The sequence below is a fragment of the Budorcas taxicolor genome, chromosome 23 (genome assembly GCF_023091745.1).
Source record: "Budorcas taxicolor isolate Tak-1 chromosome 23, Takin1.1, whole genome shotgun sequence".
NCBI classification, from domain to species: Eukaryota; Metazoa; Chordata; class Mammalia; order Artiodactyla; family Bovidae; genus Budorcas; species Budorcas taxicolor.
In genome coordinates, this window is record NC_068932.1 from 20376860 (window position 1) to 20651353 (window position 274494).

General features: G+C 42.3%; 4 protein-coding genes across 4 annotated transcripts; 2 read left to right on the forward strand and 2 right to left on the reverse strand.

The window, feature by feature from the left end:
• Positions 1–13717: 13717 nt before the first annotated feature.
• On the forward strand, positions 13718–14368 carry LOC128067959 (EKC/KEOPS complex subunit LAGE3-like). The gene has a single exon (XM_052661093.1). It carries the CDS (start codon positions 13718–13720, stop codon positions 14153–14155), a length of 438 nt encoding a protein of 145 aa, XP_052517053.1. The 3' UTR covers positions 14156–14368.
• Positions 14369–17801: 3433 nt separating this feature from the next.
• Positions 17802–86653, forward strand: ABCC2 (ATP binding cassette subfamily C member 2). Its single transcript, XM_052660794.1, has 32 exons — positions 17802–17834; positions 19954–20127; positions 34449–34574; positions 36324–36458; positions 36664–36771; positions 37182–37237; positions 38444–38678; positions 40562–40725; positions 41517–41694; positions 46641–46895; positions 47982–48047; positions 50338–50475; positions 50986–51132; positions 53561–53645; positions 54359–54425; positions 55853–55979; positions 60323–60499; positions 62122–62289; positions 64340–64520; positions 68453–68573; positions 68834–68969; positions 69827–70046; positions 70199–70353; positions 72522–72677; positions 74026–74225; positions 75965–76091; positions 77673–77774; positions 78316–78459; positions 79296–79454; positions 80687–80853; positions 84701–84895; positions 86524–86653. Exons 1-32 carry the CDS (start codon positions 17802–17804, stop codon positions 86651–86653), a joined length of 4632 nt encoding a protein of 1543 aa, XP_052516754.1.
• A 10027-nt stretch (positions 86654–96680) lies between these two features.
• Positions 96681–210989, reverse strand: DNMBP (dynamin binding protein). Its single transcript, XM_052660710.1, has 17 exons — positions 210921–210989; positions 177756–177908; positions 176125–176247; positions 167006–169015; positions 121022–121215; positions 119976–120075; positions 114760–114907; positions 114179–114196; positions 113614–113813; positions 111948–112078; positions 110792–110896; positions 106613–106741; positions 104515–104847; positions 103976–104155; positions 102369–102567; positions 99566–100107; positions 96681–98330 (listed from the first exon to the last, which is right to left on the reverse strand). The coding sequence occupies exons 2-17, from the start codon at positions 177898–177900 to the stop codon at positions 98145–98147; spliced, it is 4743 nt and encodes a 1580-aa protein (XP_052516670.1). The 5' UTR covers positions 177901–177908; positions 210921–210989; the 3' UTR covers positions 96681–98144.
• Positions 210990–226265: 15276 nt separating this feature from the next.
• CPN1 (carboxypeptidase N subunit 1) lies at positions 226266–254618 on the reverse strand. Its single transcript, XM_052661108.1, has 9 exons — positions 254399–254618; positions 249767–249966; positions 242800–242955; positions 237176–237358; positions 235650–235761; positions 233008–233147; positions 231705–231804; positions 229236–229354; positions 226266–226424 (listed from the first exon to the last, which is right to left on the reverse strand). The coding sequence occupies exons 1-9, from the start codon at positions 254616–254618 to the stop codon at positions 226266–226268; spliced, it is 1389 nt and encodes a 462-aa protein (XP_052517068.1).
• Between the last annotated feature and the right edge of the window lie 19876 nt (positions 254619–274494).

Below are 274494 nucleotides of genomic sequence, written 5' to 3' on the forward strand. Positions count from 1 at the left end.
ATTTAAAATGGGCAGAATTGATCCAAATAGACATTTTTCCAAAGAAGACAAATAAATGGTCAACAGGTACCTGAAAAGATGCTCAACATTACTGGTCATCAGGAAAATGCAAATCAAAACCATAATGAGATATCACCTCATGTTTGTTAGAATGACTATTACCAAAACGACAAATAATTGTTGGTAGGAATGTGGAGAAAAGGAAACCCTTGTGCACTGTTGGTGGGGATGTGAAGTGGTGCAGTTACTATGGAAAACAGTATACAGGTGCGGAATTAACATGAGCCAGCAATTCCACTTCTAGGTATTTATCTGAAGGAAATGAAGCAGCTGTCAAAAAAGATAACCATGTTCATTGCAGTATTATTTACAATAGCCAATACAGGGAAACAAGTGTCCATCATTGAATGAATGGATAAAGAAATTGTAAGATGCTATACACCTGAGACTAACACAGCTTTGTAAATTGACTATATTCCAATTAAAAACTTTAAGGAATAATAAGTTGTAAGATACACACACACATATACATATATACACAATGAAATATTCAGTCAAAAGAGACGGAAAGAAATCCCGCCATTTGCAACAACATGAATGGATGGACCTTGAGGGAATTATGCCAAGTGAAATAAATCGGACACAGAAAGACAAATACTGTCTCATTTCACTTATATGTGGAATCTAAAACGATAAAGGGAACTCATAGAGAATAGATTGGTGGTTGCTAGAGGTAGGGGTGGGAAAAAATGGGTAAAGGTGGTAAGAAGAAAAAAATTGGAGAGTGAGTTTCCCCTCCAGCCTTTGTTGTGAAGGTTTCATAGCAACCTTCTTTAGCAGAATTAAGAACTTTCCAAATCTCTACAGTCTGACAATTGCAAAAGAAATATCTTTAGAAAAAGTCTTACTGGTAACTCACTGGCTTGACTAAGTTCAAAGTCCTCTAAACCTCCTTACAGCTTAAGCCAGTCAGAGTTCAATGAAGTTCAGATACCTGTCTTAGAGAATGCACTTTATACTTAGAAATTGTTCAGAAGTCAATTACAGTTCATGTGTTTGAAAACAGGAGACCCATAAACAAGTCATTCTGTTTTTTTCAGCCCATTCACAACTGTCTGCTCACAAACTTAAGCCAGTCAGAGTTCAATGAAGTTCAGACACCTATCTTAAAGAATGCACTTTATACTTAGAAATTGCTCAGAAGTCAGTTACAGTTCATGTGTTTGAAAATAGGAGACCCGTAAACAAGTCATCCTGTTTTTTTCAACCCATTCACAACTGTCTGCTCACAAGATGCCAAAAAGATGGTCCTTCCCTTTATAGGTCAAAGATGAACCCAAGTCGAAAGTAAAGATTATGAAAATAGCAATTTTATTTATATGGCTCATATCCATATGCCTAGCACTCTACTTGTTGCTCTATGGATACAACTCCCATAGTCAAAGAATTTAAAGTTGAAATTATATGATTGAAAGTTCAGATTTTTTTTTCCTTTAAATAAAATATGGACCTCTTCAAACTCCTTTTGCAAATAGTAATCTCTCTCAAACATGTCCCCAAATAACAGGTGAAAAAGCTAAGTGCTAGTGAAAGCACTCCCCAGATTTCTCCATATGTGTGTGAACAAACATGAACATACAGAGAAATGCATTTTTAAGTCTTGACAGTACACTTAAAGATACTATCCAGCAAATTTTCACTAATTTGGCCATTTTCATGTTCTCAGTTCACAAAACTGTCTATAATAATAATAGCAGGAGTCCAACCATAAATTATAAGAATGCATTTGGTATTATGAATTTAAATAATTTCCTAGTAAAAGGCCACCATATATTAAGGTAGTGCTATCCTACTGTGATAAGAATAAACTCAGCTTTATCTTAACAGGTTGTTTTGGTGCTGTTTTGCTAGAACTTGTATTCCACAGAATTCAACATCTTACATATAATTTTTTTAGCTTATTTTCTTCATTCCTCCAGTTCTTCTGAAAGCAGCCACTATCAACAATTTCTTTTGTACCTTTCCAGAAATTTTTATAATTACTTGTATTTAGTTGCTGGTAAAACTATGTGGTTTTCTATGTGATAATTACAATACTTAGATTGCCCCTCCCATGTTATTTTTGTCAGATGTCTTTCCCTGTTTGGTTACTTTCATATTGTATAGGTGTCCCTCAGTATTGAGGGGGGATTGATTCCAAGATCCCCCTGGATACCAAAATCTGCAGATGCTTAAGTCCCATGTAGAAAGTGGTGTAGTTTTTTCCTGTAACCCACACACATCCTCCTGAATACTTTAAACCATCCCTAGTTTACCTATAATGCCTAATACAATGTAAATACAAATAGTTGTAAATATCAATATAATGTAAATACTATGTAAATAGCTGCTACTGAATGGCAAATTCAAGTTTTGCTTTCTGGAACGTTCTGGAACTTTTTTTTTTTCAAATACTTTTGGTCTGTGATTGGTTGAATCTGTGAACATGGAACCCAGGGATACAGAGGGCTGACGGACTTTTATAAAAGTCTCTTGAAAATTAATAAAACAAAAAAAATTGTGTAGACATTTTTCTGTTTTCTGATATCACCGTTTTTTTTTTACCCCAGGACTCAGAAGAGTATTATTCTCTCCAGTGCATATCTCTTTATGCTAGCCCATTTTCTTCTCCTGTTTTATGACCTATCAAAATATATTTTATGGTATGATATGAAGCAAAGACCTAAATTAATTGTTATCATTATTTTTGGCTGCCCCACTCAGCTTGCAGGATCTTATTTCCCCAACTGTGGACTGAACGTGGGACATGGTGGTAAAAGCACTGAGTCCTAGCCACTGGACCACCAGGGGATTCCCAGTTACTTCTTTTTTATACTAAAATGCTTCTGTCTAAAAATCATTGAACTGCTCATCCAATTCTCTCTAGTTTGTCAATGGTTAAAATTTTATTTTTTGACTTTACTAGGGTCATTATTTTGTACCATCAATAAGTAACTCTTACTATTTTTTAAAGTATGTATTTTTAAATTTTTAAAATTAATTAATTTATTTTAATTGGAGGATAATCACTTTACAATATTGTGATGGTTTTTGCCTTACATCAACCAACATGAATCAGCCACAGTTATACATGTGTTCCCCCATCTTCATTTTTTTAAAACTCTACATAAATATTTTAGTAGTTGACTATTTTGTTAGGCTTTAGGTCTAGTTCAATGAGTTCATTAATTATTTAAATTTGTTCTTTGAAATTTGTTTATTCAACCAGAAAAATTTCACTATATTTCAAGTTTTAATATTAAAAAATAAGTTTATAATTAGTAAAAGTATTTTTAAGTTATTATTATTTTAATTACTTGTATGTCCTTTTTGGTCTCTGGTTATTCTAAATATTCCTGTTTGTTTTACAGCACAAAAATGTGCAGATTGTCTTGGTGAAGAGTTTGGAAGTAATTATTTGATTACTTCATATTACTGTTTTTTAGCTTATGCTATAGGAACATGAATATTAGACTCAATTAAAAAATACAAAGGGAAAAGCAATATTTTTACTGTTACCACTGGATATCTAATTTAAGATATTGCACAAGAAAGAAAACCTTTTTTAAGTTCATGTGTAATCATTAACTAAAAGTATGCAATTCTTTGGTTATCTTGAACATTGAACTTTTGTAGATTCTTCAAAGTTACTTAAGTGCAACCACTTATTAATCAACATTTGCTTACTAAGTAGAAATGATCCAGCATATTTTTCCCCCAAGTCACTATGATCAAATGTTCCCTTCTACTGGATTATCTCTATGAAATCAATTATTTACAGAACACACACATTGAGTTATTAAGAAGAGATTTTTGGAAGCCATTTAGAAGAGATCTGGGAGAAATCATTTTACTTAAGACCATCAGAGCTAACACCAGAATCCAGCCAGCTTTCCTGACACCTCTACATGTTGCAGTCTTTCTTAGGACAGTCTTTAAATATCAATTATTACACTTTAAAAGACAGAATTCACAGAATACCCTATCTGATAAAACAGAAGCATCCCTGAAAACATGTATGTATTTGAGATATTCAGATTACATCTTCAGGTCAGTAGGAGAGTTTGTGATTTAGAGAAATCCTGTGGTATATCCTTTGGTAAAGGGAATCACCACACTATTTTTGTCTTTTGTGTAAAATTTTATTTACATTAAATTGTAACATCTTGGAGGGCAGTCCTTTCTACACTGTAAGAAGTGGGATGACATCTGTTGATGTTTTTGCTGAACAGATATGGAAGATTATTCTTTGTAAGTTGTGGGATGTAGGACAGTTTTCTGAACGTCAGTTTCCTGGTTGGTAAAATCGGAATAAAAATGCCTACCTGATAGGATTATTGTGAGGATTACATTAGATAAAATTTTAGAGAACCTACATAGAAATATATTTGTTATTTAAGAAACCCATGTGAGGTTGACATGTAAGATGTTCATTAAATGGGTGTTCTCTTAATGCTTGTAGATCATTGATAAAAATGTTGAAGGTGCTGAAGCCACCACAGACTCTTTTGCAATGCTAATAGAGATCTTCCTCAGGTTATATCATTAATATCATTTTGTTAATTTCTTTGACTATATAGTGCTTCAAGCAATTAAAGGTCCATGTAAATATGCTCTCATTCTGTCCATAGAAAACATGATCTATCTTGTCAGGTGTCTTGGTGAGTTCAAGATATACTATACCTACCGCCAACGTAATAATCACATCAAAAAAAGGAAATTAAATTACAAAGAGTGTCCTGCCTATGTTTTCCTCTAGGAGTTTTACTGTATCCAGTCTTACATTTAGGTATTAGTCCATTTTTAGTTTATTTTTGTGCATGGTATTAGAGAATGTTCTAATTTCACTATTTTCATGTAGCTGCCTGATTTTTCTAGCACCATTTATTGAAGAGACTGTCTTTTCTCCACTGTATACTCTTGCCTTCTTTGTTGCAGACTAATTGACCATAGGTGTGTGGGTTTATTTCTGGACTTTCTATCTTGTTCCGTTGATTTATGTTTCTGATTTGTGCCAATACCATACTGTTTTGATCACTGTAATTTTATGATATAGTCTAAAGTCAAAGAGCCTGATTTCTCCAGCTGACAGTGTCTTTTACAGAGCAGAAATTTTAAATTTCATTAGAGTCCAGCTTGTTAATTTTTGTTTTCTTTCATGGGTCATGCCTTTGGTGTTGCATCTAAAATGTCATTTCCAAACACAAAGTCATCTAGATTTTTCTCCTCTGTTGTCTTCTAGGGGTTTTATGGTTTTGCGTTTTATGGTGTATGATCAATTTTGAGTTTATTTTGGGGAATGGTGTATCTACATTCTTTTTTGCATGTGGATTTCTAGTTTTTCCAACATTACATATCAAAAATATTGTATTTTCTTCATTGTATTGCCTTTCTTCCTTTGTCAAATATCAGTTAACTATATTTATAAGGCTCTGATACTGGGCCCTCTTTCTGTTTCATTGATCTGTTTGTCAATTTTATCTATCATGCTCTTAAAGTCTGGTAGTGTTAGTCCTCCAACTTGGTTTTTCTCCTTCAATATTATGTTGGATGTTCTGGGTCTTTTGCCTCTCCATATAAACTTTAGAATCAGTTTGTTGATATCCAGAAAATAACTTGTTGGGATTTTATCAAATTGCAAAGCATTGACATCTTGACAACAGTGAATCTTCCTAACCGTGAACATGGGATATTGCCCTTCTTTGCATTTTTCATCAGGGTTTTGTAATTTTCCTCATACATATTTTGTTAGATTTATTCCAAGATATTTCTTTTTTGAGGTGCTAATATAAATGGTGTTGTGGTTTTAATTTTGAATTAAATTTTGATTTGTTCATTGCTGGTATATAGGAAAGTGATTGATTTTAGTATGTTAGCTTTGTATTGTGCTACATTGCTGTAATCACTTATGAGTTCCAGAAAGATTTTTGGATTTTTTACAGACAGTCATGTTACCTCAGATCATCTTCCTTCCCAGTTAGTGTATCTTTTCTTTCTTTTTCTTGTTGTTGTTGTCTGTTTGCTTGCTTGTTTTTTGATTAGCTATGAATTCTAGTTTAACGTTGAAAAAATGCAGTGAGAGGGACATCCTTGCCTTGTTCCTGATCTTAGTGGGAAAGTTTCTAATTTCTCATCTTAGGTATGATGTTAACTATAGGTCTTTTATAGACCATCTTTATCAAGTAAGGAAATTCCCTTCCTCATTGTTCCTAGTTTCTGAAAGTTTTTATCATGAGTGTGTGTTGGGTTTTATCAAATTATTTTTCTACATCTATCTATGGATATGATCATGTGATTTTTCTGCTTTAGCCTGACATAATGGATTACCTTAATCGATTTTTGAATGTTGAACCAACCTTGCATACCTGGGATAAGTCTCACTTGTTTCTGATCTGTAACTCTTTTTATACATTGTTGGATTTGACTTGCTAATATTTTGTTGAAATTTTCTACATCTATTGTTTTATGTTAAATCAATTAAGAATACGAAAAAGATTTTTATTTTACCTTCACTTATTCCTTCTCCAGGGGCTTCCCTGGTGGCTCAGTGGTAAAGAATCTGCCTGCAGGATTTGACCCCTGGGTCTCGCTGGAGAAGGAAATGGCAACCCACCCCAGTATTCTTGCCTGGGAAATCCCATGGACAGAAGAGCCTGGAGGGCTATAGTCCGAGGAAGCAAAAGAGCCAGACATGACTTAGGTGACTAAACAACTGCATAACATTCCTTCACCAATTCCTTCTCTTTCTTTCTTTTTCTATATCCAGGTTTCCAGCCTGTATCATTCTCCTTTTCTCTAAAGAATCTTTTAAAAACAATTCTTGCATGGTAGGTCTATTGGCCTCAAAGTGCAAGTGAAAGTAGTTCAGTCATGTCCAATTCTTTGCGACTCCAGGGACGGTAGCCTACCAGGCTCTTCCATCCATGGGATTTTCCAGGCAAGAGTACTGGAATGGGTAGCCATTTCCTTTTCCAGGGGATCTTCCTGACCCAGGGATTGAACCCAGGTGTCCCGCATTGCAGGCAGATGCTTTAGCGTCTGAGCCACCAGGGAAGTTCCTAAAGCCCCTGACATATTAATCATAGTTGCTTAAAATTCCTAGTCTGATAATCCCAACATTCCTGCCATATCTGAAGCCTGCTTCATCTCTTCAAGCTGTGTGTTTTGCCTTTAGGAATTTCCTGTAGGTTTTTCTTTCTTTCTTTCTGGCCACTCTGTGAGGCATGTGGAACTTCCCAGAAACCTGTGCCCTGCCCTCTGCAGTAGAAGCTCAGCGTCTTAACCACGGGGCCACCAGGGAAGTCCCATATGCTCTGTAATGCTTTCTTGATAGCTGGATATGGTGTACTGGGTAAAAGGGACTGCTGAAGATAAGCCTTTAGTAATGTGGAGTAAGAGTGAAGGGAGAGGAATTGTTCTATGATTCAATGATTACGTCTCAGCCTTTTTGGTGAGACTGTGCCTTTGGACTGTGAACTTCACAAGTGTTTTTCAGCTTCCTCTCTTAGGTGAGACAAGAAGGCTAGAGGGGGCTGGAGTTGGGTATTTCTCTTCCCCCAGGTTGGTTTGGCTTAACCCAGCAGGTTAAGCTCTGAAGGCAGACTGTTAAGAAAGAATTCTCTGGTATATTTCAAATGATTACTTTTCCCTTCCCCTTGCCAAAAACAGGAGATTTTTCTCCGATATTCACTGTGAGAACCTCCTCAAGGTAAAACTCATAGGTGTGGGGGGCTCCCCTATAACTTGGGGGCCCTGGGTCTGTTTTTGTTTTTTGTTCTTTGGCCACTCCTCACAGCATGTGGGGATTTTAGTGCCTAACTAAGGATTGAAACTATGTCCCCTATATTGAAACCATGTAGTCTTAACCCTGGGACTGTCAGGGAAATTCCCATCCTCTTGAATCTTTTTGATGCCTCAGACCTGACTGAGACTCAGTCATCCAGAGATTTGTTAAGATCCAGAAGCAAATGAATGCCATCTTGGAGGGATTCACAGAACTGCTTTTTACTGATTTGATTAAAAATTTTGATGAAAGTAAACTGGAGCTGCTGATGTTCAACCTTAGCAATGTGGACATGAATGACTGAAGACAGTATTTATTTACAAGATGGGCTGCTCCCCAGACCACCCTATCATTCAGTGGTTCTGGAAAGCTGTTCTGCTGATGGATGCTGAGAAGCACATCCAGTTACTGCAGTTTGTCACAGGAACATCCTGAGTACCTATGAATGGATTTGCCTAACTTCATGGTTCCAGTGGTCCTCAGGTATTCACGATAGAACCATGGTGGAGTCCTGAAAAACTGCCCAGAGCGCACATGCGCCTTGAATTACCTCCAAATGAACCCTTTGGAAATTTGAAAGAGCAGTTTCTCAGGGCTGTGGAGGATCCTCAGGGATCTGAAGGCGGATTAAGCGCCCCCTGCCTTGGGATGGTTGGTTGCTTGTGGAGTGAGTCCTGCTTGCACTTTCATATTTGCCTAACAGGCTTGACAGTGGCAATGGCAGAAGAGCAGTCTCAGGGAGTGACTCTTGGAGCAGAGCCTCAGCTTGTGCACTTGCCCAAGCTCAGATGTGGGACCTCAGTCCTAGGTCACACTCTTGCATTTTCTCCCACAAATGATCAACAGGGTAATATCCACTGAATACACTAATTACGTTTCAGGAGGATTTATTCTATTGATGTTATGCCGCTGTAGGCAAGGCCCTTAATATTTTATATACTTTTAAAAAAATCCTCTCAGTGACCCTGACTCTAAAAAACGGAACCTCTATCAATTAGTCAATTATAGTTCAGCTTTCTCTACCCTGGCACTCGTTCTGCAGAAATTGCAGTTCATGGATTTTTGTTCCAGTAAATCATGATTCCCTGTACTCACCTGGCTCCCCAGTTTAGGGGGCAGCAGTTTGCCCTGTGATCTCACTTCTCTTACCCTTCTTAGAAAAGTTGCTGACTTTTCAGTTTGTTTAGCTTGATATTTGTTAAAATGGAACGGTAACTTCAAGCCACTCACATGCCAGAACCACCCACTTCTTTTCTCATTAATATCATATGTATATTCCATCTGTGTCAGTACATATTCTATAATCTAAGCATTTGTTCTGATGAAATTTAGATCCTCTACTCTCTTCTTTTGGCTATGCAAAATATGTAAGTACAAACAAGTAAAAATCCTGCTTGTCTTGGTCAACCACAAATGGACACCTGCCATGGGTGCTTGCCATCTGCCTCTATAAGAATTAAATTACATGCTGCTGCAGCTGCTGACCTCCAACACCCCTGAAGGAGTTTAGGGTGGAGAGCAAAAATGAGGCATTCTACTCCAGGAAACTGGCAGGACAGGTCTTTAGATAGATCTTCTCAGGAGGTGATTTTATGAGCCCAATTCTTGTGTCTCCTCATATCTAAAAAAGCTCAAAAGTTCTTCACAGTGACGATAGTTTCTCATGACTAGCAGAAACTTCACGAGACCAGCAGAAACTTTCTACAAAAAATATGCGCTTGACTGTATGTACTCTTCCTTTGTCAGCATCACATATATACTGTCTGTTCCCCTACCTCTTTGGAACAGTTTCTCAGAGCTATCTCTGCAGTTCTGACATTGCCCCAAATAAAACAACTTGTAACCCTTGCATTGTGCATTGTTTTTAGTCGATATTTTAGAGCATGATTATAATTTATGTTAGTCACCTTTGATTCCTTTTACTTGCAATAGACAGCATGAGACTTCTCATTTTATTTTTAGAAAATGATCCTGTTCACACCATACCACTCATCGGGTCTTCTCTTAAAGCCCGATGAATATTACCAAGCGTAGCTAATTTGCTCTCACAACTTACTTGCTAGCCAAACTCAGTAAATAAATCCTCCTCCATTCACTTGAGAAATAGAGGTCTAACATTATTATCAGAGAATAACTTAGATCTTTTGTTAGATCTGCAACAATGGTGTTGCTTTTCAATCAAATTTTTAAAAGAATAAAACTTGCTTAGAGTTTGGCAACTTATAAATCTTGATTTATGTAATGGATCATTTAAATTTTTTAATTGTCTAACTTTTAATAACAGTTTCTTCCTTTGCCTTAGAGTTCTTATTGGAACTTCTTTTGCCTTAGAGTGCAAATTGGAATTCTGTGTTAATTTAGAAGCTTTAGTATGCTAGCCAAGGAAAGCTGACCCCTGTATGCTGGAGGTTGTTGCTTTCAGTTTTAAAGCTCCTTGGATATTGTCCTTCATTGTCATTTAGTCACTCAGTCATGTCCCACTCTTTTGCAACCGCATGGACCGCTAGCCCTCCAGATTCCTCTGTCCATGGGATTTCCCAGGCAAGCATTACTGGAGTGGGTTGCTATTTCCTTCTGCAGGTGATCTTTCTGACCCAGGGATCAAACCTGCATCTCCTTCATTCACAGGCAGATTCTTTACCACTGGACCACCAGGGAAGCAGATACTATCCTTTATCAAACCCGGAATTTCCTACCAAGATTTATGCATTTTTTAAAATCATCTCTAGTAAAGGAATTTGATTTTGCAGATGTTGACAACTAATGGGTAAACATGAAAAAAGCTAATGGTTTAGAGGGAGGAAGAAGGCTCTGAGCCTTAGAATTACACATTGATATATATGAGGTATACACAATGTACTATAACTCTGATCAGAAGCACATGATGATAACAACTTCTGAAACGTACAGTTTTAAATGCCAGGAAATGTAACCCAGCAGGACCCTATAGGGCCTTTTTGGAACAGACCCCTCCCTTGTATCCTCTGCTGAAGTACCCAGATAATATTATCTGATGCACGTTTCCTGAGTCATTTCACAAATGCTAAGTTGGAGAAGACTCTTGAGAGTTCCTTGGACTGCAAGGAGATCAAATGAGTCAATCCTAAAGGAAATCAGTCCTGAATATTCATTGGAAGGACTGATGCTGAAACTGAAACTCCAATACTTTGGCCACCTGATGCAAAGAACTGACTCATTGGAAAAGACCGTGATGCTGGGAAAGATTGAAGGCAGAAGAAAGGGACGACAGAGGATGAGATGGTTGGATGGCATCACTGACTCGATGGACATGAGTTTGAGTGAGCTCCGGGAGTTAGTGATGAACAGGGAAGCCTGGCATGCTGCAGCCCATGGGGTCACAGTCAGACATGACTGAGCAACTGAACTGAGAATCACCACATCATGGAAGAGATAAACTACTTGATGATCATGAGCACATAGCTCCCAAACCTCCTGAAGTCTTAACTTCTCTGACACCGCCTTGTTACCTCACCATCAACCAATCAGAGAGTTGTGCACGAGCTGATTGCCTACCCAGGATGCCCCTCCCTTAGGTCACTTTTTAAAATGCTTTGCTGGAGCCTAGGGATGAGTTCTGGTGTTTTGAGTGGTACCTCCCCTGGGTTCCTTGCTTGACGGCCTGCAGTAAGTGCTGCACCTTTCTTCAGCACAACTCAGCTCAGTAGACTCGCTTTACTGTGCACGGGCCAGCAGACCCAAGTTTGGTTCGGTAGCAGAAATGCCAGAATTATAACAGACAAAAGCAAATACACAAGGCTAACAAACACAGATTTCCTGTTGTCTGCCACCGACCGCAAAATGAATTCCTGTTGAATGCCACTTGGCAGAAATTGCCACTGATGAATGGTCAGACATCCAAAATCCCACAGAGCTGGTACCAGAGGAGAAGACTAATATGATAAACAAAAATAGGAAAAGCTACTTGGCTAGTGAGAGCCAAAAAGCTCAATACTGTTTATACCACTTACCAGAAGAGCCAGGAAAGGTGAGCTGTGGACCTCACTCCGTTGGAATGAGGTTCATTTTCAGGCATGTGCTTCTCTTGGGCTCTGATAATAGAACTCAGGTGGGAAAGCCGGTAAGGCTTTCTGGGTGGTTTACTCTCATCGCTGCTTCCTCCTTTCTATTTTCTTAGAACATATTCTGCCCTGCTGCCTGCTCCTACCCCTCCATCCCCCACTTGCCCTTTCCAAGGATGGTTGGGTGGGGTGATCTTATATCCCATGAAGGTGGAATTGCATTAGAGGGGTTCTCTCAGCTCTTCTGCATCTGCCTTAACGTTCTGTAGGTGAAAGCTTAGAAAACCTCAGTGTTTACTCTCAGCTCTCCTAACTGCCTCCTTCCGTTTTGTTGTACTGTTCTCAGCACTTGGTAAGGCTGGTGTGGCAAAGAGTTGGGGACTGTGCAGTCTTGAAAGCGCCCAACTCAGATGGGACTTGAACCCAGCCAAAACCAAGGTTGGGACTTGAACCCACGGGCTAGGACTCGAATCCACTGTCTTTTAACTGATATCACACACCTGGTCTCAGGACTTAATGAAGCTCAGGTTCTCTACGTTTCAGCACAGAGGAATTCAGTGAGAGGCAAAGTGATAGGTAAGAAGTGGGTTTACTTAGATACATACTCCACAGACAAAATGCTGTTCATCTCAAAAGGTGAGAGACCCTGAAATATGGGGTAGTTAGTTTTTACAGACTGGGTAATTTCATAGGTTAATGAGTGGGAAGTTTTTTCCAACTATTTTGGAGAAGGGGCAGGGATTTCCAGGAACTGGGGAAACGCTTTTGGCCTTTATGGCTGGCCTTTCTACTGTCATGGCACCTGTGGGCATGTTATTTAGCATGCTGATATACTACCGTGAGGGTATAATGAGGCTTAAGGTCTAATGGAAGTTGAATCTTCTGCCATCTTGGACCTGATCAGTTCTAACCAGTTTATGTTCAACTGTGCCATTCTTGAAGGGTTGTGCCCTGCCCCCCTTTCTCCTGTTTCACTCTTTTTGGGCTCCTCTTTCTGTCAGCCCCACGAAAGACCTAGAAAAGTCTGTTAGAAAATAGACTGATTTATCCTCAACCCCCTTTACGGTAGACTTCGCCTCCCTGCTGCATTTCAGCAGAGATGAAAGCTGCTGTGGCTCTCTTCTGTCTTATAAAGGTCTTGTTTCTGAGGTTTTGTTGGCAAACTTTTCATTAAAGGGTCAAATAGTAAATATTTGGAGCTTTGTGACCCAAGAGGCAAAACTGAGCAGTCCTTTTTTTTCTTTTTCTTTAATTTGCTGTGCTGGGTGTTAGTTGCAGCACACAGGATCTTTGTTGCTGCATGAGGGAATCTTTTAGCTTTGGCATGAGAAATCTCAGTTGTGGCACGTAGGATCGATCTTGTTCCCTGACCGGGGATGGAACCTAGGTCCCCTGCACTGAGAGCAGAGTCTTAATCACTGGACCACCAAGGAAATCCCCAAATTAAGTAGCTCTTATTGAAAGGCTGCTCATATTGAAGAGTCTTTTTCACATTTTATAATTAAAAATGTAAAAATCAGTCTCAGCTCCAGGGCCAGACAAAAATATAGGGGTCAGATTGATTTGTCCCATGGGTGAAAGCAATCTCTTGTTTGGTTCACGTAGATTTCTTTGTATCCTCACTGGTGAGTTTTTAAAAATCTATATAATGATGTCATCTTTCCAGCTTGTTTCTGTTAGTATGGTCAGAGGGCTGTGCCGAAAACCACTATGCTAATGTCATGCCTTTATCTGATCTCATTCCAAGACCTAAATCATTTTCTGTTGTTATAGACACATAGAAAAGTGTGGAAGTTCATCTCACAGCTATCTTCTCAGAAGATAACTAAATGACTTAATAAAATATATACATCGGATGCAGGAGACTGGTGGGGACGTAGGCGCAGGCAGCCTGGCGGGTGGCGCCAAAAGCCAGGGCCGGCGGGGGGTCGGGGGTGGCCGGGGCGGCCCCGGCAGCGCGGGTGCTGCTTCCGCTGCAGACCACGGAGCTCCGGGTGTCGCGCCGGCCCAGCACTCTTCCCAAAGGCCGGGAAGCCGACCATGCGTATTCACCCTAAGCGTGCCTTTCCCGTCCGCCTTGGAGGCAGAGATTGCCCGTGGGTCCCTGGCCCCAGATACCGAACCTCACCGTGGGGCGGTTGGGAAGGAGCTCACAGTGAGCGGCAATGTCCTGGCGGTCTGCTGGAGAGCTGAAGATTGCCGCCTCCTTCGAATCTCCATTGTCAACTTTCTGGACCAGCTTTCTCTGGTGATGCGAACCATGCAGCGCTTTGGGCCCCCTGTTGCCCGCTAAGCCAGGGCTGGGGAAAGGGGGGTCTGATCTGGTGGCCCTTCCTAGACAGTGCATCCTTCCTAGGGCAGTGATTCCTGCACTAGTTGCCTATTATGGGGGCCTCATCTTTTGGCTATAATGGCCCTTGTGTGCTCAAGGTCCACTTGCATTGTTTGGTACTTAAATGTTTCTTAACTACTGAAAATATAATTGACCTATGATGAGTTTATTTTCAACTGTAGCACCTTCAAAATTCTTGCATTTGTCCTTAGATTGGAGGGTTCTGATTCAGATAGTCAAGTAGTACAGTGTAAGTGAAGATAATCTAAGAAATGGAGGAGGATAGGTCCTGTCTCTCATTCAGTATTAGCTACTATCAATATTTTGGAGTATTTTCTGAGTTTTATAGTTACATAGTAAATGTGTAACAATAATATTTGATATTGTGCAAGTTTAGCATTTTTCCTGGTATTTCTCATCTAACATGAACTTTTTTCTAAAAATTATTCAAAATCATTATTGATTGTTTAAACTATTTTCAGTCTTTGCCATATTATAGGTAATGATTCTGTGGAACGCTTGTATATAGATCTTTGCATGAATGATAAAGATTACAAGAAGTAGAATTAATTAAATATTTAAAGCTCTCAAAAAAAAAAAAAAAAAAAAAAATATATACATCGTTCAGGTGTTAATAGTCCAGAACATATCCACTGGTACTAGTGGCAAATATTTTTATCATTTGTGAATTTGAATAACCAAATTATATTTAACCTTAGGCCAATCATTATAGTATAAATTATACACATATGTGTGTGTACATTAAAGTAGACATTATTCTTTTGTTAGTCTCTGTTGATAGTCTGTATATAACCACAGAACAAAGGGCTTTCTTGTGTTGACCACCAGAATGGTTCCACTTAATCCTCCCAATGATGGTGTTTGCACTTTAATATGTTGGTAAGCATGTCTGGCTGCCATTATTGTAGAATGTCCTAATTTTTGAAAGAACATTTGCCTTACTAGGGGAAGCAGGTAATGGGGAATGTCCAAGGAGTTTCAGTCTAGAAACACTTAGAAAAGGTTCAGTTCAGTTCTGTCGCTCAGTCATGTCTGACTCTTTGCGACCCCATGGACTGCAGCACGCCAGGCCTCCCTGTCCATCACCAACTCCCGGAGTTTACCCAAACTCATGTCCATTGAGTCGGTGATGCCATCCAACCATCTCATCCTCTGTCGTCCCCTTCTCCTCCTGCCTTCAATCTTTCCCAGCATCAGGGTCTTTTCAAATGAGTCAGCTCTTCACGTCAAGTGGCCAAAATATTGGAATTTCAGCTTCAACATAGAAATGGTTAAGATGGTAAATTTTACATTACACATTTTTTACCACAACACAAAAAAATTTGCTTTAAAGATATTATTACATAAATAATTGCTGACAATTATGTAAACATCAAAAAATACCAGCAAAAAGGAAAATAAAATCACCCACAACATTTTATTGCATGATGCATAAATCATATGTAGATTCACATTTGGATTTGCTATTTTATAACCTGACTTTACACTATTTTTAGTTTAGTTGTTTTTCCTGGCTATGTTGGGTCTTAGCTGTGCGTGGGCTATGTATAGTTGTAGTTAGCAGGGCTGGTGGGTGGGCTTCTCATTGCAGTGGCTTCTCTTGTGGGGCATGGACTCTAGGCATGTGGGCTTCGGTAGCTGCAGGGCACAGGCTCAGCAGCTGCAGCTCCCAGGCTCTGGAAGCTGGGCTCAGTGGTTGTGGTACATGGGCTCAGTTGCTCTGCAGCTCCGGGATCTTCCCGGACCAGGGATCAAACTGGCATCCCCTACATTGCAGGGTGACTGTTAACCATGGACCACCAGGGAAGCCCTTACACTATTTTTAACCATGTTTTAAGTTCTATGTTCTTAATTGAAAATGCAGAAAAGTAGGATATTTCACACTTCTATAAACTCTAAGACCTCAAGGCAGAAGTGCGATGGCACATTTAGGGGTGCATGCCTTTCCATCAATGCTTCTCTCTTTAGATCATGTGTCCTCAGGAGAAGGAAACTCTCCTCCACTCCTGATTTGTCCGCCAGCTCTACTGACATATTTCAGTGGTTCCTTTTAGGTATAAACCCATCTATAGAGGCTTCATCCCTTCATTCATTCTGGAGTTATTTCTCCACTGATCTCCAGTAGCATATTGGGCACCTACTGACCTGGGGAGTTTCTCTTTCAATATCCTATCATTTTACCTTTTCTTACTGTTCATGGGGTTCTCAAGGCAAGAAAACTGAAGTGGTTTGCCATTCCCTTCTCCAGTGGACCACATTCTGTCACAATAAACTGTGGAAAATTCTGAAAGAGATGGGAATACCAGACCACCTGACCTGCCTCTTGAGAAATCTGTATGAAGGTCAGGAAGCAAGTTAGAACTGGACATGGAACAACAGACTGGTTCCAAATAGGAAAAGGAGTGTGTCAAGGCTGTATATTGTCACTCTGCTTATTTAACTTATATGCAGAGTACATCATGAGAAACGCTGGACTGGAAGAAACAAGCTGGAATCAAGATTGCCGGGAGAAATATCAATAACCTCAAATATGCAGATGACACCATCCTTATGGCAGAAAGTGAAGAGGAACTCAAAAGCCTCTTGATGAAAGTAAAAGAGGAGAGTGAAAAAGTTGGCTTAAAGCTCAACATTCAGAAAACAAAGATCATGGCATCTGGTCCCATCACTTCATGGGAAATAGATGGGGAAACAGTGGAAACAGTGTCAGACTTTATTTTTTTGTGCTCCAAAATCACTGCAGATGGTGACTGCAGCCATGAAATTAAAAGACACTTACTCCTTGGAAGAAAAGTTATGACCAACCTAGATAGCATATTCAAAAGCAGAGACATTGCTTTGCCGACTAAGGTCCGTCTAGTCAAGGCTATGGTTTTTCCAGTGGTCGTGTATGGATGTGAGAGTTGGGCTGTGAAGAAGGTTGAGCACTGAAGAATTGATTCTTTTGAACTGTGGTGTTGGAGAAGACTCTTGAGAGTCCCTTGGACTGCAAAGAGATCCAACCAGTCCATTCTGAAGGAGATCAGCCCTGGGATTTCTTTGGAAGGAATGGTGCTAAAGCTGAAACTCCAGTACTTTGGCCACCTTATGCGAAGAGTTGACTCATTGGAGAAGACTTTGATGCTGGGAGGGATTGGGGGCAGGAGGAGAAGGGGATGACAGAAGATGAGATGGCTGGATGACATCACTGACTCGATGGACGTGAGTCTGAGTGAACTCCGGGAGTTGGTGATGGACAGGGAGGCCTGGTGTGCTGTGATTCATGGGGTCGCAAAGAGTCGGACACGACTGAGCGACTGAACTGAACTGATAGAGGCTTCTGGTACTTTGGAAACAGGTGTGTCTACCTGTCCCTGGGGCTTTTTAGTCACATGTCTATCTACTGGGGTAATGTGAATACACATCTGAGCAAGGTTAACGATTAAATTGTTGAGTTAAAGGTCAGAAGACCTGCTGTTCGTTGGAACATCCGAATAGGAGATAAAGAACCTCTTGAAACTGGCATTCTACCTTCTCTGAGGAGAAGAATAAGTAAGAAACTGCACAGTCATACAAGGATCTTCATCCCAGAAGTGATCCAGGAATCATGCTGGATACTTTCTGCGGCTCTACTTTCTGGGTAAGTAAATCACACTTATTCTCACTGACTCTTCTCAGCTCAGAATAAGTAGCAGATTAACCTAGAGTGACCACTAATAAGAACTAGAAAAGTTAGATATGCAGTTTGTCTAAAGCTCAGGGGTTTTTTTGCTTGTTTGTTTAAAGATAAGTCATATTCTATGTGGGTGAGGTAATGTATCTATTTTTCTAAGAGACATGTATCGCATCCCAGACTCTTTTCTCAGAATAGGTAGCTGCAAAATTGCCTTCTCTAAAGAGAAGTATGGAAAAAGCTTCTTCATTAATCTTAGGAGGAATTGTTTGTGGAGTAGGAGGAAGATGAGATGATCTATGTTTGAGTTTTATTGAGAAATGTTGATGTTGAAATGATACTGATATGTTCTAAAGGAACTGGCAATTAGTGAGATGGACTAGAAGTTGAGGCTAGGGATGCAAATTTGGGCATGAAGAGCACTGAGACAATTTTTGAACCATTAGTGCAGAGAATTCAAGACGGGGTGAACAACAGTACCACATGGTTTAGTGAAACAGAAATTTAGGGATTTTGAGAAAGCCTGGTTGGCAGACTCCTAGCGTCAGAATCAACTGGAGTGCTTGTTAAATTAGCTTAACCATCTTGGTAATTGTTTCACATTCTCAAGTTAGGTAATTTTACAAGGAGAGCAGGAATGAGATAGCAGAGCACGTGGACAGCACTTCCCATCCTAGAAAGACACTGGGCCCCAAGGTGCTCAAGGCCCAGACGAGGATGATGCTGAAAGCTCAGCTTCTCTGTCCACCAGTGCCAAATTCAATCTCAGAGACAGAGTTCTGGGTGAAGTAGAAAAGAATAGCTTTATTTCTTTGCCAGGCAAAGAGGGCCACAGTGGGCTCTTGCTCTCAGAACCATGTGTCCCACCTTGCAGAAGATAGTGAAAAGTTTTATAGTAATTGTTCAAAGAGGATGTGACCAGCTCCTGGACATTCTCCTGATGGGTGGGTGGTGAGGAAAGTGGAAAACGGCCTTGTCTCCAGCTGGCCTGGGGTCTGCATGCTTGTGGGCAGCATGCTATCTTTAATCATTAACTTCTCCCACCTGGAGGGGGTTTCAGTATCTGCAAAATAGCTCAAAGATATTGTTGTGTGTATCTGTTGATGGGGAAGCAAGGACCTTGCCCCACGGCTGAGCTTGACCAGTTTGTTTTCCCTCTTATCTCGCATCCCTTCCCTTCCCTAATTAAAAACTGCTTGAATCTGCCCATTGGAACTCAAGGAAGTTTCTGGAGGCTGAATGAAGGCTGTTTCCTATAAGGCTTTGCGCCCAGGAACCCCACCGGGCCCTGCACAGTATCATGTACACCACAGGAAAGGGGGGCTTACCGTGCCCCAGGATTGCCCCAAGTCATCTCAAGAGAATTCTGAGAATCATTTGACAGATCATCTTGGTCAGGGAACCTCAGTCTTTAAAGAGTGTGCAAACAGCTGTACAAAGCAAAAAATGTTTGCAAGAAGAGGAAGATCTACCCTCACATGACTCAGATCCAAGAACTGGTGCCCCCACCTTCACCTCACAAGATACTTCTGTTTATTGCAGGATGCAAAGTCTAGTAGGAAACTTGCTGGGAATAAGCCTTCCCTCCAATGTGCTTCTGCTGCTCCTTAGCCTAAGGCCCCTTCAGCTTCCAACTTAAGCCCTTGGGGCCATAGGAGCTTAATTGCCCTAGTGTAACTAAGCACTCTGCTGCCGGCAGGTTTGGCGTTTGCCTGTGAGTTCGGTCAGTGCTAAAAACTAGAATGAGTTTTTATATCCTAGGATTATTCTCCTCTTTGGATTATGGAATGGTCCCTCTTCTTCCCATGACTTATTTGTACAGCTGGTGGAGAAATTCACTTAGAATCGCAGAAAGAAAGGTTTTTAGAGGTTTGGTCAGAAGTCACCAACTGGCATTAAATGGTGATGTTTATATCAATGGAGTTGGACAGGAAAATACAGCTAGTTGAAGGGTCAGGCTAAATAGGGATATAGAACTGAGTTAGAACTGTTTGGAAGTGAGGGTAGGGGTGGTAGTGGGCTGGGGATTGGTATTCTGTCTTCAGAAATGCATATATCCAACAGTCATTCTATTTTGATCTCCCAGAATTCCTCGTTGTTGGATAGCCCGGAGGTGGACCTGCCACTTTGTTTTGAGCAGACTGTTTTGGTGTGGATTCCCTTGGGCTTCCTTTGGCTCCTGGCCCCTTGGCAGCTTCTCCATGTATATAGCTCCAGGACCAAGAAATCTTCTATAACCAAACTCTACCTTGCCAAGCAGGTAAGGGAACTCTACTATTTTCACACGAGTTTTGTAGTATGCAACAGAGGACATTTCTCGGTGGTTCAAGTGTCGTCTTCCCTATCTGTGCCAGTTTTCCCAGGTTCTGCTGTCTCAGGTAGAGCCGTGCTCTGGAGGCCTCTGCTTCCACTTGCTCTGTGCCTCACTGACCCCTGCCATATTCCCTAGTTAAGATTACTTTGATTTTTGCATAAGAATGACTCCGAAGTCTTATGGATATTGGACTCCAGAAACACCAATGATGAGTAATCAGTCAGTTGAATAGCTGTCTTTTCAGCATTTGAGAAGCAAACACTGGATTATCTATCTTTGCTGCGTGTGTGTGTGCTCAGTTGTATCCAATTCTCTGTGACCCCACGGACTGTAGCCCGCCAGGCTCCTCTGTCCATGGAACTGTCCAGGCAAGATCACTGGAGTGGGTTGCCATCTCCTCCTCCAGCTGATCTTCCTGACCCAGGGATTGAACCCGCATCTCTAGTGTCTCCTGAATTGGCCGGCAGATTCTTTACCACTAGTGCCACCTGAGAAGTGCATGTATGTATCTTCAAGCTGTTCTAATTAATCAGGAGGCTATAATTCAGTTGGCATCTACCATGAGGTAAAAATGAACTACCAAAAGTGTCTGCACCACTCAGGCAATCCGAACATCATTCTTCTCCCCAGACTTGAATCTGGAATAGGGCTTCTGTTCCCCGCCCAGAGTCAACCCTGGGTCTGGGTGGTCGCTCACCGTAGAGAGAGGATGGGTATGTGCTCATTGTGACCTGCCCGAGCAGGGAAATAATGGAAAGGAGCTGCAGGAGAAAGCCCAGGAGGAATGAGTGTAGGTGCCTCCCAGCTGGCTGCACTGATCAATGCAGAGAAGAACTTGTGGGAACTGAGAGATCTTCAATTGAGCTTGTAAAGCTCCCTCTTAGTAACTATCACCTGCTGCTTTTCACTAGGGTTTTCTTTTACCTTGTCCTGATTATTAAATAGGATTTTAGACAGACAAATTAGATTTGGTGTTCTATGAGCATACAGATCAATGAACCCAGGTTGTTGCAGCCTAAAAAGAAGGCAGGAAGAAATTTGTCCAGAGGAAGTTGACTTTGCACAGACTCTCTGAGGTGGTGGCAGGCCTTGTCTACTCTGGATAGAGGAACAGTCTGGGAGGGCTTGGAGCAGAGCCACTGTCTCCCTCGTAGAGCTGAGTGCCTGGCACAGGGCCGAGCACTTGGCATGGCATTTGCTGAACGCTGGTATAAATCCATTCTAGGAATAGGAATGGGATCAAGAGTGGGTCACTCTGAACATCAAACATCATGCTTCAGTACCTTAGGGATGAGACAGAGCTTCTGGCTAGTCAGTTAAGTTAGAGAGCTTCTATCATTTTCTGGAGCTTCTAAGCAAAGGTTGGATGATCAGTAAATCAGTATCTCATTTCTTATCATAGCTATTAACTTTAAAAATTGAGAAATAACTCACATGTTAATACAATTTTACCCTAAATACAATTTTTTTTAGTATTTTCATGATCTGTGTAAGCCACCACCCCAGTCAATTTTAGAACATTTTCCCCCTCAAAAACAAGTCCTTTGTTCATTAACCCATATCTCTGCATTTCCCCTAGCCCTAAGCAACCAATTATCTACTCTTTGTCTGTGCAGTTTCCCTATTCTAAACACTTCATATGAGTGAAATCCTACAATGTATGATTGAGTAGCTTCTTTTACTTGTTATAAGGTTTTCAAGGTTCATACATGTTGTTCAAGGCTTAACCATGATATTCCATTATATGACTATATCACGTTTTGTTTAACTTTCATAACAAACCTCTAGATAAAACTCAATAGATAAAAATAAAAGCAGTGTATTTGTTTTTTTTTAATTTCTATAACTAATGATCCACTCACCCTTGCTCATAGCTTATAATTTATACTTTTTTTGTCCTCCATCCTAAGAGTGAAAGGTACAGATTAGCTTCCTGTTAAAAATTTCAAGATTCCTCTGAAATAGTCCAAAGTATAACTCTTCAGAAAATAAAAATTCACTGCTTCTATGAAATTCACCTTCTTCTTGGCTCAGTCCTCAGCTTGACTTCATTTCTTTGCTTTCTATTCTACTTGCCTTTGGGCTGTTCCTCTCTGACTCTCTTCCTCTCTTTTTTTAAAAAAGTCTTTCACTGCATTGCTTGGTATGTGGGATCTTGTTCCCTAACCAGGGATTGAGGGATGTTAGTTCCCCCACCAGGAATTGAACCCACGTCTCTTTCATTGGAAACATGGAATCTTAACCTCTAGACTGCCAGGGAAGTCCCCTCTGACTCTTTTAAACTGTTATTGTTGTTTGGTCATTAGCGCAGTGTTTATCTTATCTGGACTAAGTCAGTTTGTTTGACTAACCTGGTGAGAGACTACCAGTTTGTTCAAAGGTGCACCCTTTGCTAAAGGGACCCTGTGCCCAGCAGGTGATTTCATGAATTAAAAATGAATGAGTGAATGAGCTCATATTAAGTCCTAGAGGAACAAAAAGGGAGTTTTGTTCTAGAGGTTATAAAATGGGCTGAGGTCAGATATGCAGCAAAAACTGGCTTATTGTTGAGCCAGTGAGATATATGGAAGTCATCTTCAGGTATTTGTAGAAGTTTAACATAGGGGATTGTCTAGCTCGTTCTGAAAGTGTCAGTCAGCAAGATTAAGTTAAGTTGGTGTAGGTTGTTCAAGGGAGCTAATTTTAGCTAAACATACAGAACTTTTTCTTTTTGTGTGTGGATGATTTAGCTTGCTATCCTTTATTTATGTAAGTTTAAGGAAAATCATAGACATTATTTTCCATTCAGCTGTATCAAAATTTAAGAACTTAAATTTGAGACAGCTGTATCAGTTGACTTTTCTTTGAGAGGGTTTTAAATAAGTTCAGTTGTAAAGAGCATTACAAAGGTGGAAGAACTTTCTAATAGTAATAACTGTCTGATAGTAGAATGGTCTGCTGGGGGATATAGTTCCTGAAAATGTTGAAACTGAAGTTATACATTTGTCTGCCAGAGAAGTGCTGAAAATAGACACCCTATGTAATGGGTCAGAGGTTCAATCAGAGTGTTTTCATAAAGCCCTGGGGAAAGGAAGACTGTGCAGAGGTAGAAAGATATTAAATATAGCCAAACCGCGTATTTGTTTATATACCAATGAGGTTGTGTCCCCTTAGGAAGCCGAGTTCAGTAAACTCCACGTGCACTTGAAACCCCTCCAGTGATTCAGAGATGGAGTGCAAAGCCTATTTAAGGACTTGGTAATCATGAAACAGGGCTTCTCTCGTGGCTCAGCAGTAAAGAATCTGCCTGCAATGCAAAAGACGCAGGTTCAATCCCTGGATTGGAAAGATCCCCCGGAGAAGGAAGCGGCAACTTACTCCAGCGATCTTGCCTGGGAAATCCCATGGACACACTAGCCTGGTGGGCTACAGTCCATGGGGTCACAGAGTCAGATACAGTTCAGCGACTGAACAACCACAGCAATAGTTAAACAACCATAATGTTCCCTTAAATGGGATTAAAAATTGTTTCTGGTTATTAAAAATGCATTGCTGTAGAAACCTTTATTATGTGATTATTGTAGAGATTTTGTTGACTCTAGGGAAATAGAGGATGAAATCATTGATAATTGTTATCACTCTGTACTTCTGTTTTTAACATTTTGGGATGTTTCCTTTCACTCTCTTTAAAAAACTAAATTAAAAAAGACAAATGAAAAAGACACTCCCCTCAACCCTCTGCCTTCTAGTTTTACTCTCCAGAGGCTGCCATTTAAAATTATTTTGATGGCTACCTCTGTATCTGCAAATAATGTTTTCATTCTGTGTTTCTTGATCCATCAACTTCAATAAAGATCTATTTATGTCCTCTATAAAAGACAAGGAATTTATTCATTGGCCCAACTCCCTAGCTTCCTTTGCCTCTCTTCCTCTTTCTCTCAGTCCTTTAATTCTATGCTCTCTGTTAATTCAGTCCTTTATTTTCTGTTCTTCTGTAGGTTATACCTAAAAATCTGCCATCAGTTTAATTTAATTGGCCATGCCATGCGGCCTCCAGGATCTTAGTTTCCCAACCAGGGACTGAATCAGGGGCCACGGCAATGAAAGCCCAGAATTCTAACCACTGGACCGCCAAGGAACTCGCCTCCCCATGCCCTTTTTTTCCCATCAATTTTAGACTAGTTCTTCCTTGCTTCTTTCTTAATTGAGGTATAACATTGTATAAGTTGAAGGTGCACAACGTATTGATTTGATACATTTATATACTGCAATATGATTACCATCATATCCTTGGCTAACTAACACTTTTATCATGTCACAAAATTATCTTTTGTGTGTATGTGTGAGAGACAGGGAACATTTAAGATCTAGTCTCTTAGCAACTTTGAAGCATGTAATACAATGTTTTGACCATAATCTCAGTGCTGTGTATGACAAACTTGCAGTTAGAAGATAAATTCTGGAGATCAAATGAGATTTTTTTCAGTTTATCGTCTTTTTAAAAACTGAGGCACAATTGACATATAACATTATTAGTTTTAGGTGTACAACATAAGTTTGAAATGATCTAGTAAGTCTAGTTAACACCCATCACCATACATAGTTGCAAAAAAAAATTTTTTTTAATGAGAACTTTCAGAATCTACTTTCTTAGCAACCTCAAATATGCAGTACAGTATTGTTTACCTCTAGTCACCATGCTTCATTGTATTTTCCACTTGAGCCCCTTTGTGTAAGACAAGAAAATTAGTGCCTCCAAATTTCTTGGAGAACAGCCTCATATAAAATTTTCAGGGGAAAAAAATAGTAAATAAAGTCTTTGGGCCCCTGCTTTCTGAAAATGTTGATCTGGATATGGAATGCTAGGTTGAAACATTTTTTTCAACTCTAAAGATGTTGCTGTGTCATTCATCAAGTCTTGTGCTACCAAGTTAGATTTCTTCTCATTCCTTGTTATCCTCTCTAGAAACTTTTATCCTCTTTATTCTTGATGTCCTGAAATTTCATGAGCATGTTTGCATGGGTCTTTTTTCATTCAGTGGATTCTACACTGTTAAAGACTCATGTCTTTCTTATCTCTGGGAAATTTTCATATGTTAATCTTTTCATTTTTTTCCTTTAATTTAAAAATTTTAAAGAAGTTTAGAACTTCTTTTAGATATTGATCCTCCTCAACATTTTTTTTAAAGGTACTTTTAAAAATTCTTATTTTGGCTGCTCTGGGTTTCCGTTGCTGTTCGTGGGCTTCCTCTGGTTGCAGCGAGGCGGGGGCTATTATCTAGTTGCAGTGTTGGGCTTCTCAACGCTGTGGCTTCTCTTGTTGCAGAGCACAGGCTTTAGGACGTCTGGGCTTCAGTAGTTGAAGTGCATGGGCTTAATTGCCCCATGGTATGTGGAATCTTCCCAGACCAGGGATCGAACCCATGTCCCTTGCATTAGCAGGCGGACTCCCAACCTGTGGACCACCAGGGAAGTCCTCAACTTTTTTTTAGAATTTCTTTCTCTCTTTTCCCCTGTGTTCTGAGAGATTTTCCTAATTTTTTTCTTTTAACCATCCTAAAGTGCCTTTATTTTAGCAATAATCAAATTCTTAATTCCTGAACAAGAAAAAAGAAAATTTGGCCAAGCAGGGTGGCCTGTGAGTTCTTAGCTCCTTGAGTAGGGATTGAACTCGTGCTCCCTGCAGTGGAAGCAGAGTCCTAATCACTGGACCACTGGGGAAGTCCCCTAAACACACCTTTTTCTGACAGCAACAAATAAGTGGATGCAGCATCTTCTCAAGTCTCTTACAGGACATTAATTTTAAAATAATTTAAAATTCTCTTCACTTAATCTCTGTTTGTTCCACCTGGGAATCTGTTGTTCTGTTTCACTATCTTGGCTGTCTTCTTCACTAGTACTGATTTTTCTCAGCTTTTGGTGCTTATTGGTGTTCTGTTTGCACTTATAAATAGGGGACTAAGTCAATGAACGTGCGGCTGGAGTAGGTTTCCTGGCAGTATCTAGATCCACTTCCCCAGGCGGCCTCTTCTTGATGGGAGGACTACCTGTGAGCTCTGAGTCCTGGACAACTGTCGGTACTCACTGGCTTCCCTCAAGAGCAGGATGCTAGGCGGTACGTCTCCTCCTCTGACTGCCAAGTGAAGATGCATTTACTCTGGAGCACCATTACCTGCCCTATCCTCCTCCCAGAAAGATTCGATTTCTTTAGCAAATACTTCTGTGTGGCTCGGACGGTAAAGCGTCTGCGGGCAATGCGGGAGACCCGGTTCGATTCCTGGGTCGGGAAGATCCCCTGGAGAAGGAAACGGCAATCCACTCCAGCTCTCTTGCCTGGAAAATCCCATGGACGGAGGAGCCTGACAGACTAGTCCATGGGGTCGCAAAGAGTCGGACACGACTGAGCGACTTCACTTTCACTTTCTGTCTTGGCCAGCTTAAGGGTACTGGTGGAATCTAGTTGTCTATGGATTTGCCTGATGGTTTGGGGGTGAGAGCATAAAGTGACTGATATAACTGTGCCAGTTCACAGAACATCAGTGGAGACTCACTTTTGTCCTGTTTCCCATTCTAACTCTCCGCCAGGGTGGACTAGAAAGAATAGATTTATAACTTGCAAAACTCTCTCTTGCAAGTTATGCCTATTGGCTTAAGTAACACATTTTATTATCTTATAAAACAGGAAGTGCAGTGCACCTCCTGGATTTGTTAATATAGCAATTCAACAATATCAATAGGTAATTTTTTTTTCTGATAACCTCAGCAAATCAAGCCAGTTATCAAGCCAGCACACGATTGCAGGGTGACTGTAGCAGCTTTCACATACAAATGCAGTCATACAATATTTGTCCTTTTGTGTCTGGCTTCTTTCACTTAGCATTATGTTTTCAAGGCCCTCCTTCATGTTGTAGCATGTATCAGTATTTCATTCCTTTTTATGGCTATAGACTACACAATTGTACAGATTCGACTTCTTATTTATCCATTTATCAATTGATGGGTATTTGAGTTTTTTTCCAGTTTTTGTCTATTTGAAAAATGCTGTTAGGAACGTTTGTGTACTAGTTTTTGGGTGGACATAGATTTTCAGTTTTCTTGAGTATGTATAGGCTTAGCAATAGAATTGCTGAGTCATATGGTAAATCCATGTCTAATATCTTGAACTGACACATGTTTTCAAAGTGGCTATACCCTTTTACATTCCTGCCAGCAAAAAAAAAAAAATTTGGAGCATAGTTGATTTATAATGTTGTATTAGTTTCAGGTGTACAATATAGGCTCTAACACTTGTCCACACCAATACTTGCTATTCATCTTTTTGATAAAGAATATAATATATCTACTATCCTAGTAGGTGTGAAGTGGTATCTCATTATGGTTTTGATTTGCATCTCCCAAGTGACTAATGATGTCGAGCATTTTTTTTTCATCTGCTTTTTGGCCATTTGTATACCGTCTTTGGAAGAGTCTTTGGAAGAATTTATTCTTTGCATAAACCCTTTACACATTTTTAAATTGGGTTATTTGTATCTTTTTGCTGTTATAAAAAGTTCTTTACCTATACTGAATCTATGTATCACTTTGATCAGTAAGGGAAACCTTTTTCAGAAGCTCACACAGGACAGTCCCCACAAGCTGCCCCTCAACTTTGTCACATGTCCCAGGCCAGCGGAACAGGATCACCAGGATTGGTTTTAATTCACTTCATAGGGTTGGAGAAAGGTGCAGTTTCTACCCAAGCCTATGACTGAGCTGAGTAGGTTCATATTTTACAGAAGTGGGGGTTCTGTTAGGAAGGAAATGGCTTTGAGGAGGCAGCCCTACCAGTCAGGGTCCTCACAGGAGGCAGATGGCTGAGGCAAAGTAAAATGGTGAGAGGAGGTTGTATTTACAAAGAGACCTGGGGCTTAGCAGTGAGCTGTTACCACTCCACGCTCTAATGGACAACAGTGGAGAGTGAATCTGGAGGGGCAGACAGAGGATACAAGCATAGCAACCAGTGATGTCTATTCAGGCCCCCTTTCACTGCTTTTTCTTGTGTATGTTTTAGACCACAGTTTGCTCTGCTCTTTGACCTGATGCTATTGACACATTTGGGTTTTGTTTTCTAAAACTACCTGGTTTACCAAGCTCATTCACCCTCTTCCATTCACAGTCTCAGTACTACTATGGATTTATTTCTTGGGTAATTCTCTACTATCATTTCAATGGGATAGGAAAGGCTGGGAAACAAGTATGCTAACCCTGATGTTTTTTTAAATGCTTTTTATTGTGGTAAAATTCACATAATATAAAACATACTATTTTAACCATAGTTAACTGTACAGTAGTACTAAGTGCAACTCTTACCATCATCCATCTCCAGCATTGTTCACTTTCCTAAACTGAGACTCTGTCCCCACTAAACACTAAGTTCCCATTACCGCTCCTCATACTCCCTCCTGCCCCTGGCACCTGCCTATGTATTGGGTTGGCCAAATACTTTCTGACTCTATGAATCTGACTATTCTAGGTACCTTGTATAAGTGGAATCACACAGTATTTGTCTGCACCTACTGCATAGTGAAATGTATTTTTATAAACCTGATATCTTGAACTGGAAACTCCTATCTTTTTCTGTGCATACTTTAAAAACCTAATTGAATTCGTTGAATGCAATGTTATGGTCTACTTTTTTGCACCTGAGTGTTAAATCACTTCAGTCGTGTCCGACTCCTTTGTAACCCCATGGGCTATAGCTTACCAGGCTCCTCAGTCCATGGAATTCTCCAGGCCAGAATACTGGTGTGGGTTGCCATTCCCTCCTCTAGGGGAATCTTCCCAACCCAGGGATTGAACCCAGGTCTTCTGTATTGAGACAGATTCTTCACTGAAAGCATTGCCTAGTGTTATCAACATTATTCTTAAAACATAATTTTTCAACATAGTTTTGATGACTAAAAAATAGCTTATCACATGAGTATACCATAACTTATTTAACAACTCTTCATAGCAGTGTCTTCTCTCAACTGTAAGAAAGAAATAACAATCACAAGCCTCCGTAAGTAGGTGGAAAACCAGAAGAGGGAGTTCTCACCCACTGTAACTGTAGCAGAGCCCAACAAGGAAGAAGAAAGCCTCTTTGTAGGCAAGGACTCGGCCAAAGAAAAACCATGGCTTCCTTGTTTACTGTAGCCCTTCCAATTTCCTTTTCTCCTTATGAAACTGTTCTCCTTCCCATGTCAGACGGGCACTTGCATGTGGCTTGCCATGGTTTCAGACCCCAAAATGCAATCCTCTGTTGAATAAATTGATTTTTGCTGAAAAATTATCTGGCACTTCTTTCAGATCAATACAACAAACCCCTCCACCACTGTTTTGGGTTATTTTAGGTTTTATAAATTCACTATAAAGAAAGAGACTTCAGTTAACATTTTTGCACTTAAATATTTGCCTGCAATTCAGATTCTTTCCTCAGAATAGATTCCCAGAAGTAGAACTACTATATCAATGTATATAAGCAACTTAAAACTTCTGAAACATAATGGAAAATTTTTTTAATTTAGGAAGGTTCTTAATTACATTAGAATCTCACCATGGAAGTGTGTTAAAGTGCTTAGCTCTGTACTTTTGCTAGCACTGAGTAACATATTTTTAATTTTATCTGCAAAAATGACATCCTATTGTTTTATTTTGCATTGCTGTAATAATGTGACTGATTTTTAAAAAATGGTTAAGAATACAACTTTTAAAAAATGCATAATGTGAGAGCTGTGAGTTATTTTATTTGGGGCAAAAGGAGGACTATAGCCTGGAAGACAACATCTCAGATATCTCTGAGAAACTGCTTCAGAGAATTAGGGGGGAATGTCAGTATATATGTGACTCTGGTGAAGTGGGAGTCCATGCAATCAAGCACATATTTTTTACAGACGGTTTCTTCTAGTCATGAGGAGCAGATGTCTCCATGAAGATTTTAGTGCTTTTCCAGATATGAGAAGATACAAGAATTAGGGTTCATAAAATTCAGCTCCTAAAATTATGTATCTGAAGATATTTTCCACTGGTTCCCCACCACCACCACCCTGAGCACAGAGAGCCTCATTTCTGCTCTCCACCAAGAACTCCTTTCAGGGGGTGTTAAACGTCAGCAGCTGAAGCAGTATAGGATTTAATCCTTGCAAAGGTAGATGGCAAGTGTCAGTTTGTAGTTGATACTTTATTTTTAAATTGTCTGTTCACGTCAGTTCAGGTCACTTGCTCATTTTTTAAATAATGAGAGTATTCATTTACTTTTTATCTTTTGAACAGATAATTTGCAGAGGGTTACAAAATTCCAAAGCTGCAAAAGGATATATGATACTCCTTGTCATTCATTCCTGTCTGAGGTGGCAACCACTGATACCAGTTCCTTGTATACTCTCAGAGATAACCTATGCTTTTATAAACACCTGCCGATGTATACTTTTCTACACAAATGTTAGTGCTAGTCTTGTATACACCCTTCTGTGTCTTGGAGGTCCTCCCATTTTAGCACTTAAGATCTGCTTCATCCTTGTATCTTTGGCTGGGTTGGATCTTTGTTGCTGCGTGTGCTTTCCTCTAGTTGCCGAGAGCCAGGCTACTCGCCATTGCTGTGCATGGGCTTCTCAGTGCAGTGGCTTCTCTTGCTGTGGAGCATGGGCTCTAGGGTGCACAGACTTTAGCAGTTGCAGCACATGGCCTCAGTAATTACAGTTCCCAAACTACAGAGCACAGACTCAATAGTTGTGGTGCATGGACTTTGTTCCATGGCAAGTGAGATCTTCCTGGATCAGGGCTCTAACCCATGTCTCCTGCATTGCAAAGGGGATTCTTTACTACTGAGGCACCAGGGAAGCCCCTGCTTCTTTCTTTTTAATGATCACTTGAGATGCTGTTATTTGGATATATCATAATTTACATCTTCTGCTTAATAGAAATCCAAGCGGTTTCTAACTATCTGCCATCAAAAGCAATGCTGCAATGAGTGTGTCTGTAGGATAAAATCCTAGAAATAAAATTACTGGGTTAAAAGTATGTGGACTTAAAAAAACTATGTGGACTCAATTGCTTTGTAGAAAAAAATTTTTTTGGTTGTGTTGAGTCTTGTGTGGGCTGTGTGTGGGCTTTCTCTAGTTGTGGAGAGTGAGGGCTACTCTCTAGTTGTGGTGCGAGGGTTTCTCATTGTGGTAGCTTCTCTTGTTGCAAGGCATGGGCTCTAGGCATTTGGGTTCAGGTGTTGCAGCTCTCGGGAAATAGAACATGGGCTCAGAAGTTGTGACTTAGTTGCTCCCTGGCATGTGCAATCTTCCCAGACCATGGATCACACCCATGTCCCCTGCATTTTTATCCACTGAGCCACCAGGGAAGTCCTATAGGAATGTTTGATAATGTAAATTGGTCCTTTTTGATATGGACTGCTCAGTGTGTTTCTAATCAATTTGTATGAATTTCATATACGTAAGCCTGTGGCAAAGGTTTCTTCCTTTTCCTTAGCCTGGGGAGTGGTCTGCTGGTTTGTAGTCTCTTTATCCAGGCATCCTCAAGGGTGAGTGCTTTAGCTCTAGCTTGCACTGTTTTATCTCCTAATTTACCTAAAGGCAAACATAAATTATTGTTTAAAAAGCTATGATTTTTTTCCCCAAAAAATGTTTACAGTCTCCAGGGAGGAAAGCAGAATATGCTTAAGAAAGATGCGTTCCCCTTATAAACATGTCTTTGACTCTGTACCTTGCTAAGTAATAGCACTTATTAAAGGTGCTTTTGCCTTCCTTCTTGGCTGGTTTTCATTATAAAGGGCCCAGGGACTTCCTTGGTCCAGTGGTCAGAACTCTGCACTAGCACTGCAGGAGGGTGTGGGTTGGATCCCTGGTCTGGGAGCTAAGATCTTGCTTGCTGTGCAGGGCAGCTAAAAAAAAAAAAAAAGGGAAAGAAGAGGTGGGGGATGATATCGTTGCCTGAGCTGAACTGTTCTGGATGAATGAGGCTTATGGAATGAGTATGCATAAATGGATGGGAAAAGGAAGTGGTGGAGATGGTGAGCTGATACTAAAGATGCTCATTTTGAGAAGTAAGATGCTGGTGGACCTCCTCAATGGAGGTAATAATTTTCCCTTCTGATGGGTGGGCCAAAGTTCTTTAGAACAACATGTATTGTGTATGACCTCATAAGACAAATATTGACATGGTTGCAATCATTAACTTCAAAGTGTATATGAGAAAGCTGGGGATACTGACCTAGGAGAGGGAATAGTGCCATCCCAGTTGGGGTGGAGGAATTCCCTTTTTAAATCTATTTTATTAGTTACCTATTGCTATGCAATAAATTACCCCCAAACTAAGTAGCTTAAGAATAAACACTTTTTTTTTTAACTTCACAGTTTTCATGGATCAAGGATTTGGGAGTGGCTCAGACAGTAAAGCGTCTGTCTACAATGCGGGAGACCCGGGTTCGATCCCTGGGTGGGGAAGATCTCCTGGAGAAGGAAATGGCAACCCACTCCAGTATTCTTGCCTGAAAAATCCCATGAATGGAGGAGCCTGGTAGGTTACAGTCCATGGGGTGGCAAAGAGTCAAACATGACTGAGCAACTTCACTTCACTTATCTGAGTTCAGTATCTGTCTTGAGGCTGCAGTTAATACACAGGTGGGACTAAGGTCATCTGAAGGCTTGATTGGAGCTAGAAAGAAGACCTGCTTCTGAACTGACACACCCACGTGGCTTTTGGCAGGAGGTCTCAGTTCCTATCCAAGTAGAGCTCTCCAAACAGCTACTTGAGTGTCCTCACGATGGGGCTGGAAGTTTCCCTTGTGGTGAGTGATCTGAGCAAGAAAACAAAGAGGAAGCCACATTGTTTTCTACGCCCTAGTCTTGGAGGTCGCACACTGTCACTTTTGCCATATTCTGTTCATTACAAGCAAGTCAGAGTTCAGCCCATACTCTGAACTCTGAGAAGGGGGAACCAATCTCTGATTTTTGAAGGAAGGAATACCAGGGAATTTGTGGAACGTATTTTTAAATCATCACACTTGAGACTTCCCTGGTGGTTAAGAATTCTCCTTCCAGGGGCCTCCCTGGTGGCTCAATGGTAAATAATCTGCCTGCCAATGCAAGAGACATGGGTTCAGTCCCTGGTCTGGGAAGATTCTATACGCTGAGGAGCAAGTAAGTCCGTGCACCACAATTTCCAAGCTTGTGCATCACAACTGCTGAGCCCATGTGCTGTAACTACCGAAGCTTGTGCACCTAGAGCTCAGGCTCCACTACAAGAGAAGCCACTGCGATGAGAAGCTCATGCACCACACCTAGAGAGCAGCCCCTACTTGCCGCAACTGGAGAAAGCCTGCAGTAAGGAAAACCCGGCACAGCCAGAAATAAAATAATACAAATCCTCCTTCCAGTATATGGAACGTGGGTTTGATCCCTGGTCAGGGAACTAAGGTCCCACATACAGCAGGGCGACGAAGCCGGTGAGCTGCAACTACTGAGCCCACACACCTCAGCTAGAGAGAAGCCCTCACACCGCAGTGAAGACCTAGGGCTGCAACCAAGACCTGACGCATCCAAAGATGAACCTTAGAGTCACACTCAACATTCCCTAATGCTTATCATAGCATACTTTGAACTTTATCCCTTTGCTTGAACTCTATGTATTAATTGCAGAAAGATTTGTTATCTTAATCACTGGTTATCATTTTTATTGAGCTATAGTTGATGTACAGTGTTATATAAATTATAGATGTACAGTATGATTCACAGTTTTAAAGGTTATACCCCATTTATTGTTATAAAATATTGGCATAGTCCCTGTGTTATATAATATATCCTTGTAGCTTACTTTATACCTAAGAGTTTGTACCTCTTAATTCCCTACCCCTCTTCTCTCTCTCTACTGATAACCAATAATTTGTTCTCTATATCTGTGAGTCTGCTTTTTTTTTTTTTGATAACAGAAAAGAATAGAAAAATTCATTAGTTTGATATATTGTTTAAATTCCACATATAAGTGATACCATACAGCTATTTCTTTGGCTTATTTCACCAGGCATGGTCCTTGCCAAGTCTATCCACATTGCTGAAAAGGGCAAATTTTCATTCTTTTCATGGCTGAGTAGTATTCTATTGTGTGTGTGTGTATCGGTCACAACTTCTTTATGCACTCATCTGTTGATAGACACTTAGGTTGCTTCCATATCTTGCACTGCCTACCATTCTTACCATCTGTTCTGGGAACCATTATGTTCTAAAGAATGACATCCTCCTAACAGTGGTCTTTCGCCTTCTCAGGTGATTGTTGGCTTCCTTCTTATTCTGGCAGCCATAGATCTGGCTCTTGCGCTCACAGAAGACACTGGACGAGCCACGGTTCCTGCTGTTAAATATACGAACCCAGTCCTCTACCTGGTCACATGGGTAAGGCTAATCATCTCTTCTGCCCTGTTTATCTTCTCATAGCCATCTAGCTGAAATTTGCTCTTGTGGAATGAGATTCAGTTCAATTTCCTCTACCTTTCTCAAAGGACCTATGTAATAGGGTAAGACAAATTTTAGCTTTTCATCTGCTTTTGAACATGAGTTTATAATGCTTTCTTCTTAGGGTAAGTACTAGCTTTAATGACTAAGATATGTACGTTATGGCTTCATACCTTGCCATCTAAGGATCACAGATGAAATCCAAGTATCTTGATGTAAAATAATTTCCTAAATGTTGTAAACATTATTTTTAAATTGATTGGTGACTCTTAATCAACAGATCACTGAGTCTAGAGCTGTTTGTATAGATTTGACAAACATGTCTTTCCTACAGGCATGGTTTTGGGGGCGGGGAGAGGGAGAGCTGTACAGTGTTGGAAAAAACTATTAAATTTACTACCATCATTTTGTTTTATTATTTGGCCACACCATGTGCCTTGTGGGATTCTAGTTCCCCAACCAGTGATGGAACCCAGATCCCTAGCAGTGAAAGTGCTGAGTCCTAACCACTGGACCACCAGGAAATTCCCATTATCATCGTTTTAAAAGAGGAAGATATAACATAATTGTTCAGATTCCTAAACTGTCTTGAAAAATCAGAATGCCTGGCAACTGTGGGCCGACATTCCCACAGGGCAAGTCAGCCAGGAATGAAGCAGCCGGTCACTTTAGACCAGGCTCAGTACTATCCTTCAACCTCACTTCACTTGGTAACATGGTGTGCCTAGTCCCTGCAGGTACTTTGTTTTGTTGTTATGAAACAGAGAAGGTCTAGGCAGCAGTGTACTGGAATGGACTCAGAGAGCTGACTGTGCCTCTCTTCCCAACCCCAAGTTTGGTGACATGACGCTGAGATTGAAATCCACTATGACACTTGTATTTATACCATGGAAATTCACACACGCCTCAAATTCATGCCTCGGTTTTCAGAATGCCAGTTTATTAGCACAGGCCTGGGTCTAGGAAAACAACATTTAATTCATTATTGCTAAGTGAAATAACGTGAGGCAAAGTTTTTTGTTGTTGTTGCTAATTGCTTAGTCTAATATTATTAGAAAGTATCATCACATAGATACCCTGCACCTATTCAGGATGTTCCTCCCCCATCTGATTGCTGTAGTGCCTGAAATTATTTTCTTGGTCTTTGGAAAGATTTTTCTGGCTCCCAAAGTTACTCCATTTAGGGGGTGACCCTCTGTGTTCTTGGCTGACTCCCCACCCAAATGTGGTGAATAGAGATGGGATTCAGCTCAGTTCAGTCGCTCAGTCATGTCCGACCCTTTGCGACCCCATAGACCGCAGCATGCCAGGCCTCTCTGTCCATCACCAACTCCCGGAGTTTACTCAAACTCATGTCCACTGAGTCGGTGATGCCATCCAACCAACTCATCCTCTGTCATCCCCTTCTCCCCCTACCTTCAATCTTTCCCAGCATCAGGGTCTTTTCCAATGAGTCAGTTCTTTGCATCGGGGATGGGATAGGGAAAGGGGATTCCAGAGAAAGCACCCAGGTCCTGAAAGAGAAAGTTGGGTGGTATCGGGGAGGAAATGTACTAGTTGGCATCAGATTAGTTACAACAGTCTCCCCCTTCAGCCCCCATTTCTCCCCCTGTTCTCTGACACCTCTCTTGCCTCTTGTCCTTGGATGGTGACACTTTTTTTTGAAACATGATGTAAATTTCTATCTAGGTCCTGGTTTTACTGATCCAACACAGCAGGCGATGGTGTGTGCAGAAGGACTCTTGGTACCTGTCCTTATTCTGGATTCTCTCAATACTCTGTGGCACTTTCCAATTTCAGACTCTGATCCGGGCACTCTTAAAGGTAAGGAGGAGAGGGATGGTGCCATTAGAAGGTACTCCTGGGCAGCTGCTAAGTTGTAGTAAATGACATCAGGCAAATTGAGTTCCAGGGTAGAATTGTATTTAGGGGATTTGATAACAGACTTTAATCATGAGCATTGATACATAGGGGCTGTTTATATTTAATTCAGATAAAAGGCTCATTTTTGTTTTTTTCTCCCCCATAGGACAGCAGTTCTAATCTGGCCTACTCCTGCGTGTACTTCATCTTCTACGCATTCCAGATCCTGGTCCTGATCCTTTCAGCATTTTCAGAAAAAGATGACTCATCAAAAGTGAGACTTGAAATATGACCACCTCATATGTTATTTAATTGGATGGTATCTTGACAAATGTAACCTTGAGACGTCAAGGTCTCATGAAGTTCCCACAGGCCCAGAGTTCAGTAATATGGATGATTTTGTGACTTAAGGACACAAAGTGACTAGAATTTGGAAACATTAACTTTTATATTGACCCACCAAGCTTCAGCACAGACAGTTAATTTATATATCTAGGCCAAAAAGTCTGATTATCATTCTACTGGTGACCTTAGCGTGTCCAAACACATTGAACAGGCCACTTCAGCGTCATATCTAGTTTCTAGCACAGCATCTATTTAGAAACATCAATTTCTGATTTTAGAGTGTCATTGAATTCCTATTTCTAATTGATTTACTTTCTGATTTTTTTGTGTGTCTTGCAGAATCCTTCAACCACAGCTTCATTTTTGAGTAGTATCACCTTTAGTTGGTATGACAGGTAGGAAATGCCTGGAGTGTGGCTTGTCTCTCTCCTTCACCACTCAAATCTTCGTTTTGAAAGTACCTGCCGTGGCCTCCATTTCTCCTCTACTTAGAGTCAGAGAATGTTGAAATATACAGATCAGTTTATTGCATCCCTTCAAGGGGCAGATGGGGAAACTGAGAGGAAGGAGGGAATTTCTTTTTTTTTTTTTGGTAGCCTGGAGTGGGGGAATTCCACACACCCTAAAAAAAAGACAGAAGGAAAAGGAAGGCAGGAGGACAGGAAAAGGGAAATTTGGGGGCAAGGAGTGTGGCACAGACTTGGGTAAGGGATGAATAGCTGTTCTGGGCTGCCAGGAGATCCAGAGCAGCCATCCTTGGCCTTTGTAGTTGCATGGGTCTCTTGGGCAGCCTGGTAACACCCACAAATCCCTTCTCAGATAATGTTTTAAACATGTACAATAAAAGATATGAAATTGTAAAGGGAAACGAATATACTGAAATGTAGTTACCTAAATAGTCTTTTAAAATCAAATCTGTGATATAGTAGCACTTGTGCCTCTTTGTGAATGCATTAAATAACGAGACCCGGTGCTAGGTTCTAGTTTCACAGCAGTGACGAGTATACGTGAGCCATGAAAACATCTGTGGTGTCTCCTGGTAACAAAAGCACAAGCACTCTGTTTTACAACTGTAGTTGGTTGACTACATTCGTATTAGAACTAGGAAAGGCTGTGTTTCAGTTAGAAGTGAATAGGAATAAAGACATAATCTGTTTTCCATCCATGTTCTTGAATCCCATGTTGAGAAGCCCTGATCTAGGCAGACAGTACCGAGGCAGCCTCTGAGTCTGTTCATTTCCTTAAGGGCCTCTTGGAGGCCCCTCAAGGGGTGCCAGGGTGGCAGAGAGGCAGCCACTATTTGAGGAGGACGGAGCAGGATGTGAGTAGGCGATGCTCTTTTGACTCTTCATCCAGTAGAATCCCTTCTCTTTCTTTCATTGCTTTTTCCCACCTTCAATCACCCCTACCTGCTCCCTTTTCTGCTCTCTCCACTCCTCTTTCAAGTTCCCAGGGCTAGGAGCTGGGGTAGCAGGGTAAGGGAGAAGCCCCATTCTTCTGTCCCTCCATCCTGGAACTGGATGGTTTTGGCAGAGGCAGAGAGGTGACCACCTCTGGCCCCCCTCTGCAGGGCCTCAGCCTGTGGCTCATTCTTGTTCCAGCACTGTTCTGAAAGGCTTCAGGAAACCTCTGACGCTCAAAGATGTCTGGGATATTGAAGACGAGGCTAAAACAAATGCACTAGTCAGCAGGTTTGAGAAGTACATGGCAGAAGAGCTACAGAAGGCCAGGCGGGCGTTCCAGAAACGGCAGAAGAAGAAATCCAAGCGGAACCCTGGAGCCAGTGTGAATGGCTTGGACAAGAACCAAAGTCAAAGCCAAGATGTCCTTGTCCTGGTAACTTCCATGAGTGTCTGTTCAAACGTCCTGCACGTCACTGGTGTCCTGGTGATGGTGATTCTGTCCTTACATTTTTACAGCACTTTACACTTTGCAGTGCGTTTTAGATTAGTAGTATTCACAATTCTATCATAGTACCGTAGTGATGGATACTTGGGGGTGTAATGTAGTACTGTTCTCTCTCCTTTGGGGTATATATAAAATTTTTCTCAGTGTCTTTTTTAGTAGGAAAATAAAACAATACCTTAGCATTGCTAGAATTTGCATGTTGGTGGGATTTAGTGTTAGCTAATTTATTTGTTTATTCACTTGAAAATATTTATTGAGTACCACTGTGCACTGGAGACCATTCTGGGCACAGATATAGAGTCCTGAAGGAGTCCTCATCTTTAGAGAGCTAGAAAATAACTAATAAACCAATACATATGTTACCCTTTCAGAGCAGGAGGTGCTATTAAGAAAACATATTCATGTATTTGGGGTGAAGTGCTTCCTTAGAGTAACAGGAGAAGCTTCAGAGGAGGTGATATTTGGGCAGAGATCCAAGCGATGAGAAGAGCCCATCAGAAGGAAGCCTGTTCCACTCACAGGGGGTGGGTTGTGAGGCTGAGAGGGGAACATGGTTGGTTTGTTTGGAGAGGAGAAAGAGAGTGCGGGAGCATGGAGAGAGAGGCTGAGTCTGCGGGGAGGTGAGTGCAGGAAAGTGGGCGGGTATAAAGTGGTATAGACCCTCATGGGCCATGGTGAAGAGTCTGGACTTTAAGTCTGACGGAAAGCCAGGAGAAAGTTTTGAGCAGAGGAGTAATGCAATCAGATTTACATTTTTAAAAGTCCACTTGGGCAGCTGCCAGGAGAATGAATGATTGGGGTGGAGGCAGGGGCAATGGAAGCTAAGACGTAGGCTGAGGCAGTTGTTCTGGCAAAGAGACAAATAAGATGGGACCTCAGTGACAGCCGTTATAAAATGATGCCACTGAGCCTGAGAATCTGGAATTGGGGGCCTGGCAGGACAGGAAAAGGAAGTGTAGCGGGTGAGCGGTGATGACACCCCACACCGTAGATTCCCAGGGTTGCTGAGACAAAGCACCACAAACTGCATGGCTTTAAACAACAGAAATGTATTGTCTCAGAGCTCAGGAGGCCAAGAGTCTGAAGTCAGATCATCGGAGGACCACGCTCCCTTCAGACCCTCTATGGGAGAAAGCGTCTTTGCCTCTTCCACCTTCTGGGTTTGGCCAGCAGTCCTTGGTGTTCTGCGGCTTTTGGATGTCTTACCCCACTCTCTGCCTCTGTCACCACGTGGCCTCTTCCCCTGCCCCACCTCTGTCTCTCTTCTTACAAGGACGCCAATCATATTAGAGTAGGACCCGTGATGCACTCTAATGACTTCATCCCAGCTTGATTGTATCTGCAAGGCCCTATTTCCAAGGCACTGGGGTTTAGGACCTCAACATTCCTTTTGAGGGGGATTCTATTCAACCCATAACATCGCACAATAACCTCAAGCAAGAAGAGAACGAAAAGCCTTCTAAGCATCTGAAATATATATTAAGATAGATGTTAGCATATCCATGCCCTTCCCTCCCACAATGCCCCACAGGCCCCCCTCAGAGTCTGTTCTATGTTTTTATATGCTATTTTCATCTGCTTTGTTGCCTGTTTTCCTAATCCAAAATAGATTCTAAGCCTCAGTTAAGAGGTGAGAGGGGAACAGTGAGAGCAGCTAAAAAGGTGGATGGAACCAGGCAGTGAAGAGAAGACTCAAGCCTGTTCAGTGATGGCCACAGGGATCAGGGGCTAACGCTGGGGAGCTGGTCAGTGGAGACAAAGTCTTACACCACGCACTTCTGCAAGCACTGCTTGTTTGGTTTTGTCCCCAGGAAGAAACTAAAAAGAAAAAAAAGAAGTCTGAGACCACAAAAGACTTTCCCAAGTCCTGGCTGGTGAAGGCGCTCTTCAAAACTTTCTACGTCATCCTCCTGAAATCATTCCTGCTGAAGGTGGTGTATGACATCCTCACGTTTCTGAATCCTCAGTTGCTGAAGTGAGTCCCCAGACCCTGGGTTGTCTCTTTAGGGCCTCCTCTGCCACTCTGCTTTTTGTTCCTGTATATGCAGGCAGGAGCCTATTATTAACTTTCTAATTTTTAAAAAATGCTCGTAATTTTCTTCCACCTTACAGCATTGTGTTCATGAAAAGCACAAGGCATTTTTCAAGGTCTAAAATAGTATGTCCTTTAGCCTTCCTCTTTCCCATGTCCTTTTCCTCATTGGAAGCCGAGTACTTCTTAGGGACATTTCTTAAACAGAATTGCTGTGAGCTGAGCTGTGTCCAAGAGGTGGGCCTCATACCTGAGGAGAGGCTTGTATGCAGGCTTTGTAACATCATTGCTCCCCAGTCAGGTATTAAGTTAATCATGACATGTCTTCAGTCTGCCAGGATCTATGGAATACACTATCCTCCAGGGGAAACCCTTCTAACTCACACTGGATACGTGTCCTAATTCCTTTCCAGGAATAAGTCAACTTGCCACACATAGCTCCTTCTACCAGAGGGTAGGGAAAGAGAGGGTTAGAGAAAGCACAGCAGCGGTAGCTCCGTGGGGCACACAATATCCTGTCTCACAGCTGTGGGTCATCAACCCTTGGTCCCTGCTGCTCATCGCCAAACACGAGAGTGCTGGATGGCTGTGGAGCTCAGTCTTCCAAGAGCATTGAACTGTAGTCGCTTCAGTTACCTCCAGGGTAGGGCAGGGTAGCTGGCTGTGCACAGTGAGGGTAAGGAGCCCTCGGAGGCTTGATGTCAGCACTTGCTTACTTGGTTTTGCTCTGGCAGGTTGCTGATCGCCTTTGCAAATGACCATGGAATCTATCTGTGGACCGGATATCTCTATTCAATCCTCCTCTTTGTCGTGGCCCTCATCCAGTCTGTCTGCCTTCAGTATTACTTTCAGCTGTGCTTTCTGCTGGGCATGAAAGTGCGGACCACCGTCATGGCTTCTGTATATAAGAAGGTATGTGGGGTATGCCAAGGATCACCAAAGAAGATCCCCTTAGTAAACATGAGCCTTTGTTCCACGATTGAGGAAAACTTGATGGAAGTGATAACTGACCTCAACACTGAATTTTGGCTAAACATACAGCCTTCTTTAGACATTTCTTTGGAAATTAAAATGAAAAGTGTGTATACAGACATAGAATATGTGTGTGTGGCGGGGGGTGGGTGGTGGTGGTGGAGTGTACCCTCCTGCAGGGAAAAGCTGGCAAACTCTTCTCTGCCCAGGATCTGCCTTTCAGCCTTGAAGGCTGGCATACCATCTCTCTCTTTCTTCTCTCCACAAGCTGACAACACCTTAGGATGGAATGTGAAGTCAGAAGAGAAGCTGACTAAAGGCAGACTCTTAAAATCACCAACATTTAAACCAAGTACTACGTGAAACTAGGCTCATGAGACCTGGTGTATCCATCTCAAATCACAGTTTTACCATAGACTAGTATACTCTGTGGACCAGGGCGCCATCTCCCTCGACTGCCTTTTGCCTAGTGATTTCTTTTTCAGTCTTGAGTGGCAACCAACTCCTCCTCTTTCCGATTCCTTTTTTGGATTTGTAAATATCAACACCCTCACTCCAGTTACTAAATTCTGCAGACTTGGGAGCTTTTCCATTTCCTTAAGATGATTTTGCCCATCTTCCCTCTGACCTGTTGCTTTATTATTATTATTTTTCCTATTTTTATACATGCCACAGGACATGTGGGATCTTAGTTCCCTGACCAGGGATCAAACCTATGCCCCTTCAGTGGAAGTGTGGTGTCTTAACCACTGGACTGCCAGGGAAGTCCCTGACATGTTCCTTTTAGTGTTTAATTTTCTCAGAGCAACTTTATTTCCCTCTGTCCTAGACACCAAGGTGAAGTCTCATTTTTTTCCCTTAAGAATTGAAAATAGCCAAGTATTGTTGTTCAGTTGCTAAGTCATGTGACTCCATAACAGCAGCACACCAGGCTTCCCTGTCCTTCACCATCTCCCAGAGTTTGCTCAAACTCATGTCCATTGAGTTGATGATGACATCCAACCATCTCATCTTCTGTTGCCCCCTTCTCCTCTTGCCCTCAATCTTTCCCAGAATCAGGGTCTTTTCCACTGAGTCGGTTCTTCACATCAGGTGGCCAAAGTATTGGAGCTTCAACTTCAGCATCAGTCCTTCCAATGAATATTCAGGGTTGATTTCCTTTAGGATTGACTGGTTTGATCTCCTTGCTGTTCAAGGGACTCTCACAAGTCTTCTCCAGCACCACAGTTCACAACCATTAATTCTTTGGTGCTCAGCCTTGTTTATGGTCCAACTCTCATATCCGTACATGACTATTGGAAAAACCACAGCTTTGACTAGATGGACCTTTGTTGGCAAAGTAATGTCTCTGCTTTTTAATATGCTATCTAGGTTTCTCATAGCTTTTCTTCCAAGGAGCAAGTGTTTTTAATTTTGTGACTGCAGTCACCATCTGCAGTGATTTTGGGGCCCAAGAAAATGATATCTATCACTGTTTCTACTTTTTCACCATCTATTTGCTATGAAGTGATGGGACTAGATGCCATGATCTTTGTTTTTTGAATACTGAGTTATAAGCCAGTTTTTTCAGTCCTTTTTCACCTTCACCAAGAGGTTCTTTAGTTCCTCTTCGCTTTCGGCCATTAGTGTAGTCATCTGCATATCTGAGGTTGCTGATATTTTTCCCAGTAATCTAGATTCCAGCTTGTGCTTCATCCAGCCCAGCATTTCACATGATGTATTCTGCATAGAAGTTAGATAAGCAGGGTGACAATATACAGCCTTGGCGTACTCCTTTCCCAATTTGGAACCAGTCCATTGTCCCATGTCCAGTTCTAACAGTTGCTTCTTGACCTGCATACAGGTTTTGCAGGAGGCAGGTAAGGTGGTCTGGTATTCGCATCTCTTTAAGAATTTCCCACAGTTTGTTGTGATCCACACAGTCAAGGCTTTTTAGTGTAGTCAATGAAGCAAAAGTAGATTTTTTTTAAATTCCCTTGCTTTTTTGATAATCCAGTGGATGTTGGCAATTTGATCTCTGGTTCTTCTGCCTTTTCTAAATCCAGCTTGTACATCTGGAATTTCCCAGTTCACATATTGTTGATGCCTAGCTTGAAGATTTTGAGCATTACCTTGCTAGCATGTGAGATGAGTGCAATTTGCTGTAGTTTGAACATTCTTTGGCATTGCCCTTCTTTGGGATTTTGAAAACTGACCTTTTCCAATCTTGTGGCCACTGCTGAGTTTTCCAAATTTGCTGGCATGTTGAATGCATCACTTTCACAGCATCATATTTTAGAATTTGAAATAGTTAAGCTGGAATTCCATCACCTCCACTACCTAGTGCTTCTTAAGGTCCACTTGATTTCATATTCCAGGATGTCTGGCTCTAGGTGAATGACCACACCATCATGTTATCCAGTTCATTAAGACCTTTTTTGTACAGTTCTGTGTATTCTTGCCACCTTTTTTAATCTCTTCTACTTCTATTAGGTCCTTGCCATTTCTGTCCTTTATTGTGCCCATCTTTGCATGAAATGTTCCCTTGGTATATCTAATTTTCTTAGAGACTTTTAGTCTTTCCCATTCTATTGTTTTCTTCTATTTCTTTACATTGTTCACTTAAGCAGACTTTCTTATCTCTTCTTGCTATTCTCTGGAACACTGCATTCAGTTGGGTATATCTTTCCCTTTCTCCTTTGCCTTTTGCTTTTCTTCTTTTCTCAGCTATTTGTAAGGTCTCCCCAGACAACCACTTTGCCTTCTTGCATTTCTTTCTTGGGGATGGTTTCAGTTCACCACCTCCCGTACAGTGGTGCAAACTTCTGTCCACAGTTCTTCAGGCACTCTACCAGATCCAGTTCCTTGAGTTCCCTTAATAATTGAAAATAATCAAGTAAACTTCAGCTTAAAAAATAAATGAAAAGAAAGAAATGAAAATAGAGTAGTGGCTCTAAGCCTGAGGAGAAAATTCATCCAGAAGGAGATGATACTTTTGATAGCTCAGAACATCAAACAGTTGCCTCCTCTTCCTTTTTTCATCCACCACTGAAGAGTTCCATCATGGTGATTTCTCTGTTAAAGTTCCTGGTTTTCTCCTCTGCTTTCGCCTCCTAAAACTCCAAGATGACTTTTGTCTTTCCTGAGTAGATGCTGACTGGACGAGAGACCCAGAGAGGTGATCCAGATGTCTTCAGATCAGAAGACTGGTCAAGTTCTTTGAACCCCTAGATAGCCCCACACTGGAATTTGTCTGCTACAAAATTTTTAATCCCTTTATTCCTTGTGGAGTAACTGTGTTTCTGTTGGTTTGCAGGATATGAGGTCACTACCCAGGCTGTCTCAAATATATCTATGAATGCACACTTTTACAATTGTGACACTTCATTCCTGCCTCTCTGATTCGTAATATATTCCAGGTTTTGCAGTTGTCACAATTCATACAAAATGTGTAAAATAGAGCCTTTAAGGAGACCCCAATTCAAATAAATATTCTCCTAAAATGGAATTTTAAATTGACTAATTTTATGGTTAGATTATACTTCATTTATGAAATGTTATGAAACATATTTTACATCCATTACCAGTTCATAGCTCTGTGAAGTAACTGCATCATCCTTGTTTTAGAGAGAAGTAGGGCTTAGATCATTTTGATGGCTAGAATCGCATAGACAGGCCCTGACTCCTGACAAGGGCTATTGGGACTATATTCTTGACTTTTTCACTCTATTGAGATTTATTGAGAAAAGAAAAGTGTTGCAATTACCTTGAAGGGTAGTTAGATAATACTTTTTTCTTTTACTTTTCAATACCAAAAGGGAGGCATAGCAGTGGACTGATTTCTCTAGAACCTTGGTGGCCTAACATTTTGGGAAATTTACTTCTTTTTACTGTACAACAAAGCATCCTGATATATTCTAAAGACTACATTGATGGATTAAGATGACAGTAGAGCTTTTAGGAGGAGACTGAAGGTGGTATCTAGGGCCACTCATAGCCCATACACTGCCTTTTGGGAATTAAGATTTCCTTCCTTTGGAAAAATGTGGGCCACACCAAAGGGTTGCTTGGTGTGTACCAGCTGGTTTCATGCAGCTACCCCCTCAGCCCCCAGCCTCTTGTCTGGGAGCATTTGTACAAGACACTGCCATAAGTCATCGACTGTGGGTCTCCGTCTTCTCATCTCTCTGAAATGATGGTTCGTGATACAAGATTCAGGCATTTAGATAGTGCCCTCAAATTTTCTGACAGTAAACAAGTCATTTTGCTTCCAGTATGTGAGCACCACAGCTTTCCTCTCCATTCTGAGGTCTCTGTCCTTCTTGGGAATGGCTGCAACCTCCTCACAGTATGGCTCCAGATAACATTGCCCCATTAAAGTCTGCAAGGCCAGAGTCAGTACAGGCTTCCTCCCTTCCTTCCTCTGTTCCTCCCATCCTTCAGTATTTGATTTCCCCACTGTGTGTAGGTAGTAAATTGGACAGAGGTAGCCGTTGTCCTTAGAGTTTTCTACTGGTGGAGAAATAGGAAAATACAATTAGAGTTCTGTGTGATGAATGTAATGGCAGAGATAAGCATTTGGGGAATACACAGAAGTAGCTAACCCAAACTTGGGAGTCAGGTGGAGTCATTTTCACCTAAACTGACACTAAGGGATAAATAGGAGTTTTCCGGGTAAGACAAGTGTGTGGGGGGGAGCGGGTGTTGGGGAAGGTAGAAATAGCGGGAAAGATTGGTCAAGAATGTGAGAACACTGTAAGATTTAGCAGCCAGACGATCACAGCCCCTTGGAAGTTATGTCCATATGGAGCCCATCCTTCTATCTTTCACTGCCTTCCTGAATCCCCTCTCACTTCCCAGTCTCCTTGGCCTTGTCCATGCCTCTCAATTCCAATCTTTATTTTCAGGCGCTGACTTTATCCAATCGGGCCAGGAAGCAGTACACCGTTGGAGAAACAGTGAACCTGATGTCTGTGGATGCCCAGAAGCTCATGGATGTGACCAACTTCATCCACCTGCTGTGGTCAAACGTCCTACAGATTGCCTTGGCCATCTACTTCCTGTGGGCGGAGTTGGGACCCTCTGTCTTAGCAGGTGTTGGGGTGATGGTGATCCTAATCCCAATTAATGGAGTACTCGCCACCAGGAATAGGGCTATTCAGGTAAAGAAACAGTCACTGGGGATATGTACATGTTCTTCAAAGTCTAAAGTTTTCTTACTTTATCTGACTGGTGATTGAAGTTGGGGCAAGGCAAGGCTCATAGGAGACTTGCCACTGTCCCACACGAACTTGGTTTTATCTTCCCTTCCCATCTTCTGACCACTTTAGGGTTCATAGTTCTTGTCTTCATTCAAGTCCCTAATTGGAGAGAGAAGAGCTGCCCAGGGACCCTGCATATAACATTTACACACTGCTACGCTGGGCTGTTCTTAAAAAGTAATTATGACCCTGGTTCTCTCATAGCGTTATAAGCCGGCCACACAGAGCCGTCACAAGAGCGAACCAGGCTTTGTGCCTAAATCCTGGCAATCGACCTTGTTCCCATCAGGTAGCAGAGCTCCCTGTGGACAGTCCTTATCTCGGCCAGAAATCATATTCTGGATGCGTGAACTCGACGGTATATGTGACTTAGTCATTCATTTGCTTTGCATTCACTGAGTTACAAATATTGGCCAAAAATTCATTTGGGTTTTTCCTAATGCAGAAAAACCTGAGTGAACTTTTTGGCCAACTCAATATTTTTTAAAATGCTTACTGTACACCCTATTTCTGGGGGAACATGGCAGCAAATAATTAGACAAGGCTTTTGCTCTCATGAAACTTACATTCTGCTTGGGGTGGAGATTCAGGCCATAAATAAGTAAAAATAAGGAAAATGTCAGCAGTACTATGCAGGGAATTAAACAGGGTGATGTGATCCTAGGGAGTGGTTCTAGGTCACGGGGTCAGGAAAGGCCTCTGAGGAGGAGACACTGAGCTGAACTCTGGAACCTGAGGGTGAGGGAGGAAGACTTGGGTAAAACCTGGGAGGAGGGCACAGCCAGGCCAACACTGTTCAGGCTCAGAAGGGTGGTGAGTGTGGCAGGAGCAGGGAGAGCAAGGAGGGCGGGAGAGACACAGCCCGTCACTGGGCACCTCAAGTTCTCACCGAGCAACAGCCGCAAGTGCCACTGAGATTTAGCATCTGAAGCAAAGCTGGACCCGCTCACGTGGATGTTTGTTCTGTCTGTTATTCTTTCCTGGCAGGTTAAAAATATGAAGAATAAAGACAGCCGTTTAAAGATCATGAATGAGATTCTCAGTGGGATCAAGGTGAGAAGCTGAGCGTGGGTGGCTCTCTGGGCGCGTGACAGCCACAGTAGCCTCTTGGCCTTAACAACCTGCTTGACGTTGTGGACTCCTGCTTCTGAGCCTGGGGTGTCCCATGACTCCTGATCCATCCAGCCACAAGTCCCCTGTTTCTTCTGCTACTCCTCTCAGGCCTTCTTTTGATCATGATTTCTATTTATGTATGTTAAATAGTCTGTGTCGTTCTTATATTTTACTGTAAATGTTGTCCGATGTGGGCAAAAGTAGACAGAATGCTATAACGAACCCCCATGGACTCGCCACCCAGCTCCAGCAATTATCAGCAGGACCTAACCTGTTTCATCTACATCCCCACTCCCCACTTCACACCTTGCTAGATTATTCAAAAGCAAGTCTCAGATATTTGGTCATTTCACTGGTAAACACTTTGTATGTGTTTCTAAAAGAATGACGTTAATGTAACCACAATACCAATAGCATACCTAAAAACAAATCCTTCTTTGATACCATGAAATTTCCCCAATTGCCTCATACAAGCCTTTTTTAATTTTATTTCTTACTGTTGGTTAGTTTGAATAAGGATCTAAAAACTGTCCGTGTGTCGCATTCAGTCAATAGTGCTTTTAATCTACAGTAGTCCCTTGCCTGCCCCCTTCCTGGTCATTTGATAGCAGAGTTTGTCTTGTTTCCCATGCTTGCTTGTAAATTGGTGGTTAAATATAGAAACTTGAGTAGATTTAGTTTATTTGGTTTTGGTTTTTGTTTGGGATGGGGTTGGAGGGCTAGGGGTTGGGTAGTGCTGTGTGCTTCCAAACTTAGTGATGGTCAGTGTTTTTGGGGTCCAGGCACTGTCAGCCTGACTCAGCCTTTATTGTTCTTTCACCAAGAGCAGTGATTTGTGGCCCTGGCAGCACATTTCAACCTCCTGGGAGATTTGTAAAACCCACTGAGGTTTGGGCCTTACTTCAAACCATCTAAATTGAACTCTGGGTGGGGTTGGGAGGGGTGAGACCCAGGCATGTATATAGTTTAAAAGCTCCCTAAGTGATTCCAGTATGCAGCCAAACCCACTGAGGTTTGGGCCTTACTGCAAACCATCTAAATTGAACTCTTGGTGAGACCCAGGCATGTATATATTTTAAGAGCTCCCTAAGTGATTCCAATATGCAGCCAAGGTTGGAAACCACTGTCATAAAGGTTTTAGCAGCCGCTGTTGATCACTACCTTGTTCTGTTATTTCATTGCCAAAGGGTGATGCTTTAATTCCTTTGTTCCTTTGGCATTGCTCAGTGGGAATTCTATAATGAAGAATGCTTTTTAATCAACTAGTTGGTTACTCTAAAGTAAAGGACAGGTAGGATAAATACACACTTCTGTCCTCTATTTACTAGCTTTCAAAATAATGCATTTCATCAAATTCTTTTTTAATCTAGACATTTTTTGAATTCATAGACTTTTTTTTTCTTTTTATTTTGTATTAGGGCATAGCCAATTAACAATGTTGTGACAGTTTCAGGGGAAGGGACTCAGACATATATATACTTGTATCTGTTCTCCTCCAAACCTCCCTCCCATCCAGGCTGCCACATAACATTGAGCAGAGTTTGGCTGAATTAATGGACTTTAATATTACCCTAAACCTCTTGAAAATAAAGAGGCCCCTTTGAACATCTGATATTTCTGCAGACAGAGCTCTGATATGCCTTACTGCCAATGTGGCAAAATGAGAAGATAGACCTGATTTTGAGTCTTAGCTCTTACCACTCACCAGATGGTGACTTTGGGCAAGTTACTTAGTCACTCTCAACCTGTTTCCTTATTGTTAAAATGGATACAATAATTCTGAAAGAGTAAGCAGCTACTTCTTCCTGGTTTGCCCAGAACTTTCCGGGTTTAGCACTGAAAGCCCCGAGTCCTGGACAACCCCCTTTAGTGCCAGGCAAAGTTTGTCACACTTAGGATTAAGTAAGACAGAGTACATAAAATGCTGTGTACCTTGTAAGCTGTCAACAACTGCAAGCTGCCTTTCTGTTGTTGTTCAATCACTAGGTCATGTCTGACTCTTTGTGACCCCATGAACTGCAACACACCAGGCTTCCTTGTCCTTCACTATCTCCTGGAGTTTGCTCAAATTCATGTCCATTGAGTCAGTTACCTTTCTGTAATCACCCTCTATAAGCTGAATTTGTACCTCCCCAGTTTGGGGGAGTGTTTCCTAAAACCTGTGTGGCGGGGGTTGCACCTGATTTCCTACTGGGGCAACAGTGTAAGCTGTGCACTTCTCTATTATTAGATCCTGAAATATTTTGCCTGGGAACCTTCATTCCAAAACCAAGTCCACAAACTTCGGAAGAAAGAGCTCAGGAACCTGCTGAGATTTGGGCAGTTGCAGTCTGCAATAATGTTCCTCTTATACTTGACTCCGGTGCTGGTGAGTGACAGGAGTCAGTTGACGGGGTCAGCTTCCTGGAGAGAAAGGTCTGTTTAGATAGATGAGAGGTGCCTAGCACCTCTAGGCCTGACCCTGAAATCCAAGGAACTCTGACCCACTCCTTAAGTCATCATGCTGTCCTTCCTACCTCACGGCCCCTAGATCTAGTTTCACCCTTAGAAACAGTTTGATTACCTGGCTGCCTGGAGTAACTACAAGGGATTCAGCATGAATGTGGCATCTAGGCATGGTCTGCATGGGAAGGCTTCTCGTCTGTAGGAGGAGGAATGCTGATCATAGGAGCCAGGATACTCAAGCTCTGGTCCTAGCAATGCCATTAGTTGACTTTGTGACCTCAGGCAAGATAGTTCCTCCTCTTCTGGGCTCAGATTTCTCTGTAACATGAAAGGTTGAGATAATCCCTGAGACTCCTTCAACTCTGATACAGTACTTAGAACAAGGCTGCTTGATCCCTTTCGGAATAGGTCACTGATGGCTCTTCTTTTCCAGGTGTCTGTGATCACATTTTCTGTTTACGTCCTGGTGGATAGCAGTAACGTTCTGGATGCACAGAAGGCCTTTACCTCCATCACCCTCTTCAATATCCTGCGCTTCCCCATGAGCATGCTTCCCATGCTAATATCCTCCATGCTGCAGGTGGGTAGGGCCTCTCACCGCCAGCTGAGTGTGCTCAGTTGCTCAGTCATGTCAGATGCTTTGTGACCCCATAGACTGTAGCCCACCAGGCTCCTCTGTCAGTGGGATTGTCCAGGCAAGAATAGTGAAGTGGGTTGCTGTTTCCTTCTTCCCCTGGTTAAAAACCTTAGATTCCAGAATGACTGGTATGTCCTATCTCATTTCCAAATTCTGCTAGTGAACCTTCACTTAGAGAGATTGGTTTGGTCTCTGGAGACCAACAGCATGATTTAATAAAGTCACAAGTTCTTTGAACCCCCGTTTTTCTGACTATAAACTGAGGATAACCATACCAATCTCATACACCTAACAGGGAGACAAGGTTTTGAGAGTGTTTAGTGAGACTATTATGATTAGCTCTGCTCCTGGAACATTTCTCAGTTCAGTTTCCAGCATCTTAGGGTATTTATAAAGCATTAGGGAAATATGGCACAAAAGGAGAGAAAAGGCTTCTCTCTCTCAATTAAAAAAAAAGATGGCTACACCAAGTCTTAGTTTTTTGTTGCAGCATGCTAACTCTTAGTTGCAGCATGCAGATCTAGTTCCCTAACCAGGGATCAAACCTGGATCCCCTGCACTGGAAGCACGGAGTCTTAGCCACTAGATCAGGGGACTTCCCTTTGTCCAAAGACTTCTCTTTGTGTGAAGACACATGGTGGTGAAACCAAATGCAATCTGGGAGCCTCAAGCTGTCAGAAAACTAAGTTTGGAATCCAGTAGGCTTAAGATAGTCCAGAGGAAGTGTCTGGGTCCTGAAAACTGAGCACAGTCACTGAGATGGACCAGGTACCAGGCCTCAGGAGGATGTTCCCAGGGAGGTGGCAGACTGGCGAGGCAGCCAGGATGACAAAGTGTGGTGACCTGTGTTCATCCAGAGGTGACTGGCTTCAGAGAGTTCAGGCCCTAGGAAGGACCAGGGTTTAGGAGGAGCCCTTCTGGCCCTGGAGGGTGTTAAGCAGGCTGGTAGATCTGGCTGAGAAAGAAACAACACGCTCTTTTTAGAGTCGGATGGTTTATCACATTGATAGCAAAAGCAGGATCAACAAAGGTGACAACTCTCTGCAAAACAAAGGGGCCAGGTGAGCAGGCGAGCGGGCAGTGAGGCCCTCTACAGGAGCTGACCCACACCGCAGCCACGCGGTTCTAGAGCCCACAGTTGTGCTTCAAAGAGGGGGCGAGGCAGAAAGCGCAGTGCCTGCTTAGCCACTCAGTCATGTCTGACTCTTTGTGAGTCTTTGAACTGTAGCCCACCAGGCTCCTCTGTCCGTGGGATTTTTCAGGCCAGAATATTGGAGTGGGTTGCTATTTCCTCCTCCAGGGGATATTCCCGATGCAGGGATTGAACCTCCTACATCACAGGCAGATTCTTTACCTGCTGAGCCATCGGAAAAGCCCCCCAAAGTGCAGTACTTCCTCAGAACCCAGGTCGTGGCAAGAAGCTGTCTCATGACAGCCTGCCTGGAAGGGAGGAAGTGAGAAACATCCTTGTAAATCCCCTCAAGTTCTCCTGTTCCGGGGGGACCACAGGGCATCCTGCCAGTGCTTAGGTCACCTGCAATTTAAGCCTGGCCTAAGTGGAGATATGCAGAAGGCAATGGCACCCCACAACAGTACTCTTGCCTGGAAAATCCCATGGACAGAGGAGCCTGGTAGGCTTTAGTCCGTGGGGTCACGAAGAGTCGGACACGACTGAGCGACTTCACTTTCTCTTTTCACTTCCATGCATTGGAGAAGGAAATGGCAACCCACTCCAGTTCTTGCCTGGAGAATCCCAGGGATGGGGGAGCCTGGTGGGCTGCCGTCTATGGGGTCGCACAGAGTCGGACACGACTGAAGTGACTTAGCAGCAGCAGCAGCCAGTGGAGATATGCCAAGTCACTGTGGTTCCATGGCCACTTCCTCCACAGAGGGTCCCAGTAGCGATTCAGGACACTGCCTGGGTCATCAGAATGTGGACTCAAAGAAGAATATGCCAGGGGCCCAGTTACCAGATTCAGACAGAAACTTCATCTTAGAAGGAGGCAGAAAACAGTTTCTGGATCTAGGTCTGAAGCCTGGAGACAGCAGAGTAGAATTAACCTCCCACCCACCCATACCACCACCACCGCAATGAGTTTTCTGAGGGGCTAAAATAGAGCCTCTTAATTTTCCTGTGTTCAGAGTAGGGTGGCTCCTAGAGCTGAGATGTGGCTGAGTCAGGGGTGAGGCAGTTGGGGAGTGGGTAGGGAGCCAGAGATTCCAGCTGTGGTAAATCGCAAATCATAGGCAAGAAGCCTGGCAGGTTGACTGGTTGACTGTCTGATTCTACATCTAAGGCTGATGACGAAGTCACACTCCTGTGTCTCCTTGTGCTCATCATTGAACTTTGTTCCTCTGTGTCCTTCTCTAGGCCAGTGTTTCCACAGAGCGGCTAGAGAAGTACCTGGGAGGGGATGACTTGGACACATCTGCCATTCGACACGATTGCAATTCTGGTAAATGAATTTGGAAGTTGCTTCCCATATGTATTCACAGTGCTGGCACCAGGACTTTGATATACAAGGGCAGAGCAGCAGCAAACTGAAGGAAAGGGAAAGCCAGGGGACTTATCTTGCATCTATATTTGCATTGGTATTACTTAAATTTTGCATTCATTTAGAACAGATTTCTTAGCCAGCCAGATTGCCGAGCAAAGCTGGGCTAGCTGTTTTGAGAATAAGTGGGGAATCCTGCAAAGGATCCAGAAAACAGAAGTCATGATGGAGCCAAGTATGTGGAATTGGGAGGGGAGGCTGAAGTGAAAGAACACACAGGTTCCAAAGGTTTGAGGACTGAGGGGCATTCATAGCCAGAACAAACCATGGTTCTGGAATCCAGGGCAGGAGTGGCTGAGTTTGTATATGGAAGTGGAATTTATACAACAGACTAGGCAACAGAGGGCCTGGGAATGAACCCAGAGTGTCTGTAGATCAACAGTCTGGGCTACCAACTGGCTTGGGACTCCTAAGTAAATAAAGGACTTTGTATGCAGGCGACACTTGGTCTCACCCCTGGGGCTTTCATTTGCCTCTTGACAGCTCAGGATTTAGCACCAGACAAAGGCAGGCTCTTCTGGAGGAAGGAACAAGGGACACATGAAGGCTGAGAAAAGGCAGACAGACATGTGGGGACCTACATCTGACTTAAAGAAAGGAATTTTTCTCAACAGATAAAGCTGTGCAGTTTTCTGAGGCGTCATTTACCTGGGACCATGATTTGGGTGTCACAATCCAAGAGTGAGTTGCCTCCTTTTCTTCTTGCTGTATTTTAAGATTCTCCTTGCTGGTCTTGTTATAGGGAAATTCCATATAATATACCACATGGGGAAGCAAGCTGTGCCCATGTTCAGTTAGATACTAGTGCAGGCTAAATCCCTGGAGGGATAAACTGGCTGCAGTCCCTGTGACTGCACCTGCCCTCCTCCTGTCCCCTCCCACCGCCGCTTTCCTCCTGGGGGACAGTACAGCTGAGAACCTGTGAAGACATGTATTCTCCAGATTGTGGATGGACGTAGTGCAGGCTGGCAGGTAGCCTAGGTCTCTGGATGTGCCAGAGGATACTCACGAGAACCTAAACTCAAGTTCACTTATTCACTGAAGAATAGTTATCATGAAGGACCCAGAGGGGATGATGTGAGCTGCTTCTATACTCAACTTCAGATCTGGAATTTTTCATCTACATAACCCCTTCTCACATTCTGCCCTGTAGGTCACTCCCTGCCTTAAGCCAACCCTTTCTTGCCACACTGCTGCATGTAATGTGTTCCTTAAGCACTACGTGTGTGAGCACACCAGCTTCATCACGAGCACAGTGCCGCAGAGTACGCCAGGAGCCCGAGCAGGCCAGGCTTTCTCACAACTGATTACACCTAATAGTCTTCCTGCCACTTTCCACACTCTCTCTTGTTTCTCCATCCCCTAACATGGACCCTGGAGCTTGCCTCAACATATGTCAGTCCAGAAGCCCTGAGCCCTGCTAACCTGAAAGCCTCAACTGTATGAGAGAGGAGAGTGGACATAGCTCCCACTTTGCTGGTAGTATAAGTCTAGACGGAGCCCGGCTGGGTGGGCAGGTTCAGAAAGCCTGAGAACAAGTTCCTAATGTTCTAGGAACTTAAATATTAGGACTAGAACAGAGAGTTTCCCAGAGCCTGGCCCAGTGTGGGCCCCTACCCAGCCACACTCAGCCAAATCTCCAGGGCAGGGGGCAGGACATCTGTGCGCTCAGTGAGTATTTTATTGAATTGCTCTTCTCATTGAATAGTCGAGTTTGGGATGCATTACTCTGTCCCAGCCCCATTAGTTTAGAAATTGAGAGTCCAGGAGAAGTGAGACTCTAAGATCACACAGCTCAGCTGTAGCAGAGTTGGGATTTGAACAAATAGGGTCTTGTTCAATGGTGCCACATAGTTCTGAAATTATTTTTCCATTGGAAACTGGCTTTTTGCACAAACAACTTATAAATTAAGCCTTACTCTCTAAAGTCTTAGAGGAAAAAAAAAACAACAAACATTAGAGGACTACTTTGAAACTTTGTATATCCAAGATATATTTTCCAATCTTGAAGGAAAATCTCCTTTGGCATCTGAAAAGTCCTTTGGGCATCTGAGAAGTGCCGTGAACGTCTACCCTCCACTTCCTTCAAGTACACTTCTCTCTTTCAGTGTGAACTTGGACATTATGCCAGGCCAGCTGGTGGCTGTGGTGGGCACTGTGGGCTCTGGGAAATCTTCCTTGATGTCAGCCATGCTGGGAGAAATGGAAAATGTCCACGGGCACATCACGGTCAAGGTGAGAAGGAATGCCAAGGAGAAGACTTCTGACACTCAGATGTGGGCAGCGCTGAGTGCTGCCTTCTCATAGGGAGAAACAATTAGAATCTGATAACCGCTCCTGTCAGGCTGCCGTTGGTGGGGTCTCGGAGACATCTAGGAGACTTATAAACTACAGATTCTTTGCCCTACCCCACATATATAGTCATATTCTGGAGTAGATTTTTAAAACCTGCATTTTTAATGAGCTTCCCAGGTGATTCTCATGTGCATACTGAAGTTTGAAAACTGTTGAAAGATGTCTTCTTTCAAAGTATAGGTAATTCTACTATAATCCATGTTTCTGAAAACCTCCTAATCTACAAAATTATGCAATAAAAATAAGAGGACTTGGGGAAAGAGCTGGAACAGATCATTTAAAATATATGCAGCCAGGCTACCAACAAAACCAATAAGAGCAATAACAGTAAAAACAGTAGCAGAGTAAAATCTCCACTGACTGTTGTACCCAGCTTCACAATTGGTTCTGGGCCTCTTGCCTCTTCCTTTGAGAGCTGGGTGTTGGAGGGCACTTTAACAGAGAGGAAATGTTTTCGAGGCATCTCCATCAGCACTCTTAGCTTCACCAGAGAGCTAAATTTAGGGGAAATTATAGGTACTTGGAATCATTTCACCAGCCACTACTTGCACCCAAAAGAGGCATGTCTGTAGATTTTTAGCTTTTCTTGTTAAGATCTTCATATATTGCTAAGCCATTCTTCTTTATTATAAGAAAATATGCCCCTGATTACTTAAAATTGACAAGCCTGGAAAATTTTTAAGAGCCAACACTTCTTCCACGTTATACTGACATTTATTCCCTGATTTACTGATCATTAATGAGATAGTTTTCATACTGTTCATGAATGCTACAGGAGATCAGTGGAGAAATAACTCCAGAAAGAATGAAGGGAACAAGCCAAAGCAAAAACAATACCCAGTTGTGGATGTGACTGGTGATAGAAGCAAGGTCCAATGCTATAAAGAGCAATATTGCATAGGAACCTGGTCCATTAATTAAGACAAATTGGAAGTGGTCAAACAGGAGATGGCAAGAGTGAACGTCGACATTCTAGGAATCAGTGAAATAAAATGGACTGGAATGGGTGAATTTAACTCAGATGACCATTATATCTACTACTGTGGGCAGGAATCTCTTAGAAGAAATGGAGTAGCCATCATGGTCAAAAAAGAATCCGAAATGCAGTACTTGGATGCACTCTCAAAAACAACAGAATGATCTCTGTTCATTTCCAAGGCAAACTATTCAATATCACGGTGCTCCAAGCCTATGCCCCAAACAGTAACACTGAAGAAGCTGAACTTGATGGTTCTATGAAGACCTACAAGACCTTTTAGAACTCACACCCAAAAAAGATGTCCTGTTCATTATAGGGGACTGGAATGCAAAAGTAGGAAGTCAAGAAACACTTGGAGTGACAGGCAAATTCGGCCTTGGAATACAGAATGAAGCAGGGCAAAGGCTAATAGAGTTTTGCCAAGAGAATGCACTGGTCATAGCAAACACCCTCTTCCAACAACACAAGAGAAGACTCTACATCACCAGATGGTCAACACCAAAATCAGATTGATTATATTCTTTGCAGCCAAAGACTGGGACCTGACTGTGGCTCAGATCATGAACTCCTTATTGCCAAATTCAGACTTAAATTGAAGAAAGGAGGGAAAACGAGTAGACCATTCAGGTATGACCTAAATCAAATCCCTTATGGTTATACAATGGAAGTGAGAAATAGATTTAAGGGGCTAGACCTGATAGAGTGCCTGATGAACTATGGATGGAGGTTTGTGACACTGTACAGAAAACAGGAATCAAGACAATCCCCATGGAAAAGAAATGCAAAAAACCAAAATGGCTGTCTGAGGAGGCCTTACAAATAGCTGTGAAAAGAAGAGACGCGAAAAGCAAAGGAGAAAAGGAAAGATATTCCCATTTGAATGCAGAATTCCAAAGAATAGCAAGGAGAGATAAGAAAGCCTTCCTCAGCGATCAATGCAAAGAAATAGAGGACAAGAACAGAATGGGAAAGACTAGAGATTTCTTCAAGAAAATTAGAGATACCAAGGGAACATTTCATGCAAAGATGGGCTTGATAAAGGACAGACATGGTATGGACCTAACAGAAGCAAAAGATATTAAGAGATTGCAAGAATACACAGAACTGTACAAAAAAGATCTTCATGACCCAGATAATCACGATGGTGTGACCACTCACCTAGAGCCAGATTCCTGGAATGTGCAGTCAAGTGGGCCTTAGAAAGCATCACTACGAAGAAAGCTAGTGGAGGTGATGGAATTCCAGTTGAGCTGTTTCAAATCCTGAAGGATGATGCTGTGAAGAGCTGCACTCAATATGCCAGCAAATTTGGAAAACTCAGCAGTGGCCACAGGACTGGAAAAGGTCAGTTTTCATTCAAATCCCAAAGAAAGGTAATGCCAAAGAATGCTCAAACTACTGCACAATTGCACTCATCTCACACGCTAGTAAAGTAATGTTCAAAATTCTCCAAGCCAGGCTTCAGCAATATGTGAACTGTGAACTTTCAGATGTTCAAGCTGGTTTTAGGAAAGGCAGAGGAACCAGAGATCAAATTGCCAACATCCGCTGGATCATCGAAACAGCAAGAGAGTTCCAGAAAAACATCTATTTCTGCTTTACTGACTATGCCAAAGCATTTGACTGTGTGGATCACAATATATTGTGGAAAATTCTTCAAGAGATGGGAATACTAGACCACCTGACTTGCCTCTTGAGAAACCTTTATGCAGGTCAGGAAACAGCAGTTAGAACTGGACATGGAACAACAGACTGGTTCCAAATAGGAAAGGGAGTACATCAAGGACTGTATATTGTCACCCTGCTTATTTAACTTATATGCAGAGTACATCATGAGAAACGCTGGGCTGGAGGAAGCACAAGCTGGAATCAAGATTGCCGGGAGAAATATCAATCACCTCAGATATGCAGATGACACCACCCTTATGGCAGAAAGTGAAGAGGAACTCAAAAGCCTCTCGATGAAAGTGAAAGAGGAGAGTGAAAAAGTTGGCTTAAAGCTCAACATTCAGAAAACGAAGGTCATGACATCTGGTCCCATCACTTCATGGGAAATAGATGGGGAAACCATGGAAACAATGTCAGACTTTATTTTGGGGGGCTCCAAAATCACTGCAGATGGTGATTGCAGCCATGAAATTAAAGGACGCTTACTCCTTGGAAGGAAAGTTATGACCAACCTAGATAGCATATTCAAAAGCAGAGATATTACTTTGCCAACAAAGGTCTGTCTAGTCAAGGCTATGGTTTTTCCAGCGGTCATGTATGGATGTGAGAGTTGGACTGTGAAGAAAGCTGAGCGCCAAAGAATTGATGCTTTTGAACTGTGGTGTTGGAGAAGACTCATGAGTCCCTTGGACTGCAAGGAGATCCAACCAGTCCATCCTAAAGCTCAGTCCTGGGTGTTCATTGGAAGCACTGATGCTGAGGCTAAACTGCAATACTTTGGCTACCTCATGTGAAGAGTTGAGTCATTGGAAAAGACCCTGATGCTGGGAGGGATTGGGGGCAGGAGCAGAAGGAGATGGCAGAGGATGAGATGGCTGGATGGCATCCCGACTCAATGCACATGAGTTTGGGTGAACTCCAGGAGTTGGTGATGGACAGGGAGGCCTGACATGCTGCGATTCATGGGGTCGCAGAGTTGGACACGACTGAGCAACTGAATTGAATGAGATAGTTTACATTAAACAAACATGCAGCATAGCAGATCAGACTACATATTTATCTCTGTCTCCTAACTCCTTTCAGGGCACTTTTTCCTGCTAATTCATAACCAAGTTTGTTCTCAAACCCGAGGGCATTTACCCTCGATCTTTTTTTGACATCGATTCATGCATCAGCCTGGTGCCCAAATTTCCATCTCTGAATTCTTACTTTCTATGATGTCATCTATCTGGTTTCCCCTATCAGGGCTGGCCCTGTGTTGGTCCTAGTAAACTCACTAGGGTCTGACTAAAACCCTGTTCTAGAAGCAGCATGTGCATTCATCCTTCAACTTTCAGATCATGACTAGAGAGTGATAGTCCAAAAAGGAGACTGTAAATGATGCATAGGATATTGACTTTTTCTCCCTAGTTGGTGCAATAAATACATGTACCTTTACAAAGATCAATTGTCCAGTCAGCCTGACATTTTTCCAAAGCTACATTCCATTTGTTCCTCCCACCTCCAGCACCCCCTCCTTCAGCCCTGCATTTCCCGAGGTGCAGAGCAGTCATGTGGTCTAATCCTTCCCATCCAGGGCTCTGTAGCCTATGTCCCACAGCAGTCTTGGATCCAGAATGGCACCATAAAGGAAAACATCCTTTTTGGATCAGAGTTGGATGAAAAGAAATACCAGCAAGTTCTGGAAGCCTGTGCCCTCCTCCCTGACTTGGAAGTGCTGCCTGGAGGAGACATGGCTGAGATTGGAGAGAAGGTACTTGGGACACAAGGGGATCCTGAAGGGTGAAGGAAATGAGTGAGGATGGTAAAGAAGTGCATGGCGGTAAAATAGTTGATCAATTTTGGTAGTCAAGCCTGGAACAAACATCAGAAAACTTGAGTTTGCACAATATTTTGTGCAAACAACTCAGAAATTTAAAATTTTGTACCTGAAAGCAAATATAAGAGTTGTGTAATCAAAAGGAAAGATAATGAACCTAGGACCTGGTTAACTAACCAGCAGCTAACATGAGGTAGATCTCTGGTGGAGGGCCAGAGGCAGACGGGAGCTGTCTGAACTCTAATTCTGTACACTAACGTGGGCCAGAGTAGGGTCCTAATAATCTGCAGTGAACACATAGAAATCTAATACATTATTAAATGCCTTTCTTAAAAGTTAATTTTTAATGACCATTTCATATTATATGAATATAGTATAATTGGTTTACAAATCCCTGATTACAATTTATTTAAGATGTTTTTATCCTTTCCCCATTATTAAAAATAAATATAAAAAATAAATAAATAAATATAGCAGTCTTTTGCGGAAAGGTCTTGAGGTTAGGAGACTGCAGATACAGCTCTAGAGTGATTTTGTTTCTTAATTCAGCATACATTTCTTGAGTACCTACTGTGTGTCAAATAGTATTTTAAGTGCTGGAGTTATATCCACAAACAAACAGAAAACCCACCCTGATATAGCTCTACATTCTCCTGGGGCAGGAAACAACAGCAACAACAAAATAAGTACATTATATGATATCAAATGATAACCTGGGCACACATTTAATTATTAGGTTTAAAGTTATTTATTTGAATCAAAGATATTTATTTGTATAAAGGAACTTGTGTTCCTTTATACAAGTCTGGCTGCCCACCATGCAACAAAGCCAGCCTACTGACACGGAGCTGTGGTACAGGAAAGTACAGTTTATTGCAGGGCCAAGCAAGGAGAACGGTCAGCTAATGCTCGAAATACTGGAACTCCTCAGTGGCTTTCAGGAGAGGGTTTTTAAAGGCAACATCTGGGGTGAGGGTTGCAGCTTGTAGACTTTCTTCTGATTGGTTGGTGGTAAAGTAACAGGGTGCTATTTCAGGACTCTTAATCACCAACCTTTTGGTTCCAACCAGTTTCAGGTCTAAGTGCTTATGGTCAGCGTGCAGTTAGCATCCTCCAACTGCATGAGAATTTTTGTTTCTGCAGAACAATTTAGAGATATGCAGATTGTTACATATCCCCCTTAAGGAGGAGCTGGGGCTCTGTTTTATAGCTGAACTATTGTTTCTTGACTGCTTTTCCTTTGTTTCCACGTTCCCTCGCTTCCCTAATTAGTAACTGCTTGGAACTCAGGAAGGCCAGGGAGACTAAGGCTTTTTTTTTTTTCTACAAATAAGAAACAGGGGACACAGAGGGGCTTTTGTACCCAGGAGATTGCCCTGCAGGGTCCTGCTTTGTTTCAATCCTCCCTTTTATATTCCTTAACTTGAGGGGAACAGGTATGAGCCAAGAATGGGAATAAAGTTTTGAATAGAGATGTTTATCATAAATTCAGTAGAAGAACTCAGTTTTAGGGGGACTCAGTTTCAGTACTTAATATAAATTCTTTTCTTCCTCAGGGTATAAATCTCAGTGGGGGTCAGAAGCAGCGGATCAGCCTGGCCAGAGCTACCTATCAAAATTCAGACATCTATATTCTGGATGACCCTCTGTCAGCTGTGGATGCCCATGTGGGAAAACATATTTTCAACAAGGTCTTGGGTCCCAATGGCCTATTGAAAGGCAAGGTGAGAACTTATTTAAAGTGATGAAGACATGAAGAAGGGCACACATCTCCTAGGACTGCTGGGTCCTAAAGCAGATTCCCTTATTTCCCTGCCCTCCTGGGCTGCTGAGGAGATAATATCCTGCTGGTCTTGCAGGAAATGGCCTGGTGAGGTCTCCCACCTAGTGGTCATAGCTTATGTGAGAACTGGGTAATTTGAGCCTTATTCTCTGGCTCCAACATTGAGCCTCTTATTAATTAAGGGTGATTAATTATGGTTAAAAAGTCCTTAGAGATCTGTCATATAGGAAGAAACATATTTGGTTTTGTCACTAGTTCCTGGCATAGAACTTGCTGTTGTTCAGTTGCTAAATTGTGTCCAACTCTGCAATCTCATGGACTGTAGCACGCCAGGCTTCCCTGTCCTTCACTGTCTTCTGGAGCTTGTTTAAACGCATAGTCCACATGTGATGGGAGGACAAGTGATGGGAGGGCTGGAATTTTCAGCACCAAACACCAGCCTCAGGAGAGAGGAAGATGGGCAAGAGGCTGGATTATAAAATTGCTTGAATAAGGAGATTCTGAGAGCTTCTGGGTTGGTGAGAACATGAGGGTACTGGGAGAGAATAGAAATTCTGCACAAGCATTCCCTCCAATAGCAAGTGTAGAGTGGGGGCTGGCAGCACTCTATCTTGTGTTTGGCTTGCTCCCTTCAAGATTTTTTTGAATGCTTCCACTCAGGCTGGTAGGGTTGACAGGGTGGCTGTCCCTCTGAGGCTTTTTACCTCTCTCTCAGATCAGTGAGTCAACGGGAACTCACTTTCCCTCCTATTTTTGGTCCTGCTTTCTGTCCTTAAAGCTAATTGGCTGTATTCATTCTTAAACTGAATACCCACTCTGGGCCTGGTTCATTGCAAAGACTGGGCAAACAGATGAAAATTTCTCGTCTCTGCTCTCAAGTGACTTATCTAACCGGCAGACATATCAAAAAGCAAGCAATAATATTATAACACAAGAATTATTTTTAATGGCAATCTATACAAATTACTATCTGGTGGGTTTCCCAGGTGGCTCAGTGGTAAAGAATCAGCCTGCAAAGCAGGAGACTCAAGTTTGATTCCTGGGTTGGGAAGATGCCCCTGGAGAAGGAAATGGCAACCCACTCCAGTATTCTTGCCTGGGAAATCCCATGAACAGAAGAGCCTGGCGGGTTACAGTTTACGGGGTTGCAAAAGAGTCAGACATTGACTTAGCAGCTAAACCCCAACAACATACAAACTACAGAGGAAACATTGGAGAAATACCCAGTTCTTGCCTGGGGACTCAGGAAAGGCTACCAAAAGGGCTGGCTTTGAGCTGAGACTCAAAGATGGGCATCTCCTGCATCTTCGTGATACGAGTGACCTGGTGTCTGTGGAGCTGTCTGTAGAAAGCAGAGGCAGTGGGCTTGGGCTATTGCACCAGAGGCTCATCTCAATACCATGACCCCTATTTGAGCCTCATTACTCATCTGCAAGTGTTCATCTTTCTTTGAGTGGAATCCCTGTGTCAGGAGTCAGTGTGGTCCATAAATAGACAACAATACAAGGAGTGCCAAGTCCTCCACACCAGAGAGGGCCTGGGCCAAAGACAAAGGTCCTTGACCTGTAATGTTTCTAACATGCTGAAATAATCTGGGCAGTTCTTGTTAGATCAGTGGTTTGCTGATTAGTGAGAGGGCAGTTAGTTTTGCGTGCCTCAGTTGTATTGATAGCCCTTTATCTCAAGTGACATCACTAAGCCTGACTCTTGGCTGCCCAGAAAGCTGGAGGGAAATGTGTGCAGGGCAAACCTCACTGTCACTACAGGAAAATAACTGAATATATTCATGATGACAGGAGTCTCGTTTTACACACACAGTCATATTTTAGGATGAGATGCTGGGAAGTAAAGAGAAAGTAAAAGAAAAAGGTTAAGTGGTCAGGGCCACATTTGGAAGCAAAGCCCCACAGTGACTCTGTTTTGCCTTTTCAAGAGTAAGCTAAAGAAGGTGGTCACAGGATCGTCAGCACAACTTGCTGTTATTTTTACAGACTCGAATCTTGGTGACACACAGCATTCACTTTCTTCCCCAAGTGGATGAGATTGTGGTTGTGGGGAATGGCACCATCCTGGAGAAGGGATCCTACAGCACTCTGCTGGCCAATAAAGGATTATTTGCTAAGAATCTGAAGACATTTGTGAAACAGACGGGTCCTGAAGATGAGGCCACAGGTATGTGAAGAGGACTGGGACAGGATAGAACTTGGGTATGGAAGGGACGGGAGTAGAAAACTACCACTATTTGCCTGCTGACCTGCTCAGCACCCAGTGGACTAGATGCGGAAGTGAGTTAGCCAGAGATCCAATATCTGTTTTTCCTGTGTTTTGTGTCTCTGTAAAGAAACACAGACATAGACATTTTTTATGTGAGCCAAACTAGGGGCCCATCCAGCTCATCTGGCCTCTGACATGCAGTCATAGGTTACTCTTTAGAAGATGGGGCTGCCCTGATAGTTCGGTTGGTAAAGAATCTGCCTGCAATGCAGGAGACCGCAGTTTGATTCCTGGGTCAGGAAGATCCCTTGGAGAAGGGATAGGCTACCCACTCCAGTATTCTTGGGCTTCCCATGTGGCTCAGCTGGCAAAGAATCCTTCTTCACTGCGGGAGACCTGGGTTCAATCCTTGGGTTGGGAAGATCCCCTGGACAAGGGAAAGGCTACCCACTTCAGTATTCTGGCCTGGAGAATTCCATGGACTGTATAGTCCATGGGGCTGCAAAGAGTCGGACATGGCTGAGCGACTTTCAGTTCAGTTACAAGATGACTGGAGGTATGGGGTGATTAGCTCTTGTGGGAGAGAAGAGACACCAGGGGCAGGAGTTGACCCCCTTTTAGGGAATGTCCTGCTTCACATATTCCACCCTACCTATTCAAACTCATTAAAAGCACTTCCTGGACAGCTTCATAATACCTGGTATTAATAGTGTACTGCTAAATCATTGCTAAGCCCTAACAAAGGAATCTTGACTAACATACCAAACACCGCTGGGTGTTTCAAAGCAGAACAGAATTGTGGCAGTTGCATAGTGTCACAATATACCACAGGAACGGCCCCAACCTAATACAGGACCACTGGGGTCACTGATTAGTTCCAGGCAGTAATGGAGCCCTGGTCTCTGAGGTCCCTCCCAAGAACCTGCCAGGAGTCATCCCAGGCATGGTTCTGGGTATCTGCTTCAGGTGGCAATTACCAACAGGAGGTCAGGGCTGAGAAAGCAAGATCTGCAGGGGCATTCTGAGAGTCAATCAGAAGAGGTAGAAACTTCAGAGCCTAGAAGTGGGAGCACATTCAAGCCTTGAGGTCAGAAATATGTGATAGTTTTAAACCACAAGAGTCAGAAAGAAAAGCCTAAACCAGGAAGTCTATAAACACTGGCAAGACAGTGTTTATAGAAACGAAGACTGACCTTGGGTGTCTTCGATGACCTTAGGATGGTGTGGGCTACAGGGACTGGGAGCCAGTACAGGAAAGTTGAGCAGGGATGCCAGCAGGAAGGAGGGGGTCAGAGCTTTCCCTCAGCCTTTATGTGCTCCGGGGATTGGCCTGGAGAAAACAAAAAGCGCCTGCCTGGGAACTGGTCTCCAGCAGAGGGAAGGGTCTGATGCTGGATCCCCTGAGTTATTGCTCAGTCAACCACATCACCTCAACCTGTACAGGTTTCTCATTCTAATTCTCAACTTTTTTCTTCTGATTTGCCTGGATGTGAGTTCTGTTTATCTAAACCCCCAGGGGTAGACGGCCCCTTTGAAAAATCCTGTCTTTTGTGTACAGAGAGAGTTTGCAAACCCTTCGTTTGGGTCACACTGACAGGCCATTTCTGAGAAGTTGTGTAAGCCGCAGTGCCTGGCATGCTGTTGTGTGGTTTCCAGGGCTCAAGGTACAGACCCCAGACGGTAGAAGAAAGGAAAGGGCAAGAGGGCAAGGTAACCTGTGTCAGTGTGGGCTCAGTGTTTCCTAATTAGCCATTGTAACAAAACACTACAAACTTGGTGTCTTACACAACAGAAATGTATTGTCACTCACCGTTGCAGAGGTGAGAAGTCCAAAATCAAGGTGTCAACAAGATGTGTTCCTTCTGAAGGTAACAGGGAAGGATCTATTCCAGGTTTTTCTCCGAGTGATTTGCTGGCAGTCTTTGGCATTCTTGGCTATAGATACACAACATCAACCTCTGCCTTCGTCTTCACATGGTTTTCTCTCTTATGCGCATTTGTGTCCACGTTTCCCCTTTTCACAAGGACATCAGACGTATTGGATCAGGGGCCCATCCCAGTGGGTCTAATAGAGATGGTCTCTATTTGGTGAGAACTTCCCTTTAGAGACCCAGATCCAATCCCTGGGTGGGGATGATCCCCTGGAGAAGGAAATGGCAACCCACTCCAGTATTCTTGCCTGGAGAATTCCATGGACAGAGAAGCCTGGTGGGCTACAATCCATGGGGTCACAAAGAGTCGGACATGACTGACTGTCTAACACTTTCTTTTCACTTCCTTTAGATCTTGAGACATGGTTTCCTGTTGTTTTCTGAGCATACTTATCATAGCTGATTTAAAATCTTTGTCAGTAAGTCCAACACCTGTGCTTCCTTGAGTACATTTTCTGTTGACCGCTTTTTTTTTCTCTCTCCTGTGTACAACCCCATACTTTCCTGCTTCCTTGTATGTCTCATTTTTTGCTGGAAACTGATCATTTTAATTAGTCTAACAATTCTGGAAATACAAGCTCTCTCCTCTCCTTCCTCCACCAGGGTTTGTTGTGGTTCCTCTTCCTAACGCTTAGTTTCCCGAACTAATTCTGCTAAGTCTACATTCTTTATTTCATGTGGTCACTGATGTTCCTGCTTGGTTGGCTTAGTGGTCGGATGATGACCAAGAGGTTAGAGGTTTCATTAAGTGCCTGCAACCAATAAGTCACTCAGCCTTTGCTGAGAGACTCTGTGGGAATGAGGGGTGGGGGGCATGTCTTTTTTAACAAGCCAGCAGGCAATTTACAGTTCCATCTCAGTCTTTGTTGCCTGCTTGCCCAGAGTCTGAAGTTAAGCCAGAGGTAAGGGAGTAAGACATTCTCAAGTCTTTCCTGGGTAGGTGTGCAACCCTACACATATGTTTGACATACTTGATTGCTAGGAATATACTGAAGATATCGAAACTCCCTATGAATATCTTATTCCCCAGATTTTTTTTTAAGTTCTTGGTTGGTTTCTTATTTGCCCCAGCTGTTATCACTGACACAGGCAGCTGAGATGTTAAACAACTGCTGATTATTAGAGCCAATGCCAAGTCAGGCTCAGTAAAGACAAGCCCTGTGAATGGGGTTTTCCAGAGGACTGCCAGGCTGTCAAATAATGACAATTGTCCAGCAATGAGGTTTGGGGCATGTTCTGAACCCACACTGTTCCCTCCAGTAGCTGCTAGGTTACAATAATTGTAATTGGTTTGCTGTTGGTTTTCTAGACTACAGCAGATCTAAGGAGAGGGACAGGGAAATAGGGTAAATTAAACTATTACAAAGCTTACTGTTCTTTCTGAGATTTAGCCTTTTTTCCTAAATAAATGCTCCTTGGATTTTTGCAAGCCTTTGGTTAACTTCAAAGTTATGGAAAATTTGGTTTTGATCATTTCTGACCATTATGCTCATTGCTTTTACAGAAGTCTCAATTTCTGGAGGTCATTACGATTTTCACAGCCCAAGCTGTTTTACCTTTTCAGGGTATGCTTTTTTAAAATGCTTTAAATTAGTTGAATTTCAAGCAGAACATTTTAAATTTACACTCACCTTTTTAGTCAGTTCTGAGGATTATGACTCTACTGTTTGTCTCCTATAATACTTAAAAGTTCTTTCCTGCTCCAAAGGAACTTAGAAGTTTCTGGAAATATTCTCCGTTTTGCCTTTTCTCTTCCAGTGAAATATTAACTCATCTTTCCTGTATTCTGGTATTTCTCAAAGAGATGCCCTAATAAATAGTATTTCTGGAGTAAAAATTCCAACCTGTATGTACATCTGAGATCTCTTGTCAGCAAAATCAGACAAGACTTCTCTCCTTGTTCATGGGGCTATGACAGCTCCATGCAGCTCTCTCCTTAACCTTTGATGTGTCTCCTAGTCAATGACGACAGTGAAGACGATGACTGTGGGCTGGTGCCCAGTGTGGAGGAAATCTCAGAGGATGTGGCCTCCTTGTCCATGAAAAGAGAGAATGATCTTCATCGAACACTGAGCCACAGGTTGGTCATCTGTTCAGCTGGCAGCCCGCATTACTTCCGTAGTTCCCCTTGATCATTCTCTTTTCCTCTTTTTTTTCCTGAGTGTCCACGTGGATGCTCCCAGCCCTCCTTTTGCTTCTGAGCATGGGGAGTAGGGTTGGGGTGGTGTGTTTCCCCTATGATCATCGGCTCTGAAATGCACCGTGATGCACACAGAACGACCGTGACACCTGCTTCCGAGAAGACACTTGGAAGGAAAACTTCCCCTCTCAATCTTTCAGATCTAGGTCCAGTAGCAGGCGTCTGAAGTCCCTAAAGGACTCCTTGAAAATTCGGAATGCGAATATCCTGAAGGAAGAGGAAGAACCAGTGAGAGGACAAAAACTCATCAAGAAGGAATTTGTACAAACTGGAAAGGTGAATGTCACAGTGAAAAGTACCATTCATTAGAGGTGACAGTAGGCTTGGGATTCGAATATTTTTAAGTTTGATGATTTGAATACATATCTGTAGAGGAATATGTCTTATGTGCACTGCCAGTCTTTAAATTTATCATTGAAATGTTAGCAGAGGCTCTAGGCTCTTTATCAAATCGTACTTCCATGAAGAATGACACACATCCTGTGAATATCGTCATACCACACTTCACGTGTGAAAGCAACAAAAATGAGATGCGATTCTGGGAGCTGGAGAATACCAACCTATCAGACTCATAGCACACTGTTCAAGTTAATAAAACTTAAGACCAAGCTCCTAAATTTAAGGTCTTAAACATTAATAAAACACGGTCTGTGGTATAGCCTTATCTGTCCCACTCTGTTTTTATATCTGTTGCTCTTAATTTCATCTAGAAGTTCATTAATAATCTGATGGTTATTTATCCCGCATTATATTTCAGCATTGATTATTATCTTGCCCGTATAGAAATGTGACCCCTTACCGAATTTTGCTACCTGCTATCCACTTTTCCGAAGCACTGCGTTCCCCGATGATTGATATTCCTCACCGAAAGTCAATAGTGTGTGTCAGTTGCTCAGTTGTGCCCTACTGTTTGCGACCCCATTGACTGTAGCCTGCCGGGCTCCTCCCTCCATGAGATTATCCAGGCAAGAATCCTGGAGTGGGTTGCCATTCTGTTCTTCAAGGGATCTTCCCAACCCAGGGATTGAACCTGGGTCTCCTGCATTGCAGGCAGATTCTTTACCATCTGAGCCGTCAGGGAAACCCAAAATGCCAGTAGGACTTCTGCTAACACTGAGGTGGGGGCTTTGCAGGTGAAGTTCTCCATCTACCTGAAATACCTACAAGCAATAGGATGGTGCTCGATAGTCTTCATCCTCTTGGGGTTTGTGATCTATTATGTGGCTTTTATTGGATCAAACCTCTGGCTCAGTGCTTGGACCAGCGACTCTAAAAAATACAACGGCACCAACTATCCATCCTCTCAGAGGGACCTGAGAGTTGGCGTCTATGGAGCTCTGGGAATAGCACAAGGTATGTGTGATGGCTACAGCAGCTGTCCCTGCGACAGTCTGTCAGGTCCCCTTCCTTTGCCTCCACTCGGGAAAGCATTTGCCGCTGTGTCCCTGGCGCGAGTCTCCAGGGGTCCCTGTGCACGGTGCTGACTACACTGCTTCCATTTCTAGGTTTCTTTGTGTTCATAGCGAACATCTGGAGTGTCTATGGTTGTAACCATGCATCAAACATCCTTCACAAGCAACTGCTGAACAATATCCTTCGAGCACCCATGAGTTTTTTTGACACAACACCCATAGGTCGGATAGTGAACAGGTTTGCTGGTGTAAGTACCTCAAGGGCTGTAAGACGAGTTTATGGCTGAGGTTTTTCTGTTTCCAACAGGGAAAGAATTCTCATTGTCCCCCTAGACAACACTGGGCCGTTCCAGTTCTTTAGTCCCACTCAGCATGCAGATGTTTCTGGAATATCTTGTGTGTGGTACTAAGGGTCCTGAAGATACAGGGATGAACCACTGTGGCCCTTTAAGTAGGTCACCAATTAGTGAGGGAGACGGCCAAGGAAATAAAGGATGATGATAGAATATGGGAAAACCAGGAGCAACAGTGCACACAGTGGCTTTCTGGGAGTATGAAAGAGAGACAGGAAAAAGGTGCCAGCTGCGTCTGCATGACCGAGGGTGGGAAATGTCAGGAAGGGTGAAATTCAAGCAGTAGAAGTTAGCCAGAGAGATGGTGGGGGGAGGGCTGGGCCGGTGGCACTGGAAGCAGGATGTGAAGGGTTTCTCTGCAGAGGGAAAACCACAAGTGAAAGCAGAGTCCTGGTTGTGACAGTGAGTAGAAGTGACAGTGGGGCAACCCTTTGCGTGGTTGCTGCTTCCAGTCCTGAAACTCCCATTTTTGATGCTTTACAAATAAGTAAATGAGGTCTGGATTTTAGAATCTTGTGATTTGAATGGAGTTCTGGAACACTGTCTCCATCGGCTGTGGATTCTTGAACCCTTAGCATTTGTTCATTCAACATTTATTGGGTACCTTCTATGAGCCAAGGACTGTACTGAGGATTGAGATGCTCAATAAATGCAAAGGTCATAGATGGCTCTCTACCAAGGACCGGACTGAACTCATTGATTCTTAATGAATATGAGATGGAAATTTCAGGAACAGAGGAAACCAGACAATTCAGAGTAATATTCAACTATCACCAAGAGAATTTTCAAACTTATTTTTGTAGAAGAGGGTGCACATTTTTAAATGTCTTAGCAATTCTGAGCCCTACATAAGGGTAGGGCTACACATAGTTTGGTCTTGTAGCAGACACAGAAAGTCTAGCTCCTAGCCTACAGCCAGGTTTTGGGGACATGGCGACTGCTTCAAAAGAGGGCTGGCCCCCACTTGTCACTTTCCTCTGCAATAAAAATGGTGGGCATGATGTCATTGGAGACAATTTACATCAGCTTTCTGCTCTTTATTAGAGCCTTAAAAAGGACATAATTTTGGATGGGGAGATTTCTCACAGGAATTTTGCAAAGATTGCCCACGCTTTTCCAATGTTGTGATATATATATGTATATGCATGCTCATGCGCTTCAGTCGTGCCTGACTCTTTATGGCCTGTGGACTGTAGCCCATCATGCTTCTCTGTCCATGGGGATTCTCCAGGCAAGAATACTAGAGTGGGTTTCCATGCCCTCCTCATAACTGTGTCCAGGGTTGAGAGAAAAAAAGACGTTCTCACTATCAGTTCTGTGCAGATTACTTTTGACCATTAACTGGCATAGATTCTCCATCCTTCCTCCCCTACCTCCGTCTCTTCTTAAAGGCTCAGCCATTGGCTCCAGGGCACCTGGGATCTAACTCTGCTTTATGATCTGAGTCACCTTCACCACAAAGCTCAGCATACAATTAATGATAGTTTCCTTCTTCATGCAAAAACAGTTAGCAAAATATGACTGTTGCCTAAGTAACTCAATACAAGTTCTCTGTGTTTTCTTTTTCAGAAGATTAATTATGTACATACACATATAATTACTTATATATGTGTGTGTATATATAAAATACATATTATATATGTTAAACATATATATCTACATTTTATAAATATAAAACAGATATTATATATAATAATACACATCATTGTTTATTTGGAACATGGGAAAAAGGAAACTATCATTAATTGTATAGTGAGTTTTGTGAGGGAGGTGGCTCAGACCATAAAGGAGAATTAGATTCTGGGTCCTCTGGAGCAGGCGGCTGAGCCCTTAAGAGGAGATGAAAGTAGGGCAGGAAGGAAGGATCGAGAATTTATACCAGTTAAGGATCAAAAGTAATCTTCACAGAACTAATAGTGGGTGAGGGTTTCTTTTTTTTTTCTCTCAACCCTGGACAGTTATTTGCATTCTGGTGTGATGAAGCAAATTCCCTGCCGCAACTGAGAAGGTGTAAAATGTCCCAGGAATTCATGAGCACACCATCTCTCCTCCTGTGTCCCTAGGATATCTCCACAGTGGATGACACCCTCCCCATGTCTTTACGCAGCTGGGTCTTGTGCTTCCTGGGCATCGTCAGCACCCTGGTCATGATCTGCCTAGCCACTCCCATCTTCGTCATCGTCATCATTCCTCTTGGCATCATTTACGTGTCTGTTCAGGTAGGTTTGGAAATGGCTAGGTTCCCCTTCTTCTCTACGCATAAAAGCTTAAGTTCTTCTCTTGTGTTTATGGCTAGTCACTCCCCACCCCTCTAGCATCTTTGTCATTGAGTCAGATATTAACATACCATCTTCACAGTGGTGAGGTTGGTGGTGGCTTCTAGAAGAGCTGTGCTAAGGCTGCTTCCTTGGTTGGCTTAGGTTGGTCTACTTGGAGATGTCCCTCAGCAGGAGCCCAGTCTCTTCACTTCAAGGCAGTTCTCCTTTCACTGGGGTGTCTGCGGTGGGGCGGTGAGTGGGGCGGGGTGGGGGTTCAGGCTCAATTCCAGTGTGGTCTTGAGGGCACAAGCAGTTTGATAGCCAAGCCTCACGGAAAACTAGAGCGAGTAGAAAGGGCTCCGTGCCTGTAATAAGGGGAGGGAATGAGGGGAAGGAAGCTGTAGAGAGAATTCTTGTCCCAGCAGCTACGTTTGGGATAAATTGATCACCTTGAGAAACCAATCCTGAAGCCCTTCAGTGAAGGTCAGCCTTGTGGCTGTGGCAAGTTTACACTGCTGGGCTTTGTGTTGAGTTCCTCAGGTACATTGTTATCTCTGTTAGTAACAAACCAACAAATAAGAGGCAGGATATTTAAGGAAACATCCACGTATAACATTTTGAATTCTGACTCACCCATGCCTAGCTCTTCCCTAATTTCAACAAATCCTCTGGGTTTCCCTGGTGGCTCAGTCAGTAAAGAATTCACCTACAATGCAGGAGACCCAGGTTCAATCCCTGGGTTGGATCCCCTGGAGAAAGGAATGGCTATCTTGCCTGGAAAATTCCGTGGACAGAGGAGCCTGGCAGGCTACAGTCCATGGGGTCACAGAGAGTCAGACATGACTGAAGCGACTTAGCACGCATGCATCAGCATACCTTTCTTGAGCCACTTATTGCCCATCTCTCCTTTCCAAACCCCTTGTTCCCCAGCTGCATTTATCCCTTTAGAGACCATTTTTCTCACTACAGTCATTTAGAAATATGTGCAAAAAAAAAAAAAATATGTGCAGATTCTTGGGAGCATATGGATTAGGCTGACAGAACTCCTTGGAATATTCCAGCCTCTAGGGCTGTGGCATAGTGTCTTGCTTTCGTGCTCCCCTGTTCCCCACCAACCCCAGGTCCTCGCATCGTCCTCTTCCTCTGAGCCTCTCTCATCTCTCCCTTAGTGAGAGACCAGATCAGAGCTGCCTCTTGTTCAGATGCAGGCTCTGGCCTCAAAGTAATGACTGTTGGTCACAGCCACGAGGGAAGAGCTAACAGCATACGTGACGTGGTCGTGTGACAGTCTTCTCTTTTCTGGGTCCAGGTATTTTATGTGGCTACTTCCCGCCAGTTGAGGCGACTGGACTCTGTCACCAGGTCCCCGATCTACTCTCACTTCAGCGAGACTGTGTCAGGCTTGTCTGTGATCCGCGCCTTTGAGCACCAGCAGCGATTTCTAAAGCAAAGTGAGGCAGCAATTGACAACAACCAGAAATGTGTCTTTTCTTGGATTACCTCCAACAGGTGAGGCTGCCCCCAGATATTCACCCGGATATGTGTGCTTTGGAGTTCTGCGCATTTGACATTAGCTGTGGGAGGGTAGGCGTGGCCCGAAATGTGAAATTCACTCTGGCCAAACACGCCTATCATGTGAGAAGAGAGGAGAAAGCCTGAGCTTCGGAGTCAGACTGGTCCCTGTATCTGCTCTGCTCCTTCCCAAGCTGGGGGAATTGTCTTGACCCCTCAGGAAAATCTCTTTTTTTGTTGTTTTTACAATGGCTGGAACACAACCTGTCTCATGGGCTTATGGAGGAAGTCACATGACGCTGCTCAGCGTTTTGTAACACAGATTCTGTCCAAGTGCTGGGGGAACCAGACACTCTGTTTGCTTCCCTGAGAGTGGATGTGTGGTTGTCCATAGGCAGGACAGTTTCTGTAGGTGGGAAAGAAGCAGAAGTTGGAGGGAGGAGAGCTGGAAAATTTTAGGTAAAATCAGTAATGACAGAAATGAAAAACTCAGATCCTGTGAGGTGAATCCAAAAAGGCTGAGCAGTCTTGGTTCCTCCAGCTTCATTAGACCTTGGCGTGTCCTTGGAGGAGGAAGATCTTTTTCAGGAAATGAAAGCTCTTGAGTGGTTTCTACACTGTCTTGCACTGTGAAGGCAGGGTTAATGCTGCTTAGTATTATTTGGAACATGAAACAGTCAGAAATTTGATTGTGAAGATATTTTATATCTTAGATACTTTCCAAGAAGGAAAGAGTCATTTTTCTGTTGGATGTCCCTTGTAAAATATGTATCATATTTATTTGTAGATATGCTAGAATTATTTGTATTAATTTAGGTAAGCACATTTTACTGGGAAAGTCAGTTTTTATAAATTACATCAATCTATACACTATTTCAGAGAAGGCAGTGGCAACCCACTCCAGTACTCTTGCCTGGAAAATCCTATGGATGGAGGAGCCTGGTGGGCTGCAGTCCGTGGGGTCGCTAAGAGCCGGACACGACTGAGCGACTTCACTTTCACTTTCATGCATTGGAGAAGGAAATGGCAACCCACTCCAGTGTTCTTGCCTGGAGAATCCCAGGGATGGGAGAGCCTAGTGGGCTGCTGTCTATGGGGTCGCACAGAGTCGGACACGACTGAAGCGACTTAGCAGCAGTAGCAGCAGCATATACTATTCAGTTCTCTACCAAGCCCGACATATCTCTCTGTTATCAGCTCATACCTAACTTCTCTCCACCTCCTATTTTTTCTCCATCTTTTTAAAATCATGAAATCAGACAGGGTACATTGAACTTTCCTGTGGTGACTTCTTTCTAACCTTACATATGAAATTCTTTATCCCATTGTTTACCGTGCCTAATCAAAAGAACTCATTTGGAACATTTTTTAAAATGCAGATTCCTAAAAGTCATTTCCTGAGTCTCCTGGGGAAGAGTCCATGAATTTTTTGCACAAATTTGTATATTTTTAACAATTGCCACCCAATGATTGCTATGATTTGGCAAGTTTGGGAGGATTCCCTTAGTTTAGCAAACTCTTCCAGTATCTTTAAAAATGCAATTTATTTTCCAAAATCCAAAATTTAAAAGACTTCAAGAAAACATGGCACAGTTAAACTGAAGCACCTCCTAAGAAGACAGTCCTACCAACTCAAGCCCTGTCAGAATGCTCTGGGAACCCCGTGCTTGCTGGGTAAGGTTAGGAAGGTCACACCTCTCAGTGACACCTCTTTCTCTGGTTCTGTTGCCCTCCAGGTGGCTTGCAGTTCGTCTGGAGCTGATCGGGAACCTGATCGTCTTCTTTGCATCCTTGATGATGGTTATTTATAGAAGTAACCTAAATGGGGACACTGTGGGCTTTGTTCTGTCCAATGCACTTAATGTGAGTCTGGTTGGGAGTTTGGTTGAATTAATGCATTATTCTTAAATGCATGGTATAAGTCCATGCTCTGGATTCCTTTTTAGATCCAGATAGACCAGGAGAGACTGAGGTTCAAACCCTGTCTCCATCTCTTACTAATTGTGTAATCCATGAACATGCCCCTTAACCTTTCTAAGTAGATGCCAATGTCATCTGGGAAGCTGGATATATATTTTGTTGCCCTGGGGAGTTAGGAAAGCAATCTCAAGTGATTCAATCTAATAGTTTCCCATCTCTTTGCCTCTTTACTTGATTATAGTCAAAAGAAAAAAATTACTATTTCTTTTATAATATAGCAGTAACCAGAAAGTCTTTTGAACAATAACTTCTACGTTTATTTTGTTAAATCACGGAATAATTGGAGTTCACTTTAATGAAGAATATAGAGTCTAATAGAACTATATAATGCATCCCCCACTTGACTAAGGGGTAAATATCAGACATTATTTCTTACCACCTAAGACAGAGACTGGTACCACAGTAAAAGTTTAATGAGTAATACTCATTTAATGAGTCATTTGGCCATCTTTTGCGGAAACTTTCTGAACTAATATTTGGGGGGTCTGCATAGCCACCAGCAGGCTCTACATGGTGCTGTTTTCAGTTGGAGTCCATAAGACCCAAAGGTGATCATGGTGGAAAAGGACTTGTCATTCACCAGAATCGCTGGTTCCTTGTGCCACTGCCCTTTCATCCCCTCAATTCTAGGCTTATTAACCTAAAACAGACAGGGCAAGGAGTTGGAGAACTTCAGACTGAACCAAAAGAACATCATTCAGATATCAGCAGTTCATGTGGTCCAGCCGACGCCAAGCGGTTGCCCTTAGTCCCCAGCCTCCTGAGCTTTGCCTGTCTCTACCTACCATGTGCTCAACAAAGATTCCTGAGAGTATGTGCCAGGCCTATGTTTTTGCCTGTAAGAAGACTGCATCTGAGAAGCCTGCCTCTGAGAGACCCACAGATGCCCAGGACTCTGGCCCACGTCATGACAGCCATCTTCCTGTTGGTTAGATTTATCTCTGTAAAGGCAGGAAGGCATTTGAGTTTACTGGGGTAACAGAGGACAGGGGTCCACGTGGATGTCCCACCTTGAGGGTTGGCTTCTCAATCAAGCTGTTGTTAACTGAGAGCAGAGAAAGGCGCAGCTTTTTAGAAGGCCTGTTCCTACCCCACGTCTTTCCTTATGCTTTCCCCATTGGAATGCTACCCCTAAACTCTAATGACTTACAGGTGGGAGAGCCAAGTTCGAGTGCCACTCTACTAACAGCCTGCCTATCCAGCCTCAGTTCTGGCGCCAGGCCGTTCCAAGCCCCTGGTGTCTTTCCTGCGAGCACCGCAGAGTAGAGCACTCAGTTGTCCTCCCCCCATTTGATGCACTGGCCTCATTCCCTCCTCCACGGAGGTGTGGATTCTCTTCTCCTCCTTGCTGTCTTGCAGAGCCCGGCTTAGTGCCAGGTACCGAGGAGGCACTAGATTGACCTTGCGGTTTGACTTGTTGGGTTGGCTTGAGCCTCAGATGATCATCATCTGGTTTCTCTGTAGATCACACAAACCCTGAACTGGCTAGTGAGGATGACGTCAGAAATAGAGACCAACATTGTGGCTGTTGAGCGAATAACTGAGTACATAAACGTGGAAAACGAGGTAAGGAGGAGTCAGAGGAACCCAGGGACAAGGCCAAAAAAAAAAAAAAAAAAAGCTGATGCTTTGAGAATGCAGCTTCACTTTATCTAGAGATTTCACACAGGGTCATAAAGGTTCTCTGGAAGTTTCCCTCACTCTGACAGAAAGGACCTAATTTTTTTAAACCTAGAATAGGTAATGGTTTGGGAGAAGTCAGGTCTTGGGATTGCATCAAGTTAAATGGTGGCTTCATTTTCAGAGCAACCTCGTAGCATAGGGTTTCTTTAATTGAATAAGGTAAAAACCTTCTCAGCCATCCTGGTGGCTCAGATGGTAAAGAATCTGCCTGCAATGTGGGAAACCTGGGTTAGATCCATGGGTCGGGAAGGTCCCCTGAAGAAGGAAATGGCTGGAAGAACCAGTCCAGTTCAGTCTGTTCAAAGCAGATGCTCATAAGTGGCTGGGACACTGCTGCTTGCTCTGTTCTGTGACATGAATCCTAGGGGGATTGTTGAGTGAGCTGTCACCACGTAAAGCACTTTTCTTCCTGTCTCCTGGCCAGGCACCATGGGTGACTGATAAGAGGCCTCCAGAAGGTTGGCCCAGCAAAGGGGAGATCCAGTTTAGCAATTACGAAGTACGGTATCGACCTGAGCTGGATCTGGTACTGAGAGGGATCACCTGTGACATTAAGAGCGCGGAGAAGGTAGGTGGAGCTGAAGGAAGGCCTGGGTGAGTCCCAGTGGACATAGAAAACCATTTCTTCATTCAGTTGAAGAAAGAAGGTGGGAACACTTCCGATACCCTGAGGTGTAGGGACACAGTGCCACCACTAGAGGGCAGGATATCCACACAGGATCAAACAGTCTTACTAAGCTTCTAAGGGCTTTCTTGCTCAGCCCTCCACTGCCTCCCAGCCGGCATCCTCTCCTCCAGTGGCAGATGGGCTCTTTTCCTATTAGCCTCAAAGCTTACAGAGGGGAAGTCAGGAAGCACAGACCTGGGGAGGGAACTGTTGGAACGCCAGTGTGGAGGTTGTCCCTGCAGAGAGAGTGGGCTGGTTCTCCTTCTGGTGAGCAAAGTCCTAGTATGGTGTTCGTGTTCTCTGAGGACTTGGGGTCTGACAGGGCCCAAAAACTGTCTGGGCAACAGTGCTTAGGTCTGTGATGTGCTTAGGTCCACATTCTCAGACCTGATGGTAGGCCCAGTCCTTCCCTTCTCCTCGCATCTAAACAAGGTTCTTAAAAGTCTATTAATTTCCAGGAATAATTGTAACAACAGATGTGTACATTTCCAGTAGTCAATGTAGCCATCAGCCAGCTACAAGTCAGGGGGTAGTGTGGGAAGGCCATCCTTTTCTGACATCTAGGCACTTTTTTTTTCCCCCACGAAAACCACAGTCAGTCTAACATCTTAAGAGATGCAGTGAGTATGAGTATGGAAACTCACAAGTGAGTTTCCACTTCTGAGTATGAATGCCCCAGGCTAAATTGTCCCCAAGAATTACACGATGAACTAACATGCAAAAAACTGTATTTACAGATCGGCGTGGTGGGCCGGACAGGAGCTGGGAAATCGTCCCTGACAAACTGCCTCTTCAGAATCCTAGAGGCCGCAGGAGGCCAGATCACTATTGATGGGGTAGACATTGCTTCCATTGGGCTCCACGACCTCCGAGAGAAACTGACCATCATCCCCCAGGTAAACTCTAGGACGTACTCACATGCAGCTGGTTCCCCAGGAAACATGTGCATCATCTTCTTGATGTATGTTCATTTAGCAGTGTCATTTCTGTCATCTACCTGGGATACCTAAGCTAGTTCCCTAAAATACACTGCTTCCAGAACTTAACAAAAAGAAGTTTTGCATTTGGGGGGTAATATCCCAGGGACAGGGGAGCCTGGTGGGCTGCCGTTTATGGGGTCGCAGAGTCGGACACGACTGAAGCGACTTAGCTTAGCTCTGCTTGTGTGACTCAGTATCTAAACAGTAGGTGGCAGCATCACAACAGAAATCAAGTGGAGCAGATGCTTGTAGCTCATCGCGGTTCGCAGGACCTTTGCAATCAGCATTAGCAGTTTTGCCACTGAGGCTTGAAACCATTAAGCTTTATTCTCTGCATCTGATGTGGTTACAAGCGAGGGGACGGAATCTGCAGCAATTTTTTGCCAGTAAGTGGAACAGTTAGTGTATCAGCAAGAAAGTCTTCCCAGCAGCTTTGCCCTCTGGACCCTTCCAAACAAGAATGCCCTGGAGGCTCTGCGTGTGTGGGCCTCATCAGAACCTGTCTGCCTCTGCTCGCTGCAGCCAAGTTTGGGGGCGGCTTTGGCTGGTCTGGTGTTTGCTCCCTTTGTTACACGTTTCTGCAGCCTCTTCAAGAGCATAAGAAATTCTTTTTTTGTGACTGCAATACCCTTTCCTGTGCATGCCCTGATTCCCTCCACCTTATTCACACCATGAGTTTTCAATCTGTGTGTGGAGGGGGTGGGATATTCCTTTCATCTTTTTGAGAGATGCTGAGGCAAGCTTGGAGATCTATAAATGAATTTCAGAATGAAAACAAAACCAAGGACTCCACTTCTTTTCAAATAAATATTTTATTTATTTGGCTGTACCAGGTCTTAGCTGCAGTACTCAAGATCTTTGATCTTTGTTGCAGCATGGGGGATCTAGTTCCCTGACCAGGGATCAAACCCAGGCCTTCCTGCATTGGGATCGCAGTCTTAGCCAGTGGACCACCAGGGACATCCCCCAAGGACTCCCCTTAATGCTGTGTTTAGCTCAAAGCTGTCATCGGGAAACTCGTGCAGAACCTTGACCACTAACTAACCAGGTTTCCATCTCAGACCAGTCCTGCCTGCTTTCTTGGCCACGAAGACCTGGTTCTTTTTCTGACACTGGCCCCAGTAACTGCCTGGTCCCTTGACTTGCAGGACCCCATCCTGTTCTCTGGGAGCCTGAGGATGAATCTGGACCCCTTCAACAACTACTCGGATGAGGAGATTTGGAAGGCCTTGGAGCTCTCTCACCTCAAATCTTTCGTGGCTGGCCTGCAAGCTGGGTTGTCCTACGAAGTGACAGAGGGTGGTGACAACCTGAGGTAAGGGTTCATACCCACTGCTCCCACAGGCTGTGGAGGTGGCAAGGGGACCACTCCTTTTGTTGCTCATTCTTGGCGGCACCTGGCAAAGAATTTTCACTCTCCACGTCTAATTCCTAGTGTATAAAAGGAACCTGTTGTGAAGATTAAAACAGAAGTGAATATGCTTGAAAACCTTTGTTAATAAACAAACCCTCATGAGACATCACAAATGTGAGTTTGCAGATCCCGCCCTTGTGCGGGTTCTCAGGTGTACTCAGGCTGAAAACAATCCCCGATGCCTGGTCCAGCCCCAGAGAGTCTGATGTAAGTGGTGTGAGGCACTGCTGGAGGTGTGAGTTCTAAAGGATGCCCAGAAGCCCTGATCTAAGGGGCACCTGGATGATGGAGACGTGGACTCTGCAGGGTCCTTGTTACCATAACCCAGCACCAAGATTCTTTTGGCTTCACAATTCTTTTTTACCATTTCAAAGCTTTTCTACACATGTTGACACTTCACAGTTCCTGTTGGCTAACAAGTTGACCTGGCATTTCCCCTTTGACAACCTGTTTTTTCCCCTCTACAAACTGGTGGTCAGTTCTCAGCCAGAGCCAGCAGCTCAAGGGTGGGTCTTCCTGCAGTCCCTGCGTGGTGAGCAGGGCTTAGCCCATTAGCAGCTGAAGCTCAAAAGAGAAGGGAAGGCTCAGAAGCTCGGTTAATGGACCTTCCGCTCTGGCCTCACTTGGGAGCTTGTTGTAAATGCAGAATTTCAGACTCTGGACCTACTACCTGGAATCTCCTCTGTAGCAAGTCCTGGGTGATCTGTGTGCACACTAGGGCAGGGGAAGCAATGACGAGCAGGTTGAGCTCTTAGTAGGCGGCACGCTAGCATCACTAGGCAAAGTCCCATGCCCAGGCTGTACCCCAGACCAGTGGGACCAGGGCCCCTGGTGATCCCAGTGTGCAGCCCCAGGGAACCCCTATGAGCCCTGGTGGAGAACACCCTATGTTTGTTCTCCTTCAGCCACAGATCTGGAAACTAGCAGAACTGAGGTAGGTCTTCAGGCCTATTAAACATGCTGTTCAAACATTCAGTCAACAAATATATATTGAGCACCTACTGGGAAGACAGAGGAAAATGCCACAGACATACACATGCCCTCCTAGAACTTACGTGCGATGGGAAAGACAGACATTAGACAGGTAAATTCTGCACAATAAATGCTTGAGGTGTGCAGGGCTGTGGGGGCCGAGCTGGCAGGATCTGATAGGGCCCAAGAACAGAATCATACCACCCTTCTTGGACCATGCTGAGACATATGGCATTACAAGTGCCTTAATTTCAGATCTGGGCTAGCGGGTGTTGAAACTTAAAATCCTTTGATCAGAAACTAGAGATCAGCTTGGAGATCAAGCTGTCCACAGCTAAAAGCCAAACCGATTCCTCAGCAGCAGCCTGTTAAGCCCAAGTGAACCAGGCAGGATTTGGGGAAGTTAAGTAAACAGTTTTGCAGTATCTGTGTTCTTACATTACAGAGAAAAACTGGAAGTTCATCTTGGGTGACTTATCTCCTGCAGAAACTTTCTTGCAGGGAATTACAGAACTTTGGTCTAGCCACCCTCTGATTAATATGTTCCCTAATGGCCACGGCGGGAAAGTACAATTAGCAAATTCCCAAATATTTCCTCCACATCATTTCCCAAAGCTTCTTTATGTAAGTAAGAGGTCCAGCCTTCATTACTGGCTTTTAGCAAATTAAGGCTATTTGCATCTCGCAGGCATATTCGAATTCCACATACACTGCATCTCACACCAAGACACCATCGTGTTCATTAGATGTTCATTAGCAATGATCTCCAATCAAGGCAGAAGGCCCCAAACAAATAATTAGACTTGAGGCTAGAATTACACATTAAAATAAGGAATGGATTTACTACACTAAGAAATGCCACTGGGGCATTCTTGTGTGGTATCATCCTATAGTAATCATGTCAGGTCAAATACTGCTGAAGCAAGCTTGGTGACAGCCAGCTTATTTTGAAATTGTTGCTGGTGTACTGAGATATCACTGTAGCTAAACGCAGGGTACCAGTCCTGGGCTAGTGTTTTCCAAACTTGTTAAACATGAAAGTCTCCTGGGGTGTATTCAAAATACATGTTTCTCAAAATCGTGCAATTTGCAGAGATGTGGGTGGACCCAGAGACTGTCGTACAGAATGAAGTCAGCACAAAACCTATCACTTCTATGTGGAAGCTAGAAAAATAAGACAGATGAACTTATTTGCGAAGCAGAAAGAGAGACAGATGTATAGGATGGACGATTGGATGTGGGGGGAGAAGAGGAGGCGGCATGAATTTGGAGATCGGGATTGACATATATATATATGCTGCTGCTGCTCAGTTGCGTCAGTCGTGTCCGACCCTGTGCGACCCCATAGATGGCAGCCCACTAGGCTCCGCCATCCCTGGGATTTTCCAGGCAAGAACGCTGGAGTGCGTTGCCATTTCCTTCTCCAGTGCATGAAAGTGAAAAGTGAAAGTGAAGTCGCTCAGTCGTGTTCGACTCTTCGCGACACCATGGACTGCAGCCCACCAGGCTCCTCGATCCATGGGATTTTCCAGGCAAGAAGTACTGGAGTGGGGTGCCACTGTCTTCTCCGAATATAAAATAGCTAATGAGAACCTACTGTACAGCACAGGTTTGTGAGGACCTAAATGGGAAGAAAATCCAAGGCAGAGGGGATATATGTGTATGTCTAGCTGATTCACAATGCTGTATAGCAGAAACGAATACAACATTGTAAGCAACTATACTCCAACAAAATTTTTAAAAATATATATTCCTAGGCTCCTCCCCATTCTCAGAATGGGGACCAGAAGTATGAATTTTTCAATTAAGTACCTGTGGTGAGTCTTCTAATTAATTAAAGGTTTGGAAGACACTGCCCTTGGCAACAATGAACAGCTAGTTGAGAGGGTAACAGGCAGGAAGGCCAGGGGTCTCCAAACGGAGGATATGGCCTGCAAGTGTCAGACATTTTTCTCTCTCTTAAGCGGCAGGAGGAAACAAACTAGCGGTATTTTTTCCTTCTCTATACAAATTTAAAAGGAGGTTTCTCTCAAAACACTGTGTTGCCATAATGACACCTGGTTTCACCTGAAGTTAACTGTTCTCAAACCTAGAGATAACCAATGCATTTTTCTTATGGAAATATTTGTCTTAAGCTATACTAATGTACTATGCATTTACCTCAAACTCTGTCTTCAAGCTGGTTCCACCTCTTGGCTCTGAACCTACTTGACAAACTCAGATATTGTTCCTCTAATCTACGTAAATGATTTGTATGGTGATCTGCCCTTCTTCAAGATTCAAGTTAATCACTTTATGGCCCAGGATGAACCATTTGGTGCCAAGATTATCCCAAAATGCATCTTATGGGTGAGGGGCCTGGTGCCAGTCTGAGTTTTAAGACATTCCTTTCATTAACAGACTGCTAGTGACATATATAACATCCAGCTGAAGACTAGCAGGGGGGCACTCTTTCTGCCCCCTTCTGATGCCTATGTCAGAAGCTTTCTCTATCTCCTTTATACTTTAATAAAACTTTATTACACAAAAGCTCTGAGCAATCAAGCCTCATCTCTGGCCCCAGATTGAATTCTTCTCCTTCAGGGCCAAGAATCCCGGTGTCGTGATTCAACAACAACCTTTCATAGTGGAAGAGGGTAAGGCATTCTAACAGAATAGAGGTGTGTGTGGGTTTTGAAAGTCTGATCTGGAATGTGAAATGTACCCTCTCAGACCCTCAAACCTGGTTACTCCTTGGTCCTTAGGGGCTAATGCTGGATTTCTTCCATTGCTGCAGCATAGGGCAAAGGCAGCTGCTGTGCCTGGCCAGGGCTCTGCTTCGGAAATCCAAGATTCTGATCATGGACGAGGCCACTGCTGCGGTGGATCTAGAGACAGATCAGCTCATCCAGACAACCATCCAGACTGAGTTCTCCCACTGCACAACCATCACCATTGCCCACCGGCTGCACACCATCATGGACAGTGACAAGTGAGTAAGGAGACAGCCTCAGAGCCTGGCTTAACCCTTGGTCAACAGTGATAGCATCAGTTGTGAGATATCTTAACAGAAGGCTTAACCACCAGCATTTTACTGTGAAGAAATAGAGGCTGAGAGATTTTAAGTAATTTGCCCAAAATTATACACCAGGCCGGCGGGGTTAAGGGAACCATCTTGAAGGTAAAACAGGACACTGTGTGTAACTATAAGCCAAGTATGGGCGGTGGAGGCCCAAGCCAGCAGTGGCGGATGTTGATCCGGAGACCTTTCGGACTATATAGGGTCTCAGCTGCTCCCCGGTAAACAGAAGCTTTCCGTTCCTTCTATCTCCGATGATAATGTCAGTGATATGGAAATTAGAATAGACTCCCTTTTTAAATCAATGTGTTGGTGATGGACAGGGAGGCCTTGCCTGCTGCTGTCCATGGAGTCGCAGAGTTGGGCATGACTGAGCGACTGAACTGAACTGATCCTTAAACAATCTCTATCCTTACAAAAAGAAAAAAGGTGACATGAATAGACACACTGCATCTATTCCTACACTGTTTTGTTCGGTGTTCCACACGGAATCCATCTGTGCTGACGCAGATGGCTGTGGTTCACCCTCGCTCCTTTGTAGCCTGGAATGAATGAACATACTGCTACCGAATTGGCCACCCTAACCTGTGCTCGTGTCCTAGTCCACAGACTCCTCGTCTTGGCCAAGGAGGTTCTTTCTCTGCTCAGATTCCCAGTCAATAACAAAAGTGATGCTAAGGCTGAAACAGCCAGCATAAGCTTTATTCGATACCCAAAGAATGGAGAAGTGGAAATTAGTTGGCAAATCAACTTTCTCAACCCCCCGAAAGACACCAATTACATAGGATAGTTGAGGTAGAAAGGAAAAGAATCGGAAAGAGTGGGAGGAATATTCATGACTTATCTGAGACCAAGGTTGTGGTTTGGAGCCAAACTAATGCAACCCGCCTTTTCAGTCCTTTCTAGTTGTTGTCATAGCAACTGTCCTTCTCAGGTGCTCGTAGGTATATCATTTAGCATATGGTAATTCAAACCAGTCAGCCAGTAAAGGAAATCAACCCTGAATATTCATTGGAAGGACTGATGCTGAAGCTCCAATACTTTGGCCACCTGATGCAAACAGCCAACTCGCTGGGAAAGACTGAGGGCAAAAGAAGTGGGCAGCAGAGGAGGAGATGGTTAGATAGCATTACCAACGCAATGGGCATGAATCTGAGCAAACTCCAGGAGACAGTGAAGAAGGAGGAAGCCTGGCATGCTGCAGTCAGCCCATCGGCTTCCAAAGAGTTCGACATGACTTAGCAACTGAGCAACAACAATACTATATTACAGTGAGCACATAATGAGACCCAAGGTCTACTGGAAATCAAATCTTTCACCACCTTAGGTCTAGTTGGTTCTAACCAGTTCTTGTTTTCCTCTTTGCAGTGTCCTCCTGAAACTTAGATAAGAGCAATTGGTTTCCATTCAAGGGAGGGGCATGGGTATGATTCTGGGGCAACCACTTTGGTAACAATACCATGACTTTAATAAGTCCTGGTTATTCTAAAAAATGCCAAGGTTTGAGACGCTGCTTTCTAAGACTTTCTTTTCTGTTTCAGGGTAATGGTCCTAGACAGTGGGAAGATTGTCGAGTATGACAGCCCTGAAGAACTGCTGAAAAACCCTGGCCCCTTTTATTTTATGGCCCAAGAAGCTGGCATTGAAAACATGAACAGTACATCGTTCTGAGGGCAAGTCTTATGGGTTAGAGGACTATTTAGAGCATTTCTTATTTTTTTGTGAAGCATATCATACATATGAAAGTGTGTGCTAAATGCATGTTTTAAAGAAGGATCGTGAGTGAGCACCTACATCCTTACTAAGATTAAAAAAAAAAAATAGTATTACTAGCAACATCAGAACCCCCCCGATGATTCCACTTTGATCATTCCTCCTTGCTACCCACCCACTCTTCTCCAGAGAAACCACCATCTGAATTTTGTGATAATTATTCCTTTGCTTTTCATTTTGATCTTACCATTTTCCTTAAACATATCTTTTTTTAAAAAAACTTAATGTGAATGGCCTGACTCACACTGCATGTATTCTTGCTTCTTTTGTTCAATATTATATTTGAGATTCATCCATGTCCAAGCACGTAATGAGGCTGCTTCATTCTCACTGCTCTGGAGTACAGCAGTATGTGAAATAGGCCTCAGTTTATCCAAGTTAGGTTGGTCAGCAGTGGGGTGATTTCCAAGGTTTGTTGTTTTTCCTGTTATGAACAGTACTGCTGTGAGCATTCTGGTACACAACTCCTAAGACACGTGTAAGAGTTAGGCAGAACGTATAGCAATGGGAGGTATGCATCGGTTTAAATGCATATAGTAGGTAATGCCAATTTAAAACTTTTTTCCCCCCAACCTGATGAGTGTGAATTGGTATCTCCTTGAGGGTTTTAAATGTATATTTCCCTGGTCACTATTGAGGTTTCCATATGTGGTATCTGCTGGTTCTTGTGCATAGTGGTTTATCTTCTTGGATGCCTTGTGAAAGTTTAAACTGCTCGATCTCCTAAGCATTTTTTTTAAAAAACTGAAGTATAGTTGATTTGCAATATTGTGTTAGCATTTTACCCGTGGACACGCTTTGAGGCCTGAATTGAATCTGAGCTCTCTTAAGAGGAACTGTGAACGTTTTTGCCTGCCACCTGGGGGCATTACACAGAAACAATTTGAGTTAAATACTCCAAGAGGTTTCCAAACATGGCTGGTGGGACTTCAGACCACAATCCTGTGTGAGAGCCAGCTTGCACAACGGTCGAGGTCTCCAGGTTTCAGAAGTCACTGGGAGCCTTGACACATGACCCTTCTTCTCCTTCCAGGCTTTTTTGTGTCACATTATTTTGGGTTCAACATATTCCTTACCTTCATTTCAGCGATGCAGTTTTGGAAGAGTTTTATTCATTCATCAATGTAGCCATTTGTTGACTGAGATGCTCAGAGACTTACACTTCCTAAATGAGGGACTTGGACGACTGTGAGGCAGGATTAGGAAGAGACTTCTTACTACTATTTGCTGCTCCCATCAGCATCGCTCTAGCAATGCTCGTTTCCCCACAGCAGCAGTTTTTCTAACACTCAATAAAACCGGGGTGGTCGTGACAGCACCCGCCGAGCAGCGCCCCCTTCTGGCAAGTCTGGGTTTCAGGCTCAGCGCCTGCAACCTCTGCCTTTTTGTTCCCACGGGACTATGGGTCATGTCTGCCTTTGCATTTGCTAGCTCTCTGGCCCTTTCTCCAGTGCCTACTTACTGAGTCTTCGCGTTGTTCTGTGAACCTATGATTCCCGTCTCTTGCCTAACCAAATGGGTAGAACCTTGGAGATAATGCAGTCCAAGTCTCTTATTCTTCAGCTAGGCACCAGACTGAGTGGTTATATGAGCTCCACAATCAAAACTTGTTTACGGCAGAGGCAGGACCAGAAACCAAACTCCTGATTTAATCTAATGATTGCTTTTTCTCCTCTAACGGGAGAGGGTTTTTCATCTACCTTCTCCTGTGGATGCATATACAAGAGAGGGGAAGCGCTCTTTTTTCTCAGTCATGCTGACTCAGACTCAGTGAAGGTGGTGGGAACCAGAGCAGCCTGGATCCAAACCTTTGGTGATGACTCCTCCCCTCCAAATCTTCTGTTAGCCTAGGACTCCGTAACCCAGTCCGCACTCTGGACCCACTTACCGTGATCACTCATTCCCACTTGCCTCCTGAAGTCCTCTGTTTTGCTTGCCCTTGAAGCATTAAGATGTCCCTGGTTTTGTCCTTGACCCGCCTGCCCCAGTTCCTCTTTTCTCCGTAATTGATTTCATACACTCTGTGGTTTCAACTTCTATGCATACTCGTTTCTAGCCTCTCTTGCTCCAGTGTTGCGATTCATATATTCCGTTGCCTCTGGCACTATCACCTGGATATCCTTCAGGCATCTGACAGGCGAATCACCCTACTCTGACAGATGCTCTTCTTCCTCTGTACTTTCTAACTCCAGTGCTGACACCACTGTCCACTCGGTCCTACAAAATGAAAACCTGTGTAGCACTCTCGGGCTTTCCTTCCGGATCAGTCGGCCACCAGGTCCTTCCAGTTGCACCCCTGTTGCTCTTGCCGTGGTTCAGATTCTCCTCGCTGCCATCCTGGGCTAAGGGCATAGGCATCCTTGCCTCCAGGGCTGTTTTCCTCAGATACACCCAGCCACAGCTACCAGAGTGATCTATTATGAAAAGCTGACCAGGCTACTCCTCTGCTTAAACCCTTCATTCAATAGCAACCAGAATAAAGTTAAAATCTCCTAGTATGGAATAACAAAGCGAACATCCAATCCAATCTCATGTTAAGCTCCAGTGACATTCAAACACATTTAGGATCCGCTCACACCCCCCGACCCCCCCGACACAGACAGACAACTACTAGCCTTTTCCTTTTCTATCCCCTCTGCTTGGAATCTCATGATTACCTCTAAGACTCAGTAAGAAGTCATCTCCTGAGAGCCTTCCCTGATTCCGTCTCCGCTCAACCCCCAGGCTAGCTTCAGCACTGCAGTGGATTTCCAATCTGTGGGACAGCTCTGCATCTGAAAGTCAGTTCCCCATGGGCTCCTCCAACTTAAGATTCTGAGTGGGAGCCCAGGGTACGGCCCTGTGCCGAGCTTCCACTAATCTGATACACCTGTGCCAGATATTGATTCAGGTGCTGGAGACACAGAGTGGGGGAATCTCTCCTGGCAAAAGTAACAGGCACTGTTGTCATTCGGGGTAGCAGTGGTGGTGACTACAGCTGGGCGCAGTGACGCTGTGGGATAGCGAGCACCATCCCTGGCTTCGAAGATTCAAATTGGCTTTCTTAGCCTCCCAGAGGGCCAGTGAGCTACGTACTATCATTTGAAAACTTCCTTTCTGCTTAAGTTAACGAGTTGGGGGGCTGTTGTTTACAACTAAATAATGCTCCCCAGCACACTTAATTTGCTTTTACTGAACTTATTATTTTGTTAGATAATTTTCTGTTTGCATTTCTCTACTCAGCTGTGAGCCTCTTGAAACAAACAATTTCTTACTGTTTTGTATCTCCAGTGGCTGGAATATAGTAGGTCCTCACTTTTTCTTTTTTTTGAAAATCAAAAAATTATAAAGATTTTCAAAAAAATCTTTATAAAAATATAGCAACAGGGTTGATGCACACTGGTGGACTTTAAAAATTAGCAAATGATATTACACACACACTGATGATCCCTAAACTGCTACAACTTAGATTTAGTTAGCAAAAACCATATTCAACTATCAATGTGGATTTATGTTTTCCACATAGATTAGATACTAAACTGGCTTTTGGAAAGGTTTCATGGTGTTTGAAGACTAGACAAAAGTTGTAAAAATGCAGGAAAGAATTGGGTTGTAAGAACACTCCATTTTCATAGTATTCCTTTTTACTTTGTATGCAAGTAACTCGTTATGCTATAGAATTTAACTGTTTCAGTATAAAAAGCAACTGCTTAGGAAAGAAGTAGAAAAAAGGGGAAAAAAAAGAAAAGAGTATACAGTATTTCTTTCAAGACTACTTTGGTTCTCAGTGAATGAAGAATAGTTTTCCTTTCTTTCTAAGTCAAGCCCTTGGTTGACCCACTGGTAGGTAGTGTCCTGAATGGACAGCCACCTTGGTCCTCGCCATGACAGCCACCTGGCCATTCTGCCTGATGACTGCTGATTTCAGGTCCACTTGTCCTCTGGATGTCAGGTTCCACCGGAGCAGCAGTCTTTGGAACATTTATCTGTTGCTCAAGTCCACAGCCACTTGCTCCTCTTTGGGGAACAACCTTATTGGTATCCATCTATAAAGACTGTCAAGGTATTTTCTGGTTGTACCCCTGGTGCTTGGTGCTAACACCCTTGACTGCTGGCACCCAGCAGCAGGTCACTGTGATCTGGTTTGTCAGGGTTTACATTCTGGCATCATAAAGATGCCTCCTGGTTCCATAAACATCTGCTGGGCTGATCCATCTATTAGTTCCAATCTGTAAACAATTCCACTTTGGCTAGCTTTTCATTTTCCTTCATTAAAACGTCTAAAGTTTTCTGCATACTTGGCTGTCGTGTTAATGGGCTGAACAGAATCCTTTTGTTTTACTGGAACCTAGAGTTAGGGGTATGGCACAAGGGCCAAATTAGGCCTGCTATTATTATAAATAAAGTTTTTGCAACACAACCATACTTGTTTCTGTATTTTTTTTTTTTCTGTATTTTCTATACCTGCTTTGACAGTGAAGTTGTGAAACTCTCTGGCCTAAAAAGCCTGAAGTATTTACTATCTGGCCTTTTATGGAAAAGGTTTGCAAATTCCTGCTCTAGAATCAAGTGTAGTCTGGACTGGATCATGTTTCCATTCTCAGATAATTTGCCTCCAAAATGTCATGTGGCTCCATATCTGCAGCAGATAGAATGGTCCCCAAAGATGTCCATGACTGAATCTTCAAAACCTTAAGGATTTACCTAACACAACTAAAGGGACTTCACAGATGTGATTAAGGATAATAAGATGGCAGATTGTCCGGTGACCCCAGTGTTACTACAAGAATCCTTGTAAGAGAATGAAGATGATGTGATGACGGGAACAGAGACATTGGAAGATGGTGTGCCACTGGCTTTGAAGATGGAGAAAAAGACCATAAGAAGCCAAGAAACATAGGTAGTTTCTAGAAGTTGGAAAAAGGCAAGAAGAGAGATTTCCCCCTGGAGACTCCATAAATAATGAGCCCTACCAACCTTGACTTTGGCCCAATGAAACGGATTTCAAATTTCAGACCTCCAGAAACAACAATAAATTTGTTTTACACTACTAAAGTAGTGGTAATTTGCTAAAGCAGCAATATGAAGCTAATACAGTAAGTCCAAGTAGCTCCGATAAAATTGCTAATATTCTATAACTGAAGTCAGTTTAATAATTCATTGACCTTCACTGAATCCCACTGTAGTGTGAATTTGTAGGGGATTATGTCATCTTTAAAGTCCAGTGAGGGACTTCCCTGGTGGTCCAAGGAACCGGTCCCTTGGTGAAGATTCTGTATTCCCAATACAGCGGGGCTGAATTTGATTCCCGGTCAGAGAGCTAAACCCCACACACCGCAACTAAGAGTTTGCATGCTGCAACTAAAGATCAAAGATCCCACATGCCACAACTGAGACCTGGCACAAATATACATTTAAAAAAAAAAAAGCTACCTTTTAAAGCCCAGCTGGAAGTGGGTATTGAATTCAATGCTCATGGCTCTCACCCTTTGTATCAAATTGCAAAAATCTTATTCAGCTTAATCCTATTTGGAGGTAAAGTTTTGATCTCACCTGAGAGATGCAGGAAGGTCCTTTTTTCAAGAATTGCAGTGATGCCGATGACAGGAGGCAATCATGAGATCAGGGATCTTTCAGCTTCGCTGGTGCTGGACCTGGAGAAGGGCTGCCACGGGGAAGGATGAGAGCTCGACGCCTCTTGGAGTCCCAGGGGACACCCAGACAGGCAGATAGCCCTTGTGACACAGCCCTGCTGATTCTGTAGCCCCTGCAAGTCTGCTTGCTCCCAAGAAACGCTCCTGAGTGGAGACACTGCTTGCTCTTGCCACCACCCTCCTCACCTCTGGGAAAGCACTGTCTGCTCCTTCAGACCACCTGTGAGTGGTGGTAAGGAGCAGATACTCCTCAGCAGCTTGCAAGGGCGGCAAACTGTTGTAGAAAACTCCCATACTGATACACACAGAGCACGGCTGTGGATCTCCCCTGACAACCACAGTGGGCTGCATGAAAGGAAACAACGCAAACTAGAGATTGGAGAGACGAGCCCTGCTCTGTGGGACTGAACCGCCTGTCTCACCCAGCCCAGGTGCAATGTGAGAGCTTCATCAGTACAGTGCACTAATAGATGCGAGAGTTTAAAATCCTGTGAGTTGGGCTTCCCTGGCGGTTCAGTGGTTAAGAATCCGCCTGCCAGTGTGGGAGACACAGGTTCGATCCCTGATCCAGGATGATCCCACATGCCATGGAGCAAAGCCCATGCACCGCGACTATTGAACTTGTGCTCTGGAGCACCCAGAACAGCCAAAAAAAGAAAAAAAAGTCCTGTGAGCTGTAATGGCCAGAGAGGTGTTATATGATACTCAAGGTTTCTCAGTCCTTAGGGCTAAGGTTCTGCAAGTGAAACACAATTCAGAGCACAACTATGTTCTTTTACAGCTTGTTTGTACTCCTGACCCTGAAACAGAATGGTCACAGAGTTCCAGCTTCACAGTTAATTAAAAGAGTGAAACAAAATTCAACCTTTATTAAAACCATGTAATTCTAGAGCTCACAGTTCACAAAAGTTTGCAGAATCATCTTATGAGTTCTCACAATAATCTTGAGAGGGAGGTCCGGTATCTACACATTATAGACGACAGAAGAGTCCCACCATCGCTCCCTGTCCTCCGAGAACACTTGGGAGAAAGCATCACTGAAGAGCTGCCTCCAGGCAGGAAAGGGAGCACATTCATGACAGGAAGCAAGCAGGCAAACCGGATTTGGAAATTTCTGTTGTGTCAGAAACATATGACACCCTTTCCTTCCTGGTGTTTTTTTTTTTTTTTCGGTAATTCCTACTCTCCCAACGGTAGGCTTCCCTGGTGGCTCAGATGGTTAAGAACCTGCCTGCAATGCAGGAGACCTGGGTTCGATCACTGGGTCAGGAAGATCTCCTGGAGAAGGGAATGGCAACCCACTCCTGTATTCATACCTGGAGAATTCCATGGACAGACCCGACTGGTGTGCTACAGTCTATAGGGTTGCAAAGTCAGCCATGACTGGGCAACTAATATACACTTTTCCAATAGTGAAGTCGCTCAGTCGTGTCCAACTCTTTGCGACCCCATGGACTGTACCCTATGAGGCTCCTCTGTCCATGGAATTTTCCTTCACTTGTGGCTCAGCTGGTAGAGAATCCGCTGCAATGCAGGAGACCTGGGTTTGATCCCTGGGTTGGGAAGATCCCCTGGAGAAGGGAAAGGCTACCCACTCCAGTATTCTGGCTTGGAGAATTCCAGGGACTGTACAGTCTATGGGGTCACAAAGAGCCAGACACAATTGAGTGACTTTCCAATAGCAGAAAGTTCTATTTAAAAAAACAACCTACACAGGTGGTTCTCAAGTTTAACGTGCATACAAATCACCCGCAACCCTGACTCAGTAAGGTTAGGGTGGGGCCTGCATTTCCAGTGAGCTCCCAGGTTACACGGGTGATGATGCTGCTGGTCTGGAGACCACACTTAGAAAGGCAAGACCTAGCAGCCACTATGGAGAACAGTATGGAGGTTCCTGAAACAAACTAAAAAACAGGGGGAAACGCGCAGGATCCTCACCTGAAGATACGCCCAGGACGGTAGGCGGGCAAGGAGCACAGCCCGGCCTGCTCTGGGAGGAGCACCCACCGGCATGGAGGGGAAGAGGACGGTAAGCGAGCCTGGCTGCAGTTCCAGTTGGTGGAGCCCTTGTTCTCCCAGTGCAGCAGCAGCGGCTGCTCGCAGTGTGCAACCTCTGCCAGAGTCCTGGCAAGGTGGGGGGCAGCCTGAGCCAGCAAGGACAGGAGCCTGCTGAGCAGGGAAGAGACACACAGCTGCCCTTCAGAGCAGAACCCAGAGAACTTCCTGGCATCTTCATCAGCCATGGACTGAAAACTCACTAAGGACACCTACCTTGTCTGGTTTGCACTACCCAGGCACAGGCGGCTCAGCTTGCAGCCTGGCCAGCACCTCATCCTACTTACGGTACATGCAGTAAATGGGAGAACCGGGCCTTGCAGCCCTGCTCTGCCATTTGCTAGCTGTGTGGTCTAGAGCTACTTGCTTAACCTTCCTTTAACTTCCATTTGTCACCTTCAAAATAAACAGTGATATATAAAAAACAAAAAAAAGCTAAAAATTGGGCTTTCGTATGACCCAGCAATCCCATTTCTGGGCATATGTATCTGCAAAACACAAAAACTCTCGATTCAAAAAGATACATGCACCCCAATGTTCACAGCAGCACTATTTACAAAACAGTCAAGACCTGGTAATAACCAGCGTCCATCAACAGATGAATGGGTACAGATATGGTGCATACAACAGAATGCTACTCAGCCACAAAAACAGAATGAAATAAAGCCATTTGCAGCAACACAGAAGGACCCAGAGAATATCATATTAAGTCAGAAAAAGATGAACATCATACCATATCACTTATACGTGGAAACTAACAAAATGATAAACTTATTTACAAAACAGAAATAGACTCACAGACATAGAAAATAATTTATGGTCTACCAAAGGGGAGAAGGGGAGAGATAAATTGGGAATTTGGAATTAACAGATACACATCACTGTATATAAAACAGATAAACAACAGGGACCTACTGTATTAGCACAGAGAACGAAAGTCAACATCTTATAATAACCTATAGTAGAAAAAAATCGGATACATAGATAACTGAATCGTTTTTTTCTGTATACCTGAAACACTGTACATCAACTACATTTCAATAGAAAAATAAAAATAAAAAGCAAGACCTAGCAGACATGTTAAACAATACTTATCTTCTCATAAACTTGCTCCCATCCCAATGATATCCCCTTTGTTAAGGATTCCATCATTTCTCTAATTTCATATCTTTATAGGATGCTGCTTTTTTCCATTCACAAGCAATCTGAAATCTAAGCCAGTTAATTTTTTTAAATTAGATTTTTCTGACCTTTGATCTGTCCTCCCCTCAAATCATCCCACTATCATTAAGCTTTCCTATAAACAGGCAATCTGCTTAGGAAGCTTAGGCAACAAGGAGTTTCTCATCAAATCTAAATTCCTTGATTTGGACCTCTGGGGCTCTTTAGTTTATTGTCTGCTATGTGCCAGGCATTGTCCTAGCACTCTCTATGTATTAACTCATCCCACCCTTACCACAACCCCATGAGGCAGATAACAAGTATTATCTCTATGTTAGATAAGGAAGCTGAAGCCCAGGTTGGGTAAGTTGCCAAGGTCACAATGCACTTGAGTGTCTGAAGTCAGTCTGGCTCCGAACAGGGTGGAAAGACTCAGCCTGACTCAAGTTTAGATTCAGGCTCCATCAAAAACTTGATGTTAAGATTTGGGCAGGTCACAATGTCACTGGACCCCATCTTCCTTCTTCGTAAAATAAGAGTTAGCCTCGCTGGCCTGTAAGCTTTCTCTCCAGAGTCTACCTTTCATCCGCGTTCTCTATTCCTTAACAGTCTCAGGCAACTGCTTCATGGGCACCCCCTTGGCCAGCGCTCCTGCTACTTCTCCCTCCCAACACCCAACCTGGCTTGAGCTGCGGTCTGACTCTATGTTAGCTCAGCACTAGTGCATCAGTTTCTGTATCTGTAATGGCTGCGAAATACTTACCTCTCAGAATTCCCAGCTCTTCTGTTCTGCTAGGATTTTACTGCACGAAATGGCTTAAAATGCAGCATGGACATATTTTGAGTATAGAGTGTTTCTGCTGAAATCATATTTGAAAAGGAATTCCTGACCTGAGTTTCTTCACTTAGCCTCTCCCATTTCTTAAAATCTGAGCATCACTGAATCATCAAGAAGTTACCCCCAGAAACATGAGAAGGTTCAGGCTAAACCAGGAAGAAAATCAAGAAAACATACTTATGGCCCTTGAAATGCTTTTATTTATAAAATAACTACTTAAATATAAACATCTCTAGGTATAAACACTATTCACGAGAGACTTTTGCATTGCTGCCTTCTGATTGACCAGCAGACCCCGGGGTGGCCAAGGAGCCCCCGGGTGTCTCCTGACTCATGACTTTAAGGTGAAGGTGCATTTGGAGGAGCAAGGGCTGTAAGCTGTTCTTTATGCCCTTTCTTGCAAGACAAAATTCATGATTTCCTGTTCCAAGGCAGGCTTTCAATCTGGGGCAGACCTTAAGAATAAGAGTCCTGCTCACATACAAACTTCAGGGGGGAATCTTAGTGTTAGGATCAGGAAACATCTTCCTGAGGTGGAGGAGGTACAATCAGGCACTTTAGATTCTGTTTGGCTTAGACCATGGTCTCTGAAGCAGGGGGGCTGATGAAACAGAGAATGCTTATTTCCAACTCTAGGATAAGCTACTTCTGGACTGTTTACCCAGATTCAAATGAGATAAACGTGCATTACGGTCTCTTCATCTGTGGACAGTAGTGTGGAGGAAGGGGAGAGGCATCCAGTCTCCCTCTGGGCTGGACTGGCTTCAGCCCACTGCAGAATGAATCCCCCAAAGGGAACAGTGGGAGCTCCAATCCCGTTCTCCCAAGAAAGTCTATCAGCTATTCAGCTTCAGGAAAGAAGCCAGGAAAAATTACTGTACACAGACAGTACAGAGATGGTGTCAGCAAGGTGTGGAGGATAGCACCTAATGGGAAGTGAACCTTTCATATGAAAGTTCAGGGGAAAGGAAGATTCTAAACATCTTTTAAAAGGAGAAAGAAGTACTAGGTTGGCCAGAAAGTTCGTCTGGGATTTTCCACTGGATCTTACAGAAAAACCCAAATGAACGTTTTTAGCTGACTCAATAGTTGAATTTTGCCCAATCTGGAAATGTGGTGAAATAAATAAGAAAAAGATTACAGATGGCAGTGTTTTAGGGATGTTTAGAAATAAGGGGTGTGTGTGCAAACATGTGCCAGACACTGAGGTTTTAAAACACCAGATTTGGTACAATGTTGACAAACTTCTTGCCACATTCAGAGGCACAGCCTGAAAGGGCTCCCAGAGAACTCATCCAAGTTGGTTTCCGGTCAGTTGATCATGGAGCATGGGGCCACCCCACTCAATATGGCACAACCAACATCAACTTCTTCTAATGCTATAGCACAGCTTCTAGCATATATTGGATACTGGTCTTCTGATTGGAAATTTCTCATTTCCAAAGGCTGACCCCAGGATTTGCTTCTCTTTTCACGGTCACTGAATCACTTGCAAGCACCAAGGTCCATTTCAAATTCTAGAGATTCTAGTGAGCATCAAGGCTGACAACCCAATCAGAGAACAAGACTTATGCCCCACTGTGCCACGATTAAGCAATGTGGCAGGGCTAGTGTCTCGGAGCAGGAGCCCTCTTGGCGGATACCAGAACCCTTCAGCAGAAGGAAGTGAAGGCAGCAAGGTTGAGTGGGAAGCAGAACAGGCTCAGGTGTACTCAGCTTTGCGGATATAATTGGATGGAACGTAACCCTTTTTCCCATTGACTTCAGCTAACCACCATTCTGTATTTCCTGTAACATCTTTAAACTCTAGGATCTTGAGTCTCTGATTGGCTGACACACTCAGCTCATTTGGGTTCCGTGCCTTGAAGGTATAGACAGCAAAATAGACCTATGAGAGGGAGAGAAAGTGAGTTAGGAAATGGGAAACATCTGAGAGCAAAGCTACCCAACAGAACTTCCCAGGGTGATGGGTACCATCTGTATCTGGACCATCCAATATGGCAGCCCCTAGACACACGGCAACTGAGCACTTGAAATAACAGCTAGTGAGATAAAAGAACTTAATTTTAAATTTTAACTTTACCTAACTTAAATGTAAATTAAATATGGCTGATGGCTACGATAATGAATAGGACAGATTTAAAGAAAACCAAAATTCACTTACTCTTTCAGAGTTGCCTTAAAAGGGGAAAAAAGCTTCAGTCAGTAAGGAAGATAGATGAGACATGAGGATGCTCTTTCATACACAGAAATTCTGTATTTAAAAATCTTTACAAAACAACAAAAAACCCACATCTAATCCCAAAGGAAGAAAGGGTGCTCACTAGGTGCCCATAACAGGGCTAGCATGCAAAGCGAGGGTGGTGGTCAGTGATCAGGAGGAGGAACCATGAGGCCCGCAGGGGCACAGAGATGAACACACACCCAAGGGTGCTCAAGGACTGGAGCTGATGAGGCCAGAATTGAGATCCTTGCACAAAGTCAGAATCTCAGAAACGGTCATTTCCTGGTCCATGTCCAACAGCCCGCTGGTGGGGCCGGAGCTGGGGTGTGTCCTGGGCTTGTCAGAACCACAGAGAGCTCGCTGACAAAGGTAAGACACACTTGGAGACTCATTGCTGCAAGTGAGCAAAGGCAGGTGGCCAGGGATTCCTCAGCTGTGGATGTGAAAGTTGGTTTAAAATATGTAGGCTTAAAATGTTTATGATACAAAGAAGGGGCCATTACAAAAAGAACGGGAAAAACTGAAACAGAATCAGAATTCTATTCCTGAATTCTAGAAATTTAGTTACTTGAATGAGAAGCTAAGTAGATGAGTTAAACAGCAGACTTTATACCAACGGAAGAATCATTGAAAGTGCATTGGAAGAGTGTGAAAAGCTTCATGGTGACACCTGGTAAACGCCCCACAACACTACAGCCTGCGAAATCAGCCACTGAAGGTCCAGAAGAGTGGGGCTGCCCACTCTCACAGCAGTGAGCTTCTGGAAATCCTTTAAGGATTTATCTGTGGGCCCATCTCCAGGGTCACCCCCCAAGCCGGGTCAGGCCTCACCCACTCCTGAGAGCTCACCACCTGCATCCACACGCAGCGCAGTAACCATGGAAACCGAGCACACTCACCTGGTTGCCTTCTGCCTCGCTACTCTCTGGCTGTTCATGTTTGTCATCCAGAGACAGCGCTGTTCTTGCGCCTGCTTTTACGAGGTCTCGACCCTGCCCGTTACGCCCTGACATGGAGGAACCAGCCATTTCTGGATGCCTGGAGTTTCGGGAGTTCCTCAGGGTAGGGGCAGGCTGGTGAAGGTCTCTGACCGCATCGCCCGAGTCCCACGGCCTGTGCTGGGAGGGGGAGTCTGGGTCTGAGGGGCATCTGGAAGGACTGCCCTCTGAGTTCAAGGATGCGTTGAGAGTTCCTTGGTCAAATTCTGTCTGGGAAGATGCATCTGGAGGCTGTTTCTGGCAAGGCCCTGAGCTAAAGGACACAGCCATGCTGCTGGGGTTGAAGGTCAAGGTGCCGCCACTGTTCTGCCGCCGTGGCAACCTGGGGGAGGAGCTGCCGTGCTCCGACTCGGTGGAGGAGTGGCTGCCCACGGAGGCGTCGGAGTGGCTTCGGCGCGCGTTGTAGGGCTTCAGGAAGGAGCTGTACACAAAGCCCTTGGTGACTGCGGGGAGGAAAAACAAACACCAAGAGCTTTTCGTGGGAGGAGCCGGGAGGAAATCAACAGAGGACAAACTATGGCTTAAGGTCAATACTGAGAGGGAATAAGATGTCAGGAGACGAAGACAACAGACATCATCCCAGGGTGCAAAGCAGATGGCAGAGACCAGACACTGTGGCTGTCGGTCCAACAGGTGAGTGACAAGGGGCTTTGCTGAGAACTGAGAGACAAAAATAACAAAAATAACCACATGCCTGAGCATGAGCAGATGAAGACATTTTAACAAGAGCGCCAAACTATGGGAGCAAAGTTAACGGGAAGACTTCACTAAGGATGTGTTCAAGTCCACAGAGTATGGTTAAAAAGGATTTAAAAACCATCCTCAGCCTGACAGAGCCCCTCCCATATGCCTCCCTGCCCTCTCCACCCCTGGTTTAGGAATGCGGTGGGAATACTGAGAACTAGAGTAGGAAACTGCTTATATTAGTCAGAATACACACCAAACGCGTGTTCATGTCAATAAATTTCCTAAGATGAGGACAGAGAGGGCCTTCAGCTAAAACCTTCAGCACAAATTAGGAACTGAGATCTCTAACCTATAGGAAACACTGTTATAATACTGAATAAGAAAGAATTATCTGTTAGGCAGGGACCTGGAGTATGTAACCTCCACTTGAGCAAGGGTCATCTGTCTTGACCGTCAGTGTGTTTCCTGGACCTAAAAAAAAGCCAGCTTGCATTTGTTCTCTTTTCTGAGTGATGGCGAGAAGTCCCCTAGGCAGACAGCAAGGGGTGGAGGGTCTAAGAGCTGACCCTGATGCTGTGGGCTTCCTGCTACGACTTCAGTCATCAGGACTGTGGAGCTAGGAACCCAAGGACAGAGGAGCTCACACAGTCTGAATCTTCACCAAGAGGCCATCGGTCTACCAGTGGCTCTCACCTGCCCTCGCCCTGGGGGCCCCTTCCTTTGTCCTGCCTTTCCCACGTCAATCTTTATTATTTTGGGTAAGCAGAACAGGGGGCTGGGAAAGGAGACAAAAAATCCACAAGACACTTTTGCCAGATGTATTATGGAATTCAGATTTGGAGATTTAGGACTGGGTCAATACCCCATAGTCAAACCCATTCAGGTTTCTCTAGCAAAACATTACTAGTCACACCAAAAGGGAAAAAATAAGGGTCATAAACAGCTTCTCATCATCTGTTCAGGTTTGTCACCAAATGAGTTCAGATCACGGGAGGTTTGGGCAAATTAGTTCTTTAAAAAAAAAAACCTCTGATTTTCAAAGCTTTTCAGATTTTGGAACTGTGGAAAAAGAATTATGGATAGGCATTATTCTTTGTATTTTACAAAAACAATTCTGTACCCCTTCCCTACCCCAACTCCCACCAGAAAGAAGGGGGGGAAAAAAGCTGTGAGCTGTTTTTAAAGTCATTTCCTAAATAGTCATGAGGTAAAATTATGTTTGAGGGGGGCCAAAAAATCCTATCTTACAAGTTTTAAATTCATATGTTCACAAAACACATGTAAAGAACTTATGGTTCACTCAGTGATGCAGAGGGCAAAGGACCCTTCAGACAGGATTCAGTGCCTGTAAATGTAAAACAAGGCATCTTGCAAGTGAAGTAATTCCGGAGTCTTCTCTGGAATTTTTCAAAAAAAATTAAAAATAAAAAACTGGTTTTGCTCTGTAATGACTTGAGCATTAGATGGACAAAACTTTTAAGGTTTGGCTTAGATCAAGTGGTGGCTCAGACGGAAAACGTCTGTCTACAATGTGGGAGACCTGGGTTCGATCCCTGGGTCGGGAAGTTCCCTGGAGAAGGAAACGGCAACCCACTCCAGTACTCTTGCCTAGAAAATCCCATGGACGGAGGAGCCTGGTGTCCATGGGGTCGCAAAGAGTTGGACACGACTGAGCGACTTCACTTTCTTTTTCCCTTTCATCAAAGACTCTCATATTTTCTGCTGGCCTACACAGGACTCAGGCACAGCCCAAACCACTCTTTTCCTCATGTAGAGTCATGGTAATCTGTGTCTGGGGCTTCTCTGGTGGCTCAGCAGTAAAGAATTCGCCTGCTGGAGACACAGTTTCGATCCTTGGGAAGGTCCCCTGGAGGAGGGCATGGCAACCCACTCTAGTATTTTGCCTGGAGAATCCCATGGACAGAGGAGCCTCGCGGGCTACAGTCCACGGGGTCGCAGAAAATCAAGACACAACTTAGCGACTAGACAACAACAGTCTGTCCTCTACTGTTCTTACCTCCGTTGTCAATCAGCCAGCGGTTCTGACTGCCCATGGGGTCCTTCTTCTTGATCACACCCACTAGGTCACCTTCCAAAAGTGAGACATCCAGGTCCTGGGCTGCATTGAAGTTCCGTTCTGCCTGGAAGAGCTTCTCAGGGGGATACCTTGCCAGAAGTGAGGCTCGAAGTTCTTCCGACTGGAGCATGTAACTTGGCTGACAGGAAATACGAGAGATGCCATCAGCTAGACCCCTCCCTGGCTGTTACCCCAGTAGCTGTATGTGATCACGTATGTTGTCAGTCTCAGAAACGGAGGCAATGACAACCAGCTGCTCCCAGCTCCTATCACATGCTTTTGCACTGAGTCAGCCTGTGTGGCTGGGGAAAACCATAATCTCTTAGGTCATGTTTCCGTGCCTTTACAGCTAGAGTAAGAAAATGTAACACATCCTTAGTTTTAGCTCTGTTATCCTGTGATTAAAATATGTGGTTAAACTGCCACCTAAAGAATCAAAATATCTAAGTGATATGAGTAGGTCTCCTTGTATTCTGCTATATGATTCTAAACAACTAAGACTTTCTTTATCTTGGCTTCTCATCTCTAAAAACAAATAATATTCATAAAATAAAGAGAAAGTAAAGTGATAAAAAATGTGATACTTTTTCTTAAGATCACTGGAGACGGAAATGGCAACCCACTCCAGTATTCTTGCCTAAAGAATCCAATGGACAGAGGAGCCTGGCAGGTTATAGTCCATGGAGTTGCAAAGAGTCGGACACGACTGAGTGACTATCACTCACTTTAAAATCATATAAAAATTTTTAAAATTATTTTTTAATTGAAAGGTAATTGCTCTACAGTCTACGGGATTATATGGGACAAACATACTGAAGCACAGACAGATCAGCAGTCTTGTAGATTGTGACCCCATATGGTTTACCCTACTTTTCAGAATGTAGAAGAACTGAGTTCAAAACGAAAATAACTCCAGGTAAAAAGTGATCAGCCAATAACTATCTGGCAGTTTATCAGATGATAATTTTTCCAATACATGATCAAAAATAGGGAGCCTGGCAGAATTAACATATCCTTAAACCAGTTCCCTTAACTGACTGACCAAAGTAGTAATATTAATCCTTTATTAGCTCCTTTCACTGTAGAGACTAGGCCCCAAGAATGCTTTGCAGAGGGCATTTGAAGTCTGTACCAGCTGGCATACTGCTGGTGCCTAGTGATAGTAAGTGAAGAAAGAATGAGCACATGACAGATTTGAACTCAATAACCTTTGTTCTCCAATTATCATAAAATATTTAAATTCATTAAATTGTTAATTGGTAGAGACAGAGCTGAGTCAATCAATAACGTTGATGATAGCTTACTCGAATAATGCTTACCACGTACCAGGCTAACACCTAAGTGCTCTACATACTTCAACTCGTTTAAATTGCAAAACAACCCTATGATGTACCTAGAACGATTATTGGTGCTTTAGACATGAGGAAACTGAGGCTCAAGGACACAGAGTGAGTCACTGTCAGAACTGTGATCTGAACCGAGGTGGTCTTGCTCAGGAGTTCACAGCTTAACCACCAGGCCATATGAGCGTCGCTGGTTGCACTCACCATGCCGAGGAGCGGCTTTCGGGTGGACTGGCGGTCCATGGTTTTCCTCTCAAATGGTCTCTTGGTGGTGGGAAGAGACTCTGGGAAGAAGGTGAAAACCTGGAGCTGCTGCAGGACCCTGCTGTGCTCCTCGTGGAAGATGGCAATCAGGTTCCCCTCCCTGCCGGTGACTTTGAGTAGCTTGAGTCCAGGCACAAGATCAGAGACAGAGGGGAGAAAAGAACACACGTAAAAGACCCCAGGATTGGCACAGTCTCCTTGAAACTCCTCAAGTGTGAGCCACCAACACTGTAGCCAGGGGGCCGCAGGCCCAGCGGCCCAGCTCCTCCAGGGTGGCTCAGGGTGGAAAGAGACCATTCAAGGCCATGGGATCCCCAGCACCGTCAAGGCATCAGGAATTCCAGTTCCCAATGAGCTTGACCCAGTGACATGGTTAACCTGCCTAGCTTAACAATGGCTTGACAATCCTGACATGTATTGCCCAAAAAACTTGGGGAGAACCTGGGAGTCCCCTTCTCCATGGGGAGGGAGGGTCTCACCGAGAGCAGCGGCTTCAGTTGCTCCAGCGCCTGACGCACAAAGTCACAGTGGGCCTCGGCGTAGCCATGCACACAGTTGCTAAAGAGGCCCTGAGCGTACTGGTGGAACTTGGGCAGCTCATCTAGCAGCTGGGCATTCAGGGCCTCATAGTTGTTCCGCGCCGACTGCAGCTCCTCCAGGGTTTTCTTGTCCTTCAGCTTCTCCGCCCGTTCTGTACAGTTATAGAAGTCCAGAAGCTTGTCGAAGCGTTTCTGCACCAGCTTGTGGGGTCCTGTGAACATGCTCAGTAACTGATTCAGGGGAGAGATGACCAGCCGCTCTGTCCTCTCTTTCTGTGAAAAAGAGAAAGGCACGGTGTTCAGTCTCAAATTTGTTATTCTTAGAACACTCTCCAGGTGGCTTCTGTTACATCCTGGACCACCTGCTTTGCTCCAAGCTAAACCTGTGCAGATCCAACAGGGTTCTGCCTACCTGATACCAGATGTCTGCACACAAAGCTTCTCAGCTTGTAACTCTTCACCCAATCTGCACACACCAAAGAGTATGCAAAACAGCTCCACAGTTGACAATAAATGCCCAACTACATACATTAACATGATGTTGCATTATAACCCAGATGTGACCATCTGTCTGGTATCACTTATGTGTACATGTCTATACATAGCCTGAATTTAACTTAAGGTTTAATTGTTAAAAATAGAATTGCCATATGATCCAACAATCCCACTCCTGGACAAATATCCAGACAAAACTATGATTCAAAAAGATGCATGCATCCTCATGTATTCACAGCAGCACTATTCACAATAGTCAAGACATGGACACAACCTAAATGCCCTTTGACCGATGACAGGATAAAGAAAATGTGGTACATAAACACAGTGGAATACTACTCAGCCGCAGCAACATGGATGGACCTAGATATTATCACACTAAGTGAAGTGAGTCAGAAGGACAAACACTGTATCATACCACTTATATGTGGAATCTAAAATCTGTCACAAATGAACCTATCTATGACACAAAACAAAATCAGAGACAGAGAACAGGCTGCTGATTGCCAAGGTAGAAGGGGGTGGAAGAGGGAAGACATGGAAGTTTGGGATTAGCAGATGCAAACTGTATATACACAATGGTAAACAACAAGGTCCTACTGTACAGCACAGGGAACTATATTCAATATCCTGTGATAAACCATAATGGAAAAGAGTATGAAAAAGAATATATAAATATACACACACACACACATATAAAACTGAGTCACTTTCCTATACAGAAGTAATTTACACAATATTGTAAGTCAACCATAATTCAATAAAAAATAAAAAGATTTAGTTGTTACATAAATCTGGAGTACAGAAACTTTCACACACCCATCATATCTTCTACTCATAACTACTTAATAATTGTTTTCACTTTTCAAAGATTTTTGTCTAATTCTAAAGGGATAGATATCAAGGGCGCAATATGGATACAAAAAGAACATAAATAGGTACTTAGTAAATTTTTACTAAGATGCTGCTGTCAGAATATCTGTAAGCTTCCCAACTATCATGTTTTCTTAGCCTCAAGCATCCAGAGACCTCCAAGATACTATCAAAGCCCATTCATTTCTACTCAGGATCTCTCTCTCTCTCTCTCTCTCTCTCTCCATTTAGAGTTTCCCAAGCAATCTGACATTTAGTAGTCTTTATAAAGTAGTTTGTGCCATTTCAAAGATCTACTTGTTAAACTATTAACTGTGCCAAAATATTCCTTTTAAAATCATTAATCCTTTAGTTGTTTTCTTTTGGTCAGTTATCAACAGTGATACCAGATTAAATTTCCTAGTTTTCCTCTGTCCCCTGAAATTGGACTGGTCACTAGCTATAAAAAAAATCTCTTTGCATATATGTAGGTCCTACCTGTCCTTTTAGCTGACTGACTGAAAGCCACATTCTGAATATAAAATCCTGCTATGAATTTAACTAAAGGGCACTGGGACTCCTGGTCCATGGAAGCATGTCTCTATGGCATGAACTTCGCCAAGAGCCGGATATTAGAGAGAAGCCTTGGAAAAGGGCCAATGCAAGAAAAGTGGGCTGAAGAGTCACTTACAAAGTTTGTGAAGAGCTGGTCACTGATGTAGCGATGCACCCTCTCGAACTGTTCCAAGTCTCTGTGTCCCTTCTCCACGCACACGTCCCACATGCTCACGGCAGCCACCACCTTCACACATGCCGATTCCTGCGGCCAGGTACAAACATGGGTAAGACCAGACAGAACTTCCGGGTTCCATCATCCACCCGAGACAGCAGTTAGCAGTCAGAACCAAACTGACCTGCCCATCCAAGGGCTATCACCCACTGCTATGGAGACAAGCCTTTTAAGACCTGGGGGCTCTGGTGTACACTTGCTATGTATTTAGAAAGCATGGAGGGGTGGGAAATGGTCAATAGGGAGACAACAAAATTAGAGGAACTGTAGGGAAGAGTCCTAAGGCAAGGGAAATACACTTGGTCAAATCTCTCACTTTAAGCCAGTGTGCTCCTGAAAAGTCTTATAAGCTCCGATCTTTACTTAATCCAATTTTTATTCTTTTTTTTTGGCCATGCCCTGCAGCATGCAGAATCTTAGTTCCTCAATTAGAGACAGAACTCATACCCCCTGCAATAGACACGCAGTCTTAATCACTGGATTGCCAGGGAAGACCCCTTCATCACAATTTTAAAATAAGGAGAGTTTGCTATTTAAAAGAAATGTAGGAAGCATATAGATAAAAAGCAAAAAGCTGGATTCCTACCTCAAACCTTATGTGCTAATGTAAATTTCAGCTAGATTTATGACTTTAATATAAAATGATAAAAGTACTGAAACATAGGAGATCTTTTAAAAATTACTTGGAATGGAAAAGACCTTTTAAAGTATGACATGGAATGAAGAAGCCATAAAAGTTTTATTAGATTACACAAAAATAAAACTCTTCTACACACAAAAAAATCTTAAGTAAATTCAAAAGTCAACAAACTGGGGTGTGTGCATGTGTGTGATATTTGTAAACCATCATCTCAAATAAAAGGCTATTTCCTCCAACATATACAAAAGTACTGTAAGTCAATAAGAAAAGAACATTAAATCAATAAATAAGTGCCCCCAGAATGTAAAAAGATACAGCCACTGTTGAGAACAGTATGAAAGTGTTAGTCACTCAGTGTGTCTGACTTTTCCCCACCCTGTAGACTGTAGCCTGCCAAGCTCTTCTCTCCATGGAATTCTCCAGGCAAGAATACTGGAGTGGGTAGTCATTCCCTTATCCAGGGGATCTTCCCAACCCAGGGATCAAACCCAGGTGTCCTGCACTGCAGGCAGATTCTCTATCATCTGAGCTACCAGGGAAGCCCAAGAGACTAGTATGGAGGTTCTTTAAAAGACTAAAATCAGAATTACTGTATGACCCATGAATCCCATTCCTGGGCATATTCTCAGAGAAAACCATAATTCCAAAAGATACACACAACTTGTGTTTTCATTGTAGCACTATTTACAATAGCTGGAACATGGAAGTAACCTAAATATCCACCAACAGAGGAATGATAAAAAAGATGTGGTGTATGAAAACCCACAATGGAATATTACTATCTTACTCAGCCATGAACGGGAACAAAACTGTCATGTGCAGAGACATGGATAGACCTAGAGACTATCCATACGGAGTGTGCTTAGTCGCTCAGTCATATCTGACTCTTTGAGACCCCATGGACTGTAGCCCACCAGGCTCCTCTTTCCATGGGGATTCTCCAGGCAAGGGTTGCCATTTCCTCCATACACAGTGAAATAAGTCAAAAACTGAAAAACAAATATCATATATTAACACATATATGTGGAATCTAGAAAAATGGTATAGATGAATTGATTTGTAAAGAAGAAATAGAGACACAGATGTAGAGAACAAATGTGTGAATACCAAGCCGGGAAGGAGAATGGGATATATATATATACACTACTATGTATAAAACAGATAACTAATGAGAACTGACTGTATACAGTCAGGGAACTGTACTCAAAGCTCTGTGGTGACCTAAAAGGGAACGAAATCCAAGGAGGAGGGGATACACATCTACTTGCGGCTGAGTTACTTTGCTGTACAGGGGAAATGAACACAACACTGTAAAGCTGCAATAGATAACTAATGATTAGTAGATAACTAATGATTTAAATAATAGAAATGCCCTCATATACACCCAAATCACAGAAAAAGAAATATAATGACTTAAGTTAACAGCATGTTAACCGAGAACTTCCAGATGTACAAGCTGAATTTAGAAAAGTCAGAGGAACCAGAGATCAAATTGCCAACATCCATAGCATCACAGAAAAAGTAAGAGAATTTCAGAAAAACATCTACTTCTGCTTCATTGACTATGCTCAAGTCTTTGACTGTGTAGATCACAACAAACTGGAAAATGCTTAAAGAGATGGGAATACCAGACCACCTTACCTGTCTCCTGAGAAAACTATATGCAAGTCAAGAAGCAACAGTTAAAACCAGGCATGGAACAATGGACTGGTTCACAATTGGGAAAGGGGGTACATCAAGGCTATATACTGTCACGCTGCCTATTAACTTATATGCAGAGTACATTATGCAGAATGTGGGCTAGATGAATCACAAGCTGGAATCAAGACTGCTGGGAGAAATACCATCAACTTCAGATATGCAGACATTACCACACGAACGGCAGAAAGTGAACAGGAACTAAAGAGCCCCTTGAGAGTGGAAAAGTCTCCTTAAAACTCAACATTCAGAAAATGAAGATGATGGCATCTGGTCCCATCACTTCATGGCAAATAGATGGGGGAAAAGAAGTAGTGGCAGATTTTATTTTCTTGGGCTCCAAAATCACTGCGGACAGTGACTGCGGCCACAAAATTAAAAGATGTTTGCTCCTGAAAGAATAGCTATGACAAACCTAGACTGTATTAAAAAGCACAGATATCACTTTGCCAACAAAGGTCTACATAGTCAAAGCAATGGCTTTTCCAGTAGTCATGTACAGATGTGAGAGTTGGACCACAGAGAAGGCTGAGTGCCAAAGAACTGGTGCTTTCAAACTTAGTAATGGATAAGACTCTTCAGAGTTCTTTGGACAGCAAGGAGATCAAACCAGTCAATCCTAAAGGAAATCAATTCTGAGTATTCACTGGAAGGACTGATGCTGAAGCTGAAATGCCAATACTTTGGCCATCTGATGTAAAGAGCTGACTCACTGGGAAAGACCCTGATGCTGGCAAAGACTAAACACAAAGGGAAGAGACAGCAGCAGAGGATGAGATGGTTGGACAGCATCACCAACTCAACAGACATGAATCTGAGCAAACTCTGATAGATAGTGATAGACAGTAAAGCCTGGTCTGCTTCAGTCTATGGGGTCACAACGAGTTGGGCACGACTTAGGACGTGAACGACAACAACATTCCTTTGGAAGTTTTTAAATTCTGCACCATTTTACTTAGTTAAAAAATGATAATAAGAAGAAAAAATAATTTTTTAAAAAAGCAAAGGATCTCTTTTAAAGGAAATTACTTCACAGTATGAGATTTTCCTGTGTGAGGGACAGGGGTATATGGTATATTTATTTAAACACTATTCTATTAAATCTCCAGCGGATATTCTTGACCCAGGAATCGAACCAGGGTCTCTTGCATTGCAGGTGGATTCTTACCAGCTGAGCTACCAGGGAAGCCCTAATTTCTATTAAATCAGCAGAGAAATTACAGTTTTAAGAGAAAGTCCTGGATCTGACTTCATGAAGGAAGCCCTGCCTCAGGCAAGGAAGACGGGGCCTCCATGATCTCCTAAGTTCTTCCAACTCTCTAGACGTGTTAGTGGCTCTAACAGCCTTCGAGGGCCACGGACAGTTGTAGATGAATATGATTATTAGGAAGTACGCCCCCCTCCATAGGAACCATTCTCTTACTATTTGATCTTCAAAATGATTCTGACAAAATGAACTGTGATGAGTGCTTCTTATGTAACTGGATATAGGAAACAGGGAAAAAAGGGTAAAGACTGAAAGAGATGAAGGAAAGAGCTAGGTGCCCTTACTATGAATACAACCGTGCTGATCTTCTGATGTTTACCTTTCAAATAATCTGCAAGAATCCCAATAAAAAGCTTGTCATGGTATAATGGTCATTTGAGTCCAGGTTATTCCACGTTCGTTAAGCAATATACCGGATGAATAGGAGAATGGCTGGAATTACACTGTCAGCAATTCTAACAAGGTCTTTACTCACCCGGATGTGCTGGAGGTAGAGAGATAGGTCTCGGATAAAAGATTTGATCAATCTTTCTTGCATGCGGAAGTTTTTCTCTGTTTCTTCAAATACTTCATCTTTAATCTGTTCAAAATAAGTGCTGTTAGCAAATTTGGACTCTCCCTCAGTTGATTTTACTAGAAACGCATCTTTCTTAAGCACATCTTTTGTTTACATTTTAAGCCTTTGATGTTTCTGAATCATATGGAATTGGATTTAAGCACTTCTCCAGGCTTTCACAGAGCTCCTGAGTATACACAGGCACACCTGTCTCCACCCAACCCCCCTCTATTCCTGACAAAAACCCCCTGCTGGTCAGGCTGTTGGCTTCACCGGTGCTGCTGACTGGCCAGGTTTGCCCTCCCTCTCCCTATGCCAAACCTGCCCATCTCCTTTAAAGCTCAGATTAAATCTTGCCAACATGAAGCTCACTCTCACGGAGCTCCTGTTTACTTAAGTAACACACTGTGTAGAGATCAAACTGCAAAGCTTAGCAACTGATTCTTTAGTTGGTATTTTCCACTGACTGTAATCACATTCACATGGTTCAGCACATGAAGTTTGGAGACTCTGGATCTTCTCTGTGGCTGTTTTACAAGTCACTCAGATTTTAGACTTTACATTTCCTTACATGTGATGTATGGCGTTGAACTAGGTGATCTCCTAAATCCCTTCTACCCTCACGTGTCCACAATTTTGTCTCCCCAAACAGATGATAAACTCCTTATGGGTGTCAAACCATGATAACTCTTACATGGTGACAGACTTGGCTTCCTGATTTGTCTTTGTACACGTTGTAAGCAGCTTAAGGCTCAGATGGAGGGTTGTGGGGGGCAGTAGATTTAAATAAACAATAGAGGAACTTCCCTGATGGTCCAGTGGCTAAGACTCCATGCTCCCAATGCAGGAGGCCTGGGTTCAATCTCTGGCAGGAAACTAGATCCCACATGGCACAACTAAGACCCAAGGCAGCCAAATAAACAAATAGTAGCTGCAGGATGTTTTATCTCCCAGCTAGCAAACACCAAGAGGATACTAAGAGGGGAATCTTACCAATTCACAGCATGTAGGCTGCCCTGTGGAGCCCTGAAAAGCAGCCAAAGACACGGTGAACCTTCAAGGGCAGTAACCTCACCTGTGGAGCAAAGCCAGTGAGATGCTTCAGATGACTGCTAACCCGGTTCGATTTCTTGATGATGGAGTGGATGTTCAGTTTGGAAATTTTCTCCATGAGGCTATCTTCATCACCCTTTCGGTACTTGAGAACTGGGGAGTGAGTCAAACTGGTGAGTGGAGAAAGCTCTCTTCCAAGCATGGATATAGACTACAAACGAGACTAACAACCCAAACTAGAGCTAGTGCTTATTTTCAATGAGCTTATGACTGAGCCCACAAAATATTAATCCAAATCACCATTTATGGACAGATCGGATACCCAGAGAACAGCAGAGACTGGAGAAGATTAGAGACAATGAAGGAAGGTCGTGGAGGTACAAGGAAAAAAGCCTAAGATCTGGAGTCAAGGCAACCTCTGAGTTCAATGCCTGGGTCTGTTGCTTCATCAAGGCGTGGCCTTATGGAATTCCCTGATGGTCCAGTGGTTAGGACTATGCACTTTCACTGCCAGGGCCCAGGTCCAATCCCTAGTCAGGGAACTAAGATCCTACAAGCTGTGAGGCATGGCCAAAAAAAAAAGTGTGGCCTTACATAATTCACTTAATTTCTCTGAGCCTCATTTTCCTTTCCAATAAAATGAAGACCGTAACAGTACCTGCCCACTTTAAATGGTCTCATACACAAATGAGATATTTATATGCAATCATCTCACACAGTGAAATGCTATGCAGGAGTTGTCTGACTGTGTGTCATACATCAGTCAGTCTGCAGAAAACCCCAGAAATAACAGTAGAAAGGTAGCAAGGGAAGTCTGGTTGGCAGAGAAAAGCACACTTAACTGTTGTAGGAGATGAAGATGACATTATATGATGAGATATGAACCAAGACCAAGGGCTCGATGGCCAGAGGGCTTTAACAGCCACAGCCAACATTACACATAAACATGGGTGACATAGCTGAAGCAGGAGGGCGAAATGATTTTAGATAAATACGCAGAATAGTGGAGAGACAGGCAGAGAGGCTACATTATAGATTCTTTGAGTATATGAGTGATAGACCAGTTTATTATAGCATGGTAACCATGCTATACTCATTGAGTATTCAAAATCAAAGTTTTGACGAGAGATTTCACGAGAGAGAAGACATGGTTCAGTTTGTCCTCTCTCATAAAGAAAGAGTGGGTGGTTTGTCAACTGACCGCACAGTTTTAGGGGTGAGGGGAGGGGCTCAGACCAGAGGCAGGACTGATAGGGCCAGAGAGGTGGGCAGACTGGGGTTTTCAGAAAGAAGACAAGAAACTTCTAGCTTAAGTGGAAGCAAACACGCAGAGCAAAGATGCAAGAATGGACCCAAAGGGATTCCCTTCAGTGCGATGAGAAGGCAGTCACTCAGCTTGGAGGAACTGCCCTGATCAGCCATTCTCTAACTGGTCTTCCTATCTCCTGGGAAAGACTCATTGCTATAAGCTTTGTCACAGATGCCTTATTTCCAACATGCACGGCTGTGCTTTTATTATCATCATTGCTTTCTTTCTTTCATGATCTCATTTTCCCCAAATTCTATTGCCATTTCTTCACCACAGCTCTACTACCATCTGCCTGTCCACCTCTGGTTTAGTAATTAATTCTTTTCAGGAGAACATTCTCAAGGGCGTGCCTCCTTTTCAGCAAGTATGCTTTTCTTACCTAGGTCCTTTCGACGTTTATACTCATTAATGTTAACGTTGATTTCCTTGACTGCAAGGACTGCACTGGTTAAAGGCACTTTATCTGGGTGGGATTCAGGGGTAGAATTCAATAACTCCATCAGCAGCAATGGGTAACGCATTACTCTCTGCACTGGTTTGATGAGGAAGGAGCCCAGGTTAATATAATTTGTGCATCCCCTACAAGAGAAGGGAAAACAGAGACTCTGGTCAACTGTCAATAACACCGGGCCTGTAGCCAGCATTTGTCATTCCTAATACAGCTCCGTTCTCTCACCTTGCTTCCCAACTTCATTCATTCACATTTACCAGGCACCTAACAAACATCAGGCAGTGTTCTAGGTGCTGTGGATTTAGCAGTGAACTGAAAGAGTCCCTGCCTGGTGGGAAGAGGCAGACAATAACCAAACCAACATTATACAAAGTGTCATTTGGTGGTAAGTGCTACCGAGGAAAATACAGCAAGGTAGGTCTACTTCTAGACCTGCCTTGACCTCTAGCTTCTGTCTATGAAAGAAGAAAACAAAAAAGAGGCAGGAACTCACCATTCGTTGTACAGGCTCCTATAAGGCAGTGAGCATGAAAAGAAGAAACAGCTGATTAGAGAAAATACTGATGCTGATTTTCACATTCCTCCCAGAACATATTAGTCCAACTAATGCCTATTAGCTGGGCAGACAAAAAACAGACGAGATAAAAGGGGAACTGTGAATGTTTATGGTGGCATTTCTAGTCTATTTAAAAAGTCAGTGAGCCCCTAACTTCACTCTGACCTATTCAGACACATATTACATCCTCATAACCTGTCTCCCTAAGACATGAGATGCTTACGATGGTCAAGAAGACCAAACTATCTTCCTGGCAGCTTCTTACCTGAAAATGCTAACCTTGTATTATAAATAAAACTGATTTTAATGGATATAACTACAAGCAGGAAGCTACTTAAGATTTCCATGATACAGAACGGGAAAAGGGCAAGTTACACAGAAGGATCTCCAATGATGTACTGCTTATATTTAAAATATGACAGATTCATAGATGTCATAAGAAGTCTAGAGAGACATGGGAGTGACTTCCTACAGGCAGAACTAGAGCTGTGATGGAACAAAGTGCTCAAAACTCCTACTTAAGATCTGCCAAGGAGTCCTGAAGACGCTTCTGGATCTTCTCATCCTTCTCATAGATTTCCAGCAATGAGATGGCCTCATCATGATTCTGGCAGTAAACCTTGTATGTTCCTTCAAGCTCATCTCGGTGATCAAGAAACACAGGTCCTGTGGAATATACACAGAGTGTTTTTAGTAACTCTCTTCTCAGCATCCTAAATGGAAGGTATATAACCAAACTTTAATACCAGATAATCCTATCCCTTAAACAAGAAGCTGTTTCCCTGTAATAGCTTAAAATTCTACTTATTTAATGCAAAATTAAGAGAACTATCTCCTCCATGTTTTTATTTTTCAGAACCTATACACATCCACACACACCCACATACCCAGTTCCTGAAACAGCCTTCAGTCCCTTTTCAGTCAGGCAGAGTAATCAAGTACTCTCTACATAGTCATGTGATCAGAACCTATAAAGACCTCTTAGCTCCCAAAGCCCCAAATCTCCACAGAGATAAAGAGATCCTCCTATGGCAGCAGCTTCTAATCTTTTCTTTGTGCATAAATTAAATACAAGGACTATAAATGACGTTTATTATATTAAAATATCCATAATATAAAACTCCCTGAATCTATGATATAGTAATATATGTACTTCTTGATAAAACACTGAATAGCAAAACACAGCAATGAATCGAACACCCCATAATTTCAAGTATGATGAGTGACATAAGAAACTGGTAACATGGGTTGTTCCTGGGATTTCGAGATACCTGCAACAACTTAATGTAATACGAGCATGTGACTTTAGTTGGTGAGAAAGTCATTGTTCCCTACAGTCGTATCTTAAATCAGTGCTACATTTTTGTTATAAACTTCTATCCAAGTTGGTGGACTCCTTGAAATCTACCCACAGACCGCCCCCCGCACCGTCTACACCAGTCGGGCAAAGGAACAGTTCCTAAACACACTTCCACGGAGCAGTCGCACTTAGAGCAGCTGCCTGAGCATGCAGACTCCCTGATTTGTTAAAACCCTTCCTCTTGCCCCTCTTCCCTCTCTCAGAGAACCTGCTCCTTCCTTCTTCAGCTTGCACTGCTCCCCCAAAGACAACATCCTCTCATTCTTGAGCTTCTCCCTCAACATTTGGCCCTACTTACTGCTTCTCCTATAAGCACCTCTCTCTCCCAGCTGCTCTGGGCATGAGCCACTCCCTCAGGGAGCCCCATCTCTCTCTACAAGGTCACCTCTGTTTCCTGCATGTTATGTCCTATGGAATTCCCTATTCTCATGCAGAGCACTTTTTATTTAAATGAAATCTATTTCCTTAATTATAGCTCCTTCCTCCAAGAGCCTTGCCTATGTCCACACACATCACACTGGCGCTGCTGTCTCACTGGCAGCCTTAGGCTAACCCTGTGCCTCAAGGGCCCAGGAGTTAAAGAGTGGGGCTGCTTCCTCTTGACCTTCAGGGCCACCGTGGAGACCCTGAGCCACCAGTGTCTCCATTCAGTTTCACCAGCTGATATTTGCCTGGCTTCTTCCCCTCGTATCCTCCACCCCCCTACCCCCGACCCAGCACTGCTAGAACCTTCATGCTGACACCCATGACTCTGCACACTCCTCCATTCAAGGGTTTCCAGCCTCCCCAGTTGTGACTCTTCTATATCAACTACAACCTAGCAAAGCTCTGCCTTAATTTACAGTGTCTTTTCAAATTTAGGTCACAACCCATGAATAGGTGATGGACTCTATTCTATGGGTACGATCAGCACATATCTGAGGAAACAGAATGGAACAGAAATGAACAGAAAACACTGGACACAGTAAAAGTAAGCACAGACAGACACGCACAGACGTGGATCCTGGCCGTTCTGTAAAATATCTGGGACATGTTTAAAATAATTAAAAGCCAGCTCCTTACATATTACCAGATATTCAGAGTCTCCTGGTACTTCTTTCTCATCTCAACCTCCTCATGTTCTAAGTCATCCAAGCCCTGAACACCGACCATTCTCTCCTTCCCTGTGGACCCTTGTCCTGCCTGTACTAGAATTCTTCTCCAGTCAGGCTTACAATTCAAAGGTGCTTTCTCCAGCATCCTGGATTACCTTGAAATTTCACCACATTATCCACTGTATACTTTTTTCATTTCTGTTCCTAGGTGATTAAAAACTGCTTGGGAGGCATACTTTTAAAAGGGGAGTCAAGCGTACTGCAGAGCAGTTTTGAATAGTATGCTGCTGCTGCTGCTGCTGCTGCTGAGTCACTTCAGTTGTGTCCGACTCTGTGCGACCCCACAGACGGCAGCCCACCAGGCTCCCCCATCCCTGGGATTCTCCAGGCAAGAACACTGGAGTGGGTTGCCATTTCCTTCTCCAATGCATCAAAGTGAAAAGTGAAAGTGAAGTTGCTCAGTTGTGTCCAACCCTCAGCCACCCCATGGACTGCAGCCCACCAGGCTCCTCCGTCCATGGGATTTTCCAGGCAAGAGTACTGGAGTGGGGTGCCACTGCCTTCTCCAGAATAGTATGCTACTGTTTATCTACTTTTTTTTTTAATGGGGATGGGGGACCAGGGTAGAGAAAATACATATGTAAGTTCTGTTATGAATCTCCAAAAGGAGATATAAGAAAATTAGTAACATTAGTTGTTTCTGGTTGAGAAGAGCTAAGTGGCAGGGACAGAGAGAGTTTTCATTAAGCGGTTCTTTCTACCTTTCAAATTTTATGCCATGTGAATATATTAAAAGTTACACTTAAAATATATATTTATATATCAAAATATATACTACATATTAAAATAAACTTAAGAAAAATAAAACACTGCTTATGCAATTCAAGTCAATCTGCCCTTTGCAAGTGGCTGAACAATGCTTTAATTTGCCTTCCCTGACTTTCCAGAACCTTCCCTTATCAGATATGCAAAACCTTGTCCTTTATTAATTCCCCCTGAGTGCACTGCCTGGCCTCCTGTTGACCAAGACTGAAGCCCCCCAGCCTGGTGCGCTCATTCAGCCTCAGTTTTGCCTACTGTATATCATGGTCACTGCACACTGTCCCTCCTTGTAAAGTTAACCCTCTTCTCAGGCCCTAAGCCCTTTGGTTCCCAGGCCCTCTCCTCCCCCATCCTCTGCATGCCTTCAGCTCATCTCAGTCTGCTACCTAAATTCCTGGTGTCTTGGGGCAAGAGGGGAAGGGGAGAAATAAAATGGCTAAAATCATACGGGGTGAGATTATGGATATTCGGTTTTCATTTCTTTTATTTTTGTCATAATATACAGGTAATATCATTCTTTAAAAATGGGGTCACCATGGCTTCCTCCAGTCAACGTGTGCGTCTCCTTCCTCAACTTTTCTGACCTCTGGCCTCTCCAGTGAGGCTGAGAGCAGGATCCCAGGCTTCAGTTTCTCTTGCCATTCCATAAAGTACTATTAATACATAAGCAGCTTCCGTACAGAGGCTAACAGCATATGCAGAGACAACGGGAAAGATCTGAGTTTGAGTGTCAGTCCAACAGAGTACTAGCCATGTGACCCTGGGCAGACTACTCTCCTGCCAAAGTCTCAGTTTCCTCACCTGTAAACTAAGATTAATAGCAGGTTAAGCTCACAGGGCTGTTGTAGGGAACAAGTGCAGTCAAGCTCAACATATCTTGAAAGGGTGTATGGACTACAATAAACCCTGGAGAAACATTAACCAAGCTGCACTATCACCTACCATCCCACAGCCACCACCCCTTTCTGCAGGAGGGCAGAGCCCTGACTATTCTTATATCCACTTCTCTCCCTGGTGAGTCAGGTCAACACCACCTAGCTTAAGTCAGCATCATGAGCCCATTCCCCTCTCTAGTGATCTATGTAGGCATATGCATGTGACCAGTTCTGGCCAGTGGAAAATAGAGAGAATTCCAGTGAGGGGACTCTGGAAAGGTCCGCTTATCCTTAAATGACACAGGGTCGCTTTTTCCTTCTGTTGGATGTTGTGATGTGTGTAGTGGGATGGCTAGAACTATGGTAACATCTTGTCACTTTGATTCTAATAAAACACCAAAGTGACAGGACGTCCCGTCCCACATGGTACCAGAGTTGGTCTGTATGACAAGTGAAATACGGCAGAAGCGATGGTGTGTCACATTTGAGAACAGGTTATAGAAGACACTGGCTCCCATCTCAAGCCTCGTCTCTCTCTCGGATCACACAGTTTGGGGAAAGCAAGCTGCCACCGTCATGAAAGTGAAGAGGCCTACATGGCAAGGAACTGAGGACTGAGGATCTGAGTGAACTTTGGGACCAGATCCTTGATTGAGCCCCAGATGTTGGCGGCCCAGATAACAGCTCGACTTCAACCTCATGAGAGACCCAGAGCCAGAATCACCTAGCTAAGCCACTCCCAGATTCCTGAACCAAACGAAATGTGACCTGTTTCTAACTAACACAATTCCCTTGTTTATAAGAAACAGATAATTGTTTTCCAAATGTTTTTGACAATGACCCACGTGAATAAACACATTTTAAATCATGACTCAGTGGACACATATGTAGAACTGAAATAAAAATTTCAAAAACTGTAGTTATTATTTACAGTGCATTCTGATATTTTCTATTTTATTGGAAATATATATATACTGGGTATTAATTTTTTTAAAGAAATCATTCAGTAGATTTCTTTATTAATAAGAGTAAAGATAAAGAAAGGCAACCTTTTGAAGATCAATTCTCCATGGCACTTCTATATGATTTGGGACAGTTCTTTTTCCAGATTGGATTCCCAAGTATGTTTGTATAACAGAAAGCCTTGGAGGATAGAGACAGATTCCCCTTTCTAAGCAGATAGCAGGTTTGTTTCTGACCAGATTAACAAAGACAATGTCTTCTTCCTGCACAAAGTTGGACGAATCTGCCAGCAGCCTATTGTAATACTGGGGTTTATCTAAATGTGATTGGTTCCTTAGCTGTGAGACAAACCCACTGAGTTACTGGGTCCTAAAATGATCTCATGACCCACTAAAAGACTGCAACTGTCAATCTGAAAAATATCACACAATGTAACAACAAAAATTTCTTCTATTGCAAGCATCCTATATCACCACAAAGTAGACCAAATAACCTTGGAACTAAGTAACTAAAACTTCATTTTCCTAGTAAAACTATTAAATACCAGTGCTCTTCTCCTGTCTCCTACAAAAGAAAAAAAAAAAAAAACCTGTTTCTGAAATAACAACAGGGGCTCATACCTATGTTATCGCTGATTTCCAGATCAGTCAATAATTGTTTTGAGACCTTAATCACCATCTGCATATTTCCAAAAAGTCCCTCAAAATCAATGTTTGGTATCTGAGAAAGGAAAACAAAACAAACATGCATAGAAATAAAATATATAGCATACCATTCACATTAGGAACATCTCTTCAAGGATGATACAAAAATTGCTCAAGGTTATCTTCACCACTGTCATGAGGTTTCCAGAATGGGAACATCTAACATCACCTTCAGTGTCACCTTTCGTCCTTCATCCAACTACTTTCTGCTCCCCCATTCCCATTACCATAGTGAAATGACTGCAGAACCAATTTCTGTAACTGTATAATAACTGAGACAGAAATTCCACCCAGGACCCAAAATCTGATAGCACCATCCACTTCCTAGAGTTCTTATGAGTGACTGCTCCAGGAGTCCATACCCAAGCTGAGCCCAGGTGGTCAAGTAACAAGCAACAGGACTGACTGTGAATCCCCAGGATACCGTTAACCTTCCTCCCTGCCTCATCTCCAGCATTTAAGCGAGTGTCTAGTCGCACACTGGGCTGCCGTCTGTGGGGTCGCACAGAGTCGGACATGACTGAAGCGACTCAGCAGCAGCAGCATACACATATTAGTAAGAGTTTCTTACCAATAAGAATAAACCTGTAAATCAGATGCTACAGCCAGGTAAACCATCACCAGACTTCATTATATTAATATTAACTGCACAGCTTCCTAGTAAAGTGTAAAGTGGTAACTCTAGACTCACTGGAACTGTTTTCGCCACAGAAACAGTTTGGAAATGTCCTAGGAGTTACTGCAGTACCTTAAGTTAGTAAGTTAATAATGGACTTGATAAGTGACAGGATGGTGAAGGCTTACGCTGATGGCATGTCAACTGGAGCCCTTGAATTAAGAGCAGCAGTCACAACCTTTATTTCAAACCCAATAAGTCTTTGTGGTGAAAGCTCCCGTACCCTAAGCCTTAGGCCTGGAGAACCATGTTCATGGCAAAGCTCACTTTCTCCCACAGTTCCCACCTGTGCCAGCTGCAGGGGTACCATGATCCGCTCAATACACATCTCCAGATCCCGGATGTAGTCTCTTTCCGTCTGAAGAAGTTCCTCTATCACCTTGGCTCTCTTCTCTAGCATCCTTTGCTCTGGGTTTTCAGTGGACACAGAACCAGAAGGGGCCATCAGTGATGAAGACTGGGAGGAGAGAAGCGTCATTTCTAGAAGGAACAAGAGAACGGGTCAGCAGCTACGAAAGCAGGCCTCTGCAACAGTTTGAGTTGAAAAGAGCACATTCTTTGAGAACTGAAGGTCTCATGATTGTTGACCATCAGGAAATCTGATCCCCAAGTCCATTCTAATCACGAAGATGAAGAGCTGAGCAAGCTTGGAGACAGAACTTCTCCTATCCACGAGATACCATTTTTAGAATCTGTCCTAAAAACAAGCAGCTGGCCCTTTTTATGAGGACAAACCAGTGGCCAAAGACACCTTGCAAAAGACGCTGAAGGAGGTGCTGTTTTTATAAAGAACTGCTTTCACTTAGGTATAAAACCTGTTTCAGGAACTTAGCAGCAGAGATACCAAGCTGGAAGTTATGAACACTGATATAGCTAGCACGTGTTAAAAAGAATATTATGGAAACATAACAATGCCAGCTAAAGGAAAGACAAGAACTAGGTAGGAATTATCTGTCTGAGATCTGGGTGACTGCATGGCCCACCTTAACCCAATTACTGTGATGGCAGATTAACATTAGTATATAGTAAAATATTTAAAAACTGTTTGGGCTTCCCTGATAGCTCAGTTGGTAAAGTATCCACCTGCAATGCAGGAGACCCTGGTTCAATTTCTGGGTCGGGAAGATCCCCTGGGGGAGGGATAGGCTACCCTCTCCAGTATTCTTTGGCTTCCCTTGTGGCTCAGCTGGTAAAGAATCTGCCTGCAATGAGGGAGACCTGGGTTCAATTCTTCGGTTGGGAAGATCCCCTGGAGAACGAAAAGGCTACCCACTCCAGTATTCTGGCCTGGAGAATTCCATGGACTGTATAGTCCATGGCCATCACAAAGAGTCAGACTTGACTGAACTACTTTCACTTTCTTTTTCCCTATCAAAACAATAGTGAAGACTCACAAGCAAGTTCTGTTACTTCAAATGTCCTGGAAGAATACAAATGTACTATAAATTTGAAGTTCTTTAACAGTATTTTCAATTAAAAAAAAAAACCCTCTGTAGCCACACCACATGATCTAAAACTGAAAACAAACGCACATTTTGTCATTAGCTTTTACAAATACCTATTACTTAGATGTATACGATGAGAGCTCTATTATCTTATATATAAAATGAGATGGCATTTGTTTATTTTAAATAGATATTAAATGCTAAAATAAACAACTGAGAAAATTTCAACAATGAAGCAATCTCTGTTGTTTATTTCAAATTCCTTAAGATCCACTTTAAAAAATGACAACTTTGGTAAGTAAACATACTAGGAAGTCTGAGTTGGATTACAAGAATATTTTTACCCAGATCTAAGAAGTGAAAACACAAGTGTTCAAACTATTAAACTTATGCAAAACTAAGCTTTCACAGCAGATTTTAGTCTTCAAAATCCTTCCCCACTGCCCCTTCACTAAGAATTTAGGAATTCTAATGTTTAAAAAGGGTTAACTCAGATTCTGGTTTCTAAAACCCATTCTCCAGTAAAAGGAACCAGAGTTCTTTGGAGAAATGGCTCTTTCCAAGGCAAGGGAAAGGTAGATGAGTCTGAAACCTCTTATGGCAGAAAATAAGGACATGCTGAATAAAATGATGGGACTGTGTTGAAAGGGCATGGAAACAAATTGAAGGGGCTCCCACTGGCCAAATCTGTATAATTTGAGTATCAAAATAAATAAGCACAGCAATGAATTGTAATCTGTTGACTAAAATAAGAACCCATGAACTCTCATCAATAATATACACATACCTAAATAAATGGGGGAGGAGAGAAATGCTCTTTCTTATGGTAGAATGTCAGCTAATAGATACAGAAGAGGACTTCCCGAGGGTGCACTAGATAAGAGTCCTGACAACGCAGGGGACGTGGGTTCAATCCTTGGTCTGGGAAGATCCCACATGCCACCAAGCAACTAAGCCTGTGTACCACAACTACTGAGGCTGTGCTCTAGAGCCAGCTAGCCACAACTACCAACCCCGAGTGCTGCACCTGCTGAAAGCTGGGTTGCCTAAAGCCTAAGCTCCACAAGAGAAGCCATCACAATGAGAAGCCTGCCCACCACAACAAAGAACAGCCCCTGATCACCCCACCTAGAGAAAGCCTTCACAAGGTAATGAAGACCCAGCACAGCCATACACAAATAAATAAAATCATACATATATATATACAAGTATAAGAAATAACAGAATTAGAAAAAAACATCAGTATTTTGCGGCCATCAGGCACAAACCATCAATGGATGATTCCAGTGTCAGTGATAGGGTTTTGATGATGATCAGGATATTTGCATAGTTTTGAACTAGTTACTATACATTACTTATTCCAAAAATGAAAAAGTGACTCTACAGTGGAGAAATGGGTAACACCAAAACCTACTAATAAAAATTAACACTACCAATTAAGTAAACAGACATCATGCGCTTCCAAATATCATGTCTAGAAACAGCACAATATCCCTTATGGGGTATTCCAGTCAAAAAAGCATAATCTGAAATGAATCTTGAGGAAACGTCACACAAACATAGGGATCTGTAACCTTCAAAACGTTATGTCATAAAAGACAAAGGAAACCTGAGGACAAATCCCCAATTAAAGATAACTGAAGAGATTACAAGTAAAGGCAATGTGTGATCCTGAACTGAATCCTGATCTCAGGGAAAAAATGTTACAAAGGACATTAACAGGACAAACTGATGAAATTGGAATATAGACTGTAGATTGGGTACATGAGTAAACCAATTAAAAATTTCCTGAAATGGACAGCTACATGCAAAAGAATGGAATTCGAACATTCTCTCACACTCTATAACTCAAAATGAATTAAACATCTAAATGTAAGATCAGATACTATAAAACTCTTAGAGGAAAACATAGGCAGAACACTCTTTGATACAAAGTACAGCAATATATTTTTGGATCTGGCTCCTAAAGTAAACAAAAGCAAAAATAAACAAATACAACAAATAGCTTTTGCACAGCAAAGGAAATCACCGACAAAATGAAAAGAAAATATATTGAAAGGAGAAAATATTTGCAAATGATATGACCAAAAGGGATTAATATCCAACACATATAAATAGCTCCTACAACTCAATTAAAAAAAAAAAAAACAATTTAAAAATGGGCAGAACTGAATAGACATTTTTCCAGAGAGGAAATGCAGATGGCCAACAGCCATGGGAAAATATGTTCAACATCTCTAACCATAAGGGAGATACAAATCAAAACCACAATGAGAGATCACATCACACTTGTTGTAATGGCCATCATTGAAAAGAACAGAAATTAACACCTGTTGACAAGGATGCGGGAAAAAAAGGAATCCTCCTATACTGTTGGTAGAAGTGTAAATTAGTGCAGTCACTATGGAAAAGAGTACAGAGGTTTATCAGAAAACTAAAAACCCAGCACCACATGACCCAGCAATTCTACTCCTGGGTATATATCTGAAGGAAAAAAAAAAAGAAACCCACTAATTCAAAAAGATACAAGCACCCTAGGAATAAAGCATAGCAGCATTATATTCCATAGCCAAGACATGGAAGAAACCTAAGTTCCCATCAACAGATGAATGGATAAAGAAGATGTGGTATACACACACATATATACACAATGGAATACTACTCAGCCGTAAAAAGGACAAAATTTGCCATTTGCAGCAACATGGATGGACTTGGAGGGCATTATGCTAATGAAGTAAGTCAGACAGAGACAAATACCATAGGATATCACTTATATAATGGAATCTGAACAATACAACAAACTAGTGATTATAACAAAAAAAGAAGCAGGCTCACAAATATAGAGAACAAACGACTGGTTACCAGTGTGGGCAGGGAGGCATGAAGTAAGGATTGGAGAATAGGAAGTACAAACTATTGGGTATAGGATAGGCTCAAGGATGTACTGCACAACACAGGGTATGTATTCAGTACTTGGTAGTAACTGTAAATCGAAAATCATGTTTAAAATTGAATAAAAAATTTTAATTAAAAAAATTGCTGAAATGGCATATCTATTATGGTCATGTATGAAAAATCCATATTATACACTGGTGCTTACCAAGGAGCACAATATATGCAACTTAAGTCTCAAATAGTCAAGAAAAAAAGCGCATGTATGGGTATGGGTAGAGAAAGTGAGAGAATGAAAACAAAAAATGGCAAAATGTTAAATACTGGCAAATACAAATAAAGATCTGTATACCACTGAAATTTTCTATAAATTTGATACTATTCAAGATAAAATTTAAGAAGACAAAATTAGGAATTTTCTTTCTGGAACTACTTTTTTGGATAGAATGAAGGACAGAATTTCAAATCTTACTTCAGAGTGTTAAATGATGACTAAATTAATTGTAGTCTACATAAAATTTTCAATGGCCTTATTTTAAATTTTATTTGCAATTTTAAACCTATGGAATTTCAGTCCCAAATACAGCTGCCAGAAGCAGCAAGTTGAGCAGAGAAATTTATTTTCAACAAAGGACTAAAAAGCTCTCAAAAGGGACACTTACTGAATTCCTATCATGTGTCAGGCACTTTATATGTTATGTCCCTGTACTCATTTAATATTCACACCAAAACTCTGAAGTAGTATTATTATTCCCATTTAACAGATAAGAAAACCTAGGCTTTGAGAGACTGACCAATTTGTTCCAGCCTCTGTAGTGAGTAAACAGCAGTTCTGGGATTTGAATCTAAATATATTTAAATCCAAATCCTGAATTAAATCCACTTAATCCTGTATCATTCTTCCTCCCTTGCCTAGAATTTCAACTAGAAAAGGTCAGGGCTTATTTGCCTTGAATCTTAAAAATTCCCCTGAAGCTATTATCTCCCAGGAATCAAAAGTGAAAGTGAAGTCGCTCAAAGTTCTATTAATTATACTACAGGAAAGCATAAGATGCCAGAGCACTCATCAATTTGAACCCAGCAACCTAAACTGAGACTCAGATTTTTATTTATATTTAAAAAGGGAAAGAAATGGTAGTAATTCTTTTAAAATACCACAAAAACTTTTTTGCCCTATAGGTGGATTTATAAACTGTAGAAAAGACTTTAAAAAACAAAAAGAAAACATCCCTGTGGGATGTTTTTGCTAATTTGTGGTTTTCTGGGCACCACCCCATGGTGGTTCAGATGGTAAAGAATTTGCCTGAAATTCGGGAGACCTCGGTTCTATCCCTGGGTTGGAAAGATCCCCTGGACAAGGGAACAGCTACCCACTCCAGTATTCTGGTCTGGAGAATTCCATGGAGAAGTCCATGGGGTCGCAAAGAGTCGAACACGACTGAGTGACTTTCCCTTCACCCCTGATAAAATGCTAGGCGCTTCTGAAGATGCGACTCACCTTCAGGCTCCCCATACACATTAACACTCAAAGATTAGGTCCAACTAGGAACATCTGGCTTGAAATGGCTCCAAATGTAAAACTGTTATTCCATTATTCCAAACACAGTAAGGGGGAGAAAAAGATCTACAATTACTTTGCCAACAAAGGTCCATATAGTCAAAGTTATGGTATTTCCAGTAGTCATGCATGGATGTGAAAGTTGGACCATAACGAAGGTTGAGTGCCGAAGAACTGATGCTTCTGAACTGTGGTGTTGGAGAAGACTCTTGAGAGTCCCTTGGACTGCAAGGAGATCCGAATACTCCTTGGAAGGACCGATGCTGAAGCTGAAACTCCAATACCTTGGCCACCTGATGTGAAGAGCCAACTCATTAGAAAAGACCCTGATGCTGGGAAAGATTGAAGACAGGAGGAGAAGGGAACAACAGAGTAGGAGATGGCTGGATGACATCACTGATTCAATGGACATGAGTTTGAGCAAGCTCCAGGAGATGGTGAAGGACAGGGAAGCCTGGCGAGCTGCAGTCCTTGGGGTCACAAAGGGTCGGACACGACAGAGCAACTGAATAACAAGTGAGAGAGAGCCCCCTGGCTCCCCTCCACCCCCCCCCGTGAGCCAGTGAAACTCACACTCCCCCATTATTTAACTGGAGAGCCTTGAGAAAGTCCATTTTCACCTCTGGGCCTCAACATCCTCATTTGCAGAAATGCTGAGCAAATTAAACAGGGTAATTTACTCAACACAAACTAGTCCTTTTCCCACGATGGGCCAGAAGACGCCATCTGCGCTAAGTTAAGGTAAAATGCACCAAGGAGAAATGGTTCAGGTACCATAAAATTCCACTTTTCTGTAAGAACAATAAAATCTGGGGCTGGGGAAGCACTCCAGAGGAAACTGAGGCCCAGTGGCACCAGCTAACAACAAAACCCTCAGACTAGTCCCACTTTCCTCCTTGGCGAGCCCTGGAGGTGTTAAGGAGCTGGAGCTGGCAGCACAAACTTACGACTGTGATAAAACCAATAGGGGTGGGTGTTGTTTTTTTTTTTCTTTTTGTCTGATTAACCCCCTACCCCCAGCAAAATCCCAAGACATCCTCATGCCCTGAGGTTAGTGCACGGTCCCAGGCTCATTCTGAAGAGTTCCTAGGAAGCAATTCAGTTAACCGGCAGCTTCCCACAACTCTACCCACATTCCAAAGCAGAGTTAAAGAGAACAGCCACTCACTCTTCCCTTGCCTCTGAAAGCTGGCTCTTTGCTGGGGAAAATCTCTCAACTCCTGGCGAGGTTCCAAGCGGCACTTGAACGAGGCAGCCAACTGTTTTACCTGCTTTCGTGGGGGTTCCAGCAACCCTGGACATACCTGCAGCACCAAAATGCTGGTGCAAGAGTTCCCATGGGTCTAAGGCCAGGCTGGCAGAATAGAATCTTCCCAGCGCTCTGGAATGCTCCACAACCCCCTAAAATCCTTTGAATAGGGTAGGCATTTCCCCCAGGCTTTCCCATATTTACATATGAATCGTTCCGAATCCCCCAGGCTATCACAACAGGGCCTGTTCTAAAGGATGGAGCTGGAATCCTCCGCTACCTGGACTGAGATGCAGAAGAGAGGGCCCAGCTCTGCTCTGACTCAACCCCTTTTCCCTCTTAGCTTTTCTTTCCTAGTCCTAAAACTGCCATAATTTCACTTCAGGAGTTTTTAAATCAAGAGTGTTATCTCCTTTTCCTACCCCTTTTAATGTGTTGTTTTTGGATACTCTTTTCAGGGAAGAAGTCTTATAAGAGGCAAAGGTGTAAAGAGGGCAGCATTTGTCTACCTTTCTGCTCAGGACCTCTTGTTCTGCAGTCCCTCTCCCAGGCCCCGCACAGCCCTCACCTTCCCCAGCGTCCTGCTACTTCTAGGTACCTAACCTAAAGCCATCAGAATGCAGATCTCACCTAGCTGGTCCCAGGACAGCAAGAACTGCTAACATTTACACTTTAAAAGGAAGTGTGGAAAAGAAAGTTGCAGAACAACCTGCCACTTCTGTTTTTAAAAAGAAGGTGGAGGAAGAGACGGAGAGGGAGAAAGAAAAAGGTGAGAAACATGCCAAAACCTCTACATATTTCCATATACACACATATAATAGGTGGCTTCCCTGGTGGCTCAGAGGATAAAGCGTCTGCCTGCAACGTAGGAGACCCAGGTTCGATCCCTGGGTTGGGAAGATCCCCTGGAGTAGGAAATGGCAACCCACTCCAGTATTCTTGCCTGGAGAATCCCATGGACAGAGGAGTCTGGCGGGCTGCAGTCCACAGGGTCGCAAAGAGTCGGACACGACTGAGTGACTTCACACACACACACACACACATATATAATATGTAAGTGCACAGAAAAAGGTATCAAGGGAGATCACACTAAACTCCTCAGACAGGGAACTGGGATTGGGGACAGAAGGATTCATGGAGACTTGAGCTCATATCAGTACTTTTAAAATTTCCTAAGAACGTAGTAATGTACTACCAGTAATTTAAGACAAGCTGTCATGCTAGCCAAGATTCATCTCTATGGGTGAAATTTTAAGCAAGCTGAGAGAAGAATTTCTGGGAAAGAGCCGTCCCACTGCGAGGATGACACCATTGCCTAACTCCAGGGTTCCTGCTTCCTTCCACCATCAAATGAAGCTCTTTTTGGCTTTAAATTTTAACAAATATTTATGTGACATTTACTCTGCATGTCAAGCATTGTTCAGGCACTTTACAAATACTGGTTTATTTAATCCTCATAATAGTCCTCATATCGTCCCCATCTTATTGATTCACGAAGAGAAATTTGTAACTGGCCCAGTATGCGGAGGATGAGAGCCCACATGGGCTTCAGAGCTACAATGGCTACTCTGCCTCCAGCGCTTTTTCCGGGCAGGCAAATCTTGGCAACTGTGACCTGGAAATCTACTTGTGGGTTTTAGTGACTGCCTGGTAGCTAATGACAAAATTGTGATTTTAAAGCACACTTCTTGTACAGCCACAGGTCACCCACCCACCATTTCGACTGTGAACAATTACACATTTAAGCATGTATACTATATGTGTGTCCATATCATTACCTCTGTAAAACCCTACTCAGGGGACTTCCCTGGTGGCAGAGGACACAAGAATCTGCCTGCCAATGCAGGGGACACGCGTTCGATCCCTGATCTGGGAAGATTCCACATGTGGAGCAACTAAGCCCATGTGCCTATGCTCTGCTACAAGAGAAACCACTGCAATGAGAAGCCCAAGCACTTCAGTGCAGAGCAGCAAGCAATGAAGCATTCAATGAAGAGCTCACCGCAACCAGAGAAAGCCCATGAAGCAATGACGATCCAGTGCAGCCAAAAATAAATTAATTAAAAAAAAAAAAACCACTCAGTATAATGCAAATAATTCCTCAGAGAGAATCAAATCTAGCAGTGTTATCCACAGTAAATATTCAATTTGTTGTTGGCTTAGTCCCTCAGTCATGTCTCAACTCTTTGTGATCCCATGGACTGTGCCCACCAGGCTCCTCTAGCCACAGGATTCTCCAGGCCAGAATACTGGAGTGGGTAGCCTTTCCCTTCTCCAGGGGATCTTCCCAACCCAGGGACTGAACCTAGGTCTCCTGCACTGCAGGCAGATTCTTTACCGTCTGAGCCACTAGGGAAGCCAAATACATATTCAACAGTACTCCAGATAATTTAGGGCAGAAATTATGCACAAGTGAAGGGATCTTTATCAATGCGTAAAGAAAACTTAGAAACAACAAAAATTTCTCCCCAAAGGGGGCTGTTAAATAAATTATGGCATATCTGCATAATATCAATATGGTACCATGACAACCATTGAGATACAGATTTATATTCGGTAATACGGAACACTGCCTACTGTGCATTGCTAAATGGAAAAAGGCTACAAAAGAGTTTGTGAAAGAACTGCCATTTTGTTAAAAAGGGGGAAATATTTTCAATGCACATATCTGAAAATGAAAAGTCTTGAAGGAGACAGGAATTCTGATCTTTTTTCCTTTCTTTGCAACTTCTTGTATTTTCTACTTTTACTCTAGTGAACATTCAGTATCAATACAACAAAGAACAATAATGCGGAAAAAAGAACACTTGCTACGAAAAAGAATATTCTACTACTTAGTCCTCTCTCAATAACGCTGTTAATCCTTTTCAAATTTTCTTCACTTTTCAATAATCTGAGATTTCTTTTCTGACCTAATACCTTTAAAGTGCTGAAGAAAGTTGGTAACAAAACACTGATGAAACAACAACTTGCTAGTCTAATAAGAAAAGCAAAACCCCCTCCTGCTTAGCAATCTGTCTACAAAACTCCAAAAGGAAGCAACTTTTGTTAAGTCTGCGTATATTCCCAGCAGGCCAAGAGGAAGAATCATAAATCCTGGTTTTCCATGTGCCCACATCACTCCAGCCAGCCCACCCAGCCCCCACCACTTCTTTTCCTTCAGCACCTACTTACGAATATTTGGAGAAGGCTTATCCGGCCAACATTAAACTTTCAGCACCGTGGTCCCTGCCTTTTCTGCAGGACTCACAGACTCTTCTCGATCACCAGACCTCAGGGAGGAATCTATTATATTTTGGACTTCAATCTCAACAGTAACTAAAAAAACTTTCCCCTGGGCCTTTTGCTCAGTGACTGCCCTGACTATTTTGGCAAGTAGCCTCCAGTACAATCCCTGCTGGGAGGGTTTCCACCTCGGAAAACCCAGCTCAAAGCTTCCCACCTCTTCCTTCTTCTACGAGAGCCTACCCAATCCTTTAGAAGAACACACAAGAGTCAAGGGCCCAGAGTACAAGAGTCTGCAATTTCTTACGTGGCAACGATAGTGAAATTAATACTAGATTCTTTGAAACACCATTTTTGAACACACACCAAATCTGAGAGATGTGCTTTAAACTATGAAGTTATTACTACTGTCAAATCTTTAGGCAGCAGAAGGCAAAGATAGTTTTTGTTATAGAAAAAAAAGAAGAAATAAGCCTTCACTGTTTAATAAGCAAATTTTGATTACAGTCAGGCAACAAAACTACACAAAAACTTTATTTTCGAAACAGACATACATCTGATGTTTTCTTTACCAGGCCTCTTGAGGGAAGGTATAATTGCTCTAAATGAGAGCACTAAACAATGAAATGACTTGCCTGACACCACACAGCTAATAACTCTTCAAAACTAGCATCTCTAGCTGGTGCTTTCCATCAAATGTCAAGGCCTGTTCCAGGTTACATGGTTTTTCAATATGAGTGTGGCTGTTTCCTACATCGTATTTCCATTTTTGATAATTAATAACACTACAGTGAAGTCTCAAATGTTGTTCATTAACAGGACCCTCCGGTTATTTTTGTCCTACCCCGTAAAACCCAGACCTCCTGCTTCTATTAGCTGGTTTACTTTTACTCCTTTCCATTTGTTCTCATAACATTTTATGGATCTTTTAAGACTGTGTACAAAACAAAACAAAAACTAGTTGATCTGAGTTATAATTCTGCACAAAGTTTTAATAACAAAAAAGATGAATACTGAATAGAAAGCTACCAAGCAGAGTACTCCAAGATGGGGCAAAGTATAGAAAGCTGGAAAGCCCTCCACAGCTTTCTTCGGTTTCAGCCAAGTCATTTCATCTGTCTGATACTCAAGAACAGCAAACAAAGTAGGGAGAAAGTAGGTGGTCTTAGACATAAATTCATGAAACAAAGCAATTAAACAAAATGAACTTAAGCACTGTGTATTTTACTACATTAATTCAAAGGAGTGAACCCAGTCTTTCAAAATAAGGGATTTTTCCAAGTGTGATCCAATATTTTCACAGTAAAATCTGATTAGGCCCTAGGGTATCAGTCAGTACGATCTTATTTTCTAGCCGAAACTTTGGGGGAGAAAACAAAACCTAAATATGAGGGAAACTAAACTGGGTTTTCCCTGGACCCCAGTCATTCATTCTGCACAGGCTAAATTGAGCTCTTGGCGCCCCAACAGTGACTCTCCTTCCCCACATCTCCTCTGGCTTTCATCTCCAGGGGCATGCGTGGAGCTGCTTCTAGGTCCCGCGAGGGCAGCAGGCATAGGAGTAAGGCACTCAGACTGCAAGTCAAAAGACCCAGGATCTAGCCTTCACTGTATCCTGACACGTTACACAGCCTCTCGGGTGGTTGTTTCCGGGTGTCCATTATAAAAGCATCGGTCCTCTTTGGTTACTTCCGGGCTCTAAAATCTTCTGTGCTTTCCGACTCTGTTTTTTCACTTACTCCTCTCGGTCTGATAGAACTCACACTACTCTCCAACTAGCTCCACAAGGAGTGTGGCTCGTGTGTCACTTAGTGACTAACCTGAGCAGTTAGTCACTTCCTGTCCGCAAGCCTAGAGGCCCATGCACAGGCTGCTATTATGGAGCCTAGCACAACATAATTTAAATATTTGTTTCTTTATTATTCCTTGAACCTAACAAGGAGGAATAGGTTTGTCTCTGTGCCTTTCAGCTCAGCTACTGTCCTTTAAGCCCAGCTAGATGAAGGCTTCTTTAGTCTTCGGATTACCCTTTACTCTAAACTTCACTTCTTGAGTAACAACACAAAATAATACTATCTATCTTTTGATATACATGTCCTGTGCCCTCAAATAGAGTATATTTCATTGGATAGCAAACATTCACTGAGTATTTACTATACACTAAGCATTAATGTAAGAGTCTAATGTACCTAATCTATACTAATCAGCACAGCAACCAGCACTTAACAGATGACAGCAACTATTATTATTTACCCTAGGTACTGCTCTGGGCTTCCCTGGTTGTTCAGTGGTAAAGAATCTGCCTGCTGATGCAGGAGATGCAGGAGACATGGTTCAGTCCCTGATTGGTCAGGAAGATCCCCTGGAGAAGGAAACAGCAAAACATTCCAGTATTCTTGCCAAGGAAATCTCATGGACAGAGGAGCCTGGTGGGCTACAGTCCATGGGGTCGCAGAGAGTCAGACATGACTTGGCGACTAAACAACAACAAAAACAACAACTATTACTCTGCTGTGATTATGACGGAAAACACTACTCAAGTTTTAAAAGTCATTAAATATCCTAGCTTTTGTTTATCTTAACCAATGAGCTGCCACAACTATGATGTTAGGGTAAGTTAGGTTTCAATCTTCCCCTGAGAGGAAGGGGCTGAAGAGCAGAGAAAACGGAATTCCAGATCTTCAAAGCACTGAGGAAAGGACAGGAGGAATTCTAGATCAATGGGAAGTGGAAGCATCTCCACATCTCGGTAGACTCTAAGATACATATTTTTTCATACTTTAACATCTCAGAAATGGAGATGTATTTTCCGGTAAATAGCATGTTAATCAGTCTTCCAATTAGAAGTAGTCTTTCTAATGTTACATAAAATTATTTAGTGTCTTACAACAGAGGGTTTTAGATTCAATGAAATGAGATATGTTTTATCTGTTTGCCTCCTCTCAGCTTATGATTTGAAGAAAGGATTTTCCTGATACCATGGAATGACTTCTGTGACCAAGAATCTAGCCCTGCCCTCTGCTGTGGGGCCAGGTACACAAATGTGTTTCTTCCACCAGAAATGACTCTGCGTTGAACTGCCACACCCCTCTTACTTGACAGCCTGGGCACTTTCTGGTTTCTCAGGAAATATTGGAAAACTGTGGTGTCCGGGTGGGAGCGTCAAGTTTCTGAGCCCCCAGCACGACATTCCTTTGAAGGCTGGCCCTGCCATGGCACTGCCAGTGAGCCAACTGGATTCACCCCCTCTCCTGTGCCCACTTCAACATCCTCAGGACCGCAGGAAATATGATGCCCAAGAAGACTGCCTCTTCCTATCCAATCTCAATTTCTTGCCTTTCCTGGTTTTCTTTTTGCTTTTACAGAAGCCTGGAATCTCCCCAGACCAATATTCCCATTTATTGCTGATGAAATATTTTCTAAAAATAATGTAGGTAACGGTTCATGGTTGAGTAAACTCCAGGAGTGGGTGATGGATAGGGAAGCCTGGCATGCTGAAGTCCACGGGGTAGCAAAGAGTTGGACACGACTGAACTACTGAACGGTTCGTGGAGAAAGCAGACAGTCTGGCTCATGTAAGAATGCCAACTCATAATCCCAGAAGGCAGGACTGCCTTACCGTGTCTAAAACTTCGATGATCTCCCAACCCTTGACCAAGCATGGCCTTATATGTATTTCCTTTCACCTCCACATATTTTCTCTTTCCCTCTTCTTTGCATCCTACCTACCTATCTTAATCAGCCTGTCAGTACAGCCTGATTTTAAAAAGTAAATACCGGAAACTTTGTTCAACTCTGTGCCCCCCTCAGTCACAGTCACCTCTATTTCACTCTGTGTGTGAAAGGTCTTGAAAGAGTGGTCTTCATGCAAGAAGACCTCCTTCCAGGCCTCTTCCCCCACCTAATTTCTAATTAATGAATTAATTCTTCCTAATTAATTCTGTGCCATCACTGTATTTCCGTCAACCAATAACCTCAGCAAGTCCACGGCATCCTCCTTGACTTCCCTGGGGCCTTTGAAAGTGCTGGCCATTCTCTCCTACTCTAAGCCTTTCGGTTTTCCTCTGCCCTCCCCACAGTGCTCCCTTCTCTGGCCCCGTGCCGTGGGCATCCCCTAGGCTGGAGTTTTCAGATGCCCACCCTTTCCACAGCAATTCTGGTCCTCAGAGACGTCATCAATCAGTGTCAGTGATCACATCTCAGAGGGGGAATCACCATGTGCAGGGCCAGCTCTGACCTTCCTCAGGCTCTGGCCCAAACTCCCATTTGGTTTCTAAGATTTCCATACACTAGTTTTTCCCCACACTGTATTCCTCTTTGTCATGACAACTTTGCATCTTTGCTCATAGACTTTCTCCAACCAGAAATGTTCTTGCTTCTCTCTGCCTATCTCAACCCCACTACTCCTTTAAGCTTTAGCTAAAATCCAAGTATCTTCCTAAAGTCTATTCCATTCACTCAAGTAAAAACTGAGCTTTTCCTCTTCTGATTGTCCATAGTATTTACTAAGTTAGACACTTCTGTACTTTATTTAATTATTCATACGTTTACACTTTGTCTTTTCAACTTATCTAAAAACGCCTATGGTGGTGATGGGTATGAGGGGGTATCCTTCCCGGCATACCCCAATGCTTGGTACAGTGCTAAGTACAAAAACTAGTTAATAAACACCTGTGTAATCACATTCAAAGGGAATATGGGATCTATGTGCTGGAATAATATAACTGATGATGATAGCAGCAGATTATGTTTACTTAGCATTTACTGTGAGCCAGGCTCTGCTGCACTACTCTAAATATTTACACATCTAAACTCAACTATTTCTGATAATACTATCATGTATGTCAGTTTTCATACAAAAAAGAAGGGCAAGGCCAAAGGATGTTCAGACTACCACACAACTGCACTCATTTCACATGCTAGCAAGGTAATGCTCAAAATCTTTCAAGCTAGGCTTCAACAGTACATGAACCAAGAATTTTCAGATGTACAAGGTAGACTTAGAAAAAACAGAGAAACCAGAGATCAAATTGCCAACATTTAGTGGATTACAGAAAAAGCAAGAGAATTTCAGAAAAACATCTATTTCTGCTTCACTGACTACACTAAAGCCTTTGAAAGTGTGGATCACAACGAACTGGAAAATTCTTAAAGAGACGGGACATACCAGACCACCTTACCTGCCTCTTCAGAAACCTGTATACAGGTCAAGAAGAAACAGTTAGAACTGGACATGGAACAACAGGCTAGTTCCAAATTGGGAAAGGAGTAAATCAAGGCTGTATATTGTCACCCTGTTTATTTAACTTATGTGCAGAATACAACATGCAAAATGCTGGGCTGGATGAAGCTCAAGAGGGAATCAAGATTGCTGGGAGAAACATCAGCAACCTCAGATATGAAAATGATACCACTCTTTACAGACAAAGTTCTGTCTAGTCAAAGCTATGGTTTTTCCAGTATTCATGTATGGATGTGAGAGTTGGACTATAAAGAAAGCTGAGCACTGAAGAATTGATGCTTCTGAACTGTGGTGTTGGAGAAGACTCTTGGGAGTCCCTTGGACTGCAAGGAGGTCCAACCAGCCAATCCTAAAGGAAATCAGTCCTAAATATTCATTGGAAGGACTGATGCTCAAGCTGAAATTCCAATACTTTGGCCACCTGACATGAAGAACTCACTGGGAGAGATCAAAGGCAGGAGGAGAAGGGGATGACAGAAGATGAGATGGTTGGATGGCATCACCAACTCGACGGACATGAGTTTGAGTCCATCAACAACTCCGGGAGGAGAGTGAAAAAGCTGGCTTAAAATTCAACATTCAAAAAACTAAGGTTGGGGCATCTGATCCCATTACTTCATGGCAAACAGATGGGGAAACAATGGAAACAGTGACAGACTTTATTTTCTTCGACTCCAAAATCACTGCAGGTAGTGACTGCAACCATGAAATTAAAGGATGCCTGATCCTTGGAAGAAAAGTTATGACAAATCTAGACAGTGTATTAAAAAACAGAGATATCACTTTGCTGACAAAGATCTGTATAGTCAAAGCTATGGTTTTCCTAGTAGTCATGTACAGATGCGACAGTTGGACCACAGAGAAGGCTGACCGCCAAAGAATTGGTGCTTTTTAACTGTGGTGCTGGAAGAGTCTCAAGAGTCCCTTGGACTGCCAGGGGATCAAACCAATCAATCTTAAAGGAGATCAGTCCTGGGTGTTCACTGGAAGGACTGATGTTGAAGCTGAAACTCCAATACTTTGGCCACCTGATGTGAAGAACTGACTCATTTGAAAAGACCCTGATGCTGGGGAAGACTGAGGGCAGGAGGAGAAGGTGACGACAGAGGATGAGATGGTTGGATGGCATCACCAACTCAATGGACATGAGTTTGGGTAAACTCTGGGAGTGGGTAATGGACAGGGAGGCCTGGCGTGCTACAGTCCATGGGGTCACAAAGAGTTGGACTCAACTGAATGACTCAACTCACTGAAGACATTTAGTGTCCCTGGTCCTTGTCTCAAAAACGCAAGAAGTCCTCTGCATCCTGCCACTGTGACAACCAAATGATACCTCCACCCATTTCCAAATCAAGGGCTGAGCTCGCCAAGCCTTAGAAAGCCTGTTGCCTCCAGCGCCCTCCACATACCAAATCGGCTCTATCAACAGTCCCTACAGCTAGGGTTTAAACTAGGTGATTCCCCACCCTAGCCTTTACCACTGCCATCTGGATCATGGATGGGTACCTAATCAGTGAACAGTTAGTTCATATGATGAGGCCTAACTAAAAAATTCAAGCTGAACCAATTATATTCTCTCCTGGGAATCTGAATTAAGAACTATCATGCAGATTAGAAAGAACAAAGGCAGAAGCAATGGACAACTATGGTTATGTGTAATCTAGAAAAGGAGTAGAAACTGTAAGAGGAAGGTGTCGGTCTCAAGTCAGAGAAACTAACGCAGAGGCCCAGAGAAGAGCAAAAACGTCTTGAGGAAAGATGGCCTGTGAGAGAGAGATACAGAGAAAGGGAGCAGCTGGTCCACAGGGTACCTGGCGTCAGTCCACCTATACGAGAACAACAGCCTTAGCCCTCCCCAGGGGCCTTAAGGTTCTCTCTCTCCAACATAGCACAGTGTTTGGTACTCAGTACATTTGTTAAAGGTACATGAATGGCTCATGCATGTTAAAACAGAATGAAATCAGAATAAAAGCTGTAAAGTGAAAGTCAGTACTCAGTTGTGTCTGACTCTTTGTGACCCCATGGACTACAGCCCATCAGGCATCTCTGTCCATGGAATTCTCCAGGCAAGAATACCAGAGTGGGTTGCCATTTCCTTTTCCAGGGGATCTTCCCAACCCAGGGATCAAACCCAGGTCTCCCATATTGCAGGCAGACTCTTTACTGACCAAGCCACGGGGGAAGCCCCAAGCCGTAAAAAGGGCTCTGAAAATTATAAAGCATGTAAATTTAAAGTGGTACTACTATTACTTCTTCTGCTGATAAAATGTCATCGTTCATTCTGCTGACCTTTTGTTCAGTTCAGTTCAGTCGCTCAGTCATGTCCGACTCTTTGCGACCTGAATCGCAGCACGCCAAGCCTCCCGGTCCATCACCAACTCCCAGAGTTCACTCAGACTCACGTCCATCGAGTCAGTGATGCCATCCAGCCATCTTATCCTCTGTTGTCCCCTTCTCCTCCTGCCCCCAATCCCTCCCAGCATCAGAGTCTTTTCCAATGAGTCAACTCTTCGCATGAGGTGGCCAAAGTATTGGAGTTTCAGCTTTAGCATCATTCCTTCCAAAGAAATCCCAAGGCTCATCTCCTTCAGAATGGACTGGTTGGATCTCCTTGCAGTCCAAGGGACTCTCAAGAGTCTTCTCCAACACCACAGTTCAAAAGCATCAATTCTTTGGCGCTCAGCCTTCTTCACAGTCCAACTCTCACATCCATACATGGCCACAGGAAAAACCATAGCCTTGACTAGACGGACCTTAGTTGGCAAAGTAATGTCTCTGCTTTTGAATATGCTATCTAGGTTGATCCTAACTTTTCTTCCAAGGAGTAAGTGTCTTTTAATTTCATGGCTGCAGTCACCATCTGCAGTGATTTTGGAGCCCCCAAAAATAAAGTCTGACACTGTTTCCACTGTTCCCCATCTATTTCCCATGCTGCCCAGTTAATTCTAAAGAGCAGGCCCCTGCTCTCTGGAAGGGCAGAGACCTCTTGGCATCTTTATACTCATTGCTTGTAATCAGCATATGAAGTGAATCAAAAAAACTAATGCCTTGGATTGATGGGCAGATATTTTATTCTAGTAGCCTGAATACAGATTGTAGCTATAGATATGTATTCACACACTTGGAATGAAAACAAACCTTGACTATACGAGAGTCGTAAAAAATCTTAACTCTCTGTATAACACTGGCAAAAGTGCCTTCAAATTGAGCAGTTTTTACCTTGGGGAAAAAATAAGAGTTTCTTGCTCCACTGCAATTGCTGTCCAAACTTTTAAGGAATCGCTTTTACAGTATGCCCTCCATATCCACGGGTCCTGCATCTGTGGATTCAAACAACTGCAGAATGAAAATATTCTTAAAACTCCAGAAAGTTCCAAAACACAAAACTTGAATTTGCCCCACTGCCAACTGTCTACACAGCATTTACAACCATTTACAAGGTATTAGGTATTATAAGTGGGTGATACCTAGTGGCTCAGATAGTAAAGAATTCTCCTGCACTGTGGGAGAACTGGGTTCGATTCCTGGGTTGGGAAGATCCCCTGGAGGAGGGCATGGCAATCCACTCCAATATTCTTGCCTGGGGAATCCCCATGGACAGAGGAGCCTGGAGGGCTACAGTCCATGGGGTCGCAAGAGTCAGACGCGACTAAGCACAGCACAGCACAGATTTTTAAGTAATTAAGATAATTTAAAGTATATGATTTAAAATATACGTGCATAGATTACCTGCAAATACTATGCCATTTTATATGTGACTTGAGTATCTGTGGATTTTGGTATCTACAAGGGTGTGAGGGTGGGGCAGGGTGCTGGTGTTGAAACCAACGCCCCGCAGATACAGATACCAGGAGATGACTGCATATCCCTCATTGCCACTTCCCTGCCAAACTCCCTGTAATACATCTTGTGCCTCTGTTGCTCCTGTTCCTTACCTCAGGTACCAAGTGAAAAGTCTTTCCTCAGAACACATCCTCTCATATCTCTGCAGCATGCAACACAGCTGAGCCCATTCCATTTGGAGCCTCCTCCCTGGCTCCCCTAACACAATACTTTTCTGCTCTTCTAAGTTCATTTACTCGAAATGAACCTAAGCCTACATTTCTGGCTTCAACTGTGGTGCTGTAGTAAGAGCACTGGTCTGGGCATCCAGAGATCTCCTGGCCTCACGGTTCAATTTCTCTGAGCTTTGTCTCTCCATTTAAAAACTGAGTGGGTTGGATCTAAGTTGTTGTTTTTTTTTTCATACTGTGACTCACATTTTACATTGTGGTTCAGTATATACATACATGCATTTATGTAATCCATGTATGTATAGGTATATACACACAGAAGTAATATAGAATTACTACATACTTTTACTACATGAGATGTACTTGAAATTTTCTATTCACTTCTATTTTATTTTTCAAAAAATGCTAGTTGCAATCCACTAAATAGATTTCAAACTTAACCATGGGTATTCACCCACATGTAGAAAACAGTGGACTTGCTGAAATGTCAGGTTCCTTCTAGTAATAATATAAGAGGATTTTGTGTTACAGCCTTCCAACTTTGAACCATTAGCCTTAACTTGCATCTGAATTCAGCCTCCTATTTCTCTCTGTAAGAGTTCTTCATATAGGTATCTTAGTAACACTTAAATTAACCTAATTAACATAGAATTTGGAACACCAGGTCCCCTTCCCATTGTAACTATTTATGGTCTTAAGTAAGTGTTAGTCATTCAGTTGCACCCAACTCTGCAACTCTGTGGACTATGGCCCGACAAGATCCTCTGTCCATGGGATTCTCCAGGCAAGAATACTGGAGTGGGTTGCCATTTCCTTCTCCAGGGGATCTTCCCAACCTAGGGATCAAACCTGGGTCTCCTGTACTACAGGCAGATTCTATACTGTCTGAGCTACCAGGAAGACCAGTTATGTTCTTGGCAAGTGTAAAATACTAGTGTTGACTTTTGGTCTAGTAATGATAGAGTAGCTTACATTGTACTAACTTCCCTACTGAAAACTAGCAGCAACTCTGGACAAGATATTTTTGAAAATAACTATGTGTTGGAAAGCCAGCAAAAACAGCCAGAAACTAGAGGAGATACAACTCAAAACATGGGAAGAAAACTAATTAAGATCCTTGTTTATCTGATACCCCATTACCCGCACCCCAAGAGAATCCCTAGTGTTTTAGCATGCGGGGAATAAAGCAAAAATTGAGAGGCAACCAATGGTAATCTTATTTGGCTACAGAATCAAAGGTCGTGGACTCTGAAGTGACTTGATATTAAGGAAGAAATCCTGAAAAAGAGGAAGTTGCAAAGAGGATAGCCCCAAAAGTCTATACAGAAATTCCCTTCAAATCCTGAACTGTGCATGCAAGTGATGTGACTAGGGAACACAGCAGAAAGCAGCAGCTGAAGGCCAAAGAGCCAAGCAGACATTCACAACTCTCTGTGAGTTGAGACGGAGTTTGCAATCTGAGTCCCTTCAAGTTAGGAGGTTCAATAAACATGTCCAGTTGAAAACCTCAGCAGAGCTGCACCTTCGGAGCAAGGCCCACCTGCCGGGATGAGGGGAGACCCCCTAGGACTAAAGGCAAAACCATAACAGACCTGCCCTAACAAGAATCTAAGCTTAAGGCCTCCACAGAATGAACTGTTAATATGGATCAGGGGAAGGAAAAATCCTGGCAGAACAATTTGGTTTCTAGCCTGGGAGGTAATAGCAACCCACTCCAGTACTTTTGCCTGGAAAATCCCATGGGCGGAGGAGCCTGGTAGGCTGCAGTCCATGGGGTCACTAGGAGTCGGACACGACTGAGAGACTTCATTTTCACTTTTCACTTTCATGCATTGGAGAAGGAAATGGCAACCCACTCCAGTGTTCTTGCCTGGAGAATCCCAGGGACAGGGGAGCTTAATGGGCTGCCGTCTATGGGGTCACACAGAGTCGGACACGACTGAAGCGACTTAGCAGCAGCAGCCTGGGAGGTGGTCAAGGAGCAGGCACTGAACAGCACTTTGCTTCTCAGATGCAGTAGGTGGAGGGTGGGGAACGATGCGAGAGAGGAAGGGATGGGCACTATACCTGTAAACACAGGGTCCGAGGACAGATGTCTGTCCAGTGGGGGGTCAATCTGGGTCTCAGAAGGGAGGGGACCATGCAGTGACAGTTGGGGAGGGGGAGGACTTGTTAGGGGCAAGGGTGGTGGGTGGATAAGAGATGAAGAAATCACAACTTATGAGCACCTACTATGTTCTAGACATGTGATGTTTTATTTATATTATCTCACTATGAGACAGATATGATCGTCTTCATTTAACAAATATGAGACAGATATGATCATCTTCATTTAACAAATAAGGAATCCAAAGCTCAGAGAAGTTCAATAATTTGGCTAAAGCTACACTACTAGTAAATGGGGGAGCTGAGATATGAATTCAAGGCAGAAGATCAAACGTGTTCCCTTCTGTAAGCACCTGTTGTGACTGTCTAACTTTCAGGAAGGGCAGTGGCACCTATGCTGTGAAACAGCTAGCAAAGTTAGAAAGCAAAAAGATCTCTGGGACAGACTAAGATATTGTTACAGGTCAAGGAGGGTATTAGAGGTATGGAAAGAAGTGTTAATGTGAATACACTATCAAAAGTTAAGTCCTCAAACAGAAAGACAGTGCGTTATAAAAATGGAAATATTATCAGGTGGAACTGAGCTGGTCTCAGAGAGCTCATTTGGCACATTACAACACTCCAGCGAGAACAGTTTGACTCCTAAGTGAAACAATAAACAGTTAGGAGGCTTCATACAATAAGGAACTAACGAAAGGAAACAAAGTTCACAGCTGTGGGGGAAGGGAAAAGGAGTGACGCAAAAAAACTAACTTAAGGAATCAGAGAATCAGACTTTTTTTAAGCTGGAAAGAATGTAGAAGTCATCCAATCCCTATCACTTCAAAGTAAAAATGCACCCAGGAAAACATAGCTAGCTGCTTAATATCTCAGCCTCCCAACTAAAGCCGAGTTTGGTTTCATTCTTTATCTTTACAAATGCAGGTAGAGAGCCTGCTTTGTCCAAAACAGCACCCTGGAAATTCAAGTTAAGTCTGTGATGAAAGACTCCTGGATAAACCACCAGCAGTTCCAGGATCAGAAAAGGGACTTAGCTTTTCAGTGGCTCCCCCACAATTCCAACCACCGGGCCTATTCTGAAGGAGACCTGGACAAGAAAGCTTCCACTTGGGAGGAAGGTGTGAGATGGATTTTCCAGATCGTTCACATTTTCTGACTCTAATCTTTCTTCTCTCATCATGTTCTGCACTCTCCCAAACTGGCCAAAACCATAAAGTCTGCCTGACATGAGTATAACACACATAAAAAAACAAAGATTTAAAAGGAAGTACAGTAATTGCAATAACAAAATAAAATAAACACGGTTTATTTCAGAGACCTGGAGAAGACAAACTGGTAAGAAAGAAAGAACCTCGGATGATAAAAGACCCTTAATATCTCCATTTTACAGATACCTTAAAGTTCAGGGAGACAAATTCACCTGAATAGCTAACATATACAATGCACCATTAAAAACATACTTTTCTCATTTCCACAAGAGGTTTGGTGTGCACCATTCACTTAAGATTCCTAAATGTCAAGGAATGAACCATCTGTAAGACAAGTCTTCTTCCCCCTAATGTCTAAAGTGCAGGGATTGAGAGAGAGAACAGGCCAGGAAAATAAATTTTCACTTGGTGCCCTGATAAAAGCTTGCCCAGGCTCCATAAGATAAACAAAGGATACTAAAGTAAAAATGGAAAGATCTTTGGATTACAGCCCCTGACAAAAACCAACTAAGGTACAGGAGAGTTCCCATGAAAGCAGCCTGGTTTTGAAAGCCACCTTGCAAATTTACAGCCCTAGGCATCCTCTTGGCTGTTCTCACTCAGGATACACTTATTAAAAATTTGGGGCCAGTTTCCTTAAGCTTACAAATGTTCCCGGTACCTAGAAGAACTATCCCTTTTATTTATTCCCAGGTCTTATCCTCTGAAAAGCCTGTCTGAGTTCCTACCTTCGGCTCTCCTCCTGTTCTGCACAAATTCCGAGCGTCTCAGGGTGCTTGGTGCTGTGCGGCGGAAGCAGCTATTCCTTTTCCAAGTTTCTGAGCCATTTAATCTTCTCTCTTCCTCTACATGCCAGGTATTCTTCTCTAATGAAGTGCCCCGAGGAACGCCACCATGATATTCTCCTTGGTTCCCCCTTGTCCACTGATTTCTTGGACCCTCTGGGAAGACCTCTCTGCTCCCAGGTGCCATCATTCCTGGTCTGTCGATCTCATTACATTCTAAAGTCTTCCTCTGGTGGAGAGAATCTGCTCCTCTGTAATTCTGAAATTTATATTCACAGTTTGCAAATGGAGAAGCAGAGCCTCTATTCTCCATATCAAAACTACTCTGATCCCCGGCATGAATCTTGGTTTTGGGATCCATTTTATCATTTTGATAAACATTCCTGTCCCCGTCACAGTATTTGACAAATTCATTACCTTCACTGACACCACTCAAGTCTGGGAAGTCCACAGACTGATCATTAGTATAATTCTCAGGAACATGATCTAAATCAGTGAGGTCTCTATGATAAAAATTAGTTTCTTTACAGTCCTCAAGATTGTAATTATGATTCCTGTGGTCTATATGCTGGGTTTGAGGCTGACCAAAATTCCCCACAGAATCGTTCAAATCCTTGCAGTCAGTCCACTGTCCAGCTTCTTTAGAGCTCTTAGGATTATGATTCAGATTCTGATGATTTACATAGCCAGTCATCTCCCAGTATTCTCCAACTTTCCAGGTTACAACTGGGCTTCCTGTAAACCAATCGTCTTCAGTCGTGGAGTTCGGATTCCCACCATCTACATTTTCTGAATTATAATCACCACAGCCTGGAGTCACACTTCTGTTGTACATACAGTCCTTTCTACTTTCCTTTGCTTCCTCGTCGTCCACGTAACTTGGTTCACTCTGTTCAAAATCCCAGTATCCACAATGCCTTTTTCTGTAGGGCCGATTCTGCCCTGTGGTTTGGTGTCTGGAATCCCAGTCATCCTCTCTGTAAAGTCCACTCAGCGCAGGAAGGTCCCTTTTCTGTAGACTCCTGCAGTCTTCATATTCCCGGTTGGAGCTCCAGTCCCCGTTCTTCTGCAATTCTTTTTCTTTCTTCATCTCGTGGGTTTCACACATATTCACTGTGCTCAAAGACACACGTTTTCTCTCTCTCTTCCATGGGTCTGGGTGGAGCTCAGACGAGGACAGGTGCAGGGTAGTCCATGGTGGTCTCTGTCCTTCTTAAAATGTCTCCCAAAGCACTTCAAATGCTCTCCTTGCTACTCTGGTTGGAGCACGAAGAGACGTGGAGTAATTTCTATCTCAGGATCCAATCAGTGAGCTGCTCTAGCTTTCCCCACGGAGCCCTGAAGGTAATTAGTAACTAGCGTTCTCGTGATTGGAGTTGGCAGTTTCCTTCAAGCTGGTCAAACTGGCTTGACTGCTTTATGAGCTGAGGGCAGAAGCATTCTGCTGCTCTAGAGGCTTTGCAGAAAAAGCAGAGTGAAAGACAAACAGCCCCCTCTAACAGCCCAAGGTAAGATCATGTAACACGTTCATCTGCCTCTTTAATCCTTTAGTAATCAATCAGGGCTATGAATAAATGCTTTCATGTGCAGCGCAAACTGGACCTCCACGGCCCGTCCTCTGAGTCTGGCTTAACTCCTTGGACGTCTGAAACTCTTCGGAACACCCTTCTCTTTAGTTAGAGGCAGGACTCTTCCGCCTTTGAGAGCTTTGCTTTTATGGGATTCAGGTTACCAGTTAGTGTATACTCAAATCACAAGCTGTTCAAGCTCCTGTCCACAGACACATTGGCTATCCCACTCAAGGAAGAAAGAGTACATCTTTTATTCCGATTTGGTGTGTGGGTAATTTTATAGTGTAAAAACTCTTTCCCAGAGGAATACAGTTATGTATGCTTTCACATTTTCCTTGACACTTGTCATGCCAGAGAAGCATCAAAACCATTCATCTTCTGGGACTTCCCTGGTGGCACAGTAGATAGGAATCTGCTGCCAATGCAGGGGATGTGGGTTCAGTCCCTAATCTGGGGAGATCCCACAGGCCACAGAGCAATTAAGCCCGTGTGCCACAGATGCTGGGCTTATGCTCTAGAGCCCTCAAGCCACAACTAGTGAGCTTGCACGCTGCAACTACTGAAGCCCAGGAGCCTAAAGCCTGTGCTCTATAACAAGAGGGGCCACTGCAATGAGAGGCCTGCACACTGGAATGAAGAGTAGCCCCTGCTCTCCGCAACAAAGACCAGTGCAACCAAATAAATAAATTATATATTTCAAAAAACTCACTCATCTCCTAAATCTCTTTTCCACCTAATTCATGTAGCATACTTAGGAACTGGAGAGTGAGACTGGAAATCAGAAAGGTGGGTATAAAAATACCATTTTGAATTCATCCAATAACAGATTATTTTATGTGAAGCACTGTGGAAGAGAAAAGGATGAAGTTAGTCTCTCTTATGATGCAGGAGCAACACTCTATAAAGTATGACTGGAGGTGAAAAGCACCGTTAACACACACAAATGGTGATGGCAAAAAGCAGAGTCTCTGGTGGGGCAACTGCAGTTTCACAGCAGTAGTGTTTGAGCTGTGCTTTCAAGTAAAAGAATGGGTTTCCAAAGACTTTCCACACATGGGAAACTAGGAAAGGGGGAACACTTTGAAGGGTACCACATGTGGAAAAAGTAACAAGGATCATGCTTGAGGGGTAGGTTCAGGCAGATCTGAAAGGACTGAGGCCACTTCTTTTATTTAATGAATAATGAAGGGTCATTGAAGGGTTCTCAGAAAGACAGTGATATGCTAAGAGAGTCTTTAGTAAGATTACACTTTCACCTATGGTTATCTATTAAGTGTCCTTGGACTTTTATCTAAACCCTATTTGTGAAACAATATAAAGAACCCTAAGGAGACCACGGTTATAAGCTTTGTCAATAATTAGATGTTTACTCTTGGATAAACAAACTGGTTCCATATAAGGAAAGGAGTAGTCAAGGCTGTATATTGTCACCCTGCTTATTTTACTTACATGCAGAGTATATCATGAGAAATGCTGGGCTGGATGAAGTACAAGCTGGAATCAAGATTGCTGGGAGAAATACCAATAACCTCAGATATGCAGACAACACCACCCTTATGGCAAAAAGTGAAGAACTAAAAAGCCTCTTGATGAAAGTGAAAGAGGAGAGTGAAAAAGTTGGCTTAAAACTTAACACTCAGAAAACTAAGATCATGGCGTCTGGTCCCATCACTTCATGGCAAATAGATGGGGAAACAATGGAAACAGTGAGAGACTTTACTTTTTTGAGCTCCAAAATCACTGCAGATGGTGACTGTAGCCATGAAATTAAAAGACTCTTGCCCCTTGGAAGAAAATTTATGACCAACCTAGACAGCATATTAACAGCAGAGACATTACTTTGCCAACAAAGGTCCATCTAATCAAAGCTATGGTTTTTCCAGTAGTCATGTGTGAATGTGAGAGTTGGACTATATCTTTATCTTTCTTAAGCTGAACGCCAAAGAACAGATGCTTTTGAACCGTGGTGTTGGAGAAGACCCTTGAGAGTCCCTTGGACTGCAAGGAGATCCAACCAGTCCATCCTAAAGGAAATCACTCCTGAATATTCATTGGAAGAACTGATGCTGAAGCTGAAACTCCAATATTTTGGCCATCTGATGTGAAGAATTGACTCACTGGAAAAGACCCTGATGCTGGGAAAGATTGATGGTGGGAGGAGAAGGGGACGACAGAGGATGAGATGGTTAGATGGCATCACTGACTCAATGGACATGAGTTTGAGTAAGCTCCAGGAGTTGGTGATGGACAGGGAAGCCAAGCGTGCTGCAGTCCATGGGGTTGCAAAGAGTCAGAAACGACTGAGCAACTGAACTGAACTCTTGGATAAACCACTTATTCTCTCTGGGACTCAACCTACCCATTTATAAAACGAGGCAGTTGGCCCCAATGACATCCTTGATTGCTTCAGTTTTAAAAATCCATGTTCTGTTTTCCTTGAAACTCCTTTTCCTTTCCTGAAATATTGAATGTACTGTGATACATCTTTGGATTCTATACTAACAGAATTAACCTCTCGATTGTTAAATCTGATTTTCATGCAAAGTTTTTTGCTCTTTTGTTCTGCTGCAGTAGCAGCAACAGCCCTGGCAGCTGCCATGCTGTCAAGTGTGTTTTATGGGCCAAGATCAGGATGAGGACTAGGAAGCTGACATAAACATTCTTTGATCTTCACTAACTATAAGGAGGATATTATATTATTTTTATTTTACTACAGATAAAGAGTCTCTGAGACTTTGAAAAACCTGTCCAAGATCACAGAAACCAGTAGAAGGAGGGGCCATAATTTAAACCCAGATCTGTGTGACTTTGTGGCACTAGACTAAGAGCAGTATCTCAAAAACAGGAAAATTTTCGTTTCCCTCAAATCGAGTAAGCAAACAAGCACACTCTATCATGGTCTAATTCACACTCTATCACTGCCAAGGTGAGTGTGCAGACACTCCACCCCACACACCACAAAGCCATCCCCTCTCTGTCTTCAGTCCTGGCTTACTCTTTCTTACCCTGCCTGAGTGTTGACCCCCAACACCCAACTGAAACGAACACCCACACCAGCACACTAACAGAAAGACTGTCCAGTACTTGTGACTCAGTCATCTAAAACCTCCTGCCTAAACCCAATAAAGATTGTGATTCTGGTCACAAACCAACAGGATGACATCATTTAGGAGGACAGCTTTGACTATGAGTTATGCAGACTGACAGTGTAAAAGAGGGCGCATGAGATGAGGAATTAGGGCAGCTAGCTTCCACAAGTTCAATTTTGGCTAATAACCAGTTTATAACTATGCTTAATTTCTCTGGCTGTCAGTTTTCTTATGTGTAAAATGAGGAAGTTAATAATTCTCTGCCACTTTAAATCTAAACTTCTGTGATCTTACTTATTTCTAAGCAAAAGTGAAAAGTAAAGATTTATCTTTCCCTGTTATGGAAATGGAAAAGTTCCTTTTAGCAACTTCAAGTCTTCCATTAAGCTAGCATGATGAGAAATAGGCCTAGTAAATCAACCAGGAGAATAAATAAAAGAGGATAAATTACAAGTGACATGACTACTAGTTACATGAAGGTAAAAGGAAATGATCTGTGGATGAGTGAAGAGTGAATAGCAGGTTATAATAAAAGGGCTCCCTTCTCCCATCCTTACTCCCTCTCTTTCCAAGCTCCACTGCCTTTAGGACTTTAAAGATACAGTTTGCATAAAAATGTAAACTGTCTTAGCTTTACCTCACTACAATGACCCAGAACTAATGAAAAGTTGTGAATGGACTGCTCTTCTCACGTGATAAATCTGTGTGCAAAGAAATGTAGCCCAAGGGGATGAGGAGAATAACTTTCCCATTTTTCTCAATTCCAGTCCTACTGGTGAAATACAGTCTTACAGATAGTTATCCTCCCTTCCATTTGACACAACAGTCACATTCCACAGGCTCTTTTCAAAAGCCTAGAGCAGCACTCTGCCGTGATGCTTGTTGTTACTGAGGGCTTCCCTAGTGGCTTAGACAGTAAACAATCTGCCTGCAACTTGGGAGACCTGGGTTCAGTCCCTGGGTTGGGAAGATGACCTGGAGAAGGGAATGGCAAACCATTCCAGTATTCTTGCCTGGAGAACACTGTGGACAGAGGAGCCTTGTGGGCTACAGTCCATGGGGTCGCAAAGAGTTGGACATGACTAAATGACCAACACACACACAGAGCTACAATGTCCTTCTATCGACAGAAATTCTGTGAGCATGACACTAGAAGTGAAGGTGGGGTAGCAGGATTTAGAGGATGAGAGAAGAGACACAAAGCATAGAAAAGGCAAAGGAACAAAAGGGAGGAGATGGCTTTAAAAAAAACAAACAAAAAACCTAGCAAGAAAAGGTAATCACCCTAACTTTCCACAATCTCTCTGTAACTGCCCACAAGGTTCCTCCAGCCTGATGATCAACTTCTCCTCACTTTCTAAGACTCTACCCCAAGGACACTCTCGGGATTCCCATAGTTCTTGCTATTTTTCAGAGCACCAGGCAAACATCCCTCTCATCTTACCTGTTACTTTATTATACTTGTTTATCTCCTTTTATTACACTGAAAGCCTGAGGGCAAGGGTCATGTCCAATCTCCAATGCAGCTCTATACTGGGTCACACAGGAGGTACTCCCAGGCTCAATGAGTTGATAAGGTCACATCCACTGGGCACAGGCTAGATTCTATCGAGGCAGAGGGCAGGAGCACTCACAGGTTAAAAGCACAGGCTGTGCTTTTTTTTTTTTAAATCCTGACTCTGCCACTTACTAGCTGTGTCATCTTGGGAAAGTTACTAAGCCTGTTTCTTCATCTTTTCATCATCAAATCCACCATCCTACTTGCATCTATACCCATCTGTTCTGCCTTCCCTCTTGTGAGAATGGAAGAACTGTCTCTGCTCTGATCCAACAGGCCAATCTCTGTTGGTTCACTGCTCCCACTCCCGCCTGACCCTCAAAGACTCTGTTCCAGCAATTAGCTACCGCCACCACCACGACCTCTTCAGTGTGCCCACTCTAACCAGCAGTCTCATAAGCCTGTGAATGTTTCCCACCCTACAAACATCTGTTGGCTCCTCAGTCCAATGCTGCCTCCAGGTGCTACCCCATTTCTTTGTTTTCCTTTATAGCATACTTCTGCTCTGAAAGACTTTTGGGCAAGCAAATACTCAATGCTTCTGTTTCCTTACCTCTCAGCCCACAATGCGGGAGACCCAGGTTGAATGCCCGGGTTGGGAAGATCCCTGGAGAAGGAAATGGCAACCCACTCCAGTATTCTTGCCTGGGAAATCCCATGGACAGAGGAGCCTGGCAGGCTACAGCCCATGGGGTCACAAGGAGTCGGACACGACTGAGCGACTACCACACACAATAAGGCTTTTATCCCTTTGTTATCACTGTACTGAAACTGCTCTTGACAAGGTCATCCAATCCAATGGCCATTCCTGGAACTCACCTCACTTGGCCTCTAAGTAGCTTTTGGACACAGTCACTTTCTCTCACTTGAAGAGCTTCCTTCACTTGACTGGCTGCTCCTTTTCCTTTGCTGATTTATCTCCCTAGTCTTGCATATTTCTAAACAGTGGCTGTCCCAGGTCTTCTCCTTTGTACCCAACTACCTAGCATGGGCTTCCCAGGTGGCACTAGTGGTAAAGAATCTGCCTGCCAATGCAGGAAACCTAAGAGACTTGGGTTCGATCCCTGGGTCGGGAAGATCCCCTGGAGGTAGGGCATGGCAACCCACTCCAGTATTTTCGCCTGGAGAATCCCAAGGAGAGAGGAGCCTGGTGGGCTACAGTCCATAGGGTCACAAAGAGTGGGACACAACTGAAGTGACTTAGCATGCCCCACACCTAGCACACAGCAGGAACTCAAGGAATTCCTAGACTAGGAATGTGGTTTCCATTCTTAGTTCAGCTGCCTTTCAGCCTAAGGGTTAATTAGGAGGAGTTGTAAAGAAGATCCTATCATTAAGGTTAAAGAAACTCAAGGGATATCAATACAGCTACAACCTCCAGCTATGTGGGAAGAGAGGATCTGGAAACGAAGAAGACAGAGATCTAAGATTAAAAAGTAAATTCCCCAGTAAAGGAAGAGATTATGAACTAATTAAAAGACAACTGTCTGGAACATAGGAAGACAGACACAGAGAGAAAAAGAATCTGGGAGTACTGTAAAAAAGACAAGAATATAGGGCAAGAAGAGTGTTTAAAAGAGTGTAAGCCTTACGAGGAGCTTAAAGATGAGTTAGGCGAAGGTTACAAATCTTGGGGATGTTACTAGTATGAATGGGTCAACATTTTGAAAACTTAAGTAACTTCATGATAAGCTAGCAGTCAAAAGTATATCTGTGAGGAAGGATTAAATATTTATATATATACATACATATGTGCTCTTAAATCCATAGACATATGTAATTTAACAAATAGTTTTCAACAGATGAGAGTACTAAAAAACGTTTGGCATAAATTTTTTTTAATTAATTTATTTTTAAAATAAATTTATTTCTTTTAATTGGAGGCTAATTACTTTACAATATTGTAGTGGCTTTGCCATACGTTGACATGAATCCGCCACGAGTGTACATGTGTTCCCCATCCTGAACTGGCAATTCGTTTCACATATGATAATATATATGTTTTTAATAATAGCTGGGACATGGAAGCAACCTAGATGTCTATCAGCAGACAAATGGACAAGAAAGCTGTGGTACATATACCCAATGGGATATTACTCAGCCATTAAAAAAATACATTTGAATCAGTTATAATGAGGTGGATGAAACTGGAGCCTATTATACAGAATGAAGTAAGCCAGAAAGAAAAACACCAATACAGTATACTAACACATATATATGGAATTTAGAGAGATGGTAATGATAACCCTGTATGCGAGACAGCAAAAGAGACACAGATGTATAGAACAGTCTTTTGGACTCGGTGGGAGAGGGCGAGGGTGGGATGATATGGGAGAATGGCATTGAAACATGTATAATATCATATGTGGTATAAATTATTTGGAAGTAAGTTGTCGAGAGTCAGTTGGGATCCCTCCACCTTGAGCACTTGTAGATCTGAATTTTCCAAGTGTTGTTCCCTACCACCCACTCTCAGATGTCAAGCCGTCACTCCTAAGTCTCCACACGCTGGCAATACAGGGTGGCTCAGAAAGGAAGCACAGAAAGCTGCACAATGAAGCCCACCTGGGTCTGGATCCCAGCTCTCTCACTTACCAGCGTGAGACTTGTAGGCAAACCTCGGTTCTCTCATCTATCAGATGTGGACAATTCTGGGAACTGGAAAAGCATATAAAAGCGCCTTGCACATTGTTCAACAAAGAATCAGCCCTCAATTAATTATAATTTCTGTCACCATTCAGTTCCTGTCACCAGTTCCAACGTCACCATTTCAGTTCCTATCTTCCAGACCGCTCACTCCTTAGGCCTCTTCTCTTTTTCTCTATCTATACTTTTTTCTTTAATCTCATTAAATATAATGGCTTTAAATAATGTCTATGTGCTAACAGAATTGCTCAAAATTCTCCAAGCCAGGCTTCAGCAATACGTGAACTGTGAACTTCCAGATGTTGAAGCTGGTTTTAGAAAAGGCACAGGAACCAGAGATCATATTGCCAATATGCGCTGGATCATCAAAAAGGCAAGAGTTCCAGAAAAACACCTATTTCTGCTTTATTGACTATGCCAAAGCCTTTGTCTGTGTGGATCACAATAAACTGTGGAAAATTCTGAAAGAGATGGGAATATCAGACCACCTGACCTGCCTCTTGAGAAACCTGTATGCTGGTCAGGAAGCAACAGTTAGAAATGGACATGGAACAACAGACTGGTTCCAAACAGCAAAATGAGTATGTCAAGGCTGTATACTGTCACCCTGCTTATTTAACTCATATGCAGAGTACATCATGAGAACCGCTGGGCTGAAGGAAGCACAGGCTGGAATCAAGATTGCTGGGAGAAACATCAATAGCCTCAGATATGCAGATGACACCACCCTTATGGCAGAAAATAAAGAACTAAAGGGCCTCTTGATGAAAGTGAAAGAGGAGTGAAAAAGTTGGTTTATTCAGAAAACTAAGATCATGGCATCCAGTTCCATCACTTCATGGCAAATGGATGGGGAAACAGTGGAAACAGTGGCTGACTTTATTTTTCGGGGCTCCAAAACCACTGTAGATGGTGACTGCAGCCATGAAATTAAAAGACGCTTACTCCATAGAAGGAAAGGTATGACCAACCTAGACAGTGTATTAAAAAGCAGAGACATTACTTGGTCAACAAAGGTCCATCTAGTCAAGGTTTTTCCAGTGGTCATGTATGGATGTGAGCGTTGGACTCTAAAGAAAGCTGAGCACCGAAGAATTGATGCTTTTGAACCGTGGTGTTGGAAAAGACTCTTGAGAGTCCCTTGGACTGCAAGGAGATCCAACCAGGCCATCCTAAAGGAGATCAGTCCTGGATGTTCATTGGAAGGAACAAGGTTGATGCTGAAACTCCAATACTTTGGCCACCTGATGGGAAGAGCTGACTCATCTGAAAAGACCCTGATGCTGGGAAAGATTGAAGGCAGGAGGAGAAGGGGATGACAGAGGATGAGATGGTTGGATGGCATCACCGGCTCAATGGACATGGGTTTGAGTAGATTCTGGCAGTTGGTGATGGACAGGGAGGCCAGGCATGCTGTGGTTCATGGGGTTGCAGAGTCAGACACGACTTAGATAATGAACTGAACAGAATTAATGTCTATGTGCTCTCAAAACTGGTCCCAAATTTATGTCTCCAGGCTCAACTCCTCTGAACTCTGGCTTCTACATCGAATTGTGCAGTTGACCTCTGCCCTGTCCCACCTCCCCCACCAACCAGAGTTTCCTGCATTCTTCACCATTAATTGAGAAATTACTGGCAACTCCAGCCCTTCCAGTTGCTCAACCTCAGCGTCGTCCTCATTTCGTTCACCTCATATCCAATTCACTAGCAACTCCTACTGGCACCAACTCAAATATACCTTATATCAGTATATGATGCTCAAAATAACTGAGCACTTTCCTCATCCCCACTCTACCATCCTGGCCCAAGCTACATCACCTCTTGCCTAGATCGTTGCAGTAGCCTAACTGGTCTCTCTGCTTCTGCCCTTGTATCTCTATCTACTGTCTATTCTCAACACTGCGGCCAAAGTGACTCTATCAAGTTCTAAGTCACATCATTTTGCTCCCCTGCTCAGAACCTTCCTGGGGCTTCTCCACTTTGAATGATGGGCTTTCAAAGCCCACACCTTTACTAAACTGGCCTCCTTGCTATTCCTCAAACACCAGGCATATTCTCATACTTGCTATTCTAGCTGCCTGAAAAAAACAACCCTAACCCCAAAATGGCTTGGCTGGCTCCCTACAATCTTTCAGATATTCATTCAAAGCCTTAAGGCATTACCTTAAGAGGAGACATTTAGGAGCAAGATTCTTCCAGATGCAGAAGAGGCTAACTCTACAAATTACCATGCACTGCACTGATTTAGATAAACAGGGTCATGGCCGATATGGAAAGTAACTACAGCTATGATTCAAAGGCAGCTAGACAGATAGAAAGGATAATAAACACAGGTCAGTATCAGTATGATCACTAGAGTTCCAAAGATACACAAATATGAATGATACTATCATATCTTTTTTTATTAATCAGTGTATACCCAGTGCCAGATCACAGTATGGGCTCAAGAAACACTTAATGAGTAAAAAAGGCACTCTTCATTGAGATTTTCCCTGATTCTACAGGTTCTTTCGCCTTCTAATAATACACATATTTTTACTTATTGTCTCCCCAAGGGGGCAGAGATCGCTGCTGTAACTCTATAGCCCTGCCTGGAATACAGTAGAAGCTCAACCATATTATTGAATAAATTACTGCCTTCCTCTTTGCGGTCCTGCTGTTGAATACATCTGATAAACTAAACATAGGAGTCCACACACTTAGGTAACTAGCCAGTGGCAGCAGGAACGCTTTTGGCTGCGGTAGGAGGCGGGTCCTTTTACCAAGCGCTGCAAAGCCTGGATGAAATCTAAAACCCTGGAGCTTTTACAGCTTTTCCACCCCTCTGCCTGGTGCGGAGGGTGAGGAAATGTTCACAAACCTACACTACAAACTGCAAGAAACAGTGATTCACAGGCTAATTATAACTAAATTAACCATTTCCAGCTACATATCTTGACCGATATTAAACCATCTATCCTAAAAGGAAACTAGCTTCTGTCCTGAATCACAGACCCCAAACGGCTTCTGACTATGGTTGCTGTTTCATACAAAGAAAAAAAATCCATTGTAAGTAACTGAGCTAATTTTTACTGAGCCAACACCCTAAACTAGATGTTACACAAGCTGAGGATACTATTTGTTTTTTAATTATGTCTGACAAACTAGAAAGAAAAATCATTATTTCTTTTACAAAAACATTTATACCTTGAAAGACTACAAAATGCCTTAGCTTTAAAACTCTATCTTTTACTAATTTAAGAATTCTTACAACTGAGGCATTCCAAGAAGTCTTCAGAATAATAAATTGCTTCTATACGTAGAAAAACTATACTTTTAAGTTTTAAAAACCTGTCTGGAATATTACTTATCACTTCAGTGTACAAAGGTTATTATTCCATATCGATCATTCTCTAAACCTAATGACTCTCTTTAGTGGATATTAAATCTCACCCAATATCTTGCTGAAAACATTACTTTTCTGAAAAACATATTCTGACGTAATGTGTGAGATGTGTGCGTGTGTCCGACTCTCTGCTACCCCAGGGACTGCAGCCCATCAGGAACCTCTGTCCATGGAATTTTCCAGGCAAGAATACTGGAGTGGTTTGCCATTTCCTCCTCTAGGGGATCTTCCCAACCCAGGGATCCTTGGCAGGCAGATTCTTGACCACTAGCGCCACCTGTGAAGGACAGGGAAGCCCGGTGTGCTGCAGTGCACGGAGTCACAAAGAGTTGGACATGACTGAGTGACTGAACAACAAAGAGCCACCTATGCAACAGTCTAAAATTCAAATTAAAAATCACCCTGACAGTCTCTGGTCAACCATCCTCTTACTATTACCTTAAAGTTTAGGAGCAAGATTCCAAATGCAGGAGGCTAACTCTACAAATTATCATTCACTGCACTGATTTAGATAAACAAGGTCATGGCCCACATAAAAAGTAACTATAGCCATGATTCAAAGGCAGCTAGAGAGACCGACAGTGTGATAAACACAGGTCAATATCAGTATGCTCACTAGAGTCTCAAAGATACAGAAATATGGATGATACTACCATATCCTTTTTGCTGATCAGTGCATAGCCAGTGCCTAGTTCATAGTATGCGCTCAAGAAATACTTGCTGAGTAAAGACATTAATGTACAACCCTGACAAATTCAAGCATGTGCACCTCTCCTAGAGGCAAAAAAGAACTATGATACGTTAAAATGGGATTCTCTCAAGGCTACAGGATGTAGTCCTAATCAATGTTTCTAAAAGAAACATACAGGGAAATCTGAAAATTTGGGCTAACCCTGAATATTTCTACTGCTTCAGAAGTCAAACTATCAGATTTGAAGGTACCCTTTTTTGTTGCTGCTGTTCTATTTTGGTTTTCTTTTGACCATGACACGTGGCTTGTGGAATTGCGGTTCCCTGACCAGGGATTGAACCTGGACAACAGCAGTGAAAGCCCAGAATCCTAACCACTAAACCACCAAGGAACTCTTGGTACTGTGTTTTAGATGTGGACGTTAATTATTAATTAGCAACTCACTTGACCAGAACCTCCTGGGAAGCACACAAAACATCTATGTTTGTTACTACATACCTTGTCCTTAACACAGTGCCTGGCACCAACATTTGCTGAATGAATAAGTGATTGACCTGACACCATCCTGAAGTTCACTATAACATGTCATTCCTCAATACACTATACTCACAAATATGCCTCCTAATGTTCTACCCTGTATATATCCAACTGAATGCAGAGTTCCAGACAAAAGCAAGGAGAGATAAGAAAGCCTTCTTAAGTGAACAATGTCTGGATGGCATCATGGACTCGATGGACGTGAGTCTGAGTGAACTCCAGGAGATGGTGATGGACAGGGAGGCCTGGCGTGCTGCGATTCATGGGGTCGCAGAGTCAGACACAACCGAGCGACTGAACTGAACTGAACTGAAGGGAACAATGCAAAGAAAGAGAGGAAAACAACAGATGGGAAAGACTAGAGATCTCCTCAAGAAAACTGGAGATACCAAGGGAAAACTTCATGCAAAGATGGGCACAATAAAGGACAGACACGGCAAGGACCTAACAGAAGCAGAAGAGATTAGGAAGAGGTGGCAAGAATACACAGAAGAACTGTACAAAAAAGGTCTTAATGACCTGGATAACCAGAATGGTGTAGTCACTCACCTAGAGCCAGACATCCTGGAACGTGAAGTCAAGTGGGACATAGGAAGCACTACTATGAACAAAGCTAGTGGAGGTGATGGAATTCCAGTTGAGCTATTTCAAATCCTGAAAGATGATGCTGTTAAAGTCCTGCCCTCAATATGTCAGCAAATTTGGAAAACTTAGCAGTTGGTCACAGGTAGGGAAAAGGTCAGTTTTCATTCCAATTCCCAAAGGAGGGCAACGCCAAAGAATGTTCAAACTACTGCACAGTTAATTCACATGCTAGCATGGTAGTGCTCAAAACCCTTCAAGCTAGGCTTCAGTAGTATGTGAACCAAGAACTTTCAGATGTTCAAGTTGCTTTTAGAAAAGGCAGAGGAACCAGAGATCAAATTGCCAACATCCACTGGATCATAAAAAATAAAAAACAAGAGAATTCCAGAAAAACATCTACTTCTGCTTCACTAAGCTGAAGCCTTTGACTGTGAGATCACAACACTGTGGAAACTTCTGAAAGAGATGGGAATACCAGACCACCTTACCTGCCTCCTGAGAAATCTGTATGCAGGTCAAGAAGCAACAGTTAGAACCAGACAGGGAAAAACGGACTGGTTCAAAATTGGGAAAGGAGTACATACATCAAGGCTATATACTGTCACCCTGCTCATGTAACTTTTATGCAGAGTACCTCATGTGAAATGCCTGCCTGAATGAATCACAAGTTGGAATCAAGATTGCTGGGAGAAATATGCAGATGATACCACCCTAATGGCAGAAAGCAAAGAGGAACTAAAGAGCCTTTTGATGAAGGTGAAAGAGGACAGTGAAAAAGCTGGTCTAACACTCAACATTCCCAAAACTGAGATCATGGTATCTGGTCCCTCACTTCATGGCAAACAGATGAGGAAACAGTGGAAACAGTGAGAAACTTTATCTTCTTGGGCTCCAAAATCACTGCAGACGGTGACTGCAGCCATGAAATTAAAGAACACTTTGCTCCTTGGAAGAAAAGCTATGACAAAACTAGACAGCATATTAAAAAGCAGAGACATCACTTTGGTGACAAAGGTTCATATAGCTATGGTTTTTCCAGTAGTCATGTACGGATGGGGGAGTTCAACCATAAAGAAGGCTGAGAGCAGAAGAACTGATGCTTTTGAACTGTGGTCCTGGAGAAGACTCTTGAGAGTCCCTGGGACTGCAAGGAGATCAAATGAGTCGATCCTAAAGGAAATTACCCTTGAATATTCACTGGAAGGATTGATGTTGAAGCTGAGCTTCCAATACTTTGGTCACCTGATGGGAAGTACTGACTCATCCGAAAAGACCTTGATGCTGGGAAAGACTGAGGGCAGGAGGAGAAGGGGATAAAAGAAGATGAGATGGTTGAATAGCATCACTGACTCAGTGGACATGACTTTGAGCAAACTCCCAAGAGATAGCGAAGGACAGGTAAGTCTGGCATGCTATAGTCCACGGGGTCACAAAGAGTCAGACGTGACTTAGTGACTGAACAACAACCAATGTCAAGTTGCTTTTGCAACACAGAAAATGTCATGTTCGACTCTTCTGCGACCCCATGGACTGCAGCCTGCCAGGTTTCTCTGTCCACAGGATTTTCCAGGTAAGAATAGTGGAGCAGGTTGCATTTCCCTCTCCAGGGGATCTTCCAGACCCATGGATCAAACATCTCCTATATTGCAGGTGGATTCTTTAGCAGTGAGCTACTAGGGAAGCCCACAAGCAGAAGTGCTGAACACAGAGTAAAGATTAAGGTTGACCGGGACAAGAGTACAAACAAAAGTGATCAGGATCTATCAGTTAGTATTGTTCGTAGCCGTTGCTATGTTATGAATGTATTTATAAAGCTCGTGTGTTTCAATGGCCCTGTGTGCTAACAATGAGTCACTCTTGCAAGCAAAATAAATATTAATAAGCTTATTCGCACAGTATATTTTATATAAGCCTTGTAAGTGATAGTCCAAGAAATATAAAACTTTAGAAGCAAAATCAAGTCCTTAAATTGGCAAGTCAGACTCATGATTCTATGCAGTGTTAAATCTTGCTCAGAGGCAAACATTCTATTATTTTGTTGTTGTTTAGTAGATAAGCAATGTCCAACTCTTTTGCAACCTCGTGGACAGCAGCCTGCCAGGCTCCTCTGTCCATGGGATTTTCCAGCTAAGAATACTGGAGTGGGTTGCCATTTCCTGCTCCAGGGGACCTTCCTGACCCAGGGATCAATGCAGGATCTCCTGCATTGGCAGGTGGGTTCTTTACCATTAGGCCACCAAGGAAGCCCTCTATTATTTTAATTCTAGCCAAATACATTTGCTAAGTTTTTTCCAGTGCTTGTATTTGCTACAGATTGTTGTTCATTTAAGTATTTTAAACTATAGTTCTTTTAAGTATTTTAACAAAAGAAATGCAGAGGAGATGCAAATATTAATACTGAACTATTACGCTGTATGTTGTTGCTGCTGTTGTTCAGTGGCTAAGTCATGTCCAGCTCTTTGCAACCACATGGACTGTAGCACGCCAGGCTCCTTTGCCCTTCACTATCTCCTGAAGTTTGCTCAAATTCTCATCTAGTGAGTCAGTGATGCCATCAGAGGGCAGACAGAATGAAAACCACAATCACAGAAAACTAATCAAACTGATCACACTGACCACAGCCTTGTCTAATTCAAGCCATGAGCCATGAGTATAGGGCCACCCAAGACAGAAGGGTCATGGTGGAGAGTTCTGATAAAACGTGGTCTGCTGGAGAAGGGAATGGCAAACCACTTCAGTATTCTTGCCTTGAGAACCCCATGAACAGTATGAAAAGGCAAAAAGATAGGACACCGAAAGATGAACTACCCAGGTTGGTAGATGCCCAATATGCTACTGGAGAACAGTGGAGAAATAACTCCAGAAAGAATGAAGAGACGGAGCCAAAGCAAAAAGCACCCAGTTGTGGATGTGACTGGCGATGGAAGTAAAGTCTGATGCTGTAAATATGCAAATAACTGACTCACTGGAAAAGACCCTGATGCTGGGAAAGATTGAAGGCAGGAGGAGAAGTGGACGACAGAGGATGAGATGGTTGGATGGGATCACCGACTCAATGGACATGAGTTTGAGCAAGCTCAGGAGTTGGTGATGGACAGGGAAGCCTGGTGTGCTGCAGTCCATGGGGTCACAAAGAGTTGGACATGACTGAGAGATTGAACTGACTGACTGATGCTATCTAACCATCTCATTCTCTGCCATCTCCTTCTTTTGTCTTCAATCTTTCCCAGCATCAGGGTCTTTCTAATGAAATTAATATGTTGTATACTATTTCAATAAAAATTTTTTAAAAGATGTGAATATGGTCACAAATTTATTGTCTAAAATTTGAATCAGCAAAACAATATTGCTTTCAATGGCAAAGTCAAAATCATAGCAAGCAGACAGAATATTTTAATTGTTAATAAATAGAAAGAAGAGGGACTTCCTTGGCAGCCCAGTCATTAAGATTTTACTTTCCAATGCAAGGGGTGTGGATTCGATCCCTGGTAGCAGAGCTAAGATCCCACACACCTTTTGGCCAAACCCCCCCCCCCAAAAATAGAAGCAATATTATAACAAATCCAATAAAGCCTTTAAAAATGCTGTACATCTTTTAAGAAAGAAAGAATGTATATATGAATAACTGAATCATTTTGCTGTACAGGAGGAATTAAAACACTGCAAATCAACTGTTGATTTCCTTCAGTAAAACTTAAGAAAGATAAATACAAATAGTTGCTAGAAAGTAAAAAAGAAAACCTGTCTTTACAAAAAAAAAAAAAAAGAGTATGAGCTTATGCAAAGCAACATGTACCCTAACGGTCCCACCGAAGATGTTTTTGGATACACTCAACAATTCAACCAACATCAACAGAAACTTTTTTCTATGTCTGAGATATCAGTCATAAAACAAAGACCAATACCATCAGCCATCAAATAGGGTAACTAATGCTTTGTGTATTTAAAATTTTGTTTTAAAAATCAGTTTTAAATATTAAATATCTGTGGCATTATTTTATAGTTTTTAAACTTTTTAACATTTATTTTTTAAATATTCCTTTCTTTTAATATTTTATATTATCAGATACCTATTATGGTAATTTTCTAATTTTGATAAATATCAATATTTTATGATTAGGTAAGATATTAGGGTTAGGGGAAGCTGAGTGAAAGCATATGGGAGCTCTACTATTTCTGCAACTTCTTTACAAATCCAAAATTATTTTAAAGTAAAAAGTAAAAAATATTTCAAAGTTTATTATCAGGTAGAGAATAATTTTACACATCATTAAGATATATAATCTAATATTTTGGTTCATAATAATAACACATGCATTTATTTCATATATATATATACATAAAATCTCTGAAACATTTAGAATAATCCTAACAAAAAAATTGTTCACTATTAATTATTATAGTTATCACTATTATTAAGAACATATAAAGAGCCTTTTTTTTTTAGAAAATACAGAATAATTTATAACTTTAGGAATTACCTGGAATTCCAATTTCTTATTTCTGAACCTCACGATCACTATCCTTCAGGAATTTGGAAACACTGGCTGACCACAAGCAACTGACAGAAATAAATGCAAACCCTCTCTGGAGGCATGTCTTAATTCATCTCAGATCTTGATATTTTCCAAACACTATGACTAGCACACAGAAACAGGTAACCAGACACATGATGAGTGCAGACCACACGAATGAGAACCATGTGACATTAAAAACACTCCCAGCAAGACTTAATACCTTGAAATTATCATCAGTTCAGTTCAGTCACTCAGTCATGTCCAACTTTGCGACCCATGGACTGCAGCATGCCTGGCGTCCCTGTGCATCACCAACTCCTGGAGTTTACTCAAACTCATGTCCATTGAGTTGGTGATGCCATCCAACCATCTCATCCTTTGTCATCCCCTGCAGACTATAAAACAACTCTCCTTACCATATGTAAAGAAAATAAAAACCAAGCTGAAAGATACCTGCAAGAAACAGAAAACTATAAAAGGTAACACATCAGATTTGAGGGGGAAAAAAAAATAGAGCTTCTAGTAAATGAGTCCTCATGACTGCATAATTCCGGAGTCTTACGAAGGAGCAATATGAAGAATAGTATAAAGGCTATACACATTTGTGTGAGCTCTCATGGAAATCCATATACCATCCTACACTTAAATTGAATCCATTCAGTGTACTCCCTGTTGGTCTAACTAGATTCACACTGATACCCATAAAATGGAGTTAAGTGTAAACAAAATAGTCATATATGCTACTGCTAAGTCACTTCAGTTGTGTCCGACTCTGTGCGACCCCATAGACGGCAGCCCACCAGGCTCCCCCGTCCCTGGGATTCTCCAGGCAAGAACACTGGAGTGGGCTGCCATTTCCTTCTCCAATGTATGAAAGTGAAAAGTGAAAGTGAAGTCACTCAGTCATGTCCGACTCTTGGCGACCCCATGGGCTGCAGCCCACCAGGCTCCTCCATCCATGGGATTTTTCAGGCAAGAGTACTGGAGTGGGGTGCCACTGCCTTCTCCATAGTCATGTATATTCTGCTCTAAAACCACCAAGCACAAACCAGAGCCCCCAACTGACTACAGTTCAAATAAATAAAGTCATACCCCCTTCTCCCTATATTTAAGTCTTGCAATTAGAAGTGTTTCTTAAATATATTTTTTCTAATTTCTCAAACTCCTATTAAATACCTACCATAAGCATAGCTAGGCATCTGCCCATTCATTTTCTTATTTAAAAAAGAAGTAGAAGGAGCAATAGCTACAAAGAATCTAATTTTTTTTTTTTTAATAACCTAATTTTGAGGGTGGCTCACGACTGGACTACTTTGCTACTATTAACTATATCTGACAAGGAGACCAGAATCTTGGCATCAATAGTCCCTAGTCTCCTAGTAGTCCAAGTTCAAAGAAACAGTGGAGGTAGGAGATCTTCGAAAGCACTGGAAGGTAGAGCAGAAACTTCAATTTCATTCAGTTAAACTCAATTCAACTCATCAAGTATTTACTGAGTCTACTACTTATGTCGAACACCACACCAGGTGCGTGGGAAATGGCACACCCACTATCTCTTATGAGCTGTCTTCTCATTAGGCTTAAAATTGTCATGGAGAGGTTATATAAATAACTAAATATTAATCAGGATTAGACAAATACTATATCAAAAGTTCCTTAAGGATTTCCCTCGTGGTCCAGTGGTTAGGAATTCATCTGCTAATGCAGGGGACATTCAATCCCTGGTCTGGGAAGATTCCAAATACTGCGAAGCAACTAAGCCTGTGCGCCACAGCTACTGAAGCCCACTCACCCTAGAGCCCATGCTCAGCAACGAGAAGAAGCCACTGAAATGAGAAGGCTGTGAACTGCAACGAAGAGTACCCCCACTCGCCGCAACTAGAGAAAGCCCACATGCGACAACGAAGACCAAATCCCGCCAAAAATACATAATTTCTTGAAAGTTTTAAATTTTATGCCTTAAAGTTCAAGATTAGAGGTTGTATGGGACTGTACTGGAGCGTTCAAACTGATTAATTTCTGCCTCTTCCAAGGGACTGCTTATATTGCTGGATGTACTTTTTTATGAAGACAAAAAAAGGTGACCTGAAGAGGCACTGTCAGTGACTGCAAGAAATAAGTAATTTCATCATATTAGCGATTGATACAAATAATACACCTATTAAAAATCAATCAATTCAACAGTAACACTGCCAATATTGTATATGGTAGAGTCAGATAAAGGAAAGTCTTCCTGATTAAGACTATACCCACCTACTGTGGGTCTTTTATTGCACTGAAAAAAAAAACAGCTTAATTATTAAATTAGTTCTGAAAAAGAAGGACAGGACTTCCTTGGTGGGCCAGTGGTTAAGAATCTGCCTGCCAATGTAGGGAACACGAGTTCAGTCCCTGGCTGGGCAAGATTCCACGTGGCACGGAGCAACTAAGCCTGTGCACCACAAGGAAGAGCAGCCCCACTTGCCCCAACTAGAGAAAGTCCTGGCACAGCAATGAAGATTCACTGCAGCCAAAAATAAAATAAATACATTAAAAAAAAAAAAGGTCAGTGGAATAAAAAAAGAATACCAGTTTCATCTGTTAGTACCAGTCCATTACTGGAATGCTGAATATAACATTTCTCTGGAACACTATTAATTCTAAAAAGTATCATTACTGAGAAATTATTAACACTTGGAATTTGAGAGAGTTTTGTTCTGCCACCTATACATCTAATGCAAGAATGGTTTACAAGTATATCTCAAAAACTGTATGTATAGAAGGTGATGGAGAATCTGAAGCTTGCTGTATCTTTGAGGATATAGCACTGAGCCAGTGTTCCCCTAGGATTCCTTTTCAGGCCCTCGGAAGTCATCAAGCAATCTGGCATTCCCCCAAGAGTTCAGCTACTCATATTAAATGAACGCCCTCTTGAGGACATGTCTAAGGGCTCACCCTTGTACTTCACCTTGAGAGCAAATGTTGCCGCTGCCACAGATGACCTGTGGGTCCAGTAACCTGGCTGGTCTCTAATACATCACGCTGCAAGTGCTCCCTCCCAGAGCCCAGACACCCTTCCAGAGCCGTACCCCTGATTTTGGAGTTCCCACAGAACTATGCCCACTGGCACAGCAATTCTTGCCTGAGCGTATTTTAGACAGAGGTTTCCTTTCTTTCTGTAAACCATTTCCTTTCCACTTTTCAGAAAATTACTCAGTTTCTGGTCTTCCAATAATACTCTTTCTTCTTGGATTTTTTTTTTATTCACTTTATTTTTTTTCATTCACTTTTAGAGATCTAAAGGAAAGTGAAGTTGCTCAGTCGTGTCCGACTCTTGAGACCCCACGGACTGCAGCCCTCCAGACTCCTCCATCCTTGGGATTCTCCAGGCAAGAATACTGCAGTGAGTAGCCATTTCTTTTTCCAGGGAACACCCAGCTTTTATTTATTAGGATCCTGCAACTCCTAGATCCATAGGGTGCTTTTTATTACTGACTTTCTTAAGGAGATACAGGTTTAGAGCTTTCCAGCACGTATGCCAAAGGGCATGCAGTCATGCTCTCCTTGGACCCTAGACCAGTTGCTGTTGTCTCACTCTTCTCCTACTTTATAAATTATTTCTTCTGGCAGTCTGGTGAATACAACTGGAGAATACACCAGCATTCTGGTGAATACAACTAAGTCCGTGCGCCACAACTACTAAGCCTGTGCTGAGAGCCCAGGAGCCAAAACTGAAGCCCATATGCTCTAGAGCCTGCACTCTGAGAAGTCCCTGTACCACAACTGAAGATTCCATGCCCGCCCATGCCCGCCAAAACTAGAGAAAAGGCCACGCAGCAACAAAGATGCAGCCAAAGAAACAAACAAAAAGCAAATTATTCCTTAGCTGTCCATCAAAAATGGTAACATATCCCTAAAAACTTGGGTAGGCTGTAATTTGGACTTGAGGGTATCAAGAAACAAGTATATACTGTCTTCTAATCACTTACCTCTAAGTTGCTGGAGTTCCATGTTCAAACTCTCAATGTTATTCTCATAGAACTCAAGATTCTGAAGGGTCTCTGCCCTCAGTGATTCCTCTTGCTTCTCCTCCAGCAGTAAGTTGAGCTCTTCCTGAGCCCTGCGGCACATATCCAGGTCCTGTTCCATCTCCTGGATCTTCACCAGGACCAAGGGACACTGGGAAGTTTGGTCCAAAGTCTTGTCGACATTCTCCGGGCCCTCCTTTTCTAGGCTCTCCCAGGCAGGACGGTTACAGGTTAAGAGCTTGGGGGGTACTGCATTTGTTCTCTGCTGGGCTGAGGGAGGCAGCGGAGCTGGGCGAGAGGGTCTCACTGCCAGGGGTGGATCCAGTCTCAGGTTCTGGTCTCCTGGCACATGGGGAGGAGTGGATGCTGGAGTACAGGGACGGGGTGGTGGGGGCCTTAGAGCTTTTCTCCTTTCAGGCAACTCCTGCTGAGTCATTAGCTTCGAGGAACCTCGGAAAATATCCTTTTCGGAGTTAAAGTCCATGATTGAAAAGTGGCGCAAAATTTTATCGGGTTCTGGGAAGGGCCCTGACAAGCTCTTCTCAAACTCTATCAGTTGTTGCGTCAACTTTGAATCCAGGTCCGTGCTGCCTTCTCCTTGGGACCGTGCCATAGCTTCCAGGGCAGGCGCCTTGTCTTGCAGACCAGGCTTCATCTCTGGTCTGTCCGGGGCGGAGCAAAAGCTGGAAGCACTTTCTTTGGGTGTGCAGTGCTTTTTCACACATCTTGCCAGGCCGTGGAGCTGAGAGCTCAACTGGCTGGGTCTGACTGCCCTGGAGGCAGTGAGGGAAGAGGCGCTGTGAAGAGGTGGCCCTGGCTTCTGCAGGGTTTTCGGCTGGGAGTATGAAGTTCTTCTGGGAGGTAGGCTGGAGTAGTCTCGAGTCCTTGCTTCTGGAGGAAGAGAGTCAGAATACTGGTCTGGGCTTGGGTGGCTTCCTCCTCTCATAGAATAATACTGGTTTCTCTGCAATTCAGGATGAAAAGGTACTGGAGGTTGGGACGCAACACCATTGACAACCTCTGAAGGATCCTTCGTGGAAGAGCATTTGACAAAAACCTCCTCATGCCCCGCACCTGGGCTTCTCGGGGGCTCTCCTGAGGGGTCCGCGTCCCAGTAAGACTGTTTGTTTTCTTCACACTCAGAAGTCAGGTGCTCCGGAGTAGAAATGGATGATGTTTCAGAAATAACACAGTTGGACTTCTCTGCTTCATACTCATGAAATTCATGTCTGTTTCCTTCTGCCTCTAAGGAGTTCTCTGAACAATCCAAAGGTGTGTCAGGAATGTTGGTGAGGTCGCTCTCCTGTGACAGATCCACGGTTTCCTCCACCCTTGTTTGAGGACATAATTTTACAAACCGGTAAGGAAAGATGCCCGTCCTGCCCTTCAGTGACCCTTCAAGCCAGCCATCTTCCAGCGTGCCCAGGATTCGGATTTTATCACCTACTTCAAAATCCAGCTCATTTGGCTCCAGGGCCTGGAATCTGTAGAGGGCAATTCCATAGGTGCCCGGCTGCTCACTGTCCTCTTCTGGCTCCTTCTCTTCTCCTGTACCGGTATCTACTTCACCATTACTAATGCAGTCATCACAATTTCCAGAACTGACCGATTCGTCCACAGTCCTCAGGGGCCCCAAAAGCTCCACAAAACCTTCTGGGAAAATGCCTCTTCGACCCTCTAGTTCCCCTTCAAACCAGCCTGGCTCAGGAATTCCAATAATGGTAATCACATCCCCTTCTCTGAAGTCCAGCTCCTCATCCAGCTGGGCAGAAAGCCCCATCAGCGCCCGGGCTTGTCCCATGGAATATTCGGGGATCTGGAGAAGAGCACTCTGTGAGTGCCACTGCCGACTCTGTGAGGAAAGGCAGAGCTCCCTAACACATGAGGATGGGAAGAAGCCCCGGGCACCCCAGCAGTTTCGGCCCTGCAGCCAGCCACCAGTGAGAGTGCCATCGAGAATCACTAGGTCACCTAAAGAAAGAAAAGAGAAGCAGAGATAATGACTTCCATTATCACCCCAGGAAGACAGTGGTATAAGTAATACTGCAATTCATCATCTTAAACACCTACCAAATTCAAGGGAATGTAAACCTAGAGTTTTCAGGGCATAAACACTTTTTGACAATTTAGTGACAATAGAGTGAATATTCCTGTAAACCTGTGGTTTCCAAAATGTGGTCCTCAAAACCCTGGGGGTGGTCTCCTAAGAATCTTTCAGAGGGTCTATGAGGTTAAAACTATTTTTTTTTTCACTTCATCCAAAACAATGTAATGTGGCAAACTGAATACTGATACAAATAAAAGAATCTAGATTTCTTCTATTTTTAAATTAAAATTTCAAAACACTGTTGAGTGTATTGCATAGCTTGCAGGATCTTAGTTCCTCGACCAGGGATTGAACTTGCACCCTCGGCAGCGAAAGCACAGAGTCCTACCTACTGGACCACCAAGAAATTCCCTAGATTTCTTCTACTAAACCAATATTAAAGACATCTGCGAAAAATGTAAATAAATGTTACTATTCTCAATAAATTTTTTTTGTTTAGGAAACTAGTTATTTTTCATAAAATGTTATTCATGTTATTAATGTTAATATGCATTTAAAAAATAAATTGATAATTTAAAAAAATTCTCAGCTTTAATAGCTAATGTAAATATTAATAGACTCACAAAAGCAAGTACTCTTCAGGTTCTCAAAAATTCCAAGAATGTAAATGAATCCTAGGATCAAAAAGGTTGCGAAATGCTACTACCAACAAGTTTGTACCACTGGATTTATTTATAAATGATGGAGAACATATTCATTTCCACTAGAAGCCTTTGAATAGATTGATCTAATTTTTCACATTAAGTTATATTCAATATAAAAAATTAGGAAAGAAAGAAATCTTCAAAGTCCCTCCTGAACAATCCTTATCCTGAAAATACATCATAATGAAATCTTAAAAGAGTGTTCAAGTAATCAGGACTTTGTTTTTGAATATAATCAGTAATTTCAATGTTGTTGTTTCAAGCTATCGTCACAAAATACACACTAAACAGTTAGCATCTGTCTTGCTGCTGAAAAAGATGAGGAGTGTAAAAGATGGGGCACAGTGCTTGTTTCTGAAAAAAATGAAACTAAAATTCAACCTGTTATGATTCACCCCAGTGAATAAATTCCTCTATAGATTTGCAGCAAACTTTTATTTTCTAATTATGAATTATTCATTTTGTAGATTATCGATTTTAATTTTTTTAAACTTTCTTGACGTCTAAGTCAATTTCCCTTTCATGAGTATGGGTGATTAAGGAATGCAACTGGCCCAAGTAAAATAAGACCAAGAGAGCCAAGCACCTGGCAAAATCATGAGGCCTTTTATAGTCAAGCATACTTGAATGCTGGATTATCGTTTAGGGTATCAATTTATAAACTCTTTTTATAAAAATTAAGTCTATCTTCTTATGAAGTGAATTAGATGCAATACTGGCAGGTACCATGTCTCTCTTTTGTTTCAAAAACCTGGTAAAATACCTTTCACACAGGAGTCACTCAATGTCCTCGTTATGAGTGAAGATTCTTCAATTTCCCAATAAATATATCTTCCCTCCAAAACTAGCTCCATGCTGCCAACTTCCTTTTGTTCTATAATTTCTTCTCTCAAAACGCTTATTCCACTCATCACTTGCTCGTTGCTACCATCTAGTCCGACTCTCATCATCTTATTCTTTTAAAACTTTCCCCAGACACTGTCTCTTCCAATCTACCAAACTAAGACTATAAACGTACCAATTTTATCATACTCTCCCCCTGTTCAAATGTTTACCATGGGACATGAAGGCTTCTTCCTATTAATCAAGGCTTCTTCTATAATAATCCTATTCTTACTACCTGAAATATATTAAAAGAAAATAAGCTTGCTCTGAATGTTCTCCAAAGAGATTTAGTTCTAAGCTACCAAAAGAAAGTGTTCGTGAAAGTCACTCAGTCATGTCTGACTCTTTGCGACCCCATGGACTATACAGTCCATGGAATTCTCCAAGCCAGAATACTGGAGTGGGTAACCCTTCCCTTCTTCAGGGGATCTTCCCAATCCAGGGATCAAACCCTGCATTGCGGGCAGCTTCTTTACCAGCTGAGCTACCAGGGAAGCCCAAGCTACCAAAAGGCTGCTCTTATGTTTTCACCTCAATGCAACCTGGCATTCACATCCAGATACAATCTCCCCCTGCCCCATCCCCAGCTATCCAATATTATCTCACCTCTGAGAACCTAATCCACACAAGGGGACTTTCACTGTCTCCTAAACAAGCCTCTCCATTCGAAACCTTAGCATATTTCTCTAATAAACTTTAGAGGTCTACACATATCTTGGTCATCTGCAGTCTACTAAAGAATGTATCACTTATATCAACAATTTTGACACTTGTATATTTATAGACTATACAGCTCCTAATGTAAGATTTTTGCATTTAGTGGTAGGCATTAAATCATTCTCACTAATTTCATACTGATTTGCTTAGATGTTCCTGAAAAATAGGGTCTTGGTCCTGTATTTCTATTTTCCCCTTAATTTCTGATTCAATATTCCACTGGTCAGAGCTTGGGGTCCTGAGAATTACAAGTGACTTTTTCCCATTCCAACTGGACCACAGAAGAAACTCACTGGAGACATGGCTACTGTTCAGACACAATAAGCCTTTGAGGAAACAAGAATAAAAGTGTGCCATAACTCCCACTCTACTGGCTTTGAAATGAACTGGCTTTTTTAAAGCTGCAGAATCAGGATATTTTCTTGTAATGCCAGATCTCTATGAAATCCTTACAGTAGGATTTGTTTCCCTATTTTCAGTTGAGTGACTGTTTTGATAGGCTTTATTATCTGCAGGCTTAATGCAGAATTATCTGCTTTCTGTTGATTATTTCTATATAATGAAGGTGAATTTTTTTTTAAAGTCACAATTTGGTCCCTGAAAAGCACTTCAGAGATAATTTTGTTGAATACTTTTATTTTATATAGCCCTGTTATTGAGTTTTTTGCATTCTGATTCTTTAGGATGGAGGCTACTTGGTGGTCATTTTCTAGACTTCAAAAACAACAATATGAGGAACTCCTGGAATACAGTGACCAGATTTTAAGAATAGAAAAATAGGAAGTGGGGTGACTCTTAGGGTCAGCCTGAGGCTTTTATTTATGCACAATTAATCCCAGTCACCACAGTGCTTGTTTCTTCTGGTTAAATTTTTATTTTGCATTTGAACAAGAAATGCATTAAGAATAGTATGATAAGAAAGTCCTAGAGTCTGGCTCTGCAGGTATTAGGTCCTCACTGAATCCTAGCGCCCAGGGACTCTGTGCTCTATGGAGATCGACCACACTCTTTACCGAGGCTTCCATAGGAGCCATATCAGAACCTTAATCCTGATATCTCACGCACATGACACCAGAAATTTATGACACAAGTGCTTTAACTGATAATTATCATTTATCTATTTATAAATACATTTATCAATTCAATTTGTATTGGTCTTTTTGGGGGGTAGGGAGGTAGTCTAGAAGCATGGGGTTGTAAGCAAGGAATAAGCATTCTGTATTGTATAAGGCAATTAAATATTTCATCACTAACTTTTTTTTCCTCTCCTCTTTCACTGTCTTTTCTTTGCCATACTCTCTTTTTGTTTTTTGTTGTCTCTCTCTTTTCCCCGCTCTGTATTTTTTAGGATAGTACTCGCATTGATCTTTCTAAGAGACAAACTTGTTTCTGAATTTAATATAACTCCAACTATAGGGAACAGACCAAAACAAATGGGAAGCTTCAGGGAAAGGAGGAAGGGTGACACCTGCTGGAAGAACCACTGGTGGTTTTCATTCCAAATAGAATCTCCCTGGAAAATGTAGATACACACAAAACTTCACATAATTATCAAGAAATGAGGCCCCCTGAAGCACACTTATGAGCTCCAGGATGAGAACAATAAAATAGCTAATTTTTACTGAGTGCTTTACCCTGTGCCAGATGCTTTAATGTATAACCTCCTTTAGTCCTCACGACTACCCTGAGGTAGGTACTATCATTTGTAGATAAGGACACTGAGGCCAAGAGAACTTAAGTAATTAAACCAAAGTCAATAGCTACTGAGTTGTGAAGCTGGATTTAAATCTAGGGACATCAGAATTCTTACCCCTAAACTATACTGCCGGCGATCTTCCCAACCCAGGTCTCCCGTATTAGAGGCAGACGCTTTAACCTCTGAGCCACCAGGGAAGCCCAACTATATATAATATATATTAATTATACATATATATAAATAATATAATTTAGTTATAATAGATATACTTTTTCTCTTATTTCAGTGATACTTCTGAAAGGTAAGTAAATAACAACTGAAGGCAGCATGATAAAACAAAACAGGTCTCAAACATTATTCCACATGCTCTTAAAGGTTTCCAAATCCCTCTTGACATACATTAAATCACAGAAGAGGAGACGCTTCCCTGCTACACTGAAGGATCAAAGGAAAGGTAAAGAAACAACAAGGAACAGGATTAATAGCACTAGAGATAAAGTCCTAGGGATAAAGGGATGTATACACTCATGAGCGGAGACACGGATCTTCATAAACCATATGTAGTATAAAACAATAGAAAATCAAAGGAATTAAAGTCACTTCTGTGTCTCATGCTAAGCTTCCCCCCAAATTAAAAACTGTATACATATACCTAGCTTCCTCATCTTCAAAGGCTATACGTCCTAATCAGAAGACTTACAGAACTAAAAGATGTGAAAAGCATTGAAGGAAACAGAGCTGAATAGTCAGCATGTTAACTGGCAGACAGCAAAGTATCACAGAAGAGAACAAGCTAAAACCACTAATAATTAATAATATATCTCTTTCCCTATGCATCCCCTGCTCAGCATTCTTTCCTTTTGAGCTCTGCTTATGTTTTTCAGGCGCTTCCTAGGTGGTGCTAGTTGTAAAGAACCCACTTCCCAGTGCAGGAGACTTAAGAGACTCAGGTTTGATCCCTGTGTGGGGAAGATTCCCTGGAGAAGGGCATAGCAACCCACTCCAGTACTCCTGCCTGGAGAATCCCATGGACAGAGGAGCTCCTCAGGCTTAACTTGTTAAAAGCTAGTTAAGATAAGATCTACAGGCTCCAGGATCCAGCCTGACCCTGAGTCAGTCTTCGGAGAGGTGACTTGTGGCTAAAAGGTCCACACCAAGGTCTTCCTGAGAATTTCTTTGGTGGCCCTGGGATTCCTGAGGTGGATTTTAACTTGAAAGCAAGTTCACAACACATTAGTCCAGTCTTCTCAAGGGAAGCATTCAGCAGAAAGTCTCTCTGTTTAGTACCTAAGACAACTTTGTGCTTAGTCTCTCGGTCATGTCCAACTCTTTGAGACCCCATGGTCTGTAGCCCACCAGGCTCCTCTGTCCATGGGATTTTCCAGGCAAGAATGATGGAGTGGGTTGCCATTTCCTTCTCCAGGGGATCTTCCTGACCCAGGGATCAAACCCACATATTCTATGTCTCATGCACTGCTTGTGGATTCTTTAGTAACTAAGCCATTGGGAAAGACTACAAAAGATATAATATGAAGTAAACAAACTAATTCCAGAAACCACATTCTCAAATTCCTTAAATGTTGTCGACATACTGTACATTCCCATATAGTATACTGTTATACACAGAATAATAGATAACAAAGTCGTATCAATGTTGTTAGCCACTGGGCTCTGGCCCTTTCTCCACACCTTCTGATTGGTCTGACTGATGTGAACTCAACCCTCCAGTGGAAGAACTATGAGTATGAACAGATAAGGTTCCTTGCTATAACATCCTCTATTTCTGTCTTCGCAACACTGATTAGCAAAAATGTATTCAGAACAGAGGTAGGGTTCAGTGTAAAGTGAAGACAAGAAACTCTGACAATTGATTTTGAGGATTAAGGTCAAAATTCACTTTTCCTTTCTTCTCACTGAATAAAGGTTAGGGAGTTTGCTTGGTATCTCTCCCCACCTCTGTGTGCACTCTCTCTCATATATGTACATAGTTTAAGAAATTAAGCCCATTCCAGGACTTCCCTGGTGGTCCAGTGGTGAAGAGACTGTTTCCATTGCAGGGGGCATGGGTTTGATCCCTGGTAGGGAACTAAGATCCCACATGCCATGAGGTATGGCCCAAAAGAGAAAAGAAAAGGAAATTAAGTCTATCCCTTTAGTGCCATACTCAGAAGAGTAAGTAACAATATTAATATATCCAATAAATCATACAATTCTAATGACTGCTGTGAGTCACAAAACTGCACTGATCATAAGCTTCAGTTCATGGAACACTACTGGTTTCTGTGCTTATGCAGAAATGTATGTACATACGTATGTGTGCTGAAATGGTTTAGTCACTCTTTAGACATTCAGGCTTCCCTGGTAGCTCAGAGGTTAAAGCGTCTGCCTGCAATGTGGGAGACCTGGGTTCAATCCCTGGGTCAGAAAGATCCCCTGGAGAAGGAAATGGCAACCCACTCCAGTATTCTTGCCTGGAGAATCCCATGGACAGAGGAGCCTGGTGGGCTACAGTCCACGGGGTCGCAAAGAGTCGGATACAACTGAGTGACTTCGCTTTCACTTTCTTTCAAGTCTATCAGAGTACATGAAGCGAGAAATACTTGAAATATCACTGAGACATGACTATGACTATCTGTTTAAAACCACTTCCTTTTAAACTTGTTCTGATGAGAACTTTAATAACATTACCTAATAGTTGGGTAGCAGTGGGAATGTTCTGCATCTCTGCCTTAACTTGCATACCACAATTCCTGCTCTATTATTATACATTAATAAATAAGTCTTAGTACCTAAGACTTGACTACACAAGATACAGAGAATGAAATGAGACTATATTTGTGAGAAAAAAATACTGTAGAAATTATAAAATGCTACTCAAAGATAAGGATTTATTATTGTCAGCTCTATCTTGGTATTATTGAAGACTCGAGAGGTTAATTACTTATAAAAATTCAAAAAAGATCTAGCTGGCAAAATGGACTGACCCCACAAGTATTATTTTAAACAGACTACTCTTGGGTGATCAACTTACCTCGATGGAGAGGAAGACTGTTCAGTTCTAGGGATGTAAACTCACAGATACAGACATATAGTCTCTCGCCCTCTTTTAGACTGGGAATGGTAACAACTTCTACAAAACTGCTGGGGAACTGTCCTGAAAATAAAACCAAACATTTCCAGTATTAAAATTCCTTTTTCCTATTTGTGTCCCAGGACAAAAAGCTTTTTTTGAGCTCATTTATAGACCCCCAAATTAAAAACTCACTGAGTACTCATAGCTGGAAAATCTACTGTAGAAAATGTGCAATGCACAAAATTAGGTGCCTGCAGAACACAGAAAGTGCAATTCAGTCCAGTAAGCATTTAATGGCCATCACTCTATCAAAGGCACACTGCAGAGGGGAAAAAGAGTAAGACAGCCTTGGCCCTGAAAGATCCTGAAATCTAGTTCAGACATAAAATCTAATTCAGACATAAGCAATAATTCAGTCTGAAATCCAGTGTCAACTCATAGGTATACAAATTGCTATGGAAGTTCAGAGAAGGCAGAAACTGGGTCAGGAAGAAGATGAAAAATTTTATGAAAAAAAACTACAGTTGAGTCTGAAGATGGGCAGGGTTTTAATAGGTAATAGTAGATAGACAAGCCTGTCAGTTGGAAAGCATCAGAAAGTTTAGCTGATTCCACCTTCTATATATCTCTTGCATCTGTCCACTATCTCAAGACTCATCATCTCAGTCCAAGCCACGGCTACTTCTCACCTCGATTACTGCAACAACTTCCCATCGCACCTCCCTGCTTTTGGCTTTGCCCTTTCCTATCATTCTTCAGTTTGAAGCAGAGAGCTTTGTAAAATACAAGTCTGACTGTGCCTGAAGCACGTTTACAGCAGCCCATTTCCATAACCCCTTTTCATAGCATGCGCTGTCCTCCACGATCTAATCTCTGTTCATCTCCCCAGGCCATCTCCCCCCTCTCAACCATTCACACTTCATGCCAGACTGAACTTTTCTCAGTTCCTCCATGCTCGTTTCCTCTTGTTCCAGGGCCCCTGAATAAGCAATCCTCTCTGCCTTTCCTCTTTGACTTCTGACACACCATATTTATCCTAGCTGAGGTATCACATCTACTGGGAAATAAACTATTATCCCCCAAATATGGGTTAAGTATCAACAGAGTCTGTTCTGAGGATTGTTAAGATATACTCCAAGCCAGACATACATAAATATATGCACGTTAAGGCTGGATTTAACACAGATGCATGTTGTGGGAGAAGAACTTCTAGTCTCCTCCTGAATTCATGAAAGAAACTGGTGCTAATATATGTTTTCAAGAATAGAAAAAAGGAAACCAGGCACATGCAAAGTGGGAGGTAAGCGCATCTAGGGTACAGGGCAACTTTAATAAATTTAGGTAACCCGGGGATTTAAGAGGGCAGCTGGTACCTAACCATGTCAGCCTTTTAAAGGAGCCTGCAAGGAGAGATGCACTGATAATAGACGTTCTCTCCCTGCTGGTAGAAACCACAGCAAACACATACAGAAAACACAAAAGGATCTGAAATTTATTTACTGGGCTTGCCATTAAACCTTAATTTTTAATATAGAAAGAAGGGAGCGCCTGTGGCCTATTTTGAATGTGAAGAATCATAAGCCTCTTACCTGTCACATCCTCTTTCTTTCCTAGAAGCCAAAATTCATCCACCACTGCCAATACCTCAATAATATCTCCCACAAACAGTGGCAGTTCTTCTGACACGCTAGGGCAGAAGTCAAAGATGGCTCGAACCACTGAGCCAGCCTCCATCTTTAAACCTGGAACGAAAGGTAAAAGAAATGGGAAAGTAGAATTATTTAAGACACTGCAGTATAGACCTAAATCTTGCGAATTATCGTTAAAATATAAAGGTACTTATAATGAAGTCAAAGTAAATAAGAAGTTTCAAAAAATCAGAATGCTATCTCACTTATTTCTTTAAAAAACAATAATTTCCTCATACATTTTCATTTGATTTTCAAAGTCATTCTGGAATCGAAAAAAAAAAAATGACCTATAGCTATGAGTAACAGAAAACATGCAATGTGGAACTGCAGACTTTCCAATATGCCTGAGGAAAGCAATATGGAAATTAACATTTTTTAAGTACAAGGCAAGAGGGTACTTTTAAAATATGGTATTTAAAAGGTAGGGAATTGAAATATGGCATTTCATCTATTCCTCATAACTATATCTTTTTTTGCTTATTTATTTCTTCTCTTTGTATTTCCATATATATTTTATTTTTTCAAGTTTTATTTATATAATTGACGTACACCTCTGCATAAGTTTTTGTTTCCCTGGTAGTTTAGACGGTAAAGAGTCTGCCTGGCTGCAATACAGGAGACCTGGATTCAATCTCTGGCTTTGGAAGATCCCCTGGAGAAGGCAATGGCAACCCACTCCAGTAATTCCATGGACAAAGAGAAGCCTAGTGGGCTCTAGTTCGTGGGGTTGCATAGAGTTGGACACGACTGAGCAACTAACAGAGTATATTCTGCATAAGTTTAATCATGAAGTGATTATTGCAATAAGTTTAGTGAACACCCATCATTTCATACAGATACAAAATTAAAGAAATATATTTAAAAATTACATTTTAAACATGTATTTTCCTTCTGATGAGGGCTCTTAGGATGTACACCCCTAATAACTTTCATACATAACATACGCAGTATTAATTATACTGATCATGTTGTATGTTACATCCCTAGTACTTTTTTATCTTACGGTGAAGTGACAGAAAGTTGCTCAGTTGTGTCTGACTTCTTGTGACCCCATGAACTGTAGCCTGCCAGGCTCCTCTGTCCACGGGATTCTCCAGGCAAGAATACTGGAGTGGATTGCCATGCTCTCCTCCCAGGGGATCTTCTCAACCCAAGGATTGAACCTGAGTCTTCTCGGGGAGTTTATACGTTTTGACTGCCTTCATCCAATTCCCCCAGCCACCTCTGCCCTATCTATGGTGACCACAAAATCTGATTTCTTTTTCCGAGTTTGTTTGTATCTGAAGTCTAGTTGACCTATAACACCATGTCAGTTCCTGTTACACAACTTGGTGATTCAATAGTTCTACACATTTCAAAGTGATCACCATGATAAATCTAGTCATGATATGTCATCATACAAAGACAGGAGTTATCAACTGTATTCCCAACACTATACATTTCATACTTGTGAATCATTTATTGTACAACTGGAAGTTACTTCTTAAACTCTCTCATCTATTTCCTTCCTCCTCCTGCCCACCTCCCCTCTGGCAACTGTTTGTTCTTTGTGTCTATAACTTTGTTTCTATTTTACATTTGTTCATTTGTTTTTTAGATTTCACATATAAGTGAAATCATACAGTATTTGTCTTTCTCTGACATTTCATTTAGCATAATGCCCTCTAGATCCATTCACATTATCAAAAATGGCAAGATTCCATTCTTTGTTATGAATTAGTAATATTCCATTACATATATACACACACACACACACGCACACAGATATATAATATAACCACATCTTCTTCATCCATTTACCTACTAACAGGCACTAAGTTTGCTTCCTAAGTTTACAGCTTTTGTAACTAATGCTGCAATGAACATAGGGGCTCATCTCTCTTTCTGAATTAGCTTTTGTCAGATAAATATCCAGGGCTGGAATTGCTGGATCACACGGTAATCCTGTTTTCAATTTTTTGAGGAACTTCCATACTGTTTTCCATAGTGGGTGTACCAGTTTATATTCCCACCAACAGTGCATAAGGGTTCCCTTTTCTCCAGATTACATCCTTGCCAACACATGTTATTTGGTCTCTTTAACAGCCAATATGGTAAGTGTGAAGTGACAACTCACTGCAGTTTTAATTTGTATTCCCTGATGACCAGTGGTGTTGAGCATCTCTTCATGTGCCTTTTGCCCATCTGTACACCTTCTTCAGGAAAAATGTCTAGATCTGTTTATTCTTTTAATTGGGGTGTTTATTTGATACTGAGTTGGTTATATCATTTGCAAATTATCTTCTCCCATTCAGTAGGCGATGTTTTTCTTTTGTTGATAATTTCCTTTGCTGTACAAAAGCTTTTTAGTTTTGTGTGGTCTCTCTCCACAACTACCTTAAATATGGGGGTACTGAGGCTCAGAAAGTTATAAAACTTCATTTGTTCAAGATCACAGAGTTTATAGCACCAGGGCCAGGATTTGGACTGAGGGCATTCTGGTGCCTACTTACTTCTATCTAAAAAAAAAAAAGGAACTTTGACCTGAATAACAGCAACAGTGGCGCAGATTTAAAATGCATTGAAAAATAAAAATCCATTAAAAAAAAAAAATCAAGAAAAGACTATGTAGATGACGCCTCCAGACAAGACTGAGTACACTATACCACATCAACAGTGTGTTTTCTGTTCAAAGAAGCCTACAGTCCAAACTTGGATACTATCTGCTATGGCATCTGTGCTGTTATAAGACAACGTGTCTGTTATTCTCTGTCAAGGGAACTTACGTGCATGCTCACCTGGTGGCTCAGATGGTAAAGAATCTGCCTGCAGTGCAGGAGACCTGGGTTCCATCCCTGGCTCGGGAAGATCCCCTGGAGAAGGGAATGACTACCCACTCCAGTATTCTTGCCTGGAGAATCCCGTGGACAGAGGAGCCTGGCAGGCTATAGTCCATCGGGTCAGACAGTCAGACACGACTGAGCAACTAACACTTCACTTCAAGCAACAGAAAGGGAGGCAATAAAAAGGAGGGCATATATATACTGGAAACCCTCAGGATTACTTTACTCTTCTCCCAGGTCTTTTACAAGAAGCAACAGAAGATCTCCAGAGTGTCCAGGCCCCAAGCCTACTGTTTTTTATTTGCATCAAGTATTCATTTGGTGCTGGTAGAGATGAGGATTCTTTCATCTCACATATAACTATGCTAAGTCACTTCAGTGTGATTCTTTTCAACCCCATGGACTGCAGCCTGCCAGGCTCCTCTGTCCATGGGATTCTCCAGGCAATATTGGAGTGGGTTGCCATGCCCTCCTCCAGGGGATCTTCCCAACCCAGGGATCGAACCTACATCTCTTACGTCTCCGACATGGGCAGGCAAGTTCTTTACCACTAGCACCACCTGAGAAGCTGCTACATATAACTATAATCAACATCAAAAAGCACCAAGTGCCTAATTACAAAAAAGAATAGTTATAGCTTCATTAAGTTTACAGTCTAAGAATGGTGTGGACAAACATTTAGGCACATAATAAATTGTTTAGTCTATTAATGCAAAGTACCTATAAGTTTCTAATGACTCATGCAATACAAATGTTACGTATTTCACTTGAACTACTGAATAAAAAGAGCTTATCCTTGTGTTACAGAAACTTTTTTCCTATAATGAGATGACTTGGGTGTACAACGGAAAAAAGAAGTAGCTAGTAACATTCCCACATCCTCTCCCACCACATATTTTCTTTAAATATTAAAACATACAAATCTTCCCTAGTGGCTCAGATCGTAAAGGATCTGCCTGCAATGCAGGAGACCCAGGTTCAATCCCTGGGTTGGGAAGATCCCCTGGAGTAGGAAATGGCAGCCCATTTTAGCATTCTTGCCTGGGAAACCCCATGGACAGAGGAGCCTGGCGGGCTACGGTTCATGGGGTCGCAAAGACTCAGACACGACTGAGTGACTAACACAATTAAAAATCACACACTGAGGAGGCAGCATACTGTGAATGCAAGTTACTGGGCTCCTGGTGTCTCAGAGAGATCAACGTTCGAATCCCAGCTCCACTATATATTAGCTTTTTCACCTTGGATATATTACTTGGGCTTCAGCTTCTTTTTTAAAAAAAAATGGAGATAATCATACTTTCATAATAATCATCAAGAGGGTGACGATAATGATAAAAGTAATTATACTAGTGCCTAATAAGGTGACAAACAGATTTAAGGGATTAGATCTGGTAGACAGAGTACCTGAAGAGCTATGGATAGAGGTTCATAACACTGTCAAAAATATAGTTTTTCCAGCAGTCATGTGCAGATGTGACAGTGGGACCATAAAGAAGGCTGAGCACCGAAGAATTGATGCTTTTGAACTGTGGTGCTGGGGAAGACTCTTGAGAGTCCCTTGGACTGCAAGGAGATCAAACTAGTCATTCCTAAATGAAATCAACGCTATTTATCCTTTGGAAGGACTGAAGTTGACACTCCAATACTTTGGCCACCTGATGAGAAGAGCTGACTCATGGCAAAGAACCTGATGCTGGGAAAGATTGAGGGCAGGAGGAAAAAGGGATGACAGAGGCTGAGATGACTGGATTGCATCACTGACTCAATGGACATGAGTTTGAGCAAACTCCAGGAGATAGTGGAGGACAGAGAAGGCTGGTGTTCTGCAGTCCATGGGGTCCCAAAAAGTCAGACACAACTTAGCAACTGGACAACAACAATGCCTAATATTTAATTAGCACTTCTATACATAGCACTATGACTTCCCTCCTTGGGTCTTCACAACAGCGCTGCCGTATATAGTTGGTTCCCATTCTGCAAGCTCAGAGAGGTGATGTAATCTGTCCAGGGTCACATAGTAAGTCAGACATGGAACAGGAATGCAGATCTGCCTGTCTTCAAACCCATAACCAGTATGCTAATAGTGTGAAAGCATCTAGGACAGGGGGAACACAGTAGGTGCTCAGTAAGTGTTAGCAGTTATTATTAAACATTATTTCCATAATCATCTACAAGATTAAATCTGTCAACAATATAGCATCATCAGAGAATGTGATATTTCAAGTATACGAATTTGTGATATTTCAAGTATACAATTTACTATTTCAACATGTCAAACATGGTTAACTTTGACCATGTTTAAAACCTAGGCACATAACATACATCCTTGCCATCAACAGAAGAGACACTGAACACTAACTTAATAATAAGCTCATTATTAAGACCGTTTCTTACTGTACTCTTCTGTGACACATAGTACCAGTGCTATGCAAGTTTTAGGTTTTTCTCTTTTAATGTCAGCCTTTGCTCTGCCATCAGTTTATCTCCTCTGTCAACTTTTCTACCTCTTTCTAGATCGTTGTTTATAATCTGCTGGGAGTGGCAGGGAACCACACACACACCACCAAAATTATTACAAGTTTCTAGATAAATAAAAAGTAAACACACTCCAAGTACGAGGCTCACAAGCCCTTCTGCAGTGGTAAAAGTACGTGTGGTAGTGCTAGAGTCCTTCAACAGTTATTTTTTATGTGCTCTGAGGCCCCTTTCTTAGTTTCTGGCTGTCTTCCAGATAGCTGAAGTTGCCAGATGTCAGATTTCCACATAAGGGTGGTGTCAAAAATATTTCTTTCCCCTAAAACAAACAATATTTTGCAAAATCCTTAACCATCTATATATTATTAAAACAACTCAAGGTTGAGCCAAGGTAGATATTATTTTCCTTTTCCTACTATCTTTTCTCAAATTTTATCTATCAGACTAAATATATACCTCATTATCTAAAATATCAAGGAGAGAATTACCATAAGCCCCAGAGGGTGACTTAGAGAGCTACCCTGGTCCATGGAGGAGTGACCTTTGTGAGCTGAAAGGGTTAAAGCTTCTCCTCGAGAACCTTCCTGCTCTACCAGAAAATGACTCAGAAGCAGAGGAGGGTCTGGCTCAATAAATACTTTTACTGACTGACCTCCTACCCTATTGGAAGGAGTGCGTAATCACTAAGGAATACACACCCTGGAAGAGTGCTGCAGTCAGAGCCTGGCTAAACTACAGGATTCTTGGGTGAGACCAGAAAGGAGGTCTTTATGTCCTCTGTTTTATGTGGAATTGTGTGAATTTCATCTGTCTTCTCTGTACACACTATGAAAAGCAACAATTATTGTTTCTGTCTGGGCCATTTTAGAAGCCAGGACTGGGATTCCCTGGTGATCCAGTAGTTAGGACTAGGCACTTTCACTGTCGTGGCCTGGGTTTAATCCCTGGTTGGGGAACTAAGATCCTGCTTGCCGTGCAGTAAGGCCAAAAAATATTTTGAAACTTAATCATAACTAGTTTACACATAAACTGTTTCACCAACTTTAGATGGAAGCAAAAAAGAACCATTAATACATTGGAAATCAGAATGCAGATGGGCCTGAAAGAAGGCAGAGGAAATAAATGCCTGGATGGCATAATGTCTGGGACATCAGAGAGTTTGCTATGACAGCGTTTCTTCTCTTACTGGTGAATGCCTGTCTCTCCACCTTTGCAGAGTCACTCTGCATGTGAGATGCAAAGACCCTTCATTCTTCAAACCCTCATAGGATATAAAACTCTATGAGGGAGGAGATTTTTGTCTGTTTTGTTCACTGGTCTAGATGCTCACTGAGTAATTTTTGGTGAGCAAATGATTTCCTGAACTTCAGGAAAACACAAGGAACTGTTCATATCAAAATCTCTACTTCCACTTATCTGAAACTAAATTAACCATCTCTTCTCCACAAATAGTTTTATCTTCCAGCTTGAGTAACAGCGTCATATAAGTGTTTCAGATCAAACATCAGAATCTGATACTTCTTCATCCTCTATAATCCAGACAGCACACTAACTGCAATAGCAACCATTTAAGAATTTACCACATGCCAGACACTGAGCTAGGAGCTTGTACCATCACCACACTGCAAGGTGGAGACCAAGGTGCTCAACTCGAGTCAGGGTCCCTGGCTTCAAATCCCAGTGGCACCACTACACAACATACTTAGCTCTCTGACGCAAAGCTAAACCAGAACCAGAACTCAAGTCTACTTGACTCCAATGCCCATGTACTTTTTAATGTAAATTTATTAATTCTCTTACATCTCACTGGTTCTTCCTTCAAAATCACTAAATTTCCATTTTCCTGTCTTTAGTTCTTCAACATTTTATTATGAAAATTTTCAAACAGCCAAGCTGAAAGAAGCTGACACCCACCACGCAGAGTCTACCATTAACATGTTACTGCGGGCACTTTGTCACATATCATCAAGCTCCCCATTTTTCAATCCTTGTTGTGTTTTGATGTATTTCAAATATTTATTTTTCATTTTATCTTTGATGTATTTCAAAATATATTACAGATATTTTCCCCACTACTTCAGCATATATCTTAACTAGAGTTTATTATTTGTTTACAACACATTTTCTTTTGGGGAAGTAACATTTTCCTCTCTTTTTAGCTAAAGATACAATTTTTCTCCTCACTAATCTGTCAGTGAACCTGGTTAATCTTTTAAACGGTCAATTTTTACACATTACACAGTTGCTTAAGAATTTACAAGATTTTCTTACTCTCTATAATGCATTCACATATTCAACAAATTTTAGTCAAGCCAAATGGAGTCAATCAAATTCCCATGCAGGCTGAAAATCTGGCTCTGCTGCGTAGGCTAATCAGTTGATGACTCTTTAACCCAATATTCTATAAATATTTATTCTCTAATTCTGTTGGTGACTAACAGGAATATTTAAACTCTCCTCTATTGTTCTAAGCAACTCAACTCCTATCCCAAAGTATCTACCCTAAACAGGACAAAATAAGACCCTGTAGATAACCCAACCACTATCTAATAAGGAAACAGGCTTCTTTCCATGAGGAGGAGATCAATAGAGCAGACAATTGATTCATAAATCATTTTCTTTTTTTTTTTGGTGGAGGGAGCCTGGCAGGCTCTAGTCCATAGGGGAGCAAAAAAAGGAAATGGCAACCCACTGCAGTATTCTTGGCCTGAAGAAATCCATGGACCAAGCAGCCTGGGGTTGTAAAGAGTCGCACACAACTGAGTGACTTCCACTACACTTTCAATGGACCAAAGACCTTGGCAGCAATCTCTCTATCTAGTTTCACTTCTCTGATGTACCAAGGAACAGTCAAGATGTTGTGAGATGACCTGTAGTTCCTGCACCCAAGAAACTTGGCTTAGTCCCCATCATTTCCCCAAAACATGCTGAGGACACTAACCATATTGTCCCCAAATACAAGAGCTCTATGGTCACTATAAACCTGGGGAAGGCTATAAGCCATATTGCTCTCTTGGAGGGACATTTTACTATATTAAAGATTGAGTCAATCCAGCCAAGAACTGCTTTTTAATTCAACTTCTCTGGCACAGCACACTTTTATTCAGGTCAAACTTAATATATTTTTTTAACTGCTTCTCATTCCACTTATTCATAAATAGTCCTTGTGCAATCTTAACCAATCAAAAAGCTCTCTGCTCCCATAAAGCACTTTCTGTCCAAAACTCATTCCTTTGTTTACACGCTGTTTCTTTTATCCATGGTAGGCTCCACTGTCTTTCCACACATTTAAACTGCCTCCAGATGATGTCCTTCTCTCTTGCTCAAGCCCACATCCACTGCTTCAGCTCCCTTGCTCTTTCATCACCTTGCAGTTCTGTGAGAGATCAGGCTGGACGTGTAAAAGTTGCAGCCACGAGAGTGAATGTATTCAGTATTAACAAAAACACATCCAGAAATAAAAATAACACTTAAAAAAGTATATCATGCAACCTGAATGGCCATCAAAAGAACAGGTAAACAGAATGCAGCATACACGTACAATAGAGTACTATTAGAAAGGAAGGGCATTCTGACACATACCACAGTGGATGAACCTTGAGCATACTATGCTAAGCCACAAAAAGACGAATACTGTGCGATTTCACTTAGATGACCTATCAATAGTAGTAAAGCTCAGAGAAACAGTAAGTAGAAAGGTGGTCACCGGGGGGAAGGAAAACGGGTACAGAGTTTCAGTCTGTGACCATGGAAAGGTTCTGAAGATAGATGATGATGACGGTGGCACAGTAAAATGAATGAATTTAACGCCACAGAACTGTACACTTAAAATGGCAAAATGGTAAATTCTATGTTTTACATACACACACATATATATATATATATTTATCATAATAAAGATTTTTAAAAATCTATGTCATAAGATGTGAGAGAATGTAGAAGAAGGCCTAGCAAACGTCAATAATTCCTGACAAGCAACATATCTACAAGTCTGGACATACTTCATTAAAAGAAAATCTCCTGAGATGACAACTTTTCCCCTGAAGGAAAAGTGAAAGTCGCTCAGTCATGTCCGACTCTTTGCGACCCAATGGACTATACAGTCCATGGAATTCTCCAGGCCAGAATACTGGAGAGGGTAGCCATTCCCTTCTCTAGGGGATCTTCCTAACCCAGGGATAGAACCCTGGTGTCCCACATTGCAGGCAGATTCTTTACCAGCTAAGCCACGAAGGAAGCCCAGGAACACTGGAGTGGGTAGCCTATCCCTTCTACAGCGGATCTCCGTGACTCAGGAATCGAATCAGGGTCTCCTGCATTGCAGGCGGATTCTTAGATATTGATATCAAACCTGGGACAGACTGAGAACACTGAACATTAAAGCCAGGGTTGGGCGTCTTCCATTTCCCTTTCTAGGTCTGTCTGTCCTCCCCTCCTCCACCTTGCTCTATCTATGCTCCATGAAGCTGACCCACAAGAACTGAATCAAGGTGTTCCCTTGCCTCTGGCTTCCAGTTTGGTTCAGCCAATGGTCATCACCAGCAGGAGACTGAAGGCAGAGGGATGGTGAGGTTGGGTGTTTATTCCCATGCATCTTTTCCAGCTGCACTGTGAGTCAGCTTGGCTCTGTCATTCTACCAAAGGCCACAGCTAATGTAAGGAAGCTGAAAAAGAAAGAGAGTCAGGCAATGACCCAGTTTCCTGCCCCTTGAGGCCTGGGTGGCTCACTGGCTATCTCTAGGGTACAGTACAATTCTCCAGAATTTTCCCTACATCTGCCTGATCCAGGTGGGACCTCCTCAAATTACCCGATTTGAGTATGCCTTCTACATTCTGCTGAGCCCCTGACAGATACATGCACAAAAGGATTCTTCTGAGTTTATGAGAACTATGCATGAAAAAATGGAGAGAGAAAATACAGGAAACCATATAAAGTTAGTTTCCTAAATCTACCATCCTAAATCTAGGTGAGAGATAAAAGAGAGATAAATTTTGAAGGCTTAAAATATATTTAGAAGAAGACTAATGCCTGGGTTCCTGTGCACCTACCCTTCAAAAAAAAAAAAAAAAATCTCACTGTTGGTGCATGGGCCCAGACTCCAAATTGCTTTGAAATTCTGAGCAATCTATTTCACAATCCATTGTGTCCTAGGGAAGTAGGACACAACGTGTGAGAACTTTGAAAAGGTACTCTATTCTTTCAAACAGCACTGACGATACCTGGCATGCTCTTCCTAACACTGCCCAGAGTGGAGTAGAAGTCTAAATTCTGAACTTTCCGAATCAAATTTCTGAAGGGATTTCCTGAACTAGAAGACAGTTTCTCTTCCTTTCCTGTTTGCTCCTACAAAGTGGGTGTGCTGCAGGAGCCCAGGTTCATCTGTGCTGACCTGAGAAGAGCTGGGAGAGGGTTCCCTTTGGAGGGACTCTCCAGCATAGGTTCCTGAGCATCTGGAAATTTCCTTATGTCCTGAAACTGAACTCTTCATAAAACGTCAGTTTTGGAGAATGGAAATCTATTTAAAAAATTTCAAATCCAAGTAATGAAAAGTAATCTTTAACCTCAAAAGCAATTGCACAGTTCTCTTATTCTTGGCAATATAGGACTAATAAGAACAGGCTCTTTCCTCTGGGCGAAAGGGTAAGAGGTGTCAGAAAATGAAGTTTAAATCTGTTTCAGGAAGGAAATGAGAGAAGCTAGGAAAACATCACTTCCTCCTCTGCTTTATGTCACCAGAGCTCGTTTTGGACAGAAGGTCAGCAGTCACTGCCAGGTGATTACTCAAATAACCAGCAGTAGATGAAGGGGAAAAGTAGAACCCATCTTGAGCGTGGTGGCCCCCATGAGGCTGAGCAGCATGGCCTGGGCCAGCTGTCCTCAATCAAGTATCTTCCTCCAGCCCGCTGTGCTCTCCTGATGACAGCAGCACCGATTCACAACATGCACTTTGCGAAACATGTTATGTAATGTTGGACTGTAAGAAAAAATGAAAAGCCTGCTCTGACGCAGGAGGGATGGTCAGAGGAACCAGGGTAGAAAAGGAAAGGAATCTGCTATCATAAACTGTCTTCAGTTCAGTTCAGTCGCTCAGTCGTGTCCGACTCTTTGCGACCCCATGAATCACAACACGCCAGGCCTCCCTATCCATCACCAGCTCCTGGAGTTCACTCAGACTCACGTCCATTAAGTCAGTGATGCCATCGAGCCATCTCATCCTCTGTTGTCCCCTTCTCCTCCTGCCCCCAATCCCTCCCAGCATCAGAGTCTTTTCCAATGAGTCAACTCTCTGCATGAGGTGGCCAAAGTACTGGAGTTTCAGCTTCAGCATTATTCACTCCAAAGAAATCCCAGGACTGATCTTCAGAATGGATTGGTTGGATCTCCTTGCAGTCCAAGGGACTCTCAAGAGTCTTCTCCAACACCACAGTTCAAAAGCATCAATTCTTTGGCGCTCAGCTTTCTTCACAGTCCAACTCTCACATCCATACATGACCACTGGAAAAACCATAGCCTTGACTAGACGGACCTTTGTTGGCAAAGTAATGTCTCTGCTTTTCAATATGCTATCTAGGTTGGTCATAAATTTTCTTCCAAGAAGTAAGTCTCTTTGAATTTCATGGCTGCAGTCACCATCTGCAGTGATTTTGGAGCCCCCAAAAATAAAGTCTGACACTGTTTCCCCATCTATTTCCCATGAAGCGATGGGACCAGATGCCATGATCTTCGTTTTCTGAATGTTGAGCTTTAAGCCAACTTTTTTGCTCTCCTCTTTCACTTTCATCAAGAGGCTTTTTAGTTCCTCCGGGATTACTTTTTGTTTATTTCAAACTTGTCCCAAGTTGGAAGGCAACAACCTCAGCAGATGGAACAGGACACAGATCAGAGTTTCCACCAACCATGGAAGAGCCCTGCAGTCCTCTTCAGGGTTTAAACTGAGTAGTTCTCATCTCAAATATCTAAATAGTTCTAATTTCTTTTGACAAAAGACAAAATTTAAATTAAGAAAGCTTCAAAGACTTCCCTGGTGGCCCCGTGGTTAAGAATCTGTGCTCCCAATGCAGGGAGCCCAGGTTCAATCCCCAGTTGGGGAACTAGATCCCACATGCTGCAACTAGGACCCAGCTCAGTTTCGTTGCTCAGTTATGTCTCTTTGCGACCCCATGGACCATAGCACGCCAGGCCTCCCTGTCCATCACCAACTCCCGGAGTTTACCCAAACTCATGTCCATTGAGTCAGTGATGCCATCCAACCATCCCATCCTCTGTCATCCCCTTCTCCTGCCCTCTATCTTTCCCAGCATCAGGGTCTTTCCAAATGAATCAGTTCTTCGCATCAGGTGGCCAAAGTATTGGAGTTTCAGCTTCAACATCAGTCCTTCCAATAAAAACTCAGGCCTGATCTTCTTTAGGATGGACTGGTTGGATCTCCTTGCAGTCCAAGGGACTCTCAATAGTATTCTCCAACACCACGGTTCAAAAGCATCAATTCTTCAGTGCTCGTCTTTCTTTATAGTCCAACCCTTACATCCATACATGACTACTGGGAAAACCATAGCCTTGACTAGACTGACCTTTGTTGGCAAAGTAATGTCTGCTTTTTAATATGCTGTCTAGGTTGGACCCAGTGCAGCCAAACAAATAAATAAATAATAAAAAGAATCCGCCTTGCAATGCAGGAAACACTGGTTTGTTTCTATCTCTGGTCGGGGAAGATCCCACATGCCACGGGGCAACTAAGCCACAACTACTGAGCCCCTGCTCTGGAGCCCTCAAATTGCAACTCCTGAGCCTACAGGCCACAATTACTGAAGCCTAGGTGCCTAGAGCCCGTGCTCCACAACAAAGAGTAGCCTCTAGCTCACTACAGGCTTTCTTGATAGCTCAGTTGGTAAAGAATCCGCCTGCAATGCAGAGACACCTGTTCGATCACCTTCACTGGAAGTAGGGAGAAGCCCTCTGGCAGCAACGAAGACCCAGCACAACCAAAACAAAATTACGTAAATTAAAATAAATAAAGAAAGCTTCAGGACTGACTCTTATCAGACACCTGTTTCAGCTGACTTAAAGGATTCCACACTGCACCCCCACATTAAGCTGATATTTTCCTTACTTTTTAGTTATTTTTAAAATTGCTTATATATCTCTACATCAAATTTGTCTTTTTCGACAAACCACACTGGTGAAGGAAGGTCCCAGGATTAATATTTTAGCATTACCAAACTTGAGGAAATTTACATTAAAGACATTTTTCAAATGGGTCATCTTAACAATTCCTTAAGTACTCGCTCAGATTTTCACTTCTTAAATCCTGCATGAATCTCAGTTATGAAATTTAAGAATCACTGACTCATAAGTATATACACTGGACATGTCTGAGCGAAGCAGCCTAGTGATACATTAAAATTAACAGCTCCAACATGCTGTGTATACAATAAATGCCCAGATAACACAACCCACAGCAGCTGTAGAGTACAGATTAATTTGAAACTATAAAGTGAAGCTGCCAGTAACAAGGAGCAAAACAAACTTGTGATAGCAGGCAGTTTTTAAGACAGTTTCCAGGAGATGTCTAGAAAATTTATTAACTTAAGCTATGAGGATAAATAGCACAGAGATCTGCAAAGTAAGCGTCTTTTTTCCTTTCCTTATCTCTTTCAAGCATAGGCTTGTTTTTTGGCTAAAGAAGATTTAAAAGATAAGGCGCTTCTCTACCCTTCAGATATTCAGAGTATAAAATATTCTTGACATTTTGGAAGAAAGAAATCAGGAAAGGAATTTAGAAAACTAAAGATTCTGAGGAAGAAAAATAGGGAGGAAAGAAATTGTGCAGTTGGAGTTAAAAATAACTGAGACCACTCTCAGGGTAAGAGATTTTAGGTCATTCTACGCAGTACCTGCATCCAAGGACCATGGGAAGAGAGACCAGCAGTTTTACGCGTTGTGTTGTTTAGACTCTAAGTCATGTCCAACTCCTTTGAGACCCCATGGACTGTAGCCCACCAGGCTCCTCTGTCAATGGGATTTCCCAAGCAAGAACACTGGAGTGGGTTGCCATTTCCTCCTCCAGGGGATCTTCCCGACCCAGGGATCAAACCCCTGTCTCCTGCATTGGCAGGAAGGTTCTTTACCACTGAGCCACCAGGAAAACCCCTCTACTCTCTTTTCCTATGAGTCTGGCATTTTTCTTTAAAATTCCATGTACAAGTGAGATCACAGTTCTTTGTCTTTCTCTGAATTTCTAAAGTGCATCTCTTTCAGACAGTTGCTATATACATTTAAAGTAATTATTGATACTGCATTTGTTTCTATTTGCCTTATTTTTTGTTCCTTAAAGCAAAGAAGAACTAAAGAGCCACTTGATGAAAGTGAAAGATGAGACTGAAAAAGTTGCCTTGAAATTCAACATTCAGAAAACTAAGATAATGGCATCCAGTCCCATCACTTCATGGCAAATAGATGGGGAAACAATGGAAACAGTGACAGACTTTATTTTCTTGGGCTCCAAAATCACTGCAGATGGTGACAGTAGCCATAAAATTAAAAAAAGCTTGCTCCTTGGAAGAAAATCTATGACCAACGTAGACAGCATATTAAAAAGCAGAGACATTAATTACTTTGCCAACAAAGGTCCGTCTAGTAAAAGCTATGGTTTTCCAGTAGCCATGTATGGATGTGAGAGCTGGACTATAGAGAAAGTTGAGCACCAAAGAATTGATGCTTTTGAACTGTGGTGTTGGAAAAGACTCTTGAGAGTCCCTTGGATTGCAAGGAGATCCAACCAGTCCATCCTAAAGGAAATTAGTACTGAATATTCATTGGAAGGGCTGATGCTGAAGCTGAAACTCCAGTACTTTGGCCATCTGATGCGAAGAATCAACTCACTGGAAAAGATCCTGATCCTGGGAAAGACTGAAGGCGGGAGAAGGGGACGACAGAGAATGAGATGGTTGGATGGCATCACTGATGCGATGGACAAGAGTTTGAGTAGGCTCCGGGAGTTGGTGATGGCAGGGAAGCCTAGCATGCTGAATTCCATGGAGTCGCAAAGAGTCACACACAACTGAGCAACCGAACTGAACTGCTCTGCAATAAAGAGTAGTTCCACTTGCCGCAATTAGATGTCCATCACCAACTGCCGGAGTTTACCCAGACTCATGTGCATTGAGTCGGTGATGCCATCCAACCATCTCATCCTCTGTCATCCCCTTCTCCTCCTGCCCTCAATCGTTCCCAGCATCAGGGTCTTTTCAAATGAGTCAGCTCTTTGCATCAGGTGGCCAAAGTATTGGAGTTTCAGCTTCAACATCAGTCCTTCCAATGAACACCCAGGACTGATCTCCTTTAGGATGGACTGGTTGGATCTCCTTGCAGTCCAAGGGACTCTCAAGAGTCTTCTCCAACACCACAGTTCAAAAGCATCAATTCTTTGCCACTCAGCTTTCTTTATAGTCCAACTCTTACATCCATACATGACTACCTGAAAAACCACAGCCTTGACTAGACAGACCTTTGTTGGCAATGTCTCTGCTTTTTAATATGCTATCTAGGTTGGTCATAACTTTCCTTCCAAGGAGTAAGCGTATGCAGTGGTGTCATCTGCATATCTGAGGTTATTGATATTTCTCCCAGCAATCTTGATTCCAGCTTGTGCTTCTTCCAGCCCAGCATTTCTCATGATGTACTCTGCATAGAAGTTAAATAAGCAGGGTGACAATATAAAGCCTTGACATACTCGTTTTCCTATTTGGAACCAGTCTGTTGTTCCATGTCCAGTTCTAACTGTTGCTTCCTGACCTGCATACAGGTTCCTCAAGAGGCAGATCAAGTGGTCTGGTATTCCCATCTCCTTCAGAATTTTCCAAAGTTTATTGTGATCCACACAGTCAAAGGCTTTGGCATAGTCAATAAAGCAGAAATAGATGTTTTTCTGAAACTCTCTTGCTTTTTCAATGATCCAGTAGATGTTGGCAATTTGATCTCTGGTTCCTGTGCCTTTTCTAAAACCAGCTTGAACATCTGAAAGTTCACAGTTCACGTATTGCTGAAGCCTGGGTTGGATAATTTTCAGCATTACTTTACTTCCACAATCTACTTAGATTTAATATTATACCATTCTACATACGTTCCCAGGTGGCTCAGAGGGTAAAGCATCTGCCTGCAATGTGGGAGACCTGGGTTCGATCCCTGGGTCAGAAGATCCCCTGGAGAAGGAAATGGCAACCCACTCTGGTATTCTTGCCTGGAAAATCCCATGGACGGAGGAGCCTGGTAGCCACTGTCCATAGGGTCACAAAGAGTCGGACACAACTGAGTGACTTCACTCACTCACTCACATACAATATATGAACTACATAATGGAATAATTCCATTTACCACACCATCCTGTCCTTTGTGTTACTGTTGCCATATACATTATTTCTATTTTGTGTTACTGTTGCCATAGATATTTGTGGTAGCTTTAAAATAGATTCCAAACTTTTTCCATATTGCTCCCTATTTCCTCTCCTCCTGAGTGTGGGCCATACCAGTGACTCATTTCTAACCCACAGAATACAGTGGTAGTGACAGTGTGTGATTCCCAAGACTAGACTGTGAGGACACTCAGGCAGTCTTATGGAGAGCCCACACAGTGAAAAACTGGGGCCTGCCAGCAAGCATGTGAGCAAGCATCATGGAAGGAGATTACAGAGTCCCAACAAAGCCTTCAGATGAATGCAGCCCCGCCAACATCCTGATGGCAACTCATGACACATTCTGAGCAAGAAACACCCAGCTAAGCCATTCCTGAATTCCCAACCCACAGAAACTGTAAGATAATAAGTATTTATAGTGTTTTAAGGCACCGATTTTTGAGAAAATTTGTTACACAACGATAGATAATTAATGTAGTTTATTATAAACCCCAAAATACAATGCCATTTATTATAAACAATGAGTTGTCCTTAAAGAAAAGGTCTTTCACTTTTGCCTGTACAATTACCACTAATGTTCTTCATCCCTTTCTACAGATCTGAGTTTCCTTCCAATATCATTTCCTCTCAGCCTAAAGAATATCTTTTAGCATTTCTTGCAGTATAAGTCTGTTGACAACAAGTTTGCTCAACTTTAGTTTATCTGAAAGCATTTTACTCTCATTTCAGAGAGATTTTTTTGGTTAGTACAGTATTTTGATTGGTGGTTTTATTTTCCTTCTTTCAAATTTTAGAGACGTTGTTCCATTATCCTCTGCCGATTTCAGATGAGAAGTCAGCTGTCATTCTTATCTTCATTCCCCTGTAATATCTTTTTTCTCCACTCTTAAAGAGTTTTCTCTCTGTCTTTAGTTTTCAGTAATCTGATGACAAAGTGTTGAGGTGTATAGTCTTATTTACCCAGTTTGAGGTTCACTGAGATTTTTGAATATATAAGCTTATGTTTTTGATTAAATTTGGGGAAATTTTGGTCATTATTTCTTCATCTTTCTTCCTCTCTTTATGAGATTCCAATTAGACATATATTAAACTACTTGATATTAACTCACTGTCACTACAGTTCTGTTCTCTCCTGTCCCCAATCTCTCTTCTCTCTGCATTTCAGCTTGGATAACTTCTATTTATCTGCTTATAGTTCATTGGCCCCTTTTTTTCTGCAGCATTGCTCTTGCTATCTTAAGTCCATCCAGTTAATCTTTATTTCAGCAACTACACTTTGAAGGTCCCTATCTATTCATTATGTCCTATTTACATCAGCTGCTTTAAATTCCTCATCTGCTAAATTTATCATTTCAGTCATCACACAATGCGTTATATCTTTCCCTCTGGGGTCTCAAATGAATGTCTTAAGTGCTCATCAAGGTCTCTCAACTCTGGTTCGACTAGAAATCCAGTATTTCTGAGCAACGTGCACCCTCAGGTATCTCTGCTCAGCTCTTAGCTCCACAGAAGCCACTCTGTGTCAGGCCTCACTGAGGCTTACCCTTGGCCAAAGACCTGAGATAAATTCCCAAGAAGATTCCTGCTCCTATATCCATTTGGTGCCGTCTCTACTCCTTTACTTGGACCTACAAATCTCAGCCCTCTCAGAGCTATTAAAAAAGCAGATGGTTGTTGTAATAAGCCATTGAGATTTTGAAGTTATCTGTTGCACAGCCAAAAAAAAAAAAAAAGACAAAATGTGATGTTAGTTTTTTTGACTGGATCAGCTGAGCACTTCCCTCTTCCATCATATATGCATAACTCTTATTTTCTGGATAAACTATTATCTTCTAAGATCCAGCTCACGGTACCTCCACTATGAAGTCTACAGAATTAGTCCTTATCCACTATATGCTCTATAAGGCAGGGATCTTTTTTGTCTATTTTATGCATTGATGTATATTAAGCATCTAGAGCACTGCTTGGTACATAGCAGGCCCTCCATAAATAGTTGCAGAATGGATAACTTAACACACTTCACATTGATCATGTTCCTCATGAGCTTACAGGATCTCACAAGACAAACTCCCACATTAGAAACGTTGGGTTTGATCTTAGGTACTTGGGAGCACCTGAAATGTTTGAATAAGTAAAATGGTTAGAATTAGAACAGGTTTTAAGTATTTGAGCACTCCCAAACACAAATGTGTGTATTTTTTTTTCCAGATAAAGACAAAAAGATATTCTAAGGCAAATCATCCAGGTCATTTATCCTCATATCATTTTTAAAAAACAGGTTTATTGAGTTGCAACTCACATACTATAGAATTAATCCAAAGTGTACAATCCAATGGGTTTAGTAAATTTCCAGAGTTGCGCAACCTGTACCACTATCAATTTTAAAACATTTTCATCATCTCAAAAATAAACTCCATACCCATTAGCAGTCACTTTCCTTTTGTCTCCAAAAATCTCCCCATCCATCCCAGCCCCAGACAACCAGTAATCTACTTTCTCTCTAGACAGAAAGAGTTGCCTTCTCTAGGCATCTCATACAAATGGAGTCATACAATAGGTGGTCTTGTGTGACAGGCTTCCTTCACTTAGCATGGTTCAAGGTCTTTATATAATTTTCAAATATAAATATGAAACTTAAAACACAATAATTAAGAGCACAGATTACAAAGCCAGACTATCGGGATTTACCTCCTAGCTCCACCTCATGTTAAGGTTACGTGATTTGAGGCAAGTTACTCAACTTCTCTGTGCTTTAATTTCCTCACCTAGAAAATGGGTTTAGTAATAGAACTTGCTTCATAGAAATTTAAGTCAATATAAATACAGCACTTAGAAGAGTACTCACACGTAGTAAGCACTACACCGGGGTCAGCTGCTATTATTACTGCTGTTGCTGCTGCCGTCATCTGCATTAGAGAGCAAGACTATGGACAGGTATTCTCAAAACCCTTGTCATAGCTTTAGGATGTTTTTCGGCATTTAATGCGTTTTAAAATGAGTGTCTCAGGAGAAAGAAGTGGGGAATGACTGACTGCTAAAGAACACAAGGTTTCTTTCCAGTGTGAGGAAATGTTCTGGAACTAGACAGTGGTGAAGGCTGCACGTATGTGTAGGACACCCCAAAAAACCCCACTCGAGCGTATGCTTTAAAAGGGGAGATTTCATGGTTTGTGAATTCTGTCTCAATTTTAAAAACTGAGTCTCTCTCTTGTTTTAGAAACTGCTATATTTCAAGCTAAAAATAGTGAAGGCACCCATGGATATCCTGCCTTGAAAAAAGTCAGAAATTTAAATAGTTTCCCTATCTATGCTCCACTTTGTCCTTCAGGTTTTTCCTGTATTTTATGTATTAAAAATCTATTTATGTTTTACTCCCACTATTAGCTGCAGATGGAGGGTAGGTAATACAGTGTTTGATTATGTGAACTTTCCAGGGCATGGCTACATAAAGGAGTAAATTTAAAAAGAGAAATCATTTTCACTTCTAAACTATATTAAGTAATACATATATTCGTAACAGCTAAGAGCTCAGATTTAAGTCAGAGAATTAGTTTCAGTTTTTGGTTCTGCATTTGCTATGTGACCTTGGGCAAGTTACTTAAACCACTCTGAACTTTTTGTTTCCTCATCTGTAAACTGAAGATAACAATAGTAATTTATTTTATGGCGTGTTATGAGGATTAAGTTTGATCATGTAGGGAGCTTCCCTGGTGGATCAGTGGTTAAGAATTCACCTGCTAATGCAGGGGACAAGGGTTCGATCCCTGGTTCAGGAAAATCCCACAACCCACAGGGCAAACTAAGCCCAGCACCACAACTACTGAGCCCAGGTGCCCTAGATCTGACGCTCTGCAACCAGAAGCCACCGCAGAGAGAAGCAGGCGTACCCCACTCACCGCAACTAGAGGAAGCCCTTGCACAGCAATAAAGACCCAGCACAGCCAAAGATAGATAAATATGTTTGATCATGTAGGTAAAACATTTAATACATTTCCTGGTAAATAGTAAACCCTCGCACATTTTGTAAATGTCAGCTATGAGGATGGTGATGATGAAAATGAAGTGAGAGGAGAAATGTTATCATCGCTCATATTGATGATAACAATAACAAAGATGAGGCAGCAACTTCTAGGTGGGGCCAACTGCTCAAAATTGCTCGTCTTTTTGAAAGGAAGGGGCAGTAATGTGACCCTCTGTGGTTACTGGTCACAAGGACAAAGCAATTGACATCCCCCTCTACCCTAAACTCTAAATGAACCACATAGTTCTACATCCCACAAAGGTCTGGCAGCAGTTTTACTCAAGAGATCCTTGCCTATGGGTCTAAGAAAACCTTTGCCAAATGCCTTCCAGGGATAGAAGAGGAATATGAAATTAATTAAATATCCTATGGAACTTACACCATCAGCACTTCCTTGTTCTCAAGCCTTCCGACTTAGGCTAGGACTATACTACTGACTTTCCTGGGTTTCTACCTGGCTGACAGCAGATGATGGAACTTCTTAGCCTCCATAATCCTGTGAGCCAATTCCCCAAATTAATCTTTTAATAAAAGTAAAAAAAAAACTAATGTCCTAAAAAAAAAAAAACCTTCTAAAAAAGTATCCTCCATTGCCAGGAAAAACGTTAACACTATTGTCAAGTCCTTCAAACTCATATACCTCTTAAAAATTGTTCTCTGACTTGACATTTTTCAATTTGAGATTGCCCCTGCCCTATTTTTTTTTTTTTTCTCCCATCATCTTTTCTTTGGGACTATGGCAATAGCTTTCTAAATGGTTACCCACCAGTCTTATGTCCCTCTGTTCTATTTTCTACACTGCACTAGGATTATCTTTTTTAAATACAAACTCTCATAATTCTCTACTGCTTGAAGTTCAAAAGAGTTTCTCATCCATTACTGATAAGCAGTATCTGAAACTCCTCTGTAAATCGTACCAAGCTCATCATGATCTGATTCCCACACATACGTTGGGCCTCATTTCTGGACACCCTCCACCCACCACACACCCCAAACTCTAGCCTCATCAAAATACTGGCAGTTCATTGCAAGGCACTACACTGTAACACATATTATTACAACACATCTACAGACTGCTTTTCAATCATATTATCGCGTGTGTATGCTGCTGCTACCTGTGACCATGGTAAATAGGAAGTGTTTATTTTTGTTAAACTGATCAGTGCAAGGAAGAACAATCCATAACCAGCAAACCACCTCTGGTTGACACTTCTGTTGTGAATAATAATTATACTTCAGTTTTTAAGCATTTGGAGTCACCAGAAGAGAATATTGATCAAATCTGACTCCTGATTCCATTCTTATATGGAATATAAGAATAAAGTTTGAATATACTGGTAAAATTCAACACAAAGATTTCCAGTAATTTACTGTTATCAATGCCTTTAATTAAAGCAAACCTCTTACTTAAGATAACAAGTTAAGTTCATAATGAAAGTGTAAGCGGTACTGTAACAAACGCATTAAATGTCCTTATTCTATGTTAGATTTTTAGTCTTGGTTTTATTAATTGCTGGGCTTCAAAACTACATGAAAATATTGACATTGAGATACTTTTTTTAACAGTCATCAAGCCACTAAATATTGATGAAAGTGAAAGTGTTAGTCACTCAGCTGTGTCTGACTCTCTGACTCCACGAACTGCAGCCCACCAGGCTCTTCTGTCCATGGGATTTTCCTGGCAAGAATACTGTAGTGGGTTGCCATTCCCTCCTCCTTGGGATCTTCCCGACCCAGGGATCAAACCCAGGTCTCCTACATTGCAGGCAGATTCTTTACCATCTGAACCACCAGATAAATAAAGCCAAATATTGCTTCACACTTCCAACAATTTTCTTTCTTTTTAATACTAATTACCCTGTAGAACTATTACAGTTGACTAGTGGGTCAAGGCAACAAGACTAAAAGAAAAATAAAACAAAATTGGACTTCTTCATGTCTACAGCAGTCCAAATATTATTATAATTATTGAATGACATCTAGACAGTGGCAGCATAAAGAACAGATAATAAACACTATAGGTGTGAAGACCATACACATTAGTATTACACTCTACAGTCTAGCTAGCAGCTCAGGAATAAAACACAAGACCCCAACAGGCACTAACAAAGGTCTGATTTTAATGTAAACTCATTCTCCTAACTGACCCTTCAGGGATTCTGTTTCCTGATAAGCAGATCTAAACTATAAGACAATAATATCCCAAGGAAGTTCTGGCACTGAGCCCCATAAATCCTTAAAGCAACAGACACTGTCTGAAAGAAGAAAACCAGACCTCTCACTCGCTTCTCCCTTCCCTTCTCTGACTCTAGGGACCATGAAAATTCCTTGCCAAAGAGAAGCTATAAAATTCCTTCTGAGGCAAAATGTTTTTTAAATAGAGATATCTGCTGCTGATTATGTCATTCCCTATCACCTGGAACATTTTGGAAGACTCCTCGGAAACGACCTCTGGACCAGACTAAGCTGTATGTGGGTCAGTGAACCCTTTCTATTTATGGAGACTGAATAACTTGGAACCTCCAAGAGTGACTGACAGATTAAAAGTGTAAATTAACTTGCAATCAGGCAATAAGGTTGTATCATAGCCATTCAAAAAAACCCAGAATGTGGGAAACTATATGGCAAAACTCTTTGACAAAATAAACTGTAATCAAAACTTAACATCAAAGGAAAGGGAACTTATCAATTAAAAACTACTTAAGAAGCATATTAGCTGAATGCAATGGGTGCCATTTCTTGGATTCCAATTCAAACAAATCAACTGTTTAAGAAACTGAGACAAATGGAAGAAATTCTGAACATTGACTAGCTTCCTGATTATATATTAAGGAATGACTGGTGTTTTTTCTTAGGTGACAGTAATGGTACTGCTCTCATATGTAAATAGAACGCAATTCTTTTATTTTTCCTTCTAAGTCACTAGAACCAGAGAATCTTTAAAAGGGCAAAGGGAGGTGGAACACAGAAACCAACTCAGCTTTCTAAATTGAGTGTTGGATACATGGGACATTTGCTGTACTGTTCTTTATTCATTTTTGCAAATCTCAGATATTATTATTAGGAAATTATTATTTTTAGGAAAAGGCCAAAAAGCCAGAGAATGCAAGCTGGATGGGTAGTTTCAGAGCCTCTCCTTTTCTGAGGTGCCATTCATTTCTGTCTGCAGAGACAACACAGGATCTGGGAAGAAGCTCCCCAGCCAGTCCCAGCTGCAGAGTCCTCCCAGTCCCCCTACACCTCACACCAGTCAGTAGTGTGGTGAACGTGAAAAAAAGACAGTCAGCACTAACCATGTGACTGTGCAAGTCATTCCTGGTCTTCAGACAGCCACTTACCTGAGACCTGCTATGGCATGCTGGTTAAGAGAGTGGGTGCTGGAGAAAAACAGGCGTGAGTTTCATTTCCTGTTCTATCACTCAACAGCATTAGAAACTTTAGGGCAAGTTTCCTAACCAACTTGTACCTGAGTTTCTCCAAATGCAAAATGAGGATTACAACAGCACCTTCCTTAAAATTGTTCTGAAGATTAAATAAGAATGCAGTTAGGACTATGACTGGCTAAAATATTAGCCGCTGTTAGTATATTATTGTTTTAATTCCTTTCCCTTCATTTGAATTCAGACTCCTAGTGAACCCCAAGACATATTCATAATTATAATAATATACTTATCGCTATCCTCATTGCTATAGGAAAAAAAGAGAGATCTGACTGAAGGAGAAATAGGGATGTGGAATTAGCATATACACGGACAGTTTGGATCAGATTTGAGGGCCAGGTAATGTGTAGAATAATAGTAGGGAAAAATAATGGTTAAGTGGTATTTTTCAGGACCTTGACTCAGACAATGGTCTATACGAGACAGATGGGTCTACAGCCTTGGCCTCCAGGACAGCAATATGGTGTATTTGTGTCAAAATCCCCCCCTCTTTTTTTTTTCTTAGCACCCTACTACTACTAAGTCACTTCAGTCGGGTCCGACTCTTCGCGACCCCATGGACTGCAGCCCATCAGGCTCCTCCGCCCATGGGATTTTCCAGGCAAGAGTATTGGAATGGGGTGCCACTGAGTGCTATTTAATATGATTGAGCCTTGCTTTATAATAAAGTGACCACGTATATGCAGCATGACTGTTCATCATGACAATCCTGAACCAGATTCAGAAACAACAGAGATGCCAAAAGGTTTCTGCATGGCTGGGGATGGGAGGAAGAATAAACTAGAAAGGGGGAGGGCACGGGGTGTGACACTGGGCATTCAGTGCCACTCGGCACATCCACTGCAACTTTTTTTGCTGATGGGGCAGATCATTTGTCCTAAGAGAATCAATCACCTCATGAAAACAACGCAGAGTGTGTGCTGGGCCCGGAACCTGTGAGCCCACGTCAGCACTGACTATTCTCTCTGTGGCCCTACTCCCGACATGTGCTTGTCAGCAACACAGACACACTCCACTTTCAAAACCAACAGAGTGGCTAAAACAGATGTAGAGAAATTAACTCTGTGGCTGGGCTGATAGAAACGCTTACAAGGTCAAGCAGGAAATGGGGACTCTACTAGTTTATCGAACCCATGAGGCTAAGAAAACTGTCTTCCCTTGCCTCTCCCTTCAGACTTCCCCTTGCTGTAACACACAGCTGCCTCCTTACAGACTGACTCATTTTATGGGTTCCATCTGTTGAGGGCATGCTATGTACCAGGCAAGGCTCAAAGGTGCTTGGGATTTATCAGTGAAAAAACAGGTTCCTGCCCTTGAAGAACTTCCTCCTGGAGGGATGGGGAAGGCAGACAACAAGCTCTGAGGAAGTGACAGGTATCTCAGCAAAATGAAGAAGAGCAAGGTGAAGGAATGAGGAGTGAGGAGGGGAGGGCATTGGATGTTGAATCTATCAGCTGATGAGAATGTTAAAAATTCTGTCACTTCCAGCAATTTAGTACCACACTCCCTCACCTCACACTAGCAGAAGGTGATTAGGGAAACAAGACAATATTTTGGGATTATTTCAGAGTCAAAAGAAAATAAATTACAACTATTTCTTCCATACTTTTTATTTTCTGAAAGATAAATGCAAACGTGTTCTAAACAAGGAAGGTGCTAACTGAACTGAAGCAGAGTGACATCAAATAGATTCCTCCTCTCCTTCAAGCTAGTCTTCAGTCTGCTGGCAGCTGGACTATGACTTCTCCATACTCTGGTAATGAGGCCGGGCTGTCTGTGGACTCAGACACAGCCTGTTAGAAATGTCCAAGTCATCCGCAAGCTTTAACCCTGCCTCTATAAACTAATCATATCTTTCTTACAGCCTTACAGCTCTTTTTTTTTTTTCCCAGACGATCAATCAAAGCAAGACAAACAAGAGCTGATGGCCTAAACCTGAAAAAGGAGGGGTGATGCAAAATTATATAGCCCAATGTTAGGTGAATTCTCTTCCTCCAAAAAGTAAGCCCCCCATACCTACTCTCCAAAGACCAGAGAGAGAAACAGTTTAACAGGGATTGATTCTAAAAGGCAGGATCAAAGATTTCCTTTTCTATTTGCAAATTTTCTACAATTAAGAGGCATAATTTTTATAATTAAGAATAAACAGCTAGCTTTAAAAAAAAAAAAAACAATCATGTACGAAAAGAGATGGTCCTGAGAATCTACTGCCCAACACTCTAGCAGTTATGGCTGCTAAAGAGCTACTTGCTGAACCATCTCAATATTCTGTGAGATATACTTAGGTGAGGTTTATACCCAGAGCAGAGACTGATCCACAGAGCAAGGAAACTATAATTTTACATATCTTATATTTACAATCATGCTGACGACTTCAGTTACGCTGAATATGGTGCTCTCATCCTTCACACCAGCTTTTTAAACTTTCACTCTTAAAGCAGGAGGAAAAAGATGACATACCAGTGAAATAAGCATATATTGGAATTGTGAGATGTTTACCATAAATTTATATATGCAGTGTTCAGAAATATTGAAGACTTTTATTAATCTTCTTATACTTGAAGCTAAAGCTCAGCTTAGGATTTTGGTTTGCAGCCTCCTGATGCCATCTTATTTCTTTGGACACAAATCCTGAAAAAGTATTTGACAAGGCTTAATACCCATTTATGATGAAAATGCTCAGTAAACCAGGAGTACCTAAAGGAGAATACCTCAACCTGACCAAAGTGTGAGTCGCTCAGTCATGTCCGACTTGTTGTGACCCCATGGACTGCAGCCACCACGCTCCTCTGTCCACGGAATTCTCCAGGCAGGAATACTGGAGTGGGTTGCCATGCCCTTCTCCAGGGTAGCCTGATGAAGGTACACCTAAAACCTAAAACAAACATTATATGAAATGGGGAAACTTTGGATTAATTCTCCTTACGAGTGAGGACAAGTCAAAGATGTTCACTAACATAGCAACATTTTTGACATAGTTCTGGAAGTTCTGGTCAAGGCTGTAAAGGAAAGATAAACAAGAAATAAAAGGATGGGAAACAACAAAACTATCAGTATTTTCAAAGGACATGATTAATTATGGGGAAAAAGAAACAACAGAAAACAGCAGACTATTTGAATAAGACAGTGAAGCCGGGCTGCAAAATTCAAGATTAACTTACAATAATCAATACCATTTCTCTTAAACTACCAATAGCCAACTATAAAACAACAGTAATAGAAAGACACATGATTCACAATAGTAACAAAACTATCAAGTATTCAGAAATTAATTTAGTCAAGAATATCCTCTTAGACCTTTATGGAGAAAACTTTAAAGTTCTAATAAGGGACTTAAAATTGAGCTGATGAAGTATTTAGGCGTAAAGGGTCATGACGTCTGCAACTAATAATTCAAATGGGTAAGAACAAATGGTACAGAAATGTAGACAGGGAGTAATAAAGCAAATACAGCAATATGAATCTAGGTAAGGGATATACAGGAGTTCTTTGTACTAATCTTAGAATTCCTGTTTTAAATTATTTCCAAGTAAAACAAAAATTCTGGAAAAAAAGTGAGCTGAATAAATGAAGAGACACATGACATACTTCTGAATGAAATAAGCTAATATCAAAAAGATGTTAAGCCTCTCTCAAATAATTTATAAATTCAATGTAAGCCCAATAAAATTTTCTCAAAAAATTTGAGGAACTTGATAAACATACTGCAAACGTTATATGGAAAAATAATGACCCCAGCATAGCTACAGAAATTTAAAAATAAAAAGAGATGGGATTCTTGCTATGCCAGTCATGAGGATGTATTGCCAAATCACTGTAATAAAATTAGAGCATAAAAAACAGAGCAAGAACTGACAAACTAATGGAACAAAAAAGAGGCTTAGAGATAGACTAGTGTCTCCATGGAAACCATATAGGAGAAAGAGGGTATCACAATGTAATGAAAGAAATGATGGGTTTTTTGGATATGTTACTGGAAAAATTGGCTCATTAAATGGAGAATAATAGCGCTGGATCCCTATCTAACTCATGTGTAATGTGAACTCTAGACAAATTAAACAAATAGCAATAACCTGGGGACTGGCAGGGCCTTCTTAAAACTCTAAAAGCATAAGATATAAGCCAAAGAATTTACTTATTTCATTATATTAAAATTTAGAATTCTTATTGATAAAAGGACAACAAAGACAAAATTAACATACGAGGAAACATCTACAAAGTGATGATGAATGAACATCTATAAACTGTCTTCCATGAGTCAACAGTAACAACACAGTAACTTCAAGAGAAAATGGGCTAAGACAGGAATCAGTAACTTACAGATAAAACTATATGTATAAGAGATGTTTATAATCATTAGTAACCAAAGAATACAAATGAAAATGACAAGATACCACTTTGCCCCTATGAGATTACAAAAGGTGGAGACCAAGAGAAAGCTGAGTGGTGGCTGGGACATGATATAAGACCCCTCAAACACTTCTGGCAGGAGATTGGTACAGCTATTGTGGGCAGGCATCTGGCACCGTCTGCTCAAATTCAGGACATGAAAGCCCATGACCCAGCGATTCCCTTCTAAGTGTATACCCCACACTTCTATTACAGTTTTAGAAGTGGACAGGTATGAAGATGCTCACTGCAGCAATATTTGTGGTAGTAGGACGTAGGGACAACCTGAGTATGTATTACATAGGGAGGAGATAAGCACAATTGTGGTTCACACATGCACACAGAGCATGGGACATAATACAGCATTCAGAAGCAAAGAAGTAGATGTACTTGTAGAAACACAGGAGGACCTTAAGAACAGTACTCAGAGGTGGGGAAAAAGCATAATGAAATGTATCATTACCAACTAAAATGCAGGGAGGAAGATAAGGGAAATTAAAAAAAAAAAAAGGACATCTTTTAGGCTCCTTGCATGTTAAAAAAGAAGAATTCAAATGACCTATGATGAAAACAAAATTAGAATTGTTTCCTTCCCCTAAGTTTCCAACTTTCCTAACAACAAAAGCAACTTTGGTTGCCAGCTTTGTTGATGAGTAACAGCTTTTCATCCTTTTTCAAGCAGGAAGGGAAAAATTCAGGGATTAGCAGAGTACTAAAGGGATCAGGGGAGAATGGTCACGAAACAGTGTTTTTGTTCTCATGACCTCACAACCTAACTGAAAAGAGCCGATTACCTCTTGATTAGGAGCGAGATTAGGAGCGATTCAGCTAAAGGCACACTGGTGGCATCAACTTTTCACGTCGTCTGAAACTACTTCCTTTCAGAACCTTTTCATATATATAATCCTCTAGCCCACAGAGATCCCACACTTCTTAGAATCTAAAAATTCTAGAGCTAGAGAGCACCTGGTTATCCTAAGATGAGCAAACAAAGGCCAGGGGACTGCAGTTCAGGGTCACACAACTGGTATGGATGGGAAGCCCTCACTGACTGTGCCCTTGTCCCTTTCTGTCACTCAGCCAGAGTGATCCTGTTAAAACGTAAGTCATCAGAAGCGTCTCTGTCCAAAAGGCTCAGCGGGCTCCCCGCTCACTCAGAGTAAAGGCCAAAATACTTTACAAAACCGCCTACACTGCTATGCACACCCTGTCCCCAACCCCAACTCCTACCACCTCTCACTTGCTGCACTTTCCCCTCACCCACATGGGGACTGCTTGGCCACCGTGACCTAGCTGTGCCTCACACAAGCCAAACATGCTTCTGCATTAGGGTTCAGAACTTACTCATCCCTCTGCCTTCTGCTCACTCCCTCACTCCTCTCAAGATCTAGATTCAAAGTGATCTCAGTAGAGGCCTTCTTTAGACCACTCTGCACTTTACGAGTGCATGCCTCCTTCTTCTTTCCCACTTACACCTCTTTCTGTTTCTTTACAACACTTACAATCATGTGACCACGCCCATTCACATATTTGTTTCCTGTCTGCCCCCATGCTACCAGAAAATCTACTGCATGAGGGCAGGGCTTTTTCTGTTTTGTTCACAGCTATATCCCCAGCACCAAGAACAGATCTGGTACTCCATGAATATTTGTTGAGCCTTGGTTTATCAATTCTTTCATCACAAGGTTGATCTGTGATATGATTTTATGGCTGCTACTTCATACCTTTCTGCCTTTCCAGGTGAGAGACTGATATAATTAGCTCCTGGCCAACAAGACTGTTATCCAATCTTGAAGGTTAGTTTATTCAGATAATTTCCTAAGCAAGGCACAATAAGAAACTACTTAATATTAACTGAATTCATGTTTAAGGGTTGCCATTTCCTCCTCCAAGGGATCTTCCCAACCGAGGGATGGAACGCACCTCTTCTGCACTAGCAGGCAGTCTTTACCACTGAGCCATCTGGGAAGCCCGCTGTGGGGTAGGTAATACATTAACTAACTTCCGAAATGACAGATTAATAAACCTAGAAAATAATGCAAGCCTTATATCTGGTAGTGTGTATGCAAACCTCCATTTGCATTCTAGTTTAATTGCTTTTTTCACTCAAAAAAGTTCACCAAATTTTAAAAGTATGTGTAATCTTAACAATCACTGAAGTGTCTGAAATATGAGAAATCACCTTTTGCTTATTTCAGCCCAACCCTGATAAAGTGAGGAGAGAGATGAGAAGAAGAACAAATTTGAAGTTTCACTATGTATCCTGTTGAAACTGTTTCCTTCTGAGGCAGAGAAATGAGTCTACTGGCTCTGGAGGCTTCCTAGATTGCAGTCTCCCAGTTTAGGGAGGGTAAAAATCTATACACAGTCCCCTTAACCCTTTTTCAGAACCAGAGCCTCATGGAGTCTTGCACTATGTTCTAAAAATGAATATTCACTCTGAGTTTTTAGGAGACCTAAATGATGATTCAAGAATTACAATTTATCATGTACTTTAAGAGGAGAAAAAGTGATGTAGGTTCAATCAGTGCTTGAAACAGGCTCTGAACTGCCTCTTTCATGTGGATCAAAGAGGAATGTGAAGGGGTCTCTGCACGTAAGAGGGACACTAAGAAGAAAGGAGCCAGAAAAGAAACAAGAGGTGGGAAAGGCTCTGCTTTGGAGCTGCAAGACAAAATAACATGTACATATTTGGACAGATTGTCTACGAAGATTATCACATCTCGGCTGGAAATTCACACAGTATGAACACTGTATTGAAGACACCTTATCACATTTCCGAGGCAGAATGTCCTTGGCTTATTACAAAAGTTATCTGTGCACTGCAGAGATCCCATCCCCAGGCCAGATTTTAGCAGCTCTCCACCATACACAAAGCATTCATTACAGTCTCTAAATTTAGTGAATTTAACACAGAAGTAATTTGAAAAATTTCTTTTCACTTACATTAATTCAACAATGATGAAGTGACTGGGAGCACTGAGAATAACACTGAATTTGAAGATCTGCTATGCATGATGCAGAGTTTTTCAAAAAACATGTTTTCTAAAAACCGTTATTGTCACAACGAGTGATATATGTTTCAAATAAACATGTAAAATCAGGGAACTTTAGAGATGGGAGTCTTAGAGAGCCTTTAACTCAATAATTTAGAGAAAAACAGGTGCTGAGGTTTAAACTAACTTGTTCATCACCTTGAATCAATTCTATGCCGTGAGTAATAAACCTAGCAACAGTCTAAGAAACAACACCTACCTGTATGCTGGCACATACGTCACTCTTCAATATACAACAAGGAATTAATCGAGCCTGTAACTTCAGCTATACAAACACGTGCAGCTAACCTGTGTGTGCTAAGTCGCTTCAGTCGTGTCTGATTCTCTGCAACCCCAAGGACTATAACCCTCCAAGCTCCTCTGTCCATGGGATTCTCCAGGTAAGAATACTGAGGTGGGTTACCATGCCCTCCTCCAGGGTTCTTCCTGACCTAGGGATCCAACCTGTGTCTCCTGCATGGGCAGGTAGGTTCTTGACTACTAGTGCCACTTGGGAAGCCCAGATAATCTATGCTCAAACACTAAATATTAATGCTACCACTGGCTTGCCACATTCCACAGCACCAGTGATAGTGAAAAGAAAAGAAAGCTCACATTACTGTAAAACAATTATGGTAAAACAGACCTAAAGGCAAATTACTAACTACAGAATAAGTTGTGAGTATCCTTCTTTACTATATAAATGAGACAGACAATAAAGGATAAAAAGATTGCATGTGAAGTGGAGTTTTCATTTAAAATTTAACTGTATACACCGACCATTTTCCACAGCACCTAACTTGCAGCAGACCTGATCTGTTTGTAACCCCAGCATTCCTTTATTCAACTGACAGCATGGACATCCTTTTTAAGGTTAGATGCCTTGAGAAATTGATGCCTGGTGGACATCGGTACCTGCGGCAGGAAAGCAGGTATACCAAATTCCACCAGAAGCAAACTTGCATCTCTAGCCAAACAGGTCTTACTCTTGTTTCGGAAACCGTCCTCCTCTGCCTCCCTGACACAAAATCAAGTCCTCCTACTCCGACTGAAAGTGACGCTGTGTGAACCAAAAGAATTTCTTCATCTGTAAAATAACGCTGGATTCTTTTCCACAGTTTACAAATTTCGCCTCATTGCCGAAGTGGCAGGGCGGTGCAGTGCGAAGATCCCTGGGCTTGCCTGACACAATTTAAAAAGCCCACGTCTGCAACCCTCGGACTGCCGACCACCTGGCTTCTTCGAGTCCCCAGCGCCTCCTAGGGCTCGACCGATCTGGACCGGAGGGCTCCGACGAGGGCCCGGTGCCCCGCTGTCCGTCGGAGGCTCCCGGCAGGGGTAGCGGCCGCGGCCGGGCAGGGGCGGCGCAGGCCCAGCATCCCGGCGCGTCCCTCGGGGCCCGGGGCCCCTCCGCCCGCCGCCCCCGAAGACCGAACTGCCCGACCCGGCCTCGCCCGGCCCCTGACCTGCCCTCCGCTGCCCGGCGGTCCCTCGGCGCAGCGGGGCAGCTACGGCCGCACGTCCCAGGCCCGCTGTCACCTCCGCCTCTGCAGGCGGCGAGCGGGTCAACCCCGCGTGACTCAGCGCCGCGGCCCCGCCTCCAGCCTAGGCTTCCGCCTCGCCCGGACCGCGCGGCCCGGGGGCGCCACGCTTCGGCCCGGCGCGCCCACCTCCTCAGGGCCAGCCCCGCGCTCTAGCCCCAGACGGCACGCCCCGTGACGTCAGAGGGGGTGGCGCTCCAGAACCCCTACCCCGGGAAACTGAGGCCGCCGGCCGCGCGGCGCCGACCCTGCTGGGACGACTCGGCTGTCAGCTCCCCGTGGCGCGTTCAGTTCTACGTGCAGCTCTCTCTGGTCGAAAGTTCCTTTCCTCCCTTGCTGATCCCTCACCCGCCACACTCCCCATCCAACCTGGGGCTGGAGGGGTGGGAGGGCGGTGGTGGGTCGCGGGGAGTTCCACTTAGAGAAAGCCCATTCAATTCCTGTCTACCGTGCGGTCCTTTCTGTTGCTCCGAGGTAGTTCCCTTTATCACGTCACAAATGCTTGGAATTCACTTCGGCCTGTTTTTTTTTTTTTTTCCTGAGGAACTTCTCTCAGTATACCGTCTAGAATTTGAAAGTAAGGAATGACAGAATGCACGAACTAGGCAGGGCTGAGAGCACGCTTTTAACTCGTTCGCGAATCCTCACAGGATTTTCTTTGTGTGTTAATGGCCGTAAAGTCACACTGCTTGGCTTCTTGAATTTCTGTGCTCGGTTCCTGGGATCCATCTGGGAGATGCTCAAGAAGATGCAACAAGTCTATCACTGTGAACACATAACAGATAAACCTCCACAGATGGTCCCCACTTAAAATTGCTGGACTTAAGATTTTTCCACTTTACGATGATGAGAAAACGGTAGGCATTCAATAGAAACCACAGTAGGATTTTCAATGTCAATCCTTTCCTGGGCAGGCGATTTGCTCTAGGACATTCCTAATGCCGAGAGGGACAGTAAGCCTGCTCCCAGTCAACCACAAGATAAAGGGGGCAAGCCACCAACTGGCTTTCAACCATTCTGTACTCATAAACAATTCTGGGTTTCACTTTCAAAATACACTATTCAATAAATTACATGAGATATCCAATACATTGTTGTAAAATAGGCTTTGTGTTAGACGATTTTGCCCAACTGTAGGTTAATGTAGGCATCCCTGGTGGCTCAGTAAAAAATCTGCCTGCAGTGTAGGAGACTCGCCTTCATTACCTGAGTTAAGAAGATCCCCTGCAGAAGGAAATGGCAACCCACTCCAGTATTCTTGCCTGGAAAATCCCGTGGACAGAGGAGCCTGGCGGGCTACAGTCCATGGAGTAGGTTACTGTGAGTGTTCTGAGCACGTTAAAGGTAGGTCAGGCTCTGATGTTGGGTATGTTAGTTGTATTAAATGCATTTTGGACTTAGGATATATTCAAATTACCATGGGTTTGTCTGGACATCCCACTGTAAGTGGAGGAAGATCTGTATTTCAAAATTCTCATCAGATGTTGTTTCTCCTTTCTATTACTTGTGTGTGGTTGTTAAAATATATGTAACATCAGTCAGTTCAGTTCAGTTGCTCAGTCGTGTCCGACTCTTTGTGACCCCACGAATGCCAGGCCTCCCTGTCTATCACCAACTCCCAGAGTCCACCCAAACCCATGTCCATCGAGTCAGTGATGCCATCCAACCATCTCATCCTCTGTTGTCCCCTTCTCCTCCTGCCCTCAATCTTTCCCAGCATCAAAGTCTTTTCCAATGAGTCAGCTCTTCGCATCAGGTGGCCAAAGTATTGGAGTTTCAGCTTCAACATTAGTCTTTCCAATGAACACCCAGGACTGATCTCCTTTAGAACAGACTGGTTGGATCTCCTTGCAGTCCAAGGGACTCTCAAGAGTCTTCTCCAACACCACAGTTCAAAAGTATCAATTCTTTGGCGCTCAGGTTTCTTCACAGTCCAACTCCCACATCCATACCTGATCACTGGAAAAACCATAGCCTTGACTAGATGGACCTTTGCTGGCAAAGTAATGTCTCTGCTTTTCAATATGCTATCTAGGTTGGTCATAACTTTTCTTCCAAGGAGTAAGTATCTTTTAATTTCATGGCTGCAGTCACCATCTGCAGTGATTTTGGAGCCCCACAAAATAAAGTCTGATACTGTTTCCACTGTTTTCCCATGAAGTGATGGGACCAGATGCCATGATCTTCGTTTTCTGAATGTTGAGCTTTAAGCCAACTTTTTCACTCTCCTCTTTCACTTTCATCAAGAGGCTTTTTAGTTCTTTACTTTCTGCCATAAGGGTGGTGTCATCTGCGTATCTGAGGTTATTGATATTTCTCCTGGCAATCTTGATTCCAGCTTGTGCTTCTTCCAGCCCAGCATTTCTCATGATGTACTCTGCATATAAGTTAAATAAGCAGGGTGACAGTATACAGCCTTGATGTATTCCTTTTCCTATTTGAAACCAGTCTGTTGTTCCATGTCCAGTTCTAACTGTTGTTTCCTGACCTGCATACAGATTTCTCAAGAGGCAGGTCAGGTGGTCTGGTATTCCATCTCTTTCAGAATTTTCCACAGTTTCTTGTGATCCACACAGTCAAAGGCTTTGGCATAGTCAATAAAGCAGAACTTGATGTTTTTCTGGAACTCTCTTGTTTTTTCGATGATCCAGCAGATGTTGGCAATTTGATCTCTGGTTCCTCTGCCTTTTCTAAAACCAGCTTGAACATCTGGAATTTCATGGTTCACGTATTGCTGAAGCCTGGCTTGGAGAATTTTGAGCATTACTTTACTAGTGTGTGAGATGAGTGCAGTTGTGCGGTAGTTTGAGCATTCTTTGGCATTACCTTTCTGCCATTAGAGTGTTTTAAAAGGTTGTTTATCTGAGGTTGTTGATATTTCTCCCGGCAATCTCAATTCCACCTTGTACTTCATCCAGGCAGGCGTTTCACATGATATATTCTACATATAAGTTAAATAAGCAGTGTGACAATATACAGCCTTGACATACTCCTTTCCCAATTTTGAACCAGTCTGTTGTTCCATGTCCAGTTCTAACTGTTGCTTCTTATTCTGCATACAGGTTTCTCAGGAGGGAGGTAATGCGGCCTGGTAGTCCCATCTCAGTAAGAATAGGAAGAGGAAGGTAACAGACAATAAATCATTAAACAAATGGTAAGCCAAATAATTACAGGGTATGGTGAATGCTGTGAGGGAAATAAACCAGATGATGTGATAAATTAGACCATAGAGAATTAAACCCTAATGCCCTAGGCATCCATTGTATATAATGAATTGATCTCTCTCCTATACAGGCGAATGGCACAAGTTATACCGTTTCCTGAGAGAACTGAGAACTGTGATGTGTTCTGCGGTTTAGATGAGGATCTGGTCTGATAAGGGCCAAAGTAAGAAGTGGAAATTTTCTTTGAATATAGTGGTTGGTGGTCAGGAAAGTCTCTGCGGATGTAACCTTTACTTGTGTCCAAAATGATGAGAAAGAACCAGCTCTGCAAAGAGCTGTGAAAGTGTCTTTGCAGAAGGAGGAACTGAAGGTGCAAAGCCCTAAAGTGGAAAACAATTTGATCAGTTTCAGAACAGAAGAGAAGCCTGTGTGAGAAAGAAATCAAGTACTATAAGATGAAATTACAAAACAAACAAGAGTGAAGGTCTCCTGGGCCTGATGGGCCGTGGTAAGGAGTTTGAACTTCATTTTAAGTCAATGTACTGATACATAATAAAATGTCCTCGATTGAAGAGACTGAAATAAAAAGAATCAAAAGAGATAATGCATGTGGAACCTCTCTGTTAACAATGACAATATCCACCTGTAGAATACTAAAACAGAAGTTTAATTTTTTTCCTGGATAATCTTCAATAAACCAAAATCAATTCCTATAGATTTTGACTAACCACATTGATCAAAACTATTTAGGTATGTCATCCTTTGATCCCATGTCTGAACCTAAACCCACTCTATCAGGACACACTTAAGTGTCCCTCACTGTTATAATGAACTGCGTCACTAACAGTTTCCACGGCTGGCCGCAAATCAAAGCCGTTCCCCATGGCTTCCCTCTGGAGCAATTTAGTAGTAGAATATACAAGGCACCGATTTAGCCTTTTATATCAGAGAAGGAAGAAATAGCACTTGGAAACACTAGTAACTATTTGTCAAAATGGTGCCAGAATGCACTGGAACAGAAAGGAGAGGACTCCTGTTGGGTGGAGGAAGGGTGTGGGAAGTCTGGCTCTATTGCGGAAGAGTTCAGGGTGATTTTTCAGGAAGGGTATCTGTCTAGTGGACTTGCACTGAGGCAAGACCAGCTCCTAGATGAAGATAACGGAGGTCATTTACTTCCATTTAGGAATACTGGTTGGCAAAAGTAAAGCCGATTCCTATTTTGTTCTTCCTAGAAGGACTCTGTAAGGAAGTTCTGAATTCAAACAAAGGACCGTATCATGTTTATCTTAAGAGTTGCTCTTATATATTGATATAGTGTTTCCTAGGGGGCTCCTTCTCTTCCTATCTGCTTGCAGAAGCTTGAAATTGGTTTAATGAGGAAGAGGAAATCCTTTCATAATTAGAAGTAAAAATCAAACTAGCAAACAAATCTACCTTAAAATGCTAATGCCTAGCCCAGATAATATTTTGGAAAATAATCATTCTCTTGTGTACCCATCAAAATATATTTAAGTGAGGACTTCACTCACGGTGCAATAGATAAGAACCTGCTTGCCAATGCAGGTTCGATCCCTGGTCTGGGAAGATTCCACATGCCTCAGAACAACTACCAAGCCCGTGCACCGTAACTACTAAGTCAGTGCTCCAGAGCCCAGGAGCCACAGCTACTGAAGCCCACGTGCCTAGAGCCCATGTTCTACAATAAGAGCAGCCCCGACAATGAGAAGCCCACACACCATAACAAAGAGTGGCCCCGGCTTGCTACAACTAGATAGAGGAACTCTGAGCAAAGTGACAAAGACCCAGCGCGGCCAAAAATAAGGTTTTAATTAAACACACACACACATATGTATATATTTAAGTGACACTCTCAGATCTCTTCTTATTTTCATAGGAGATAAGAAAGAAGATAGTTGAGAATCTGGAAGGAGGTAGGGGAAGGAAAGAAAGGGGAAGCTGAAATACTAAACACAAGTTTATAGTAAATGTTCATTGGGACCTGATCTTATGTTAACAACTTCCCATATATCATTTTTTTCTTTTATTAATCAGAAAAAATATTATACTAAGAAATAGAACCTGGTTCCCATTTGAATAGAATCAATAATTCTTTAAAAATAATTCACAAACCATCTTTCTTTCCCAGTTTGTCTACATTAATGAAGAAAGATAGTCAAGGTCATCATTTTCTTCTCCAAATAATATCGGTGGTTTATTCTTGCACATATCATGTCAACAACCAGGCAAGTAATTGTTATCTTTAGCTTATAAATGAGGAACTGATGCTCCCTGGGGCTAAACAGCTGGCCTAGTGCTTTCCACACTTCACATAATTCACTCTCAGAAAACCATCACAATAATTCTTGACTAAATGGATACCACCTTCCTAAATTTTTAAAATATTTTAATTTTTTTTTACTTAATTTAATTTTTTGGGCCATGCTGCCCAGCATGCAGGATCCTAGTTCTCCGACTAGGGATTGAACCCATGCCTCCTACCGTGGCACCAAGTCTTAAGTACTAGACCACCAGGGAAGTCCTAAAATATGTTTATTTAAATTTACTCACCTTGTTTTTTTAAGGAAAAACTTGTACCACTCCCATAAATGCAAAACCAGTATATAGATTGCAATTAATAGGAGATAACCTTCAAAACAAATACATTGAAAACAAAATGGTTATTAAATTCTAATTCTGAGCTTGAGGGCTACTCTCCTCTTGTTAAAAAATGAAAACAGCCAATGTTAGAAAGCAGACCACCTTACCTGCCTCCCTGATAAACCTGTATACAAGCCAAGAAGCAACTGTTAGAACCAGACATGGGACAACGGATTAGTTCCAAATTGGGAAGGGAGTATGTCAAGGCTGTATATTGTCACTCTGCTTATTTAATTTATATGCAGAGTACATCATGTGAAATGCCAGGCTGGAAGAATCCCAAGCTAAAATCAAGATTGCTAGGAGAAATATCAACAACCTCAGATATGTGGATGGTACCACTCTAATGATAGAAAGCTAAGAGGAACTAAAGAGCCTCTTGATGAGGGCAAGAGAGGAGAGTGGAAAAACTGGCTTAAAACTCAACATTCAAAAAACTAAAATCATGGCATCCAGTCCCATCACTTCATGGCAAACAGATGGGGAAAAAGTGGAAACAGTGATAAATTTTATTTTCTTTGGCTCACTGTGGACGGTGACTGCAGCCATGAAATAAAAGACTCTTGCTCCTTGGAAGAAAAGCTACCACAAACCTAGACAGCATGTTAAAAAGCAGGGACATCACTTTGCCAACGAAAGTCCATATAGTCAAAGCAGTAGTTTTTCCAGTAGTTACGTACGAATGTGACAACTGGACATAAAGAAGGCTGAGTGCTGAAGAACTGATGTTTTCAAATTGTGGTGTTGGAGAAGACTCTTGAGAGTCCTTTGAACAGTAAGGAGATCAAACCAGTCAATCCTAAGAAAAGCAACCCTGAATATTCACTGGAAGGACTGATGCTGAAGCTCCAATACTTTGGCCACCTGATGGAAAGAGCCGACTCACTGGAAAAGACCCTGAAGCTGGGAAAGACTGAAGGCAGGAGGAGAAGGGGCAACAGAGGATAAGATGGTTGGATGATATCACTGACTCACTGGACATGAGTTTGAGCAAGCTCTGGGAGATGGTGAAGGACATGGACCCCTAGTCCATGGGGTCAGAGAGTCGGACACAACTTAGCGAATGAACAACAAGAAAGTTAGAACCCAATAGAGACTTTCTCCTTGATATATTCAGAAAGATCTAAATAAATTGTTAAGAGAATAACTTTTTCACTAAGTTATTTATTGCTTGGTTGGAGCATCAAGCAAAATTGGCTCCTGCATCACTTGAATCATCCTGTAGAACATCTAGAGTGATTCTTTACCCATATTTGTGATTCTTTACCCATATTTTTGGAAATACCTAATTTACCAAGATAACAGAGCTTGTAAAGGACAAAGTTAGGTTTCAAACCACCCTCTGCCAGTTTCAAAGTCTTTCCACTGTGCACTGTGGGCTCACCACTAAGACAATTTCAGAACTTTGCTTTGAACCAGCCATGTTTTTCTTCTCCTGGCAAAATTTTATCTTCCTGTGTCCACGAGGCTTAGTGATGTCATGACCTTCAAAGTCCTTCCTGAAAATATACCAGGAACTATACGTCACACTCCAGAGGAAGGCTGACTCTTGCATGGCCTGGTGGAACTGTGCCCTTTTGATGTGACACTGTGCTGCTTTAACACCGTCTAGGAACGTTTTACCTGCTTAACAGCTACCGCTGTGCGGTGCTCAGTTGTGTCCAACTCTTTCTGACCCTCTGAACTGTAGTCCCCCAGGCTCCTCTGTCCATGGGGTTTTTCAGGCAAGAATGCTGGAGGGGGTTGCCATCTCCTTCTCCAGGGGATCTTCCCAACCCAGGGATTGAACTCACGTTTCCTGCAGCTCCTGCAATGACAGACAGATTCTTTACCACTGAGACACCCAGGAAGCCCAATTGCTTCACAGACTATTATAAAAAGTGTCTGCCTCTCCCTCTCTTCACATAAGCTAAATTCACTGAAGGCAGAGACTAGTGGATTTATCTTTGTATCCTATTGCCTAGCAAAGTGCCTGGTACATAGGTATATCTAATAAATGTTTATTGAATGACTTAGTTCACTGGACTTAAGAGACACAGTAAAATTAAAACGATGCTTGAGTTTAATAAAATTATAATGCTCTTTTGTTGTTTTTGTCTATAACCATCCATTCTCTTTTATTTGGTAACAGAGTTTTTAAAAACAAACAAACAAACAAACAAAAAAACGGGAACCAACTCCTCTACACTAGTTTCCCATCCTCACTCTGCACCTTCTGTGAGTGGTCATATAACCCCAGACTGACCAGACTCATCATGATGATGTTAGGGACAGACATGTCACCCAATCTGTGCTCTTGAGAGCCAGGCCCAAGAATCAATAGTTTGTTGCTAGGCTGACAAAATACAAGCTTGAAGCCGCTATTGATCATCTAGTCCCACATGGGGAGAATTTGTGTGAGAAGAAAGTCACCACCAAAAGTAATGAAATCAAGAAGTGGAGAAAGATTCCAACCCAATAACTGGGGCACCTGGTTCCAACTGTGTCTGAAAAACCCTTTTTATAAATTTTTAGTTATCAGTCCCCTCTTTAAACTACTGGTTCAGAAGTGCCAGTCTGAGATAAAATGTTTACTGTTCCCAAGAGTTGCAATGGCAGCCCACTCCAGTACTCTTGCCTGGAAAATCCCATGGACGGAGGAGCCTGGTAGGCTGCAGTCCATGGGGTCGCTACAAGTCAGACACAACTGAGCAACTTCACTTTCACTTTCCACTTTCATGTATTGGAGAAGGAAATGGCAACCCACTCCAGTGTTCTTGCCTGGAGAGTCCCAGGGACGGGGGAGCCTGGTGGGCTGCCGTTTATGGGGTCGCACAGAGTCGGATATGACTGAAGCGACTTAGCAGCAACAGCAGCAGCAAAATGAGAGAAATTTCATTGATAATACATTTTTTAAAAAAATATTGGCTCCTGCACCAGGTGAAGCCACGTCCCATGTGCAGCAGGGCCCTTCATGGGATGAGGGCAAAGGTGCAGGGAAGTTGTGGGAAATGAAGAGAATGAAGGAAGACAAGGAAAGATTCATGGGGGAAGGGGCGTGGGGAGGAACGGTAAGCACAGAAGGGAGGAATAAGAGAAAGTGTGAGGAAAAAACCCTTATACATAGTGAAATTTAACTTCTGGGAGGAGGGAGAGAATGGATGCTTGCTTAGGCATTTGTCCAGAGGGAATGTTTACTCATGGTTTAATTAGCCAGAATGAAATTAGTGTCAAAGTGAAGTAATAAGTTAGGCAGGAGGCAGGCATGATGGAGTGTTGATGGGAGTGTGTGTATTAGACAAATCATGGTAGCACAAAAGTGAAGATGAAGTTCCAGACCCATGAACTTTGACTTCTCTCATCCTGATGGCACATTTGTCCCAAGCCAGTCTATCCCACTTTCTCAATCCTTGTTTTTGAGATGACTGGTCTTATTAGGGGTATTTTCTCTGGCCATGGAAAAAGTGAATCTTACTGGCTCACTTATGACTAGATTCAGTGTGGTTTGGCTGCTATGCTGAGTTGTAGACCTATGCGAGGTTAAGCTTCTAGCATGTTAGATCACACACACACACACACACACACACACACACACCCCTTAGACCCAGGAGATGAAGCTGCACATACACACATACACCCTTAGACCCAGGAGATGCAGTTGCTGGAACCACCCAGGCTCTGGTTGGCTGCAGGGTCCTTGGCCTTGCTATTCCCTCTGCCTATACTTTTTATTCCTATTCTTTGTAAGCTTTTCCTTTTTCTTATCCTTTATATCTCAGACTAAAAGTCACCTTTTCAGAGAAGTCTTCCCAAACCATCCTATTTCAAATAGATCCTTCTAGCATTTTCTCTCTCAGCACCACTTCTCAACTACTAATTCTTTTTATGTATTTGTTCATGAACTTGCTTTGTTCTCTGTCTCTCCTTCAAATCCTCAAACTCCAAATAGGTAGAAACCATGTCTTTCTGGTTTACACTGTTTCTCTGCTCTTAACACAGATAACACAGGGTTCGATTCATAAATGGGATTCAACTGTCAGATGAATGAATTAATAAATGAAGTGCTCTCAAATCTTATCTTTAGTCTTTCACAGATTAAAAACTTGAGATCGTTCTCAGTTCAGTTCACTAAGTCATGCCCGACTCTTTGTGACCCCATGACATTGCTCTACTGGGGTTATATCTTGTTAGAATAAAATTTCAAACTGTAAGAAATTACTTTTGGCTATTTAAGATGGCTCCTGCTCTCACTTTTTCTCCAAAAATGTCCTGAAGGTGCACAGAAGAACTTGGGATGTTACACACTAATGACTCTGGTCCTTTGGGAAGGGCAGAAGAGCCTCCATTTGAAGCATTTAAGGAACCATTCTGTCTACAGAGTCTTTGGACATGCTTTCCGTTTTTCTTGCTTTAGTATTTGTGCCAGTGGTACATCTCCATAACCCAGTAACAAGCAATTTGGTGCAAATGATGGGGACTATTTGAAGCCAGAAACTACAGTTATCCAAAGGATAAATTCCCTGCTGTCAGAGACATGTATATTCTTTAGAGAGAGAAAATGGGTAAAGTTGCCTATACTAGCCCTCTTATTTAAGAAGAGCTGTATGCTTTTGTTTTTCCCTGTGCTAGGTTCCACATACATTCATATGAGGTAGAAGTACTGGCAGCCTTACCATTCAGTAGGGTGAACACAGTGGATTATTGTTGTTTTATTGGTTTATAGCCTAATTTACAAAGCGATTTAAGATAGTTTATATTTTACTAATAACTTTCTATTGTGTTTAGTCACATCTGACTCTTTGTGACCCCATGGATTATAAACCACCAGGGTCCTCTGTCCATGGTATTTTTCAGGCAAGAATACTGGCATGGGCTACCATTTCCTCCTCCATAGGAACTTCCCAACCCAGGGATCGAACCCATGTCTCCTGCACCTCCTGCACTGGCAGGCAAATTCTCTACCACTGGACCACTGGGGATTAGCACAAACATAGAGGCTTCAAATAGCATGAATGCATTATCCCCAGAGTCTATTGGTCAGGGGTCTGGACGTGGTTGAACCGGATGGACCCTCTGCTCCCATCTCTCAAGATTACACCTAAGTATGGGCCTGAGCTCGTTCAGATTGTTGGCACGACCCATTTCCTCATGGTATATGACTGTGTCCCCATTTTCTTGCTAGGTGTTAGCCTATACCACTCTCAGTTCCTAGGGGCTGCCTCTTTTCATGTGCAATTCACAACCCAGCTGTCTGTTTTCTTCCTCCCAGGCCTGGGAGAGAAACTCCCAGATAGTAGAAGGCTGGTCTGAAAAGGTCAGGTCCACCCAAGGTAATCTCCCCTTTGATTAATTCAGAACTGGCTGGTTTTGAATCCTGATTACATTTGCAAATTCCTCTTGCCATATCTGTCCTAAATCCTCTTGCCATATCTGTCCTAAGTCATTTCAGTGATATCCAACTCTTTGCAATCCCATGGACTGTAGCACACCAGGCTCCTCTGTCCATGGGATTCTCCAGGCACGAATTCTAGAGTGGGTTGCCACTTCCTTCTCCAGGGGATCATCCTGATTCAGGGATCAAACCTGGGCCATATAGTGGAACATAAGTCAGGGAGTGATATCTTGGTCACAAGGCCCATCCCACCTGCAAGGGGAGGGTTTAGACAAGGGCTGAGATCATGGGGACTCATTTTAGAATTCTGCCTATCATGGTTTACAATAATAATTTTTATAACAGATGCCCAGGGGCTTCCCTGGTGGTCCAGTGGTTAAGAATCTACCTTGCAATGCAGGAGACACCAGTTCAATCCCTGGTCTGGGAAGTTTCCACATGCCACAAGCCAGCTAAGCGCAACTACAACCACTGAGCCTGCACTCCGGAGCCTTGAGCTGCAACTACTGAGTCCGTGTGTACCAACTATTGAAGCCCACATGCCCTAAAACCTGTGCTCAGCAACAAGAGAAGCCACTGCAATGACAGGCCCATGTCCAGCTAGAGAGTAGCCCCTGCTCTCTGCAACAGGAGAAAGCCCACTCACTCAACAAATATGCTTGCTGCATTTATATATACCGGGCAGGCTAAAAGGAAAGACAAGGGAGTCACAGCTTACCAGAGCAGGATCTTCTTGGGGCACCAATGCCAGGTCCAACAGTCATTAGGTATTATCTTGCCTTAAAATTGGAAATTCTCCTCTTAGTCACATGAGGAGGATCACTGTGTCAAGAGTCTTCAATTTGGAAGGAAAAGTGCTAGGACGAATAAGGAACACTAAAGACTTCCAGCACATGAGATTTTTAAAAAAGAAAGAAAGAATAGACTTGACTCAGCCCCTTAGGACCTACCTCACTTCCAAACTCGCTTTTGCACTTCTAAGTCCTTGATGCCCCTGTAAGCCTCAGTGGTTTACAATCAACCAAGCTGATGAGTTACAATCCTCCAAGGAGAGTCCTAGGCAGAAGCTGCCTTCTCCTCCCTACTGATCTATGAGAGTATCACCTTTAACTCCAGGTGAGGTTGATAGTATCTCCATTTTTTTCTTCCAGGTGAGTAACCATGATCACAGATGATAAGTTACTTCTTCAAGGTCATACAGCAAATAAGGAGCAGAGCTAGGATTAAACCCAGGTCTGTCAGAGTCCAAAATCCATGCCCTTAATTAGAGTATTCTTTCCTTGAGAAACATTATCTATCTAGGCTGGCATTTTGTGAGGAAGATTTAAAATAAGATCCTAGATATCAAATAGAAAGGATACGCTCCTGAAAAGCGCTGGACTCAAAGATGGAGGGTGTTTCTTCATGTCCTCTGAATTCTGCCTCTCTCCCCCATTAGCTCTGATTTCACATCCTTCTTCCACATATGAGAAAATTTTATACAGTCATGGCCAGGCCCTGTATTTTCCATATAGTATTCTGTCTGTATTATCACCTCCAGCTTGAGTGAATTTTACTCAGCATAGCCTTTAAGGTTTGGTTGAAAACCTGCCATCTCCTTTAGTGCTTAAAATCCTCAGGATGGCAGGCCAGGAGGGCCTGAATGAGAAGGCTGCAAGTCTTGAAGAGGTCAGGGAAGCCGTGGGGGCCAACAGGAAGCCTCTGGCTCAGTCCGAGTGGCCTGGTGGTCCCCACCCCCGCTGCCCCAGGGTCACCTTCTCACCTGGCTCTCAGCAGTCTCTGCAGTGACTCAGCCTTGCCGCTGCTCCAGCCAGCTTGTCAGGCTATAGCCAGGCTGATGGCTCTAGATCTGATTCTGCCTCTCCCCTCAGTGGAACCCTTCAGCGGCTGCTTGTTCTTCTCAGGATAAAGTCTGAACTCTGTAATGTGGTTCAAAGGTCCTGCACATTCTGGTCTCTCCCCACTCCACTGACCTTCTGGGCACCTCACTCGCTCCCCAGTGCTGAATCTCTCACAGTTCCCTGAAGGGCCCCCTCTCCCATGCCGCCAAACCTTGGTACTTGCAGTCCCCTCAGCCTAACTCTGGTTCCCTATCTTTCGCCACCCCTCCCCCTGCCCCCATCAATGCCTCTTTATCTGACTTTGTTACATCTCACCCTAGACTTTACCAATTCCAATATGACTTTCCTGATCTTCCCAAGATTATGCCGGGGCCCTTCCCACAGGTTCCCTGTCCCCTCACCTCAGAGTTCACTTAATCATAGCAATTATCACAAGGCAGTGTAATGACCTATTTGTCTTCCCAACTAGGTCACGGCAGCCCTGAGATCATGCACTGTTATCTTATTTCTCTTTGTATTCTCAGCATTTATTGAGAGCAAGGACTCAATAAATGGCCCCTGCATGAATGAATGAATAAATAAAAGTATACTGTTCAGCCAGGGAAAGCACTGTGACCGTGCTTTGCAAACATCAGCTTTGCTAAATGACTATGTATAAAGGAAGCTGAAATCAAAGTAAGCGATATTCAGACAGTCTGGAAAACTCAAGTGCATATAGCAACCTCAGGCACAGTCTTACTGAATTGAAAAGAGCCCTCTCAAGTAGTTCCCTCTTTATAACAATAAGAAGGGAACCAAGGGATATGGGATTAAAATTGGGAAGAAAGAAAATATCACCTGAGGAGAGAATTTCCTTTTTAAATGGGAAAAGATACATTTTCTTCTGTCTCCCATTTGACCACAGATTGAGAGATTGCTCAGGTAACAAAAGAAAATCATGTGTTCATCCTAATCTTGAATGGTCTCCTGCAGAGGGTGGATTGTCACAGAGAGAGCACTTCCTGTTTTCTGGTGGATGTGAGAATACTTGCTGAGAACAGCTAAACTGCTCAATGTTGGGAAAGGTCTGTGCTTGGGAGAGGCTGAGGAACCATTGGTGGAGGATGACAAGGTGGGGAGAGGCGGAGCAAGTGTGGGGGGAAATGGAGCCTGCCCTGTCTCACTGAGCTGAGCCCTGAAATGAGTGATGATGTACCCCTCTACGGCCTGGGGACAGGGAATTTAGGAACCCCAACATGCCCAGTGGGGGGTTATGAACTTTTGTGATGAAAGACTGCATATTCCTTCAAAACCTTCAGTGATGTCTATTTTGCTTCATAACACTTTTAGTACAAATGGTTCATTCTGGGAAACTCAGAGGGTGGAGAGTACTATGTATTCCTGAAACAGGGTCAGGACACAGTCATTCCACAGGGGCATCTCTACTACCCAAAAAATGTTTGGAAGATGCATGTTGTTTAAAATGCTTGTGTATGAAAACAGGTAGCAGAAGGATTAGGTGCTTGTATGTGAAATTCTTTAGTTAATAAGAAACTATTGGCTCAGGCTTCCCTGATGGTCCAGTGGATAAGAATCTACTTGCCAAATACAGAGGACACCGGGTCGCCCATGCGCCTAGAGCCTGTGCTCCATAACTAGAGAGGCCACGGCAGTGAGAAGCCTGCACACCTGCTCACCACGACCAGAGAAAACTCCGCACAGCAACGAAGACCCAGTGCATCCAAAAATGAATAAATAAAAATTATTGCTTAAAAAGCAGTACTATTTTTTTGAAAAAAGAAACTATTGGCTCTTGTTGAAACGGTCCTCTAGGATTTCAGAATGGGCTACCTGGTCTTGCTATAGGAAAAACGTCAATGATGGATCATCTCATCCTTTCAGCCATTCATCCAGAAACCTTCATTAGGTACTTACTGTGTTGCAGGCTTTGTGCTAGACTCTAGAGGGAGAGTGATTAACCAGCCAAAACCAGTCTCTGGATACAGCGTGCATTGGCACAGAGCCTTCTGGACCTAAACCGTATCCCTGGAAATGGAAAATCTTAATGAACGTCATTTGCATGTATGTATTAGTGCATCAGAGGGTTTACCCTTGGAACAGATGGAAACCATTCTGAATTGTTCTGAATATGTTTATATTTAAATATGTCTCAGATAATAAAATAGAAAGAATGCGTCTTCTGGTGGGAGAGCAGGAACAAAGCCTTTCCAAAGCGTTGCCCCGGGCACTGTGGATTTCAGGCAGGGCCTCTCTGGGGTTGCTTCATCATCGGTTCTTTTTTCCTAGCTGCCCGGGGCTGCACTTTCTTTGGTAAGACTCTGCCTCTATGCCCTGAGTTGGGAATTCTCCTCTTAGGGGCTGCTTGAGAGGTGCTTCTCTTGAGTTGGAAATTAACCTGGAAAAAAAAAAAAAAAGAAGCTAGGCGAGCACAGAAATCAGTTTTCCATTTCCTAGAACTGAAATTGGGGGAAGACCAGTTTGGATCCTGCTTTACCATGGTTCCAGGTCCTGAGAACAAGGAACTGAGGAGAATATCACAGCAACCACCCAGTGTGGGTGGTGTCATACAGGCTTGGCTCATATTTCCCCCAAAATGGCTCATCATAACTGATAATACATAGGGTAAATCTGGATGAACTTAACGTACATTTATTTTATATGTAATAGCAAAAAATTTCTACACTCAAGGCATGATTTTTGCCAATACTGCTGTTCAAAACAAGAGTTAAGATTTCATGGTGCCACAGTCATCACCTTTAAGCTGACTACATGACTCACAGGTACTGTGCTCAGGCAAGCCAAAGAATGCCTCAGACCTTCAGAGCTAAACCTTCCAAACCTAATTGTTTGGAAATAGAGACGATACAGACTGTTAGTATGGATTCTTAAATTCTCAGTGTCCTCGTGCACTAATGCCTGTTTCCAGCAGTACACTGAAACCTTCCTTCTGGCCATGCACACAGAGGTGATGTTTCTGACTGACAAGTGTGGGATCTGTGGGCTGTGCAGAAGCCCTTAGAGCTCTGGCCCAGGAAGGGAAAGGCGAGGATGTGGCGCCGTGTTCTAACCACACTCCCTGGAGGCATCCTTGGCTCTCAGGCCCTGGGAACAGACTGAGCTGCTGAAGCCAGCAGGGAGTTGGAAAACATGTGACAGACAGACCTCTTCATGGGGTTATTTCTTGCCCCTTTGGGAAAAAACCCACAGCCAGCTAGTTTTCCCAAAGCCGGAGAAATCAGAGCCAATTGTACTGTATCAGTACTATTTCTTATATATAGTGTCAATATAAGGATCAAGGAAAGGAAAGTGGGGGGAGAGAGAGAGAGAGACAACAAAATGAGGCAAGGACAGAGAAAGGCGTGGGACATCTGGACGGCAGTGAGGGAAGCCACGGGGAAAACACTGGACTCTTGGAGACACTTTAAAGAGCTTTAATTGTAGCAAAAAAACCCTCTAGTAAATGATCTTTTTTTCTTTTCTTTCAACCAAGTAGGTCTCTGCTTTAGAATGGGAAAGAGACTCAACTGGGATCAGTAAGTGGATGCTTAGTTGTGACTGCACCTGAGAAATGTATCCAAAAGATAAAAATTTTCCCCTCTTAGTTATATGTGATGCAATGATGGGTTATATCAATTCATTTAAAGGTTATATGAGAAAGGAGGTAAGATCTTTTCAAGCCTAATTTGTTACTCAAGAGGATTTGTCCTTGTTTGAATTTGCAATTGAATAAACTTACACATAGTGCAAGACTTCTGTGAGCAGCTGCCTAACAGTTATTTGATTTTAGGGTAGATGAGGAGCAGGGGGATAACAAGGACAAAGGCAGAGGGTGCACCGACTGGGAAATTGGGAGCAAGTTAACAGGCTGCCAGGGAAGAGCTACTCTCTGCTTCATGCATCTGCAAGTAGAAGTTGTTTATATCCTGCAGAAGAAGGGAGTGGAGGGACCAGGACCGGGGAAAGCGGGAGCTGTCTAGAAATTTCAAAGGAATTTCAAAGTCTTTAAAGAGCTCTTTACTTTGACTCCTGTGTTAAAAAAGAGGTTATGAACACAGGTGCTGAGCTCAGCACAAGGCCATGTAACAGACTGGCTGAGAAAGCTGTCTTGCAAGTCCCGCAGAGGCTGGACTCCGGGCTCCCACTTACTCACCATGGGTACTGGACAAGTTACTCCTGTTCTTTGAGCTTCAGCTTCCTCAGCCACAAATGGGTTTATATACAGGGTTGTTATGAAGGTTAAATGAGATGATTCTGGAAAGCTCTCAGGTAACGTCTGACACACAGTAGCTATTCAAAGAATAGTACCTATAACTATTTGAAAAGGCAAGATATTTGACTGCATTGAGTTAACAGGGAAAGGGCAGAAAGGTCTGCTAAGTTCTCAGGATGTACAGAGAAGGAATAGGACAGAGTGAGGGGGCCCAAGGGACGACCTGACATGAGGGAAAGGTCCACAGATGCTCATTAACCGGGACGGCCTCATTACCTTTGCTTTGTTTGAGAAACCTGAGGATTAGTGTCCATGATCTTTGAATTTCTTTGGCTCTGAGATCCCAATCCAAAATGACCAAAGATAAAAAGGCCCAGGCTATAGATCAAAAAAGTTTGTCACTTCTCATCCTGTCTGAAAGCCTTTTGCAGAGTTGAATATTGAAAAGCACCGAGGTGAGTGGAAAGCAACGCTGTCTGGGCACATGGGCACCAGAAGGGGGCAGAGTGCCATCTGGTGGTGGTCCTTACTGATGACGGCGAAGACTGTAAGCCTGGGTATCTGGACAAGGTCTCTGGGATTTGTTGAGCACTTTCTACGTGTAAGTCACTGTACTAAATGTTTTATGTGCACCTTCTCACTTCAACCTCTTGTGAAAGAGGCATTATTATCACCAGTTAAGAGAGGAAGAAACTGACGATGAGAGCAATCAGGTAATTTGTCCAAGGTCTGCAGACAAGTGAGCTGGATTTAGAATCTGGCAGTGTTTTAATCACAATGCTACATTAAAGAGAAGGAAAAGGAAAAACCAAAAGAAATGGGGAAGGATATAACACAAGAATGACAGAAGAAAAATTAGCATAGGGGAGCAATAATTTTGTTTTTCTCAGGTGGTGAAAGAGGGAAGCTCGGCAGAGGTTAGAACTACACAATTGATTATTTGTAACTCTGCGTACGTGATCTTTACAGTGCTCTGTATGGGTCAGCCTAACTTACCAGCTTGGGTTCCGCAGGACCCACGGTCACACTCACGGTCTCTGGGTCGAACCCAGGTGCTGTGGCAGTGACAGTGTAGGTGCCTGGAAGCAGCAGCCGGAAGTAATCGCCATGGGCACCTAAAAGTTACAAGGATACAACTCAGTCCGCTGATGAGAAATCTGCCCCAGATGAGGCTTTGATATGAAAAACAATCTGAGGGGTTTAGCTGACCACAAGCTTAATTTTTTTAAACAGCCTGATGAAACTGGTAAAGATCTAAAACAATCATAGGCTGTCATAACATTTTAAGATCATGGGCCTCAGCTCCTGGAAGTAGAATTTTCACTGTGCTCTGCACTGAGAGTACTATGTTTAATTTTAGATCCTGCATGCATTTTAAAACAAACTCATGTCCACTGAAGGGTCACTAGGAGAAAGGTTGAAAGATTTATGAATGTTTTTCCTGGTAAAGAGATGACATGAGATCTTTGTTTCAACGTCTGAAAAGTTATTGTGAAGAAACGATGTCTACATAAAGAAATAAGAACGAGGACAGAAGTAAAAATTCAACAACATATGAGTTACCAAAAAAGGAATGAACTGCCTTTTGAAATTGTGAGCAGAGACTGAGTGGAGTGAGGGGCTCTAGGAAAGCTACACAGTTGTGCAGTGTACAGCCTGTATCAGTGGACATGATTCAAACAACCCGATGTCAGTGCTGTTGTAAAAGTATAAATTTTTTTTTAATTGGAGAATAATTGCTTTACAATGTTTTGGTTGTCTCTCCTATACATCAACACGAATCAATAATAATTATAAATATATATATAATATATATATCCCTTCCCACTTGAGCCTTCCTCTCTTGTATGTAATTTTGTATTAAATGGGAGGGCTGGACTAAATGACCTAAATATCTGATTTTGAGAATCTTATTTCTAATATTTCTTCCATCACCATCAAAAGGGGAAAATAAAACTGAAAAGAAAGCCTGTTTCTCAAGACAGGGATGTAGTATTTTTGCTAATGACTTTATATCTCTTTAGAATAAATTATGACTGTGCCTTTAAAATTCTTTTTATTGTAACAGCAATGAAGAACTGACATAATAAATGCAATTAAGAATGAGAGATAATAAATAATGAAGAAGTCTCTGCCACCTATAATGTCTGTAATTTACTTTAAAATTCCTTAGTAAAAGCAGTGTGTTATAATGCGTACATTGGATACTTTGTTATACCCTAGGGACTATCATTTTCTTTAATTAGAGGCTCCAACTAGGAGTGGTTAGCTACCACTGTACCAGAAAGGCCTAATTCCAGATGCAGCTATTACAATGGCTTCAGCTATCTTTATCTTTTAGCAACACTAGATGCTTTGCTAAGTAGCATAATGAACATTAGCAATGAGCTCTTCCAATAGTGAAAAGAGTAATTTATCAATTTAGTATCCTGCGTGTTAGAAGTGAGTTCTTATTGCTGTAATTCGTGGTGTTCAACATGTTGATTGACTAGAATGAGACATTTCCCACCGTTGCATGAATAGGATATAAGAATCTAACAAGCTCTGAAGCTCTTAGGGGTGTCAGAGCGTGGCTCCCTAAACAGTCCTGGGTCCAAGTTACTGGACTGGAAGAATCTGGTGTCTGATGCTTGACTATGAGTCTACAGAATTCTGCCTTTAGAATGTTGTTGCCTTTGCCTTGAATGAACTGTTCATGGAAGAGGTGTCGGGAGCACCTTAAAGAATGTAAGTTATCTCGTTAAAATTGAGATTTCATGCAGTTTAAACAGATTGAGCTGTAAGATGCCTGTTTGGTAAAGCTAGCACGGTGAAGTGTGGCTGAGCCATGCTGGTGTCAAGGTTGGAGGAGGCAAATCTCACCTGCCCCTAGTCATGGGAGCTACTGCTCTACATGAAAACCCAACCAAACACCACCAAACCCCTAAGAGCTGGGCCTGATCAAACTGGGCTGGGGCAGTTTGCAATACCATTGTGCCGTGAGATAGTCTGTACCATTCTAGAAGGTTTCAACTTGGCTCCAAGAAGACCTGCTCCCACCATCAATCTTGCCCTCAGGGAGCCTACTATGGGATACATCTTACCAACTTTTTCCTAAACAGAGCTGTAACGAAATGCCTGGCTTGGGGTCAAGACTAAACATCAGTTTTACAGTCCTTTTCTTTTCTATCCCATTTCACATCAGTATGAGAGCTATTAATAACCTCAATCCCAGAAAACACCCCTAACAAAGTATGAGGCAGTGACTCCTGAATGCTGAGAGAGATGTTCACATTTGCATCTTCCTGGCCCTTGTCTCTTAATTCCTGTCCTCAATCCTGTTATCCTTCCTTCCTCCAATCCCTCCTACCTCCAGTGTCCTTGACGTCCCTGCTGGTCTCACTGGCTTACGAACTGGCTTCCTGACTATGCTGAAGACCGTGAAGCAGTAAAGGCTCCCTTCTCATAAAAGCAGTGGCCACCTACCCGAAGTGACATCATGATTAATCCCACCGACAGAAATGACAGCATCTGCAAGATTATTATAATTCTCATCCCTCACCATTCCCTTGATGCCCTGGTGGACCTGTAGGAAAGTATATAGTGTATAGTTATGTTCACAAAACATTTGTGCCATGTTGGAGAGTCCTCAAAGCCCGTCCCCATGTGCTACTGCACTTGATATTCACAAAGATTATGGTAACAGATTCTTGATTGGTCTTTCTGTTCTCACCACAATCCCCAGTAATCTCAAAACAGTAGTCAGAGTGATCCTGTTAAAATCTAAGTCAAATCGTGTCACTAATCTCCTTTCTATCTCTATGAATTTGACTACTCTTCATACCTCATATAAATAAAATAGCTGTTTTTTTGTGACTTGCTTATTTCACCTAGCATAATGTCCTCTAGGTTCATCCCCATTGTAGCACATGGCAGAATTTCCTTCTCTTACAGCTGTCCGTCCACTGTGTGTCTCTGCCACATTTTGTTTGTCCCTTCATCCACCAGTGGACACTTGGGTTGCTCTCACCTTTTGGCTACTGTGAACAATGCTGCTCTGAATACAGGTGTACAAATAACTCTTTGAGATCCTGCTTTTAGTTCTTCTGGATATATACCCTGATTGGTTTTGCAGGATCATATGGCGACTCTGTTTTTACTTTTTTTTCAGGAACCATCACATTGTTTTTTCTTAGTGACTACACCATTTTACATTCCCACCAACACTGTACCAGTGTTCTAATTTCTTCACGACACTTGCTATTTTATAGCAGCCATCCTAATGTGTGAGGTGGTACTTCATTGTGGCTTTGATTTACATTTCTCCAGTGATTCTGAGCATCTTTTCATCTGCTTACTGTTGGCCTTGCATTTGCTACTATGACTTCATCAGGGAGCCCCCTTTCCCCTAGATATCTGAACCATTTACTCCCTTACCTCCTGTAAGTCTGTTTAAATGTTACTTTCTCTGTAAGGCCTTCTTCATAGCATTTTGCATTTAACATGTTACAAATTATTTTATTTACTGTCTGTCTCTCCTTACTGGAATACGAGCTGCATACATGCAGACATATATATTTGTTTACTCTTAATCCTCAGCACAGAGTACGGTCTCTGACAGATAGCTGTGCTCAATAAAGTGGAATGAATTAATTTCACTGGTAGAAAAGCTGAGATCTATTGTATTGAGTCAGAGCAAAAGTCAGACCTGAGTCATACAAAATACCTTGCCTACCATCAGAAAACACTTCCCTTTCTGTAACCAGGACACTTAAAATACGGAATTTACCTGTTCCAAGAATTGGATTAGGGCTTCCCTATTACCCAGCCACTCGCGTTGTAATTCCTCTTGCAGCGGGAACTTGTCACAACTAAGTTCCAGTGTGATCTCAAAGCAGTTGGTATGGAGATAATTAAAGTCTTGCATTCCTAGGGGAAAGAGAGCAGGGGCAGAGTTGTATAATCAAGTTCCCCACTCAACACTCAATTTCTCCACACTCTCTTCCCCATCACCTGCTGTTCTCCCTCATCATCTCCAATATTCTTCTCCTCCATAAACCCTTTCCTCAGTTCTCAAATTCACATGTCTATCTATCTTTCCAGTTTTCTCCCTTCACAAATGCCCACTGTGTGGTCTCCATTCCCTACTTCTTCCATTTCATGACTTAACTTCTTGTCTCTCTCATCATACCAAGGTTTGCTTATTACTCATGCCTTCATATCAGACAATTGCTGCTCTCAGGGGATAGATTCTTCTCTTGGACCGTGATATTCTTCAGATCTGGGAGGTTGGAAATGAGATGGTTATCTTGCTTTCACACCCTTTCTCCTACCTGAGAACACAGCACCAACTTGAAAATAGTTATCCTAGAAAAATAGACTCCAGAGAAAGCAGAAGGCAGATATAGTTTTTCTTCATCAAATGCTTGCCTGTTTCTATCCTGCATATTATTTAACTGAATCAATCACAATGAATATATTTCTGATTATTAGAATGGTATTTATCTCACAAACTTATTGGGATTAAAAATTCTTCATCTAATCAACTTTTTACCTGCTCTCTAAGCTGATGAGTGCAAACAGCTTTTATTAAAAGAATGGGGAAAGTTGGAGAACAACTCTAGCTTGTTACATTGATTCTCTCCCTGAATCAGAATTACCTAGAAGGCTGTGACTTCCAGCCAAATACAAATTGCTGGGCCTCAGCCCCAGAGTTTCTGACTCAGTATGTATCCAGTACTTGCTTTTTTTTTTCAACAAGTTCCCAGGTGATGCTGATGATGCTGGTCTAGAAACCTCACAATCATTTTGATATAAACTTCATGATCTTGGAATTAAACCCATTTAATTAGGGGTAATGACTAAATGATTAATGATTTAGTGGAGGCATGGGTTATGCTATCCCAGAAAATGGGAAGGGAAAGGAAGAACAAGTATTTGAAAAAGTATACTTTATATTTTACATTTGGGAGGGGGTACTTATTGCTTTGGGGCTTCCCAGTGGCACTAGTGGTTAAGAACCCTGCCAATGCAGGAGACTAAAGAGACGTGGGTTTAATCCCTCGGTAGGGAAGATCCCCTGGAGAAGGAAATGACAACCCATTCCAGTATTCTTGCCTGGAGAATCCCAAGGACAGAGGAGCCTGGTGGGCTACGGCTCATGGGGTCGCACACACTCGGCCACAACTGAATCGACTTAGCACACAAGCACTTATTGCTAAGACTGAACGCAAAAGGAGAAGGGAGCTGCAAAGGGGATGAAATAGTTAAACAGAATCACCAACACAATGGACATGAATTTGAGCAAACTCTAAGAGATGGTGGAAAACAGAGGAGCCTGGCATGCTGCAGTTCGTGGAGTCTCAAAGAGTTGGACATAACTTAGTGACTGAACAACAACTTACTGCTTTCCTAATGTAAACCAAAGAAAGTAAAGTTCAATCTTCTTGCTTTGGGTTCAAGTGAGTTTTGGCCACAAGAAGTCCGTCATCTTCCTAGTACATGATGACTTGCTAACCTTCCTTCTTCCCAGTCCCCATAGGACAAGCCATCAGCTCAGCCCTCACCAGCGAGTTTCTACTACCTGGGCTCTGACCGGTCAGGTGTGAGAAGATGGGAGAAGAGAGCTGCTGCAACATCATTCCTGAGAGAACCTGGTTTCCTGCTTCAGCTCTTACCTATCCTTAGGTTCTTTATCTACTGAAGGTTTGTAAACAGAGGTTACATCTTGACCCTCAGTGATGGGAAAAGCCCAAAGAATAGAGAGCAGAGCCTCTTGCTAGAGGTGTCTGCTATGTTATCAGTGGCCAGTGTCCATGGCAAATCCCTGCTGATGGGAGATGGGCAGGCAGGGTACAAGGAGCACATATCAGAGGAATTGTCTGTCCAGCCTGACATCTCTCCTCATCTTTGGTATATGAGGCATACCTCATGCCACTTAAGAAAAAGCTTCATATTTATAAAGCAGGCGTTTCCAAATGCTCTATGTGCATTATTTTATTTAATACTTACATAAAAATCCTAATGCAAGTAGTGTTATTCTTAAAGTACAAATGAGGAAACTGAAGCACAGAGAAGTTAGGTAATTAGCCTGAAGCCACATAACTAGTGAATGGTCAAGCTGGGTTCAACCCAATATAACATTAGAGACCACACTCTTAACCACTTGACTACATTCCTATGATCTAATCCACTATGTGAACCATCAGTTCTAAAGGACCACACAGTGTTCCAACCTCCATTTTAAAGAATTACAAGATGATGTTAAATGCCAACTTAAGGCTTCTCATTTTTCAGATCTCTACTTGAATGCAAAATAGCATTCCTGTCATATCTCTGACAGGATGCAAAAATCAATTGACAATTTAAAAGGAGAAATGAGTCCCAGTGTACTTCAGCTTACAGCACTCTTGTGCCCAGAATTCTTCTTACCCTTGCTGAGGGAATACCAGGAAGCCCCATTGGTGATGCCGTCTGGGAAATAATCCCCACAGTTCCAACCTTGGTGCATCCATCCATGTGCATAGGAGTAGACCTTCGCCAGCTACAGGTAAAGTGGGTGAGAAATGACCTTGAGTGTCCCCAACTCATATGGCAATGCTCATACTCAGAAGCAGGGTGAGGCCAAGAACCCCACTAGGTAGAAACAATTGATTATTTCCTTTTGTGAAAGAAAATACCAAGGGCAGGAGAAATGGAGAGATGGTATGTGCGTGTGTGTGGAATGGACTAGAGTTAGGAGATCTATCTGCTGCTGTTCCCACTACATTGGGCCTAAATTTCTTCAAGTGCAAAATGAGGGGTGGCATTCAATCATGTACAAGCACTTTTCCAAGTGTACCTCAGTTTCCACCTGAATTTTGCAAGAGAGAATCAAGAATCAAGTAAGACAGGTCTTCATCACAAAAGGAATTATGTATTGGGAGTGAGAGATGTGTGTTAAAGGGACAGGGATATATTCAAAATCTCTATCATTTTCTTTCATTACTATTTTATAACAGTAGACAAAATGAGATTACTAGAGAAGAAAATACAATAATATATTTGCTTTGCAAAGCAACAACTTGTGTTATTCTCTATGTAATTCATTAACTGTTGAATTAATATTATAGGAGAATTCTCTGGAGTCCAGTGGTTAGGACTTGGTGCTTTCAATGTGGGAACCCCAGGTTCAATCCTCAGCCAGGGAACTAAGATCCCACAAGTCATGAGACTCAGCCAGAAAAAAAAAATCTGAAATACTAAATAATATTATTTTATTGAAAGAAAGTGAAAGTGAAGTCGCTCAGTCAATCAGACTCTTTGCGACAGCATGGACTGTAGCCCACCAGGTTTCTCCACCCACGGAATTTTCCAGGCATGAGTACTGGAGTGGGTTACCATTTCCTTCTCCAGGGGATCTTCCCGACCCAGGGATTGAACCCAGGTCTCCTGCATTGCAGGCAGATGCTTTACCATCTGAGCCACCAGGGCATTCCAATTATTGTATTAATTATATATTATTAAGAATATTAACCATAAAATAGCTAATCTGTTAATTTTATTCTATTGCTGTTTTGAACTATTATATAAGCCTTTTTCCTATGCATGGTATATTTTACATTTATACAGCCATACTACTATAAAACTGTAAATTAGAGCCCCCCAAATTCACATTTAATGCTCTAGCTTACCACCAGCACTATCAGGCTTTCAGTATATTTCTTCCTTATCACTAACAAGTATTGTGGTAACTGTACTATAAAGCTTTCCTATTTATTTACTCTTTCATAAATGTATGGTTTATCACTCAAAACAAAATGTAATATACTAGATTGTAAGCTCCTAATGAGCAGGAGGTATTTTCAATCATTTTCTGTTGACTCATTCCTAATAGGGTCCTGTGTTAACTGATTTGACCTCTGTCACTCTCCTGAACCCCATTTTCCTCTGCCTGGACAGATGGCCATTCTGCATACCTTCTGGAAAAGCTTGTCATCAGGCGTGGGGGTATTGGCAGTGCGGCGGAAACCTCGGACCCGGTGCTCAAGGGACTTGTCATATGGGTAATTGGCCACCACTGCCCCTCCGTGGAGATTGGCTGAAAGGACAAAGTTGAAGGAGCGGATCCACTGTATCACAGCCTGGGTCTCGGGTTCCACCTGAGGAGAGATGAGAGCTTGGTGGTGAAGCTACAACTAAAGCCAGATGGTTGTTCACATGAGTTTGTCAGGAAGTGGCCTGAAAGGATGGCATATCTGACAGGAAGTGGCCTGAGAGGATGGCATGGCTGAATAAAGCAAAGAGAGTTCTACCAGATATAAGAAGTACAGACAGGGAAATTTTGATCTTTTGCTTGACAGTGTAACAAATTAGGTGAATGGAATGCTTTCAAAATGAAATCTCATGTGAAATCCCACTATTCAAAATAGCTAAAAAGATGTCATGTAGGGCAGTGAAACTATTGTGCATGATCCAAAATGGTAGATAAATGTCATGATACATTTGTGAAAACTCACAGAATATACAACATGAACAGTGAACCCTAATGGAAACTATGGATTTTGGGGTAAGGATGACAAGTCAATATAGGTTCATCATTGCAATAAATGTACCACTCTGGTGGGAGATGTTGATAATGGGAAGCAGGGAATATGTGGTAACATTCTATATTTTCCATTCAATTTTGCTGTGAACCTAAAATTCCTTAAAAAAATAAAGTCTCAAATAAAAAAGGGGGAGAAAGGGAGAAAAAGAGCAATTTGAAGAGGAGTAGCACAGGGTTTCTGAGCACAGAATTCCAGTTTGGCCTCTCTTGTGTAACAGAGAAAGTGTTCTTCAACTTATCCACTTTTCCAGTAGCTTCAGCAGCTGCAGAAATTTGGAGTTTAATAAATATATCTGAAAATTATAGGTTTACAACAATGACTTTCAATCTCTTCCTACTCCTAACACATCTGCTGTAATGTTGACATGTAGAAAGTTCTCCTCTCAGTTCAGTTCAGTTGCTCAGTCATGTCTGACTCTTTGCGATCCCATGGACTGCAGCATACCAGTCCACCCTGTTCATCGCCAGCTGTCAGAGTTTACTCAAACTCATGCCCATTGAGTCAGTGATGCCATCTAACCATCTCATCCTCTGTTGTCCCCTTCTCCTCCTGCCCTCAATCTTTCCCAGCATCAGGGTCTTATCAAATGAGTCAGCTCTTCGCATCAGGTGGCCAAAGTATTGAAGTTTCAGCTTCAACATCAGTCCTTCCAATGAACACTCAGGACTGATCTCCTTTAGGATGGACTGGTTGGATCTCCTTGCAGTTCAAGGGACTCTCAAGAGTCTTCTCCAGCACTGCAGTTTGAAAGTATAAATTCTTTGGTGCTCAGCTTTCTTTATAGTCCAACTCTTACATCCATACATGACTACTGGAAAAACCATATGTTTCACTAGATGGACCTTTGTTGACAAAGTAATGTCTCTGCTTTTTAACATGCTGTCTAGGTTGGTCATAACTTTTCTTCCAAGGAGTAAGCATCTTTTAATTTCATGGCTGCAATCACCATTTGCAGTGATTTTGGAGCCCTGAAAAATAAAGTCTGCCACTGTTTACCCATCTATTCACCATGAAGTGATGGGACTGGATACCATGATCTTTGTTTTCTGAATGCTGAGCTTTAAGCCAACTTTTTCACTCTCCTCTTTCACTTTTATCAAGAGGTCTTTAGTTCTTCACTTTCTGCCATAAGGGTGGTGTCATCTGCATATCTGAGGTTATTGATATTTCTCCTGGCAATCTTGATTCCAGCTTGTGCTTCATCCAGCCCAGAGTTTCTCATGATGTACTCTGCATATAAGTTAAACAAGCAGGGTGACAATATATAGCCTTGACGTACTCCTTTTCCTGTTTGGAACCAGTCTGTTGTTCCAAGTCCAGTTCTAACTGTTGCTTCCTGACCTGCATACAGATATCTCAAGAGGCAGGTCAGGTGGTCTGGTATCCCCATCTCTTTCAGAATTTTCCAGTTTATTGTGATCCACACAGTCAAAGTCTTTGGCACAGTCAATAAAGAAGAAATAGATGTTTTTCTGGAACTCTCTTGCTTTCTTGATGATCCAGCAGATGTTGGCAATTTGCTCTCTGGTTCCTCTGCCTTTTGTAAAACCAGCTGGAACATCTGAAAGTTCACGGTTCATGTGTTGCTGAAGCCTGGCTTGGAGAATTTTGAGCATTACTTTACTAGTGTGTGAGATGAGTGCAATTGTGCAGTAGTTTGAGCATTCTCTGGCATTGCCTTTCTTTGGGATTGGAATGAAAACTGACCTTTCCCAGTCCTGTGGCCAATGCTGAGTTTTCCAAATTTGCTGGCATATTGAGTGCAGCACTGTAACAGCATTATCTTTTAGGATTTGAAATAGCTCAACTGGAATTCCATCATCTCCACTAGTTTTGTTCGTAGTGATGCTTCCTAAGGCCCACTTGACTTCGCATTCCAGGATGTCTGGCTCTAAGTGAGTGATCACACCATCGTGATTATCTGGGTCATGACGATCTTTTTTGTATAGTTCTTCTGTGTATTCTTGCCACCTCTTCTTAATATCTTCTGCTTCTGTTAGGTCCATACCATTTCTGTCCTTTATTGAGCCCATCTTTGTATGAAATGTTCCCTTGGTATCTCTAATTTTCTTGAAGAGATCTCTAGTCTTTCCTGTTCTATTGTTTTCCTCTATTTCTCTGCATTGATCACTGAGGAAGGCTTTCTTATCTTTCCTTGCTATTCTTTGAAACTCTGCATTCAAATGGGTATAGCTTTCCTTTTCTCTTTTGCCTTTAGCTTCTCTTCTTTTCACAGCTATTTTTAAGGCCTCCTCAGACAGCCATTTTGCTTTTTTGCATTTCTTTTTCTTGGGGATGGTCTTGATCCCTTTCTCCTGTAAAGTGTCATGAACTTCCATTTGTAGCCATTGGGCACTCTGTCTATCAGATCTAGTCCCTTAAATCTATTTCTCACTTCCACTGTATAATCACTAGAGATTTCATTTAGGTCATACCTGAACGATCTAGTGGTTTTCCCTACTTTCTTCAGTTTAAGTCTGAATCTGGCAATATGGAGTTCATGATCTGAGCCACAGTCAGCTCCCAGTCTTGTTATTGCTGACTGTATAGAGTGTCTCCATCTTTGGCTGCAAAGAATATAATCAATCTGATTTCAGTGTTGACCATTTGGTGATGTCCATGTGTAGAGTCTTCTCTTATGTTGTTGGAAGAGGGTGTTTGCTATGATCAGTGTGTTCTCTTGGCAAAACTCTAATAGCCTTTGCCCTGCTTCATTCTGTACTCCAAGGCCAAATTTGCCTGTTACTCCGGGTATTTCTTCGGAGAAGGCAATGGCACCCCACTCCAGTACTCTCGCCTGGAAAATCTCATGGACGGAGGAGCCTGGTGGGCTGCAGTCCATGGGGTCGCTAAGAGTCGGACACGACTGAGCGACTTCACTTTAACTTTTCACTTTCATGCATTGGAGAAGGAAATGGCAACCCACTCCAGTGTTCTTGCCTGGAGAATCCCAGGAACGGGGGAGCCTGGAGGGCTGCTGTCTATGCGGTCACACAGAGTCAGACATGACTGAATCGACTTAGCAGTAGCAGCAGCCAGGTATTTCTTGACTTCCCACGTTTGCATTCCAGTCCCCTATAATGAAAAGGACATCTTTTTTGGGTGTTAGTTCTAGAAGGTCTTATAGGTCTTCATAGAACTGTTCAACTTCAGCTTCTTCAGCATTACTGGTTGGGGCATAGACTTGGATTACCATGATATTGAATGGTTTGCCTTGGAAACGAACAGAGATCATTCTGTCATTTTTGAGATTGCACCCAATTACTGCATTTTGGACTCTTGTTGACTACGATGGCTACTCCATTTCTTCTAAGGGATTCCTGCCCACAGTAGTAGGTATAATGGTCATCTGAGTTAAAGTCACCCATTCCAGTCCACCATAGTTCTCTGATTGTGGTCATATCCAAATTTCATGAATTAGATATACTGTAATATGGGCTAGTCTTATCTAATTAATGAGAGTCCATGCTTTCTACTACAAATTATATTGCTAGTGAGTGACAGTATTCTAAAGAAAGCCTTGAATCTACTGGACTTGTAGTGTAAGTGAATAATTTATAAGTCTTCACAGTTTTTCCTCCCCTCCAGATGGATGTGCTTAGAAATTACGTGGTGTTAATGACTCCTCCTGGATCAAGGCTCTCTTGTGAAGGTTCTGATCTTTTCTATTCCCAAGGAGACCAAATGAATAATGTTGAGCCCCACTCAGTCAGAGTGAATATAATCCCAGAGGAACTAGTCCAACTCTGACCAGGGCTCAGGTGCTTTAAAGCAGTTCTTTCTCCATGTCCTGAGCCTCCATCCATCGGAAGGAGGCCAGCCTCTCATGTTCCTGGCCCTTTAGGCTGTCCCATCAAGAGTGAGAGACTTCTCATTGTTTTTTACCTTCTAAGCTGCAGACAGAGGAGCCAGTGGAGTTTAATTATTACTGGCTCAGTTACCTTACTTCATATAGACAAGTTTAATAAATCCGAGCATCCTTCTGACTGAATATGACAAGTACAAAGTTATTTTTGATTTATTATTTACTTGAGCCGAGAGCATAGCTGCTGTCCAAAGTCTAAACATGTCAGCATGACTTTTGCTTCAATTCCAATGGGAAAAAATTGGTAATATTCATCTAGCAATTCCCAATATAAAGCCTTATATCTGCTTTATTTTTCTCTCCCCAGTCTCTAAGCTCAGATATTCACAAAGAGAATGTTTAGAACTAAGCCATACAGTATCAGAAACAAGGTGGTGATGATACTCCGAGGATGACAACAGTCATTCCCAGAAACAGGCCAACCATTAGGATGACACCATTTCTAATACGAAGAGGTGAGAGACCTGGGAGTATCAAAGGGGATCTTTGGTTGAAAAAAGGAAATGAGAGTATGGTAAAGTAGTCAATGGCATACAGAAAAAGAAGAAGAAAAGCTTCTTTTCTAAGGGTGAGACTCTCGGAACCTCTTTCTATTGCTAATTGTTGATAAGCACACAGTTCATCACGTGCAAGAGAGATTTCTCTCTAGAATCCTACAGTTCTCTGTCGACAGGGTAGTGCCGTAGAAAGAATGTTGGATAAGGAGTCAGGAGACCTAGGTTTTAGTCTTGAATCTATCAGTTGCTATCTGTGTGAGTTGAAGTTATTTTTTTCTATAAGTGATATCTATAAAATGGGGATGGATAACTGCTTGATGCATTTACCAGTTTTATGACGATACGCTAGCTGAGAAAGAGTTCTTTAGGATTGTAAAGTGCTGTGCAACAGTATGATACCAGTTTTACCTTCTGCACCACTAACATCAAACATCTTGTGCTCAGTGAAGGGCTCTATGCTCAGGGAGGCAAGAAATACAAAGAGGCATACGATATGGTCAGCACTGCTCTGGATAGATTAGCACAGAATTGGGTTGTTCCTTTATTCTTGTTTGTTTAGTTGATGTGAAGATCGAGAGAAGAAATCCCAGATGCTGATTTACCTGCTTCTGCATGCAAATTTCATCGCATACCTGACTTTTCCAGTTGTCTGGAAGGGGCAAGTGGTGGTTGGGGCCTCCGTTCTTCTCATTGTAGTAGATGTAGGTATTGAGATCGGGGAAGTTGCGGTTCAAGTCCACTCCATTCGCATTGTTCCTGCCAACCAGATACCCAGAGATGTCCTGTTCCTAGTAGGAAAAGGAAGAAATGAAAGATGAAGGTTTAGGTTTCACACTGAATGCTCTATTGGAAGAACACTGTATAGTGGTTTTTTTTTTTTTACTCATTAGTTCAATCTATGAAATAATGTAACCTTTTTCTCTTTAACTTATCCAGAGTCCCAGTGGCATGATTCAAGTTTCCTTGTTGACCATGTGCTGGATGTAGAGATCCCAGGAGAAGCTCAAACAAAAGAAGAGTGTTTCAGGATAATGGGAACCCGTATTTTTTAAAAAATGTTTATGTCTATTTAATCAGAATGATAAAGGTATATATGAAAAGAAAATATACTTTCTTCAGTTGCATATGTATTTTTTCAGATTATTTTCCTTTATAGCTTATTATAAGATATTGACCATAACTACCTGTTCTTTTCAGTAAATCCTCATTGCTTATCTATTTTATGTATTATGTTTGTATCTGTTAATCCCATGCTCTTAATTTATCCCTCCACCCTCCCTTTCCCCTTTGGTAACTATAAGTTTGTTTTCTCTGAGTCTGTTTCTATTTTGTATACAGATTCACTTGTATTATTTTTCAGATTCCACATATATAACAATATAATAAGTGATTGTATTGTGATTATTGTTATATTATATGTGTAATATTTGCCTTTCTCTGGCCACATATATAACAATATAATAAGTGATTGTATTGTGATTATTGTTATATTATATGTGTAATATTTGCCTTTCTCTGGCCACCTCATGCGAAGAGTTGACTCATTGGAAAAGACTTTGATGCTGGGAGGGATTGGGGGCAGGAGGAGAAGGGGACGACAGAGGATGAGATGGCTGGATGGCATCACTGACTCGATGGATGTGAATCTGAGTGAACTCCAGGAGTTGGTGATGGACAGGGAGGCCTGGCGTGCTGCAATTCATGGGGTCGCAAAGAGTCAGACACGACTGAGCGACTGAACTGAACTGAACTGAACTTACTTCAGATAGTGACTGCAGCCATGAAATTAAAAGACCCTTGCTTCTTGGAAGAAAAGTTATGACCAACCTAGATAGCATATTCAAAAGCAGAGACATTACTTTGCCGACTAAGGTCCATCTAGTCAAGGCTATGGTTTTTCTTGTGGTCATGTATGGATGTGAGAGTTGGACTGTGAAGAAAGCTGAGCGCCGAAGAATTGATGCTTTTGAACTGTGGTGTTGGAGAAGACTCTTGAGAGTCCCTTGGACTGCAAGGAGATCCAACCAGTCCATTCTAAAGGAGATCAACCCTGGGATTTCTTTGGAAGGAATGATGCTAAAGCTGAAACTCCAGTACTTTGGCCATTTCATGCGAAGTGTTGACTCATTGGAAAAGACTCTGATGCTGGGAGGGATTGGGGGCAGGAGGAGAAGGGAACGACAGAGGATGAGATGGCTGGATGGCATCACTGACTTGATGGACGTGAGTCTGAGTGAACTCTGGGTGTTGGTGATGGACAGGGAGACCTGGAGTGCTGCGATTCATGGGGTTGCAAAGAGTCGGACACTACTGAGTGACTGAACTGAACTGAACTTACTTCACTTAATATGGTAATTTCTAGGCCAATCCATGTTGTTACAAATGACAGTACTTCATTCTTTTTATGGCTGAGTAGTATCCCATTGGATATTTATACCACATCTTCTTAAACTAATCATCTGTAGACAGGCACTTTGGCTGTTTCTATGTCTTAGCTATTGTAAACACTGCTGCTATGAAAACTGGGGTGTATGTACCTTTTCAAATTAGAGCTTTCATCTTTTCAGATATATGCCCAGGAGTGAGATTGCTGGATCATAAAGTAGCTCTGTTTTTAGTTTTTTTTTAAATTTATTATTATTTTTTAAATTTTACAATCTGGTATTGGTTTTGCCATACACTGAGAACCTCTATACTGTTTTCCATAGTGGCTGCACCAATTTACATTCTCATCAATCGTGTAGGAGGGTGGGAACTCCTATTTTTTATTTCTGCATTTATTTTTTGGCTGTGCTAGGTCTTCATTGCTGTGAGGGCTTTTCTCTAGTTGCAAAGGCCAGGGGCTACCCTTCGTTGCAGTGTGCTGGCTTCTCATTGCAGTGGCTTCTCTTGTTGTGGAGCACGGGCTCCAGGGCACACAGGTTTCAGTAGTGGTAGCACGTAGGCTCAGTAGTTGCAGCTCCCAGGCTCTAGAGCATAGGCTCAACAGTTGAGGCACACAGGCTCAGTTGGTCTGCGGCACGTGGGATCTTCCCGGACCAGGGATCAAACCCATTTCTTCCTGGACCTGTGTCTCCTGCACTGGCAGGCAGATTCTTTACCAATGAGCCACCAGGGAAGCATCTCTTATTTTTAAAAAGTTTCATGAGATATAGCTTATATGCCACAACATTCACCCATTTTAAGTGTATAACTTGATGAATTTTAGTATGCTTACAGAATTGTGCAACCATTACCACAATTTTGGAATATTTCTATCACCCTGAAAAGAAACCTCATGCCCATTTACAATGACTATTTGATTTTACTCCAGTTGTAGGTAATCACTTTCAATATTTATGGATTTGCCTTTGCCAGACATTTCAATAAGTGGGATCATATATTATATGATTGGGTTTTTTCACTGGGAAAAATATTTTTGAGGTTCTTCCATTCCATAGCAAGTATCAGTACTTCATTCCCTTTTATTTCTGAATAATTACATTATATGGATTTATCACATTTTGTTTACCCATTCACCAGTTAATAGATTATATTTGTTTCCTGGGTCTGCTGTAACAAATGACCACAAACTAGGTGGGTTATAAAAGGAGAAATGTATTCTTTCACATTTCTAGAGGTTAGATGTCTGAAATCAAGATGTTAGTAGGGTTATGCTCTCTAAAGTCTGTAGAGGAAGATGCTTCTTCGTCTCTTCCAGCTTCTGGTGGTTGCTGGCAGTCCTTGGCATTCCTTGGTTTGTAGATACTTTGGTCCAATTTCCACTTCCATCTTCAATATGGCCTTCTCCCTCCTATATCTGTGTCTCTGAGTGCAAATTGCTTTCTTCTTATAAGGACACCAGTTATATTTGACTTAGGTCTCCTAATCCAGTATTATTTCACTTTAGCTTGATGACATATGCAAAGACCCTATCTCCAAATAAGGTCATGCTCATAGATGCCAGGTAGACATGAATTGGTGTGTGCAGGGGATACTATTAAACCCAGTATATGGGCATTTGGTTTGTTTCCACTTTTTGGCTATTGTGGATAATGCTTCCATGAACATTTATGTACAAGTCTGAGCATGGACATATGTTTTCATTTCTAATACCTAGAGTAGAATTTCTGGATCATAAAGTAAATTCATATTTAACTTTTTCAGAAATTGCTAAACTGTTTTCCAAGGTGGAAACTATCCTCCCCCTTTATTTATTTATTTTACTTAGGAACGTTGATTATCTTTCTTCTGAGCAATATCAGCTTCCTGGACCCTTTAATCTCTCTGCTCACACTTCACATTTTATCATTTATTTGGTCACATATTCATTCTTTCAGTCATCCATTTAATCAATCCACATCTATTTATCTCTATTAAAGCCCTCTGCAACACTTTAGGGAAAGAAACAATATGATATTATACTAGCTTTCCAGGAATTCATGGTATATATGGAGAAATAGATATTAATATAAGCAATAAAATATATAAAGTGGTAGAACAGAGATAAGCTCACAGGCTCTTGCAAAACTGAAATTCTATTTGATGTTCTGTTTGGTATTGGAGAAGGGGAATGGTGTCCACTGGAGTCCTTTGGGACTGAGAGCGGAGAGCCTAAATTGGTGGCCATTCCTGGAAATAGGGTAAATGAATGAACACTAGAAGGCTGAAAACTCACAGATGTACTACTACTCTTGATTCCTCTAAGAACTCTTTATTGTTCTCAGATCTATCTATTCTTCACGGCATCATGCTCATATTTTACTCTTAGGTCTCACTGAAAACATTTTTTTGACATTCTCTTAAGTTTTCTACAGCAATTCTGTTCCAGTGGAAAATATTTATATGATTTTTCTATGTGGAGTTTGATTTTTCACTTCTATGAGATCTATGAAATACTGATTTTTATTATGCTTCCAGATGTTTCCATTGCTTTCTCATTCATATCAACGTAACTCACAACTGTTCATGTTAATAGTTATGCTAACTTACCTATCAGTTGACTTACTACTCACACACGTCATTAGTTAGGCTGACAGTCAAGACTTCCCTTAACAGAAAGTTCCCACTCACAGGGTTCGCTTATTAGCTTCCTATTACTACTGTAAAAAATTACCACAACCCTAGGGCTTAAACTTGCACCAACTTCTGATCTCATAGTTTTGGAGGTCAGCAGAATGAAACGGGTCTCACAAGACCAAAATCAAGATATTAGCAGGGTTATGTTCTTTCTGAAGTCTCTAATCCCTTAGAACATCTTCAAATCTCTATTTGACTGTGATCTCCTGCCTCTCTTGTCCACATTTAAAGAACCTGCACGATTGGTTACACTGCTGCTACTGCTGCTGCTGCTAAGTCACTTCAGTCGTGTCCAACCCTGTGCGACCCCAGAGATGGAAGCCCACCAGGCTCCTCCGTCCCTGGGATTCTCCAGGCAAGAACACTGGAGTGGATTGCCATTTCCTTCTCCAAAGCAGGAAAGTGAATAGTGAAAGTGAAGTTGCTCAGTTGTGCCCAACTCGTAGCGACCCCATGGACCGCAGCCCACCAGGCTCCTCCATCCACGGGATTTTTCAGGCAAGAGTACTAGAGTGGATTGCCATTGCCTTCTCAGTTGGTTACACTGGGCCCATCCAAATAATCTAGGATATTTTAAGGTCAGATGATTAACAACCTTTATTCCCTTTGCCATGTAATATAACACATTCACAGGTTCCAAGGATTAGGACTTGAACATCTTTGAGAGGTAAAGCTACATTATTCTACATCCCCTACAGGTGACTTTAAATTTAGGTGGCCAGGCAGGTCTTCCCTGTGTAGCAACACAGATAGGTTGGCAGGTAGCTCTGGAAGTTGGAGAACATGATAGGTTCTCTTTTGGGTTCAGGTTCAAGATCTGTTCCCTTTGAACAAGTACACAGTAGATGAGCAGAGGTGACTAGCTCCTCAGATAGATAGCTCTAGGATCTAGTGGGCTGGCAGGGGCTTTACCAACTCCCCCACCCCAGCCCCAGCCCATCACACAACAGATGTGGGCAGGTCTGATGTGCTTCTCCTTGTCTTCCTACTGTTGTACAAGAAAGAGCTACTAGGAAGAAAGGGGCCAGGCTGGGTTCTCCCCGACACCACCCTCAAATTGTCCTGCTTTTTTGGAAACTTAAGTCTTCAGGCACAGTAGTGTCCACCTCTCTGATGTCCAGAGGGGAGATGACATTTTTTTTGTTACGCTTTGTTGTTCTGATTTTTTCATTTGTTGAGTCATGTCAGCGGGAGGTTGTAAGATTATAAGGGTGAAATTTGGGTTTGGTTCAACATTTGGCTGCGGTTCCCCTCCCTGCTGCTATTCACCCTTTGGCCCTGTCCTCAAGTAGGTTAAACCAGGATGGGTCATTAAAGAAGAGATGCCAAGTGGTTCCTCTTGTACAGGACAGTGCAGTCAGATTCATGCAGTCAGAGAGTAGAAGGTGGCTGTTAGGGCCTGGGAGGAGGGGGAAATGGGAAATTACTAATGAAGGGTCATAATTTTTTTTGTTGAATGGATAGATAAGTTCTGGAGATCAGGTATACAACATTTTACCTATAATCAGCAATACTGTATTATACACTTAAGACTTTGTTAAGATTTCACCTTGAACAGTCCTTGTCAGAATAAAACAAAATTTGTAAAAAAGTAAAGTGGTGAAGTCTAGTCTTAAAAACATTTCAAGACTACCCCCAAACAAACATATTTTTAAATGAAAAAAAACCTCTTTAATTTATACCTCCCACCAAAAACCCCCAAACAAAACAGGTTTAAATATAGCTTTTAAAGGAACATATTCTAATTCAGTAGATTTGGGGGTGGGGGCAGGACCTGGGAATCATATTTTGAATATCTTTATCCTCAATTCTGATGTACAGCCACAAAAGAATCACTGATTTAAATTTAGGCACAATGATAGTTTGAATTTATGTTAGGAAATAAAGTAAAGCCCGTAAACATTTGTTTTCATCTGTCCCCTGGCCAATGTGACCCTAAAATAAAGAATTCAAAGGCTCAGTACTATACTAATAGAGGAAAAAGCCATACAGAAATGTAAATAAATGCAAAGAATTTATTTATTATCATTATTTATTATATAAATTATATATTTATAATTTATTATTTTATTATTTATTAAAATGTGAAGAACTAACCTGCCACACCCACAATTGTGGAGAACATTTTCTTCTCTCCCTTCAAATACAAATTGAAATGTAGTGTGGAAGGGAGAAGAATACTTAGTATTTGAAGCCTAAATTTCCGGGAAGAAGGGCTGTTTTGCAATATCCTTTCGTACCTTTTTAGTATTTTCCAGTTGACAAAGTGTTGTTACTGATATTGCTTCACTGATCCTCGTAATGAAACAGAGCTCAGCTGGAAAGGCAGAGAGGGAATCCAGGCTCAGAGAAAAGCCGCATTCATTGCCTAGGGTGCTACAGGGCTGAATCTGTCTTCAAACTTCATTCTATTTCTCCAGCTTTTTCTCTGTCATACCATGGCATTTACAGTGGGCAGAGACGATACCTGCTCCCCCAGCTTTTCCTTACACCCTCAAGACGGCTCTGCTCTGTGCAGGGCCTCCCCCTGGAGGTCGGTACCTGGGCAGCAGCGGCCACCTCGTAGCCGTCAGGGTTCATGGACGGCATGATGTGGATGCGCGTGTCCTCCACCAGCCGGACGATGCGCTGGTTCCTGTTGCGGAACTCCTCACACAGGAACTCCGACAGCTGCAGCAGCAGCTCACGGCCGAGCACCTCATTGCCGTGCATATTCCCCACGTACTTGACTTCCGGTTCCACTGCAAGTGAGAAAAATACACGCAGGAAGAAGATGGGGAAAGCTAGTAAGTGCTGCTGATTCCTAACAGTGCCAAGGGACACCTTTCTTCTTTTTCAGTAATGAATAAAAGAAAACTTCTTGCTTCTGTTAGGTCTTTTCCAACAACCCCTGAGCCCTCTTTGAATAAACTGTAACTACAAATGCTACAACAATTCATGCCAGCAATAATAATGTCTACTATTTGTTAAAACTCGACTGTGCACTAGGCATTTATGTTATTGCTAATCTTCACAGAAAATCTGTAAAGTCGGCATTATTAGCTTCAGGATGAGGTTATGGCATATGGAAGAGGTTAAGTAACTTGTCTGAGGTCACCTGGCTGATTAACAATGGAGGTCAAAGCCCAGAGGTAGCTTAATGCTTCTCAGAGACCAACTTTTTCAGGATAAGGATGGTGCTTTTCCAAGATTTGCTAGCCTAGACTCCTCTAAGTTATAGCATAACAGTTCCTAATTGTACCAGTTAAAAATATAATTTTCCTGGTACTCAGGAAACTAAAATCTCCCCTTCACATCTGAGAATGCTGTGTGTCTGAGGCACAGAATAGGAAGGAGTCTATGTTTGTCTCATTCCTTAGTCTTTTCTTTGGCTATGTTAACTGTGCAACTGAAGTAAGAATTGAGGTCATTAAAAGAGCCTCTGCTGCTGCTAAGTCACCTCAGTCGTGTTCCAACTCTGTGCGACCCCATAGACGGCAGCCCACCAGGCTCCCCCGTCCCTGGGATTCTCCAGGCAAGGACACTGGAGTGGGTTGCCATTTCCTTCTCCAATGCATGAAAGTGAAAAGTGAAAGTGAAGTCGCTCAGTAAGTGTCCAACTCTTCGTGACCCCATGGACTGCAGCCTACCAGGCTCCTCCATCCATGGGATTTTCCAGGCAAGAGTACTGGGGTGGGGTGCCATTGCCTTCTCCAAAAGAGCCTCTAGAATCACTTAAAGAAAATCATTCTTGCCCCACTTTTAAAAGGAAGGAAGGAGAAAAGCTCTAGCCAAGTGATTTCCCTTCCACCTAACACCTTCCTGCCTCCATGCCTCTTCTGATTCTGCGCCTCTTCATCTCCACCTTTCCACGTCCTCCTCACCGTCCTTCTAGGCTCAAATGCTCTTTATTCCATGAAACCAACTTCGATTCTCCTTGCTGGGAGTGAATTCACTATTAAACTTCTCTATTATTATACTTACCACTTTCTACTCTGAACTTCTACTTTAATTTTGCACACGTCCTATTTTCTTTACTGGACCTGGCCCTTGCAATATATGCCATTTTAAATTTTCTTTAGGACACAATCCATTGCTATTTATCTTAGCAAAGCTACAGCAGTCCTTCCCAAAAGAATGTCTATAACTCCTAAGGATTGTGTAGTGGATTTTCTATCAAGTGCATTCTTTAATCTTACTGTATTTCTTTGCTCTTATCATGTCTTTCCTACATTTCTTGGTGTTAGAAAGTGAAAGGTGCTCAGTCATGTCCGACTCTTTGCGACCCCTTGGACTATACAATCCATGGAATTCTCTAGGCCAGAATACTGGAATGGGTAGCCTTTCTCTTCTTCAGGGGATCTTCCCAACCCAGGGATCGAACCCAGGTCTCCTGCATTGCAGGTGGATTCTTTACCAGCTGAAACACAAGGGAGGCCCTTCTTGGTATTATCGCTTATTTTAGGAAAGGATGGTGATAGCAGATGGCAGGTAGTATTTTTCAACATCCTTGTTCATTAAAATAAAATTTGGAAAATCTATTTTAGTCCCCTCCAATCTTATTTATTTAAAAAAAATATATATGTGTGTGTGTATATATATATAATACACATATATTTTTATCTTCTGTGAAATCCAAAAGTTTGGGGACCACTGCCCTGTAGAACCTAGCATAGTGCTCTGCTCTGAGTAGGTGCTCAATATAAAATGTTTTTGTCTCTACTTTCCATATATCCAGAATGCAGACATTTCTCCTAACAGCCCCTGCCATCGTTTTGATACAAGCCCTAACACCTGCATACCTGAATTATTACAATAAATATCCTGCTTGAACTCCCTGTATCAGCCTAGCCATGCAACTCTATTCTCCTGAGTCAGTGGTTGGCAACATTTCCCTGTAAAGGACCAACAGGAAATCCTCTGGGCTTCCAGGGCTATAGTGTCTGCATTGCAGCTACTCAATGCTTCTAGTAAAAGTGGACATAGACAATACAGAAACAAATGGGTATGACTGCATTTCAGTGAAATTTTATTTACCAAAACAGGTAGCTGGCCCTCAGGACTCTAGTTTGCCGACCCTTGTTCTGAGTGATCTTTCAAAAATTTTAGTCAGGTCATCTCTCTCCTCTGCTTAAAACTCTCCAAAGGCTTCTCACTTCACTCAGAGCGAAAGGCAAAATTTTTGAACAGGCCTGTAAGGCCTCACGTGATCTCCTCCTGCCCCCTGAGCCCTGACAACTCTGCACTGACTTGCTTTCCCATGGTTCTCTCTGCTGGGGCCACAGGGGCCTCCTTGCTGTTCCTCACACATGCCAAGCACACTCCTGCTCCTGCCTCTGTGCAGCAGTTTCATCCCCGATATCAGTATAGCACCTCCATCATGTGCTCAAAAATTACCTCAAAGGAAAAGCTTTTCCTAAAAAGCAGCACCCCTGCCCTACTCAGTCCACAATGCTCCATGACTCTCCATCTCTCCTTCCTGGTTTCTTTTTCTCAACAGCACTTATTTCAGCTGATATAATTATATTTATTTAGTTATCTATTTATTGCCAGTCTTATCCCACTAGAATTCAGACCCTGGGAGCAGAGTCTTCGTTTTATTCTCTGTGCTATATTCAGAGTCTACCAAAATGCTTGCGCTGAGTAGGTAATCAGTAATATTTGTGGATAAATTAAGGAATGGATGAAAGGCATGAATGGATGGACAGCTAACAGGGCATCAGAGAAAAGAGGGATCAGTGAGATAGAATAGTATAAAAAGCTTCAGGAAAGGCCTTGAATGCTAGAAATAGGGGGGCTTAAGAAAGGGGCACAGAATGAAGGGCTAAGCCTACAATGCCCATTAGCATCCACAAGCTTCCGAAATAAACATGCAACCTGAGTAAAAGGGTGCCTGCTATGTGAGTGCGTCTTCAAAGCAAGGCCCTGGTCATCAGCTAATCACGAAGCCTTCCTTGAGCCAGGCTCCCCGCCCCTCACACGCCTCCCCCCACTGACCACATAATATTCTGAAGCTGTCATGGATTGTAAGATTGCCACCCAATGGGTGTTGAGTGCCACCCAATGGGTGTTGAGTGCCACCCACGGGTGTAAGATTGCCATTGAGGGTTTTTAAGCAAGGGAGTGAGGTGATTATGTCAATAATTTGGCCATCTGGCATCTGTATCTTAAATGCAGGGTTTAGAGAGTGGTGGCTGTTAGGAGTTAGGAGAACAGCTGGGAGCCCAGTGCAATCACTTAGGCAAGTTGTGATGTAATATGGGCTAAGCTGAGGGGTGTGGAAGTAGAGAGGAAAAGAGACTTGAGGTTAACAGTTTGAAAGAGGAAATGGTGTATCTGCATGTCACAACAGCTGGTAGGTAAAGCAGCAAAAGCACTGAGAAATTAGAGACAACTTAAATGCCTATCAATAAATGAACTCTTAAGTATAACCATACAACCATGGAATATTATGCAGCTGATAATGATAATGCAGATCTACATTTCCAGACATGTATGCTATTCATCAAAGACTAGGAAATGAGAAAAGCAGATACAGTATGATTCCATCTTCATTTTAAAAATGCAAAGAAGAAACTGCAAGGAGATACAACAATATGTTAACAATGGTCATCTCTGAGTGGTGAGATTATGGATAAGGGTTTTTCCTTATCTAATTTCTATTTTAATCCAAACATGGATTGCTTTTATAATAGTAACAAATAATAAATAATGCAATAAATAAAATGAATAACCCAGACCTCAGATTTTCTCCAGGATCCCAGACTCTGATTACACTGTCATTCTACAAAGAGCTATCCCTAAACTCTTCTAAGTTTCCTGGCAGAACCAGAAGAGCTAATTGTTTCTGCAGAGGCATTGGATAGGGAAAGGCAGGACAGAAACAGCAAGCAAGGAAGAAGGGAGGGAAGGGGAGTGCAGGAGGGATGGGAAGGGAGCAGGGAAGAAGACTCACTCTTTTACCATTAAGGTCTTGAACAAACAGAACCCAAACAGGAGCAGCAGACAGGAGCTTGAATTGGGGTTGCAGCTCTCCAGAGGCTGGGCCAGCTTGAGGGCTAAGTAAGGAAATACTTAGCACAGGCTGGGGAAGTGGTGATACTTCACAGGTATCCCAGAAACCACCCCAGTTACTGGATTTGGAAGGCAAGGGTCCTGCCCCCCCATACTTTAAGACACACGCTCAGGGCTTACAGGGTTCGTGGATTCCGGGGTAGTCGCTGAATTCCAGCACGTAGAGGTGTCTCCCTTTCACACTGCGCCCAATGCTGTAAACCCGAGTGATGTGGGGACATTCGTTGTGCACCTTGTACAGCATCCGCACGAGGTCATCGTAGTGGTGGTGGCGAAAGGTCACTGGGGCAACCAACTTGAAGAGAAGGAGGTGGAGGAAGACTGAGACCAGGTCTGACATCTTGCTGGGCTTTTTCAGAGACTAAAATAGGCCCTGCTTCTCCCAGTAACCAGTCAAAATCCAAGGGCCAATAACCAGCTCTTCTTGTTTCCCGCTAGTAAACACCAGTGTGACAGCACCTGGGAAGAAAGTTCAGAATTGTCTGGCCAAAGCCAGAAATGATTTTTGTAGCTCTGGAATAGGCACTCATCTCCCCTCCCCCCATTTCTCTGCCTCTCCTAATCCATGAAAACCTTTTGAAAGGTTTTTGCCATTCCCCAGATTGGGTAGTTTCACTGATTCTAGTTTACTGATTAACTGGATTGTAAACAGGCTTCAATAAATAGCTGCTTATAACCCTTTGATTCCCAGAGAATTTTGAGAAGCTTGGCCTGTCCTTCTTCCCTATATTACAATATAGGGAAGGGTAGTAAAATAGAACGCTTATCCTTTTGATCCATTCTACATCCTGTCTTTCTGAAGCACAGCTGTGTCTTGTCCCTTTTTCCTTCAAAAATCTTTCAACAAATACCAGTGAGAAAATGAAAAAGTGAGCCTCATTTTGGGAGAAAACAGTTGCCAATCATGTATCTGACAACATATCCAGAATAAATCAAGAATTCTTACAACCCAGTAATAAAACTAACCCAATTTAAAAAGTGGGCAAAAGATCTGAATAGACATTTTACTACAGTAGATATATGAATGACTAATGAGCACATTAAAGATGTCCAACATTATTGGTCATTAAGGAAATGCAACTTAAAATCACAATGAGAAATCACATTATACCCACATCTAGTGGCTATAATCAAAAAGACATAATAACAAGTGTTGTTGAGAACAAGGAGAAGCTAGAACCCTCATACATTGCCAATGGGAACATAAATGGTGCAGCCACTTTGGAAAACGGTTTGCAGTTTCTTAAAGGTTTAAATATATACTTACTATACCAACCTAGATAGCATATTCAAAAGCAGAGACATTACTTTGCCAACAAAGGTCCGTCTAGTCAAGGCTATGGTTTTTCCAGTAGTCATGTATGGATGTGAGAGTTGGACTGTGAAGAAAGCTGAGCACTAAAGAATTGATGCTTTTGAACTGTGGTGTTGGAGAAGACTCTTGAGAGTCCCTTGGACTGCAAGGAGATCCAACCAGTCCATTCTAAAGGAGATCAGTCCTGGGTGTTCTTTGGAAGGACTGATGCTAAAGCTGAAACTCCAATACTTTGGCCACCTCATGCGAAGAGTTGACTCATTGGAAAAGACTTTGATGCTGGGAGGGATTGGGGGCAGGAGGAGAAGGGGACAACAGAGGATGGGATGGCTGGATGGCATCACCGACCCGATGGACGTGAGTTTGAGTGAACTCCGGGAGTTGGTGATGGACAGGGAGGCCTGGCGTGCTGCGATTCATGGGGTCGCAAAGAGTCGGACACGACTGAGCAACTGACCTGAACTGAACTGATACAATCCAGCAATTCTCCTCCTAGATTATCTACTCAAAAGAAATAAAAACATATATCTACACAAAAACTAGTATGTGAATGTTCAAAGGAGTATTATTCATGATAGAAAAGTAGAAACAATCCAAATATCCATTAACTAATGAATGAACAAACAAAATATGGCATATCCATACAATGGAATATCATTTGACAATGAAAAGGAATGAAGTACTGATACATTGTACAAGATGGATGAACCTTAAAAATATTATGTTTAGTGAAAGAAGACACAAAAGATCACATATTATATGATTCAATTCATATGAGATGTTTAGAAAAGACATATAGAGACTGAAAGTAAACTAGAAGTTGGCTAGGGCTAGGAGTGAAAATGCAGAGTGACTATAAATGGGCACAAGGTTTCTCCTGGTGATAGAAGTGTTCTCAAATTAGATTGTGGGGAGTGTACAGCTCTGTAAATACACTAAAATGCACAGAATTGTAAACAGGAAGTAGATGAATTTTATGATATACAAATTGTGTCTCAATAAAGCTGCTTTTAGAAAAGAAAGAAAGTAATTAAGTACAGCTACCCAAAAGTTAACTATAAATTTACCATACAATACAACAATTCCACTCCTGGGTACCTACTCAATACAACAAAGATTCGTACACAAGAATAGTCTTAGCAGCCTTATTCATAAGGACCATGAAAGTGGAAACTACTCAAAGGTCCATCAACTGGTTGATAAATAGAATGTGGTAGGTACATCGATACAATTATACATCATTCAGCAATAAAAATAAAATATTAATATACACGCTACAACATGGATGGACTTCAAAAACATTATGCTAACTGAAAGCAGCCAACACAGAAAACCCACTTATTATTATGATTCCATTTACATGAAATGCTCTGCAAAAGTAAACCTACAGAGGAAAAGTAAAATAGTGACTGCCAGGGCTGGGAGTGGGAACAGAGATTCACTGTAAGTGGGCACGAGGGACCTTGTTGGAGGAATGAGGATATTCTAAAACTGGATGATGGCTGCATAATTTGGTAAATTTACTAGAAATCATTGAATTGCACACTTAAAATGGGTGAATTTTATGGTATGTAAACTATACTTTGATAAAGTTGTGGTTTTTGCTTTTTAAAAAAGCAAAGTCTCAATGAATCTCCACGCACCAGAGTGTAAAATCCAAATGCTTCTGCCAGGTTTTCAACCCATCCCAACTGTGACCTCACCCCAGAGCAGCTCCACCACCCTGCCTGCTGTCCTCTGATCATGTCCTCATCACTTGACTTCCTGCTTTTGCTTACGTTGTTTCCGCAGGTAACTTAACTCAGCTCCAAACCCTGGGTCTTCTTCACTTCCCCTTGCAGTTACTGTTACCATCAGTCTTTTTACTCCAGTCTTACAACTCTGCCTGTTGTGCGCTTATCCACCAGGCTAGGTGTTAGGACAGAGGGCCCCACCCCCCACCCCCTGGGATGAGCATCAGCCTCAAGCAACCAGCCTGGCACAGGTGCACACTTGGTGATGAATGATCAGACCCACTGCTGACTTTTCCTCTTGCATTCTGCTGTTCTGCCCTCAGCAAACTTTCTCCAGGAAATTCTATGCTTTTATAACCTGTCTGTAAAGCTAGCTATTAACCCTTGGACGTATTGGTTGAATAAACTAAGCCAGGCCAATCTGGCCCACAGAGAGTCTAGAGAGTTGGCTCAAGATAAGGACCAAGTCAGCAGTACTACAGAGTAAAAAAAACCACAGGATTTTACATCCACTGTTAAAACCCCATAATATTCTGATGCGATCCTGACACCACAGGTAGTGAGAGCAGGCATCAAGAGAGAAGGATGAAAGCATGTCGCTGACGCTGTTACGCATAAGCCCCTGATCGAGGACTGATGAAATAAAATTTACAGTTTAAGGCAGGACAAGAAAAAATTGAACATCAAATTCTCTGTGTTTGTTTGGGCCTCTCCCTCCCTCGTCAGGTGCAGTGTGCATCCGCGTTATACATTAACCAGAGCTCCTCAAAGGTGGGCCTGCTCTACAGTACAGATTGTTGTTTTTTTTTTCTTTCTTTCTTCTGACAGCTAGCAACACAATTTCTTAAAAGAACAGTTCTTTCCCAGCTCTGTAGGGGGTCATGATGATTTGCTGATGCTTACTTTGCTTGTGTCTATCTGGACTGTATGTCCTTGGTGAATTTTATGTAAAATATCAGTATGTCATTTTGACGTACGATCCTTTGTCTTGAAATTGTATAAGACTGTGCCTTCTACTTCTAACAGGTGGAACAGTTCTCAGAGCTCTCTAAGAATCTGCTTCCTGGGTTACATTTGAATAAAATCCCCCCTTCCCTCACCCTTAACTTGATAGTCAATTGAATTTGTCAACAGGACAGTACCTGTCACTACTGAAGGCTTGACTCAGTGCTTTCTGCTGCTGCTGCTGCTAAGTCGCTTCAGTCGTGTCCGATTCTGTGTGACCCCATAGACGGCAGCCCACCAGGCTCCCCCGTCCCGGGATTCTCCAGGAAATAACACTGGAGTGAGTTGCCATTTCCTTCTCCAATGCATGAAAGTGAAAAGTGAAAGTGAAGTCGCTCAGTCGTGCCCGACTCTAGCGACCCCATGGACTGCAGCCCACCAGGCTCCTCTGTCCATGGGATTTTCCAGGCAAAAGTACTAGAGTGGGGTGCCATTGCCTTCTCCACAGTGCTCCCTAGATAACCCTAAATTGTTCCTCTGCAGAAGAATTTCCATTTCTCTGGTAAATGTGTCAACATTTCTTAAGGTGATCTCATCCATGCTAAACAAATGGGTCTCGTTGAAATATAAGCAAGGGTCAGCAGGGCTGTGTTCTTTTCTAGAAGTTCCAGGAGAGAATGTGCTTTCTAGGCTTTTGTAGTTTTTAGAGGCTGCTTGCATTCCTTGGCTTATGGCTTTTTCTTCCATCTTCAAAGCCAGGAATGGCCCACTGAGTCTTTCTCCCATCTCATCACTCTGACTCTGACCCTCTTGCCTTCCTCAGAACACTTGGGATTGCACTGGGCCCACCTGGATAATCCCTCCATCTCAAGATCAGCTGATTAGCAAACTTAATTCTATCCACAAACTTAATTCTCCCTTGCCACATAACATAACACATTCACAGGTTCCTGGGATTAGGATGTGGATCCATTTGGGGGCCGTTATTACACCTATCACAGGAGGATACAGGACTCTGCTCTGATCCAACATCTACATATCCTCCAGCAAGCCATCCCTGATCCTCCAAAACTAGGTTAGGTGACCGTGCTCAATGGCCCATGTGGTTATGTCCATCACTCTTCCGCTAGTGCTGTACTTGCTCACTCGTCTGTATCTTTGAGAACAGTAACTGCCTTTTTCACTCTTGATTATCTGTCTCTTCACTAGAATGTAAGCACCACATGGTCAAGAATCTTTGTTTTATTCTATATGAAAAATGATACAATATATCATTCAACATATATGTTCAATATATATGTTGGGTGAAAGAACTGTATTCCCATCACCTAGCCTGGTCTCTAGAACAGAGTAGATAGGTGATTAATGCTGCTGCTGCTGCTACTATTAATACTGCTAATAATATTTATTAATCCCTTACTATGTGGCAGGTAGTAGTCATGTATGGATGTGAGAGTTGGACTCTAATGAAAGCTGAGTGCCAAAGAATCAATGCTTTTGGACTGTGGTGTTGGAGAAGACTCTTGAGAGTCCCTTGGACTGCAAGGAGTTCCAACCAGTCCATCCTAAAGGAGATCAGTCCTGAATAATCATTGGAAGGACTGATGTGGAAGCTGAAACTCCAATACTTTGGCCACCTGATGCGAAGAGCTGACTTATTTGAAAAGACCCTGATGCTGGGAAAGATTGAAGGCAGGAGGAGAAGGGGATGACAGAGGATTAGATAGTTGGATGGCATCACTGACTCAATGGACATGAGTTTGAGCAAGCTCCGGGAGTTGGTGATGGACAGGGAAGCCCGGTGTGCTGGAGTCCATGGGGTCGCAAAGAGTCAAACATGACTGAGCGACTGAACTGAACTGACTGTGCAAAAGGACTCACATACATTATCTTGCCTGATTCACACAACTCAAATAGGAGGAAGGAGCTATTTTCCCTCCATCCTATACAGATGGTCACTGAGGTTATAGAAGTTCTTTATTTTGCCCATGGTCAAATGGCCTAAGAGGGAGTTGAACTCATCAAGACTAAAATTTTCTGTCTCTGCATATACTAAGGAGAAGCCAATGGCACCCCACTCCAGTACTCTTGCCTGGAAAATCCCATGGATGGAGGAGCCTGGTAGACTACGGTCCATGGGGTCACTAAGAGTCGGACACGACTGAGCGACTTCACTTTCACTTTTCACTTTCATGCATTGGAGAAGGAAATGGCAACCCACTCCAGTGTTCTTGCCTGGAGAATCCCAGGGATGGGGGAGCCTGGTGGGTCACACAGAGTTGGACATGACCGAAGTGACTTAGCAGTAGCAGCAGCAGCATATGCTAAGTGAAATAAGCCAGAGAGAAGACAAATATTGTATTATCTCACTCAATGTGGATTCTAAAAAAGCCATACTCATAGAAACAGAGTAAAATGGTAGTTGTCTGGAGCAGATGGGTAGGGAAAATGAGATGTTGATCAAAGGATACAAACTTCAAGCTGCAAGATGAGTAAGTTCTGGGATCTAATGTACAGCATGGTGACTATAGTTAATGGGACTGTATTATATATTTGAAAGTTGCCAAGAGAGTAGATCTTAAGTGTTCCCATCACCCATACACAAGTATATGAGGTAACGGAGATGTTAACTAACCCTAACATAGTAATCATTTTGCAATGTATACATGTATTAACTCATCATGTTGTATATCTTAAAAGTGCACAATGCTGTATGAAAATTACACATCAGTGAAGCTGGAAAAAAAATTTTTTTAATACCCTATCTGTCAGATACTCAAGTTCCTTCTACTTCTGAAACTGCTTTCAGAGGCATTGTGTGCCCTCTGGCTTCAGGGCATATGCTCTGGTACTCTATGTGAAATTTCAGGGAAGGAGTGCCAGTCTCAGCCGTGAAATACAGAGGGTGTTCCCTGTTTACAACAACCCAAAGTTCATACAGGCAGGGAAGGAACATTCCTCTTCTAGAGAAAGGGCATCATCTGTTTATGTTTGTGGTAAATTTCTACCCACAATAGGAAAGGAATACATCCCCTAATACCTTAAGTCTTAGACAGAGCTGGAGCTCTTGGGGGTTGGGGAAGGCTGCAGCAGAAACCTCTCCTGACATCCTTCCAGCATCTTGACTCAAATCTTGGGAAATTACCCCTGCAGAGCCTTGTTTAGGCAAATGAATCAAACTTTCCAAGCCATACCTTTGGTTATTTTAGTTTTAAAATTTCTTTCTATCCTCTAGCAGTAACTCTGAGCTTCTGCAGAGCACTCTCAATGTAATTTAAGCCTGCTTAATAAATTATCAGTTGACTAGACTTATAAATGAATCAAGAGTCCAGCTCAATTCAAGTTAACAATGACTCAGAGTTATTTAAGTTTTATGGGTTAGGAGAGTATAAAGCAAAAAGGAACCTGGCCAAGCATGGAGAGTAAGGAAAGCTGGTGCTCAGGACAGATTCTTCTAATTCTTTGCCTAGAATGTTCTTCTCTAAGCTCATCTTATACTTCTGATATCAGCACAACGGTGAACAACATGTGGGTTTCCCTGGTGGTTCAGCGGTGAAGAATCTGCCTGCCAATGCAGGAGATGTGAGTTTGATCCCTGGGTCAGGAAGATAACCTGGAGAAGGAAATGACAACCCACTCCAGTGTTCTTGCCTGGGGAATCCCATGGACAGTGGAGCCTGGCGGGCTACAGTCCACGGGGTCGCAAAGAGTCAGACACGACTTAGTGACTGAGCAACAACAAGCTACCCATGGAGACTTCACCCTGATATGTCACTTAAAGAGGTCTCCCCTGGTTATGCTTGGTCTTATCTCCTGTTTATTTTAATCAGAATATGTGACTTAGTCTGTAATCACCTCATTTACTTCTTTATTGTCTCCTGGCTTTCTCTCCCAGTAGAAGATAAACTCGGCAAAGGTCAAAACTAATTTATCTTACTTACCATACATCACTAAATCCCAGTACAATGTGCAGGATAAATTTTAAAATGAAGAAAGTGACATATGAACTGAAATCTGAATGAGTAGATGTTAACCAGATTAAAAACAGAAGAGGAGTGTGTGTTTGGGGGTAGTTTTGAGAGGGGTGAGCCTTATTGATTCCTCCTCATCACACTGACCTTGTGGAAATCGGCTAGGGTCCGACCTTGAATTTCTTTTCTTTATCGGCACTTAATATCAGATGATCTCATGCACAAATCCCACTGTAAGCTGATTACTCTCAAATTTATATCTTCTTTTATTTCTCTGAGCTCCAAAACTGCATTTCCAACTCCCTACCTCACACCTCCATGAGGATTTCTAATAGGTACCCATGCCTAAGGCCACTTACCTGCTTCCAGTTCCTGGAGCCAGAACAGAGCCTTACAGATAGAAGTTGTTATTGGTTAGTCACTAAGTCATGTCTGACTCTTTGTGATTCCAAGAACTGTAGACCGCCAGGCTCCTCTGTCCATGGAATTTCCCAGGCAAGAACACTGGAGTGGATTGCAATTTCCCTCTCCAGGGGATCTTTCCAACCCAGGGGTTGAAACTTCATCTCCTGCCTTGGCAGGCTAATTCTTTACTGCTGAGCCACCAGGGAAGCCAAAATATGTCTACAAATGGCACCAACTGATGACAGGCCAACTGGATGAGAGGAAAACAATCTCATCCCCAGAACTTCCTTATCATCTTGCCCTGTTTAATATTTCTTCAAAGTACTTGTTACTATCTGATACTTTATATATCTGTCTGTTTATTCTCTTCTCTCCCTATAAGGATATAAGCTCCTTGTGGTCAAGAACAGATCTCTGTTGTTTTCTGATGTGTCTCTAGCAACTAGACTGCGGCCTGACATGTCCTAAGTTCTCACTGAATACTTGTGGAGTTAGTGAATGACTGAATGATTACATGCTTTTACCCATATAATCCCATTTAACCTTCACCTCAATCTTTCTTGAGACCATTATATCCCACTTATATATATGAAGATCTCTAAAATTTAAGGTGATTTTTCCCAGCTCACAGAACATATAGTTAGACAATCTGGGGATTAAATTAGCTGTCTGACTCTAAAGCTGGGTGCCTTCCATGACACTGGAATGCCTCCACCACTTTGGCCTGGTTACATCACGAAAACTGCCTCTAATCTGGCCTGTTCTTAAAGGTAACTGAAAAATCATTCTTTCAAAACAGAACTTTATATGATCATGTAAACATGAGATATTTTTGTTATGAAAACAGAAAAATATAAAGATAAAAATAAGACACGACCCCCATACTCCATCAGCTAGGAATAGCCACTGTAATCAATTGGTAACAATCGATCTTATTGTGATGACTCTTAAAATCTGTTCCTTCTTCCCTTTTTAGTTTCCCCAAATTGGCAAATATTACCATGATTAACCCAATTCCTGACACCAAAACCTAGGACTCATCCACAAGTCCTCATTCCTCATATCACCAAGTTATACAGACTGCTTTGAAAATATGTCTGGAAACTATTTCTCACCTTGATCACTGTCATCTTAGTCCAGAGGACCATATATTTCTTGCTTAGATGGTAATGATTGCCCCATCATAAGTTTCTTGTTTGGACAATGACAAAAGCCTCCTCAAATATTCCCCATTTCCATTTGGCCCTACTAGTTTTATTCCCTACAAAGTAGCTAAAGTGTTTTAAAACATATATTACTTTCAGAGTCAAAACATTTCAGTGATTTCCATGGTTAAAATATAAATTCTTACAATGGCATTAAGGCCCAGTAAGCAACAGTCCCCAAACCCTTCTACTTTCTTAAACATACCAACTTTATAGCTAGCACAGGGCCTTTACGCTTGCTATTTTTTCTGACTGGAATACTCTTATCTTAAATGCTTTCCCTTTAAATCACTTAAGTCCATACTCAAATACCACAGCCTTAGAGTGGCTGGCTCTGACTTTCCTACCTGAACTAGTCCCTGGCTGCTGCCCCTTATCATTCTCTATTCCTTTACTTGATTATTCTTCACGATACTTATCACTATCTAAAGGCAAACTATATAATTATTTGTTCCTTTTGGGGGGGATGGTTGTATTCACCACTAAAATGTAAGTTGCATGAAGCCAAAGATTGCTGTCTTCTCTTGCTTTTTCCTCTGTCTGGCCTTCTTTTTTTTTTTCCTCTTCTTTTCACTACCTTGCCCTGAGTGCTTAACATAATGTTTAACACTTACTAGGTGCTCACTAAATGTTTGTAAAGAATGAATTTGCAGATAGGGGGACAGACAAATCGTTTACAAAAAAGAGATCATAGTCTTTATGCTTTTAAAAATAAAAATTACTACACAACATGTATTTAACGGAAGAAAAATAAGTTGAAATAAAACTGAAGGAATCACCTCATCTTTAGAAAAATGTTTCTTCATAAGATGCAATATCCATGCTAGCTGTCAACTTTAATGGCTCTAGAGGGGGGAAAAACATAGAAACCATTAAGGGATGGTGATTATGCTGCTATGTTTCTTCAACCACATTTGTAGAGAAGGATAAAGAGCTTAACAGAAATATAACTGAAACTTAAATGAAATTTATTTTTCAAGATATTAGGTTGATACCTTTTCAGACAGCATTTATCTGGCCTTTGCAGTAAGTTTTGTTTACTTGTCAAAACCTGCCACCAAACCAAAGCTGTCTGTGTCGCTTATAAAGAGCCATGCACTCCTGGTGTTTCGAGGCTATCTTTGTAATGCTTTTCCTTTTTTTTTTTCTTTTTTCTTTCTGAACACTTCCTTTGGGCAGTTTCCTACTATTCTGCCTTCCTGTGTGGTTTTCTTTAAATTCTCTGATTTTCATGTGCGTTTCCTGCCCCCAACACCTTATATCCTTTAGGATTAGGTAGAAAATGCCAAATGGTTGGAGCTTTACCTCTTTCTTACATAAATGGAGTTTGGAAGTGTTAGGTAGGAAGTTAGGCATGAGCTCCTTGGAAGAAAAGTTATGACCAACCTAGGCAGCATATTAAAAAGCAGAGACATTACTTTGCCAACAAAGGTCTGTCTAGTCAAGGCTATCATTTTTCCAGTAGTCATGTATGGATGTGAGAGTTGGACTCTAAAGAAAGCTGAGCGCCAAACAATCAATGCTTCTGAAATGTGGTGTTGGAGAAGACTCTTGAGAGTCCCTTGGACTGCAAGCAGACCCAACCAGTCCATGCTAAAGGAAATCAGTCCTGAATATTCATTGGAAGCACTGATGCTGAAGCTGAAACTCCAATACTTTGGCCACTTGATGTGAAGAGCTGACTCATTTGAAAAGACTCTGATGCTAGGAAAGATTGAAAGCAGGAGGAGAAGGGGATGACAGAGGATGAGATAGTTGGATGGCATCACTGACTCAATGGGCATGAGTTTGAGTAAACTCCAGGAGTTGGTGATGGACAGGGAGGCCTGGTGTGCTGCGATTCATGGGGTCACAAAGAGTCAGACACGACTGAGCGACTGAACTGAACTGAACAAGGCATGAGCAGTGATGGCTGGCCTGGCTGAAAAGGATGCAACCTAATCTCTAAACCCTATCCCAGACACATCCAAGAGAGCTCACAGATATGCCACAAAAATAACCACAAAGACTTTTCCAACTCCTGCACATGCATCCTACCTAGGCACATGGGTTTCTCCAACTCTGGCACATGTGCCCTGATGCACAGCTGTGTCCTCAAGTAACCTTAGGCAGGTAGGCACCCTTTGTGTGTGTGTGCTAAATTGCTACCATTGTGTCCGACTCTGCGACCCTATGGACTATAGCCCACCAGGCTCCTCTGTCCATGGGATTCTTCAGGCAAGAGTACTGGAGTGGGTTGCTGTTCCCTCTCCAGGGGATCTTCCAGGCCCAGGCTTCGAACCCATGTCTCTTACACCTCCTGCATTGGCAGGCGGGTTCTTTACTACTGTAAGAGCCCATTAAGGGTTCAGAAATATTCTATACATATATCCATCTGATTATAACAGACTGAATTATGGAAAGACATGCACAATACAGCCTGTTGTCATATAATGTGCAACTGTCAATTGGCCTTGATGGTTCACCCATTTGCATTCCCTTTCCTGACTGGTGGCAGGTACAAGCCCTATTTTGCACAGGGCAGAACCAAGAGAAGGATACAGGGGAGTATAAAAAGGGAAGCCAAGCTGTATCACTGCCACTCCTTTGGGGCTGGCCCACTCCCATATCTCGGGAGTGTACAATCCTCTGTCTGTTTAATAAAAGATCTGTCTGCTTGAGTGTAACTAAGGTGTAACCAGTCTGTTTCAAATCCTTTCTATGATAAGACAGTCCGTCATTCCAAGGGAGAGAAGCAGTGAAGCAGTGACGGAAGCAGTGACAAGACCAGTGCTATGTTCATCAAATGGTCCAGGCTCCTTCTAGCTTGTTGCTCCACTTGTCTCAACACACACGTAACTTATTGTCCAGGCAGATCTTCCAGCCCCATGTTCACATTCACATTCCAGCCACCCCACTGGTGGGAATGAGTAAATGGGATGTGCTAGATACATATTCAGCAGTAAAAAGAAGTGGAGTACTAATCCATGCTGAGACATAGATGAACCTTGAAAACATTATGTTAAATGAGAGAAACCAATCACCAAAAAACCCCACAAATTGTATGATTCCATTTATACGTGGTATGTGCTTTATATCTCAAAAAAGCTCCTTAAAAAATGAAAACAAAAGCAAACCTCCCATAGTTTTACATGGCTCCCACTTACAGCTCATAGGCAGTCACGTGGTCATGCCCATTTGCAAGGGAAGCTGACAAATGTAGTCTTTATCCCAGCCAGCCAGCCGTGTGCTCAGCTAAAATTCAGAGGTCCTGGTATAGCACAGGGAACTATATTGACCATGTTGTAATAACCTATAATAGAAAAATAATCTGAGAAAGAATACACATATAAAACTGAATCACTTTGCTATACACAAGAAACTAACATACAATTGTAAATCAATTATACATCAATTTAAAGAAGTCAGAGGTTCTCTTACAATAAAAATAGGACATCTATTGCAGAACACTGACCATCACTGACCCACCCTTAGTCAGACCTTAGACTTTGTCCATCTACCTGTAGAGAATCACTGCATGTACTTCTCAGGAATGCGACACTTAATTTTACGTAAATCAATTTCTCTCTCAGTCTATGTAGGGATGTATTGGCTCTGCATTCTCATATATTTTAGGTCAAAATTCTCTTATTAGGCACCTACTCTTCACAGTGTTGTTTTATAATTTTTTCCTTGTTAATTGAAGGTGAAAATTTCTTTTTTACTTTTCTTTCTTTTATTTTGCTTTTGGTTGGTTTCAAGAGTTGGAAGTGAATTCAGAATGTCCTTTCCCCCACGATCTTCAACTGGAATTTTCCAGTTGAGGAAGAAATATTCTTGAATATTCTTGCCTCTAAATGCAACCCTTCTGGGGTTTCTTCGAAGTTTTGGATCTAGTGGGACCTCCAGGGTTGGACCTTCACTACTCTCTATAAACAGGCTGTTCCTCCCAACCAGATAAACTTCCCTCAGAACCCTGCCCCCCAACACACTGTCTGCTCCAGTCACACCTCACTTGTCCATAACAGTCTTGTGTAATCTGTACAGTGTTGTGCACAGGTCAGTTATTTCTCCTATTGCCTTGGCTAGGACGCCTTTCCCCTTTACCCCTTCCTCGGGGCCCTCAGGTGCAGCCCCTTGAATCTGAATGCCGCCTGTTTTCTTTCAGAGCAGTGCTTCTTGGGAAATGGCACCACCTGTTGCCCAAGTTGAAAACATGGGAGCCGGTCGAAATTCTTCCTTCTCACTCACCTCCTGCGCTTACTCACCCTCGAAGCCCTCTCAGTTCTCTTTCCTGCCGATCCTCGCCGCGCTTCCTGCTTCTCACAGTGCCACGGGGGTTCTGCGTTCCTGCATCCCTGCCTGGACCAGCCTTGCAGCCTGGAGCTCTCCCTCGCCAGCCGTCCACTTCACACCGGAGCACGTGTGCTCCTCCTTCAGTGCAGCCACGTCTCCGGCTCGCCCCTTAGTTCTACCTTCAGACCCCTTATTGGTTTTCCATTCTCGTCGGTTAATTCCAAACATCTGTTCCGGAAATAAGGCCCTCCAGGACCTGGCTATCACTGTCTGTCCCACCTCTCTTCCCCAACACTCTTCTTTCCTGCTGGCTTTGCCAAATAAACAGCAGTCTTTCAAAAGACTGCATTTTTCCCTACCAATTTTTAAAAATTATGCTAAAATCCACCAACATAAAAGTGTTTAAACAACTCTTCTCCCTCCGTTTGGAAAGGAACTGACTCCTGTTTATGTTTCAAAACCAAGTGCAGGCATCATTTTCTATAAGACTTTCCTATCACGTACCCCTGGTCTGATTTCCGTTGTTCCTTTCTTCTGTTTCCTTAGAAAGCTCTGCATACTTCTCTACAAACATAGCATGATGCTGTCATTTTGGGTTTGTCTTCTACGATTAAAACATAAGGCCCTTAAGACCAAGGACAATATTTTGTTTCTGGATTCCCAGTTCTTAGCCTATACCCTTGGTATGTAACAGGGATTAAACAAATATTGAAGAGCATGAACTATCCTCTCTGTATTCACATTTTGTTGACAACAGGACAGAAAATGACTAACTGAAACTCCAGAAACCCAGGCTCTTCCACATGCCCCCACTAACCCTGCTTGTCCCCACAAACTCTGCTTGTCACCACTAACTCTGCTTGTCCCCACTAACTCTGCTTGTCCCCACTAACCCTGCTTACCCCTACTAACCCTGCTTCCAACAGGGCAATCGTTGGTTAGTGACATGTTGATTCAGATTGCCCTCCAGCCGATGGAAAGCATACATGGCATGGACTCTGAATCCATTCTGTGTACCGGTGTTGCTTAATTTGTCAATAGGCTGTACCTGTGTAATCCTTACTGGTAGTAAAGAGGTTCTCTTTGAGTTTGAAAAAACTAATGTAACGTATGTTTACTGATATGACATCATATTAGGTATGAGGGTATCAGGGTATTAGGTTAACTGGACAATAGGAGCCTGACTCTGGGTGATCTGGTCATGTGGGATGAAGGGACTAATATACATTAGACTTTGAGCAGCCTGTTAACTGGACCAGTAACAGTCTATGGGTCCAAATGTAGTAGAGGACAACTACATTTCATCGATTCTAAAGTGCCCTTGATTTCACATTTTAAAGTCTCTGAAACTGAAAAGTATCTTAAAACACATGGCATCTAAGATTCAGAGAAATGCAATATTATAATAAGTGTAAGAGAAATCCATGTCACTATTATACCAGAGAAATACAATAACCATTATTAATTGATTTAATAGTAACTGAGCCTGGAATATCACACATTAAAACAGGAAACAGTTGGGGGGAAAGCAATGAACCGCTAAAAACTTGAATTTGCATTGACTGTAGGAGAATTTTCAATGACTTGGTAATAAAAACCATCATTTATGAGCCCTTCCTAATTGCCAGGGAAAATACATACATTACAATTAATCCTTACCCTCCTAACCTGGAAAGTAGGTGTTGTTAGTTCTGTTTTTTAGATAAAGATCAGATGAAGTCTGGACCTGCCCAAGGTCAAACAGCTGGAAAATGTAAGATATGTTCAGATTTCAAATCCTATTACCTTAATTTCATCCTATGTTCCCTCCTGAATCAAGAACTGACCCTAAAGATAAAATAATTTTTACCTAAGACCAAAAAAAATTGTTTTGGACTTCACTGATGGTCCAGTTATTAAGAGTCCACCTGTCAATGCAGGGGACACGAGTTTGATCCCTGGTCCCGGAAGATCCCACATGCCTTGGAGCAACTCAGCCTGTGCGCCACAACTACCGAACTCATGTTCTAGAACCCAAGTGCTGTAACTGAAGCCCACGTGCCTAAAGCCCGTGCTCCGCAACAGGAGAAGTCACCACAATGAGAAGTCCAGGCACTGCAACAAAACAGTATCACTGCAACTCGACAAAGCCTGTATGCAGTAATGAAGACCTAGAGCAGTCAAAAATAATAAATAAAAATTAAAAAGAAATTTTTTTCATTTGAGTGATTGCATCATCATTGAGGAAACATACTCATTATGTGTTTGAAACTAGTGGAGAAGATAAATAAGAAAGAGAGTCTTGAGCAAACTTCTTGGGTTTGGTTTATAAGGTCCCTGAGAATGGAAATTCATGAGGTTATTTCATCCTGAATAACCATAAATATGAAGTTAAGTTCAGCTTTACTGAAAGTTCAGAGCTAGTTAGAACTGACCACCCAATATATGATAACTTTTTGTGCCAATTATATAAAAGCCTTTGAGACTTAAAATTTGCTATCACTAAGGCTAAAGGCATTTTGTCCTAAACCTTTCCTGCTGTGATTTTAAATTTGTAGAAATACCAATAAAACAGCACCCTATGCATGAACTTGAATCCATCTCTCCTATCTCTTCTTCCTACAACATCGGTCTCAATCTAGCTTGAGTTTATCAAGCTCCCTTGAGAACTCTAACTGGATTGTTGACCCCTCATAAGTGGCCCCGTGGCCTCCACTTCTGGTTGTGCCTGATACTAGGATGTTCCCTTTCCCCTTACTAGCCTGTTCTGATTCTATACTTATGTCCTAGCTTGCCTCGACCCAGAATATTGCCTTGAACCTGAGTTTTGACTGTTGCATGTCCTGAGGTAGGTTATAGAAGACATTTATGCACCATAAAGAAGTGAAAGTGAAAGTGTTAGTCACCCAGTCATTTCCAACTCTTTCCAACCTCCATGGAATTCTCCAGGCAAGAATACTGGAGCGCGTTGCCATTTCCTTCTCCTCGGATCTCCCCAACCCAGGGATCAAACCAGGGTCTGTATATTGCTGGGAGATTCTTTACCACCTGCACCATGAGGACCACCAGCACCATAAAGTACTAACTAGTCATCATGTCTTTATTTTATCAGGAAAATTTATGCTAATTATTGATGTTTTTGTGCTCATGTATATATTCTTTTTTTTTTTTTTGAAAAAAGAAGCTTTATGGGAATTCCCTGGTGGTCCAGTGGTGGGGACTTGACACTTTCACTGATACTGCCCTGGGGTTTGATCCCTAGTAGGGGAAGTAGGGACTGCAAGGAGATCCAACCAGTCCATCCTAAAGGAGATCAGTCCTGGGTGTTCATTGGAAGGACTGACGTTGAAGCTGAAACTTCAATACTTTGGCCACCTGATGCATGCAAAGAGCTGACTCATTTGAAAAGACCCTGATGCTGGGAAAGATTGAAGGCGAGAGAAGAGGGCGACAGAGGATGAGATGGTTGGATGGCATCACTGACTCAATGGACACAAGTCTGAGTGAACTCTGGGAGTTGGTGATGGACAGGGAGGCCTGGCGTACTGCAGTCCAGGGGGTTGCAAAGAGTTGGACATGACTGAGCAACTGAACTGAACTGAAGGGAACTAAGATCCCACAAGCTGAGCAGCACAGTCAAAAACAAAAAGCAGCAACATTCTCCTCAGCTTTATTGAGATAAATTTACACACTGTAAAATTCACCCATTTAAGTATACAGTTCAGTGGCTTTTAGAAATTACAGAGTTTTTGCAACCATCACTGCAATCTAACTTCAGAATATTTTCATCAGCTTCCAAGGAAACTCCATGCCCATTCGCAGTCATTTTTCAGCCCGAAGCAACCTCTTTCTGCTTTCTGTCTCTCTGGATTTGCCTATTCCGGACAATTTACCTAAGTGGAATCATACAGTATGTAGTCTTTTGTGTCTGGCTGCTTTCAAAGTTCATCCATGCCATAGTTGTGTACTTCATTCCTTTTTTATGGCCCGAAAATATTCCTTTGTATGGATATAACACCTTTTGTTTATCCATTCATCAGTTGATGGGCATTTGAGTTGTTTCCACTTCTCAATTATTATGAATAATTCTATGAACATTCTTGTGCAAGTTTTTGCATTTATATATATTTTCATTTCTCTTGGATAGATACTTAGCTGAAAGTACTAGTTCATATGGTAGCATTATGCTTAATATTTTGAGGAACTGCCAAATCATTTTCCAACATGGCTGCACCATTTTACATTCACATCAGAAATACATGAAGATTCCAACTTCTCCATGTTCTTGAAAATACTTATCTTTTTAATTTCAGCTTGCTAGTAGGTGTGAAATGGTATGTCAGTCTGGTTTTGATTTGCATTTCTCTGGTGACTAATGATATCGAGAATCTTTTCATGTGTTTATTGGCCATTAGTATAACTTCTTTGGAGAAGTGATTATTCAAATCTTTTGCTCCTTTTTAAATTGGGTAGTCTTTTTATTGCTGACTTGAATGAGATCTTTATGACCTAACTTTGTTAACATATGATGGGTCAGTCATGCCCACCACCCAAAACTACCTGTTCTCTTGGGTGGAACCCCTTTAAGATCTTTCTCCTAGGTTAACATCTCACCTGTGGCAAACAGCCACACATCCTTTGACCTTAGGAATTCTGAGAAGCATATGCCATTCCCAATTAGCTGCAGCCATTGTCTTTCAGATTTCCCGAGTATATCTCAGACCTCAGTTCAGTTCAGTTCAGTTCAGTCACTTAGTCATGTTTGACTCTTTACAACCCCATGGACTGCAGCATGCCAGGCTTCCCTGTCCATCATGAACTCCTGGAGCTCACTCAAACTCATGTCCATTGAGTGACTGATGCCATCCAATCATCTCATCCTCTGTCGTGCCCTTCTCCTCCTGCCCTCAATCTTTCCCAGCATCAGGGTCTTTTCCAATGAGTCAGTTCTTCACATCAGGTGGCCAAAGTATTGGAGTTTCAGCTTCAGCATCAGTCCTTCCAATGAATATTCAGGACTGATTTTCTTTAGGATTGACTGGTTGGATCTCCTTGCAGTCCAAGGGACTCTCTGGAGTCTTCTCCAACACCACAGATCAAAAACATCGGTTCTTCGGTGCTCAGCTTTCTTTATGGTACAACTTTATATCCATAAATGACTACTGGAAAAACCATAGCTTTGACTAGACGGGACTTTGTCAGTAAAGTTATGTCTTTGCTCTTCAATATGCTCTCTAGGTTGGTCACAGCTTTTCTTCTGAGGAGCAAGTGTCTTTTAGTTTCATGGCTGCAGTCACCATCTCCAGTGATTTTGGAGCCCAAGAAAACAAAGTCTGTCCTGTTTCCATTGTCTCCCCATCTATTTGCCATGAAGTGGTGGGACTGGATGCCATGATCTTCATTTTTTGAATGTTGAGCTTTAAGCCAGCTTTTTCATTCTCCTCTTTCACTTTCATCAAGAGGCTCTTCAGTTCCTCTTCACTTTCTGCCATAAGGGTGGTGTCATCTGCATTTCTGAGGTTATAGATGTTTCTCCCAGTAGTCTTGATTCCAACTTGTGCATCATCCAAGCCCGGCATTTCACATGATGTACTCTGCACATAAGTTAAACAAGCAGGGTGACAACATACAGCCTTGCCATACTCTTTTCCCAATTTTGAACCAGTTCGTTGTTTTATGTTAACAGTTCTATGTTAACAGTTAGCTGCTGCTTCCTGACCTGCCTAGAGATTTCTCAGGAGGCAGGTAGGTGGTCTGGTATTCCCATCTCTTTCAGAATTTTCCAGTTTGTTGTGATCCACACAGTCAAAGGCTTTAGTGCAGTCAATGAAGCAGAAGTAGATGCTTTTCTGGAATTCTCTTGCTTTTTCTATGATCCAATGGATGCTGGCAATTTGATCTCTGGTTCCTCTGCCTTTTCTAAATCCAGCTTGAATATGGAAGCTCTTGGTTCATGTACTGTTGAAGCCTGGCTTGGAGAATTTTGAGCAATACTTTGCTAGCGTGTGCTGCTGCTGCTGCTGCGTTGCTTCAGTCGTGTCCGACTCTGTGCGACCCCATAGACGGCAGCCCACCAGGCTCCCCCGTCCCTGGGATTCTCCAGGCAAGAACACTGGAGTGGGTTGCTAGCGTGTGAGATGAGTGCAATTGTGTGGTAGTTTGAACATTCTTTGGCCTTTCTCTGGGATTGGAGTGAAAACTGACCTCTTCCAGTCCTGTGGCCACTGCTGAGTTTTCCAAATTTGCTGGCATTCATATTCAAGTGCAGCACTTTAACAGCATCATTGTTTAGGAGTTGAAATAGCTCAGCTGGAATTCAGTTAGACTATAAGTCCTTCTTTTTTAAGGATGAATAATACTCTATTGTGTGTATAGAATCACTTTTTGT

Bases quoted from the DNA above. Each gene is read 5' to 3' on its own strand.
- DNMBP (XM_052660710.1), bottom strand. From the start codon at position 177,900: ATGGAGGCTGGCTCAGTGGTTCGAGCCATCTTTGACTTCTGCCCTAGC. The intron at 120,076-121,021 runs GTGGGAACTGTG...TTCCTTTCTCAG, and splicing joins TACCCCTGCAGCTGGCACAG to ATACCAAACATTGATTTTGA. The intron at 102,568-103,975 runs GTGAGTGCAACC...ATTTCCTGTCAG, and splicing joins GAAAGCCGCTCCTCGGCATG to CCAAGTTACATGCTCCAGTC.
- ABCC2 (XM_052660794.1), top strand. From the start codon at position 17,802: ATGCTGGATACTTTCTGCGGCTCTACTTTCTGG. The intron at 64,521-68,452 runs GTATGTGAAGAG...TGTGTCTCCTAG, and splicing joins TCCTGAAGATGAGGCCACAG to TCAATGACGACAGTGAAGAC. The intron at 77,775-78,315 runs GTAAGGAGGAGT...TCTCCTGGCCAG, and splicing joins ACATAAACGTGGAAAACGAG to GCACCATGGGTGACTGATAA.
- LOC128067959 (XM_052661093.1), top strand. From the start codon at position 13,718: ATGCAGGAGACTGGTGGGGACGTAGGCGCAGGCAGCCTGGCGGGTGGC.
- CPN1 (XM_052661108.1), bottom strand. From the start codon at position 254,618: ATGTCAGACCTGGTCTCAGTCTTCCTCCACCTCCTTCTCTTCAAGTTG. The intron at 237,359-242,799 runs GTATGCGATGAA...ATCTCTCCTCAG, and splicing joins CAGACAACTGGAAAAGTCAG to GTGGAACCCGAGACCCAGGC. The intron at 226,425-229,235 runs GTAAGTTAGGCT...TTTTTTTTCCAG, and splicing joins GTCCTGCGGAACCCAAGCTG to GTTAATTTCCAACTCAAGAG.